Below are 222633 nucleotides of genomic sequence, written 5' to 3' on the forward strand. Positions count from 1 at the left end.
TCTTTACGTACAGAAAGTATAAAAGAGAGGGAAGAGTGGATATCAGACTGCTAGAAACATGCTGGAGAGGAAGTAATAGAGGACAGTTATATGGTGGATGAACTGAATAAGTATTTTACATCAGTCTTCATTGTGGAAGACACTAACAGTATGGTGGAGATTCTAGGTGTCAGTGGTCATGAAATGTGTGAAGTTCTTGGGAAACTGAAAAGTCTGAAGGTACACCTGGTCCAGGTGGTGTACATCCCAACGTTCTGAAAGAGGTTTGCTGAAGAGATTGTGGAGGTATTAGTGATGATCTTTCAAGAATCACTAGATCTGGAAAGGTTTGGAAGACTAGAAAATTGTGGATGTCACTCCAATCTTCAAGAAAGGAGAGAGGCAGCAGGAAGGAAACTATAGTTCAGTTTGTCTGACTTCAGTGGTTGGAAAGATGTTGGAGTCAATTAAAAAGAATGTAGTCTCAGGTTGCTTGGAGGCAGATGATAAAATAAGCTGCAGTCCGCATGGTTTCCTCAAGGGAAAATCTCGCCTGACAAATCTGTTGGAATTCTTTGAAGAAATAACAAGCAGGATAGACAAAGGGAAATTGGTTGATGTTTACTTGGATTTTCAGAAAGCCTTTGACAAAGTGCCATACATGAGCTTAAGAAACTATGAACCCATGATATTACAGGAAAGATTCATGCATGGATAAAGAAGTGGCTGATTGGCAGGAGGCAAAGGATGGGAATAAAGGGAGCCTTTTCTGTTTGGCTACCAGTGACTAGTGGTGTTCCAAAGGGGTCTGTGTTGGGACAATTCACGTTATATGTTAATAATTTGGATGATGGAATTGATGATTTTGTTGCAATATGAATACAGGTGGAAAGGCAAGTAGTTTCAAGGAAGTACAGAGGCTACATAACAACTTAGATAGATTAGGAGAATGGGCAGAGAAATGACAGGTGGAATAGTGTATGGAAGTGAATAGTCAGGAAGTGTATGGCCATGCAGTCTGGTAGAAGAAAAAGGGTTGACTATTTTATAAATGGAGAGAAAGTTCAATAAGCTGAGGTACAAAGGTACTTGGGAATCCTTGTGCAGAATTCCCTAAAGGTTAATGTCCAGGAGAGGAAGGTAAATTAAATATTGGCATTGATTTCAAGAGGACAAGAATGTAAAAGCAAGTATGTACTTTTGAGACTTTATAAACCACTGGTGAGACCTCACTTGGAGTATTGTGAGCAGTTCTGAGCCCCTTATCATAGAAGGGATGTGCTGAAATTGGAGAGCGTTCAAAGGAGATTCATGAAAATGATTCCAGGATTGAATGCCTTGTCATATGAAGAGCATTTGATGGCTCTGGGCCTGTATTCACTAGAATACAGATGAATGAGAGGTGACCTCACTAAAACCTATCGAATGGTGAAAGGTCTTGATAGAGTGGACGTGGAGTGGATGTTTCCTACAGTGGGAGAGTTTAAGACCAGAGGACATGGCCTCAGAATAGAGGGGCATCCTTTTAGAACAGAGATGATGAGGAAATTCTTTAGCCAGAGAGTGGTGAATCTGTGAAATTCTTTGCCACATGTAACTGTGGAGACCAAGACTTTATGTATATTTAAGAAAGAGGTTAATAGATTCTTGATTGGTCCTGGATATAAGACCATAGGACATAGGAGCAGAATTAGGCTATTTGGCTCATAGAGTCTGCTCTGCCATTCAATAATAGTTGATCCTGTTTCCCCCTTCTCAGCCCCACACTCTGGTCTTCTCTATGTAACCTTTGATGCCATGTCCAATCAAGAACCTACCAATCTGTGCCTTCAATACACCCTACGACCTGGCTTTCACAGTTGCCCATGGTAGCAAATTCCACAAATTCACCACCCTACGACTAAAGAAGTATGAAATGCTACAGTAAGTAATGTAGTAGCATTATACAGTAATGCATAACACCAGTTCAAACCACTTAAGTAGAACAAATTGTCATTTGTCACCTTACTTCACAATTCCAACCCCTGTATTCAAGTCATCTTCATGTTCTCACGGTTCTATTCCCCCAATCATATTGCAATCTCACGGTTTTATTCCCACAATCATATTGCAATCTCACGGTTTTATTCCCACAATCATATTGCAATCTCACGGTTGTATTCCCACAATCATATTGCAATCTCACGGTTTTATTCCCACAATCATATTTCAATCTCACGGTTGTATTCCCGTAGTCGTATTGCATTTTCATGGTCCCAATCACAAAAATGAATACTTTACAATACATTGTACCCTCAAATGTCGCAACCCCATTACCTTCGGCCCACAGGCTTTAATAAAATCCCAGCAGATGCCCCATCATATTACAAACTCATCGCAAATCTACTTAGAAGCAAAATGGCGATAGCAGCAGTCTAATGCGCTACAGTAGTCCGTCAACCTGCCGGCGTTCCAGAGGGCCACCAACTCCCTTCCGGTATTTAATTCAGGTCCCCCTTTTCTCTGCAAGCGGATAATCCAAATGCCGACGACTATACTAGCTGCTCGCATTTCTGCTGACAATTCAGTCAGCACGTCCTTCATCAGCTCTTGGCTAATGTCTCCAGTGCAGGCGCCACGGATACCATGCACCTGGGCAAATCTGGCTGTTTCATAGGCAGGGAAGGCTATCATCCAAAACATTTGTCTCTCCGTGATATATCTCTTCCGACGCCGTGCTGGGTGCTTGGCCAGGTCATCGATATGATACTTGCAGCCAGATCAGCCCCAGGTGAGCCAAAGACAAACACTCCCCACCTGGTGGAATTTAGCTGCAATAACGGGTCCCTTCTGGGCAACACACACCCCTGCATGGCATCCTGCCTTCTAGAGAAGGCTTTTTGCCCGAAACGTCGTCAGTTTGTTCATTTCCGTGGATGCTGAGTTTCTCCAACACTTTGAGTGCGTAGCTTTGGATTTCCAGCATCTGCAGAATTTCAAACAAGGGAAAATCTGCAGATGCTGGAAATTTAAGCATCTATGGAAAAGAATATAGACAACATTTCAGGCCGAGATCCTTCATCAGCAGCCCACCCTGTTGAGCTCCTCCAACATTTTGAGTCTATCTGCAGAATTTCTCGCGTTTACTCCCACCTAGTGGACCCTGCAGCAATGACCGATTCCCCAATGGACAACACTCCCACCTGATGGTGTTTCGGCGCAATGACAAATCATGTCATTTGTGATGTCCTGCCCCTGTGGACAACATTCCCTTCTGGTGGTGTCCTGCTGCAATGACAGTGACCTTCCCTCTCAATTTAAGTCAAGTCGTCAAGTCACTTTTATTGTCATTTCGACCGTAACTGTGTGGTGAACTACGTGGCCTGTCTGGACACGCCCCCTGCTGACTGCTCCTGTGGCTCCTCCCACAGGCCCCTGTATAAAGGCGATCTGAGGCCTGATGCTCGGCCTCAGTCTCCAGGACGTAGTATGATGGTCACTCACTTCTGGTTCCTTCTTCCAGTCAATAAAAGCTGATATCTCGCCTTACGTCTCAGAGTGAGTTATTGATGGTGCATCAAACTGCTGGTACAGTATATAGTAAAAATGAGAGAACATTTTTTTGGGACCATGGTGTTACATGACATAATACAAAAACTAGACTGAACTACATAAAAAACAACATAGTAAAAAACTACACTAGACTACAGACCTACCCAGGACTGCATAAAGTGCACAAAACAGTGCAGGCATTACAATAAATAATAAACAAGACAATAGGACTGTAAGGTGTCAGCATATTGCTTTGAACACTTGTTGGGTAGGGAACAACCTACCAGGAGAAACCACTAGTGACAAGTTCTCTGGCACTGAGTCTGGCTCTGTAGCCCAGAAGGAAGGAGGAAGAGAAGAGCAGTAGTGATAGGAGATTCAATAGCAGGGGAACAGGCAGGAGCTGTTGTGGACATGAATGATACTCTCAGATGATGTGTTGTCTCTCAGCTGCCAGGATCAGAGACATCTTAGATCGAGTCCATGCAATCTTCAGGGGAGGATGAACAGCCAGAAGTTGTGGTACATATTGACACAGGGAGGAAAAGAGATGAGATCCTGAAGAGAGAATTAAGGGAGCTTGGTCAGAAGCTGAAATGCAGGACCTCAAGAGTGGTAATCACTGGATTACTGTCTTTTCCACACACCACTGAGGGTAAGAATAGCATGATTTAGTATATGAGTGTGTAGCTGAAGAGTTGGTGTAGGGACCAGGATGTCAGTTATGTAGACCATTGGGATCTCTTCTGGGGAAGCTATGAGCTGTTCAACAGGGATGGGTTACATTTGAACTCAAGAAGTGGTTAAGAAGGCATGTGGTGCATTGACCTTAATCAATCACAGGATTGAGTTTAAGAGCCAAGAGATAATGTTGCAGCTATTTAGGACCCCACTTGGAGTACCGTGCTCAGTTCTGGCCGTTTCACTACAGGAAGGATGTGGAAGCCATAGAAAGGGTGCACAGGAGATTTACAAGGATGTTGCCTGGTGAGCATGCCTTATGAAAACAGGTTGTGTGAATTTGGCCTTTTCTCCTTGGAGCGAAGGAGGATGAGAGGTGACCTGATAGAGGTGTATAAGATGATGACAGGCATAGATCATGTGGATAGTCAGAGGCTTTTTTCCAGAGCTGAAATGGTTGGCACAAGAGGACACAGGTTTAAGGTGCTGGGGAGAAGGTACAGAGGAGATGTCAGTGGTAAGTTTTTTACGCAGAGAGTGGTGAGTGCATGGAATGGGCTGCCGGCAATGATGGTGGAGGTGGGATATGATAGGGTCTTTTAAGAGACTTTTGGATAGGTACATGGAGCTTTAAAAAAATAGAGGGCTATGGGTAAGCCTAGTCATTTCTAAGGTAAGGACGTGTGGACCAAAGGGCCTGTATTGCTCTGTAGGTTTTTTATGTTTCTATGTTTCAATGTAAGAGCAACCAATATCATAGAGTCAGAGAGCACTACAGCAAAGAAACAGGCCATCCATCTAAATCCATTAATCACCATGACCTGCACCTATGTCATAGCCCTCAATACCCCTCCCATCAATATACTTATCCAAACTTCCCTGCAGCAGATAGTGAGGTCAGCTGAGAAGATCATCGGGGTCTCTCTTCCCACCATTACAGACATTTACACGACACACTGCATCCACAAAGCAAACAGTATTATGAAGGACCCCACGCACCCCTCATACAAACTCTTCTCCCTCATGCCATCTGGGAAAAGGCACCAAAGCATTCTCACGACCAGACAACGTAACAGTTTCTTCCCCCAAGCCCTCAGGCTCCTCAATACCCGGAGCCTGGACTGACACCAATTTACTGTCCTCTACTGAGCCTATTGTCTTGTTTATTATTTATTGTAATGCCTGCCCTGTTTTGTGCACTTTATGCGATCCTGGGTAGGTCTGTAGTCTAGTGTAGTTTTTTTTCCTGTGTTGTTTTTACGTAGTTCAGTGTAGTTTTTGTACTGTTTCATGTAGTAGCATGGTCCTGAAAAACGTTGTCTCATTTTTAAAGGCAACATCAGTGAATATGCAGATACTGGAAATAAATAAAAACACAAAATGCTGGCAGAACTCAGCAGGCCAGACAGCAATCCTCCATAACTTCTGCCACCTCCTACGTGATCCCACCGCCAGCCACATCTTCCCCTCCCCCCCACTCTCGGCTTTCTGCAGGGATCCCTCCCTACGCGACTCCCTTGTCCTTTCATTCCCCCCATCCCTCCCCACCGACCTCCCTCCGGGCACTCATACCTGCAAACAGAAGAAGTGCTACACCTGCCCCCACACTTCTTCCCTCACCACTATCCCAGGCCCCAGACAGTCCTTTCAGGTGAGGCACCACTTCACCTGCGAGTTAACTGGGGTGATATACTGTATCCGGTGCTCTCAATGTGGCCATTTATACATTGGGGAGACCTGCCGCCTCCCTGTGGCCACACACTTAAATTCCACAGACCACTCCCACTCCAACATGTCTGTCCATGGCCTCCTCTACTGTCAAGATGAGGCCACACGTGGGTCGATGGAGCAATACCTTATCTCCCGCCTAGGTAGCCTCCTACCTGCCGGCATGAACATCCAACTCACAGACCTCTGTTGATACCCCTGCCCCCCCACCCTTACCCCCATCCCCATCTATTATTTCAGTCTGGTTCTCTTTCTCTCTCTTTTTTCCCCCTTCACTATAATCTCCCCCCAGCCCTACCTTACTTTCTCTTTTATTTCCCATAGTTCTCCACCTTCCCCCAGCCCATTTCCCTTCAGCCTATCACTTCCTAGCTCTCTACTTTATCCCTCCCCCCACTTCTTAACCTGCCCCCCAACCATCCCATGTTACTTCGCTCCTGATGAAGGGTTTTGGCCCGAAACGTTGTCACTACCTCCTTCCATAGATGCTGTCTGGGCTGCTGAGCTCTGCCAGCATTTTGTGTTTTTAGTTGTCTCGTTTTTACTGTGTACTGTACCAACAGTTATGGTCGAAATGACAGTAAAAGGTGACTTGACTTGACTTGACTTAAATGTTGAAATTGAAACCACATCCATAACTTCCACTGAAGCTTATTTTGCACTCATTATCCTTTGAGTGAAGAAGTTCTTCCTCATGTTCCCCTTAAACAATTCACCTTTCACCCTTAACTCAAAACCTCTAACTCTAGTCACATACAACCTCAGTGAAAAAAGGCTTGCTTATGTTTTCGCTATCTATACCCATCATAATTTTGTATAACCATCAAATCTTCCTTCATTCTTCTATGCTCCAGGAATAAAGTCCTAGCCTATTCAACTTTCCCTATAACTTAGATCCTCACATTCTGGAAAATTCCTTGTAAATTTTCTCTGCACTTTTTCAATCTATTGATAATTGTCCTGTAGGAAGGTGACCAGAACTGCACATAATACTCCAAATTAGGCTTTACCAACATCTTATACAACTTCAACAAAACATCCCAACTTCTGTACTCAGTACTTTGATTTATGAATGTCAATATGCCAAAAGCTCTCTTTTTGACCCTATCTGTCAGTAATGCCACTTTCAAAGAATTATGGACCTGCATTTCCAGATCCCTCTGTCTGTCATTCTCCTTGGTACCCTACTAGAGTTATAGAGTCATAGAACACTAGCGCACAGAAGCATGTCCTTTGGCCATCTAGTTGAACTATTAATCTGACAAGTCTCATTGACCAGAGACCCCCATACCTCTACAATCCATGTACCTATCAAAATTTTTCTTAAATTTTGCAATCAACCCATATCCACCACTTCCGCAGGCAACTCATTCCACAGTTTCAGTCTAAGTAAAGAAGATCCCCCTCATGTTCCCATTAAACACTTCACCTTTTACCCTTAACCCATGACATTTATTTCTAGTCTCACCTAACCTCAGTGGAAAAGGCCCGCTTATGTTTTCTCTATCTATACCCATTGTAATTTTGTATACCTCTATCAAATCTACCATAATTCCCCTACACTCTAGGTAATAAAGTCCTAACATACTAAGCCTTTCACTATAACTCAGGTCCTCAAGCTCTGAAAAGATTCTTCAAATTTTTCTTTGCACTCTTCAAATCTTATTGATATCCTGTAGCTAGGTGTCAAGAATGGCACTCAATACACCAAATTACGCAAAACCAATGTCTTATATAACTGCAATATAACATCCATCTCTGTACTCAATATTTTGATTTATGAAGGCCAATGTGCCATAAGCTCTCTTTACGAAGCTCTCTATCTGTGACTCCAGTTTCAAGGAATTAACAATCTAATGTCACAGCTCTCTGTTTTACCACACTCCTCATTGCCCTATGACTCACTGTGTAAGTCCTAGACAGGTTTGTCCTCCCAAACTGCAACACTTCACACTTTACTGCATTAAATTCCATCTGCCTATTTTCAGCCCATTCTTCCAGCTGGTCCTTTTCCTTCTGTAAACTATGACAGCTTTCCTTGCTGTCCACTACACCACCAATCTTGGTGTCTTTGCAGACTTGTTGTGTTAGTAGGTTTGCACGTGATATGAAGATTTGTAGTTTTGTGGATAGTGTAGATGACTAGCAAAGAATAAAATGAGATATAGGTCCATTGCAGAGATGGGTGGAGAAATGACAGATGGAGTTTAACCCAGCCAAATGTGAAGTGTTACACCCTGGTAGATCAAAGGTAAAAGGTGAAACCCTTAACAATGTTGTTGAGGGAACTTGTGGTCCAAGTTCATAGCTTCCTGAAAGTGGCTACATAAGTTGATAGGGTGGTTAAGAAGGCATATGGCAAGCTTGCCTCTATTAGTTGAGGCACTGAGCTCAAAAGTCAGGAAGTTATGTTGCAGCTTTATAAAACTCCAGTTAAGTCGCATCTGAAACATTGCATACAGTTCTGGTTGCCCCATTATGGGAAGGATGTCGAGGCTTTGGAAAGGGTGCAGAAGAAGTTTACCAGGATTTGTCTAGTTAGAGGGCATGTGTATAATGAAAGGCTGGACAAACTTGGGTTACTTTCTCTGGAGTGGCAGAGGCTGAGAGGAGATCTGATAGAGGGTAATAAAATTTTGAGAGACTCTGATACAGTAGATAGACTATATATTTTTCCCAGGGTTGAAATGTCTAATACCAGAGGGCATGCATTTAAGGTGAAAGGGGTTAATTTCCAAGTAGATGTGAAAGGCACGTTTTTTTTTACACAGAGAATGGTGGGTGCCTGGAATACACTGACTGGGGTGTTAGTAGAGGCAGAAACATTAGCAACTTTTAAGAGGCATTTATATTGGGTCATAAATGTAAGAAAAATGGAAGTATGTGGACATTCTGGTATGGAAACAGCAACACCAATGCCCTTGAATGGAAAAGACCAAAAAAAGTAGTGGATATGGCCAACTCCATCTTAGGGAAGCTCTCTCCCCATTGAGAACATCTACACAGAGCACTTTCACAGGAAAGCAACATCTATCATTAGAGAACCCTACCATTCAGGTCATGCTCTCTTTTTGCTGCTGCCATCAGGAAAAAGGCACAAGAGCATCAGGACTCACACCACCAGGTTCGGGAACTGTTACTAACCCACAACCATCAGGCTCTTTAACCAAAGGTGATAATTTCACTCATCTTCACTTGCACCATTACTGTGCAGATCCCACAACCTATGGACTCACTTTCAAGGAATCTACAACTCATTTTCTCTATATTTATTGTTTATTTATTTATTATTATTCTGTATTTTTCTTATTTTGTATTTGTACCGTATGTTGTCTTTTGCACATCAGTTATTGTGCATCCTATTGGAACAGTTTTCCACTGATTCTGCTGTATTTCTAGTATCTACTCTTAATGCCCACAAGAAAATGAATCTCAGGGTTGTATATGATCTCACACACACACACACAATAAATGTACTTTGAACTTTGTGTAAGCTGTAGCCAGAATCAAAATCAGGTTAATAACATTAGCACATGCATTGACATTTGTTAACTTTGCAGCAGCAGTACAATAAAAATATAAAAAACTGAACTGCAGTAAGTACAGGTATATATGTACAGTATATTAAATAGCTAAATTATATAAGTAATGCAAAAACAGAATTTTTTTTAAGTTGTGAGGTAGTTTTCAATGTCCATACAGAAATCAGATGGCAGAGGGGAAGCGTCGTCATCGTCGTGGCTATCCCTCGAGGTTGAGGATGATGGTCTTCATTCTGTTGATCCATTTATGGGCTTTCAAGTGGCTTATGAGTCCAATCTTGGCTTTGAAAGTTCTTCCGCATTCGGTACAGGTAGTTCCAGATGGCAGATCGGGCTTTGGTTGTTGCTGCCTCTCTTTACATTTTCTTCTCTTTTCTTCTAATTCTGCACATCTGTTGGCTTTGAAAGTTGCTGTTCCTTCTCAGATGATGGCTTGCCAGAGTTTCCTGTCCTTGGCATTGGTTTCTCAATTGTTGATGTCGATATTACATTTCTTCATGTTGGTTTTTAAGATGTCTTTGAATCTCTTCTGTTGTCTGCCATTTTTACATTTGCCTTCTTTAAGCTGGGAGTAGAAAATCTGTTTCGGCAGACATTCGTCTTTCATCCAAACAACATGGCTGCTCCATCTTAGTTGGTTCTTGATGACGTAGGCTTCAAAGCTTTGTTGTTTTTGCTTCATTTAGCACGCTGACGTTGGTTCTTCTATCTTCCCAGCTGATAGTTAAGATGTTTTGAAGACAGCGTTGATGGAACTTTTCAAGTGCTTTCAGATGTCGTCGGTATGTTGTCCAGGTTTCTGATGCATACAGGAGTGTTGGGATTACCACTGCTTTGTACACTAACATTTTGGTGTCTGTTCAGATGTCATGATCTTGAAAGACTCTTGTTCGGAGACATCCAAAAGCTGTTCCAGCGCATTTAAGACAACGTTGAATCTCATCATTAAGGTTGACTTTGGAGGAGAGGTGACTTCCAAGGTACGGAAAGTGGTCCACGTTTTCCAGGGTTATTTCGCCAGGTTGAATTGATGGTTCAATCCGATTTGTCTCAGTTGGTGACAGTTGGTAGATGATCTGAGTCTTCTTGGAATTGATGGTAAGTCCAAGTTTCATGTATGCACAGTTGAAGGCAGTCAGAATCTGTTGTAGGTGGTTTTCTGAAAGAGCTGCAACACTGTTGTCATCTGCGTATTGGAACTCGATGAGGGAACTTGTGGATGTCTTGTTTTTGGACTTGAGATGGGCAAGATTGAAAAGTCTGCCATCTGTTCTGTAGACAATTTTGATTCCTGGGGGTAGGTCGTCCTTGATAATGTGGATGATTGTCGCAATGAAGATGGTGAACAAAGTTGGGGCAATCACGCATCCCTGTTTTACTCCTGATCTAACTTGAAAAGGCTCACAGTTACTATTGCTGACTATGACTGTGGCAAGCATGCCATCGTGGAGGAGTCTCAGGATTCGAATGTACTTTTCAGGGCATCCACAGGTAGATTGGACATCCCCTAGGAGTTCCCTTGATACCGAGTCAAAGGCTTTGGTGAGGTCAATGAGTGTCACGACATTTTTCTTGTAGTTGTCGCATTGTGAAGATCATGTTGATTGCTCCACGTGATGGTCTAAAACCAGCTTGTGTCTCCGGAAGGATCTTTTCAGCTAAAGGCTTGAGCTGCTTGTTCATGATGCAGGTGAGGATCTTTCCTGCTGTTGCTAACAGCGAAATTCCATGATAGTTTCCGCATTCGGATCGATCGCCTTTCCTTTTGTAGATGGTAACGATTGTTGAGTCTCTAAAGTCTGCTGGCACATCTTCATTTATCCAGATCTTGATGAGAAGTTGATGCAGTTGATAATGAAGCAGGTTACCTCCAATTTTGTGGACCTCAGCTGGTATTCCATGGAGTCCAGTGGCCTTGTTGTTTTTCAAGGTTTTAACGGCTTCCTTGGCTTCTTCAAGTGTTGGTATTTTGCTTAGGGAGTCATCAACGGGCTGTTTTGGAATGTTGTTAATCACATTCCTGTCAAATGAGACGGCTTGATTTAGAAGATCTTCAAAGTGCTCCCTCCATCTAGAATTGATGTCAACATTGCTCTTCAGGATGGTTGAACCATCTTTGCTTTTGAGAGGGACTTGATGTCATAAGTTGGGTGTTGAATCAGGACCCAGCTGCAGGACACAGACACTGGATTCCCGGAAACAGGACAAGATGGAACCCAAGGACGGGATGGGATGCAGTCTAGGCAGGGGAAGCAGGACCAGGACAAGGGACTGGGAACAAGGAGCCTGGTGTGGACTTCAAGCCCGAGACTGGACAAGGACCCAGAACCTGGGTCTTGCCTCGGGCTCGGACCCCCAAACCCAGACGAGGATGTGACAAGGCTTGGCTAGGGACTTGGGGTCTTGAGGCTAGAGGCTGCAGGCTTAACTCTTGGCTTGGGTCGAGGCTTGAGATTAAAGGCTGCAGGCTTGGAGCTTGGTGAACTCGGAGGCTGGAGCTAGGGGCAGACTAGGAACTGTACATCAACATAGAGCCGGGACTTATCCTTCAACAAGCCAGGACTCATTTTTAACAGGACACTGACATGAAACGGGACAGTACACAGACATAGAGCCGGGACTTATCCACCGACAAGCTGGGACTCATCTATAACTCCACACCAAGGTGGGGCAGGACCATCCATCGGGTAATGGCAGACCTACCCAACGGAGGCAAAGACAAGACAGATTCCCCTTGCAGGGCAACGGCAGAACGGCCTGACTTACCCCACAGAGGTGAGGACAAGACAAGACAGATCCCCCTGCAGGGCAACGGCAGAATGGCCGGACTTACCCCATGGGGGCGAGGACAGGAAGAAACAAACGCCAAGGAATGACAGACAGTTCCACCTCTGCATCGGGGTAGCTCCGAGTAGCCATTACGACTGGCAGCCTTGGCTGGCTACGGAAGCAACCGGATCCCTACCTAGCTCGGAGTGGCTGACGGCCACCCAACTGGCCCAGGTAACAGCTGAATCCATACCGCAATGACCGCTCCGACTACTACCAGCAAGGCTCCCAGAAGCCATGGTTCTCCAACGTGGCCCCAAGGATGGCAAGAGTCCGTTCTAGCCTTCCACCAGCTATCTGTGCCATGAGTATCTTGACAAGATGACCCCCCCCAACCACACTCAATACCAGGGCCACATATTCTCAGTTCCAATATAAACCAAGCGACCGCTGTAAAACCCGGAGTCTGGATTCCGCAGACTTCGGACTGAACCACCACACTTGACCGTGAGTGGATGGGCCAAAAATAGCTTTAGTTGTGTTGAAAAAGCCTTGAGTGTCGTTGGCATCTGCTAGTTGTTGGATTTCCTGAGCTTTCTTCCTCCACCATTGTTTTTTTCAGGTTTCAGGTGCTTTTCTGGACTGCAGCCCTGCATTACTGATAGCGTTTCCTTTTGGTAGCCGATTGTTGGTCATTTTGTAAGGTAATGAAAGCTTTTCTCTTTCCATCGATGAGCTGTTGGAGTAGTTTGTCGTTATCATTGAGTCAATCCTGATGTTTTTTCGTCTTGAACCCAATTGTTTCTTTGCAGGAGGTGATAGCATTCTTCAATTGATTCTAGTGTTCTTCTACAGATGGTGGGATTTGTTGCAGCAGTTGTTCTTGAAGATTTTTTTGGAACTTCTGTACATGGTTGATGTTTTGAAAGATATCAATATTAAATTTCTTAATAGTGTTCTGATTTTGGTGTTTCCTTTTTGGGCCTAATCTTCATTCTCATGGTGGACGAGATGAGTTGATGGTCTGTCCAGCACTCATCGGCACCAGTAACAGCTCTTGTTATCAGTACATCTTGTTAGGTCCCGAGATCGTATGATGATGTAGTCGATGAGGTGCCATTGTTTGGGAGCGTGGATGCTGCCAGGAGACTTTGTGCCTGTCTTTCTGGTGAAATAGGGTGTTTGTAATCACCAGGTTGTGTTCAGCACATTTGGTGAGGAGGAGTGTTCCACTGGCATTGACCTTGCCAACTCCTTCCTTCCTTATTATTCCAGTCCAGAGCGTATGATCTTTCTGGACTCTGGCATTGAAGTCTCCCAAGAAAATGATCTTGTCATTGTTGGGAACAGAGGAAAGGATGTGGTCAAGTTGGGTGTAGAAGTTCATGTTTATTTCATATTCAGCATCCAGGGTTGGAGCATAGGCACTGATGATGGTGGCATGTTGGTTCTTGATAAGCTGGATTTGCAGAGTCATGAGACATTCATTGATTCCCAGTGGTTGCTCTGTCAGCTCCTGAAGTAGGCTGTTTCGGATGGCAAAACCTACTCCGTGGATCCACGGTTGTTCAGGATCAAGTCTTTTCCAGAAAAAGGTGTATTGACCTTGCTCTTCCTTTAGTTGCCCTTCTCCAGCTCTGTGGGTCTCACTCAGAGCTACAATGTCAAAGTTGAATTTTTGGAGTTCCTGGGCAACAAAGACAGTTCTCCTCTCTGATCAGTCTGTGTTTGGGTTATCCGTCAGAGTTCATATATTCCAGGGTCCAAATTTCATAGTTTCACTTCTCGGTGTTTTTCAACCGCATGATGGTGATCTGTCTGGATGTGGCTTTCCAGACAGGATGGAGTGAAGCAGACTATTTTTAGGGCACCTTTTCTAGCCCCTTCCCAGTTCAGGGTGAGCAGAGTGGATCCTAAATAGGGCTGCTCAGACGTGAATACTGCTACCGAACAACTTTCCTGCTTCTGTCCAAAAGCTGAGAGACTGAATCAAGTATTCACCGCTTTCATGCCGGTTCTTGACTAGGAACTTCTGAGCTATCACATTGCCTGCTCCTGTCATCCTCCCCCGATCGCCGAAAGACTTGAAGAAGTGGCCCACAGAGCGAAGACACCTGTGCGTGTATTTGTTTAACGGGTACTTGATGTTGCACTCCAAGAAGCACACGATACTTCACAAATCAACCAACTGATTCCAACGGCATGGAAACCACGACAATTGGAGCTGATGGATTTGTTACAGCCTTCATTCGCCTTCACAGCCGTTGAGTTTGGAGTAAATTCTTCCACCTGGTCCACCATTGAGGTCTTGGTTGGATTGTTTTTTGTCAGGGACCTCACCCTCGACCTTAACACCATGGGTGACCCTACCAGGAGCATAGCTCCAGATGGCATCGCTCTCGGGATCTCAGGACCACACACGCTTCTCCACCGTGACAAGGTGACAATCCATGGAGAAGAGAAGGGAAGCAGCTGTTCCTGACTCACTGGGTGTGTGCCTTCAGGCTTCTGTACCGCCTTCCTAATGGTAACAATGAGAAGAGGGTATGTCCTGGGTGGTAGGCATTTGATTTCATTGGTTTGGCACAATAATGTGGGACAAAGGGCCTGTTCCTGTGCTGTATTGTTCTATGATCATCCGGATCATTGGCTAGATTGATTCTGGAGTATGTTAAAGGGTCGGCAGAACACTTTCAACTGTCTTCTACACCATCCAGGCACCCAAAGAATCTTTTCCAAGTGAAAAAGTGACTCATTTGCAATTCTACCAATCCATGAACTTCATTTGGTATTCACAATGTAGTCTGTCTTGGAGAACAGAAATACTGTATGGTGAACTCTTTGCAGAGTCTGATGGGTGACCCTGTGTTTCTGACAACTTATTTTAATTCTCTTACCTATTGGTTTGTGTCTTATAACGAGCCCCAATATAACACGGAAGAAGAGCATTTCATTTTCCATCTCGAATTTTCTAACTTCTGATTAATCACTTTCTCTGGATATTTGCATAACAGGTTCACTCCCCCTCTTACTGTCCCCACCAATAATCTATCCCGCGAAGTCGGGATACAGATATTTCTGCAGCTCCAGATGAAGCGTTTCGAGCCGAACCGCCGAATGTCCGTCTCCCTCCACAGACACCGCCCCAACCTGATTGTCTGTACCTATCACAATTATTCTGTTAGCCTCGCATCCGTCATCTTTAAAACAATCATTCTGTCCTCACTGGCTGAATGGACGATAGTCCTCTGGAAACACCGAAAGAGAACTACATTCCCCACAATGTAGTGTGTGTGTGTGTTTTGGGGGCGCTACCCCTGCCCCCAAAACACACACACAATAAAACTACAGTTCCCCTAGTGGCTTGGTAGACTACAATTCCCATATTGCTTCGGACTGCACTACATTTCCCAGAATGATTAGGGAGACGGCCTAGGGTGGGTGGCCGAATCCAAGGCCGGGAGTTGGGCAGCGGCCCGACGGGAGACCATGGCGATCAGTGAACTGTCGTCTGGCTCCATTGCCACCAATCTGAGCGTTCCGCTCGGAACTGCCGGTCGTCCGCGCGGCTGCGAGAATGGCGCCCTGATGGGCAACTTCGGCATGTTCATCCAGGGCTTACTCGGTGTAGTGGCCTTCAGCCTCTTGATGTGTGAGTGTGGGGGGAAGAGTGGGAAGAGTATGGTGGAGAGGGATGTACGGGGAGGGGACGGGTGGGTAGAGGAACGGCTGAGAGTAGGCTGTGTGAGGGGTGCCGGGAAGGAAGGGGTGAGGGAAGGGAGGGAGGGGGTGGGCTGATGTGGAGGGAGGGAGGGGTGGGCTGGGTGTGGAGGGAGGGAGGGAGGGATGTAGGCTTGGAGCAGAGGGCCTGTTGATGTGTGAGTAGGGGAAGAGGGGTGGTTGAGGGTTGCCTTCAGCCTGATGCGGAAGGGGTTTATGGGAAAGTTGGGTGGGGGGAATGGAGGGAACCTTTATCCTTATGATGTGTAGGTAGACAAGGGAGATGGCTGGAAAGTTTTGGTAGCTTGTGGAGGAGGATCATCTTTCTCTGTTTTGGAATGGAAAAACTTAAATTGTAGACTAGTATATTTTCAAAATTGGTTGAGTCCTTCATAGGGAGTTTATGGACTACAGGGTGCTAATGATCAGTTGATTGGGTGAGAAGAGTAAAAATGGTGGGAATTTAATCCTGTGGTATGATAAACTTTGGGAGGACTAATCAGGTTGGACATAATGAATGCTGATGAATAGAGGGTCTACTGTGTACAAATATCCCTGGAGATGGCAACACCAGAAGATGTGATAATGAAACTCTATAAATATTGGTTAGACAGTAGCTGGAGAACTGTGTTTGGTTTTAATTTTGTAGGAAAGTTTTGAGAGGGTTCAGAGTACATTCACCAGGATGTTGCCTGAGTGGAATATTTGTTTTTATTATTGTCACGTATACTAGGAGACAGTGACATCCACAAAATGCTGGAGTAACTCAGTAAGTTAGGCAACATCTGTGGAAAAGAATAAAGAATTGACATTTCAGGTCAAGACCCTTCACCAGGATACAGTGAAAAGCTTTTGTTCACATGTGATCTAGACAGATCATTCAATATATAATACATCAGGATTTAAAAAAAAAACCAAGAGAATGCAAAGCATAGTTTTGCAGTTACAGAGAAAGAGCAGTGCGGGTAGTAACATAAAGTGTAATGACATAGAGGTAGATTGGGAGATCAGAAGTTTTAGCGTATGACATATAGAGAGGTAGTTACACCCAAGGTGCAGGACACAGGAAACTGGGTGACAGTCAGGAAGGGGAAAGAGGCTAAGGAGCCAGTGTGGAGTACGCCTGTGGCTTTCCCCTTCAACAACGGTATATCACTTTGGATACTGTTTGGGGAGGATGACCAAACAGGAAAGTCGCAATGGGTGAGTCTTTGGCATTGAGTCTGCCTCTGTTACTTAGAAGGGAAGGGGTGGGGGAGGAGAAGACGCACACTGTGGTGATAGGTGGTTCATTAGTTAGGGGAACGGACAGGAGGTTCTGTGAGCGAGGATGAGAATCCTGGATAGTATGTTGCCTCCCGGCTGCCAGGGTCTGGGATAAGTCCGATCCAGTACTCAGCATTCTTAAATAGGAGGCTGAACAACTAAAATTTGTGGTCCATGTAGGTATCAATGACATGGTTTGGATAAATGATGAGGATCTGCATTGTGAGTTCAGGGAGGTTGCGAGGTTGAAAGGCAGGACCTCCAGAGTTGTGATCTCAGGATTACTACCTTTCCTCATGTTCAATTACATTAAGAGTTTGGGATGCTTAGTATACTTGTGTTAGCTGTAGTTTATATTTGCATATGCTAATTACCAATCATGTAATCTCAATCTCTTTGTACTATTGTTGTTATGTTTATGAATTTGAAAATGAATAAAAAGATTGAAAAAGAAAGTATTACGACCTGTGCCACATGCTAATGAAGCCAGAACTAGGAAAATTATACAGTTTAATATGTGGCTAAGGAGTTGGTGTAGGATGGAGGGCATAAGATTTTTTGATCATTGGACCCTCTTCCAAGGAATTTGGGACTTGTACAGAATAAACGGTATGCACCCGAACTGGACTGGACAAGCGGGAAGGTTTGCTAATGCTGCACACTTGGGTTTCAACTAGAGTTACAGGGTGCTGGGAACCAGAGTGCCAGAACAGTTAGTGGAGAGGTTGTGGAGGTAGATGTTGGTAAGCCCTCGGACAAAGTTAGGAATCAAAAGGTTGAGCACGGGGTGGCTAATGTCCTGAGCTGCATATATTTCAATGCAAGTATCGTAGAGAAGGCAGACAATAGTGCTGCAGATGAGGTAGTTGGTTTGCAAAAAGATGCAGTGTAGTGAGGAGAGATGTTGATGGGGCAAAATTGCAGTCAATGTGATGAGTTACAACGTAAAAGGCAGACAAAATCGAAAGGGTGAATACTGGACTGAAGGTGTTGTATTTGGATGCACGCAGCATATGGAATAAGGTAGGTGAACTTGCTGCACAGCTACAGATTGGCAGATAGGCATTGCTGAATCATGGCCGAAATCGTACCGTTTATAGCTGAAAGCAGGGTAAGTATTTTGCATCAGTATGGTGGAAGTTTCAGGTGTCAGGGGTCAAGAAGTATGTGAAGTTACTATTATTAGCGAGAAGGTTCTTGGGGAAACTGAAAAGTCACCTGGACCAGATGGTGAACAGCCCAGAGCTCTGGAAGATGGCTGAAGAGATTGTGGAGGCATTAGTAATGATCTTTCAAAAATCTAGAATGGTTCTGCAAGAATGGAAAATTGTAAATGTCACTCCACTCTTCAAGAATGGAGAGAGGCAGAGAAAAAGAACCAATAGGCCTGTTAGTCTGACCTCAGTGGCTGGGAAAATGTAGGAGTCAATAGTTAAGAATGTGGTTTTGGGGTCCTTGGAGGCACATAATAAAATAAGTCATAGTCAGCATGGTTTCCTCAAAGGAAAATCTTGCCTGACAAATCTAATGGAATTCTTTGGAAAAAAAATAACAAGCAGGATAGACAAAGGAGAATCGGTTTATGTTGTGTACTTGGGTTTTCAGAAGGCCTTTGATAAGGTGCCACTCATGACACTAATTAACAAACTACAAGCCCATGGTATTACAGGAAAGATTCTAGCATGGAAAAAGCAGTGGTTGATTGGCAGGAGGCAAAGAAAGCCTTTTCTGGTTGGCTGCTGGTGCCTAGTGGTGTTCCATAGGGCCCTGTGTTGGTACCCGATTTTTTTTTACATTAGGGTTAGGGTTAATGACTTGGATGATGGAATTGATGGCTTTGTTGCAAAGTTTGCAGATGATATGAAGATTGATAGAGGGGCTGGTAGTTTTGAGGAAGTAGGCTATAGAAGGGGAGACATTTTAGAGAATGGGCAAAGAAATGGCATAGAATACAGTGTTGGGAAGTGTATGGTCATGCACTTTGTTAGAAGAAATGAATGGGTTACTATTTTCTAAATGGAGAGAAAATACAAAAAAACTGAGATACAAAGGGACTTGGGAGTCTGTGCAGAATTCCTTAAAGGTTAATTTGTAGGTTGAGTCTGTGGTGAGGAAGGCAAATGCAATGTTAGCATTCATTTCAAGAGGGCTAGAACATAAAAGCAAGGATGTAATGTTGAGTTTTTATAAAGCACTGATGAAGCCTCAATTGGAGTATTGTGAGCAGTTTTGGGCCCCTTATCTTAGAAAGGATGTGCTAAAACTGAAGAGGGTTCAAAGGAGGTTCATGAAAATGATTCCAGAATTGAATGGCTTTTCATGTAAAGAGCACTTGATGGCTTGGGCATGTATTCACTGGAATTCAGAAGAATGAGGGGTGACCTCATTGAAACCAATCAAATGGTGAAAGGCATTGATACAGTGGATGTGGAGAGGATGTTTCCAGTGCTGGGAGAGACTAAGACCAGAGCATCCTTTCAGAATGGAGATGAAGAGGAAATTCTTTAGCCAGAGAGTGATGAATCTGAGGAATTCTTTGCCACAAGGAGCTGTGGAGGCCAGGTCTTTGTGTATATTTAAGGCAGAGGTTGATAGATTCTTAATTACTCGGAGCATGAAATGATATGGGGAGAAAGAAGGCAGGAGATTTGGGTGAAGAGGAAAATTGGATCAGTCATGATGAAATGGAGGAGCAGACTCGATGGGCCAAGTGGCCTAATTCTGCTCATATATCTTATGGTCAAGGTATAACAGGTCTGTTCACAGGTCTGATAATGGGATAGAAGCATTTCTTGAAGTACTGTGTTACGCACTGTTAAGTTTCTGTATTTTCCTAATTTGAGTGAGGTTGTGGGAGAAGAGAGATTACTGGGGTAGGAGGGTCTTTGATTGGGTCATAGTCTTACAGCAGAAAAACAGGCATTTTGGCTGACCTTGTCCATGCCAACCATCGTACCCATCTAAGTTAGTCAAATTTGTCCAATTTTGACCATATCTCTCTAAACTTATTCTAAACAACTTATCTGTCCAACAATCTATTAAATGTTGATATTGTACCTGCCTCAACCACTTCCCCGATGGCTCAGAATACTTTATAGAAAAAGCAAAGTAGAAATGTGTGATCTTAGGACTGGTGCATAGGGGTTGGAAACCTAGGGTCCCTAATTGTTCAAATCATTCAAGGTTAACAAAAAGCAGTTTGGTTTATTTTTAGCAATTTGGCAGAGAGATGCACAAAGTAAGGAAAGTTGTTTTAACAAATCAAAGGCAACACATTTCTATTCATTTACAAATACATGGTGGACAAATATCAAATAGTTCAAATAGAGTAGAGAGATCAGGAGTGGCTGCACCAAATTTGAAGAAATGTCTGCAGTTGACTTGAATGTTGAGTTTTGGAGATGGAGTGGCAGGCAGCTGGAGTCATTGAGACTGAAAACTTGCTGGAGAATAAATCAAGAGAGGTGTTGATGTTGATTATACAGATGCGCCAGGCAGGTCAGGAACATTGAGGGGATGGGGAGTGCTGATGTGCGCATGGAACTCTCCAGATTAACTTATCCAAACCCAACTTGTCTATTTGAACGAGTCCCATTTACTCGCATTTCAGTCATAGCCATCTAGACTTTTTCTATCTCTGTACTTACCCAAATGTCTTCTAAATGTCGTTATTGTACCTGCCTTAGTTAGTTTCTCTTACCCACCATCCTCTGCATCAAGAAGCTGCCCCTCAAGGTCTCTCAAATCTTTCACCTCTCACCTTAAACCTGTGCTCTCAAATTATCAGTTCCCCTTCCCTGGGATAAAGGCCGTATGTGCATTCTCTTTATACTCCAAATCATTTTATATAATTTTATAAGATCACCCCCTCAGTCTCCTATCAACCAAGGAATGAAATTGTAGCCTACTCAACCTCTCCTTGTAAATCAGGCCCTTGTAAATCTTCTCTTTGCTCTTTCCATCAGAAAAAGAATGCAGAGAAAGGAGGAGGCAGTGCGTCAGAAATCTTTCAACACCCTCTGTCCTTTTTTTTATATGGGATTGGTCAAAGCTATTGGCACACTGGGTTTCATCAGTTAGGACACTGAGTATGGAAGTTGGGATGCTGTGCTAGAAGGGTGGGTTAGTAAGATTGCTAATGACACAAAAGTTGGTGTTGTGCATGGTCTAGAAGGTTGTCAGAGGTTATGGTGCAACATTGATAGGATGCAGACTGGGCTAAGAAGTGGCAGATAGAGTTCAACCCAGATAAGTGTGAAGTAGTTCATTTTGGTAGGTCAAATTTGAAGACAGAATTTTATATTAATGGTAAGACTCTTGACAGTGTGGAGGGAGGATCAGCAAAATCTTGAGGTCTAGGTCCATGGGACATTCAAAGCTACTACACAGATTGACAGTGTTAAGAAGACGCATGGTGTGTTGGCCTTCAAGAGCTGTGAGGTAATGTTAAAGTTATATAAGACCTTAGTTAGGTCCCACTAGGAGTACTGTGTTCAGTTCTGGTCACTCCATTAGGGGTAAGATGGGGATACTATAGAGAGTGTGCAGAGGAGATTTACAAGGATGTTGCCTGAATTATAAATAAATTAGAAAAATAGAGGGCTATGTGGTAGGGAAATTCTAGGCAGTTTCTAGCGTAGTTTATATGGTCTGCACAACATTGCGCCAAAGGGCCTGTAATGTGCTGTAGATTTCTGTGTTTCAGTTATATAAGACCATAAATCCATTCAGCCCATCGAGTCTGCTCTCACATTTCATCGTGGCTCATTCCAGAACCCATTCAATCCATATACCTCCATCTCACCGTATCCATTGATGCTCCAACCGATCAGGAATCTATCCAGACATTGGTGAGGCTACATTTGGAATATTGCATACAAGTTTGGTCACCCTGCTGTGGGAAAGATGTCATTAAGCTGAAAGTATGCAGTGGAGATTTCTGAGGATGTTGCTCGGACATAAGGAATTTCTTTTTTATTTATTCCTTTATGGGATGAGGGCATCGTCAGCTAAACCAGCATTTATTGCCCATACAACAACACACACAAAATGCTGGTGGAACACAGCAGGCCAGGCAGCATCTATGGGAGAAGCACTGTCGACGTTTCGGGCCGAGACCCTTCGTCAGGCCCGAAACGTCGACAGTGCTTCTCCTATAGATGCTGCCTGGCCTGCTGTGTTCCACCAGCATTTTGTGTGTGTTGTTGTTTGAATTTCCAGCATCTGCAGATTTCCTTGTGTTTGCTATTTATTGCCCATTCCTATTTGCCTGAGAAGATGGTGATGAGCTGCCTCTTGAACCATTACTGTCCTTGACAATGAGGAACTGCGTTACGTTTCAAAGTCAAGATGGTGAGTGATTTGGAGGAGGATTTCTAGGTGGTGGTGTACCGAGGTATCTGCTGCTCTTGTCCTTCTAGATGGTAGTGTTCGTGGGTCTGGAAGGTGCTTCCTTAGGAACTTCAATGTGTTGTTGTAGTGCATCTTGTAGATAGTTCACACTGCTGCAACTGTTTGTCGATGGTGGAGAAATTGATGCTTGTGGAAGGGGTAGCAATCAAGTGGACTGCTTTGTACTAGATGGTGTTCAGCTTCTTGAGTGGTGAGTATTCCATTACACTCCTGACCTGAGCCTTGTAGATAGTGGACAGGCTTTGGGAAGTCAGGAGATGAAGTACACGCCACAGGATTCCTAGCCTTTGACCTGCTCTGGTAGCCACAATGTTTATGGCTAAACCAGTTCAGTTTCTTGTCAATGGTAGCATCCAGGGTGTTGATTGCAGGGCATTTAGTGATGGTGAACCCATTGAATGTCAAGAATGATGGTTAGAGCCTCTGTTGTTGGAGATGGTCATTGCATGGTTCGATTGTTACTTACCACTTGTCAGCCCAAGCCTGGATATTGTCCAGATCCTGCTGCATTGAGTTTTGGAGAGAGGTTGAACAGGTTGGGACTTGAACAAGCTGCCAGAGGAAGTATTTGAGGCAGATACCTTGACATTTAAATGGCATTGAGACTGGTACATGGATAGGAAAGGTTTAGAACAGGGGATCCCAACCTTTTTTATGTCATGGACCCCTCAATTAACTGAGGGGTCTGTGGATCCCACATTTGGAAACCCTGATTTAGAGGGACATGGATGAAACCCGGGGTGCATTCCATCCGGCCCCAGAGACTTGCGTATCATAATGGTTTTGAAAAACTGTAGCACATCCTCTTTCTTAACATTAACATATACAAGCATATCAGCCTATTTTACGCAGGCCTTCATAAACATTAAATCCCCCCCCCCCCCCACTGGTGAATACTGAAGCAACATAATTCATTAAGGGTGGTGACGGAGAGTTGCTCCTCAGATTGGAGGCCTGTGATCAGTGGTGTGTCAGAGGGATTGGTGTTGGCTTCTCTGTCTTTGTCATCAATATTAATGATTTGGATGATAGGTGCTGGGGCATTGGAACCAGTTCTGGGGGAGGTGGGACTGTTATAAACAGGACGGTCTGCACCTGGGCTGGACTGGAACCAATGTCCTAGGGGGAGCGTTTGTTACTTGCTGTTCAAGAGGATTTAAACTAATGTGGCAGGGGGATGGGAACAAGTGCAGAGAGACAGAGGGGTGTAAAATGAGGGTAGAAGCAAAAAGTAGTAAGGTGAAAAGTAAAAGTGGCAGGCAGGCAAATCCAGGGCAAAAAGCAAAAAGGACCACTTTTCAACATAATTGTATAAAGGCTAAGAGTGTTGTAAAAACAAGCCTGAAGGCTTTGTGTGTCAATGCGAGGAGCATTCGTAACAAGGTGGATGAATTGAATGTGCAGATAGTTATTAGTGAATATGATATAGTTGGGATTACAGAGTCATGGCTCCAGGGCGACCAAGGATGGGAGCTCAACATCCAGAGATATTCAGTATTCAGGAGGGATAGACAGGATAGAAAAAGAGGTGGGGTAACATTGCTGTTTAGAGAGGAGATTAATGCAATAGAAAGGAAAGACGTTAGCCTGAAGGATGTGGAATCGATATGGGTAGAGCTGCATAGCACTAAGGGGCAGAAAACGCTGGTGGGAGTTGTGTACAGGCCACCTAACAGTAGTAGTGAGGTTGGGGATGGCATTAAACAGGAAATTAGAAATGCATGCAATAAAGGAACAGTAGTTATAATGGGTGACTTCAATCTACATATAGATTGGGTGAACCAAATTTGTAAGGGTGCTGAGGAAGAGGATTTCTTGGAATGTATACAGGATGGTTTTCTGAACCAACAAGTCGAGGAACCAACTAGAGAGCAGGCCATTCTAGATAGGGTATTGAGCAATGAGGAAGGGTTAGTTAGCAATCTTGTCGTGCGAGGCCCCTTGGGTAAGAGTGACCATAATATGGTGGAATTCTTCATTAAGATGGAGAGTGACATAGTTAATTCCGAAACAAAGGTTCTGAACTGAAAGAAGGGTAACTTTGAAGGTATGAGACGTGAATTAGCTAAGATAGACTGGGAAATGATACTTAAAGGGTTGATGGTGGACATGCAATGGCGAGCATTTAAAGATCACATGGATGGACTACAACAATTGTTCATCCCAGCTTGGCAAAAGAATAAACCAGGAAGGTAGTTGCACCCGTGGCTGACAAGGGAAATTAGGGATAGTATCAAGTCCAAAGAAGAAACATATAAATTAGCAAAAAAAAGCAGCACACCTGAGGACTGGGAGAAATTCAGAGACCAGCAGAGGAGGACAAAGGGCTTAATTAGGAAAGGGAAAAAAGATTATGAGAGAAAGCTGGCAGGGAACATAAAAACTGACTGTAAAAGCTTTTATAGATTGATCGTGAAAAGAAAAAGATTAGTCAAGACAAATGTAGGTCCTTTACAGTCAGAAACAGGTGAATTGATCATAGGGAACAAAGACATGGCAGACCAATTGAATAACTACTTTGGTTCTGTCTTCACTAAGGAGGACATAAATAATCTTCCAGAAATAGTAAGGGACCGAGAGCCTAGTGAGATGGAGGAACTGAGGGAAATACATGTTAGTAGGGAAGCGGTGTTAGGTAAATTGAAGGGATTAAAGGCAGATAAATCCCCAGGGCCAAATGGTCTGCATCCCAGAGTGCTTAAGGAAGTAGCCCAAGAAATAGTGGATGCATTAGTGATAATTTTTCAAAACCCCTTAGATTCTAGATTAGATCCTGAGGATTGGAGGGTGGCTAATGTAAAAAAGGAGGGAGGGAGAAACCAGGGAATTATAGACCGGTTAGTTTGACATCGGTGGTGGGGAAAATGCTAGAGTCGGTTATCAAAGATGTGATAACAGCTCATTTGGAATGAGGTGAAATCATCGGACAAAGTCAGCATGGATTTGTGAAAGGAAAATCATGTCTGGCAAATCTTATAGAATTTTTTGAAGATGTAACTAGTAGAGTGGATGGGGAGAGCCGGTAGATGTGGTATATTTAGATTGTCAAAAGGCTTTTGACAAGGTCCCACACAGGAGGTTAGTGTGCAAACTTAAAGCACACGGTATTGGGGGTATGGTATTGATGTGGATAGAGAATTGGTTGGCAGACAGGAAGGAACGAGTGGGAGTAAACGGGACCTTTTCAGAATGGCAGGCAATGACTAGTGGGGTACCGCAAGGCTCAGTGCTGGGACCCCAGTTGTTTACAATATATATTAATGATTTAGACAAGGGAATTAAATGCAGCATCTCCAAGTTTGCGGATGACATGAAGCTGGGCGGCAGTGTTAGCTGTGAGGAGGATGCTAAGAGGATGCAGGGTGACTTGGATAGGTTAGGTGAGTGGGCAAATTCATGGCAGATGCAATTTAATGTGGATAAATGTAAGGTTATCCACTTTGGTTGCAAGAACAGGAAAACAGATTATTATCTGGGTGATTAGGAAAGGGGGAGATGCAATGAGACCTAGGTGTCATTGTACACCAGTCATTGAAGGTGGGCATGCAGGTACAGCAAGCAGTGAAAAAGGCAAATGGTGTGTTGGCATTCATAGCAAAAGGATTTGAGTACAGGAGCAGGGAGGTTCTACTGCAGTTGTACAAGGCCTTGGTGAGACCGCACCTAGAGTATTGTGTGCAGTTTGGTCCCCTAATCTGAGGAAAGACATTCTTGCCACAGAGGGAGTACAGAGGAGGTTGACCAGATTGATTCCTGGGATGGCAGGACTTTCATATGAAGGAAGACTGGATCGACTAGGCTTATACTCACTGGAATTTAGAAGATTGAGGGGGGATCTTATTGAAACGTATAAAATTCTAAAGGGATTGGACAGGCTAGATGCAGGAAGATTGTTTCCGATGTTGAGGAAGTCCAGAACGAGGGGTCACAGTTTAAGGATAAAGGGGAAGCCTTTTAGGACCAAGATGAGGAAAAACTTCTTCACACAGAGAGTGGTGAATCTGTGGAATTCTCTGCCACAGGGAACAGTTGAGGCCGGTTCATTGGCTATATTTAAGAGGAAGTTAGATATGACCCTTGTGGTTAAAGGGAGAGAAAGCAGGTACAGGGTTCTGAGTTGGATGATCAGCCAAGATCATACTGAATGGTGGTGCAGGCTCGAAGGGCTGAATGGCCTGCTCCTGCACCTATTTTCTGTGTTTCTATGTGTTAAAGTACTTAATAAGTTTGCGGATGACACCAACATTGGTGGTACAGTGACCAGTGAAGAAGGTTATCTACGATTATAACAGGATCTAAGTGAACTGGGCTAAGTAGTAGCAGATTGAATTTAACTTGAACTGTGATGTATTGCGTTTTGGTCGGTTAAACAAGGGCAGGACTTGTATAGTGAATGGCAGAGCCCTGGAGGTCATTACAGAACAGAAAGTTCAGCCGGGACAGGTATATACGTAGAGCAGTTCTCTAAAAATTAGCAACAAGATGGTTAAGAATGTATTTGACATGATTGTCTTCATCAGTCAGGGCATTGAGTGTAGGAGCTGGGACGTTTTGCAACTGGATTTTGTCCCTGTAAGAATAATCTCATGAAGCTAAAGAAAATAGTTCCAAAGCAGTTACTGTGACTAGAGGATTCAGTTCTATTTTTGTAGAAGCATAAGGAAGTTGAGAGGAGAACTTAAATCACTATATAAAATCATAAAGAGTATGGATGAGGTGGGTAGTGAATCTCTTTCTCAGGATTGGAGAGGCTAAGACAAAAAGACATAGATTTAAGGTGCGGGGGTAGGGTAGATTTAAAGGAAATCTGAAGGCAAATTTTCCACACAGACATCATGCCATATAACATAAGAGTAGAGTTAGGCCATTCAGCCCAGTGAATCTGATTCTCCCATTCCATCATGGCTGATTTATTATCCCTCTCAACCTATTCTCCTGTCTTCACCCTGTAACCTTTGACACCTTGATTTATCAAGAACTTATCAACCTCCACTTTAAATATACCCAATGACTTGGCCTTCACAGCCATCTGTGGCAATGAATTTCTCACGTTCACCACCCTCTGGCTGAAGAAATTACTGTTCACCTCAGTTCTAAAGGGCCTTTCTCACTTTATCCTTTAAAATTGTTCTGATTGTTGACTGACTGTAGCCCAACACTTTTCTAGTGACTGATGGCGATTCACCTCTTTCTGATCGCTTTATTATTTCCACTAAATTTCCGTTAAAGTTCAAAGTACGTTTATTATCAAAGTATGTATACTATTTGCAACCAAAAAACCATAAGGTATCGGAGCAGAATTAGGGCTTTTGGCCCATTGAGCCTGCTCTGTTATTTCATCATGGCTGATCCAATTTTCCTCTTATCCCTAATCTCCAGGAGGAAATGGCAGAGGCTTTGAATGACGTTTTTGGGTTGGTCTTCATGGTGGAGGACATGTCTAACATGACAAAGAGAGATGTTATGAATGCAATGGGAGGTGAGGACCTCAATACAATTGAGCTATCACTAAAGTGGTAGTGCTGAACACACCTGTGGGCCTGAAGATAGGTTGGTCACCTGGTCCTGTTGGAGAGCATCCCAGGTTACTGAAAGAAATGGCAGAAATTTTAGCAGAGGCTTTAGTGATAATTTGCCAAAATTCTGTGGACTATGGGCATGTCCCAGTGGATTGGAAGATGGTGAATGTCACAGCACTGTTCAAAAAAAGGATGTAGGCAAAAGGCAGGTAACTATAGGCCAGTTTATTTAACATCTGTAGTTGGGAAAATGCATTAAAGAAGAAATAGCAAGGCATCTTGAAAGAAATGGATCCATCAGGCAGGTACAGCTTGGATTCAAACTGTTTGACAAACTTACTGGAGTTCTTTAAGGATATAATGAGCACAGTGGATAGAGGGGAGTAGATGTAATTTACTTGGATTTCCAGAAGGCATTCAATAAGGTGCCATGTAAAAGACTCATCCATAAGATAAGGAAGTATAGAGTTGAGGTGATGTATTAGCATGGATAGAGGGTTGGTTAACTAATAGAATGCAGAGAGTTCGGATACATGGGTGTTACTCTGGTTGGCATTCAGTGGTGAGTGGTGTGCCAAAGGGGTTGCTGCTGGGCCTGCAACTATTCACAATATACATTAACGATCTGGAAGAGGGGACCGAATGTAGTGTATCTAAGTTTGCTGATGATACTAAATTGAGTGGTACAGCAAATTGTGCAGAAGATATGGAGAGTCTGCAGAGAGACAAAGATAGGTTAAGTGAGTGGGCAAGGGTCTGGCAGATGTAGTACAATGTTGGTAAATGCAGTGTCATCCACTTTGGAAGGAAAAATAGAAGAGCAGATTATTATTTAACTTGTTAAAAAATTGCAGCATGCTGCTGTGCAGAGAAGCTTGGGAGTGCTTGTGCATGAATCACAAAAGGTTGGCTTGTAGGTGCAGCAGGCTATCAAGAAGGCAAATGGAATGTTGGCCTTCATTGCTAGAGGGATGCTGCAACTGTACAAGGTACTGGTGAGGCTGCAGGTGGAGGACTGCATGCAGGTCTGCATTGAATTTGAATTGAATTGACTTTATTTCTTACATCCTTCACACACATGAGTGAAAATCTTTATGTTACATCTCCAACTGAATGTGCAAATTATAGTGATTTGTAATAAAAAGCATGTACAGTAAGATATACAACAGAACAGTCAATATAGCTTAGAAATACAATTATGTCAGCATCAATTAATCAGTTTGATTGCCTGGTGGAGGAAGCTGTCCTGGAGCCTGTCCTGGCTTAAATGCTGTGGTACTGTTTACTAGATGGTAGCAGTTTCCCAGATGGTAGAAGGGTCCCCGATGATCCTTCTGGCCCTTTTTACACACCTGTCACTGCAAATGTCCTGAATACTGGGAATCTCACATCCACAGATGCACTGGGCTGTCCACACCACTTTCTGCAGAGTCATGTAATTAAGGGAGGTATATTTCCCATACCAGGCAGTGATGCAGCCAGTCAGGATGCTCTCAATCATGCCCCTGTAGAAAGTGCTTAGAATTTGGGGACTCATGCCAAACTTCTTCAACCATCTGAAGTGAAAGAGGCACTGTTTTTTTATTTTTTTAAATTCAATTTTCAAGTTGGTTACATAGAATAGAATAGAATAATATCAGCCCTCCCCCCCCCATAACATCCCTATCTAAAAAAAGAGAGGAAAAAAAGAAAGAAAGAAGAAAAAAAAGACTGCCTAGATATTGGAAGATCCCCACATGCTCCATGGAATTCAAAATAACAAAATATATGTATTTGTTTCTTTCCCCAGAGGACCAACATCTTTATCATCGAAGCACCTAGATATTTAATCCAATCTTCTGTAAATAAGGGCGCCAAATACTCAGAAATGTGTCATATTTATTCCTTAAATTATAAGTAATTGTTAAGAGACACTGTTGTGCTTTTTTCACCACACAGCTGGTAGGTCCTTGATGTTGTATATCCCAAGGAGCTTAAAATTGTTCATCCTCTCAACCCCAGATTCATTGATGGCAATGCGGGTGAGCCTATCTCCATGTCCCCTGTAGTCCACAACCAGCTTCTTTATTTTTGTGACATTGAGGGAGAGGTTGTTTATTTGACACCACTGTATCAGGGTGATGACTTCTTCTCTGTAGGCTGCCTCGTTTTTTGAGATTAGGCTAATCAATATAATCTGCAAATTTAATTAGCAGGTTGGAGCTATGGGTGGTGACACAGTCATGGGTGTACAGAGAAAAGGAGGGGACTTAAGACAGCCCTGGTCTCCTTACTAGAGGAAGGATATACAGTACTAGATTTGGAGACAGAGGAGGTTCACCAGGTTAATTCCAGAGATGAGGGGGTTAGACTATGAAGAGAGATTGAGTTGCCTGGGACTGTACCCACTGGAATTCAGAAGATTGAGAGGAGATCTTACAGATACATATAAAACTATGAAAGGGGTAGATAAGATAGAGGCAGGAAAGTTGTTTCCACTGGTAGGTGAGGCTAGAACTAGAGGACATAGCCGTAAGATTTGGGAGAGTAGATTTAGGATGCACATGAGGAAGAACTGCTTTTCCCAGAGAGTGGTGTTCTCTGCATAATGAAGCAGTGGAGACTATCTCAGTAAATGTATTTCAGAATCAGAATCGGGCTTATTATCACCAGTGTGTGACATGATATTTGTTAACTTAGCATCAGCACTTCAATGCAATACATAATATAGAAGGAATAAAAACAAAATAAAAAATCAGTTACTGTGTACGTATATTGAATAGATTAAAACTTGTGCAAAAACCAGAAATACTATATATTTAAAAAACTGAGGTCGTGTCCAATTCCTGAATCACTGAGTGTATCCTACCTGATGGTAGCAGTGAGGAAAGGGCATGCTCTGGGTGCTGGAGGTCCTTAATAATGGATGCTACCTTTCTGAGACATTGCTCCTTGAAGATGTCCTGGGTACTTGTAGGCTAGTATCCAAGATGGAGCTGACTAAATTTACAGCCCTCTGCAGCTTCTTTCGGTCCTGTGCAGTAGCCTCCCACCCCCCACCATCCCCCCATACCAGACGGTGATGCAGCCTGTCAGAATGCTCTCCATGGTATAACTATAGAAGTTTTTGAGTGTATTTGTTGACATACCAAATCTGTTCAAACTCCCAAATGAAGTATAGCTGCTGTCTTGCCTTCTTTATAAGTGCATTGATATGCTGGGTCAGGTTAAGTCCTCAGAGGTCTTGACACCCAGGAACTTGAAACTGCTCACTCTCTCCACTTCTGATCCATGTATGAGGATTGGTATGCGTTCCTTCGTCACACTCTTCTGGAAGTCCACAATCAGCTCTTTCGTCTTAATAAGTGCCAGGTTGTTGCTGCAGCACCACTCCACTGGTTGGTATATCTCACTCCTGTATGCCCTCTCGTCAGCACCTGAGATTCTACCAACAATGGTTGAGTCGTCAGCAAATTTATAGATGGTAATTGGGCTATTCCTAGCCTAACAGTCACGGGTATATAGAAGTCATAAGACCATAGATATAGGAGCAGAAGCAGGTCATTCGCCCTTTGAGTCTCCACCGCCATTCAATCATGGGCTGAATCAATTCTTCCAGTCGTTCCCACTCCCCTGCCTACTTTGATGCCCTGGCTAATCTAGAACCTATCTATTTCTGCCTTAAGCGCACCCAATAGCTTGGCCTCCACTGCCGCTTGTGGCAACAAATTCCACAGATTTACCACCCTCTGACTAAATTAATTTCTCCACATCTCTGTTCTAATTGGACATCCTTCAATCCTGAAGTCATGCCCTCTTGTCCTAGACTCCCATACCATGTGAAATAACTTTGCCATATTGAATCTGTTCAGGGCTTTTAACATTATGAATTTTTCAAAGAAACATAGAAAAACCTGCAGCACAGCACAGACGCTTCAGCCCACAATGCTTTGCTGAACATGTACTTATTTTCAAAATCACCTAGGGCTACCCATAGCCCTCTATTTTTCTCAGCTCCATGTACCTATCCAGGAGTCTCTAAAAAGACTCTGTCTTATCTGCCTCCACCAATATCGCTGGCAGCCCATTCCATGTACTCACCATTCTGTGTGTTTAAAAAAAACACTTATCCCTGACATCTCCTCTGTAGTACTTCCTAGCACCTTAAAACTATGCCCTCTCGTGCTAACTATTTCAGCCCTGGTGGGGGGGAAAGCCTCTGATTATCCACACGATCAATGCCTCTCATTATCTTGTACACCTCTATCAGGTCACCTCTCATCCTCCATTGCTCAAGGAGAAAAGGTCGAGTTCACTCCGCCTGTTCTCATAAGGCATGCTCCCCAATCCAGGCCACATCCTTGTAAATCTCCTCTTCACCCTTTCTATAGTTTCCACATCTTTCCGGTAGTGAGGTGACCAGAACTGAGCACAGTACTTCAAGTGGGGTCTGACCAGGTACCTATATAGCTGTAACATTACCTTTCGACTCTTGAACTCATTCCTATGGTTGATGAAGGCCAATGCACAGTATGCCTTCTTAACCACAGAGTCAACCTGCGTAGCAGCTTTGAGTGTCCTGTGGACTCAGACCAAAAGGTCCCTCTGATCCTGCACATTGCCAAGAGTCTTAACATTAATACTATATTCTGCCATCATATTTGACTTAACAAAATGAACCACCTCACACTTATCTACATTGAACTCCATCAGCCATTTCTCAACTCAGTTTTGCATCCTATCAATGTCCTGCTGTAACCTCTGACAGCCCTCCACACTGTCTATAACACCCTCAACCTTTATGTCATCAGCAAATTTACTAACCCATCCATCCATTTCCTCATCCAAGTTATTTATGAAAATCACAAAGAGTAGGTGTCCCAGAACAGATCTCTGAGACACACCTCCGACCTCCATGCAGAATATGACCCGTCTACAACCTTTGCCTTCTGTGAGCAAGCCAATTCTGTATCCACAAAGCAAGCTATTCTTGGATCCCATGCTTCCTTACTTCCTCAATAAGTCTTGCATGGGGTACCTTATCAAATGCTTTGCTGAAATCCATATACACTACATCTACTGTTCTACCTTCAATGTGTTTAGACATATACTCAGAAAATCCAATCAGGCTCATAAGGCACGTCTTGCCTTTGACAAAGTCATGTTCACTATTCCTAATCATATTATGCCTCTCCAAATCCATCAACTTACCAACCACTGAATTAAGACTCACTGGTCTATAATTTCCTGGGCTATCTCTACTCCCTTTCTTGAATAAGGGAACAACATCCGCAACCCTCCAATCCTCCAGAACCTCTCCCGACCCATTGATGATGCAAAGATCATTGCCAGATGCTCAGCAATATTCTCCCTCACCTCCCACAGTGACCTGAGGTACATCTCATCTAATCCTAGAGATTTATCCAACTTGTTGCTTTCCAAAAGCTTCGGCACATCCTCTTTCTTAATGTCTATATGCTCAAGCTTTTGAATCTGCTGTAAGTCATCCCTACAATCACCAAGATCCTTTTCTGTAGTGAATACTGAAGCAAAGTATTCATTGTGTTTCTGCCATCTCCTGTGGTTCCATACACACTTCTCCACTGTAACACTGGAATGGTCCTATTCTCTCATATTTTATCCTCTTGCTCTTCACATTCTTGTAGAATGCCTTGGGGTTTTCCTTAATCCTGCTTGCTCACTAAGGCCTTCTCATGGCCCCTTCTGGCTCTCCTAATTTCATTCTTAAACTCCTTCCGGCTAGCCTTATAATCTTCTAGATCTCTATCTTTACCTAGTTTTTTGAACCTTTCGTAAGTTTTTCTTGTCTTCTTGACTAGATTTTCAACAGCCTTTGTACACCACGGTTCCTGTACCCTACCATTCTTTCCCTGTTTCATTGGAATGTACCTATGCAGAATGCCACACAAATATCCCCTGAACATTTGCCACATTTCTGTCGTACATTCCCTGGGAACATCTGTTCCCAATTAATGTTTCCAAGTTCCTGCCTGATAGCTTCATATTTCCCCTTACTCCAATTAAGTACTTTCCTAACTTGTCTGTTCTTCTCTCTCCAACGCTATGGTATAGGAGATAGAAATGTGATCACTATATCCAAAATGCTCTGAAATTGAGAGACCTGACACACAGCCAGGTTCATTTCACAATACCAGATCGAGTACAGCCTCTCCTCTTGTAGGCTTATCTACAGATTGTGTCAGGAAACCTTCCTGAACACACTTAACAAACTCCACCCCATCTGAACCGCTTGCTCCAGGGAGGTGCCAATTAATATTTGGGAAATTAAAATCTCCCACCACGACAACCCTGTTATTATTACACCTTTCTAGAATCTCTCTCCTTCTCTGCTCCTGGATGTCCCTGTTACTATTGGGACATATACACTCAGACTCTCAGCAGACAATTCCTCCATGACTTTCTCCTTTTCTACAGCCATGACACTATCTCTGATCAGCATGCCACGCCCCACCTCTTTGGCTTCCCCACCTCCCCCCCCCCCCCCCCCCCCCCCCGTCATTTCTGAAACATCTATGTCTGGCACTCTAAGTGACCATTCCTGCCCCTGAGCCTTCCAAGTCTCTGTAATGGCCACAACTCAAAACTCCCAAGTACTGATCCACGCTCTAAGCTCATCCGCTTTGTTCATAATACTCCTCGCATTAAAATAGACACATTTCAAACCATCGGTCTGAGTGTGTCCCTTCTCTACCACCTGCATATTCTCCCTTTTGCACTGTCTCTAAGCTTTCTATATTTGTGTGCCAACCTCCCTTTCCTCTGTCTCTTCAGTTCGGTTCCCACTCCCCCAGCAGTTCTAGTTTAACTCTCCCCAATAGCCTTAGCAAACCTCCCTGCCAGGATATTGGTCCCCTCAGATTCAAGTGCAACCCTTCCTTTTTGTACAGGTCACGCCTGTCCCAAAAGAGGTCCCAATGATCCAGAAATCTGAATCCCTGCCCCCTGCTCCAATCCCTCAGCCATGTATTTATCCTCCACCTCATTCTATTCCTATACTCACTGTCGAGTGGCACAGGCAGTTTTCCTAAGATTACTACCTTTGAGGTCCTGCTTCTCCACTTACTTTCTAATTCCCTATATTCTGTTTTCAGGGCCTCCTTCCTTTTTCTACCTATGTCATTGTTGCCAATATGTACCACGACCTCTGGCTGTTCACCTTCTCAATTCAGGATATCGTGGACGTGATCAGAAACATACTGGCACCTAGGAGGCAAACTACCATCCTCGTTTCTTTCCTGCATCCACAGAATCATCTGTCTGACCCCTAACTATAGGATCCCCTATTACTGCTGCCTTCTGTCTTTCCCTACCCTTCTGATTCACAGGGCCAGACTCTGCCAGTACTTATTGTTAAGGGGGACAGCCACAGGGGCACTCTCTAGTATCTGGCTCTTGCCCTTCCCTCTCCTGGCTGTTACCCACTTATTTGTCTCCCGAAGCCCTGGTGTGACTACTTACCGATAGCTCCTCCCTATAACCTCCTCACTTTACCTGACCAGATGAAGGTCATCGAGCTGCATCTCCAGTTGCCTAATGTAGTCAATAGACAATATACAGTAGGTGCAGGAGTAGGCCACTCAGCCCTTCTAGCCAGCACCGCCATTCACTGTGATCATGGCTGATCATACACAATCAGTACCCCCTTCCTCCCCTCTCCCCATATCCCTTGACCCCGCTATCTATAACTCTATCTAACTCTCTTGAATGCATGCAGAGACTTGGCCTCCACTGCCTTCTGGGGCAGAGCATTCCACATATCCACCACTCTCTGGGTGGAAAAGTTCTTCTGCGTCTCTGTTCTAAATGGCGTACCCCTTATTCTTAAACTGTGGCCTCTAGTTCTGGACTCACCCATCAGCGGGAACATGCTTCCTGCCTCCAGCGTGTCCAATCCCTTAATAATCTTATATGTTTCAATCAGATCCCCTCTCAGCCTTCTAAATTCCAGTGTATACAAGCCCAGTCGCTCCAATCTTTCAACATATGACAGTCCCGCCATTCCGGGAATTAACCTTGTGAGCCTACGCTGCACTCCCTCAATAGCAAGAATGTCCTTCCTCAAATTTGAAGACCAAAACTGCACACAATACTCCAGGTGGGGTCTCACCAGGGACCTGTACAGCTGCAGAAGGACCTATACTCAATTCCTCTTGTTATAAAAGCCAGCATGCCATTAGCTTTCTTCACTACCTGCTGTACCTGCATGCTTGCTTTCATTGACTGATGTACAAGAACACCTAGATCTCGTTGTACTTCCCCTTTTCCTAACTTGACTCCAGTTAGATAGTAATTTGCCTTCCTGTTCTTGCCACCAAAGTGAATAACCTCACATTTATCCACATTAAACTGCATCTGCCATACATTTGCCCACTCACCCAACCTGTCCAAGTCACCCTGCATTCTCATAACATCCTCCTGACATTTCACACTGCCACCCAGCTTTGTGTCATCGGCAAATTTGCTAATGTTACTTTTAATCCCTTCATCTAAATCATTAATGTATATTGTAAACAGCTGCGGTCCCAGCACCGAACCTTGCGGTACCCCACTGGTAACAGCCTGCCATTCCGAAAGGGACCCGTTAATCGCTACTTTGTTTCCTGTCAGCCAGCCAATTTTCAATCCATGTCGGTACTCTGCCCCCAATACCATGTGCCCTAATTTTGCCCACTAATCTCCTATGTGGGACTTTATCAAAAGCTTTCTGGAAGTCCAGGTACACTACATCCACTGGCTCTCCCTTGTCCATTTTCATAGTTACATCCTCAAAAAACTCCAGAAGATTAGTCAAGCATGATTTTCCCTTCATATATCCATGCTGACTCAGACTGATCCTTCTACTGTTATCCAAATGTGTTGTAATTTCCTCTTTTATGATTGACTCTAGCATCTTTCCCACCACTGACGTCAGGCTAACCGGTCTATAATTCCCTGTTTTCTCTCTCCCTCCTTTCTTGAAAAGTGGGACAACATTAGCCACCTTCCAATCAGCAGGAACTGTTCCGGAATCTATAGAACATTGGAAAATGATTACCAATGTGTCCACGATTTCTAGAGCCACCTCTTTAAGTACCCTGGGATGCAGACCATCAGGTCCCGGGGACTTATCAGCCTTCAGACTCAACAGTCTATCCAACACTGTTTCTTGCCTAATATAAATTTCCTTCAGTTCATCCTTTACCCTAGTTCCTTTGGCCACTATTACATCTGGGAGATTGTTTGTGTCTTCCCTAGTGAAGACAGATCCAAAGTACCTGTTCAACTCATCTGCCATTTCCTTTTTCCCCTTAATAAATTCACCCGTTTCTGTCTTCAAAGGCCCAATTTTGGTCTTAACTATTTTTTTGCTATTCACACACCTAAAGAAGCTTTTACTATCCTCCTTTATATTCTTGGCTAGTTTATCTTCATACCTCATTTTTTCTTGGCGTATTGCCTTTTTTGTTATCTTATGTTGCTCTATTAAAGCTTCCTAGTCCTCCGGTTTCCCACTCATCTTTGCTATGTTATACTTCTCTTTTATTTTTATACTGCCCTTTACTTCCCTCGTCAGCCATGGCCGCCCCTTACTCCCCTTAGGATCTTTCTTCCTCTTTGGAATGAACCGATCCTGCACCTTCTGCATTATTCCCAGAAGTACCTGCCATTTTTGTTCCACTGTCTTTCCTGCTAGGGTATTGTTCCATTGAACTTTGGCCAGCTCCTCCCTCATAGCTCTATAGTTCTCTTTGTTCAACTGTAGTACTGACACATCCGATTTTCCCTTCTTCTCAAATTGTAGGTTAAAATATATCATATTATGGTCACTACCTCCTAATGGTTCCTTTACCTCGAGGTCCCTGATCAAATACGGTTCATTGCACAGCACTAAATCTAGAATTGCCTTTTCCCTGGTAGGCTCCAGTACAAGCTGTTCTAAGAATCCATCTCGGAGGCACTCCACAAACTCCCTTTCTTGGGGTCCAGTACCATTCTGATTCTCCCAGTCTACCTGCATGTTGAAATCCCCCATGACAACTGTATGGGAGTCTTCTGGACTTCCCACATCTGACACCCAGTACAGAACACTGGCTTCACACATATACCTCCTGTTTCTGTTCTTCACAGGTAACCTACCTGGCCTTGACCTGATATTGTCGAAGCCCCATTGAGCCAAAGCCCTCCTACTCTGATTCCTTTTACTCCATCGTCCACTCCTCCGATGCCCACTCTATAAAATTGTTTCCTTTTAACCTCTTCATGGTGGTCTAACTCGCTGACGTCCACACACTTGTGCAGTCGTCCCTGGATACCTCATTTCTATGAGATCACCCCTAATTTTCCTGGACTCTGGGGAATACAGCTCAAGAGCTGTCAGACATTTCTCATACAGTAACTCTTTCATTCCTGGAATCATTCTTGTGAATCTTCTCTGAAGTCTCTCCAATGTCAGTATATCCTTTCTAAAATAAGGAGTACAAAACTGCACATAATACTCCAAATGTGGTCTCATGAGTGCCTTATAGAGCCTCAACATCACATCCTTATATTCTATACCTGTAGAAGTGAATGCCAATATTCCATTCACCTTCTTTACAACCGACTTAACCTGGAGATTAATCTTTAGGGTATCCTGCACAATGACTCCCAAGTCCCTTTGCATCTCTGCATTTTGAATTCTCCCCCCATCTAAATAATAGTCTGCCCCTTCATTTCTTCCACCAAAGTGCATGACCATACACTTTCCAACATTTTATTTCATTTGCCACTTCTTTGCCCATTTCCCTAAACTATCCAAGTATCTGCAGGCTGTTTCCTCAACACTATCTGCTCCTCCATCTATCTTTGTATCATCGACAAATTTAGCCACAAATCCATTAATCCCATAGTCCAAATCATTGACGTACATCGTAAAAAGCTATAGTCCCAACACTGACCCCTGTGGAACTCCACTGGTAACTGGCAGCCAGCCAGTATAGGATCCCTTTATTCCCACTTTCTGTTTTCTGCTGATCAGCCAATGTTCCACCCATGTTAGTAATCCCACGAGTTCTTATCTTGCTAAGCAGCCTCATCCAAGTTATTCACATCTACTGCATCTCTTTTGTCCACCCTGCTTGTAATTTCCTTAAAAAATTGCAGTAGGTTAGTCAGGCAGGAATTTTCTCTCAGGAGGGTGGCCTATCTTATGTGCCTCCAGGTATTCCGTAATCTCATCCCTAACAATCGATTCTAACAACTTCCCAACCTCTCATGTCAGGCTAACAGGACTATAGTTTCCTTTCTGCTGCCTCCCACTCTTCTTAAATAGTGGAGTAACATTTGCAATCTTCCAGTCATCCAGTACAATGCCAGAATCTATTGATTCTTGAAAGATCTTTGTTAATGCCTCCACAGTCTCTACAGCTACTTCCTTCAGAACCTGAGGGTGCATTCCATCAGGTCCAGGAGATTTATCCACCCTCAGACCATTAAGCTTCCAAAGGGAGGGGGGAAGGGTTATATACATTTTTTTTCATACTTCATTTTGTAACTACTTAAAAATGCAATAAAAAAAGTTTTCAAAAAAAAAAGACCATTAAGCTTCCTGAGCACCTTCTCAGTCGTAATTTTCACTGCACTTACTTCAATTCCCTGACACTCTTGAATGTCCAGTATACAGGTGTCTTTCACTGTGAAGACTGATGAAAAATATACATTCAGTTCCTCTGCCATCTCTGCGTCTCTCATTACAATATCTCCAGTGACATTTTCTATTGGTCCTATATCTACCCTCAACTCTCTTTTACCCTTTATGTACTTTGAGAGTAGAGCAGTGGGCTAAGCATACACCCCTGAGGTGTACCAGTGTTGATTGTCAGCGAGGAGGAGATGTTATCACCAATCTGCAGATTGTGGTCTTCTGGTTGGGAAGTTGAGGATCCAATTGCTGAGGGAGGTACAGAGGCCCAGTTTCTGCAACTTCTGAATCAGGATTGTGGGAATGATGGTACTAAATGCTGAGCTATAGTTGATGAACAGCATCTTGACGTAGGTGTTTGGTCTAAAGCTGTGTGAAGAGCCATTGAGATTACATCCGTCATTGACTTATTGTGGCGATAGGCAAACTGCAATGTGTCCAGGTCTAGTCATGACCAATCTCTCAAAATATTTAATCACTGTAGATGTGAGTGCTACCGGTGATGGTCATTAAGGCAGCTCACATTATTCTTCTTGGGCGCTAGTATAATTGTTGTCTTTTTGAAGCAAGTGGGAACTTCTGCCCATATCAGTGAGAGGTTGAAAGTGTCCTTGAGTTCTCCCACCAGTTGGTTGGCACAGTTTTTCAGAACCTTACCAGGTACTCCATCAGGACCTTTCCCTTTGCGCGGGCTCAGTCTCTTTAAAAACAGCCTAACGACGGCCTCTGAGACAGAGAGCACAGAGTCATCAGGTGCAGTAGTTGTATTCTCACTTTCAAAGCGTGCATGGAAGGCATTGAGTTCATCTGGTGGTGAAGCATCGCTGCCATTCATGCTATTGGGTTTTGCTTTGTAGGAAGTAATGTCTTGCAAACCCTGCCAAAGTTGTCATGCAGCCGATGTTGCCTCCTACCTCATTCAAAATTGTCTCTTCACCCATGAAATAGCCCTCCACAAATCATACCTGGTTTTCTGGACCAGGCCTAGCCTTCAGCAGATGAAGTACCTCCTGGTTCATCCACAGATTTTGGTTTGGGAATGTACAGTAAGTCTTTGTAGGCACACACTCATCCACACAGGTCTTAAAGAAGTCAGTAACAACTGCAGCACACTCATCCAGGTTGGAAGATGAATCCCTGAATTCAGTCCAGTCCACCAATTCAGAACAGTCGTAGGCACTTCTGTGCTTCCTTGTCCATACCTTTTTGGTTCTAGTACTGCAGTCTTCAGTCTTTGCCTATACTCAGAGAGTAGAAGTACAGCCAGGTGATCAGACTTCCCGAAGTGAGGGCATGGAATAACTCAGAAGGCATTCTTGATGGTGGTGTAGCAAAAGTCCAGTGTGTTGTTTCCTCTAGTAGTGCAAGTGATCTGTTGATGGTAATTGCTTAGTGATTTTTTTCAGACTGGCCTGATTAAAATCTCCCAAAACAATGGTGAAGGCATTAGGATGTGCTGTTTTGTGCTTGTTGATCCCAATGCTCAGATCATCTAAAGCCTGATTGACATTGGCCTGAGATGGAATGTATTCTGCTACTGCTATTTAAGACAAGGTTGGATAAATTTTTGCATAGTAGGCGAATTGAAGGTTATGGGGAAAAGGCAGGTAGTTGGAGATGAGTCCGTGGTCAGATTGAATGACGGAGAAGGCTTGAAGGACCAGATGGCCTACTGCTGCTTTATCTTATGTTCTTATGTCATTACCCTGGAGGGACCACCATTCCCGGAAATTCCACACTGTACCCTTTTAGACTGTATGCTTCCTCTTGAAGGACAGCTGGGCATGAATGTATTCTCAGAAGACGGGCACGCAGTCTGCCCTGGCAGAGCCCTCGACTGTTGACAATACTCAACTGCAGCCTGACTAGTATCTTATAAAGGTTCAGCATTATTTCCTTGCTTTTATATTCTATTCCCCTTGAAATAAATGTCAACATTGCATTTGCCTTATTTACCACAGACTCAACCTGTAATTTAACCATCTGGGAGTCTTCCATGAGGACTGGTATGTCCCTCTGCTCCTCTGATGTTTGAACCTTCTCCCCATTTAGATACTAGTCTGCACTTGTGGGCATTCACAGTAGAGCAAAGAAATATAATATAATTAATGAAAATATACAATTGAAAAGCATAATGCCATCAACGTTGACATTAATTGTGCCAGTTCTCTTTAGGTCTGTATAGTTCACCTCTGACTACTCTCTCTTAAGCCACAATTATAAAAGTACTATCCATGAAACAGATTTGTGACTATCCCAGAGTAATACTGTTGTTGTTGCTCCAAAATGCAGAGTTTGATTTGACAAAATTTGCTGTATCCAACAATGACAGCCACTGAATGGAAGCTGATATGTATTCCACAGTCTGATGTACCCTTCCCTGCTTTTATCAGATTAAATTTCCAACCAACCAAGCAGAGATAAAGTATCAAACCAGCATCACTTTCTGTCACTACACCAAATTTCTCCACTCACTTAACTGTTTCGTACTGCATAGAAACAACATTTTATAGAACTGGAGCCTGTGTCACAATTAAAGATTAAATTTATTTGTCACATGTACATTGAAATACGCAGTGAGGTGCATTGTTTGTGTTAACAAACTACGGACCAAGAATTGGCTGGGACACCCCGCAAGTGTTGCCATTGTTTCCGTTGCCAATATAGTATGCCCACAAATTACTAACCCTAACCCTAACTCGCAGTGTTTGGAATGTTGGAGGAAACCCATGCAGTTATGGGGGAGCATACAAACTCCCTATATCAACAGGGAGTTGTACCCAGATCAGTGATCACTGGCACAGTGAAGTGATGTTCTGTTATGCTACTGTACTGCCCTCTGCCATCTTTACGTTGCTGCTTGTGAGAAACTGTTGTGAGAACAGGCTGCTGCATTTTCTTTTTGCATTTACTGCAGGAAAGTGCTTCTGTAGGTAAATGAATGTAATATAAATGTAAGAGCTTATGTCTTTTGGACAAGATGTTATGACAGAAGTAATAATATTGCTCAAAGCAAGGGTTGACACAGATTGTGTTAATGACTTTATGAGGAAATTCTGAGGACTACACTCAAATGTGGTGTTTGGAACCAGTTTTCCTTTTGGAATATTTAGAACAATGATAATATGTTGCAGCACATTTTAAGATGTATTTCAGCATCAGACTATGTGTTACCTCTTTTTTATTCACATCATTAATAATTAGAAACATAGATACATAGAAAACCTACAGCACAATACAGGCCCTTTTGCCCATAAAGTTGTGCTGAACATGTCCCTACCTTAGAAATTACTAGGCATACCCATAGCCCTCTATTTTTCTAAGTTCCATGTACCTATCCAAAAGTCTCTTAAAAGACCGTATCGTATCCGCCTCCTCCACCATTGGTGGCAGCCCATTCCACGCACTCACCACTCTCTGAGTAAAAAAACCTACCCCTGACATCTCCTCTGTACCTACTCCCCAGCACCTTAAACCTGTGTCCTCTTGTGGTAACAGTTTCAGCCCTGGGGAAAAAGCCTCTGACTATCCACACAATCAATGCTTCTCATCATCTTATACACCTCTATCAGGTTACCTCTCATCCTTCGTCGCTCCAAGGAGAAAAGGTCGAGTTCACTCAACCTGTTTTCATAAGGCATGCTCCCCAATCCAGGCAACATCCTTGTAAATCTCCTCTGCACCCTTTATATGGCTTCTACATCATTCCTGTAGTGAGGCGACCAGAACTGAGCGCAGTACTCCAAGTGGGGTCTGACCAGGGTCCTATATAGCTGCAACATTATCTCTCAGCTCCTAAATTCAATTCCACTGTTAATGAAGGTAATACACCGTATGCCTTTTTAACCCACAGAGTCAACCTGTGCAGTTGCTTTGAGCGTCCTGTGGACTCAGACCCTAAGATCTCTCTGATCCTCCACGCTGTCAAGAGTCTTACCATAAATACTATATTCTGCCATCATATGTGACCTACCAAAATGAACCACTTCACACTTATCTGGGTTGAACTCCATCTGCCACTTCTCAGCCCAGTTTTGCATCCTATCAATGTCCCACTGTAACCTCTGACAGCCCTCCACACTATCCACAACACCTCCAACCTTAGTGTCAACAGCAAACTTGCTTACCTATCCCTCCACTTCCTCATCTAGGTCATTTGTAAAAATCACGAAGAGTAAGGGTCCCAGAACAGATCCCTGAGGCACTCCACTGGTGATTGACCCCCATGCAGAATATGACCCATCTACAACCACTCTTTGCCTTCTGTGGGTAAGCCAGTTCTGGATCCACAAAGCAATGTTCCCTTGGATCCCATGCCTCCTTACTTTCTCAATAAGCTTGCATGGGTACCTTATCTAAGTTCCAATTTTGAGAATCTGCAATACTGGGTAGCAGTCAATCCATCAGTAATATCTCCGAGGAGGGAATTTTACCTAAAATCTCCATCCTAGATTTAGAAGTGATCCCCACTAGGCAATGAGAAGTGTGAGGGAGGGATGGCACTGAGTACTAAATGTTCCTTTTCTCCATTGTTTATGATCAGTTGATAGTAAGATCTGGGAAGTGATCTCAAGGCTTCACGAGAAGCCCCATGAGATGTCAAGTCAAGTCAAGTCAACTTTTATTGTCATTTCGACCATAACTGCTGGTACAGCGCATAGCAAAAATGAGACAACATTTTTCAGGACCATGGTTTACATGACACAGTACAAAAACTAGACTGAACTACATAATTAAAAAAAAACATAGAGAAAGCTATTCTAGACTACAGACCTACACTGGACTGCATAAAGTGCACAAAAACAGTACCGGAAACACTTCATGATGATGGATGTAAGTGCAACGGGACGGTAGTCATTTTGGCAGGACACTGAAGACTTCTTTGGCACGGGGACGATGGTGGCGGCCTAGAAGCATGTTGGAATGGTGGCGCTGCTCAGGGAGATGTTGAAGGTGTCAGTGAGAACATCTGCTAGCTGGTCTGCACATCCTCCGAGTACTCTACCAGGGATGTTGTCTGGTCCAGCAGCCTTCTGTGGGTTGACCCTGCAGAGGGTTCTTCTCACGTCGGCCACCGAGAGACACAGCACCTGGTCATTCACAGGAAGGGTGGACTTCCTCACCGCCACGTCATTTTCTGCCTCAAACCGGGCGTAGAAGTTATTTAGTGCATTTGGGAGGGAGGCATCACCTGCACAGTCAGGTGATGTTGTCTTGTAATTGGTGATGTCCTGGATGCCCTTCCACATGCGCCGCATGTCACTGCTGTCCTGGAAGTAACTGGATTAGCTGGGCGTGTGCACGCTTTGCCCCTCTGATGGCTCGGGACAGTTTGGCACTTGCTGTTGTTAAAGCTGCCTTGTTGCCTGCTCTGAAGGCGGAGTTGCGGGACCTCAGCAGCGCACACACCTCTGTGGTCATCCATGGCTTCTGGTTGGCACGTATAGTGATGGTCTTGGACAGAGAAACATCATCAATGCACTTGCTGATGTAGCTGGTCACTGATGCTGTGTACTCCTCTAAGTTGGTAGAGTCGTCATCGGTTGCAGCCTCCCTGAACATGTGCCAGTCAGTGTTCTCAAAGCAGTCTTGAAGAGCAGAGATGGCTCCTGCTGGCCAGGTTTTCACCTGCTTCTGAACTGGTCTGGAGTGCCTGACGAGCGGTCTGTATGCTGGGACTAGCATAACAGAGATGAAGTCTGAGTATCAGAGGTGGGGGCAGGGCTCTGCCCGGTACGCGTCGGGAATGTTTATGTAAACCAGGTCCAATGCGTTCTCCCCCCTCGTTGCAAAGTCCACATACTGATGGAATTTGGGGAGCACTGACTTAAGGTTTGTGTGCTTAAAATCACTGGCGACAATAAACAGACCATCAGGATGTGTGTTCTGCAGTTCGCTAATAGCCCCGTACATTTTACAGAGCGCCTCCTTAGCATTAGCGCTGGGGGGGGAATGTAGACACCGAATATAAGGACAGAGGTGAATTCCCGTGGCAAATAAAATGGCCTGCATCGAACTGCCACAAATTCCACTAATGATGAGCAATGTCTGGAAACCAGCACAGAGTTCTTACACCATTCCGTGTCAATATAAACACAGACACCGCCACCGCGGACCTTACCGGAGACAGCTGCATCTCTGTCCGAATGAAATAAAGCTAACCCGTCTAGCTGGATGGCGGCGTCTGAAATCCCATCAGTGAGCCATGTTTCTGTGAAGACAAACACGAAGCAAGTTCTGTACTCCTGCCGAGTATTACATTGGAGTCGGATATAGTCCTTTTTATTGTCCAGGGATCGGACATTGGAGAGCAGAATGGACGGGAGAGCCGGCCGGCTAGGGTTTGCTTTTAGCCTGGCACGGACCCCTGCCCGTTTGCCTCGCTTCTGCTTCCTCGCAATTTTATTTTTAGAGTTATCAAAGAACAAGCACATTCATAGTGCAAACAACCTAGCATTTTTTTTCCACAGCAAACATTTGGCTCCTTTAGTGACTGACAAACCCACAATTGAACCAGAGACTGATCCATGAAATGTCACTGTCAGTCACATGTAACCAACCAAAAACCTAAATGCACATAGAGACCTAAAATGATTAGAACAGAACATATATCTATAAATAAAGACACGAATTCCAGAAAGAGGCTTTTCAACCCATTAAACTGCTGCCAAGCCAATCTATGAGCAATCCAGGTAGAATCATCCTCTGTAGGTTTAGGTTTCAGAATCAGGTTCAATAGCAGTGGCATGCATATGTTATGAAATTTGTTATTTTGTGGCAGCACTACACAATATATAATAAAAACATAATAAATTACAGAAAATATTTGTAAAAAATTAAATTAAAGAAGTAGTGCAAAAATGGAGGGAAAAATATGAGGTCGTGTCCATTGCCTCATCGGCCATTCTGAAATCCAATTCTGGAGGTGAAGAAGCTGTGCTTGAATGTTGAGTGTGTGTCTTCAGGCTCTTGTACCACCTGCTTGATGCCCCCTCAGTGAGAAGAGGGCATATCCTGGGTGATGAAGGTCCTTAATGATGGATGCTACCTTTTTGAGTCATTGCCTTTTCAATATGTCCTGGGTGCTGGAGAAGCCAGCAACTTTTCTGATCCTGTGCTTTGGCTCCTCGATACTAGATGGTGATACATCCAATTAGAATGCTGTCCACATTACTTATGTAGAAATTTGGATATGTCTTTGGTGACATTCAAATTCTTTACAAACTCTTGATGAAATATTTCTGCTGTTGTGCCTTTTATTTTTTTTATTTTGTTGAGATATAGCACGGCGTAGGCCCTTCCAGCTCTTCAAGCTGTGTCGCTCAGCAATCCCCTGATGTAATCCTGGCCTAATCAAAGGACAATTTACAATGACCAATTAACCTACCAACTGATACGTCTTTGGACTGTGGGAGGAAACTCATGCGATCACAGGGAGAACGGACAGGCAGCAGCAGATATTGAACCTGTGTCGCCTGTAGTGTAAAGTACGCTACTGTGCTTTCTTTGTAATTGCATCAATATGTTGGCCTAGAATAGATCTTCAGAGATGTTGACACTCAGGAACATGAATCTGCTCACCATTTACACTTCTGATCTGTTAATGAAGACTGGTGTCTGTTCCTTTGACTTACCCTTTCAGAAGTCCACAATTAATCCTTCAGCCTTAATGATGTTGAGTGCAAGTTTGCTGCTGGACACCACTCAATCTGCTGACTGTCTCACTCCTGTATGTCTCATCATCACCATTAGAAATTCTGCCAACAATAGCTGTGTCATCAGCAAATTTATAGATGGCATTTGAGCTATGCCTAGCCACACAGTTGTAGGTGTAGAGAGAGTAGGGCAGTGAGTGAAGCATGCATCTTTAAGGTGATTGTCATAAAAATGGAGGTGTTACTCCGATCTGAACTGACTGTGATCTTCCAGTAAGGAAGTCAGGATCCATTTGCAGAATGTGATACAAAGGCCCAGGTTTTGGAGCTTGTTGGTTAGTACTTAGGTTATGGTGGTGTTGAATGCTGAACTGTATTCAATAAATAACAGTCTGACATAGATATTGCTGTTCACAAGATCCAAGATTGAGTGGAGAGCCAGTGAAATTGCATCTGCTGTAGACCTATTGTGGCAATAGGCAAATTGCAGTGAGTCAAGGCCCTTGCTTAGGCAGGAGTTTCTTCTGTTTTACCTTGTCCTACTTCAACACACTGTGTAAGGAATACATAGAAACATAGAAAACCTACAGCATAATACAGGCTTTGCCATCAAGGACGTTTACACTACACGCTGCATCCGCAAAGGAAACAGCATTATGAAGGACCCCATGCACCCCTCATACAATCTCTTCTCCCTCCTGCCGTCTGGGAAGAGGCTCTGAAGCATTCGGGCTGTCACAGCCAGACTATGTAACAGTTTCTTCCCCCAAGCTATCAGACTCCTCAATACCCGAAGCCTGGACTGACACCTTGCCCTATTGTCCTGTTTATTATTTATTGTAATGCCTGCACTGTTTTTGTGCACTTTATGTAGTCCTGTGTAGGTCTGTAGTCTAGTGTAGCTTTCTCTTTTTTTTTTACGTAGTTCAGTCTAGTTTTTGTACTGTGTCATGTAACACCATGGTCCTGAAAAACGTTGTCTCATTTTTACTATGTACTGTACCAGCAGTTATGGTCGAAATGACAATAAAAGTGACTACTTGACTTCAGGCTCATCAGCCCACAAAGCTATGCAAAAAGTGTCCTTCCCTTAGAAATTACCTAGGGTTACCCATAGCCCTCTATTTTTCTAAGCTCTATGTACCTATCCAGGAGTCTCTTAAAAGACCCTATAGTATTTGCCTCCACCACTGTTGCCAGCAGCCCATTCCAGACACTCACCACTCTCTGAGTAAAAAAAAACTTAACTCTGACAGCTCCTTTTTTCCTAAATTCATGTTTTTCACTATTCCTCTGTACATGTGATAATCATTATTCTGTGAAACAGAAGAGATAGCATTTCTGCAGTCCTGACTTTTTATTCCACCAGCCAATGCACCCAGTACATAGTTCTTAAACAGCTGAACCATCACATCTTCACTTCCTCAACCTATTATGCTGTACATAGGGAACACTTTGTCCATGACTTCCTGGTTTGCTCATTCTTCCCGACTCAACTCTCCCTTCTTAGGCACTTTCCCTTGAAACAGCAGGAGGTGCAACACTTGTCCCTGCATCTCACCCCACCAAAGATCCTTCCAGTCATCCAAGTGAGGCAGAGAACTCCAACAATCTTGTTTATTTTATTCAGTGCTCCCAATATGGTCTCGAATACATCAGTGAGACCAAGTAGAGACAATGGGACTGTTTTATTCAGTGCTTCCAATGCAATCTCCTCTACGTTAGCGAGACCTAGCGCAGACAATGGGACAGTTTTGCAGAGAACCTGAGCTCCATCCGCTATGGCCATCTAGAGCTTCTGGTGGTCAGCAATTTTCATTTCCTCATTTCCACATCGACTTGTCTGTTCTTGACTTCCTCCACTGCAAGGGTGAGGCTAAACACAAACTAGGGCACTTTGTATTCTGCTTGGGTTCCAATTTCAGTCATGTGCCTCTCTTCTGTCTCTATTCTCTCATGATCTACCTGGGTCTTTGTACACGCACCCTCTCTCCCCACCTCCACTCACTTCATCTACCCATTACCAACACACTAACCCACCCCCCCTTTCCTATCTGCCTTTTACCTCCCTTATTTGCTTCTGGTCCACCTTCCTTTCCTGTTTCCATCAACTGCTCTTTTACTGCCACCTGCCTCCGTTACTAATTCCACCCATTCCTTGTCTACCTGTCTATCACTACTGGATCCACCTATCACTTGCCAGCTCTTGCTCCACCCCTTTTCCTTTTATCTTAAGACTGGCTATCTCTGTTCTATCTTTCAATCTAGATCAGGGGGCCCTATTCTGGGGTTCATGGACCCCTTGGTTAATGGTAGGGATCTGTGGTATAAAAAGGTTGGGAAGCCCTGGTTGAGATGAAGAATCACAACCCAAAAGACTGACTGTCATAAATGTTGCTTGATCTGCTGTTCCCTTTTTTAAAAATTCCACATCTGCCTTGAATTCTTTGTTTTGCATGTACTTTTCAAGACTGATACCGTTTGCCATTCTTTATGACCACCATTTCTTTGATATTGGAGAGATGGAGCTAAATAGAGCTATTAACTTTATTTCTCTTCCCACAGATCTAACGACTTGAGTAATTTGCTATTTTCTGTTTTTATTTTGGATTTCCAGTGTGTGCATCTTCATTTTGTTTTTTTTAATGTGGAATGTCACGCTGCCTGTGGAACCCAAAATGCCAATGCAGCGTCTCAGTCACTGAAACTTCATCTGTCTTTCTGCTGCCTGTCCCTTATCAATTTGCTGTAGTTTTGCAGAATTTGTATGTTTCTGATTAGAATGCCATGTACCTAACTAAAACCCATGTGGATTAAATTGTTGTCTTTGCCCTTATTGAGAATAGCTTCTTAAAATGAACTTGCATTTCTCAAATAGTTTCAAATAATTATAATAAATAGTAATTTATAAACAGTTGAGATTTGTTTTGTAATCCATTGTCTTTCATTGGCAGTGAAACGTTTTCGAGAGCCAAAGTACGAGAGGCGACCGTGGAAGATATGGCAAGTATCAAGTGTTGTAAGGCTGTAAGAGCTATACCCCAGATACTGTGGGTAGCTCAATATTGGCTTGCCAGGGAATGTTATGAATGGGGAATGGCGTTCAATGTTTATTATTGTATATTTCCTTTCACTGGTCAGCTTGCCTAATAGTCATAATACTAAAAGATGCTATCAATCAGCATGTCTTTCCATGCACAAGTAATTGAACACTAAGTTGAAAGAAGAAAACCAAATAGTGCAGAACAATTAAATGCATTTGTGCCAAGGTTGCATATTTCTTTAATGAGTGTGCTAAGTTAGCCTGCTACCACTGCAGTACCTGTATTCAAATTTAATAATTTGTTAAATAATTTAAGTTGCCTTGGTCCTGAGTGCAGGTGAATTTCCAAGGCTGTCAAATGCATTTGCAAATGTTAATTTGAAATGGCACATTTGACAACCAGCAAGCTGGGGAAATGTGGGATAGGATGAATTTGATGGTGTCAGGGCAGTTTTTGTCACTGCAGCCAGCCACATTATCAGGCAGGAGCAGTCCTATTTTCCACACCTTGCTGATGTGCTAGAGCTGGACCCAGTGCAAATGACTGACAATCTTGGGGCAACAAAAAATCTGCTCCAATGTGCCAGCCAATGAGATTGTAAGTTTAAAGAACATGGCTCATATCTAGATTTATTACAATTAGAAATGGTAACTAGGGTTATTTTTTTGCCTTCATCATTCATGAAATCCCATTGCACTCCCACCTCCCTGCTTACTGAACAGGTCACCACCCTATCACACAACCATCCCCATTTCTCTACTAATGCCTACAAGTGAAGTTCATTCTCCCTATTCTGTCATCAGAATATCATGGCTGCCCCATTGTTCACTTGACATTCCAAAGCTATGCTAGTGCCCTCTCTCTCCTACTCAACTCCCCACTGACTCCACTCTTCACAGGTCACTCTTTGTTTCTGTGTATCCTTTGTCGTCTTGCTCATTCCCTGCCTCGTCACAGTGCAGTGGAATCACTCTTAACCCCAGTGATTATCAGAAGCTTCTGTTCAGACTGTATTCAAATTTTCAGATTTTATCAGCTTACGCCATTGTTTTCAACAGCTGTTCGACTCAACTGTCTTTTTTTCTGGATTCCATTCAAAGCATCTCTAATAATTGAACATTACTTTTGCAGGTTTTTGGATACCTCAAAGCAGGCAATTGGCATGCTCTTTATCCACTTTGCCAATGTTTACTTGTCGGACCTGACTGAAGAGGACCCATGTTCACTGTGAGTGTTTCATGTGGTACAACACACACATTCTCAATGTTGCATTTAATTCTCATGTTCCATAATTTTACAAATGTAAAATTAGATAGAGATAGAGATACAGATAGAGATAGTCTGCAGATAGAGACTACTGGGTAATTAGCTTCAAATGTAACATCTAAGAATTTGCTCTTGCAAAACAAGTCCATAATGTTACAGACATTTTTAAGTGACCTTGCAACCAGAGGTTGGGTTCAAAGTTCTGCAGTCTTGCATTTAAACACCTAATGAGAATAGGCCAGTCCCAGAAAATCTACTGTTTCCATTGAAGTCATTGAACAAGGTTGAAGTATTTACTGTGAATCTGAACAGAGGGACCAAGTGAATGTATCATCTGTCTTCCCTTCTGAGATCATAACTATCAAGAATCTAGTCTGTGTTGTCTATGTGGTATCAAGAACATTGGATGCAAAGACTGAGACCTGGTTTTGTAGTGCTGAAACTGACACTTCAGAACCAGTGTAATACTGTCCAAGCTGATATGCAAGTTAGAGGCAGGAGTTGCCCTAATTACATGTGGTTTGGCTTGCTGTTTGGTACTTTCCTCTTCCCATCAACCTACAGTTAACTTTCATTAGAAAAATAACCTGCTGCTGGAGCAGGTCAGGCAGCATCTATGGAGGCCAAGGGACAGTCATTCTGGATTGAGACTTTGTATCAGGACAGATTTCTATTACGGTCTCTTCACCACATTGCTTTATCAATTAACTACCTATTTACAGTATGCCTTAAAATATTCAAAGACTGCTGTTAGCACTGTAACGAACCCCATAACTGGGTCACTTACCAGCAAAGATAGAGACGTCTGTTGAAGTCTGATGATACTATTTTTATCAGTATTTATTAGTAAAAATACACAAAAATAATATCAATGCAAATATACAGATAATATACGTCGTCAATACTAAATCTAAAAGTGCGGGTATAATAGTAATAAGAAATAAGCTCTATCGTTGTCTAGGGGATAATGTATTGTCCGATGGAAATATAAAGTTCACTGCAGTTCTACAAGCTGCCGTCTTTTGGTTTTTGCTGGGTTGCAATTGTTGGAGGGAGAGAGAGAGAGAGAGAGAGAGAGAGAGAGAGAGAAACTTGCCGGCTTTCCTTGATGATTTCGATTCGTCAGGTGTCTCGTTGCCGTGGCCATTCAAGTGTGGCCTCTCCTTTAGCTAAACCGCCCTTCCGTGGTGAGCCCGCCACCCAGGCAAGGGAGGACGCACACGAGCCCCCACCAGCTTTTGCTATAAAACGCTGTCACAGGATTTCTAGCGTTTCTCCTGGTGCGTCTAAAGGGGTTGTTCCCCAGACCCCTCTTTTATCCTTACTCATGGGGTCTCAGATGTCAGTCAGGTTGGGATGATGCAATCCCTCAACCAGACCACTCTGGTTGTCCCCTGAGGGGTTTCAATGAATAGTACAGTACTCAATACACAATTCCATCTCCAAGAAACAATGGCCGTTATCAGTGGTTCCGTTCCGCTGATGTCAGGACACATTCCAAACCTTGTGTATTCTGGATGTGTCTCTCTCATTTCCTGGGTCTCAGACCTGAAATAATAGCGATCTTGCGATTCTCAAAAAGGAGGGGGGGGGGCGACTTTGTACCCTTTGGCCCCTCAGAGTTGCTTCACATTTGTAACAGCACCCTTTGAGGAAGAGACACTGAGGGGGAAAATAGCAGCTTGTCTATCTTAAATCAGTGATATTGGCATTTAAGTTCTTCCCCAAAAGATAACATCTTGTCAAGGCTCCTCAGATGTTACATAACATCAACTCACCTCTCACTGTGCTAAATTCCAGAGGATTTGTGCCTTGCTTGTTCAGCCTATCTTCCTGCCATTACAGACATTTACACCACCCGCTGCACCTGCAAAGCTAACAGCATTGTGAAGGACCCCACACACCCCTCATACAAACTCTTCTCCCTCTTACCATCTGGCAAAAGGTACCGAAGCATTCGGGCTCTCACGACCAGACTGTGCAACAGTTTCTTCGCCCAAGCCATCAGACTCCTCAATACTCCTCTAGACTGACATTTACATCATTTATAATTATATTGAAATTTGTCCTCTATTTTGCCTGTTGTTTTGTTTATTAATTAATTATTGTACTGCCCTGCACTGTTTTGTGCACTTTATGTAGTCATGTGTAGGTCTGTAGTCTAGTGTAGTTTTTGTGTTGTTTTTACATAGTCTAGTGTAGTTTTGTGTAGTTTCATGTAGCACCTTGGTCCAGGAGAAACATTGTTTCATTTTTACTGTGTACTGTACCAGTAGTTTATGGTCGAAATGACAATAAAAAGCGACTTGACTTAACTTGACTATCCTCGAGCTAGTGCAGTGTATAAGTGGTGTAACCTCTCTAACTTTAGTTTCCAATTCCTATTGACAATTGGCCTTTTGTGAATAATGCATTAGTAGTTTTTTGAGTTATAACCAAATCTCTTGGTATTGATGACCTCAGGATAAATTTAGCAATGACACGTAGTGAATTTAGTAAGTTGTGAAAAATTGGGACTCAGGTTCCTACTTATGTTGAGGCCTCCATTGGTCTGGGTTGACCATGGATGTTGTGTCCTATCTGTTTGGATATTCAAGAATGGGTTTGCATATGGAGAGCAAGCTGCTGCCCTTGTAGCAAGCTTCCACATTCCACACATCTGATGAACACAAAGGAATGGCAGAAACCTATACGGTTTGACTCCGGCAACATTGCAGGAGTCAGAGTTTAGCACAGAAACAGGCTGTTCGGCCTATTTAGTCAATACCAAGCCACTTACGCTACCTACTGACATCAAACTGCACTGGGATCATAGCCTCCATACCACTACCATCCGCTTGATATCCAGACAGAATCTATATTACTGATTCAAGGTTTAGACAGAACAAAAGAAGGTAAAACTGCACTGGTTGCAACTCCCATAAAACCAACCCTAATGTATGAAACCATATCAATGTGGATGCTGTAGATCAGAGGTTCTCAACTTTTTTTATGTCAAGGACTTCTACCATTAACTGATGGGTCCATAGACCCCAGGCTGGGAACACCCACTGTAGATGAAGCATCTCAACCCCAGGATGTTGCTGCAGGAGTTCATCAGAGAAGTTTGTTAGGCCAAGCTATTTTCAGTTGCTTGATTAGTGACTTTCCATCATGAGATCAGAAGTAAGTTTGATAGAAGTGATTGCACAATGTTCACATTTTGATATAGGACAGTGACCATCCCAGCAAGGAAAAAAATGTCTATCAATTTTACTCAATGCACTGACATTACTGAGTCCTCCATCATTTACTCAGTTATTGTCCTATGTCCAGAAATTGAACCGGATTGCCACATGCTATGGCTACAAGAGCTTTGAGCCACTCACCAGCTGACTCCCAAAAGAAGGCAGTCTGGGATGGCCATCCAACAACTGAAGTTGCATACACAAGTGCATCCATAAAATTGAATATCCCACACCTGAAAGGACTGTGGGTCTAAATCAGAGGTTCTCAACCATTTTTTTTAATGCCAATTACCCCTACCATTAACTGGGGGTCCGTGGACTCCAGATTGGGAACCCCCTGGTATAAATGCTGGAACTTCTTGAATTATTTTGATCAGTTTTACCAAAACTCCTTTGTCAGAATCTTCAGCATGGTTACAGCAGTTCAAGGAGAAATTTGCCATCACAATCTTCAAGGTGGCTATGGTGAGCAGTAATGCCTACATCGAAGCACACCACGTTGGCCATGGCAGTAATGCCCACATTGAAGCACAACATTGGAGGGGTCTGTTCCTCCCAAGATCTTCACATTGGCTGTGTAAAACACTATTCTGGTATTTTGTTCCAAATTTTTCCCCACCATATCCTGTCTGGTACTTGTATCTCACCACAGCCTCAATTAGTGCATCCATATTCCACTCCCAATGCTTTTAAAGAAGATGTTTTTCTTATGTCACTTTTAACTCCTTCCCCCTTTATTTTATATCTATGACCTTTATTCTTCTATTTTTCAACTTCTCCATCAAAGATAATCATGTACAGTACTGTGCAAAAATTTGAGGCACATACTGTGTGTGTGTGTGTGTGTGTGTGTGTGTGTAGTACTGTATTTGTCAAGGTGGAGTGGAGAACGAGTTTGTAAATATGGTGAGAACAAAGGATGTTGGGAATGGCAAGGGTAGAGCACCACGGGAGGTGTGTGGGACAGGTGGCAGAGAAGAAGAGTTGGGGTAGAAGGTGTGAGTACAGACACACGCGGCGCTGAGACACCGGGCAAGGTCATTTGCTTTCAAACGATAGGTTTATTGATCATTACAGAATGTCTTTCTGTTACTTCCCACTCCCTCACCTCTCTCTTCCCCTTTTCCCAAACATGATTCACCTCTCCCTGCTCCCTTCCCACTCTCCGTACACACTAGAAACCCATATCAGGATCAGGTTTATCATCATTGACATATGTCATTAAATTTCTTTTGTGCAACCGCAGTATAGTGTAATACATAAAATTGCTACAGTATGGTGCAAAAGTCTGAGACACTCCAGCTATACTTTTGCCCTACCTAAGACTTTTGCACAGTACAGTATTCTCAATTAAAAGAAAAGGCACAGCAAGCTATGAAGATAAATTCAGTAAATCTAGTCACTTTCCTGGATCATGGTGTGGGGAAAGGGAATAGACCAGAGGTAGTCAACAGATATATCCCATGAAGAGTTACAATAGACAATAGGTGCAGAAGTAGACCATTTGGCCCTTTGAGCCTGCACTGCCATTTTGAGATCATGGCTGATCATCTACTATCAATACCCGGTTCCTGCCTTGTCCCCATATCCCTTGGTTCCCCTATCCATAAGATACCTATCTTGCTCCTTCTTGAAAGCATCCAGAGAATTGGCCTCCACTGCCTTCCGAGGCAGTGCATTCCACATCCCCACAACTCTCTGGGAGAAGAAGTTTTTCCTTAACTCTGTCCTAGATGACCTACCCCTTTTTCTCAAACCATGCCCTCTGGTACTGGACTCTCCCAGCATCTGGAACATATTTCCTGCCTCTATCTTGTCCAATCCCTTAATAATCTTATATGTTGCAATCAGATCCCCTCTCAATCTCTTTAATTCCAGCATGTACAAGCCCAGTCTCTCTGACCTCTCTGCGTAAGACAGTCCAGACATCCCAGGAATTAACCTTGTGAATCTACGCTGCACTTCCTCTATAGCCAGGATGTCCTTCCTTAACCTTGGAGACCAAAACTGTACACAATCCTCCAGGTGTGGACTCACCAGGGCCCTGTACAAATGCAAGAGGATTTCCTTGCTCTTGTACTCAATTCCCTTTGTAATAAAGGCCAACACTCCATTAGCCTTCTTCACTGCCTGCTGCACTTGCTCATTCACCTTCAGTGACTGATGAACAAGGACTCCTAGATCTCTTTGTATTTCTCCCTTACCTAACTTTACACCATTCGGATAATAATCTGCCTTCCTGTTCTTACTCCCAAAGTGGATAACCTCATACTTATTCACATTAAACGTCATCTGCCAAGTATCTGCCCACTCACCCAGCCTATCCAAGTCACTCTGAATTCTCCTAACATCCTCATCACATGTCACACTGCCACCCAGCTTAGTATCATCAACAAACTTGCTGATGTTATTCTAAATGCCTTCATCTAAATTGTTGACGTAAATCGTAAACAGCTGTGGTCCCAATACCGAGCCCTGTGGCACCCCACTAGTCACCACCTGTCATTCCGAGAAACACCCATTCACCGCTACCCTTTGCTTTCTATCTGCCAACCAGTTTTTTATCCATGTCAATGTCTTCCCCCCCCATTGCCATGAGCTTTGATTTTACCCACCAATCTCCTATGTGGGACCTTATCAAATGCCTTTTGAAAATCGAGGTACACTACATCTACTGGATCTCCCTTGTCTAACTTCCTGGTTACATCCTCGAAAAACTCCAATAGATTAGTCAAGCATGATTTACCCTTGGTAAATCCACACTGGCTCAGCCCAATCCTATCACTGCTATCTAGATATGCCACTATTTCATCTTTAATAATGGACTCTAGCATCTTCCCCACTACTGATTTTAGGCTGACAGGAGGATAGTTCTCTGTTTTCTCCCTCCCTCCTTACTTAAAAAGTGGGATAACATTAGCCATTCTCCAATCCTCAGGAACTGATCCTGAATCTAAGGAACATTGGAAAATGATTACCAATGCATCCGCAATTTCCGGGGCCGCCTCCTTTAGTACCCTAGGATGCAGACCATCTGGACCTGGGGATTTGTCAGCCTTCAGTCCCATCAGTCTACTCATCACCGTTTCCTTCCTAATGTCAATCTGTTTCATTTCCTCTGTTACCCTATGTCCTTGGCCCATCCATACATACATCTGGGAGATTGCTTGTGTCTTCCTTAGTGAGTACTTACTTAAAGTACTTATTAAATTCTTCTGCCATTTCTCTGTTTCCCATAACAATTTCACCCAATTCATTCTTCAAGGGCCCAACATTGTTCTTAACTATCTTCTTTCTCTTCACATACCCAAAAAAGCTTTTGCTATCCTCCTTTATATTCCTGGCTAGCTTGCGTTCGTACCACATTTTTTACTCCCTGTATCGCCTTTTTAGTTAAGTTCTGTTGTTCCTTAAAAATTTCCCAGTCATCTGTCTTACATTATAAAAAATGCTCATGCTGAAATGTATTTACTTTGCAACTAGTAACTCAATTTTCTGTTTACTATCTTTAGGTATCTGATAAATTTCCTTCTGGATGCCACACTTGGTATGCTCCTGATCTATGCTGGAGTGCGAACAGTAGGTGTCCTCGTTGAATGGCAACATTGGGATTCTCTTCGTTTTGGAGAGTATGGTAATAAAGTCAAGCTTTTCTTAGATCTTCCTTCCTGTGTTCAACTTTTTATTGTTGTGACAAACGAGCAGAGCAGAGGGCAATAGATACACAATTAAATCACATGGGTAGTGTGCAAATGCATAGCCAATAAAAAATGAGAATGGTGATTATTGTTAGTTTAATTGCTATACCGTTTTCTGCCAGTAAGTGGGGACAACCCACCACATATTGCGAAAATACGTGACTTTGTTAAAAAAGTACTAATGATTTAAATACAACTTTAGTTAAAGTACAGATGATTAAACTGCAACTTTAGTCTTGCGTTAATTCATCTTATAAAAAGTTTTTTTTGAAAATACTGCCCATTGTTCAGCCATTGTTTGATGCCATTCATTCTTTCAACTGTACCCCTGCCCCCACCCCCAACTTTTATTCTGTATGGGACCCTGGCAGAATCGCATCTGAAAATTCAGAGGTGGAAAAAAATTAAAGTACCTATGTTACAGAGTAGTCAAAATCTACTTCTCAAAAGCATTTATATTTCAAAAGTTACATCACAAGTAAGGGAAACAGGTGAAAATTTAACAAGTTTCAAAATAAAGTCCATAATGTCTAGTAATTATATTCAGCTTGAAATCTTCCACAGTACTTGTGTTAATCTGCAGTCACTTTAAGTTGCTTGCAGTGGCTGGCATGCATCCGCTTACTTTTACCTTCTACCTTGACTGCTGAATTGGTAATTAACAGTACTTGGTAAGGACTTTCCACTGTGCTCCCAGGGGTTCCTTATGCAGTTTTTTGACCACAACCCACTCGCCAGGAATGAAGGTAGATCCTCCTTCCGATGGACCAGTCCAAGCAGCAGAGGCCTGTTGAGAAGCAGGCTGAACAGCTTGTGTTAGTTACACACAATAATCAATTAAATGGCCGGCCATAATATGCTTATCAGCCTCTCTGAGATCGAGAGCTCCTGCTGGTAACACAAGTCCCCATCACCACTTCAAATTTGTTTTCTTGTTTGGGGTAACTCTGATGCTGCATAAAACCAAAGGAGAAGCTGTAGGCCATGGTACACTTTCCTCTTGATACTTATTCAGCCATTTGTTTGATGATGCCATTCATTCTTTCAACTGGTCCTGATGACTCTGGCCAATGAAAAAACCATTCAGTGTTCATCAGCTGATATAGTTCTTAATAAACATTTCCAGTGAAATGTGTTTCTTGGTCAGAGTTGGTGTGGCAAGGCAAACCCCGTCTAGGAATGTAGTCCTTGATTGGAGTTTTGTCTATGTGTGGCAGTAGCTTTTCTTGCTGGAATGGCTTTCACCCATCTTGAAAATTTGTCCACTATTACAAACACATCTGAATATTCTTGGCAATTTGGTAAAGTAATGTAGTCCACTTGTTGATGTAATAATAGCCCAGGTGGGGCAGGAATATTCAGTTGAGGTAGCTTCTCCAGTGATCTGGGTTTCATTTTCTGGCATGTCATACCATTCTGGCATGTTGAGCTTGCATACTGAACTTTGGATTCCACCACATTTTGGAGAATCTGTCAATCATCTGTTGCACTCCAATATATCCTTAGGAGTGTATCTGCTCTTTCAGATAAGGAAGCAGTTCAGCGGGGGTGACCAGCCTCTGACTAGTGACAATTTTCCACACTTCATCGTTGTTTAATAATGCACCATTTCTATTCAGTAACACTTTTCTTCATTTGAGCACTCATCTTGCACTTCTTGAATATCTTTTATATTCCTTTGTGACACAATGTTTAACTTAGTTAACTTGGTTAAACAATGGTTTCAGTTATTGGGTTTTCTTTGATTTTCTTCATTGCTCATTCAAGAATCCACATAGATGTTAGCGGATCTTCTTTCGGCTAATTTACAGTTGAAGCTTTCAGTACTGGTTGTTATGCAGAGGTACCAGAGCCATATTTCCTGAGGCCATCACTTCATTTTCTCTGACAACAGCCCAGATAGCCATTTGAATTTTTTCCTCAATATTTGATAAGTCATCAGTAAACAGAATCAGATAAGGGTTCAACAAAGGCACTTCTTCATAAGACCATAAAATATAGGAGCAGAATTAGGCTATTTGGGCCTTCAAGTCTGCTTCGCCATTCCGTCTATTCCTAGGAGGCTTCGGCTTGAAAAAGGCATTTGCACTGCATAAGTTTTGGTTAAAGTTCCCTTTTTTCCTTTTATGGCACAACTGTAGCTGACAAGTGAAGTCAAAGCTGATGTAAAAACAAAAGAGAGGGCACACAACAAAGCAAAAATTAGCGGGAAGACAGAGAACTGGGAAGCTTTTATAAACCTCCAGAAAACAACTAAAAGAATCATTGGGAGGGAAAAGATGAAATATGAAAGCAAGCTAGCAAACGATATCAAAGTGGACAGTAAAAGCTTTTTCAAGTATGTAAAACAAAAAGAGATAAGAGTGGATAAGGATCGCTAAAAATTGAGGTCGGAGAAATAATAAGGGGGGCCAAGGAGATGGCAGATGAACTAAAAGAATATTTTGTATTAGTCTTCACTGTGGAAGACACTAGCAGTGTGCCAGATGTTGAAGGGTGTGAGGGAAGAGAAGTGAGTCAGTTACTATTACAAGGGAGAAGATGCTGAAAAACCTCATGGTACACAAGTCATCCAGACCAGATGAACTGCACCCTAGGGTTCTGAAAGAGGAAATGTTAGAAATTGTGGAGGCATTAGTAACAATATTTCAAAAATATTTGGACTCTGGCCTGGTGCCAGAGGACTGGAAAATTGCAAATGTTACTCCATTCTTTAAGAAAGGAGGAAGGCAGCAGAAAGAAAATTATAGACCAGTTAGCCTGACCTCAGTGGTTGGGAAGATGTTGGAATAAATTGTTAAGGATGAGGTGATGGACTACTTGGTAACACAGGACCAGATAGGACAAAGTCAGCATGGTTTCCTTAAGGGAAAATCCTGCCTGACAAACCTGTTGGAATTCTTTGAGGAGATTACAAGTAGCATGTATAAAGGGGCTGCAGTGGATGTTATATATTTGGACTTTCATGGGGGCTTTGACAAGGTGCCACACATGAGGCTGCTTACCAAATTAAGAGCATGACATTACAGGAAAGTTACTGGCATAGTTAGAGCATTGACTGATTGCTAGCAGGCAGTGAGTGAAAATAAAAGGATCCATTTCCGGTTGGCTGCCAGTGACTAGTGGTGTTCCGCAGGGGTCAGTGTTGGGACCACTTCTTTTTATGCTATATATCAATGATTTAGATGATGGAATAAATGGCTTTGTTGCCAAGTTTGCAGATGATACGAAGATTGGCAGAGGGGCAGGTAATGTTGAGGAAACAGGCTGCAGAAGGACAGACAGATTAGGAGAATGGGGAAGGGAGTGGAATATTGAATACTATGTTGAAAAATGCATGGTCAGCAGTTTGGTAGTAGGGATAAATGTGCAGGCTATTTTCTAAATGGGGAGAAAATCCAGAATTCTGAGATGCAAATGGACTTAGGAGTCCTTGTGCAGAATACCCTTAAGGTTAACTTTCAGGTAGAGTTGGTGATGAGGAAGGCAAATGCAATGTTAGCATTCTTTTCAAGAGGTCTAGAATTCAAGAGCATGGATGTGACACTGAGACTTTAAAAGGCTCTGGTGAGGCCTCACCTTTAGTATTGTGAACAGTTTTGGGTTCTTCATTTAAGAAAGGATGTGCTGGCATTGGAAAGGGTTCAGAAGAGGTTCACAAGGATGATTTCAAAAATGAAAGGGTTATCATACAAGAAATGTTTGATATCTCTGGGTCTGGAATTTAGAAGGAAGAAGGGGGATCTCATTGAAACCTTTCGGATGTTGAAAGGCCTAGACTGAGTAGCTGTGGAAAGGATGTATCCCATGGTTGGGGAGTCTAGAACAAGTGGGCACAGCCTCAGGATAGATGGGCGTCCATTTAAAACAGATGCAGAGAAATATCTTTAGCCAGAGGGTGGTGAATTTGTGGAATTTATTACCACAGGCAGTTGTGTAGGCCAGGTCATTGGGTATACTTAAGGCAGAGCTTGACAGGTTCTTGATTGGACATGGCGAGAAGTCTGGGGAATGGGGCTGAGGAGGGGAAAAAAGGATCAGCCATGATTGAATGGCAGAGAAGACTCAATGGGCCAAATGGCCTAATTCTGCTCCTGTGTCTTATGGTCTATTCTGAGGCTATGTCCTCTGGTCTTAGACCCTCCCACCACAGGAAACATCCTGTCCATGCCCACTCACCATTTGATAGGTTTCAATGAGGTCACCTCTCATTCTTATGAATTTTAGTGAATACAGGCCCAGAGCCATCAAACGTTCTTCATATGACAAGCCATTCAAACTTGGAATCATTTTTATGAACCTCCTTTGAACTGTCTCCAGTTTTAGCACAAGCTTTCTAAGATGAGGGGCCCAAACCTGTTCACAAGTGAGGCCTCACCAGTGCTTTATAAAGATTCGACTTTATATTCTTGCTTTTATTTTCTAGTCCTCTTGAAATGAAAGCTAACGTTATGTCAGCAAGGCCTTTGACAAAGTTCCACATGGAAGGTTAGTCAGCAAGGCCTTTGACAAAGTTCCACATGGAAGGTTAGTCAGCAAGGCCTTTGACAAAGTTCCACATGGAAGGTTAGTTAAGAAGGTTCAGTCGTTAGGTATTAATGCTGGAGTAATAAAATGGATTCAACAGTGGCTAGATGGGAGATGCCAGAGAGTAGTGGTGGATAATTGTTTATCGGGATGGAGGCTGATGACTAGCGGGGTGCCTCAGGGATCTGTTTTGGGCCTAATGTTGTTTGTAATATACATAAATGATCTGGATGATGGGGTGGTAAATTGGATTAGTAAGTATGCCGATGATACTAAGATAGGAGGTGTTGTGGATAATGAGGTGGGTTTTCAAAGCTTGCAGGGAGATTTATGCCGGTTAGAAGAATGGGCTGAACGTTGGCAGATGGAGCTTAATGCTGAGAAGTGTGGGGTTCTACATTTTGGCAGGAATAATCCAAATAGAACATACAGGGTAAATGGTAGGGCATTGAGGAATGCAGTGGAACAGAGAGATCTAGGAATAACAGTGCATAGTTCCCTGAAGGTGGAGTCTCATGTAGATAGGGTGGTGAAGAAGGCTTTTGGAACACTGTCCTTTATAAGTCAGAGCATTGAGTACAGAAGTTGGGATGTAATGTAAAAATTGTACAAGGCATTGGTAAGGCCAAATTTGGAATATTGTGTACAGTCCTGGTCACCGAATTATAGGAAAGATATCAATAATTTAGAGAGAGTTCAGAGACGATTTACTAGGATGTTACCTGGGTTTCAGCACTTTAAGTTACAGAAAAAGGTTGAACAAGTTAGGTCTCTTTTCATTGGAGCGTAGAAGGTTGAGGGGGGATTTGATCGAGGTATTTAAAATTTTGAGAGGGAAAGATAGAGTTGACGTGAATAGGCTGTTTCCATTGAGAGTAGGGGAGATTCAAACAAGAGGACATGATTTGAGAGTAAGGGGGCAAGAGTTTAAGGGAAACACGAGGGGGTATTTCTTTACTCAGAGAGTGATAGCTGTGTGGAATGAACTTCCTGTAGAAGTAGTAGAGGCCTGGTCAGTTGTGTCATTTAAGGTAAAATTGGATAGGTATATGGACAGGAAAGGAGTGGAGGGTTATGGGCTGAGTGCGGGTAGGTGGGACTAGGTGAGATTAAGAGTTCGGCACGGACTAGGAGGGCCGAGATGGCCTGTTTCCGTGCTGTGAATGTTATATGGTTATATGGTTATTTGTGTTCCTCACCGCAGTCTCATCCCCCACAAATAAATCTTTCGGGAATCCTGCAATGGACTCACAAGTTCGTTTGCACCTCAGATTTTTGAATATTCTTTCCATTTAGAAAACAGTCAACTCTTTCATTTCTTTTACCAAAGTGCATGACCACATACTTCCTGACACTGTATTCCATCTTTCATTCCTTTTCCCATTCTCCTAATGTAGCCTCTCTACATCCTCAAGACTACCTGACCCTCCACCCATCTTCATATCTTCTACAATCTTTGCAACAAAGCCATCAATTCCATCATCCAAATCATTGACATGTAGTGTAAAAAAAATTGGTCCCAACACAGACCATTAGTCTTCAGCAGCCAACCAACAAAGGCTCCATTTATTCTAACCCTTTGCCTCCTGCCAATCAGCCAGTGCTTTATCCATGTTAGAAACTTTCCTGTAATACCATGGGCTCATAACTTGTTAAGCAGTGTTATGTGTGGTATCTTGTCCAAAGGCCTTCTGACAAGGTGCTGCTCAGGACACCAGTCGCACCATGCTCAGCCTTTTTGATTCCTAACTTTATCTGAAGTATTACCAACATCTGCCTCCATGGTCTCACCACTAACTGTTCTGGCACTCTGGTTCCCATCCCCCTGCAACTCTAGTTTAAACCACATCGTGCAGCATTAACAAACCTTCCCATTAGGATATTTGTCTCCCTCCAGTTCAGGTGCAAACTGTACCTTCTGTACAGCTCCACCTTCTCTGGAAGAGAGCCCAATGATCCAAAAATCTATGCCCACCCTCCAAAACCAAGTCCTGAGCCACATATTAAAGTGTATATTCTTCCTAGTTCTAGCCTCAGTAGCCTGTGGCACAGGTAGCAGCCCTGATATCACAATCCTGGAGTTCTTGCTCTTTAACTTAGCACCTAACTCCCTGAACTCCCTATGTAGAACCTTGTCACTTGTCCTACCCATGATTTCTGGCTGTTCACCTTACACTTAAGAATATTGAGGACTCAATCCAAGATATCCCAGACCCTGGCACCTGAGAGACAACTTACCATCTGAGAATCTCATTAGGAGAATATTCATTCCCTTAACGAATCCCCTATCACTACAGCATGCCTCTTCTCCACCCGTCCCCCCCCCCCCCCCCCCCCCCCAAGTCACAGAAGCAGATTCAGTGCCGGAGATCCAACCACAGTGATTTTCCTCTGTTAGGTCATTTCCCCTCCCCGCCCCCCCCCCCCAACAGTATCTAAATTGATATATCTGTTGTTAAGGGGGATCGCCATAGGGATGGATACTCAGCACTGACTCCTTAATCCCTTTCCCCTTCCTGACTGTCACCAGTTTCTTATGTTCTGCACCTCAGGTAGAACTACCTCTCTATATGTCCTATCTATCACCCACTCAGCTTCCCAAATGATCCAGAGTTCATCCAGATCCAGCTCCAACTCCAACTCCTTAATGTGGTTTGCTAGAAGCTACAGCTGAATGGACTTCTCAAAGTAGTAGTTGACAGGGACACTGGAGATCTCCCTATCTTCCCACGTCCCACAAGAGGACCAATTCATTATCCTGCCTGTCATCCCCACTGTTCTAGCTGAGCAGATATAAAGAAGAGAATGTAAAAACGAGCTTTTCTTTCCTTTGCTTTCTCTGACTGAAACTGCTGTTCTCTGAAGCCTCAAAGAGCTAAAGCCTTAAGATCACCAGTCTGACTGTATCCACTCAAATGACAGCCACTGCGACAATGGCCACTGAGCCTGCCTTCCTTTAATTTACTCTTACTAGTCGATCCCAAATGTCGATTGGTCGCTTTTCAAAGATCTTTTACACTGGTGAGACCTGCTATTGCCTTTTATTCTCTGTCAGTTGACCTAATTGAAGTCCCCTCATCTCCAAACTTCCAGTGTTTGGATTGACTGCTGGTCCAAGCTCTGGTGATTTTCATCTTCTTGGCATGTTATTGTTCTTGCACAGTCATGATCAACATAGTCTTCCATGTCCACGGTGCAGCTGGTTTCACTGGACTTGCTCGTTGGGTGATGATATTAGATGCCTCAGCTGAGCAGCTGTTATTTGAAAGGTTCTGTTCATTATGAGTAAAGTGTGCACTTTAAAGAATATTTAAAATCTGATCCAGCACAATGTTAGTAGCAGTCATGACTGCTAGGTAAGTTGCTTGAACCTCTCATAGGCATGAGCCCCCTCTGTTGTAGTTGCACAAACCCAAGATCAAAGTTGCTGGACAGCTGCAGATGATTTCGCTGATTTAACAGCTTTTGCACAATTTTCAGTGATCCCCCGTTTGCCTTGGGAGATTTTCTGTGCTAAATCATTTCCTCTTGTTGCAATTGTACCTTGTCCAAATTTACTTTGTGTCCCTTGGAGGCTAAATTATCGAGCAAATAAATTATACTGCATTAACTTCCAACTAGTAAACTTACTACCTTTAATTGACCAAATTAAGCAACTTGCTACCAGGTGGTCTGCATTATCTTTGTCATTGGTTGGTAGAATTAATGCTATTAAGATGATGGTATTACCCAAATTCTTATATTTATTTCAAGTATTACCAATTTTTATTCCTAAATCTTTTTTTGATATTATTGACTCCAAAATATCTTCTTTTCTGTGGCAGAATAAAAATCCTAGACTAGGCAAAAAATATTTACAGAAGCCTAAGAAGGAGGGCGGTTTGGCTTTGCCAAACTTGAGATTTTACTATTGGGCAGTTAATATACGATATTTAATATTTTGGACACAAGAATCGACTATAGCAGCTTGCCCACAATGGGTAAATTTGGAATGTAAATCTGTACAAGACTTTTCATTGTTTTCAATTTTAGGATTTTCACTTCCTTCTTCTTTATCTAAATTGAATAAGCAAATAACTAATCCTATAGTCAAATATACATTGCGAATTTGGTTTCAATTTTGTAAATTTTTTGGTTTGAATAAGTTCATTTTATCAAGCCCTATAATATCTAACTTTTTTTTCGGCCCTCTTTTATGGATCAAGCTTTTCTTTTATGAAAAACAAAAGGTATAACATGTTTTCGTGATCTGTTTTTGGATGATAGCTTTATGTCCTTTGAACAGTTATCTAATAAATATAATTTACCTAAAACTCATTTTTTTAGATATTTGCAAGTTAGAAATTGTTTGTATAATGAGTTACAGTCTTTTCCGAAACTATGTCCATTGGACATTACAGAAAGAATTTTAGCTCTGAATCCTTGTCAAAAGGGTTTAGTAGCTGTCGTTTATAATATGATCATGAAAATACAGCCAGAAGTATCAGAAAAAATTAAGAAGGAAAGGAAAAAAGAACTTCATTGTCTTATACCCACTGAGCAGTGGGAAAAATTTTTACTATTAGTCAATTCGTCTTCTATTTGTGCTAAACATGCCCTAATACAATTTAAGGTTGTACATAGAGCTCATATGTCTAAGGATAAACTTGCTCGATTTTATTCTTATGTTAATCCAACCTGTGACAGATGTCATTCTGATGTTGCTTCATTGACCCATATGTTTTGGTCTTGCCCTTGTTTGCAAAATTATTGGAAAGATATTTTCAGTATTATTTCAATAGTTCTGAATATCAATTTCTAACCGCATCCTATTACTGCAATTTTCGGTTTACCAATGGTGGATAACAGTCGTTTATCCTCCTCATCTCAACGAATGATTGCATTTGTTACATTAATGGCTAGACTATCTATTTTATTGAATTGGAAAGAAATTAATCCTCCAACTATATTTCAGTGGTTTTCTCAAACTATCTCTTGTTTGAGTTTAGAAAAAACTAGAAGTGTTGTTTTTGATCCTTCAGTTAAATTTGAAGAAACTTGGAGACCATTTATTCAACATTTTCATATGAGTTAAATTGTCTTTTCCTAAACCTCACTTTTATTATCCTTAATTATTTGGATGGAGATTCGGAGTTATTGGCACTACTGTATATATCTGACATTATGCAATGGCCCATGTTGGTTAGTGTTTTTTTTTCTTCTCTTTTTTTGGGGGGGGGTTTATTTCTCTTGTTCATAAATACAATGAGTTGGGAGGTTATATATATTGATTATCATATATTTCAATGTCTGCTTAAACTGTTAACTATGTACTCTCAAACTCTTTGTATTCATGTTTCAATTATGTTTGCTTAAAAATTAATAAAAAGATTTAAAAAGAAAGAAAGTAAACTTACATACAGGTGTCCCCTGCTTTATGAATGTTCACTTTACACCACTTCACTTTTACAAAAGACCTACATTAGTAACCTATTTTCGCATTGCATAGAGGATTTTCACTTCTACGAAAAATTTTCCCATATAAATTAATGGTTCTTCGCTTTACGCTATTTCGGCTTAAGAAATAGGAATGCTCTACCTTTGTAAAGCAGGGTGGGGGGACACACCTGTATTGCTATGAATTCCAGTTGCATTTATTCTGTTGGTTAGCAGGCGTGGACAGTTGGTTCATTGTATTATTGAAACATTGAATTTTTTGAAGAAGTTACGAGGAATGTTGACGAGGGTAAGGCAGTGGATGTAGTCTATATGGACTTCAGCAAAGCCTTTGACAAAGTTCCACATGGAAGGTTAGTTAAGAAGGTTCAGTCGTTAGGTATTATTGCTGGAGTAATGGATTCAACAGTGGCTAGATGGGAGATGCCAGAGAGTAGTGGTGGATAATTGTTTATCGGGATGGAGGCCTGTGACTAGTGGGGTGCCTCAGGGATCTGTTTTGGGCCCAATGTTGTTTGTAATATACATAAATGATCTGGATGATGGGGTGGTAAATTGGATTAGTGAGTATGCCGATGATACTAAGGTAGGAAGTGTTGTGGATAATGAGGTGGGTTTTCAAAGCTTGCAGGGAGATTTATGCCGGTTAGAAGAATGGGCTGAACGTTGGCAGATGGAGCTTAATGCTGAGAAGTGTGAGGTTCTACATTTTGGCAGGAATAATCCAAATAGAACATACAGGGTAAATGGCAGGGCATTGAGGAATGCAGAGGAACAGAGAGATCTAGGAATAACAGTGCATAGTTCCCTGAAGGTGGAGACTCATGTAGATAGGGTGGTGAAGAAGGCTTTTGGAACGCTGGCCTTTATAAATCAAAGCATTGAGTACAGAAGTTGGAATGTAATGTTAAAATTGTACAAGGCATTGGTAAGGCCAAATTTAGAATATTGTGTGCAGTTCTGGTCACTGAATTATAGGAAAGATATCAATAAATTAGAGAGAGTGCAGAGACGATTTACTAGGATGTTACCTGGGTTTCAGCACTTAAGTTACAGAGAAAGGTTGAACAAGTTAGGTCTCTATTCATTGGAGCGTAGAAGGTTGAGGGGGGATTTGATCGAGGTATTTAAAATTTTGAGAGGGATAGATAGAGTTGACGTGAATAGGCTGTTACCATTGAGAGTAGGGGAGATTCAAACGAGAGGACATGATTTGAGAGTTAGGGGGCAGGAGTTTAAGGGAAACACGAGGGGGTATTTCTTTACTCAGAGAGTGATAGCTGTGTGGAATGAGTTTCCTGTAGAAGTAGTAGAGGCCAGTTCAGTTGTGTCATTTAAGGTAAAATTGGATAGGTATATGGACAGGAAAGGAGTGGAGGGTTATGGGCTGAGTGCAGGTAGGTGGGACTAGGTGAGATTAAGAGTTCGGCACGGACTAGGAGGGCCGAGATGTCCTGTTTCCGTGCTGTGATTGTTATATGGTTATATGGTTATTGATCTTATTGGGACTTTGATATCTTGCTCCACTTGTTTGGCAGTTTCCACCAGGTCACTGTAGGAAACAGCAGTTTCTTTACAATTTGCTTTTGTTAGCATTACCATCTTTGCAACATCTGGTTTCAAATCATCAATGAAATTCAAGTTGAGAAAGCATCGATGGATTCTTCCATTTTATCTTCAGTTATTGCTTGAACTCCTGAGTAGCTGATCCAAACTGTTCAATAGCAGTCTTCATATTCAAAAACATCCTCTGATGCCTTTTGTTTTCAGTCAGTTTCTTCCAGTCAGTCTATGTTGGGAATTGTCATTCCAACCATTTCTTAGTTACATCCCAATTCTTTGTTTCTCGTCTCCTAGCCATCCTCAACTTGCTGTGTCAACTGGTTTATTTGCTGAGTTGTTGGCAAGGTAGCTAAAATTTGAACACCATCATATGGATGCAATTTGTATATATTCTTAATTCATTGCAGTTCAGCTGAAGTCTTTATGCCCTCTTTTTTTTTCAGGATGTGGAACTTCCCTGGATCAATTGTCAATTTTTATTCTGGATCTCGCAATTGATGCTAAACCTCCTGCTTTCTTTTGTATTCCATAATCAGTCTTGCGTGTTTTCACTCTCCTAGCTTTTACTGAAGTAATTCTTGCTGTGGCTGCCAGACCAATTGCCTCATTAGAGGGAAATTCAGATGTCAAAAGGCGGGTTGAGAAGGATATTGCTGATAATGCTAAAATTGACCCTGAGATTTTTCAATACTTTAGTAGTAAAAAAAAGTCAAAGAGGTAGTTAAGTATATTAGGGATAATAGTGGGTTGTTAAATTATGCAGAGAAGGATGTAGCAGATACTGTTAACTCAAAATTGTTAAAGTGCTCATTTGCAAAGACGTTAGCAATGTGCCAATATGTGTAGAAAAAAATAAAATGTTTTATGTAACTTAGAGATCTTATTAAGTGAGGTCCTTTTTCAGCTGAAAAGACTGAAAGTTAATATATTTCCAGGTCTAGACAGCATATATCCAAGGAGGTCTGTGATTATATATACAAAACCCTAACATGTATTTTTCAAAAGTCATTGAAGACTGGTGAAATTCCTAAGGACCGGAAATGGGCTGACATTGTCCCGGTATATAAGAAGGGTGACTGTTCTACCCTGGTAACCGTAGACAGTACACTTAGCGTGTATTGCAGGCAAGATAATGGAAACAATACTAAATAATGGGATGGAAAAGCAACATTAATAAATAATGAGATGGATAAGAATAGGCATGTTAGCAGAAAGCCTCCATGGGTTCAGAAAGGGGAAATCATGTTTTACTAATAGGCTGGAGTTCTATGAAGAGGCAACTAAAATTTATGATAACAATAGAGCAGTTGATATCATTTACTTGGACTTTCAGAAGGCTTTTTACAAAGTTGCCGCATGAGAGGTTAGTAATCAAATTACAGGAGGTAGGGATTCAGGGTAAGGTGTGCAAATGGGTGCAGAATTGGCTCAAAAATAGAAAACAATGAGCTAAGGTGAGATGATCATTTTCACACCTAGAGGATGTTAAAAGTGGGATTCCGCAGAGTCCAGTTTTGGCGCCACTGCTGTTTTTAATTTACATTAATGATTTGGATAAGCACATAACAAATAAACTAGTAAAATATGCCAATGACTCAAAATTAGGAGGATTGTCTGATAACATTCAGGCAGCAGAATCAATACAGTTAGATCTAAACAAAACCCAGATGTAGGCAGATAAATGGCAGATGAAATTTAGTGTAAGTAAATGTAAAATATTACATATGGAGAGTAGAAATATTAGATATAAATATACAATGAGGGATCTTGAGCTAGAAAGTGCAATGAAGGAGAAGAATTTGGGTGTCGGTAGACTCATCACTATCAACATCAAGACAATGCGCTCAGTGGAGTTCAAGTTGAGGCATTCTCCATAAGCTGTATAATGCACTTGAGGCTACACCTTGAAAACTGTGTACAGTTTTCATCTCCGTATTATGTGAAATGTGTGAAGGCACTGGAGAGAGTCTGGAGAAGGACGACTAGACTCATTCCGGGTCTGCAGGGTATGATCTATAAAGAAAGATTGAAAGAATTAAATCTTTTTAGACTAAGTAGACGTAGAATAAAAGGGGACATGGTAGAAGTTTTCAAATCATTAAGGGACTGGAGATGTGCTGGTTCGATAGGATACTCCTAACATTGGCGTGATGAGGTTTCAGGGTCCCAGTCCCATTTCAGGGCTGTTGATCATGGAGAGTAGTTGATGGGAACTAAAGGCTCAAACTTTTAGATATAGTTTTCAAGAAACTGAAAATACTCAACAGGTCAGGCAGAACTTGTGGAACAATGTATCAAGGTAAGATTTCAGGTGGGCAAAACTGTATCCGAGCTTAATACTGATTCATTGTTTTCAATTACTAGATCAGATCAGTGGTCTTTACCACATTAGAGATAGGCTGACCACACCATAGAAAATATGTGATTGATCTTGGGATGGTACAGAGGAGATTCACTAGGATGTTGTTTTGGATAGTGTATTTAAATTTTGAGAAGAAATTTTGAACTAAATAAAAGTACAGAAGGGATAAGCAGAGCGGCCATTGCCAGGAGTAGGTCAGTGGCAAGATTTGGAAGTGACAGGCTTTGGCTCAAAAGAGGCATCAGCTCTGTAAGGTGTCTGTTAAGGTTTCCTTTTTGTTTTTTTTTCCTCTCTTACTGTATCATTTAAATGGCTGTGGTGTGTTCTTCATGCTGGATGTTGGAGAACTGGGAGACCCAGAGACTCCTGGGGAACCGCATCTGCGTGGTGCATCCAACCTCAGCTCTATGAAGACCGTATTAAGGTTTTGGAGCAGAAACTGGATGACCTTTGGCTTGTACGGGAGAGTGAGGTGATAATTGATCAGTCACAGGGAAGTAGTCACCTCGAAGTTGCAGGAGGCAAGTAACAGGGTGACTGTCAGGACAAATGGAAATAGGCAGTTAGAGCAGGGTACCTCTGTGGCCATTCCCCTCAAAATCAAGTATACCACTTTGGAGGCAACACGAGTGAATCTGCAGATGCTGGAAATAAATTTCAAAAACACAAAATGCTGGCAGAACTCAGCAGGCCAGACAGCATCTATGGGAGGTAGTGACGATGTTTCGGGCCGAAACCCTTCATCAAGAGTGAAGTAACAAGGGATGGTCGAGGGGGGATAAGAAGTGGGGGGAGGGATGAATTAGAGAGCTAGGAAGTGATAGGCTGGAGGGAAATAGGCTAGGGGAAGGTGGAGAATTATGGGAATTAAAAGAGAAAGAAAGGTAGGGCTGGGGAGAGGTTATAGTGAGGTGGGAAAAAGAGAGAGAAAGAGAACCAGACTAAAATAATAGATAGGGATGGGGGTGGGGGGGGGCAGGGATATCAACGGAGGTCTGTGAGTTAAATGTTCATGCCGGCAGGTAGGAGGCTACCTAGGCGGGAGATAAGGTATTGCTCCATCGACCTGAGTGTGGCCTCATCTTGATGGTAGAGGAGGCCATGGACAGACATGTCGGAGTGGGAGTGGTCTGTGGAATTGAAGTGTGTGGCCACAGGGAGATCCCACCACTGCTAGAGTGCCGGTGTTCGGCGAAACGGTCTCCCAGTCTGCGGCGGGTCTCCCCAATGTATAAGTGGCCACATTGGGAGCACCGGATACAGTATATCACCCCAGTTGACTCGCAGGTGAAGTGGTGCCTCACCTGAAAGGACTGTCTGGGGCCTAGGATGGTGGTGAGGGAAGAAGTGTGGGGAAGAACCTTGTTCAATCCCTTCCCAACTATGTCCGTGATACTTCCCATGCTTTACATCTCTTCAAAGATTTCAAGTTCCCTGGCCCCCACCGCCTTATTTTCACCATGGACATCCGGTCCTTATATACCTCTATCCCCCACCAGGAAGTTCTCCAAGCTCTCCGTTTCTTCCTGGATTCCAGACCCAGCCAGTCACCTTCTACCACCACTCTTCTCCGCCTTGCGGAATTAGTCCTCACCCTTAACAATTTCTCTTTTGGCTCCTCCCACTTCCTCCAAACTAAAGGTGTAGCCATGGGCACCCGCATGGTTCCTAGCTATGCCTGCCTTTTTCTTTCTTTTTTCAATCTTTTTATTATTATTATTAATATTAACAAAATAAAATTGATACATAGATAATGGGATTACAAACATACACATTTCAACTGAACATGAAAGAATACATAAGCAATGGTTACAGTATAAATGAGTATTCCCAAATCATGGACAATACAATTTACAAAGAAACAAGGCAAACCTAAGTATACCATAATATATTTATAAAAAAAACAGAAAAAAGAAAAAGAAAAAAAGAATTATGCAAAAAAACTAATCTAATAAACTAGTAACTAATAAGGAAAAAAACAAAAAAAGAGAAAAAGAAAAAAAAGGGCTGTTTATAATATCTCACAAAAATACAAAATCATCAGTGTCGTCAACTCCGACCCTCTCAACATATATAAAATCGAAACTGGGAAAACAAATAGGCTTGGAACAGGGTCTTATTACATCATATGAAAATATTGAAAAAATGGTCTCCTTATCTTTTCAAATTTAATGGAAGTATCAAATACAACACTTCTAATTTTTTTCTAAATTTAGACATAACATAGTTTGAGAAAAACAATGAAATACGGTAGGAGGATTAATTTCTTTCCAATTCAACAAAAATTCAAATTCTCCAAAATACCTGAAGACACAAAATTTGGAAAAGTAGGAAGTGCAGTATTTAAGAAATTCCTAATCTGTAAATATCTAAAAAAATGAAATCTAGGCAAATTATGTTTATTAGATAATTGTTCAAAATATGTCTGCCTTTTTGTCGGCTATGTGGAGCAATCTATGTTCCAAGCCTACACCGGTATCTGTCCTCCTCTTTTCTTGTGTTATATCGACGACTGCATCAGCGCTGCTTCCTGCACACATGCTGAGCTCATCGACTTCATTAACTTCGCCTCCAACTTTCACCCCGCCCTCAAATTCACCTGGTCTATTTCCTACACCTCCCTCCCCTTTCTAGATCTTTCTGTTTCTATCTCTGGAGACAGCCTATCCACCAACGTCTACTACAAACCTACTAACTCCCACAGCTACCTAGACTATTCCTCCTCCCACCCTGTCTCCTGCAAAAATGCTGTCCCTTTTTCTCAATAACTCTGCTGCATCTGCTCTCAGGATTAGGCCTTTCATTCTAGGACAAAGGAGATGTCTTCATTTTTTAAAGAAAGGGGCTTCCCTTTGTCCACTATCAACTCTGCCCTCCATCACGTCTCCCGTATTTCACGCACCTCTGCCCTCACCCCATCCCCCCGCCAGCCCACCAGGAACAGAGTCCCCCTGGTCCTCACCTATCACCCTACCAGCCTACAAATCCAACGTATAATCCTCCGTAACTTCCGCCACCTCCTACGTGATCCCACCACCAGCCACATCTTCCCCTCCCCCCCACTCTCGGCTTTCTGCAGGGATCGCTCCCTACGCGACTCCCTTGTCCATTCATTCCCCCCCCCATCCCTCCCCCTCGACCTCCCACCAGGCACTCATCCCTGCAAACGGAAGAAGTGCTACACCTGCCCCCACACTTCTTCCCTCACCACCATCCTAGGCCCCAGACCGTCCTTTCAGGTGAGGCACCACTTCACCTGCGAGTCATCTGGGGTGATATACTATATCCGGTGCTCCCGATGTGGCCATTTATACATTGGGGAGACCTGCCACAGACTGGGAGACCATTTCGCCGAACACTGGCGCTCAGTCCTCCAGCAGTGGCGGGATCTCCCTGTGGCCACACACTTCAATTCCACAGACCACTGCCTCTCCGACATGTCTGTCCATGGCCTCCTCTACTGTCAAGATGAGGCCACATGCAGGTTGATGGAGCAATACCTTATCTCCTGCCTAGGTAGCCTCCTACCTGCTGGCATGAACATTCAACTCACAGACCTCAGTTGATACCCCTGCCCCCCCCAACCCCCATCCCTATCTATTATTTTGGTCTGGTTCTCTCTTTTTTCCCACCTCACCATAATCTCCCCCCAGCCCTACCTTTCTTTCTCTTTTATTTCCATTAATTCTCCACCTTCCCCCTAGCCCATTTCCCTCCAGCCTATTACTTCCCAGCTCTCTACTTCATCCCTCCCCGACTTCTTATCCCCCCTCGACCATCCCATGTTACTTCACTCCTGATGAAGGGTTTTGGCCTGAAACGTCGTCACTACCTCCTCCCATAGATGCTGTCTGGCCTGCTGAGTTCTGCCAGCATTTTGTGTTTTTTTATACCACTTTGGATACTTTTGTGGGGGATAATCTTTCGGGTAAATGCCATGGCGACCAGGTTACAGGCACTAAGGATGGGTCTGTGGTGCAGAAGGGAAAGAGAGAGAAGAAGGGAGTGGTAGTGGTAGGGAACTCGATAGTGAGGGGAACAGACAGGAGACTTTGTGGACATGAACAGGATACCCGGATGGTATGTTGCCTCCGAGATGCCAGGGTCAGTGATGTCTTAGATCATGTCCATACATTTTGGAGAGGGAGGCAGAGCAGCCAGATGTCTTGCTACATATTGGTGCCAATGACGTAGGAAGGTAAAACAAAGAGGTGCTGAAAAGAGATTTTAGAGAGCTAGGTAGAAATCTGAGAAGCAGGTAGTAATTTCTGGAGGTAGAGACAGGATGATTTGGCAGATAAATGTGTAGTTGAGAAGCTGGTGCAGGTGGCAGGGTTTCAGGTTCTTGACGGATTGGGATCTCTTCTGGGGGAGGAATGACCTGTTCAAAAGTGACAGGTTGCACCTGAACCTGAGGGGGACCAATGTTCCTGCAGGTTTATTAGAGGTATTGGGAAAGGTTTAATTTGATGAGGAGTGAAGGGGCTCAGGATAGGATGGATGGTAAAAAAAGTAAAGGTAGTGTGCAATCAGACTGTCAGGTAGGCCAGACAGGTGATGGGACTTAGTTGCAGCCAGCAGGTTGAGTATCAAAACATTAGGGATGCAGAACCAGAAAGGATAGCACTCGAGGTGTTGTATCTAAATGTGCATGGTGTAAGAAATAAGGTGGCTGATCTTCTTCCACCATTACAGATTGCCAGGTATAATGTTGTGGCATCACTGAATCGTGGCTGAAGTATGGTTGTAGTTGGAAGCTGAATGTCCAAGGTTACATTTTATATTGGAGGGATAGGAAGGAAGCCAGAGTGGGAGGTGTGAGTCTACTGGTAAAGAATGGCATCAAATCAGTAGAAAGATGTGACATAGGATCAGAAGATGTTGAATCCTTGTGGGTTGAGTTAAGAAAACTGCAAGGGTAAAAGGTTGTTGTTGACAGTTATATACAGGCCTCCTAACTGTGGCTGGGAGGTGGACCACAGATTACAACAGGAAATAGAAAAGGCGAGTCAAAAGGACAATGGTAATCATGGTGATTTTAACATACAGGTTGATTGGGAAAATCCGGTTGGTAATGGATCTCAAGAGAGTGAGTTTGTTGAATGCCTATGAGATAGTATTTTAGAGCAGTTTGTCATAGAGCCTACTAGGGGATCAGCTGTACTGGATTGGGTGTTATGTCAAGAACCAGAGGCAATTAGGGAGCTTAAGGTAAAAGAACCCTTAGGAACCAGTAAGCACAATTCTTTGAGGAAATTGCAAGTAGGATGGATAAAGGGGATGCAGTGGATGTTGTATATTTGGACTTCCAGAAGGCCTATGACAAGGTGCCACACATGAGGCTACTTAGCAAGTTAATAGCCCGTGGTATTACAGGAAAGTTACTAACATGGTTAGAGCATCAGTTGATTCGTAAGAGGCAGCGAGTGGGAATAAAAGGGTCCTTTTCTGGTTTGCTGCTAGTGACTCGTGGTGTTCCACAGGGGTCGGTGTTGGGACCACTTCTTTTTATGCTGAATATAAATGATATAGATGATGGAACACATGGCTTCGTTGCCAAGTTTGCAGATGATACAAAGGCAGGTAGTGTTGAGGAAATAGGTAGGATGCAGTAGGACTTAGACAGATTAGGAGAATGGTCAAGAAAGTGGCAAATGAAATACAGTGTTGGAAAATTCATGGTCACGCACTTTTGTTAGTAGAAATAAATGTGCGAACTATTTTCCAAACAGAGAGAAAATCCAAAAATCTGAGATGCAAAGGGACTTGGGACTCATTGTGCAGAACACCCTCAAGATTAACTTGCAGGTCTAGTCATGGTGAGGAAGGCAAGTGCCATATTAGCATTCATTTCAAGAGGTCTAAAATACAAGAGCAAGGATGTAATGTTGAGGCTTTATAAGGCACTGGTGAGACATGACCTTGAGTATTCTGAACAGTTTTGGGTCCCTCATCTTAGAAAAAAATGTGCTGGCATTGGATAGGGTCCAGAAGCGGTTCACAAGAACGATTCCAGGAATGAAAGGATTATCATACAAGGAATGAGGAATGTTTGATGGCTGTGGGTCTGTATGTGCTGGAATTCAGGATAAAACCATAAGATATAGGAGCAGAAGTAGGCCATTCAGCCCATCAAGTCTGCTCTGCCATTCAGTCATGGGATGATCCAATTCTTCCAGTCATTCTCACACCCCGCCTTCTTCCCATACCCTTTGATGCCCTGGCTAATCAAGAACATCTATCTCTGTCTTAAATACATCCAATGGTGTCCACAGCCTCTTGTGGCAACATATTCCACAGATTTACCACCATCTGACTAAACTAATTTCTCTGTATCTCTGTTCTAAATGAACATCCTTCAATCCTGAAGTCGTGCCTCCTTGTCCTAAACTCCCACACCATGGGAAATGACTTTGCCATATCTAATCTGTTCAGGCTTTTTAACATTCAGAATGGTTCTGAGATCCCCCTCATTCTCCTGAACTTCAGGGAATACCCCCCAAGAGCTGCCAGTCGTTCCTCATATGATAACCCTTCCTGGAATCATTCTTGTGAATCTTCTCTGAACCCTCTCCAATGTCAGTATATCCTTCCTAAAATAAGGAGCCCAAAACTGCACACAGTACTCCGTGTGGTCTCACAAGTGCCTTATAGAGCCTCAACATTACATCCCTGCTCTTACATTCTATATCTCTAGAAATGAATGCCAACATTGCATTCGCCTTCTTGCCACCGACTCAAACTGGAGGTTAACCTTTAGAGTATCCTGCACAAGGACTCCCAAATCCCTTTGCATCTCTGCTCTTTGAATTCTCTCCCTATCTAAATAATAGTCTGTCTGTTTACTTTTTCCACCAAAGTGCATGACCAACACTTTCTCAACATTGCATTTCATTCACCACTTCTTTGCCCTAAACTATCCAAGTCTCTCTGCAGGCTCTCTGTTTCCTCAACACTACCCACTCCTCCACCTATCTTTGTATCATTGGCAAATTTATCCATGCATCCATTAATCTCATAGTCCAAATCATTGACATACATTGTAAAAAGCAGAGGTCCCAGCACCAACGCCTCTGGAACTCCTTTGGTAACCGGCAGCCAGCCAGAATAGGATCCCTTTATTCCCACTCTTATTTTCTGCCGATCAGCCAATGCTCCACCCATGCTAGTAACTCCCCTGTAATTCCGTGGGATCTTATTTGCTAAGCACTTCATGTGCAGCATCTTGTCAAAGGCCTTCTGAAAATCCAAGTACACCACATCTACTGCATCTCCTTTGTCTGCCCTGCTTGTAACTTCCTCAAAAAATTGCAGTCGGTTCATCAGGCAGGATTTTCTTTTCACGAAACAGTGCAGGTTTTGGCCTATCTTGTCATGTGTCTCCAGGTAATCCATATTCTCATCCCTAACAATTTCCCAACCACTGGTTAACTGGTCTATAGTTTCCTCTCGGCTGTCACCCATCCTTCTTAAATAGTGGAGTAATATTTGTAATTTTCCCGTCATCAAGTACAATGCCAGAATCTATCGATTCTTGGAAGATCATTGTTAATGCTTCTTCAATCTCTCCAGCTACTTCCTTCAGAACACAAGGGTGCATTCCATCAGGTCCAGGAGATTTATCCACCCTCAGATCATTAAGCTTCCTGAGCACCTTCTCTGTCATAATTTTCACTGCATATGCTTCACTTCCCTGACACCCTTGAATGTCCGGTGTACTGCAGATGTCTTCCACTGTGAAGACTGATGCAAAATATGCATTCAGTTCCTCTGCCATCTCTGCGTCTCTCATTACAATATCTCCAGTGTCATCTTCTATTGGTCCTATATCTACCCTCGACTCTCTTTTACCCTTTATATACTTTAAAAAGCTTTTAGTATCTTCTTTGATATTAGTAACCAGCTTCCTTTCATAATTCATCTTTTCCTTCTTAATGACCTTCTTAGTTTCCTTCTGCAGGGTTTTAAAAGCATCTTCTCACTAGCTTTGCCTTCCTTGTATTTTGATTTTACTTTGTCTCTGACTTCACTTGTCAGTTACAATAGTGCTCTTCTTCCATTTGAAAATTTCTTCTTATTTGGAATATATCAGCCTTGCATTTCCCTCATTATTCGCAGAAACTCCAGCCATTGCTTCTCTGCTGTCCTTCCTGCTAGTGTCTCTTTCCAGTCAACCTTGGCCAGTTCCAAGGAGCTAGTGCTTTACTCTTTGGAGATAAGGAGGATGAGAGGAGACATGATAGAGGTGTACAAGATATTAAGAGGAATAGACAGAGTGGACAGCCAGTGCCTCTCCCCCAGGTCACCACCGCTCAGTACAAGAGGACATGGCTTTAAGTTAAGGGGAGGAAAGTTCAAAGGGGGATATTAGAGGAAGGTTTTTCACTCAGAGAGTGGTTGGTGCGTGGAATGCACTGCCTGAGTCAGTGGTGGAGGCAGATACCCTAGTGAAATTTAAGGGACTACTAGACAGGTATATGGAGGAATTTAAGGTGGGGGTTATATGGGAGGCAGGGTTTGAAGGTCGACACAACATTGTGGGCCAAAGGGCCTGTAATGTGCTGTACTATTCTATGTATGATCCCCTCTCATACTATTGTAATTTCATTTATTCCACTGAAATACCGACACATTGGAATTTAGTTTCTACTTCTCAAATTTCAAAGTGAGCTTGATCATATTGTGATCACTGTTCCCTAAGGGTTCCTTAACCTTAAGCTCTCTTATCACCACCAGATCATTGCACAACACCCAATCCAGCACAGCCGATCCCCTAGTGGGCCCAATGACAAGCTGTTCTAAAAGGCCATCCCTTAGACATTCCACAAATTCTCTCTCTTGAGGTCCAGTACTGCCCTGGTTTTTCCAATCCACTTTCATGTTAAGATCTCCAACAATTATAATGACGTTGCACTTCTGACACGCCTTTCCTATCTCCAGATGTAATTTGTAATCCACATCCTGGCTGCTGTTTGGAGGCCTGTATACAACTACCATTAGGGTCCTTTTACCATTGCCATTTCTTAACTCAATCCATAGAGACTCTACACCTTCCAATCTAATGTCATCCCTTTCTAATGATTTAATATTATTTCTTATACACGGAGCCACCCCACCCCCTCAGCCTATTAACCTATCTTTCTGATACACTGTATATCCTTGGATGTTCAGCTCCCAATGGCAGCCATCCTTTAGCCAAGTTTCAGAGATGGCCACAACATCATATGTGCCAATCTGTAGGGGAATTTCAAGATCGTCCGTTTTTATTTCTTATGCTGTGTGCATTCAAGTATAACACTTTCAGTCCAGTATTGGTTGCTTTCTGTTTTAACTGCACCACACTTCTATTGCCCTGTAACTCATACCACTGGTTGTGATTATGCCTCATTTCCTGCCTGTCCTTTCTATCATCTCTGTTGCATGCTATCTTTGGTTTATTTCTGATTTCCTCATCCTCAGCCCTATCACTCCGGTTCCCATCCCCCCTGCCAAATTAGCTTAAACCCTCCCTAACAGCTCTATTAAACCTGCCTGCTAGGATATTGGACCCCTTTGGGATCAGATGTAACCCATCTTTTTTATACAGGTCGTACCTCCCCCAGAAGAGTTCCCAATGATCCGAGAATCTGAAGCCCTGTCCCCTATTTCAGTGTCTCAGACACACATTAATATGCCTCATCATGCTATTCTTGCACTCGTTAGCACGTATCACAGGCAGCAATCCTGAGATTACTACCCTGGAGGTCCTGCTTTTCAGCTTCCTACCTAACTCCCTGAATTCTTTCTCCTCCCTTTTTCTACTTATGTCATTCATACCAATGTGTACGAAGACTTCTGGCTGTTCACCCTCTCCCTTCAGAATCCAGACTTTTGATATAGTTGATAAACAACAATGGACCCAGCACTGATCCCTGCGGCACTCCACTAGTCACAGGCAACCAGTCAGAGAGGCAACCCTCTCCTACCACCATCGGGCTTCTCCCACAAAGCCAATGTCTAATCTAATTTATTACTGTCATGGTTCCGGTTGGCTGTTCCCATTTAATGCTTCTTTCTCCCTGATTATGCCCTAATTTCAGTCATTAGATCTCCAATGCTGCTAGTTTACTCAATTACAGTACACCTGGTTTACATCAGAGACTGCGAAATAAATACGATGATGTCATGATCACAGGTTGCCAGTTTGTTGGTCTATTCCCATGTAATACTTCGTTTCTCGACAGCTTAGAACTGTTTGCCCTAAGTTCAGCTCCAGTTTCAAGATATTCCATGAGAACCCCATCTCCATGTCAAGACTCCATACCATAGCTCCATGTCAAGATTCCTCCGGTTTGCTGTTCAACGTTCACGCCTGCACCCGCATCCCCAACTCAATCTCCGTGCCTGTGTCCTGCAGTTGGGTTCTGCTCAGTCGCTCCGTGCAACAGTTACCTCATCATGAATGCCAAACGACTGAACCTTCTTCACCAACCTCCCATGCAGGATCTTATCAAATGCCTTACTAACGTCCATGTAGACTTCTTCTACTGCCTTGCCTTCATCCATTTTCCTGGTAATTTCTTCAAAAAACTATAAAATTGGTTAGACATGACCATCATTCCCACAATCCTGATTGAGTAGTTACAGAACCTGGATCTCTGTACCTCCCTCTGCAATTGGATCCTTGATTTTCTAACCGGAAGACCACAATCGGTGCAGATTGGTAGTAACATCTCCTCCTCGCTGACGATCAACACTAATGCATCTCAGTGTGCTAAGCCCACTGCTCTACTCTCTATATACCCGTGACTATGTGCTGGGCATAGCTCAAGTACCATCTATAAATTTGCTGATGCAACTATTGTTAGCAGAAACTCAGATGGAGACGAGGGCGTGCAGGAGTGAGATATGCCAACTAGTAGAATGCTGCCACAGCAACAACCTTGCCCTCAACGTCAGTAAGATGAAAGCGTTGATTGTGGACTTCAGAAAGGGTAAAATGAAGGAACACATACCAATCCTTATTGAGGGATCAGAAGTGGAGAGAGTGAGCAGTTTCAAGTTCCTGGATGTCAAGGTCTCTGAGGATCTAACCTGGTCCTGACATATCGATGCAGCTACAAGGAAGGCAAGATAGCATCTATTCTTCATTTGGAGTTTGAAGAGAATTGCTATGTCAAGAAAAACACTCAAAAACTTCTATAAATATACCATGGAGAGCATTCAGAGAGGCTGCATCACAGTCTGGTGCTGGAAGGTTACTGCACAGGACTGAAAGAAGCTACAGAGAGTTGTAAATTTAGTCAGCTCCATCTTGGGTATTAGCCTACAAAGTACCCAGGGCAGCTTCAAGGAGCGGTGTCTCAGAAAGGCAATGTCCATTATTAAGAACCCCCAGCACCCAGGGCATGCCCTTTTCTCACTGTTACCATCAGGTAGGAGGTACAGAAGTGTGCAGGCACCCACTCAGCAATTCAGGAACAGCTTCTTCCCCTCTGCCATCTGATTCCTAAATGGACATTGACCCTGTGAACACTACCTCACTTTTTTAATATATGTTATTTCTGGTTTTTGCATGATTTTTAATCTATTCATTATACGTGTACTGCAATTGATGTACTTGTTTATTATTATTTTTTCTTCTATATTATGTATTGCACTGAACTGCTGCTGTTAAGTTAACAAATTTTACGACACATGTCAGTGATAATAAACCTGATTCTGTTTCTGACCTACCACGCATGAAGCCATGCTGACTATCAGTCCATGTCTATCCAAATACTTATATATCCAGTCTCTTAGAATGCCTTCCAATAACTTTTCCACTACTGATGTCAGATTTACTGGCCTTTAATTTCCTGGTTTATGTTACTTTAGAGTCTTTCTTAAACAGCAGAACAACATAGTCTAATCTACTGGTATGTCTCCTGCAATTTCTGCATTTGCCTCTCACAGGTTCCAAGGGAACAACCTGGAGTCATATCCACCCGGATTTGCCTCAGGACAGCAAACCCCTCCTCTTCTGTAATAAGACCATAAGACATAGGAGTAGAATTAGGCCATTCAGCCTGTCAAGTTTGTTGTTTCACTCCATCATGGCTGAACCCAGAATCCACTCAACCCCATACACCTACCTTCTCGCCATATCCTTTGATGCCCATATCCTTTGATTGGTCAAAGGATATATCCTTTGACCAATCAGAAAATGGTCAATTTCCGCCTTAAATATACCCACGGACTTGGCTTCCACTGTGGTCTGTGGCAGAGCATCCCACAAATTTAATACTCTCTGGCTATAAAAAATTCTCCTTACCTCTGTTCTAAAGGGTTGCCCCTCAGTTTTGAGGCTGTGCCCTCTAGTTCTGAAAACCCTCACCACAGGAAACATCATCTCCACATCCACCTTATCTAGTCCTTTCATCATTTGGTAGGTTTCAATGTATTCTTAACCCCCCCCCCCCACCCCCAGCAATTTTCTAAATTCCAGTGAGTACAGGCCCAAAGCTGTCAAGTACTCCTCATATGTTAACTCCTTCATTCCTGGAATCATCCTCATAAACCTTCTCTGGACTCTCTCCAATGACAACACATCCTGTCTGAGATATCGGACCCAAAACTGTTGACAATACTTCAAGTGCAGCCCCTGAGTAGTGACTTATAAAGGCTCAGCATTATCTCCTTGCTTTTATATTCTATTACCCTTGAAATAAATGCCAACATTACATTTGCCTTCTTTACCACAGACTCAACAAGTAACTTAATTTGGGAGTCTTGCATGCACATTCCTAAGTCCCTCTACACCTCTGATGTTTGAACCTTCTCCCCATTTAGATAATAGTCTGCACTATTGTTCTTTTTACCAAAATGCATTGTCATACATTTTCCAATGCTATATTCCATCTACCACCTTTTTGCCCATTCTTCCAACTTGTATAAGTCCTTCTGCAATCGCATTGCTTACTCTGCACAACTTACCCCTCCAGCTATCTTCATATTATCCGCCACTTTGCCACAAAGCCATCATTAATAAGTCACCCAAATCATTAATAAACAGTGTGAAAAGTAGTGGTCCCAACACTGACCCCTGAGGAACACCACTTATCACTGGCAGCCAAGCAGAAAAGGCCCCCTTTATTACCACTAGCTGCTTCCTGCCTGTCAGCCATTCCGCTATCTTTGCCAGTATTTTTCCTGTAAAGCCGTAGAATTTTATCTTGTTAAGCAGCCTCTTGTGGCCCCTTATCAAATGCCTTCTGAAAATCCCAGTAAATGGGATCCACAGCTTCGCCTTTGTCCACCCTGCTTGTTACTTCCTCAAAAAGCTCTAACAGATTTGTCAGGCAAGATTTCCCTTGACAGAAACTGTACTGACTTTAACTTATTTTAACATTAATCTCCAAGTACCTGGAATCCTCAACCTAACAATAGACTCCAACACTTTCCCAACCACTGAGGTTAGGTTAACTGGCCTATAATTTCCTTCCTTTTGCCTTCTTCCCTTCTTAAAGAGTGGAGAGGCATTTGCAATGTTTCAGTTCTCTGGGACCATGCCAGAATCAAGTGATTCTTGTAAGATCATGACCAATACATCCATTATCTCTTCAGTAACCTCTCTCAGGAGTCTGGGATGTAATCCATCTGGCCTGGGTGACTTCTCCAACTTAGCTCCTTTGAGTTTGTTTAGTACCTTTTTTCCTTTAATAGCAATGGCATTTTCTTCGGCAGTTTAACCCCCCCGTTTGCATGACTGTGCAAGCGCGTGTAAGTTGGACTGTGGGGCAGTGGGAGTATTTAAAGAGAACAGTTTGTGGAAGTAGGTCATTTTCTTCGACAGTTTAACGGGGGCACGACTGTGCAAGCGCGTGAGACCGTGAGACAGTGGGAGTATTTAAAGAGAACAGTAGACGGAGCGGGCGACGTTGTAGCAGGTGATGGAGTAGAGGGGGACAGAGTAGGAAGGCTTTCTCTCGAGAGGCTGAGGACGAGCGTCACTCCAAGTGAGGTAAGGCCGGGTAAGTTCCTTTCAAAGGAGAAAGTTTCAAAAGTTGAGGCAAGTATTGGGTAGGTCATGGCAGCTGAGATCAGCCCCATGGTTTGTTCATCCTGCAGCATGTGGGAAATCAGGGATACTTCCAGTGTCCCTGATGACTATGTGTGCAGGAAGTGTGTCCAGCTGCAGCTTCTGGCAGACCGTATTGAGCGTCTGGAGCTGCGATTGGATTCATACTGGAGCATCCGCGATGCTGAGAAAGTCGTGAATAGCACGTTCAGTGAGTTGGCCACACCGCAGGTAAAGGCTACACAGGCAGAAAGGGAAGGGGTGGCCACTAGACAGCGTAGTAGTAGGCAGGTAGTGAAGGTCATCTCCCTCCTAAACAGATATACTGTTTTGGATACTGTTGAGGGAGATGTCTCATTAGGGGAAGGCAGCAGCAGCCAAGTTCATTGCACTGTGGGTGGCTCTGCGGCACAGGAGGGAAGGAAAAGGAGTGGGAGAGCTATAGTGATAGGGGACTCAATTGTAAGGGGAATAGATGAGTGTTTCTGTGGCCACAAATGAGACTGCAGGATGGTATGTTGCCTTCGTGGTGCTAGGGTCAAGGATGTCTCTGAGTGGCTGCAGGACATTCTGGAATAGGAGGGTGAACAGCCAGTGGTCGTGGTGCACATAGGTACCAACGATATAGGTAAAAAACGGTTTGAGGTCCTACAAGGTGAATTTAGGGAGTTAGGAGATAAACTAAAAAGTAGGACCACGAAGGTAATAATCTCTGGATTACTACCAGTGCCACGTGCTAGTCAGAGTAGAAATAGGAGGATATTTCAGATGAATACGTGGCTTGAAAAATGGTGCAAGGGGGAGGGATTCAAATTTCTGGGGCATTGGAACCAGTTCTGGGGGAGGTGAGACCGGTATAAACAGGATGGTCTGCACCTGGGCTGGACTGGAACAATGACCTAAGGGGAGCGTTTGCTACTGCTGTTCAGGAGGACTTAAACTAATGTGGCAGGGGGATGGGAACAAGTGCAGAGAGACAGAGGGGTGTAAAATGAGAGTAGAAGCAAAAAGTAGTAAGGTGAAAAGTAAAAGTGGCAGGCAGGCAAATCCAGGGCAAAAAGCAAAAAGGACCACTTTTCAACATAATTGTATAAAGGCTAAGAGTGTTGTAAAAACAAGCCTGAAGGCTTTGTGTGTCAATGCGAGGAGCATTCGTAACAAGGTGGATGAATTGAATGTGCAGATAGTTATTAGTGAATATGATATAGTTGGGATTACAGAGACATGGCTCCAGGGCGACCAAGGATGGGAGCTCAACATCCAGAGATATTCAGTATTCAGGAGGGATAGACAGGATAGAAAAAGAGGTGGGGTAACATTGCTGTTTAGAGAGGAGATTAATGCAATAGAAAGGAAAGACCTTAGCCTGAAGGATGTGGAATCGATATGGGTAGAGCTGCATAGCACTAAGGGGCAGAAAACGCTGGTGGGAGTTGTGTACAGGCCACCTAACAGTAGTAGTGAGGTTGGGGATGGCATTAAACAGGAAATTAGAAATGCATGCAATAAAGGAACAGTAGTTATAATGGGTGACTTCAATCTACATATAGATTGGGTGAACCAAATTTGTAAGGGTGCTGAGGAAGAGGATTTCTTGGAATGTATACAGGATGGTTTTCTGAACCAACAAGTCGAGGAACCAACTAGAGAGCAGGCCATTCTAGATTGGGTATTGAGCAATGAGGAAGGGTTAGTTAGCAATCTTGTCGTGCGAGGCCCCTTGGGTAAGAGTGACCATAATATGGTGGAATTCTTCATTAAGATGGAGAGTGACATAGTTAATTCCGAAACAAAGGTTCTGAACTGAAAGAAGGGTAACTTTGAAGGTATGAGACGTGAATTAGCTAAGATAGACTGGCAAATGATACTTAAAGGGTTGATGGTGGACATGCAATGGCAAGCATTTAAAGATCACATGGATGGACTACAACAATTGTTCATCCCAGCTTGGCAAAAGAATAAACCAGGGAAGGTAGTGCACCTGTGGCTGACAAAGGAAATTAGGGATAATATCCAAAGAAGAAACATATAAATTAACAAAAAAAAAGTGGCACACCTGAGGACTAGGAGAAATTCAGAGACCAGCAGAGGAGGACAAAGGGCTTAATTAGGAAAGCCTTTTTCAAGATTTTTCATAATCTTTTTTCAAGATTATGAGAGAAAGCTGGCAGGAAACATAAAAACTGACTGTGAAAGCTTTTATAGATTGATTGTGAAAAGAAAAAGATTGGTCAAGACAAATGTAGGTCCTTTACAGTCAGAAACAGGTGAATTGATCATAGGGAACAAAGACATGGCAGACCAATTGAATAACTCCTTTGGTTCTGTCTTCACTAAGGAGGACATAAATAATCTTCTGAAAATAGTAAGGGACTGAGGGTCTAGTGAGATGGAGGAACTGAGGGAAATACATGTTAGTAGGGAAGTGGTGTTAGGTAAATTGAAGGGATTAAATCCCCAGGGCCAGGTGGTCTGCATCCCAGAGTGCTTAAGGAAGTAGCCCAAGAAATAGTGGATGCATTAGTGATAATTTTTCAAAACTCCTTAGATTCTGGATTAGTTCCTGAGGATTGGAGGGTGGCTAATGTAACCCCACTTTTTAAAAAAGGAGGGAGAGAAAAACTGGGGAATTATAGACCGGTTAGTCTGACATCGGTGGTGGGGAAAATGCTAGAGTCGGTTATCAAAGATGAGATAACAGCACATTTGAAAAGAGGTGAAATCATTGGACAAAGCATGGTTTTGTGAAAGGAAAATCATGTCTGATGAATCTTATAGAATTTGAAGATGTAACTAGTAGAGTGGATAGGGGAGAGCCAGTAGATGTGGTATATTTAGATTTTTGAAAGGCTTTTGACAAGGTCCCACACAGGAGATTAGTGTGCAAACTTAAAGCACATGGTATTGGGGGTATGGTATTGATGTGGATAGAGAATTGGTTGGCAGACAGGAAACAAAGAGTGGGAATAAACAGGACCTTTTCAGAATGGCAGGCAGTGACTTGTGGGGTACCACAAGGCTCAGTGCTGGGACCCCAGTTGTTTACAATATATATTAATGATTTAGATGAGGGAATTAAATGCAGCATCTCCAAGTTTGCGGATGACACAAAGCTGGGCGGCGGTGTTAGCTGTGAGGAGGGTGCTAATTGGATGCAGAGTGACTTGGATAGGTTAGGTGAGTGGGCAAATTCATGGCAGATGCAATTTAATGCGGTAAATGTGAGGTTATCCACTTGGGTTGCAAGAACAGGAAAACAGATTATTATCTGAACGGTGGGTGATTAGGAAAAGGGGAGATGCAACGAGACCTGGGTGTCATTGTACACCAGTCATTGAAGGTGGGCATGCAGGTACAGCAAGCAGTGAAAAAGGCAAATGGTGTGTTGGCATTCATAGGAAAAGGATTTGAGTACAGGAGCAGGGAGGTTCTACTGCAGTTGTATAAGGCCTTGGTGAGACCGCACCTGGAGTATTGTGCGCAGTTTTGGTCCCCTAATCTGAGGAAAAACATTCTTGCCATAGAGGGAGTACAAAGAAAGTTCACCAGATTGATTCCTGGGATGGTAGGACTTTCATATGAAGAAAGACTGGATCAACTAGGCTTACACTCACTGGAATTTAGAAGATTGAGGGGGGGATCTTATTGAAACGTATAAAATTCTAAAGGGATTGGACAGGCTAGATGCAGGAAGATTGTTTCCGATGTCGGGGAAGTCCAGAACGAGGGCTCACAGTTTAAGAATAAAGGGGAAGCCTTTTAGGACCGAGATGAGGAAAAACTTCTTCACACAGAGAGTGGTGAATCTGTGGAATTCTCTGCCACAGGAAACAGTTGAGGCTGGTTCATTGGCTATATTTAAGAGGGAGTTAGATATGGCCCTTGTGGCTAAAGGGATCAGGGGATATGGAGAGAAAGCAGGTACAGGGTTCTGAGTTGGATGATTAGCCATGATCATACTGAATGGTGATGCAGGCTCGAAGGGCCGAATGACCTACTCCTGCACCTATTTTCTATGTTTCTATGTTTCCTGCTCCCTGACACTCACAAACCTCTGGCATACTGCTAGTGTCTTCCACGGTGAAGACAGATGTAAAATACCCATTAATTTCATCTGACATATCTTTGTCCCCCTTTACTACCTCATCAGCATCAATTTCCAATGGTCTAACATCAACTGTCACCTCCGTTTTATTCTTTATATAACTGAAAAAAGCTTTGGTATCCTGCTTGATGTTATTGGCTAGTCTGCCCTCATATTTCATCATTTCCCTTCTTATAGTTTCTTTTAGTTGCCTTTATTTTGGAACTTAAAACCTTCCCAATCATCCAACTTCCCACTCACTTTTTTTTTAACTTGTATGCTCTTTCCTTGGCTTCTATGCAGTCCTTAACTTCCTTTGTTAGCCACGGTTGCCTACCCCTACCATTTGAGAACTTCGTCCTCTGAGGGACATATCTATCCTGTGCCTTGTGAACTATTCCCAGAAACCTCAGACATCTCTGCTCAGCCATCATCCCTGCCAGTATCCTCCTCCAATCCACCTGGGTAAGCTCCCCTTTATTCCATGACCCTTTATTCCATTGTGATATTGATACATGTGAATTATGCTTTTCCCTCTCAAATTGCAGTATGAATTTAATCGTATTTGATCACTGCCTCCTAAGGGTTCTTTTACGTAATTTTAATAAAATCTGCATTATTGCACAACACCCAGTGTATAAGATGGTCTTTCCCAAGTAGGCTTAAGCACAAGTTGTTCTAAGTAGCTATCTCATAGCATTCATCAAATTCCCTCTCTTGTGATCTGACACCAACCTGATTTTCCCGATCCCTTGCATATTGAAGTTCCACATTAAATTGTAACATTACCATTACTACCCTTTCCAGCTCCCTTTGCAATCTCGACCCTACATCTTGGCTACTATTTGGAGGCCTATTATATGATCCCCATAATGTTTTTTTTACTTCTGCTGTTTCTTAACTCCACGCACAAAGATTCAACATTTTCTGACCCAATGTCACTCTTTCTAAAGATGTAATTCCATCTCTTACCAACAGAGCCACACCACCACCTGTGCCTTCCTGCCTGTCCTTGTGATACAAAGTATATCCTTTGATGTTAAACTCGCAACTATGGCCTTTCAGCCACAACTCAGTGATGACTACAATGGCATACTGACCAATCTCTAATTGTGCCATGAGTTCATTCACCTTAATCCAAATGCTAAGTGCATTTAAATACAGCACCTTCTGTCGTGCGTTCTTTGCTCTTTTAAACTTTGCCGCTGTGGTATGATTTAACTTTTTTTTTCTTTCTACATTTGTACCCAATCATAATCTGTATATGGGCATTGAAGTTGATCCCGCTTTGCCTCATCTATGTCCATCTTCTGAGTAAATAGAAATGGAAAAAATATTTAAAATCTCACTTTGCACTTTTGGCTCCACACATGGATTACATTCTGATTGTCCAGAGGACCAATTTTGTCCCTTGGAATCCTTTAGCTCTTAACATACCCTTTTTTCTTCTCTGTTTTGTGGCTGTCTGAAAATAGTAAGCATTTCAGGTTGTATACTGCATACATTCTCTGACATTAAGTTGAACCTTTGATTCTCCTTCACTTTGTCTACTGGGACTTCTTTCAGCCCGCCTATCTTCTTTCTTAAATTTTCTGTTGTGTTTTTTATACCTCATAAGCCTATCATTTGTTCCTACCTTCTATGCACTTACTTTTCTTTCTTAACCAGGACCTGAATGTCTTTTGAAAACTAAGGTTCCTGACATTTAATATGTTTACCTTTTATTCTGACAGGCATATACAAGCTTTTGTGCTCCAAAAATTTCACTTCCGAAGGCCACCTTTGGCAGAAAACAGCCTTTCCCAATCCACACTTGTCAGATCATTTCTGATATCATCAAAATTGGCCTTTCTCCAACTTAGAATCTCAACCCACGGGCCAGAACTGTCTTTTTGCATTTTTACTTTGAATCTCATGGCACTAGGTGCAAAGTGTTTCCCTACACTTGTCACCTGCCTTATTTCATTCCCTAACCCCTCATGGTCAATATCATTTTGTTCCCTGAGAGTCCATGTGCCTGTTTTAACACCTCTGCCTGTCCATGGTTCATATCTTCTCCCCTACCCCTCCCCCCCAATTCCCTGCCTGCCCTTATGTCATTTTAACAACCTGTGAAATGTTAGTATCTTATCTGGTGCCATAGAATTCCCGACAGTGCATTCCAGACACTTACCAGTCTTTTTCAAAAAAATCTGCTTTTTAAGTTTCTTTAAACTTTGCCCCTTTCACCTTAAACTATGTATTTGACATTCCCATCCAGAGGAAAATGAACTCTGTCTGATATCTAAGGAGCATAGAAGAATGAGAGGGGACTTGATAGAGGTCTACAAGATTATGAGAGACATAGATAGGGTGGATAGCCAGTACCTGTTTCCCAGGGCACCAATAGCAAACACCAGAGGGCATATGTACAAAGTTAAGGGAGGGAAGTTTAGGGGAGACATCAGGGGTAAGTTTTTTACACAGAGGGTTGTGGGTGCCTGGGATGACTTGTCAGGGATGGTGATGGAGGCTAAAACAGGGGTATTTAAGAGCCTTTTGGACAGGCACATGGATGAAAGAAAAATTGTGGGTTATGATGTAGTGTGAGTTTAGTACTTTTTTTTAAGGAATATATGGGTCGACACAACATCGAGGGCTGTAGGGCCTGTACTGTGCTGTAGTTTTCTAGTGTTCTAGTGAGAAATTTCTTCTCCCCTCACAGGGTAATTATAATCTCAAATGCACCATTTGGGAGGCGTAGGAGGCATGAATATTCAGAACATTTAGGAGGTATCTTGAATTGCAAGGTGAGACCATACTGGTACTGTTAAATCTAAATTGGTTCTTGATCATTCACGTAGACATGATGGGCCAAAGAGCCTGTTTCTTTTCTGCCTGACTGAAAATTAAGCAGTTAGTGAACATTGTTACAAAGAAAGATATAGCAAATAAAACAAAGTTTGTGAGAGTGTAGACCAAGAGAGACTAATGCAAGTGGTTAGCAGGAAGATGACAGATTTGCAAGAATGTTGCCTGGATTTTGGGTCCTGAGTCTGGGCAGGCTTGGACTTTATTCCTTGCAGTGTAGGGGCACTGTGGGGTAACAATACAGAGGTGTGTGAAATAATGAGGGGCATAGATAAGGGAACCACATGCAGTCTTTTCCCGGGGGTGGGAATCAAAACCTAGATGCCAGCTTTAAAGTGCAAGGAGAAAGACTTAAAAGGAACCAGGGAGGTGGCAATTTCACACAAAGGTGATGGACTTCTCAAACAAGATGGCAGAAAAAGTTATTGAGGCATGTACAGTAATATTGGACAGGAGCATGGTTAGGAAAGGTTTAGGGACGTATGGTCCAAACACAGGCAAGTGAAATTATTTAGGATTTTTACTCTAAAATGTTAATTCTTTTTTCCTGTCTGCTGCCTGACCTGCTGAGTTGTCTGTTTTTGACTATTACAGTAGGTGATGTAATGTCCATGGAAGTAGAGGAAAACTGAGTGAATGGTGCAGATCAGAAAGGCTGCTTCTCTTAAACCATTATCTTCAGCTTAGAGTTTTGATGCGTACGTCCCTCTGTTCTCTTATTCCATGTCTAGTGCTGTGCAGTTTAATATTTGCCCTAGAGGTCATGGGTTCAAGGTGGAAGATGAAATGTTAAAGGGGAACTTTTTCAGTCAGGTAGTGGTGAGAGTATGGAACAAGCTGCCATTGCAAATGGTGGATACAGGTTTGATTTGAACACTTAAGACAAGTTTGGATAGATACGTGGATGAAAGAGTATGGAGGACTCTGGAGGGCCATGGTTTGAGTACAGGTCATTGTGGCTAACCAGTTTAAAGTTTGGCATGGATTAGTTGGGCTGAAGGGTCTATTCCTGTTTTATGAGTCTGTATCTCTGTGTCATGACTAACACATGAAAGTATCCATATCTTTTTTAACCAAAGCAATTCACACAAAACGCTGGAAGAACAGCAGGCCAGCATACATCTATGGAAAAGAGTAAACAGTTGATGTTTTTGACTGAGACCCTTCACAAGGGACACTGGGTCTCAGCCCAAAGTGTCGACTGTTAACTCAGTGGATGCTGCCTAGCCTGCTGTTTTCCTCCAGCATTTTGTGTGTGTTTCTTTGGATTGCCAGCATCTACAGATCTCCTGTTTGTGATGTCTTTTTAACTATCTTGTTGACTTGGTGTCATTAAGGAAATGTACTTAAAGATGTCTCTGTTCAACCACAATCACAAAAATACCATCTAACGTATGTCCATAGCTTCCTGCCAGTGAACCAGTTTGGATCCAATTTGCCCTCCAAGAACGGACAGATATTATAGCATGCTGCACTTGGCAATGTGGATTGCAAGAACACTACAGCATACATCAAAGGGTAGCAACAATATTGTGCTGTATTTATGAGTCTTGTGGGGGAAATTTACATCATGCAACAAGTATCTGGAGGAATATGGTCTTTGTTTTAAGCTCTACTGTCTTGTCAATGTGTATAGAAGTGCAGAATTAAAGGGATGTACTGAAAGTCTTCTTGTCACCATATATGGTGATAAATGTCAGTAGTATTCAATCCAGTAGAGAAATTGTTGGAAAATAACTGACTAATGGCGTAGATTGTTTATATTTGACATACATAATAACAAAGTGAACTCAAGCTGTAGACAAACCATACTTTCTGGAATTGAATCTCTGTGTAAATGAGGCATTGGGTCCCTAAGATGTCTCAAAACACTTTGTTCATGATCAGTTTGATATCCTTTTCTATCCATTGCTAAATGTCCATTCTAACAGGGCCATCTTTGAATTTTTGATTACAACAATGTTTCAAAGTGAAAATAGTTGCTGGATGTATTTGGCAGATCTGATTACCCCAGTCCTTGTATTGTAGAGTGTCTGATGACCCCAGTCCTTGTACACCCTATCTTCGTTATCCTCGCTGTCAACGCATAGTATGGAAAATGCATAATGTGAATAATTATTTAAATTGAGAAAATAGGGATGCATTCTGGAGGGCTTTCTAAATATATTTTATCTGTAATTTATTCACATTTTCATACCAATACCACACAAAAGCAGTACCACAAGGCAACATTTGTATTATATTTCATCAATTTAAGGTAATATTCAACATAATAAATCATAGAAAGTTAAAACATTGGAACACATAAGCAGAGTCAACCTATCCTTTACTGCCTTGAAACCAGATGCAGTCTTTTCATCCTTACGCTTCCAAAAAAGCCCAGTCTCGTCTGCATTAAACACCTGATTTGGTGTGATGTCTAACTCAGCTATCATAGCCCGCAACTGCAAAGGGTAGCATTCAGTGGCTTCATGGTCAGCACTAGCTTGCTCACCATGCACAGCTAAGTTGTGAAGCCTGTGACGATTAATAAACTTAGAAAACCATCCCCTACTTGCATTAAAGCTAACAATATCACTTGACATTTCCTCACTAGCCTCTGAACAACGGCGACCATAAATTTCCAAAGCTTTCACACGAAGATGATTGGAACTGAGTGTTTTTTTCTTTGTTTCATGTTCAATGTACAAACTCAACATTTTCTCCATTTTTGTCATAATTGGGTTTTGCACTTTGGTAACAATCTTTGAAGACACCTGTGATGAATCAATCACTGCAGTTTTTATTTTCTCAGCATTCTTCTTTATGTTTCTGATCATGGACTCACCCAGGTCGAAGTAGTGTCCCAGAGCTGTGTTACCTTTACCTGACGCGGCCCCGTTTATAATTTACAACTTTTTTTCAAGTGTTAAAGCAGTTCTCTGCCGCTTGTCTGATGACCCTGGACTTGACATAGGATACTTAGGAGGCATAGTTAAATATTTCAAGCACAAAATCAGTGCATCGTAGGTAATAACAATGAAAGTTTAAGAGCGCAAGATCGTACATCCACACGCTGCCAAAACCAATGCAACACTGGGCAGGAGTGAGACTGTGAGGTGTGTGCACGTGACTTGTATTGGCGGGAAAGTGGTGCTTCTCGTCCCAATAGCCTCGCATAACTGTGAGATTTGGACGCATATAAGGAGAAGTTGGTAGAAATAGGTTCGATGCATAACTGTGAAACCGTATTGTCTGTAGACGCATATAACGAGGATAGGGTGTATTGTAGAGTGTCTGGTGACCCCAGTCCGTGTGTTGTAGGGTGTCTGGTGACCCCAATCCTTGTATTGTACAGAGTCTGATGACCCCAGTCCTTGTAGAGTGCCTTGTCAAAAAAATCATATGATGGTCCTCAAACTTATTGTTGATCAGTGTCAGAGTTAACAACTAAAAGTTCAGAATTAGCACATACAAGAGTATAGCAAATGAATGTTAATATTGACTTTGGATTCCATGTCAACCATAATGTCAGTTGACACTAATCCCATCCGTATCATCACTTGCTCCATATCCCTTGTCATGTGCCTGTCTAAATGACTTCCTACACATCTCCCTCCACCACTTCCCAGGCATTGATCAGTCTCTGTAAATGAACAACTTGCCTTGTACATCTCCTTTAAACTTTGCCCCTCCCACCCTAGACCTTTACTTTTTCATGCTTGTCATTTTCATTCTGGGAAAGGTTCCAACTACCTGATAGCTAAAGAAGAATTTCTTTTCCCTTTGAGTAGGATGGTAAATTAAAGTGACTGATAAATAGAAATTCAGAAGTTTCAAACTGATGGAAAATTTTTACACCGAATCTGATTTTATTATCTTCAATGTAGAGAAGAAAGAACTGAGTAACAAATGATATAATCTAAATAAGAAGAGGAATGAATGAATCACTGCTTTGTCTGAAGGATAGCTTGGGTCATTAGCTGTTGCATGGAAAAGTGCCCAGACGAAGGGTCCTGTTGAGTATTTACAGTATGTTGTGTTTTTAATTCAAATTCCTGCATCTGTAAGTTTTTTTATTTTAATGTCTAGAATCCAAAAGACATTTATTGGTTTCCTTTTTTCCAGGGAGATTAACTAGGACAGAGTAAGAAAAACTTGTTTCTTTTGCTTCATCCGAAACGTCACCTGTACTCTTCTAGATGCTGCCTGTTCTGTTGAGTGCCTCCAGTGCTTTGTGTGTGATGCCTGGATTTCCAGCATCTGCAGATTTCCTTTTGTTTGTGTCTTTTGATTAGAGTTCTGAATTTGGGAATAAAAGAGGAGATTTAGTCTTTTGTTGTTTCCACCTATCACTTCCCTCATTGTGACGTCATTCCCACTCTCCCCCTTCCCATCTGCTTGACAGATCCCTCACCTGAATCCACCTTTCACCTGCTGGCTCTTGCTCCACCCCTTCCTTCAAATGTTTTATACTGAGTCCCCTTTTTCTTTCAGTCTAGATGAAGGGTCTCAACCTAAAACATCCATTTCTCTCTAATTTGCTCAATTCCTCCAGCAAGAGATTGAATCAGCTTGCCAGGACCTTGAATGCACGGGATCCACTGTGAACTGGCTGTTTGGATTCAGAATGAGCTGGTCAATAGAATACAGAGAGGGTATTAGTCAAAGGGACCTATTCTGGCAGGAGGCCTGTGACTAGTGGTGTTTCACAGGGATCCACTGTGACCTGGCTGTGCTCTGTATAAATAGGAGTAAGCATGTGGACGGGCAAGCTATTACGTTTACAGCTGCTACAAAGATTGGTTGTGTTGTACAGAAAATTGCCAAAGGATACAGCAGGTTGTAAACCAGTTGTAGATATTGGTAGAGGAATGTCAAATAGAGTCTAAGCTGGCTAGGTTTGAGGTAAGTATATAGATATAGAAAGACATTATTAATTCCAAAGGAAATTACAGTGTTACAGTAGCATTACAAATGCACAGATGTACAAATATACAAATATTTGAAGAGAAGAAAGTAAGAATAAAGATCAGTTACCTCAAACAGTCTAACAGGAAGGATGTCATCATTTCCCTGGCTATAGGTTGACTCATTATAGAGTCCAATAGCGGAGGGTAAGAATGACCTCATAGCGCTATTGGGAGCAGCGCAGCTGTCTTAGTCTGTTACTAAAAGTGCTCCTTTGTTCAGCCAAGATGACATGCAGAGGGTGAGAAACATTGTCCAGAATTGCTAGAATTTTCTGTAGAATCCTTTGTTCTTCCACAGCCTCCAGTGTGCCCAGTTTAACTCCTCTAGCAGGGCCAGCCTTTCTAATCAGTTAATTGGGCCTGTTGCCATCACCCATGTTGATGACATTGCCCTAGCATACCACTGCATAGAAGATTGTACTGGCAGCAACAGACAGATATAACGTGAAGGAGAGGCCTACATACTCCCAGGGACCTCAGTGCTGCTTATAGCCATGTCTGACACACAGCTCTGAAGTTGCACGAACTGGACTGCCAGTCAGGTGGCCCATTATCCAGAATAGAATGGAATTGCATTGAATGAAGCTATTCCCCCCACCCCCCCAGCAATGACGGCTGTGTGGTATTAAGACCATATGACAAAAGAGGAGAATTAGGCATTTCAGCTCATCAAGTCTGCTCTGCCATTCCATTATGTCTGATCCCAGATCCCACTGAACCCCATAATACACCGTCTTCTTGGCCTACCCTTTGCCCTAACTGATAAGGAAACTATCAACCTTTGCCTTGAATATACACAAGGACTTGGCCACCATTGCATCTGTGGCAAAACATTCCACAGATTTACTACTCTCTGGCTAAAAAGAAAATCCTCCTTACCTCTGTTCTAAAGGGTCACCCCTCAATTTTGAGACTGTGCTTTCTAATTATGAGTACCCCCATCAATGGAAACATCCTCTCCATATCCACCCTATCCTTTCAACATTTGGTAGGTTTTAATGAGATCCCCCTGCATTCTTCTAAGTACCAGTGAGTACAGGCCCAAAGCTGCCAAATGCTTCTGGTATTTTAACCCCTTCATTCCCAGAATCATCCTCATTAACTTCCTCTGGAGTCTCTCCAATGACCACACATCCTTTCTGAGATATGGGGCCCAAAACTGTTGACAATAATCCAAGTGCGGCCTGACTACAATCTTATAAAGGCTCATCTTTATCTCCTTGCATTTATATTCTATTCCCCTTGAAATAAATGCCAACATTGGTTTTGCCTTCTTTACCACAGACTCAACCTGTAAACTTCACCTTCTGGGAGTCTTGCAAGAGGACTCCTAAGTCCCTCTGCACCTGTGATGTTCGAGCCTTTTCCCCATTTAGATAAAGGTCTGCAGTATTGTTCCTTTTACCAAAATGTATTATCATACATTTCCCAACACTGTATTCCATCTGTCACTTTTTTGCCCATTCTTGCAATTTGTCTAAGCCCTGCTGCAATCGTATTGCTTCTGCAGCATTACCTACCTTCCACCTGAATTGGTATCATCTGCAAACTTTGTCACAAAGACATCAATTCCATTATCCAAATCATTGACCAATGTGAAAAGTAGTAGTCACCATATTGACTACTAGTCACTGGCAGCCAACCAGAAAAGGCCCCTTTTATTCCCACTTGCTGCCTTCTGCCTGTCAGCCATTCTGCTATCCATGCCAGTATTTTTCCTGTAACATAGGATTTTGTCTTGTTAAGTAGCCTCATGTGTGGCACCTTATCAAAAGCCTTCTGAAAATCCAATTAAATGACATCCACTGCCTCTTCTTTGTCTACCCTGCTTGTTACTTCCTTGAAGAACTCCAACAGATTTGTCAGGCAAGATTTCCCTTCATAGAAACCATACTGACTTTGACTTATTTCGTCATTAGTCTCCAAGTACCACAAAACCTCATCCTTAATAATAGACTCTAACACTTTCCCAACCACTGAGGTTAGACTAACTAGGCTATAATTTCCATTCTCCCGTCTTAAAGAATGAGGTGACATTTGCAATCTTCCAGTCCCACAATGCCATACAGAACAATCTCTAATTATGCCAGGAGTTCGTCCATCTTATTTCAAATGCTACACACATTTAAATACTGCACTTTCATTCCTGCATTCTTCATCCTTTTGAATTTTGCCTCTCTGGTACAATTTAACTCTTTGCTCTGTTTGCATTGTACCCAATTATTCCTTACATTCATGTTACACTCATCAGTACTTATATAACCATATAACAATTACAGCACGTAAACAGGCCATCTTGGCCCTTCTAGTCTGTGCCAAATGCTTTCTCTCATCTAGTCCTACCTACCTGCACTCAGCCCATAACCCTCCATTCCTTTCCTGTCCATATATCTATGCAATTTTTTTTTTAATGACAAAATCAAACCTCCTCTACCTCTTCTACTGGAAGCTTGTTCCACACAGCTACCATTCTCTGAGTAAAGAACTTTCCCCTTGTGATAACCCTAAACTTTTGACCCTTAACTCTCAACTCATGTCCTCTTGTTTGAATCTCCCCTACTCTCAATGGAAAAAGCCTATCCACGTCAACTTTATCTATCCCCCTCATAATTTTAAATACCTCTTATCAAGTCCCCCCTCAACCTTCTATGCTCCAAAGAATAAAGACCTAACTTGTTCAACCTTTCTCTATAACTTAGGTGCTGAAACCAGGTAACAAAGTACTGATTTCCACGCACAAATCCATGTTGATTTCCTAATCAGACCCTGTCTATCCAGATAATCATATATACCATCTCTAAGAATACTTTCCATTAATTTACCCACCACTGACGTCAAACTTACAGGCCAACAATTGCTAGGTTTACTCTTAGAGCCGTTTTTAAACAATGGAACCACATGGGCAATACGCCAATCCTCCGGAACTATCCCCATTTCTAATGACATTTTTAATATTTCTGTCAGAGCCCTTGCTATTTCTACATTAACTTCCCTCAAGGTCCCAGGGATTATCCTGTCAGGACCTGGAGATTTATCCTCCTTTATATTCTTTAAAAGCATCAGTACTACTACTTCTTTAATCATCATAGTTTCCATAACTACCCTACTTGTTTCTCTTACCTTACACAATTCAATATCCTTCTCCTTAGTGAATACCGAAGAAAAGAAATTGTTCAAAATCTCTCCCATCTCTTTTGGCTCTGCACATTGCTGTCCACTCTGAATCTCTAATGGACCAATTTTATCCCTCAGTATCCTTTTGCTTTTAATATAACTGCAGAAATCCTTTGGATTTATTTTCACCTTACTTGCCAAAACAACCTCATACCTTCTTTTAGCTTTTCTAATTTCTTTCTTAAGATTCTTTTTACATTCTTTATACTCCTCAAGCACCTCATTTACTCCTTGCTGCCTATATTTATTGGAGATCTCTCTCTTTTTCCAAATCAAGTTTCCAATATTCCTTGAAAACCATGGCTCTCTCAAACTTTTAACTTTTCCTTTCAACCTAATAGGAACATAAAGATTCTGTACCCTCAAAATTTCACCTTTAAATGACCTCCATTTCTCTATTACATCCTTTCCATAAAACAAATTGTCCCAATCCACTCCTTCTAAATCCTTTCGCATCTCCTCAAAGTTAGCCTTTCTCCAATCAAAAAATCTTAACCCTGGGTCCAGTCCTATCCTTCTCCATAATTATAAATCTGCTGTGAACCAGTATACTTGTAAACCTGCTGGCTTATCCTCGGCTCTATCATCCTGGTTTCCATCCTCCTACCATATTGGAGGCACTTGAGAAATCAAAGAACATTATCTCACAGGTGATGCACTTTGGGAGATGAAATGGAAAGGGATGATCCTTAAATCTTGAGGTCCAAGTTCATAGCTCCCTCCAAGTGGCTACACAGATTGATAGAGTTATAAAGAAGACATGTAGTATGCTTGCCTTTATCCTGTCACCCATTATGGAAGGATGAGAAGGCTTTGGAGAGGATGCTGAAGAGGTTTAGCAGGTTGCTGCCTGGATTAAAGGGCATGTGTTTGGACAAACTTGTTTGTTTTCTCGGGACAGGCAGAGGATGATGGGAGACCTGATACTAGAAAGCATGTGTGTAAGGATAAGTTCAAAGGAGATGTGTAAGACACATTTTTTTTTTATATACAGAGTGGGATATGCCTGGAATGTGTTGCCAGAGGTGGTAGGGAGGTAAATACAACAGACATATTTCAGAGACTCTCTGAGATTGGTCAGGGTACATGTGGAGAATGGAGGGACATGACGTAGGCAGAGGGATTAGTTTAGTTAGGCATCTCATTACTAGTTTAATTAATTCAATGAAACATCGACGGTCAGGGGGCCTGTTCCTATGCTGTATTGTTTTATGTTCTGTGGTTAAAATAAGCTTAAATAGAAAGGGGAAGAAATTAAAATACTAAAGTCCTTGAAACTGTCCCTTTTCACCTTAACATTATGTCTTCATGCTTTAAGGATCTTTTAAGGGTCTCTTAGATAGGTACATGGAGCTTAGAAAAATAGAGGGCTATGCACTAGGGAAATTCTAGGCAGTTTCTAGAGTAGGTTGCATGGTTGGCACAACATTGTAGGCCAAATGGCCTGTAATGTGCTGTAGATTTCTTTCTACCTCAGGGGAAAATACTCTTATTATCGACCATATCTGTGACTTTTAAAAATTTGTAAACCTTTGTCAAGTCTCCAACTCCCCAGTGAAAACCATCTGTGCCAAATTTCTCTTCCTGGTGTTACGAACCCCATAACTGGGTCACTTACCAGCAAAGATAGAGAGGTCCGTTGAAGTCTGATGGTACTATTTTTAACAGTACTTATTGGTAAAAATACACAAAAATAATATCAATGCAAACATACAGATAATATATGTCGTCAATACTAACTCTAAAAGTGTGGGTATAATAATAATCAATAAGAAATAGCTCTATCGTTGTCTAGGGGAAAATGTATTGTACGATGGAAATATCAAAGTCACTTAGTTCATTCGGGCTGCAGCCTTCGGTTGGACTCAAGAGAGAGAGACTTTTAAAACTTGCCAGCTTTTCCTTTTTATGATGTCGATCCTTCAAGAGTTCCGTATTTGTAGTCGGTCCTTTAGCTAAGCCGTTCTGTGGAAGCCCGCCAATTCCTAGGCAAAGGGAAAGGATGCATGCGAGCCCCACCAGCTGTCGCTAGTAAACGCTGTCACGGGATTTCTAGCGTTTCTCCTGGTGCGCCTGAAGGGGTTGTTCCCCAGACCCTCTTTTATCCTTACTCACGGGGTCTCAGATGTCAATCAGGTTGGGATGATGCAATCCCTCAACCAGCCCACTCTGGTCATTCCCTGAGGGTTTCAATGAATAATACAGTACTCAATGCACAGTTCCGTCTCCAAGAGACAATGGCCGTTATCCGTGGCTTTGTCTTGCTGAGGGGCCAGGACACATTCCAAAAACCTTTAGGATTCTCTCTCATTTCCTGGGTCCCAGACCCGAATTAATAACGATCTTGCGATTCTCACAAAGGAGGGGACCACTTTGTACCCTTCAGTCCCTCAGTGTTGTGGCACATTCGTAACACCCCCCCTTCCTTCAAAGCGTTTTTACCATCAGTGAAAACGAAGTAATACAGAGTCTTACAGGATTTTAGAATCTAACACAATACAAAAGTTTTTTTTTCCACTACAGAGTAATAAAGTTATACATTCAATTCAGCATCTAAACAGTTAACGATTACATTTTCACTTCCTTTAATATCTTAATATCTTGTACCTTAACAAAGTCTTGTAGCATCAGGCTTCAATTTGCTAACCACCTATTTTTATTCCTTTTCTTCAACAAACAAAAACTAAAGAGTTGTGATCTTAGCTTGCATGTATACTACAAAAGTTCATGCAAATACTAATCTTTATGTTACTTTCAGACTTAACAGTCAATTTTCCATGGGGGTTGTATTTATTATTCACATGCTTTGTCGAAATCCCTTAAAACCGGATCCTGCTAGTTAAAATGGCATCCCATCAACCCTCGCCCCTTTTCCAGTTAACTCCCACGTGGTGAGCTTGTGCACCAGTGTGGACTCGGTTTTCGCCTGCTCCTGTCATAGGAGTTATTTTATCAACAATGTGTTCCAGACTTAGACCATTTTCCAAATTTTCACACAATTCTTTAAGTTTAAGCAAGTTGCTCGTTTTCTCTTCAGGACCCTTCATGGTATTAGTTCTCAATTTAAGATCTGAAAGCGATCCCTCTTTGTTCAAACAGTATTTCGAATTCTGCTTTTTCACACCACACTCTTGAATAACAGTAGCGTGTGGGGCACCTTTATATTCCAACTCAACCTGTAATTGATTCGCAGGCACCGCGTTCCCAAGCCATTGTCGCTGTAGCCTGGTGGCTGCTTCTGACATCAATCCAGACTTTAAAATTTCTTTATTCAACTTGGGAAGTACACTTTTCCCTTTTCCTTCAATAATAATATTCACCTCACCACCTTTTAACTCCTCACTAACTTTTAACACACCTTCGAGCACAAACAACTGGGAATTCTCACTTCCCATTATTACCAAGGTTAACCCTTTCTTCACTGAACCAAGTCCATCTGACCCACAAGGACTGCATTCCTTTTCAACTGAATCAAATACCTCAGACTTTTTCTGAGCTCCATTACTAGGTTCAATACCACGTGCATCCACATCTTGGACACACTCAAACGGGACATTTGCCTCTTCCAGGCTTTCAATACCCGTACCCTTTTCAAATTCTAAATTCCCTTGATCCTCCCAACTACTCTCTGGGCAACTCCCTTCCAGAGTAAACTCAACCCCGCGGGCTGAAACAACCTCATCTGCCAACCCAGCAGACTTCTTCAAGGTAATGGCATCCTTTTCATCTAGGACTACCCTCATTTCATTACCGGGAACACCTTTAGAATTTTCAACTTCTTCAAACAGTTCTGCCAAACCAGACAGATCCTCCATGTCCAACCCTGGACCTTTTAACAGCTTTATCTGTTTCTCATCTTTACTTCATGCCTCTATAAATGTTTTCCTCACTAAGGGCAGGTCTACCTCCTCTCCCTTACTCTCTTTCACTTTACTACTCTCCGTTTTATCACCCTTTAAACCCTCATGGTATAGGGTCGGTAAAAACGTCTCGGCCAAATCAATACTGGACGGATTTAAACTGCTCTCGTTTTCAGCTGCCTTTCTCGACATGCTGCGAGTGATCGCGCATGCGGGATAGATCTTGGAATCTAGGGGCGGGACTTCAACACTCACAGGCTGGCTCGTCAGCTTCATTGCTGACCAAACCTTACCACCAACTAAATCGTTACCAAGAAGGACATCCGCGTCAGTTCTCAAGAATTCTGATTGCACCCCTATTTCAACTGGTCCAGATACCAGTTCACAATTTATAATGATCCTATGCAAGGGAACCGTTTCTTTCCCTTTTCCTATTCCTTTCAAAGCTACCATTCCCGTCTTGCGACCAAAATCCAGTACCTTACTGCTAATCAATGACAGTTCAGCTGCTGTGTCTCTCCAGATCCGCACTGGAACTGGTGTGTCTCCCTCTCTCGCAGACACGGTTCCTTTTGACATACATGTCTCAGACCCTTCTCGTACTGTCTACCTGGGGCTCTCTTGTCGATTTTCTGATTACCACAGCACATCCTATAGGGACTGCTGCTTTCCATTTTCCTGTCTCCTTTCTTGGAGCAAGGCACCGAGATGCAATATGTCCCCCTTTTCCACAATTAAAACAGGTCAAGCCAGGAACTCTCCTGCCGTCTTGCCTCTCCTCCTCAATCTTACCACTAGCTCCCGGCGGGATCTCTGCCTCAGCCGGCGGACTTTCCCTACCGTTCCCATGGTCTCTCTGGTAACTTTTATTCGAGGAAAACTTTGTCTTGTGGGTTAGGGCATATTCATCTGCGAACCTAGCAAATTCGGAGATGGACTTATTCGGCTTCTCATTCAAATACATCCGGATATCCTCCGAAACACAACCTTTAAATTCCTCAATCAGAATTAACTCCCTGAGACGCCAAAAATCTTCTTCCACTATTTCTGCTGCACACCAACGATCCAAGAGCACACCCTTCTCATAGGCAAACTCGATATACATCTGATTCCACCCTTTTTTTAAATTTCTGAACTTCTGTCTATACGCTTCAGGTACCAATTTGTATGTCCGAAGAATGGCCTCCTTTACTTTTTCATAATTCTCAGACTTTTCCTCTTCCATGGACAACGCCGCATATGCCCGTTGTGACTTCCCTTTTAACACACTTTGTAATAACGCCACCCACTGCTCTTTGGGTCACTTCTGATTCACTGCCACCTTTTCAAAATGCAAGAAATAACATCCGTTTCCTCGAACGGAGGTACTAACCTCAACTTCTGACTAACATTAAACCGTTCCTCTCGGTCTGACCCTTGAACTCGTCGCTCTTGCCTTAACTTCTCCATATCCAAGTCATGTTGCCTCTGTTTCTCTTTCTCCTCATAATCTCTCTCCTTTTCTTTCTCGGCTGCTTTCAGCTGTTTTAACTGAATTTCATGCTCTCTTTGTTTCTCAGCTCTTGCCTGCTCTTTTTCCTTTTCAGCTGCTTTAGCTGGAGCTCATGCTCCCTCTTCCTCTGTTCCGCGTCCAGCCTCAATTTCTCCAACTCTAACTGAGCAGTCCCACCAGCTGGTACCTTTTCAGGGATATTTTCCAATATCTCAGCTGAAAACACATTCTTCACAATATAATACTGAGTTATGGCCCTCCGCACCTCCCGCTTTTTCATTGACAACCTCACCTCTGCGAGGTTTAGTCCTTTCGCAATATTTATCAATTCCGACTTTGTGGCCGCCTCTAGCGCCTCCAGAGTTGGGTTTTCTCTAAATTCATCCACGTCCATCTTTGCTGGTTTCCCGTCTGGCTACCCGCGCAACCAGATCCAAGTTTGGACTTAAGCCCGATTCACTGGCCCTCCAATTTGGTATCAAATCCCGAGACGAGAACCCCACTTTGTTACGAACCCCTAACTCGGTCACTTACCAGCAAAGATAGAGAGGGCCATTGAAGTCTGATGGTACTATTTTTAACAGTATTTATTGGTAAAATACACAAAAATAATATCAATGCAAACATACAGATAATATAAGTCATCAATACTAACTCTAAAAGTGCAGGTATAATAATAATAAGAAATAGCTCTATTGTTATCTAGGGGATAATGTATTGTCCGATGGAAATATCAAAGTCACTTAGTTCATTCGGGCTGCAGTCTTTGGTTGGACTCAAGAGAGAGAGACTTTTAAAACTTCCCAGCTTTTCCTTTTTATGATGTCGATCCTTCGAGAGTTCTGGTTTTGTAGTTGGTCCTTTAGCTAAGCCGTTCTGTGGAAGCCCACCAATTCCTAGGCAAAGGGAAAGGATGCATGCGAGCCCCACCAGCTGTCGCTAGTAAACGCTGTCACGGGATTTCTAGCGTTTCTCCTGGTGCGCCTGAAGGGGTTGTTCCCCAGACCCTCTTTTATCCTTACTCACGGGGTCTCAGATGTCAATCAGGTTGGGATGATGCAATCCCTCAACCAGCCCACTCTGGTCATTCCCTGAGGGTTTCAATGAATAATACAGTACTCAATACACAATTCCGTCTCCAAGAGACAATGGCCGTTATCCGTGGCTTTGTCTTGCTGAGGGGCCAGGACACATTCCAAAAACCTTTAGGATTCTCTCTCATTTTCTGGGTCCCAGACCCGAATTAATAGCGATCTTGCGATTCTCACAAAGGAGGGGGCTACTTTGTACCCTTCGGCCCCTCAGAGTTGTGGCACATTCGTAACACTGGCAAATATTTAGTCATCCAGGCAGCATCCCCTCCTACCAGATTCCTCCTTCAGCCTTTTTACCTCCTCCACCTATCATCTCCCAGCTTCTTGCTTCACTTCCCCCTCCTCCCAGCCACCCACCTTCCCCCTCACCTGGTCTTGCCCATCATCTGCTACATTGAACTTCTCCCTTCCCCAATTTTCTTATTCTGGCTTCTGTCTACTGAGTTCCTCCAGCATTTTGTGTATGTTGCTTAGCATATTGATAAGCCTTTTCTGCATCCTTTTCAAAGCCTGCACATTTCCCCCTTTGTGATGGGGCAACCAGAATTGTGCACAATATTCCATACGCAGCTTAAACAAGAGAGGCACAGAGACATTCATTCACAGAACAACATGATGATGCTCACAGCTCCTTGGACCCAGGTTTGATCCTGACCTTGGGTGCTATCTATGTTCATGTTCTCCCCATGACAAAGAGATGAATTGGCCACGGTAAATTACCTTCTTATGTAGGCTTTTGGTAAAGTAGTCCATAGGAGAGGTGATGTGTACATGAGCAAGAATCAGTTACAGGTGAACATAGAAATAAGGAGAAAGGGTAAAGAACTCATGGGATTTCTTTGCTGGAGGTTAGCAGGGACTTGAGCTGAATGGCCACCTTGAGCATTGTAGTAAGCAAGATTTTCCAGATGAATGTAATAAAACAATTTGACCTGATGCATATAAGGAGGTACCTGCACAAACTGTATCATCACTGCACATACCTGCAGAATCCTTTGCAATCGTAAGTCTGTAGGTAACAAGGGCATATGATGAACTGATCAGGGAGGTGTGAGAGTTTGTTTGTTGAAGGTAGAAGTTGGCTATCTAAGTAATGGTACCAATCTCAACTGGGTGGCACCATTGCATGCAATCTGTTCCTTTTCAGGCAGTCTTTCTAGGGGATGGAGCCAGAGACTACTAAATTAAGTTTTTTATCTCTACTTTAGTTTTCTCAGTGCTTAATTGAATGTTTTTTTCATCAAAGGCTATTTGAACATGTAATTGAACAGATTGGAATTATCAGTGAGGTGAGATTGAATTCTAGTTCATGTGCCTAGATAAATCCTCACAACTGCTTAGGATATATCACAGGCTGCAGTGGGAATTCAGGGAAGAAATTGCAAGAAATCTGACTGTGGCAGACATGAGTGAGGTACCAGCTGACTGGAGGATGGCAAATCCAGTCCCTCTTGACAAGAAAAAGAGTAGGGAAAACTCTGGCAACTATAGCCCATTGAACCTATCATGAGGGGCAGGGAAGATGCTGGAGAAAATCCTGAGGTGGAGGATTAATGACCACTTTGAAAAATCCTAACCCTAACCCTAATGCAATTTGAATTATTTTTTTGGGGAGGTAACAGTCTATTGATAGATGTCAAAAGTTTGTAATCACAGGAGACTGGTTCAAACCATAGGATCAGAGGAAAATTAGGATGTTCTCACTGACATCTTCAACATCTCCCTGAGCAGCACCACCGTTCCAACGTACTTCTAGGTCGCCACCATCGTTCCCGTGCCGAAGAAGTCTTCAATGTCCTGCCTAAATGACTACCGTCCTGTTGCAGTCACATCCATCATCATGAAGTGCTTCAAGAGGCTCGTCATGAGGCATATCAAGACCCTGCTGCCGCCCTCACTGGATCCCCTGCAGTTTGCATACCGTCCCAACTGCTCAACAAATGACGCCGTTGCCATCACCTTCCATCTGGCCCTAACCCACCTGGAAAAAAAGACACATATGTTTGGGTGCTGTTCATAGACTTCATTTCAGCATTCAACACAATCATCCCTCAGAAACTGTTTGGAAAGCTGAGCCTACTGGGCCTGAACACCTCCCTCTGCAACTGGATCCTAGATTTCCTGACTGGGAGACCTCAGTCAGTCCGGATCGGGAGCAGCATCTCCAACACCATCACACTGAGCACAGGGACCCCCCAGGGCTGTGTGCTCAGTCCACTGCTGTTCACTCTGCTGACCCACGACTGTGCTGCAACACACAGCTCGAACCACATCATCAAGTTCGCCAATGACACCACCGTGGTGGGTCTCATCAGCAAGAACGACGAGTCAGCTTACAGAGAGGAGACGCAGCGGCTAACAGACTGGTGCAGAGCCAACAACCTGTCTCTGAATGTGAACAAAATAAAAGAGATGGTTGTTGACTTCAGGTGGGCACAGAGCAACCACTCCCCACTGAACATTGATGGCTCCTCGGTAGAGATCATTAAGAGCACCAAATGTCTTGGTGTTCACCTGGCAGAAAATCTCACCTGGTCCCTCAACACCAGCTCCACAGCAAAGAAAGCCCAGCAGTGTCTGTACTTTCTGCAAAGGCTGAGGAAAGTCCATGTCCCACCCCCCATCCTCATCACATTCTACAGGGGTTGTACTGAGAGCATCCTGAACAGCTGCATCACTGCCTGGTTCGGAAATTGCACCATCTCGGATCGCAAGACCCTGCAGAGGATAGTCAGGTCAGCTGAGAAGATCATCGGGGTCTCTCTTCCCGCTATCACGGACATTTACACTACACACTGCATCCGCAAAGCAAACAGCATTATGAAGGATCCCATGCACCCCTCATACAATCTTCTCCTTCCTGCCATCTGGGAAAAGGCACCAATGCATTCGGGCTCTCACCACCAGACTATGTAACAGTTTCTTGCCCCAAGCTATCAGACTCCCCAATACCCAGCACCTGGCCTGACACCTTGCCCTATTGTCCTGTTAATTATTTATTGTAATGCCTGCACTGTTTTGTGCACTTTATGCAGTCCTGGGTAGGTCTGTAGTCTATTGTAGTTGTTGTGTGTTATTTTTCTCTGTGTTGTTTCTTTACATAGTTCAGCCTAGTTTTTGTAATGCATCATGTAATACCATGGTCCTGAAAAACATTGTCTCATTTTTACTATGTACTGTACCAGCAGTTATGGTCGAAATGACAATAAAAGTGACTTGACTTGAATTGCCATTTAAAATAGGTTTTGCATTAGATAAGAGGGTGATGGTAGAAGGTTGTTTTTGAAATTGGATGTCTATTTTTGATGTTTGTAATATATGTGAATGAATTGCATATGGAATTGAGAGGCAATATCAGCAAGTTTTGGGATAACTTGAAGGTGGAGTTCTTTATAGTGTGAAAGAGAGTCTTGGTAGAACCAATTGGTAGTATCACTGAAGACATTGGAATTAAAGAGAAGTGGGTGGTGAGCAATTTATTGGGAGAAGGATCAGGACCCTACGAGTAAAATGAGCTTCAAAGGTGTATGGCGGTAGTAGGGGTGACTTGTCAAAAAAAGAATGACATTCTTCTGTAAGTTTAGCAGTAATCTGTTGAAAACATAGAAAAATAACTTTTTTGAGATATTTCCTCTTAATCAATCAAGGAATGAGTCTAAAAACATTGTCTGATTGTAAGCTCTGTAAAAGTTACTCAATCATGTAACAATCCAGTTGTTAAGAAACAGAATATTACAGCACAGTACAGGCATTTGGCCCATGTTGTTGTGCCAACCATTAACCCTCCTGTAGATCAATTTAACCCTTCCCTCCCACCCTTTGCTCTATTTTTCTATCATTCATGTACCTGTCTAAGAGATACATAAATGTCCTAATATATCTGCCTCTACCACCACCCCTGGCAGACACATCCCACGCACCCACCACTCTGTTTAAAATAAAAACCTTATTTCTGATACCTGCCTTGTAATTTCCTCCATTCACCTTAAAATTATGTCAACTCGTATTAGTTTTTTCTGCCCTGGAAAAAAGTCTCTGGCTGCCCATTCAATATATGTCTCTTATTATCATGTACATCTCTGTCCAGTCACCTCTCATCCTCCTTTGCTCCAAAGAGAAAAGCACCAGCTCACTCAGCCCATCCTCATAAGACATGCTTTCTAAACCAGGCAGCATCCTGGTAAATCTCTTCTTCAAGGTTCAGAGGTTAATTTTATTGTCAAAGTATGCATGTGCAACACAGCTCTGATATTTGTTTAGTGCAAGTTTCCATGAAATACAGAAAAACTATGGAAGTTGTTGAAAGAAAAGACATGACCAACACCCCCAACACAAAAAAGAATAAGAAACAAAACTTGTGAACCCCAAAACCCCCCACCCCCTTCCTTGCACAAAGTACTAACAGATTGCCCCCATGGAAAGCTTTAGCTGGAACATCAAAAAACTCCAAACTTCCAACCCCCTCCCTCACAAAAAGGAAAGCAGCCATAACATCATACCATCAAGCCCTGAATCCCCATCATAAAAAAAAGCGATGGTAACCCCAAATCCCCAACCCCCTCCCTCACAAAAAAGAACAGCGGCAATAGCATCAAAATTCCCTCTTTCACACACAAAAACTAACAAATTGCTCACACAGTAAACACCAACAAGAACATCAGACCCCCAAATCCCCAACCCCACCATCTCACAAAGGTAATATATCACCCACCCACCAATCGGCAACAAGAAAGGAAACACTGAAAACTGAAGAAGACCAATATACAGTTCAATAATCAAGTGAATCTCAAAATACCAAAAACATCCTCTCATCAGTATTAAAGGAGAGCAGCCACACGAGCATAATCCTTCCATGAAGAGTGACCGGGAGGTCAGGTCTGAATGTCATTGCCACCGTGGTCTCATTTGAAAGTGATCACTGACCTCCTCTACAAACACCTCGGGGCTTCAGTATTCCTTGGCGCTTCAAAATCAAGTTGTTCATGACCCTGCGACCATCTCTAGTCTTTTCCATGAGAGAGCTCATGTTTTCAGTCCTCTTTGAGACCCCATCTCTAGTCTTCGCCACGAGGCAGCTTGTGTTCTTGTCCCTCTACAGACACAACAGAGTGCTGGATTAATCGATCAAATTTTGAACTGTGCATAACAGACTCCAATAGTTTCCATAACACAATCTCTAATTCACAGATTCCACATCCTTATAAGTAGGGACCAGAACTGAACACAATATTCCAAATGTGGTTTAACCAGGATTTTATAGAGCTACAAAGAAATTCAAAGTAAAGTATATTTGTTATCAAAGTACACATATGTTGCCAATTACTACCCTGAAATTATTTTCTTTCAGGCATTCACAGTAGAACAAAGAAATACATTCAAATAAATTTTTAAAATGCACACAACAAAAAAACAAGCAATGTGCATAAGACAATCTGCAAAGATGAAAAAAAAGTAATATTAATAAGTAAATAAGGTATAAATATCAAGAATATGTTATTAATTACTTAATAGTGACTCCATAGATTTATGGAATCAATTCACTGTTGCGTAGAGTTAGTTATCTCCTCTGGTTCAATAGCTTTATGGTTAAGGGATGAAGGGACATCATCTCTGGGCTCTTGAACTTAATCCCCTGACTAGTGAAGGCCAAAACACTATACACTTTCTTAACAACCCTATCAATGTGCCTGTCAACTTTGAGGGATCTATGGATATGGACCCTGAAATCCCAACAGCACAGAAACAGGCCCAATCAGCCCATCTAGTCCAAACTGAACTTTTAATCTGCGTAGTCCCATCAAGCTGCGCCCAGACCATAGCCCTCCATACCTCAACCATCCATGTACCTAAACAAATTTCTCTTAAATGCTGAAATCTAACCTGCATCAACACTTTTGCTAGCAGGTCATTCCACACTCTCATCACCCTGAGTGGAAAAGGTTCCCCTTATACATTTCACTATTCACTCTTAACCCATGAAGCTTAGTTGTAGTCTCACCTAACAGTGGGAAATCTCAATTCTGAAACTACACAGCCAAGTTTCCCTGGACCCCTTGCCTCCTGACTTTCTGATTGAGCATGCCTTGTCAAACACCTTACTAAAATCCATATGCCATATCCACTGCTCAACCTTCATCAATGTGCTTTGGCACGTACTCTCTAACAATCAACACTGGTGCTTCTCAAGGATGTGTACTTAGCCCATTGCTCAGCTCTCTCTACATCCACGACTGTGTGGCTGGGCACAGCTCAAATGACATATGTTACTATGCTGACAACACAATAATTGTTAGCAGAATTTCTGATGGTGATGAGGAGGTGTACAGGAGTGAGATAGGCCTGCTGGTTGAAGTGTCGTGCCAACAACCTTACACTCAATGTCAGTAAAATGATGGAATTGATTGTGGACTTCAGGAAGGTGAGGTTGAGGGCTCAGAAGTGAAAAGAGTAAGTTGTTTCAAGTTCCTGGGTGTCAACATCTCTGAGGATCTATCCTGAGCCCAATATCAGAATCAGAATCAGGTTTATTATCACCAGCATGTGACATGAAATTTGTTAACTTAGCAGCAGCAGTTTAATGCAATACGTAATATAGAAGATTAAAAATAATAAAAAAATAATAAATAAGTAAATCAATTACAGTATACATATATAGAATAGATTAAAAAATCTTCTTTATACTGTGTATTAAAAAAAAGGTGAGGCAGTGTCCAGGGGTACAATGTCCATTTAGGAACCGGATGGCAGAGGGGAAGAACCTGTTCCTGAATCACTGAGCGTATGCCTTTAGGATTCTGTACCTCCTACCTGATGGTAACAGTGAGAAAAGGGCATGCCCTGGGCGCTGGAAGTCCTTAATAATGAACGCTGCCTTTCTGGGACACTGCTCCTTGAAGAGTCCTAGGTACTTTGTAGGCAAGTACCCAAGATGGAGCCCACTAAATTTACAACCCTCTGCAGCTTCTATTGGTCCTGTGTAGTAGCCCCCCCCCCCCCCACCCCGTTCCAGACAGTGCTGCAGCCTTTCAGAATGCTCTCCACGGTACATCTATAGAAGTTTTTGAGTGTATTTGTTAATGTACCAAATCTGTTTAAACTCCTAATGAAGTATAGCCATTGTCTTGCCTTCTTTATAATTGGGACCAGGTTAGACCCCAAGAGATCTTGACACCCAGGACCTTGAATCTGCTCACTCTCTCCACTTCTGATCCTTCTATGAGGATTGGTATATGTTCCTTTGTCTTACTCTCCTGGAAGTCCACAATCAGCTCTTTTGTCTTACTAATGTTGAGTGCCAGGTTGTTGCTGCGACACCACTCCACTTGTTGGCATATCTCATTTCTGTACACCTTCTCATCACCACCTGAGATTCTGCCAACAATGGTTGTATTGTCAGCAAATTTATAAATGGTATTTGAGCTATACCTAGCCACACAGACGTGGGTATATAGAGAGTAGATCAGTGGGCTAAGCACACACCCCTAAGGTGCACCAGCGTTGATTGTCAATCAGCGAGGAGGAGATGTTATTACCAATCCGCACAGATTGTGGTCTTCCGATTAGGAAGTCGAGGATCCAATTGCAGAGGGAGGTACAGAGGCCCTGATTCTGCAACTTTCAATCAGGACGTAAGAACGTTGGTATTAAATGCTGAGCTGTAATCAACGAATAGCATCCTGATGTTGATGTTTGTGTTGTCCAGGTGGTCTAAAGCCTTGTGAAGAGCCATTGAGCTTGTGTCCACTGTTGACCTATTGTGGAGATAGACAAATTGCAATCGGTCCAGGTTCTTGCTGAGGGAAGAGTTCAGTCTGGTCATGAACAACCTCTCAAAGCATTTCATCATTGTAGACGTTAGTGCAACCAGGCGATAGTCATTAAGGCAGCTCACATTATTCTTCTTAGTACTGGTATAATTGTTGCCTTTTTGAAGCAAGTGGGAACTTCTGCCCATAGTCGTGAGAGGTTGAAAATGTCCTTGAATACCCCCGCCAGTTGGTTGGCATAGGTGTTTGGAGCCTTACCAGGTACTCCATCAGTATATTGATGCCATTACAAAGAAGGCATGACAGCAGCTATGTTTCATTAGGTGTTTGAGGAGAATTGCCAAGGACACTTGTAAATATCTACAAAGGTACTGTGGAGAGCATTCTAACTAGTTGCAAAACCTTCTGTTATGGTGGGATCGCTGCATAGAAGTTGTAAACTCTGCCAGCTCCATCATGGGCACTAGCCTTCCTAGCATCTAGGATGCCTTCAAAAGTCAGCATCAGTCTTTAAGGACCTCCATCACCAGGGACATTGTGACCATTAAAGAGGAGGTACAGGAGCCTGATGACATAACTCAACGTTTCAGAAACAGTGTTTTCCCCTCTGCTGTCAGATTTCTGAATGGACTATGAACCCATGAATACTTCCTTGGTATTTTTCCTCTCTTTTTGCACTATTTATTTAGTTTAATTGTCTTATATATATTGTAAATTTTAGATGTTATGATGTACTGCTGCTACAAAACAATAAATTTCACAACATATGCCAGTGATAAGGAAACCATACTGAATCAGGTTTAAGGGAAAATCTTGCCTGACAAACCTTTTGGAGTTCTTTGAGGAGATTACAAGGAGGATAAATAAAGGGGATGGAATGGATATTGTATTTTTGGACTTTCAGAAAGCCTATGACAAGGTGCCACACATGAGGCTGCTTTAAGAGCCAATGGTATTACAGAAAAGTTACTGGCATAGTTAAAGCATTGGCTGATTGGTAGGAGGCAGCGAGTGGGAATAAAAGGATCCTTTACTGGTTGGCTGCCGGTCACTAGTGGTTTTTCTCAGGGGTCGGTGTTGGGACAGCTTCTTTATCTGCTGTATGTCAATGATTTAGATGATGGAGAGCTAAAGAGGAGCATGTACAAAGGTTGGTGGAGGGGTAGGTAGTGTTGAGGAAACAGGTAGGCTGCAGAAGGACAGACAGATTAGGAGAAATAGCAAGACAGTGGCAAATGAAATACAAAGTGTGTACAATGTTGGAAACTGCATGGTCATGCACTTTAGTAGAAGAAATAAATGTGCAGACTATTTTCCAAATGGGAGAAAATCTTAAAATCTGAGATGCAAGGGGACTTGGAGTCCTTGTGCAGAACACCCTAACTTACAGGTAGAGTCAATGTGAGGAAGGCAAATGCAGTGTTAGCGTTCATTTCAAGAGATCTAGAATACAAGAGTAGGGATGTGATGCTGAGGCCTCACCTTGAGTACTGTGAACAGTTTTGGGCTTCTCATCTAAGAAAAGATGTGCTGGTATTGGAGAGGGTTCAGAAGAGGTTCACAAGGATGATTCCGGGAATGAAAAGCTTATCATACAAGGAACGTTTGATGGCTCTCGGTCTGTAATCGCTGGAATTTAGAAGGATGTTGGGAAGGGGAGGGGGATCTCATTGAAACCCTTCAAGTGTTGAAAGGCCTAGACAAAGTAGATGTGGAAAGGATGTTTCCCATGGTGGGGGAGTCTAGGACAAGAGGACACAGCCTCAGGATAGAGGTGCATCCATTGAAATTAAAGATGTGGTGAAATTTCTTTAGCCAGAGGGTGATGATTTGTGAAATTTGTAACCATAGGTAGCTGTGGAGGCCAGGTCATGGGTGTATTTAAGGTAGAGCTTGATATGTTCTTGATTGGACATGGCATCAAAGGTTACGAGGAGAAGGCCAGGGAGTGGGGCTGAGGATGGGGAGAAAAAGGATCAGTCATGATTCAATGGCAGAGCAGACTCGATGGGCCAAATGGCCTGATTGTACTCCTATGTCATATGGTCATATGATTTTGATGTTGAATTCAAAAGGCTCCTGAGGCATGACCTCCTTTACAAGACCATGCTGACAATCTAGTCTCTAAGAATCCTCACCAATAATTTGACCACTACTGAAATAAGACTCTGCTTTATAATTCCCAAGATTATCCCTGCTCCCTTTCTTGAGCAAAGAAGTAACATTAACCACCCTCCAGTTACCTCTTACCATTCCTATAATATAGATAAAGAGAACCTAATTAAATAAATAACACAAAAACATTATACATGTAATATTGGATCATTTTTCTCAATAAATAAATGAACAAGTATAATGTTTTTTGTGTTATTTATTTAATTGGGTTCTCTTTTGTAGTTTTAGGACTTGTAATCAGATCTGATCACATTTTAGGTCAATTTTATGCGAAGATAGAGAAAATTCTACAGGGTTCACAAACTTTCTAGCACCATTGTATACTGAATCAGTAGACAATCTCTCCACGGTGTCCTCCCTTTGCACAGTTGTGATACTATCCCTGATTAGCAGTACCACTCTTCCACCTCCTTTACCCGCCCATCCCTGTCCTTTGTGAAACATATGAATCCCAGAACATCCAGCAGCCATTTCTACCCTTGTGACAACCAAGTTTCCATAATGTCCCCAACGTTGTAGTTGCACGTACTGATCCATGCTTTAAATTCATCCCTTTGGTCCTGATTCATTAAAATAGACACACTTCAATCCATTCTACTGACTGTAATGTTGCCGTATCAACTGCCTATCCTTAGTTTCTCTACACTCAGCATTTACTTGTAAATCAACTGCCTCATCATTTGACCTACTACTGTGGTTCCCATTCCCTGCTAAACTAGTTTAAAGCCTCTCCTATGTTTGCCTGCAGCAGTAATCCCAAGTACTGAACATGTTTTGCAGGAGATCCACTGGAATGCAGTGCTTGGGTTGGACAGTGTGCACTTTACCTATTGATTATGATGTTGGAGAAGACCGTGGTAATTATTGTGCTGCTTTGGCCTCAGTGGAAGAAGGTTTGTATGCTTTGGCCTCCACTTTGGCTTTGTTCTAATTACATTTGTAAATGTTATACTTTAGTTGTTAAGTTACTGCTGTTGGTTAAACTGAGCAGATCACTAACTGATTTATAGCTGAAAGTTTAAGATACCAAGAATATTAAAATGCCTTTATTGCGAACTACACTATTCCATAGTTAAAACAAAACTGAAATATCTTGTGGCATGTGACAGGGTACATTGTATAATGAACTGAGTCAGAAATGAAAATCCAAATATTGTAAATGCTGGAAATCTGGAAGATAAATAGCAAATTGGGTAGTATCTGTGGAAAGACTCAATGATTCAGTTCTGTGAAATGCTGTACAGACCTGAAACATTGACGGATTCTGAAGTTAGGAAACACTGCGCACACGAGTATAAAAGTTAAGAATTCTTTTCTGCAAATAGCTGTTAAAAGTAATAATTAAATAAATATGATATTGATCACATTTTGATCATAAAATTAGAGATAATTAAGCAAAGTGGTTGCCTGTCTACGGGTATTCAGCAACATCTCCTACTTATTTCCCTAGTGATTCCTCAATGTGATAGCTGACAGTTAAGGAGGAAAATAAAGCATATGAGGTTGCTCTGGCATACAAGCTGAAGGACAATCCCAAGGGCTTTTACAGATATAATAAGAGCAAAAGGATAGCAAGAGACAAAAGATCTGTGCATGGAGATGAAAAAGATGGGGGAGATCTTAAACTGATTTTTTGCATCTGTATTTACTTGGGCAGAGACATAGAGTGTGTAGTAGTGACATACTCCTACTCAGCAAAGCAGTAGTGATGTCATGGACAATGCACAGATTATAGAGGAAGTGTGTGCTGTGCTGAGGCAAATCAGGATGGATAAATCCCCAGGGTCTGCAAGGTGTTCCCTCAGACCCTGTAGGAGGCAAGTGCAGAAACTGCAGGGGCCCTAGCAGAGATATTTAAAATGTGTTCAGCAACAGTTGAGGTTCCAGAGGATTGGAGGGATGGCTAATGTTGTTCTACTGTTTAATAAAGGCTTCAAGAATAAACCATGAAATTAAAGGCTGGTGAGCTTGACACTGAAGGTGTTCTAAGGGACTGGATATATATACAGCATTGTGCAAGTCTTAGGTACACATATATAGCTACGGTACCTAAGACTTTTGCACAATAATATAATAATTTTATGAATTGCACTGTACTGCTGCCACAAAAAAAGCAAATTTCATGACGTATATGAGTGATGATAAATCTGATTCTGATATATGGGTCTCTATTGTGGACTGAGAATGGGAAGGGGGCAGGGAGGGGGAATCATGGTTGGATAAAAGGGGAAGGAAGAGGGGAGGGATCAGGAAGCACCAGAGGCACATTCTGTAATGACCAATTGTTTGGAATCAATTGACCTTGCTTGGTGTCTCGGGGCTGGGTGTGACTGCACCCGCACTGCCCTCTGCCCCTGGCACTTGTCTGCCAGTTGTCCCACACCCCTCCCACGGCCCTCCACCCTTACATTCCCAACATCTTTGCCATGCCAGATTTACAAATTCGCTTTTCACTGCAAATAGACAAACACAGTACTGTGCAAAAGTCTTTACACCCTAGTACTATAATGTATTTGGGTAGATGAAGACTTGATCAAAAGGCTTTATGTGTGGTAGGAAATGTCTAATCAATCTTATAGAGCTTTTGAGGAAGTTGCTAGGAAATTTTGATAAGTTGTTGAAGGCAAGGCAGTGAATGTTGTCTATGTGGATATTAGCAAGGCCTGCATGAGAAGTTGGTCAAGAATCTTCAGTGGCTTGGCATTCAAAATGAGGTAGTAAATTGGTTTAAATATTGGCTTCGTGGAGTTAACTAGATTAGCGATTTTGCAGATGACACCAAGATCGGAGGGTAGTGGACGGCTATTAAAGCTATCAAAGCTTGCAGCAGGATCTAGACCAGTTGGAAAAATGAGCTGAAAAATACAGTTTGAATTTAATGCAATTAAATGTGAGGTTTTGCACTTTGGGAGGACAAACCAAGGTAGGTCTTACACAATGAGTGGAAGGGCACAGAGAAGTGTGGTAGACAGAGAGATCTGGGAATACGCATCCATAATTCTTTGTAAGTGGTGTCACAGGTAGATAGTGTTGTATATAGAGCTTCTGGCACATTGGTCATCATAAATCTAAGTACATGCTGAAATTGTATAAGAAGTTGATGAGGCCTAATTTGGAGTATTGTGTGCAGTTTTGGTTACCTATCTACAGGAAAGATTTAAAGAAGATTTAAAGAGGGCAGAGAAAATTCACAAGAATGTTGCCTGGGCTTGAGGACCTGAGTTATAGGGGGAGGTTGAACAGGTTAAGACTTTATTCCCTAGAGATAAAGAGAATGAGGGAGCATTTGATGGAGGTAGACAAAATTGAGGGGTATAGATAGGATAAATGCAAGTAGGCTTTTTCTACTGAAGTTGGGTACAACTAGGAATACGTGTCATGAGTTAAATGTGAAAGGTGACATGTTTAAGGGAACTTATGGGGGTACGTCTTCACTCAGTGGATAGTGAGAGTGTGCTGCCAGAGCAAATTATACATGCCAGCTGGATTTCAACATTTAAGAGAAATTTGGATAAGTACATGGTTGGGAGGAGTATGGAGGTCTCTGATCTGGGTGCAGGTCGATGGGACAGGGCAGATTAATATTTCGGCACAGATTAGCTGGGCCAAAGGACCTATTTCTGTGCTGTAATGATCTATAACTCTGTAGCACTGATACTTTGAGTTTTAGAGTTGTGCAGCACAGTAACAGGCTCTTCAGCCCATTTCGTTAATGGCAACTGTGAAGTCTCTCTATGCTAATTGCACTTGGCCACATTAGGTCAGTAATCCTCTACTCCTTTTCTAACCAAACACCTTTTAAACATTAAAATTGTATCTGCCTCTTTCACTATCTGACAACTTGATCCATATACCCACCAGGGTTAGGGGTGAAATAAACATACCTCTCAGATATAATTTAATTTCTTCCCCTGTCAGGATAAACTAATGCCTTCTATTTTTAAACTTTCCCCCATCCTTGGAAAGAGACTTATCTACCTGATCTATTCTCCCTATCTATTAGAACGAAATGGGCCAAACATGGGGAAATGGGACTAGATTAGACATACATTGTCAGTATGGACCAGTTAGACCGAAGAACCTATTTCCATGCCTTTTGACTGACTATATAATTCCAACAAGCCTCCACTTCTACCCTCTGATTCCTCCCACCAAGAACGTTTTAATTTAATTGGCTAGCTCACTCTGGAACATGGAGATAGACACCACTATGCCTTGGAGATTTATCCATTTTCATGTGTGCCAATATTTCTCACATTTCCTCCTTCCTAACACAGACATGATCCAGAACATCAGCTTAGCCCTACCTTAACAATTCAGCCTCCACACTTCTCACTGATGAATACCGATGAGGAATATTCTTTCAGAAACTTAATCATATCCTGGCTCCAATATAAACTGGAGGAAGTTTGTGCTGGTGCACAGGGGAATGAAGGAAGTGACAGAGCTGAATTTCATGAAGTCCTCGTATTGAATTTAATAGAGAGGGAGAGGAGGTGTTTGAGATTGTTCATAATGGTGAAGAGAAAAGTGCGTTAGATTTGAGAGCGTAACACACATTCAGTTGTATCTGGACTGTGGAAAGGGTGACTGAGAGTGAATGGTCCATGAAATGACCATGTTCATGCAGGATCTTGACCCAAAAATCAAAAGGTCCTCACCCGCCCTCCCATGGTTTGTTTATTGGTGAATGGAATGATTGTAGATTGAGGAAGTCCAGGTGCTGATCGATGGGACTAAGCAGAATAATGGAATAAGGGCCCGTGCTGTAGTACTTTATGACTATGAGAAATTTTGCTTGTTGAAAAGGTCTCCTATCATATATACACTTTGACTTTGTTTATGATTTGTAGGTGGCTCTACTCAATCCAATTCAGAACCCACAGTTGGAACTGGCAATTGTGATGCTGATCGTCCCTTTTTTTGTCAACGTAAGTAGCCCTTCTGGATATAGCTGTTGTACATGAAGGTTTGTGTAGCTCTGAGTTTTACATCTGTTCTCATATAGAAGATTTGTAAATTTAATCATAAACAATGAGATGCAAAATTAGGAACATCATTTATGCAGTTTGAAAGTTAAACATTAGGTTTTTAGAAATAAAGTATTTAAATCAAATATTTGTGATTGGAAACAAAATATTTCTATTAATTAACTATACTAATAATCTGTAGATGTGATATGAATTGTGTCGCACTTCATCTGTGTGTTCGTCAATAGTACTAAATATTTGCACATGTCTGTGTTTGTGTTCCCCAATACAGTATTCAATCACTGCCATGTTTTTTCCTTCCCATTCCTCATAGGCATTAATGTTTTGGGTGGTGGATAATTTTCTAATGAGGAAAGGGAAAACTAAAGCTAAACTGGAAGGAGAAGGTGGAGAGGACGAATCTCGAAGCAGCAACAAAGTCCGATACAGAAGAGCGGCATCACACGAGGAGTCCGAGTCTGAGGTAAAAGTTGATGCCGAGGTCTGACCATGAATTCTTTATTCTTTCTCATTACTACTTTTATCTCATTGCCATCAGTAAGAACAATTCACAGATGTTTTGAATATTACCATATTCATAAACTGATCAGCCTGTTAGATAAGTTTGCTCCTTTCTCCATAACTCAGAAATTTATTCTTATCAGCTCAGAAGAAATCAGGCTTATTATCATTGTATTATACAAACCCCATTTCCAGAAAAGTTGGGATATTTTCCAAAATGCAATAAAAACAAAAATCTGTGATATGGTAATTCACGTGAACCTTTACTTAACTGACAAAAGTACAAAGGAAAGATTTTCAATAGTTTTACTGACCAACTAAAATTGTATTTTGTAAATATACACAAATTTAGAATTTGATGGCTACAACACACTCAACAAAAGTTGGGACAGAGTTAAAATAAGATTGAAAAGTGCACAGTATATTCACGTAACACCGGTTTGGAAGACTCCACATTAAGCAGGCTAATTGGTAGCAGGTGAGGTATCATGACTGGGTATAAAAGCAGCGTCCATCAGAGGCTCAGTCTTTGCAAGCGAGGATGGGTTGTGGCTCACCCCTTTGTGCCAAAATTCGTGAGATAATTGTTGGTCAGTTCAAAAGGAACATTTCCCAACACAGGTTTGCAGAGAATTTAGGTCTTTCAACATCTACAGTACATAATATTGTGAAAAGATTCCGAGAATTCAGAGACATCTCAGTGTATAAAGGGCAAGTTTGGAAACCACTGTTGAATGCGCGTGATCTTCGAGCCCTCAGGCGGCACTGCCTAAGAAACTGTCATGCTACTGTGACAATTATCGCCACCTGGGCTCGGGAGTACTTCAGAAAACCATTGTCACTTAACAGAGTCTGTTGCTGCATCCGAGCTCATCTCAGATGGACTGAAAGACTGTGGAACCATGTGCTGTGGTCAGATGAGTCCACATTTCAGCTAGTTCTCGGAATCAACGGGCATCGAGTTCTCCGTGCCAAAGATGAAAGCGACCATCCTGATTGTTATCAGCGAAAGGTGCAAAAGCCAGCATCTAAGATGGTGTGGGGGTGCATCAGTGCCAACGGCATGTGTGAGTTGCATGTATGTGAAGGTATCATTGACTCTGAAGCGTATATTAGGATTTTAGAGAGACATATGTTGCCATCAAGGTGACGTCTCTTCCTGGGACGTCCATGCTTATTTCAGCAGAACAATGCCAGACCACGTTCTGCACGATCTACAACAGCGTGGCTTTGTAGACACAGTGCGTGTGCTTGACTGGCCTGCTGCCAGTCCAGATCTATCTCCTATTGAAAATGTATGGCGCATCATGAAGAGGGAATCAGACAATGGAGACCACGGACTGTTGAGCAGCTAAAGTCTTATATCAAGCAAGAATGGACAAAATTTCCAATTGCAAATCTACTACAATTAGTATCCACAGTTCCAAAACAATTAAAAAGTGTTATTAAAAGGAAAGGTGATGTAACACAATGGTAAACATGCCTTTGTCCCAACTTTTGTTGAGTGTATTGCAGCCATCAAATTCTAAGTTTGTGTATATTTACAAAATACAATTAAGTTGGTCAGTAAAACTATTGAAAATCTTTTCTTTGTGCTTTTGTCAGTTAAATAAAGGTTCAAGTGAATTAACGTATCATAGATTTTTGTTTTTATTGCATTTTGGAAAATATCCCAACTTTTCTGGAAATGGGGTTTGTATTTCATGAGGTATTTTGTGACAGCAGTAATTGTCTCAAGGCATTTTGTTCCAACTCTGTCAATGTAATAGTATGGAGTAATAAGACCATGAAATATAGCAGCAGAATTAGGCCATTTGGCCCATCGAGTCTGCTCCACCATTTCATCATGGCTGATCCAAATTTCCTTTAGAGTATATTTCCAAATATACTTTAGGAATTTGAAGAGATTTGGTATGTCAACAAATACACTTAAAAACTTCTATAGATGTACTGTGGAGAACATTCTGACAGGCTGAATCACTGTCTGGTATGGTGGGGGCTACTGCACAGGACCAGAAGAAGCTGCAGAGGGTCATAAATTTAATCAGCTCCATCTTGGGTACTAGTCTACAAAGTACCCAGGACATCTTCAAGGAGCGGTACCTCAGAATGGCAGCATCCATTACTAAGGACCTCCAGCACCCAGGCATCCCCTTTTCTCACTGTTACCATCAGATGGGAGGTACAGAAGCCTGAATGCACACACTCAGCAATTCAGGAACAGCTTCTTCCCCTCTGCCATCCGATTCCTAAATGGACATTGAACCCTTGAACACTACCTCATTTTTTAAATCTATTCAATATACGTATAATATTATCGATCTATTTATTTATTTATTTATTTATTATTTTTTCTTCTATATTATGTATTGCATTGAACTGCTGCTGCTAAGTTAACAAATTTCACATAGAAACATAGAAAACCTACAGCACAATACGGGTCCTTTGGCCCACAAAGTTGTGCCAAACATTTCCCTACCTTAGAAATTACTAGGCGTACCTATAGCCCTCTATTTTACTAAGCTACATTTCCTGCCTTCTCCCATATCACTTCTGACCAATCAAAAATCTATTAACCTCTGCCTTGAATATACATAAAGTAAATATACCCCTCTATCCTGAGGCTGTGTCCTCTGGTCTTAGACTCTCCCACCAAAAGAAACATCTTCTCCACAACCACTCTATCAAGGTCTTTCACCATTCGATCGGTTTCAATTTGGTCACCCCTTATTTTTCTAAATTCCTGTGAATACAGACCCAGAGCCAACAAACACTTTTCATATGACAAGTCATTCAAAACTGGAATCAGTTTTGTGAATCTCCTTTGAACCCTTTGCAGTTTCAGCGCATTCTTTCTAAGGAGCCCAAAACTGCACACAATACTCAAAGTGAGACTTCCCCGGTGCTTTATAAAGTTTCAACATTACATCCATGCTTTTATATTCTAGACCTCTTGAAATGAATGTTAACATCACATCATAGAACTCTACAACACAGGAATAGGCCCTTCTGCCCACCTAATTCAGGCCAAAATGTTTTTCTGCCTGGTTCCATTGATCTGCACTTGGACCAGAACTTTCCGTATCCCTCCCATGGTATAATCATCTTGTGTTAAAATCAGACCTTTAGAATGACAGAATTCTATGAAATTAGTTAATCAAAATACAGCATTTTCCAAGTAAGCCATTGTTTGTAAGATACTGTAGATTGGTGAAACCTTAGTTCGAAAGCCATGTAGCACAGAAGGGCTTATGAAATGTCTCGAACCGAAATGTTGACATTTAATTCCTTTCCATTGATGCCCGACCTGCTGTATTCCTCCAATGTTCTGTCTGTGTGTTACTAACTCTATAGCTTTCTTTCAAAGCTCTGGGATGTAGATTATCAAGTCCTTTGCATTTACCATTATTCAAGCTCACCAACTTTTCGAGTAATATTTTAATTAGTTATTTCCTGCAGTTCTCTTTTTTCCAGCAGATTTAGTAGTCTCTTTTCTCTGAAGAATATTGAAATATGCATTGATTTACCTGCAGGCATTTGTCCTTCCATGTTACAAATTCTCTATTCTCTGTTCTTAAACCACCCATGGTTTTCATCCGTAGTCTTTTTTTTAAATAATGTTTTGGCTAGTTTACTTTCACATTTTACTTTTCTTTATTAATTCCTGGGCATTTCTAAAATGCTAAGATCTTATGGCTAACATGAGGTCACAGTTTTAAGGTGCTTGGAAGTAGGTACAGAGGAGATATCAGGGGTAAACACAAAGTACACTGCAGATGCTGTGGTCAAATCAACATGTACAAACAAGCTGGATGAACTCAGCAGGTCAAGCAGCATCCGTTGAAAGGAGCAGTCAAAGTCTCGGCCCGAAATGTTGACCGCTCTTTTCAACGGATGCCGCCTGACCTGCTGAGTTCATCCAGCTTGTTTGTACGTGTTGAGATATCAGGGGTAAGTTTTTTACATAGAGAGTGGTGAGTGCATGGAATGAGCTGCCAGCACCGATGGGGGAGGTGGATACAAGACTTCTGGATAGGTACATGGAGCTTAGAAAAATAGAGGGCTATGGGTAACTTTAGGTAATTTCTAAAGTAAGTACATGTTCAGCGCAGCATTGTGGGCCAAAGGGCCTGTATTGTGCTGTAGGTTTTCTATGTTTCTATCTTAAGGCCTTAAGATCTAAGTGATAGTCACAGAGAAGTACAGCACAGAAACGGGCCCATCTAATCTGGGATCAGGTAATGGGGAGACAGTTAGAGCAGTGGTGTGCTCCGTATGCAGTATGTGGGAGGTCAGGGTCAACACAGTTGTCCCTGATGACCACACCTGCAATAGGTGCATCCAGCTGCAGCTCCTATCAGACCAAGTTAGGGAATTGGAGCAGGAGCTGGATGAACTACGGATCATTCGGGAGGCAGAGGCAGAGACAGATAAGAGTTATCGGGAGGTAGTCACACTGAAAAGACAGGAGGTAGGCAAATGGGTGACAGTCAAGAGAGGCAGGGGGAGCAGACAGAGAGAGAAGAGCACCCCTGTGGCCATTCCCATCAAAAATAAGTATACCATTTTGGATACTGTTGGTGGGGATGACCTACCAGAAACAAGCTGTAGTGGTCCTGTCTCTGGCACTGAGGTTGGACCCTCGACTAGGAAGGGGAGGAGGGAAGAGAAGAGAGCAGTATTGATAGGGGATTCTATAGTCAGGGGGGTGGATAGGAGATTTTGTGGGGAAGCTCGGGAGTCTCAGATGGTATGTTGCTTCCCTGGTGCCGGGGTCCGAGACATCTCAGATCGGGTGCAGGTTATTCTCGAGAGGGAGGGCAAGAATCCAGATGTTGTGGTCCATGTAGGGACCAATGACATGGGTAGGATGAGTGAGGGGGTCCTGCGTAGGGAGTTCAGGGAGTTAGGTGCGAAGCTGAAGAGCAGGACCTCCAGGGTAACAATCTCAGGATTGCTACCTGTGCCATGTGCGAGTGAGGCAAGGAACAGAAAGATTAAAAAGATTAATACATGGCTGAGAGGATGGTGCAGGAGGGAGGCCTTCAGGTTTGTAGGCTTTGTTCCAGGGAAGGTGGGATCTGTTTCGAAGGGACGGTTTACACCTGAACTGGAGTGGTACTAACATTCTTGCAGGGAAGTTTGCTAGTGCTTCTTGGGGGGGGGTTTAAACTAAATTTGCAGGGGGCGGGGATCCAGAATGTGAGAGGATAGCGAGAGGAAGAATAAAGGACAGGTGGGGACTACACGGTTCCGGAATATTAAGTGTGTAGTAGAGAAAGGTGAGGCGGAACAAGTTATAAGGAGGACACATGTACAGAGGGATGGTCTGACGGAACATGAAGTTAAGTGTGTTGAAAGAATAAGTAAATTTAGGAAAGACAACAAAATTCTAGGGGCGTATAGCCCGAAGGGAGTTCGGGGAGCTGGGTTAAGCACAATAGGCAGTGATTCAAACAGAGAGAGGAGAAATGGGCTAAAAATTCTATATCTGAATGCACGGTGTCAGAAATAAGGCAGATGAGCTTGAAGCTCAGGTGTGAATGGGTAACTATGATGTTGTTGGGATAACGGAGACATGGCTGCAGGGAGATCAGACCTGGGAAATGAATGTACAAGGGTATACGTGCTATCGTAGGGACAGAAATGTGGGCAGAGGGGATGGAGTGGCCCTGTTGGTGAGGAATGAGATTCAGTCCTTTGCAAGGGGGGACATCGGGTCAGGAGAAGTAGAGTCTGTGTGGATAGAACTGAGGAACAGTAAGGGCAGAAGGACCCAAATGGGTGTTGTCTACAGGCCACCAAACAGTAGCATGGATATTGGGTGCAAGTTGAATAGGGAGTTAACATTGGCATGTGGCAAAGGTAATGTCGCAGTAGTTATGGGGGATTTCAACATGCAGGTGAACTGGGAGAACCAGGTTGGTGCTGGACACCAGGATAGAGAGTTTGTAGAGTGCCTACGAGATGCATTCTTGGGACAGCTTGTACGAGAGCTGACCAGGGACAAGACTATTCTGGATTTAGTGTTATGTAATGTACAGGATTTGATAAGCGATCTTGCAGTAAAGGAGCCATTAGGAGGTAGTGATCATAAGATGATAAGTTTTTATCTGCAATTTGAGAAGGATAAGGGCAGCTCGGAGGTGTCAGTGTTGCGTTGAACAGGGGGAACTATGGAGCCATGAGGGAGGAGCTGGCCAAAGTTGACTGGACGGAAAGCCTAGCAGAAAAGACAGTGGAACAGCAATGGCAGGTATTCTTGGGAATAATGCACAAGGTGCAAAATCAGTTCATCCCCCAGAGAAGGAAGGATTCAAAGGGGGGAAAGGGGCCACAGTGGTTGACAAAGGAAGTCAGAGATTGCATAGCATTAAAAAAAAGGAAGTATGACAGAGCTAAGGTGAGTGGAAGGTCTGATGATTAGGAAGTTTTTAAGGAACAACAGAACTTAACTAAACAGGCAATATGGGGAGAAAAAATGAGGTACGAACGCAAGCTAGCCAGGAATATAAAGGAAGATAGCAAAAGCTTTTTTAGGTATGTGAAGAGAAAGAAGATAGTTAAGAACAATGTTGGGCCCTTGAAGAATGAATTGGGTGAAATTGTTATGGGAAACAGAGAAATGGCAGAAGAATTTAATAAGTACTTTAGATCTGTTTTCACTAAGGAAGACACAAGCAATCTCCCAGATGTATGGATGGGCCAAGGACATAGGGTAACAGAGGAAATGAAACAGATTGACATTAGGAAGGAAACGGTGATGAGTAGACTGATGGGACTGAAGGCTGACAAATCCCCAGGTCCAGATGGTCTGCATCCTAGGGTACTAAAGGAGGTGGCCCTGGAAATTGCGGATGCATTGGTAATCATTTTCCAATGTTCCTTAGATTCAGGATCAGTTCCTGAGGATTGGAGAATGGCTAATGTTATCCCACTTTTTAAGAAAAGAGGGAGGGAGAAAACAGAGAACTATTGACCTGTCAGCCTGACATCGGTGGTGGGGAAGATGCTAGAGTCCATTATTAAGGATGAAATAGTGGCATATCTAGATAGCAGTGATAGGATTGGGCCAAGCCAGCATGGATTTACCAAGGGTAAATCATGCTTGACTAATCTGTTGGAGTTTTTCGAGGATATAACCAGGAAGTTAGATGGGGAGATCCAGTGGATGTAGTGTACCTCGATTTTCAGAAGGCATTTAATAAGGTCCCACATAGGAGATTGGTGGGTAAAATCAAAGCTCATGGCAATGGGGGGGAAGACATTGACATGGATAGAAAACTGGTTGGCAGATAGAAAGCAAAGGGTAGCGGTGAATGGGTGTTTCTCGGAATGGCAGGTGGTGACTACTGGGGTGCCACAGGGCTCGGTATTGGGACCACAGCTGTTTCCAATTTACGTCAATGATGTAGATGAAGGCATTGAGAATAACATCAGCAAATTTGCTGATGATACTAAGCTGGGTGGCAGTGTGACATGTGATGAGGATGTTTGGAGAATTCAGGGTGACTTGGATAGGCTGGGTGAGTGGGCAGATACTTGGCAGATGACGTTTAATGTGAATAAGTGTGAGGTTATCCACTTTGGGAGTAAGAACAGGAAGGTAGATTATTATCTGAACGGTGTAGAATTAGGTAAGGGAGAAATACAAAGAGATCTAGGAGTCCTTGTTCATCAGTCACTGAAGGTGAATGAGCAAGTGCAGCAGGCAGTAAAGAAGGCTAATGGAATATTGGCCTTTATTACAAAGGGAATTGAGTACAAGAGCAAGGAAGTCCTCTTGCATTTGTACAGGGCCCTGGTGAGACCACACCTGGAGTATTGTGTACAGTTTTGGTCTCCAGGGTTAAGGAAGGACATCCTGGCTATAGAGGAAGTGCAGTGTAGATTCACGAGGTTAATTCCTGGGATGTCTGGACTGTCTTACGCAGAGAGGCTAGAGAGACTGGGCTTGTACACGCTGGAATTAAGGAGATTGAGAGGGAATCTGATTGAAACATATAAGATTATTAAGGGATTGGACAAGATAGAGGCAGGAAATATGTTCCAGATGCTAGGAGAGTCCAGTACCAGAGGGCATGGTTTGAGAATAAGGGGTAGGTCATTTAGGACAGAGTTAAGGAAAAACTTCTTCTCCCAGAGAATTGTGGGGGTCTGGAATGCACTGCCTCGGAAGGTAGTGGAGGCCAATTCTCTGGATGCTTTCAAGAAGGAGCTAGATAAGTATCTTATGGATAGGGGAATCAAGGGATATGGGAACAAGGCAGGAACCGGGTATTGATAGTAGATGATCAGCCATGATCTCAAAATGGCGGTGCAGGCTACTTCTGCACCTATTGTCTGTTGTCTATTATCTAGTTAATGACAAAAAATTTAAACTGCCTACCCCAATCAACCTGCAGTGGGACAATAGTCGTCTATACCTATACCAACGATGCACCTATCCAAGTTTCTCTTACAAGCTGAAATAGAGCTTGCGTGCACCACTTGTGCTGGAAATTCATTCCACACTCTCACAACCCACTGAGTGAAGAAGCTTCCTTTCATGTTCTCCTTAAACCTTTTACATTTCCTCCTTAACCCATAACCTCTCATTGTAATCCCACCCAACCTTAGTGGGAAAAGAAACCTGGTTGCATTAACCCTATCTTTACCCCTCATAATTTTGTATACCTCTATCAAATCTCTCAGTCTTCTATGTTCTAAAGAATACAGTCCTAACCTACTTAATCTTTCATTATAACTCAGGTCCTCCAGACTCAGCAACATCCTTCTAAATTTTTTTCTGTACTCTTTCAACTTTATTTATATCTTCCCTGTAGGTAGATGACCAAAACTGCACATAATATTCCATGTTAGGCTTTAATAATGCCTTATACAACTTCAACATAACATCCTATCTTCTGTACTCAATACTTTGATTTATGGCCAATGTGCCAAAAGTTTCTTTACAACCCTATCTAACTGTGATGCTACTTTCAACGAATTATGGACCTATATTCCCAGATCCCTTTGTTCTACCACATTACTCACTGCCCTACCTTTCACTGTGCAAAACCTACCTTGGTTCATCCTACTGAAGTGCAAAACCTCAGACTTGTCTGCATTGAATTCCATCTGCCATTTTTAAACCCATTTTTCCAGTTGATGCAAATCCCTCTGCAAGCCATGATAGCCTTCCTCACTGTCCCTACACCTTCAGTGTTGGTGTCATCTTCAAATTTGCTGATCCAGTTAACCACATCTTCAACTAGATATAGATGACAAACAGCAAAGGACCAGGCACTGATCCCTGCACCACACTCCTAGATCCAGGCCTCCAGTCAGAGAGGCAACCCTCTACTACCACTCTCTGGCTTCTCCCACAAAGTCAATGTCTAATCCAATTAACTACCTCATCTCAAATGCTGAGCGGCTGAAGTCAAGTCAAGTCAAGTCACTTTTTATTATCATTTCGAACATAACTGCTGGTACAGTACACAGTAAAAACGAGACAATTTTTTTCAGGACCATGGTGCTACATGAACAATATAAAAACTACACTGAACTACATAAACCAACACAAAAACTATAGTAGACTACAGACATACCCAGGACTGCATAAAATAACACAGAACAGTGTTAATATTAAACAGTTATAAATAATAAACAAGACAGTAGGCACAGCAGAGTTCAGTAGGTTGGTAGTCCGATGGCTTGGGGGAGAATCTGTTACATAAATAATAAGCTGAATGGCGGCGTCTGTTTCTGTACTCTGTACTCCAGCTGAGTATTTTGTTGCCACCTTTTTGACCAGCCTCCCATGTGGGACCTTGTCAAGTGCCTTACAAAAGTCCATGTAGATAACATCCACTGACTTGCCTTCATTCACTTCCCTGGTAACTTTCTTGAAAAACTCTTGATTAGTTAAACATGACCTACCACACACAAAACCATACTGACTATCCTTGCTCAGTCCATGCCTATCCAAGTACTTATATATCCGGTCCCTTAGAATACCTTCCAATAACTTTCCCACAACGGATGTCAGACTCACTGGCTTATAATTTCCTGGTTTATGATTAGAGCCTTTTTTGAACAGCGTAACAACTTTGGCTATGCTCCAATCCTCTAGTACCTTGCTAAGAATGATTTATATCTCTACTAGGACCCTGGCAATTTCTGAACTTGCCTCCCGTAGGGTCCAAGGCCCTGAGTATTTATTTACCCTGATTTCCCTCTGGGTAGCAAACACCTACTTTTCTGTAATCTGTACAGGTTCCATAAAACACTTCTATAGACTCTGTATCCGTTTCCCAAGGAAATACAAGTGTGGAGAATGCATTTAATATATCACCCATCTGTTCTGGCTCCATACATAGATTACCATTCTCATCTTCCAAAGGTCCAATTTTGTCCCTTGCAATCCTTTTGCTCTTAACATTTACGTAAAATCCCTAAGGATTCTCCTTCACCTTGTCTGCTAGAGCAACTTCATGCCTTCTTTTAGCCTCCACTTGCATTTCTTGTACTCCATAAGCACTTCATTTGTTCCTACTTGTCTATACCTGCTATGCACCTTTTTTCTCTAAACCTCTTGAAAATCGTTCCCTGTACTTGTTATCTTTATCTTTTATTCTGACAAGCACATACAAGCTTTCTACTCTCAGAACTTTGTTTTCAAAGGCCTTCCAATTTCCAAGTACACTGTTGACAGAAAACAGCCTGTCCCAATCCACACTGATTTCTGATACCATCAAAACTGGCCTTTTCCAAATTAGACCACACCTATCTTTTTTGCATATTTACTTTGAAACTAATGGCATTGTGTTCATTGGATGCAAAGTTCTGTCACCTGCCCTGTCTTATTCACTAATAGCAGATCCAGTATTGCACATTCTCTCATTGGGACTTCTTTGTACTGATGAAGGAAACTTTCCTGAGTACCTTTGATGAACTCTATCCCATCTAGTCCTTTTACTGTGAGATTCCTAGTCAATATGTATGTGGAAAGTTAAAATCACCTAGTATAACAATTTTATGTTTCGTGCAACATTCTGCAACATCAGGATGCTCTTTATTAACTACAGCTCAGCATCCAGTATCATCATCCCCTCAAAAATAATCAATAAGCGCCAAGATAATTGGCCTCAATACCTCCTTGTGCAATTGGATCCTGGATTTCCTCACTTGCAGACTGCAGTCAGTTTGGATTGGCAATAAAATCTCCTTCACTGTCACTATTACCACAGATGCACCAAAAGGCTGTGTGCTTAGCCCCCCACTTTATTTGCCTTTGACAAAGCCATGCTGACTATTCCTAAAAAGTACTCTGGGTTATATCTCATCCGGTCCCGGTGACTTAACCAACTTGATGCTTTCCAAAAGCTCCAGCACATCCTCTTTCTTAATGCTCAAGCTTTTCAATCCGCTGTAAGTCATCCCTACAATCGCCAAGATCCTTTTCCGTACTGAATACTGAAGCAAAGTATTCATGAAGTACCTCAGCTATCTCCTCCAGTTCCATACACACTTTTCCACTGTCACACTTGATTGTTCCTATTCTCTCACATCTTCTTGGTCTTCACATACTTGTAGAATGCCTTGTGGTTTTCTTTAATCCTTCTCTTGACCCCTTCTGGCTCTCCTAATTTCATTCTTAGACTCCTTCCTGCTAGCCTTATAATCTTCTAGATCTCTATTATTAACGTTTTTCGAACCTTTTGTAAGTTTTTCTTTTTTTCCTTTATACACCACGGTTCCTGAACCCTACCATCCTTTCCCTGTCTCATTGGAAAGTACCTATGCAGAATGCCATTCAAATATCCCCTGAACATTTGCCACAATTCTGCTGTACATTTCCCTGAGAATATCTATTCCCAATTTATGCTTCTAAGTTCAAGCCTGATAGCTTCATATTTCCCCTTACTCCAATTAAATGCTTTCCTAACTTGTCTATTCCTAACCCTCTCCAATGCTATGGGAAAGGAGATAGAATTGTGATCACTGTCTCCAAAATGCTCTCCCACTGAAAGCCCTGACACCTGACCAGGTTAATTTCCCAATACCAGATCAAGTACAGCCTCTCCTCTTGTAGGCTTATCTACATACTGAGTCAGGAAACGTTCCTGAACACACCTAACAAACTCCACCCCATCTAATCCCATTGCTCTAGGGCAGGGGTCAGCAACCTTTACCACTGAAAGAGCCACTTGGACCCGTTTCCCACAGAAAAGAAAACACTGGGAGCCGCAAAACCCGTTTGACATTTAAAATGAAATAACACTGCATACAACTTTTTGTTTTGCCTTTATGCTATGTATAAACAAACTATAATGTGTTGCATTTATGAAATTGATGAACTCCTGCAGGGAAAACGAAATTACATTTCTGCATGCAACAAAAACATTTTGAACTCCGAAAAAAAGACGTTGGGTTGAAGGTTACTTTTAGGTAAAATACTCAACGTCTATTTGAGTCCTTCTTGTATTTATGAAAAACGCCAAACTTAAATTTGCCGCCAGCAGCAAACCAAAAATAACGTCAGCCAGCTGTCAACCTGAAAAATAAAAGGACTATTTCACTGAACAATGAAAACATATGAATATACGTAAAATAATAGGCAATTAAAATATTTATCATACTTGGTCAGGTTGACTCACACCTGACAATGCAGTCGTATTCAGTAGGGATGGATCGATGCTTAGGGGAGTGACCGGGAAGGATGATGTGTTTTTTTCCTCTCTGAACTCACAGAAGCGTTTCCCAAACGATGTTTGCATTGCGATGATTGCAGAATGTAAATACTCCGAATTTATCATGTCGTGACATTGTTTGAACTCTCTCAAATTGGGGAAGTGAGACAATGTGCCTTTCTGTAAATCTCTGGCAAGCAACGTCAACTTGCGCTCGAATGCCAAAACATCCTCCAACATGTGCAGGGCTGTACCCTGTTGAAGAGCTGTGTTCAGCGTGTTCAGGTGCGCTGTCATGTCTACCATGAAGTGTAGCTTTTCCAGCCACTCTGGCTGTTCCAGCTCAGGAAAGTTGAGCCCTTTGCTGCCCAGGAAAGTTTTCACTTCTTCCAGACACGCGACAAAGCGTTTCAGCACCTCCCCTCTGGACAGCCAGCGATAAAAACACGTTGTAGTAGTTGCTACACGCAGTCAGTAAACTGCAATCAAAGATAGCTTTATTCGAACTAAACAGCCTTTTAAGCCTCCCTCAACCCGCCCCCCATGGGCGCGGATGCTGCAAAAGACACGTACTCACAAACCCCCGTAGGCTATCTCCCTTAGCCTGAACGCTGGCTAATTGTGAGCCGGTTCCAATGTGCCAGGAAATGGGTCGCCACAACGTCTTATTTAGATTGTACAAGATCACCATAATCTTCAAATTTAGATTTACATTTCAAAAACTAACAAACTAACATAAAATACATTTTAATTAAATACTGACCATGTAGCGGTGTGCTACACGCAGCGCTAAAATTACGACACGGAGTCGGTAACTGCAGTCGAAGGAAAAAACTTTATTCGAAATCTTCAGCCTCACTTTTAAGCCTCCCTCAACCTGCCCCCCATGGCGCAGAGGCTCCAAAGCTCTGTGCTCGCAAACCCCCGTAGGCTATCTAATTGTGAATCGGTTCGGATGTGCCAGGAAAAGGGTCGCCACAACCAATTATTTCCCAAAGCAACAGGGAGCCGCAGCACAGACGTAAAAGAGCCACATGTGGCTCCGGAGCCGCGGGTTGCCGACCCCCGCTCTAGGGAGATGCCAATCAATATTGGGGAAATTAAAATCTCCCACCACAACAACCCTGTTACTATTACACCTTTCCAGAATTCGTTGCCCTATCTACTCCTCGATGACCCTGTTACAACAAAAAACACCCAGTAGAGTTATTAACCCCTTCCTATATATAACTTCCCATTCCTTATTACTTCTCAGTAGTACAGTCAGTATGTGATGTTGTACATGATGACCATAGTACACAAGTTGAATGTTCCTCTAATTTTCTAATTTATGTGATGTTCCTCTAATTTTCTAATAAAGGAAGACGAGAAAGTAAATATTTGGGATTCTGGAAGTGATTGGATTGCTGACTCTATGTTTTTCTTTTTGCAGATTCTCATTTCAGCCGACGATGAGTTGGATGAATCTGAAGCTGATGAAGACTTTAGGAGACTGACAAACATAAAGCCTATTAAAAAGAAATTACGATTCGGAGGCCTCCCTGTATGACCCAGAATGAGCACAGTGCTTTGTATCTCAGAGTTATGAAGAGAGTCACACTATCATGAGGGATTTTTTCCTGTCATTTACTACACTGTGAAAATGAGCTGCAGATCGTGTGTAGAGCAGCACAGGGATCTGAATGATGACTAGGCTGAGGTCAAGCTGCTTGTGTTTGTGACCTCAGCTCTCCACTTTGCCCTGATTCCAAACATTCGTGATCAAAGTCACACTGAAAATGTACTGGACCATTGGGTGTAGGAGAACAGTTTTCTTTCAGCACATCATACACATCATATTTTAGTTCTTTGTGTTAAGTTATTAAATCTGATGCACAGTTTGTCTGTATCTTTAACATATTGAGCAAGACTCCAAATTTTCATCTCTCAACGACAACAGTAACTGTATATATGGCACAATGTGCTTATGAAATAGAATTTTGTCAAGACAAAAATTTGGCAATTACCAAATCAAAAATGCTGGAACAAATATTTGTAGTAGAAGAGCATGAATATGGTAAATGAATTACACATTCACTGTTGCTGTCTTCTGATCGTCCTGTATTCTCCATCCATTCTCTTGGCACCTCCCCTCCACACTTCTTCATTCCCCTCTGATCATCCACTTTTCCATCCCTCAACTCCGCACCCCAATCACTATTCCCCTTCTATACTAGACCATTTTATTACAGGGTGAGAATTTTTGCTCCATTTATGAAGTGTTTTGTATTTTTGGATGGGTATGAGGCAAGTAATGACATTGGTTTTTGTCAGTTGAATTAAGTGGCATTTTGCAGCAGAATTATCAATGGACTACAAAGATCACCAAAAGCATTAAAGGGCAATTACCCATTAATGTCTGACAGTAGTCAATATTCCGTAAAGGGATATATTTGTAAAGGTATTCCCAGTCTAAACCATGCCAGTTTTGGCAGAACAACTTAACTGATTAGTGACAGTTTATTGAAGCTCCATGTTCAATATCAAGATCTGAAAGTCTAATTCTTATTTTAAAAGAACCTTAACAGAAACATCCCTATCAATATTTTGTGTAAGTAGGCATGGAAGGTACAATCATTGTGGCACTTTTTGAAACAGGGTGTTTTACTATATCTGTCCTGGATGGGTTTTCTGGGCTTGTGTACTGAAGACAATGTTCTGTATCTGATCTGTACTGAGTTAGTATACTGAAGACGGTACTCTGTATCTGATTGGTTCCCTGCCCCACTGACTTTGGAGTTTTTAATGTTGTTGCTGGGCACCTGAGTTGATGTTCCAGTTCTAACAGGGATGTTATGCAATTTAAGGATACTAACTTAATTGTACATATAAATCACAATATAATTTCAAAAGACTGTTAACTCTGTTAAAGAATATTGGGTTTTATGAGTGGTTTAAAAGATTTCTTCATAGTTTATTGAAAACGAGATTCAGTTCCAATGACACACCAGTGGTGTACTTTGTGATTCCTTCACAGTGAATCTATTACCAAGTCATTGTCCTCCACTGAATGATACACCCCCTTCCTCAGCTAACCACCAGGTTACAGCTAACACCCATTGTCTTTTCCTGCAACCAGCCTTGAAATCTTTGGCCTTAATGATCTAGAAGCTGTTTTTTAAATTTAAAATTAACCTTTCACTTGGATTTCAGAAATTGGATGACAATGAATTTAGAGAATGATTTGGCTATTTGAATTGTGGTTAAAACTAAAGCTTGTATCAAAGGCATGGCAATAAGTGCAAGATGGTGGAGAGGGGGATTCTGAGAGTAAAGTGTAAGGGTGGGTAGAGAACCCTGGTACTGCAGTAATAAAGGAAATGCAGGAGAGATGGTCAAGGACAGGGAAGGAGTTGCATTGTTGAAGGGAGAAAGTGGGAACTGAGGAAGGGAGAAAGCTGGATGTGAGAGGAGAGGTGGACAAGGGAGGAGATGCATTGTTGGAGGGAGAAAGTAGGGATCGAGGAAGGGAGAAAACTGGATGTGAGAGGAAGAAAAGACACACTGGTGCTTCTGAACAGGTAAGGAAAAAGTTGAGGGTGTCGGGAGCACTATAGAGTAGTGGTGATTTGGGAGGAGGTCGGCAGTGGCAATGACTAGGGTGACTGACAAGAATTTGATAGGATGCTGACACTTTCTTTGATCCATATCAAGGTGATGCAGCCTATTTAGTCTATGCCAACTTATCAAGACAATCCCATTCCTCCACTAATTTACCCTACAACCTATTCACCTCAATTCACTTCAACTACTGCTCACTATACAAACATGGGGCAATTTGTAATGATCAATCTTAAGCATGTGGAAGTTTACAAGGGTTTCTAGTGGTCATTAGAAGGACATGCAGACCACACTGGAGGTCAGGATTGAACCTCAGTCATTGAAGTGTGAGGCAGCAACTTCACTAACTGCACCATCCTCTACTGCCCTAAACCTTTTCCTTGTGTAATTAATCATGGAGCCTGTCTTCAAGATAATTCACAAATAAAACTATCAGAACATTCTGGCATTGACTATACACTTCTCAAGATAGAAATATATCAGATAAGTAGCAATTTAATCAATTTTTTTGTGGGATTCAATTTTATATGTAGCTAATATTTATCCTGACATTCCATCTAGCCATTGGATAAAAGGATATTTGAAATTATTTTTCATAATTGTTCACTATACATGTAAATTAGTAAAGTGTGTTGCCTTACATTTCTAATAAGATTGAAAACCATAAGATATAGGAGTAGAATTAGGCCATTTGGCCCATCAAGTCTTCTCCACCTTTGATAGTTTCTGATCCCTTTTTTCCTCTCAGCCCCGATCTCCTGCATTCTCCTGGTATCCCTTCACGCCCTGACCAATCAACCTCTGCCTTATACCCAAAGACTTGGCTTCCACAGCTTCCTGTGGCAACAAATTCCATAGATTCACCAGTATCTGGCTAAAGAAATTGATCCTCATCTCTGTTCTGAAAGGACGCCCCTCCATTCTGAGGCTGTGTCCATTAGTCCTAGAGGACACATCCTCTCCACATGAACTCTATCAAGGCCTTTCACCATTCAATAGTTTTCAATTAGGTCACTCCTTATTCTTCTGAACTCTAGTGAATACAATCCCAGACCCATCAAACGCTCTTCATATGACAAACCGTTCAATCCTGGAATCATAGAATCCTGAACACTGTCCTTTAACTGGGTTTTTGGTTTATAGTATAGTTCTTTCGAGGGGCCGAATGGTCTACTTCTGCACCTATTGTCTATTATCTATTATTGTCTATTATAAGTGTCAGAGCTTTGGATAAAGTGCCTCTTATAAACCCAGTCTCATCTGAGAAAGTCATGCTAGAATGAAATGGTGAGTTTGAGATAGAAACATAGAAAACCTACAGCACAATACAGGCCCTTCAGCCCACAAAGCTGAACATGTCCTAACCTTAGAACTACCTAGGCTTACCTATAGCCCTCTATTTTTCTAAGCTCCATGTATCCATCCAGGAGTCTCTTAAAAGACCCTTAGATCCTTAACTTTGAGTGATTATTTGGCTATACTTAAAATATTCTTCACAAATGTGTTCTGATTTTATGAAGTTGTATGAGCTCAAGCTACCAGAATAATGCATTGTGACAGATCATTTCTAAACTGTTCAGTTGCAAGTTGAATGAAATTAAAATTGTCTACTGCTTGAACTGCATGGCGCCTTACTGATGCCCCTTTTGAGCTTTGAATCAAAGTTATTTAGCAGAGTGCTAGTTGACACTCTACAACATCAGTATGGTGACATATTTTCTCTACGAGAGTTGTTAGGAAGATGAATGGTGTGTTGGCCTTCATTAGTTGGGGGATTGAGTAGAAGAGCTGTGGGGTAATGTGGCAGCTCTGTAAAATTCTGGTGAGACCATATTTGGAATATTGCGTTCAGTTCTGGTTGCCTCATTATTATAAGGATGTGGAAGCTTTAGAGAGGATGCAGAGAAAATTTACCAGGATGCAAACTGGATTAGAGAGGTCTCTTATGAGAATAGGTTGACCAAGCTAGGACCAGAGGTATACAAGATTATTAGAAGCATTGATAGATTGGACAGCCAGGGTGGCAATGGCTAATAACAGAGAAAGTCCATTGAATGTGAGTGGAGAAAAGTATAGGGGGGATGTCAGAGGTAGGTTTTATCTGAGTGGTGGTGTGCGGGGAATATGCTGCCAGGGTGGTGCTAGAGGCAGTTGCAGCTGAGACATTACAACAGGTTAATATGAAATTGTGAGTCGAATGACCTGTACTGTGTTCTGTTTTCTTGATCATGGTTGTCGTGCCTCCATTATATTATTTCCATGAACTGGTATTTATGTAAATTAGAAAAGTCTCAAGTAACTTGTTGACGACTGGCTTCATCAGGCAACAAATTTAGCTGACTTGAGATTCTGATGCAACTATTTACCTTAAGAGTCACTGAAGGTAGCGCACAGAATCAGGCCCTTCAGCCCAACTTGTCCATGCTGACCAAGGTGTCCTTCTGAACCAGTCCCACTTGCCTGCATTTGGCCCAAATCAATCTCCACCTTTTCAATCCTTGTATCATCGAAATGTCTTTAAAAAATTAATTGTGTTTGCCTCTACCACTTCCTCTGGTAGCACATTTCACATGATCATCATCCACTGTGTGAAGTTGGCCTTCAGATTCCATTTAAATCTTTCCACTCTTACGTCAAACCAATGCTTTTTGGTTTTATACGCACATATCCTAGGATAAAGTCTCTGACCTTACCTGTGCCCCTCATGATTTTATACATGTCTGTAAGACCACCCCACAGCCTTTACCACTTCAGAGAAAACAGTCCCTCCCTGTCCAATCTCTTCTCCAGTCCTGGCAACATCCTTCTGCCTTCTGAATCTTTTTTGCATACTCCCTCTAACTTAATCACTGACTTTTTACTTGCCTGTCCGTGTTTCTCTCCCAGCACTTTCAAGGAAATATGTACCTTGTGTCTCTCTGCCTCTATAACACTCCCCTGGGCCCTGCCATTCAAGGTGTATGCCCTGCCCTAGATTAACTTCCCAAAGTGTATTACCTTACTCCTGGAGGCGTACAACATGCAAACAAGCTTTTAAGGTTAACGTCTTTAATACCAATAAAGATGTCTTCCTGAACTTGTCTCATCATCTGCATGTGGCCCACATCATCCCAGGCCATTTCTATCCATGTACCCGACCAATTGTCTTCAAAATTGAGATTGTACCCACCACTTACAGCGTTCTCTGGCAGCTTGTTCAATATACTACCCACCCTCTGCATGAAAATGGTTGCCCCTGAAATCTCTATAAAAAATCTTTCCCCTCTGCTTAAATCTATACCCTCTTTGAAAGGTCAGCACAATATCGTGGGCTGAAGGACCTGTACTGTGCTGTAATGATCTGTGGTTTCAGACACTCTATCCTGAAAACAGACCGTGACTATCACTCCTCATTACATAGATCTTTATCAGGTGAACACCCATCTCCTGAATGTTCCCACCTCTTCCTATAACATGAGCCCTCCACTCCCAGTAAATCTCTTTAATCTTTTCTGCAGCTTTTCCAGCCTAATGGTGTCCAGTAGCTGGATGACCAGAGTTAAAATTCCATCAGCTATCTCTTTGCCTGCTTGCCCAGCTGATCTAGCATTGGTCTTCTGTGTTACTAACCTCCCCGTAGCATAGTGAGGTTAGCAGGTAGATGAATATTTTACGTATGTATTTGATGCTAGAGTGTGCCTCAAACTTAAGCTAGCATTTCTGTCATTAAAGTATAGCCTCACCAAAAGATTTAAAAAGAGGTGTAAAAAGCTGTTAGTGTAACTGTTAACTGAAAGGGGACGGCCTGCGTGACTAGGTCTGGATGTTTAACACAGTGTCTTGGTTAGCACTAATGTACTCAAATGGCTCTTCTATCATTCCTTGTAGTGTAGTTGACATCCTGAGATAACTCCTGAATCAATAAAGGACTCTGGAAGAATCAACAAAATGCCATTTTGGCAAGCAGCAACAGTTGATTATGATGCAGTGTCCAGGAGTTGAGTATATTCTCTATATATTTTGTATATTACTTTACATTAAAGTATTGGGAACTTCGGAACTACTTCTCTATGCATGTTTTTTTTAAATAATCTGTTTTATAAAGAGTATTTTACACCATAGGAAGTGAAGATCATATGACAGGGGCAGAATTATGCCATTTAACTCACTGAGTGTGCTCTACCATTTGATCATGGCTGACGTATTTTCCCTCAGTCTCATTCTCCTGCCTTCTTCCTGTAACTTTGGCACCCTGACTAATCAAGAACAAATTTCACGACATATGCCTGTGATATTAAACCTGATTCTGAACCTATAAACATCCACTTTAAATATAGCTGTCTGGCTAAAGAAAATCCTCCTCATTCTTGAAAGGGACATCTATTTTGAGACTGTGCCCTCTGGTCCTAGACTCTCCTGTAGGAAACATCCTCTCCACATCCACTCTATCTAGGCCTTTGAATCTTAAACAGATTTCAATGAGATCCCCCTCATTATTCTGAATTCCAATGAGGACAAGCCCAGAGCCATTGATTTCTCCTCATATGTTAACCTTTTCATTCCCAGATTCATTCTCATGAACCCTCTCCAATGCCAGCACATTCTTTCTCAGATACTGTGTCCAAAACTGCTCACAATACTCCATATGTGGTCTGACCAATGCCTTGTAAAGACTCAGCATTACATCCTCGCTTTTATATTCTAATCCTCAACAAATGAAAGCTATGCATTTGCATTCCTTACCACTGACTCAACCTGCAGTTAACCTTTAAAGAAACCTGCACATGGACTCCCAAGGCCCTTCGCACCTCCGTTTTCTGAATCTGTTTAGAAAATAGTCTACCCTTTTATTCTTTATACCTAAGTGCATGATCATTCACTTCCCTATATACTGTGTTCCATCTGCCACTTATGTGTCCGTTCTTCTAATCTGTCCAAGTCTGTAGACTCCTTGCTTCCTCAACACTTCCTGCCCCTCGATTCTTCGTATCATCCACAAACATGGCCACAAAACCATCAGTTCCATCATTGAGATCATTTACATATACAGTAATGTGAAAAGTAGCAGACCCAATACTGATGCCTGTGAAACATCACTAGTCACCAGCAGCCAACCAGAAAAGGCCCGCTTTATTCCCACTCTTTGCCTTCACCCAGTGAACCAATCTTCTATACATGCTAGTAAGTTTCCTGTAATACCATGGGCTCTTAGCTTTTTTAGTAGATTCATATGCGGCACCTTGTCAAAGGCCTTCTGAAAGTCCAAATATACAACATCCACTGCACCCCTTTATCCATCCTACTTGTAATCTCCTCAAAGAATTCCCAGGTTTGTCAGGCAAGATTTTCCCTTAAACCTGGTTCAGCATAATTTCTTTATCACTGGCATATGTTGTGAAATTTGTTGTTTTGTTATTTCCTTATAGAGTTCCAACAGAATTGTCATTCAAGGTTTATCCTTAAGGAACCGTGCTGAGTTCAGCCTGCTTTATTGTGTGCCTCCAAGTAGCCTGAAACCTCATCCTTAACAGTGTCTGCACTTGTCTGTGTTCTGTGTTTGATGTAGTTAGGAGAGGAGTGAGAAGTTGGGACTGTTTTCTACAAAGAAGGCTGGGGAAATTGACAAGTAAGTACTAGGTCTGGACTAAATGGGTGTGGGAAATTGTTCCCTTTGCTGAAGGTGGCAAGGGCTAGTCACAGATATGAAATAATGGGGAAGGTAAAGAAGGGATGAGGAAAAGTTATTACACAGTGAGTGATTGGAATCTGGAACACATTACTGGTACCCGCAGATGTGAGAGAGGCAGGTCCCATTAGACTTCAATGAAATTGGATAAATATCAGGGCGAGGAAACTTTTGCAAGGCAGGATACAGTAGAAGTGCCTTCACAGACACAGTGCACTGAATGCCCTCCAGTGATCCTTTTCTATTGCTGCTGATAGTTCTCAAGGCTTCATGGGTACTCAGTTTGGTGTGGCCAGATCTGTTGTAACAGACAGACATACTTTATTGATCCCGAGGGAAATTGGGTTTCGTTACAGCCAAACCAACCAAGAATAGTGAAGAAATATAGCAATATAAAACCATAAATAAATAATAATAAGTTAATCGTGCCAAGTGGAAATAAGTCCAGGACCAGCCTATTGGTTCAGGGTGTCTGACACTCCAAGGGAGGAGTTGTAAAGTTTGATGGCTACAGGTAGGAATGACTTCCTATGACGCTCAGTGTTACATCTTGGTGGAATGATTCTCTGGCTGAATGTACTCCTGTGCCTAACCAGTACATTATGGAGTGGATGGGAGTCATTGTCCAAGATGGCAAGCAACTTGGACAGCATCCTCTTTTCAGACACCATTGTCAGAGAGTCCAGTTCCACCCCCACAACATCACTGGCCTTACGAATGAGTTTGTTGATTCTGTTGGTGTCTGCTGCCCCAGCACACAAAAGCAAACATGATAGCTCTGGTCACCACAGTCTCGTAGAACATCCTCAACATCGTCTGGCAGATGTTAACTCCATTACGTTTACTTTGATTGATAGTGTCATGCAACCCAATGGGTATTGTTGGAATTCACAGCGATTACACTGGATGACTTTTACCAATGTTCTTATGGGCATGACATGGAGGAGGTTGAGCATGTTCATTGTGTCAGTTAACTTTCTACCAGACATAACTAATCTGGTAGAGAACACAGTCAACTTAATCAGTGGCAGTTTTAAGCACTGTTTAAAAGTTCCTTTTAAATTTAATCTTTATTTTTTTCTCCAGTCCTGTCAAAGGGTCTTGGCCCAAAACATGGACTGTAATTTTTTCCATAGATACTGCCTGGCCTGCTGAGTTCCTCCAGTACTTTGTGTGTGTTACTCACTGAAGTCCTTAACTTGGTGTTTTTTACAAGTGTCATTCTTGATGAAGCAACAGTGATTTATCAGTTGAGGGAAGACAGCAAATTGTGACTGGGAGGAAGTTTCTTTCTCCTTTTAACATTCTGTCATGAGACTTCATGCATCTGGACTCATGGTATATAATGTCCTTTGGATTATAAATGTTAGACAAATGGAAGATGCGTCAGTTATGAATAAATACTTTGCTTTTCTCTTGGCAAAGGAAAATTGTATAAATATTGACATTAAGTCAAAAAGTACAAAATTCTAAAAATCTCAATGAAAACAAAACGAGCAATAAAGCAGGTGAAAAGGTCCCTGTTTCTTCAAATCTGTAAAATGTGCAAGGATGTGATTGGTAACTGGGAGGCCTTCAAAGGAGAAATTTTGAGAGTGCAGAGTTTGTATGTTCCTGTCAGGATTAAAGGCAAAGTGAATAAGAATAAGGAACCACGAGTGAATCTGCAGATGCTGGAAATAAATAAAAACACAAAATGCTGGCAGAACTCAGCAGGCCAGACAGCATCTGTGGGAAGAGGTAGTGACGATGTTTCGGGCCAAAACCCTTCATCAGGAGTGAAGTAACATGGGATAGTCAAGGAGGGATAAGAAGTGGGGGGAGGGACAAAGTAGAGAGCTAGGAAGTGATAAGTTGGAGGGAAATGGGCTAGAGGGAAGGTGGAGAATTATGGGAAACAAAAGAGAAAGAAAGGTAAGGCTGGGGGGAGATTATAGTGAGGGGGGAGAAAAAAGAGAGAAAGAGAACCAGACTGAAATAATAGATAGGGATGGGGTTAAGGGGGGGGCAGGGGTGTCAGCGGAGGTCTGTGAGTTGGATGTTCATGCCGGCAGGTAGGAGGCTACCCAGGAGGGAGATAAGGTATTGCTCCCCTGCGCTCGGCCTCATCTTGATGGTAGAGGAGGCTATGGACAGACATGTCAGAGTGGGAGTGGTCTGTGGAATTGAAGTGTGTGGCCACAGGGAGATCCCGCCACTGCTGGAGGACTGAGCGCTGGTGTTCGGCGAAATGGTCTCCCAGTCTGTGGCAGGTCTCCCCAATGTATAAATGGCCACATCGGGAACACCGGATACAGTATATCACCCCAGTTGACTCGCAGGTGAAGTGGTGCCTCACCTGAAAGGACTGTCGGGGGCCTGGGATGGTGGTGAGGGAAGAAGTGTGGGGGCAGGTGTAGCAATTCTTCCGTTTGCAGGGATGAGTGCCTGGAGGGAGGTCGGTGGGGAGGGATGGGGGGGATGAATAGACAAGGGTCGCGTAGGGAGCGATCCCTGCGGAAAGCCAAGAGTGGGGGGAGGGGAAGATGTGGCTGGTGGTGGGATCACATAGGAGGTGGCGGAAGTTACGGAGGATTATACGTTGGATCTGTAGGCTGGTAGGGTTAGATGAGGACCAGGGGGACTCTATCCCTGGTGGGCTGGCGGGGGTATGGGGCGAGGGCAGAGGTGCGTGAAATACAGGAGACGCGATGGAGGGCAGAGTTGATAATGGACGAAGGGAAGCCCCTTTCTTTAAAAAAGGAAGACATCTCCTTTGTCCTAGAATGAAAGGCCTCATCCTGAGAGCAGATGCGGCAGAGGCGAAGGAATAGAGTTAAAGGGATAGCATTTTTGCAGGAGACAGGGTGGGAGGAGGAATAGTCTAGGTAGCTGTGGGAGTTAGTAAGTTTGTAGTAGATGTCGGTGGATAGGCTGTCTCCAGAGATAGAAACAGAAGGATCTAGAAACGGGAGGGAGGTGTCAGGTGAATTTGAAGGCGGGGTGAAAGTTGGAGGCGAAGTTATGAAGTCGACAAGCTCAGCATGTGATGGCTGGGTCTGGAATCCAGGAAGAAACGGAGAGCTTGGAGACCTTCCTGGTGGGGGATAGAGGTATATAGGGACTGGACGTCCATGGTGAAAATAAGGCAGTGGGGGCCAGGGAACTTGAAATCTTTGAAGAGATGTAAAGCATGGGAAGTATCACGGACATAGGTGGGAAGGGATTGAACAAGGTTCTTCCCCACACTTCTTCCCTCACCACCATCCTAGACCCCAGACAGTCCTACAAGATTCCAGACCCAGCCAGTCACCTTCTACCACTCTTCTTCACCTCGCGGAATTAGTCCTCACCCTTAACAATTTCTCCTTTGGCTCCTCCCACTTCCTCCAAACTAAAGGTGTAGCCATGTGCACCCGCATGGGTCCTAGCTACGCCTGCCTTTTTGTCGGCTATGTGGAGCAATCTATGTTCCAACCCTACACCGGTATCTGTCCTCCTTTTTTCTTGTGTTATATCGACGACTGCATCGGTGCTGCTTTCTGCACAAAAGTTTTTCCACATTTCTGTTCTAAATGTCCTACCCCTTATTCTTAAACTGTGGCCTCTAGTTCTGGACTCACCCATCAGCGGGAACATGCTTCCTGCCTCCAGCGTGTCCAATCCCTTAATAATCTTATATGTTTCAATCAGATCCCCTCTCATCCTTCTAAATTCCAGTGTATACAAGCCCAGTCGCTCCAATCTTTCAACATAAGACAGTCCCGCCATTCCGGGAATTAACTTTGTGAACCTACGCTGCACTCCCTCAATAGCAAGTATGTCCTTCCTCAAATTTGGAGACCAAAACTGCACACAATACTCCAGGTGGGGTCTCACCAGGGCCCTGTACAGCTGCAGAAGGACCTCTTTACTCCTATACTCAATTCCTCTTGTTATAAAGGCCAGCATGCCTTTACAACGCAGACCTCAGAGACACCAATCAAGTGGAAGAACTAAGGCAGGATACAATCAATGGCCTCAAGCTAATCAACCACACAGCTCTCCCAGGGAGGTTGAAGCTTTGGTGCTTTCACTTTGGACTGCTGCCCCGACTTATGTGGCCAATTACCATCTATGAGGTCACTATGTCTCATGCAAATCAGCTGGAGAGGCTGGTGAACTCACATGTGAGGAAGTGGCTTGGGCTACCAAGATGCCTTAGCAGCATAGGACTTTACGGGAATTTCTGCCAATTTCTAGCCTGGTGGAGGAATACAAATGTGACAAAGCAAGGCTGGAAATGACACTCAAAAAATCTCGGGACCCAATTGTAAGAGGCGTTGCTCCTGCTCTAGCAACTGGGAAGAAATGGACCCCAGCCGCAGCAGTACTGGACACAGGAGCCACCCTCCGACACCGGGACATAGTGGGCTATGTCCAACAAAGCAGAGGAGGCTTCGGCCTTGAAGCAATGAAACCTACCTGGCAAAAGGCTACTACAACTGAACACTGGCACCTGGTGGTGGAGGAGATGCGCCACCAAGAAGAAGCAGCCAGATGTGCCAAAGTAATATCCCAAGCCAAGCTAGGCTGCTGGATGAGGTGGGAGGGTGTTGAGAGGAGGGAAATCACATGGAGTGAGCTGTGGAGCATGGAGTCAAACAGATTGAGCTTTATCATCAGAGCAACATATGATGTCCTGCCCTCTCCTACAAACCTAAACCCTTGGCTGGGAGAGGATCCAGCCTGTCCTCTGTGTCCAGTTCCGGCATCCCTCAAGCACATCTTGGTTAGTTGCAAGACCAGCCTAATACAAGACAGATAAACCTGGCGACACAACCAAGTGCTGAGGTGTCTGGCAGCTGAACTTGAGTGTAAGAGAGTAACCATCAACGTCAGGCCTCTCGATGCCCAGACAACGTTCCCACAACTACCATCCTTCATCCAGGAAGGAGAGAAGCCAGGGGCTAATCCCTTGCCTCATGACTCATGCCTACTGAGTGCAGCCAGGAACTGAGAAATGCATGTCGATTTAGGCCAGAAACTTACCTTCCCATCTGAAATTGCAATGACCAACCTGCAGCCTGACCTGGTCCTTTGGTCCAACTCCTGTCTTTGTCACTGAGCTGCCAGTCTCCTGGGAGGATGCTGTGGATGGGGCTTACAAACAGAAAAGGCTGCGATATGCCAACCTTGCAGATGAAGCAGAGGAGCGAGGCTGGAAAGTAGAACTGTGCCCAGTTGAGGTGGGGTGCAGGGGCTTTGTAGCCAGTTCCACCATAAGGCTGCTGGGGGAAGTAGGAGTCAGAGGGCAGGCCCATAGGAAGGCAATCAAAGCACTTGCTAATGCCGCTGAAATGAGCAGTCACTGGCTGTGGGTGAAAAGAAGGGATGCTGTCTGGGCTGCCAAGTGACCATCTAGAGACTAACCATGTGACACACACGCAGGTCTGATCAGCCTGTGGTGGGCCTGCCTCAGCTGAGGATGTCTTGTGATAAAAAGCCGAAACACCCGGTAATGTCCAGATACACAACTGAAGGTGTGTTGTAATGGTAGAAACAGCATCTAGTGGTCATCTTTAAGAACTACTTCCACTCAAATCAAGTGCAGTGCAGAGAACTTTAGGGATTGTAACATCCAGTCCCATTAATCAAACCCTCTGGCTAAAAAAAATTCCTACTTACCTCTATTCTAAAAGGCCGTTCCTCAATTTTGACGTTGTGTCCTTAATTCTGGATGCCCCACCATAGGAAACATCCTCTCCACATCAACGTTTTCTAGTCCTTTCAACATTTGGTAGGTTTCAATGAGATCCCCAAGCATTCTTCTAAGTGCCAGTGAGTACAGGCCCAAAGCTTCCAACCGCTCTTCAAGTCCCTCTGATGTTTGAACCTTTTCCTCACTTAGATAATAGTCTGCACTTATGTTCCTTTTACCAAAATGCATTATCATACTTTCCTCAACACTGTATTCCATCTGTCACTCTATTGCCCATTCTTCCAATTTGTCTAAGACATGCTGCAATTCCATTGCTTCCTCAGCATTACTGACCCCTCCACCAATCTGTGTATCATCCACAAACTTTGCCACAAAGCCATCAATTCCATTATCTAAATCACTGAAAAACAATGGAAAAGTAGTTGTCCCAATATTGACCCCTGAGAACACCACTAGTCACTTGCAGCCAACCAGAAAAGGCCCCTTTTATTCCCACTCGCTGCCTCCTGCCCATCAGCCATTCTGCTATCCATGCCAGTATCTTTCCTGTAATGCCATAGGATTTTATCTTGTTAAGCAGCCTCATGTGTAACACCTTATCAAATTCCTTCTGAAAATCCAAATAAATGACATCCACTGCCTCTCCTTTGTCCACCCTGCTTGTTACTTCCTCATGGAACTCTAACAGATTTGTCAGGCTTGATTTCCCTTTACAGAAACCATCGTTGTTGATGTCAGGAGGGCACAGAGCGACCACTCCCAACTAAACATCGACGGCTCCTCGGTAGAGATCGTAAAGAGCACCAAATTTCTTGGTGTTCACCTGATGGAGAATCTCACCTGGTCCCTCAACACCAGCTCCATAGCAAAGAAAGCCCAGCAGCGTCTCTACTTCTTGCGAAGGCTGAGGAAAGTCCATCTCCCACCCCCCATCCTCATCACATTCTACAGGGGTTATATTGAGAGCATCCTGAGCAGCTGCGTCACTGCCTGGTTCAGAAATTGCACCATCCTGGATCACAAGACCCTGCAGTGGATAGTGAGGTCAGCTGAGAAGATCATCGGGGTCTCTCTTCCTGTCATCACGGACATTTACACTACATGCTGCATCCGCAAAGGAAACAGCATTATGAAGGACCGCATGCACCCCTCATACAATCTCTTCTCCCTCCTGCTGTCTGGGAAAAGGCTTCGAAGCATTTGGGCTCTCACGACCAGACTATGTAACTGTTTCTTCCCCCAAACTATCGGACTCCTCAATACCCGAAGCCTGGACTGACACCTTGTCCTACTGTCTTGTTCATTATTTATTGTAATGCCTGCTCTCTTTTGTGCACTTTATGCAGTCCAGTGTAGGTCTGTCGTCTAGTGTAGCTTTCTCTGTGTTGTTTTTTTTTATTACGTAGTTCAGTCTAGTTTTTTGTACCGTGTCATGTAACACCATGGTCCCGAAAAATGTTGTCTCATTTTTACTATGTACTGTACCAGCAGTTATGGTCGAAATGACAATAAAAGTTGACTTGACGACTGACTTTGACTTATTTTATCATTAGTCTCCAAGAACCTCAAAACCTCTTCCCTAATATTAGACTCCAACACTTTCCCAACCACTGAGGTTAGGCTAACTGGCCTATAATTTCCTTTCTTTTGCTTTCCTCCCTTCTTAAACAGTGAAGTGACATTTGCAATTTTCCAGTCCTCTGGCACCATGCTAGAATCAAGTGATTTTTGAAAAGCCACAACCAATGCATCCATTATCTCTTCAACAACCTCTTTCAGGACACTGGGATGTAGTCCATGAGGTGCAAGTGACTTATCCACCTGAAGACCTTTGAGCTTGCCTTGCAATTTTTCCTTTGTAATAGTAATGGCACTCACTCCTGCTCCCTGACACTCACAGATCTCTGGCACACTGCTAGTGTCTTCCACAGTGAAGACTGGTGCAAAGTACCAATTAAGTTCATCTGCCATTTCTTTGTCCTCCATTACTATCTCACCAGCATCATTTGCCAATGCTCCAATATCAATTCTCACTTCACTTTTTATATAAATTTTTGGTATCTTGCTTTATATTATTGGCTTGTTTGCCCTCATATTTCACATTTTCCCTTCTTAAAGCTTTTCAAGTTGCCTTTTGTTGGATTTTAAAAGCTTCCCAATCATCCAACTTCTCACTCACTTTTGATACCTTATATGCCCTTTCCTTGGCTTTTATGCAGACCTTAACTTTCTATGACAGCCATGGTTGCCTACCCCTGCCATTTGAGAACTTCCTTTGTGGGATATATCTATCTTGCATCTTATGAAGTATTCCCAGAAACTTAAGTCATAGAAACAAGGAAACATATAAAACCATTAGCAGAATACAGGCCCATTGGGCCACAATGCTATGCCAAACGTGTACTTATTTTAGAAATTTCCTAAGCTTACCCATAGCCCTCTATTTTTCTAAGCTCCAGGCACTTATCCAGGTGCCTCTTAAAAGACCCTATTGTATCTGCCTCCACCACAGTCACTGGCAGTCCATTCCACGCACTCACCACTCTCAGCATAAAAAAAAAATTGCCCCTAACTTCCCCTCTGTACCTACTTCCAAGCACCTTAAAACTGTGCCCTCTCAGGACAGCCAATTCAGCCCTGGGAAAAGGCCTCTGACTATCCGCGTGATCAATGTCTCTTATAATCTTATACACCTCTATCAGTTCACCTCTCATCCTCCATTGCTCCGAGGAGAAAAGGCCAATGGATAGGTTCACTCAACCTATTCTCATAAGGCAAGCTAGGCAAAATCTTTGTAAATCTCCTCTGCACCCTTTCCATAGTTTCCGCATCCTTCCTGTAGTGAGGTGACCAGAACTGAGCACAGTACTCCAAGTGGGGTCTGACCATGGTAGTTATAACATTACCTCTCAGTTCTTGAACTCAATTCCACGATTGTGAAGGTCAATGCACCAAATGTCTTCTTAATCACACAGTCAACCTGCGCAGTAGTTTTGAGTGTCCTATGGACACGGGCTCCAAGATCTCTCTGATCCTCCACACTGCCAAGAGTTTTACCATTAATACGATATTCTGCCATCATATTTGACCTACCAAAATGAACCACTTCACACTTATCTGAGTTGAACTCCATATGCCACTTCTCAGCCCAGTTTTGCATCCTATCAATGCCCCACTGTAACCTCTGACAGCCATCCACACTATCCACAAAACCCCCAACCTTTGTGTCATCAGCAAATTTACTAACCCATCCCTCCACTTCCTCATCCAGGTCATTTATAAATATCACAAAGAGATGAGGTCCCAGAACAGATCCCTGAGGCTCACCACTGTTCACCAACCTCCATGCAGAATATGACCTTTCTACCACCACTCTTTGCCTTCTGTGGGAAGCCAGTTTTGGATCCACAAAGCAAGGTCCCCTTGGATCCCATGCCTCCTTACTTTCTTAATAAGCCTTGCTGAAATCCATATACACTACATCTACTGCTCTACCTTCATCAGTGAGTTTAGTCACATCCTCAAAAATTCAGTCAGACTAGTAAGGCACGACCTACCTTTGACAAAGCCATGCTGACTATTCCTAATCATATTATGCTTCTCCAAATGTTCATAAATCCTGCCTCTCAGGATCTTTTTCCATCAACTTACCAATCACTGAAGTAAGACTCACTGGTCTCCATCAACTTAACTGGTCTGTAATTTCCTGGGCTATCTCTACTCCCTTTCTTGAATAATGGAACAACATCTGCAACCTTCCAGTGCTCCAGAACCTCTCCTGACCCCACTGATGATGGAAAGAAAGATCATTGCCAGAGGCTCAGCAATCTCCTCCTTTGCCTCCAACAGTAGCTTGGGGGTATATCTTGTCCTGGTGACTTATCCAACTTGATACTTTCCAAAAGTTTCAGCATATCCTCTTTCTTAATGTCTATATGCTCAAGCTTTTCAGTCTGCTGTAACGTTATCCCTACAATTGCCAAGATCCTTTTCTGTAGTGAATACTGAAGCAAAGTATTCATTAAGTACCTCCGCTATCTCCTCCAGTTCCATACACACTTTTCCATTGTCACACTTGATTGGTCCTATTCTCTCATATCTTATCCTAATGTTCTTCACATACTTGTAGAATGCCTTGGGGTTCACCGTAATCCTGCTATCTAAGACCTTGTCATGGCTCCCTCTGGCACTCCTAATCTCATTCTTAAACTCCTTCCTGCAAGCCTTATAACCTTCTAGATCTCCATCATTACCTAGTTTTTTGGAACTTCTGTAAGCTTTTCTTTTCTTTTTGACGAGAATTTCAACAGCCTTTGTACACCACGGTTCCTGTATCCTACTATCCTTTCCCTGTCTCATTGGAACATACCTATGCACAACACTATGCAAATATTCCCTGAACATTTGCCACAATTCTGCCGTATATTTCCAAACATCTAGAAACACAGAAAACATACAGCACAATACAGGCCCTTTGGCCCACAATGCTATGCCGGACATGTCCTTACATTAAAACTACCAAGGCTTTACCTATAGCTCTCTATTTTTCCAAGATCCATGTAGCCATCCAGAAGTCCCTTAAAAGACCCTATCGTTAAGGGAACTAGAGCTTTACTCTTTGGAGAGAAGGAGGATGAGAGGAGACATGATAGAGGTGTACAAGATATTAAGAGGAATAGACAGTGGACAGCCAGCGCCTCTTCCCCAGGGCACCACTGCTCAGTACAAGAGGACATGGCTTTAAGGTAAGGGGAGGAAAGTTCAAGGGGGATATTAGAGGAAGGTTTTTCACTCAGAGAGTGGTTGGTGTGTGGAATGCACTGCCTGAGTCAGTGGTGGAGGCAGATACCCTAGTGAAATTTAAGAGACTACTGGACAGGTATATGGAGGAATTTAAGGTGGGGGGTTATATGGGAGCAGGGTTTGAGGGTCGGCACAACATTGTGGGCTAAAGGGCCTGTAATGTGCTGTACTATTCTATGCTCTATGTTCTATGTTCCCCTCTCATGCCATTGTAATTTCCTTTATTCCACTGAAATACCGAGACATTGGAACTTAGTCAACAGATTGTATATATCCCATGACCTTACAATAGACAATAGGCAATAGGTGCAGAAGTAGGCCATTTGGCCCTTCGAGCCTGCACCGCCATTCTGAGATCATGGCTGATCATCTACTATCAATACCCGGTTCCTGTCTTGTCCCCATATCCCTTGATTCCCCTATCCATAAGATACCTATCTAGCTCCTTCTTGAAAGCATCCAGAGAATTGGCCTCCACTGCCTTCCGAGGCAGTGCATTCCACATCCCCACAACTCTCTGGGAGAAGAAGTTTTTCCTTAACTCTGTCCTAGATGACCTACCCCTTTTTCTCAAACCATGCCCTCTGGTACTGGACTCTCCCAGCATCTGGAACATATTTCCTGCCTCTATCTTGTCCAATCCCTTAATAATCTTATAGGTTGCAATCAGATCCCCTCTCAATCTCTTTAATTCCAGCATGTACAAGCCCAGTCTCTCTGACCTCTCTGCGTAAGACAGTCCAGACATCCCAGGAATTAACCTTGTGAATCTATGCTGCACTTCCTCTATAGCCAGGATGTCCTTCCTTAACCTTGGAGACCAAAACTGTACACAATCCTCCAGGTGTGGACTCACCAGGGCCCTGTACAAATGCAAGAGGATTTCCTTGCTCTTGTACTCAATTCCCTTTGTAATAAAGGCCAATATTCCATTAGCCTTCTTTACTGCCTGCTGCACTTGCTCATTCACCTTCAGTGACTGATGAACAAGGACTCCTAGATCTCTTTGTATTTCTCCCTTACCTAACTTTACACCATTCGGATAATAATCTGCCTTCCTGTTCTTACTCCCAAAGTGGATAACCTCACACTTATTCACATTAAACATCATCTGCCAAGTATCTGCCCACTCACCCAGCCTATCCAAGTCACTCTGAATTCTCCTAACATCCTCATCACATGTCACACTTCCCAACCAGCGAGATCAGACTAACAGGCCTATAGTTTCCTTTCTTCTGCCTTTCTCCCTCCTTGAAGGGTGGAGTGACATTTGCAATTTTCCAGTCTTCCAGAACCATTACAGAATTTAGTAATTCTTGAAAGATCATTACTTTCATATTCTACCTTTACCATCTTAATAGACAATAGATAGACAATAAACAATAGGTGCAGAAGTAGACCATTCGGCCCTTTGAGCCTGCACCACCATTTTGAGATCATGGCTGATCAACTACTATCAATACCTGGTTCCTGCCTTGTCCCCATATCCCTTGATTCCCCCATCCATAAGATACCTATCTAGCTCCTTCTTGAAAGCATCCAGAGAATTGGCCTCCGCTACCTTCTGAGGCAGTGCATTCCACACCCCCACAACTCTCTGGGAGAATAAGTTTTTCCTTAACTCTGTCCTAAATGACCTACCCCTTATTCTTAAACCATGCCCTCTGTTACTGGACTCTCCCAGCATCTGGAACATATCTCCTGCCTCTATCTTGTCCAATCCCTTAATAATCTTATATGTTGCAATCAGATCCCCTCTCAATCTCCTTAATTCCAGTGTGTACAAGCCCAGTCTCTCTAACCTCTCTGCGTAAGACAGTCCAGACATCCCAGGAATTAACCTCGTGAATCTATGCTGCACTTCCTCTACAGCCAGGATGTCCTTCCTTAACCCTGGAGACCAAAACTGTACACAATACTCCAAGTGTGGTCTCACCAGGGCCCTGTACAAGTGCAAAAGGATTTCCTTGCTCTTGTACTCAATTCCCTTTGTAATAAAGGCCAATATTCCATTAGCCTTCTTTACTGCCTGCTGCACTTGCTCATTCACCTTCAGTGACTGATGAACAAGGACTCCTAGGTCTCTTTGTATTTCTCCCTTACCTAACCCTACACCATTCAGATAATAATCTGCCTTCCTGTTCTTACTCCCAAAGTGGATAACCTCACACTTATTCACATTAAACGTCATCTGCCAAGTATCTGCCCACTCACTCAGCCTAATTTCCAGAGCCATCTCCTTTAGTACCCTAGGATGCAGACCATCTGGAGCTGGGGATTTGTTAGCCTTCAGTCCCATCAGTCTACTCATCACCGTTTCCTTCCTAATGTCAATCTGTTTCATTTCCTCTGTTACCCTATGTCCTTGGCCCATCCATACATCTGGGAGATTGCTTGTGTCTTCCCTAGGGAAGACAGATCTAAAGTACTCATTAAATTCTTCTGCCACTTCTCTGTTTTCCATAACAATTTCACCCAATTCATTCTTCAAGGGCCCAACATTGTTCTTAACTATCTTCTTTCTCTTCACATACCTAAAAAAGCTTTTGCTATCTTCCTTTATATTCCTGGCTAGCTTGCATTTGTACCTCATTTTTTCTCCCCGTATTGCCTTTTTAGTTAAGTTCTGTTGTTCCTTAAAAATTTCCCAATCATCTGTCTTCCCACTCACCTTAGCTCTGTCATACTTTTTTTTCATGCTATGCAATCTCTGACTTCCTTTGTCAACCACTGTGGCCTCTTTCCCCCCTTTGAATCCTTCCTTCTCTGGGGGATGAACTGATTTTGCACCTTGTGCATTATTCCCAAGAATACCTGCCATTGCTGTTCCACTGTCTTTTCTGCTAGGATATCCGTCCAGTCAACTTTGGCCAGCTCCTCCCTCATGGCTCCATAGTTCCCCTGTTCAACTGCAACACTGACACCTCCTTATCATCCTTAAATTGCAGATAAAAACTTACCATATTATGGTCACTACCTCCTAATGGCTCCTTTACTTCAAGATCGCTTGAAGTACGCCTTCTTAACCACAGATTCAACCCGCGCAAACACAAGGAAATCTGCAGATGCTGGAAATTCAAGTAACACACACAAAATGCTAGTGGAACATAGCAGGCCAGATAGCATCTATAGGGAGAAGCACAGTCGACGTTACGGGCTGAGACCCTTTGTCAGGACTAACTGGGAGAAAAGATAGTAAGAGATTTGAAAGTGGGGGGGGGGGTGTGACATCTGAAATGATAGGAGGTCAGGAGGGGGAGGGGTGAAGCTAAGAGCTGGAAAGGTGATTGGCAAAAGGGACACAGAGCTAGAGAAGGGAAAGGATCATAGGATGGGAGGCCTAGGGAGAAAGAAAGGGGGAGGGGAGCACCAGAGGGAGATGGAGAGCAGGCAAAGAGAGATTATGAGAGGGGCAGAGACAGAAAAAACAGGAGGGGGGGAATAAATAAGTAAATAAGGGATGGGGTAAGAAGAGGAGAAGGGGCATTAACTGAAGTTAGAAAAATCAATGTTTATGCCATCAGTTTGGAGGCTACCCAGACGGAATATAAGGTGTTGTTCCTCCAACCTGAGTGTGGCTTCATCTTGACAGTAGAGGAGGCCATGGATAGACATATCAGAATGGGAATGGGAAGAATTGGAGCATGGGGCAAGGATTCAGATTTCTAGATCATTGGGACCTCTTCTGGAGCAGGTGTGACTTGTACAAAAAGTATGGGTTACACTTGAACCTAAGTGGGGGGGGGGCCAATATCCTGGCAGAGAGGTTTGCTAATGCTTTTGGGGAGGTTTAAGCTAGCTTATTTTGACAGCGACAATACTTCATTGGGAGTTTGAAGAGATTTGGTGTGTCAACAAATATACTCAAAAACTTCTATAGATGTACCATGGAGAGCATTCTGAGAGGCTGCATCACTGTCTCGTTTGGCAGGGCTATTGCACAGGACCAAAAGAAGCTGCAAAGGGTTGTAAGTTTAGTTGGCTCTATCTTGGATACTAGCCTACAAAATACCCCGGACATCTTCAAGGAGCAGTGTCTCAGAAAGGCAGTGTCCATTATTAAGGAAATAGCAGATGAACTTAATGAGTACTTTGCATCAGTCTTCACTGTGGAAGACACTGGCAATATGCCAGAGTTCTGTGAGTGTCAGAGAGCAGGAGTAAGAGACATTGCTATTACAATGGAAAAAGTGTTAGGCAAACTCAAAGTTGTGTAGTCACCTGGACCAGATGGACTACATCCCAGTGTTCTGAGAGAGGTTCCTGAAGAGATAATGATGCATTGGTCATGATCTTTCAAGAAAGTAAAGACCAATTAGTCTGACCTCAGTGGTTGGGAAGATGTTGGAGTCAATTGTTATGGAAAAGGTTATGGAATACTTGGTGACACTGAACAAGATAAGACAAAATCAGCATGTTTTCCTTAAGGGAAAATCTTGCCTGACGAACCTATTGGAATTCTTTGAAGAGATTACAAGTAGGATAGATAAAGAGGATGCAGTGGATGTTGTTTATTCAGACTTACAGAAGGCTTTTGACAAGGTGCCACGCATGAGGCTGCTTACCAACTTAAGAGTCCATGGTATTACAGGAAAGTTACTAACATGGTTGGAGCTTTGGTTGATTGGTAGAATGCAGTGAGTGGGAATAAAAGGATCCTTTTTTGATTGGCTGCCAGTGACTAGTTGTGCTTTCCAGGGGTTGGTATTGGGAACACTTCTTTTATGCGGCACATAAATGATTTAGGTGATGGAATAGATGGCCTTATGCCAAGTTTGCAGATGATACGTAGATTGGTGGAGGGGCAGGTAATATTGAGGAAATAGGTAGATTGCAGAAAGACAGACAGGTTAGGAGAATGGGAAAGAAAATGGCAAATGAACTACAATCTTGGAAAATGTACAGTTATGCACTTTGGTAGTAGAAATTAATATGCAGACTATTTTCTAAAAGGGGAGAAAATCCAAAAATCTGAGATGCAAAGGGACTTGGGACACCTTGAGCAGAACACCCTAAAAGTTAACTGGCAGTTTGAGTTGGTGGTGAGGAAGGCAAATGCAATGTTAGCATTCATTTCAGATGGTCTAGAATACAAGAGCAGGGATGTGATGCTGAGGCTTTATAAGGCACTGGTGAGGCCTCACCTTGAGTATTGTGAACAGTTTTGGGCTCCTCATCTAAGAAAAAATGTACTGGCATTGGAGAAGGTCCAGAGGAGGTTCACAAGGATGGTGGCATCCATTAGTCTCGTGAAACCATGGATCTGCACCTGGAAGGTTTCCAGGGCACAGGCCTGGGCAAGGTTATATGGGAGACCAGCAATTGCCCATGCAGCAAGTTCCCCTCTCCACACCACCGATGTTGTCCAAGGGAAGGGTGAGGGCCAATACAACTTGGCACCGGTGTCGTCGCAGGAGTTGCCAGAACGAGGTTGAAGGCAACGTCTGACTGCCTTAGGGATTCCAGCTCTGGATTTGTCGTCAGGGTTTACTCCAAAGCCTTTCCCATGAGTGGATATGGCCGCAAGGCAGCAGAGGTTTGAAATCAGAGTTTTTCCTCACTTAGATGGACTGCCTTCCCAGGCTGACAAGCTCCATCTTCCCGAAGCACTGGTTTTAAGGCACCAGGACCCACCTTCGCTCCTTCTCCTGTCAGTAGAAACAGTTCCACTCGGCCTAGAGGCTAAGCTAGGTGAGAAGACCAGGAGTTGGACTTGGTTGTCAGAGGCTATTTGAGTCGCATGCCATGAGGAGAACTTCTAGGTAGTGGGAGCTTGTTCCCACTACCACTCCTCGGCTTGACAACCTTAGGAACAAGGATGTTTCCGGGAATTATAGATTTATCATATGAGGATGGTTTGATTACTCTGGGTCTGTACTCACTGTAATTTAGAAGGATGGGGAGGGATGTCATTGAAACCTTCCAAATATTAAAAGGCCCAGACAGAGTAAATGTGGAAAGGATGTTTCCCATAGTGGGGAAGACTAGGACAAAAAGGCACAGCCTCAGGATAGAGGGGCATCTATTTAAAACAGAAGAAGAAGAAGAATAGCCCTTAACTCAGCAGTGGAGTTATAGGGGCACCGTCTTTTGATGGTATTTCTGCAGCAAGCTATTCTTGTTTTTACGAGGCCGAGTTGCTAGCTCGACGCTCAACCCAACTTGGATTCAAACTGGGGAACCTTAGCTCCAGAGTCTGGTGCTGATATTATTGCATCACCAAGCGGGACATTTAAAACAGAGCTGCAGCAAAATTTCTTTAGCCAGAGGATGGTGAATTTGTGGAATTTGTTAGCACAAGCAGTGTGGAGGCCAGGTCTTTGGGTGTATTTAAGGCAGAGATTGATAGGTTCTTGACTAGACATGACATGAAAGGTTATGGGGAGAAGGCCAGGGAATGGGGTTGAGGGGGGAGGGGATAAAGAAGATCAAGCATGATTGAATGGCGGAGCAAACTCGATAGGCTAAATGGCCTAATTCCACTCCTTTGTCTTAAGAATCACTTGATTCTGGCATGGTCCCAGAGGACTGAAAGTTTGCAAATGTCACTTTTTAAGAAGGGAGGAAGGCAAAAAAAAGGGAATTGTGGGCCAGTTCGCCTAACCACAGTGGCTGGTAAAGTGTTGGGGTCTATTTTTAAGGATGAAGTTTCGAGGTACGTGGAGACTAATGATAAAATAAGTCATACTCAGCATGGTCTCTGTAAAGGGGAATCTTGCCTGAGAAATCTGTTGGAGTTCTTTGAGGAAGTAACAAGCAGGGTGTACAAAGGAAAGTAATTTATTTGGACTTTTTGAACGTATTTCATAAGGTGATGCACATGAGGCTACTTAACAAAATAAAATCAAATGGCTTTACAGGAGAGATACTGGAAACTGGCTGATAGGCAGGAGGCAGCGAGTGGGAATAAAAGTGGGAACTAGAATAAATTCTAGTTGGCTGTCAGTAATTGGTGGTGTTCCTCATTGGTCAGTATTGGGACCGCTACTTTTCACGTTGCCAATGATTTGGATAATGAAATCGATAGCTTTGTGGGAAAGTTTGCGGATGATACAAAGATAAGTGGAGGGGTAGGTAGTGCTGAGGAAGCAATGCAATTGCAGTAGGATTTAGACAAATTGGGAGAATGGACAAAAAACGTGGCAGATGAATACAGTGTGGGGAAATGTATGATATTGCATTTTGGTAAAAGGAACAAAAGTGCAGACTATTATCTAAATGGCGAGAAGGTTCAGACATCAGAGGTGCAGAGGGACTTAGGAGTTCTTGTTCAAGACTCCCAAAATGGTAATTTACAGGTTGAATCTATGGTAAAGACAGCAAATGCAATGTTGCCATTTGTTACAAGAGGATTAGAATATAAAAGCAAGGAGATAATGCTGAGCCTTCATAAGACACTAGTCAGGCCAATATTATCAACAGTTTTGGGCCCCATATCTCAGAAAAGATGTGTTGTCATTGGAGAGAGTCCAGAGGAAGTTCATGAGGATTGTTACAAATGTGCCACAACTCTGAGGGGCCGAAGGGTACAAAGTAGCCCCCTCCTTTTTGAGAATCGTAAGATCACTATTAATTCGGGTCTGGGGCCCAGGAAATGAGAGAGAGACACGCAGAATCCACAAGGGTTTGGAATGTGTCCTGGCCCCCAGAAAGGCGGAACCATTGATAACGACTATTGTCTCTTGGAGACAGAATTGTGTATTGAGTACTGTACTATTCACTGAAGCCCTCAGGGGATTGACCAGAGTGGGCTGGTTGAGGGATTGCATCATCCCAACCTGATTGACATCTGAGACCCCGTGAGTAAGGATAAAAGAGGGTCTGGGGAACAACCCCTTCAGACGCACCAGGAGAAACGCTAGAAATCCCGTGACAGCGTTTAATAGCGACAGCCAGTGGGGACTCATGTGTGTGTCCATCTTTGCCCAGGTGACGAGTCTTCCATGGAATGGCTTAGCTAAAGGACCGACTACACAAACGGAACTCTCGAAGGATCGACATCATAAAAAGAAAAAAGCTGGCAAGTTTCTAAAATCTCTCTCTTGACTCCAACCAAACGCTGCAGCCCGAATGAACTAAGTGACTTTGATATTTCCATTGGACAATACATTATCCCCTAGACAACGATAGAGCTTATTTCTTATTGATTATCATTACACCCACACTTTTAGATTCAGTATTGATGACGTGTAGTATCTGTATTTTTGCATTGATATTATTTTTGTGTATTTTTACCAATAAATACTGTTAAAAATAGTACCATCAGACTTCAACGGACCTCTCTATCTTTGCTGGTAAGTAACCCAGTTACGGGGTTCGTAACAGGATGAATCCAGGAATGAAGGGGTTAACATATGAGGAACTTCTGGCAGCTTTGGGCCTGTACTCACTGAATTTAGAAGAATGTGGGGGAGGATCTCATTGAAACCTACCAAATGTCGATGGATGTGGAGAAGCTGTTTTCTATGGTGGGGGTATCCAGAACTAGAGGGCTCAGCCTCAATACTGAGGGGTGACCTTTTAGAACAGAGGTAAGGTGGAATTTTTTCTAGCCAGACAGAAGTGAATCTGTGGAATACTCTGCCACAGATGGTGGTGGAGGCCTATTCCTTGAGTATATTTAAGGCGGAAGTTGATAGTTTCCTGATTGGTCAGGGCATCAAAGGATATGGCGAGAAGGCAGGTGTATGAAGGTGAGTGGGACCCGGGATCAGCTATGATGGAATAGCAGAGCAAACTTGGTGGACTGAGTGGCCTAATTCTGCTCCCTATGTCTTATGGTTTTATGGTCTTACCAGATGGTGATGCGACCAGTTTGAATGCTCTCCATGGTATATTTGTAGAAATTTGTGGGTTTCTTTGGTGACATAGCAATTCTCCTCAAACTCCTGGTGAAATATAGCCGCTGTCATGGCTTCTTTATAATTGCATCAATATGTTGGGTCCAGGATAGATAGTCAGAGATGTTGTCCCCGAGGTACTTGAAACTGCTCACCCTTGCCACTTCTGATCCCTTGATGAGAACTGGTGTGGGTTCCTTCGACTTACTGTTCTTAAGTCAAAGTGCAGTGGACAGGGAAGCTCTACAAAGGCACACTACCAGCACTAGCCCATCTGGCATCAAGGACAGAAGTACAGAAAGATGCCTGAAATGGACCACTAACATCACCAACCACTGAGCATTTTCCAGGCCAAGCCTGGTAAGGGACTCCAAATGAATGGAGTTAGTGCAGAAATGTGACATTGAAGTGAAAGATAGCCAGTGATTTTGTTGACAAGCAGCCAATGATTTGGAATGACTTGGATGAGGAGATGGAAAAGGTTAGTAAGTTTCCAGATGACACAAGGATTGTGATGTTGTGGGTGGCGTAGAAGGTCGTTGTAGGTTACCACGGAATAGAGACAGGGTGCATAGTTGGACAGAGAAGGATTGAATTTAATCCATAAAAGTGTGAAGTGATATCCTTTAGAAGATTGAACTTAAAGATGGAGTAGAATGCTATTCTTAGCAGTGTAGAGGTATAGAAGGATCTTGGCATCCAATTCTATAGATCCCTCAAAGCTGCCGTACAAATTGATAGGGTTAAGAAGATGCATGGTGTGCTAGGCTTCATTAGTTGGGGGATTGAATTTCAAAATTGTGAATAATATATATTAACTCACTATAAACCTTGGCTAAACCTTGGACAGATCCTCAGCAAAAAAGGGAGGTGACAGGGGATTAGAGGACAGCCAATGTTCCTCTGTTGCTTAAGAAAGATTCTAAGAATAAGCTAGGAAATTATAGGCCAATGAGCCTAACATCAGTAGTGAGTATGTTACTACAAGGTATTCTATGGGACTATATATATATGCAATATAATACTGTGCAAAGGTCTTGGGTACATATATATGCCATTAGTTTCAAAGTAAATATGCAAAATGATAGGTCTGGTCCATGGGTTGAGTTTCTAAATTGGAGAAAGGCTGGTTTTGATGGTATCAGGATGTATCTGGTGAGTGTGGATTAGAGCAGGCTGTTTTCTGGCAAAGGTATACTTGGTAAATGGGAGGCCTTCAGAAGTAAAATTTTAAGACTACCAAGTTTCTATCTGCTGTCAGAATAAACGGTAAAGATAACAGGTGTAGGGAACCTTGGTTTTCAAGAGACATTGAGGTCCTGGTTGAGAAAAAAAAGTAAGTGCATAGCAGGTATAGGCAGGGAGGAACAAATGAGGTGCTTATGGAGTATAAGAAATACAAGAAAACACTTAAGAAAGAAATCAGGAGGGCTAAAGGAAGGTACGAGTTTGTCCTAGTAGACAAAGTGAAGGAGAATCCTAAGGGATTCTACAGATATGTAAAGAGCAAAATGATTGCAAGGAACAAAATTGGTCCTCCAGATGATCAGACTGGTAATCCATGTGTGGAGCCAAAAGAGATAGGGAGATCTCAATGAAATTCCTGCATCTGTGTTTTCTTAGGAGATGAACACAGCGTCTAAGGAAGCAAAGCAGAGCGGCATCAAATTCAGGACCCCATACAGATTACATAGGAGAAAGTGTTTGTTGCCCTCGGGTAAATTAGGGTGGATAAATCTCCAGGGCCTGACAAGGTGTTCCCTCAGACTCTGCGGGAGACAAGTGCAGAAATCGTCAGGACCCTAGCAGAAATATTTAAATCATTCTTAGCGACAGGTGAGGTACCGGAGGATTGGAGGGTGGCCAAAGTTGTTCCACTGTTTAAGGAAGGCTCTAAAGATAAAAATAGGCAATGAGTTGACATCAGTAGTGGGGAAGGAAGTTATTGGGAGGTATTCTAAGGGACTGGATATATATGTATTTGGATAGATATGGACTGATTATGGCTTCATGCATAGTGGGTCACATCTAACAGCCAGTGAGTGAGTGGGCCTGTGAAGGAGTGGAGATTTGAGGCTTTGACTCGAGAGATTCTGGCAGTTTTGGCAGTTGGACTGTGCAATCAAGTCAATCAAGATTTGAATAGCTCAGACTCAGCAGAAAGCAGCTGATTGGGCAATCGAGGTCAGGTGACCAAGTAGTTTGAAAAGTTTAAGCAAATAAATAGAGGGTTACTTCAAGCAGAGCGGCCTGTAGAAAGTGGCCAGTGAGTGGGCGGGCCAGTGAAGGAGTGGAGATTTGAGGCTTTGACTCGAGAGGCTTCGGTGAGCTGAGGACAAGCTTCATTCCAAGTGAGGTAAGGCCGGGTAAGTTCCTTTCAAAGGAGAAAGTTTCAAAAGTTGAGGCAAGTATTAGGTAGGTCATGGCAGCTGAGATCGGCCCCATGGTTTGTTCATCCTGCAGCATGTGGGAAATCAGGGATACTTCCAGTGTCCCTGATGACTATGTGTGCAGGATGTGTGTCCAACTGCAGTTTCTGGCAGACCGTATTGAACATCTGGAGCTGCGATTGGATTCATACTGGAGCATCCGTGATGCTGAGAAAGTCGTGAATAGCACGTTCAGTGAGTTGGCCACACCGCAGGTAAAGGCTACACAGGCAGAAAGGGAAGGGGTGGCCACTAGACAGCGTAGCAGTAGGCAAGTAGTGCAGGAGTCCTCTGAGGTCATCTCCCTCCTAAACAGATATACTGTTTTGGATACTGTTGGGGGAGATGTCTCATCAGGGGAAGGCAGCAGCAGCCAAGTTCATTGCATCATGGGTGGGCTCTGCGGCACAGAAGGGAAGGAAAAGGAGTGGGAGAGCTATAGTGATAGGGGATTCGATTGTAGGGGGAATAGATAGGCATTTCTGCGGCCACAAACAAGACTCCAGGATGGTATGTTGCCTTCGTGGTGCAAGGGTCAAGGATGTCTCTGAGCGGCTGCAGGACATTCTGGAATAGGAGGGTGAACAGCCAGTGGTCGTGGTGCACATAGGTACCAACTGTTACGAAATTCCCGTAACTGGATCACTTACCAGCAAAGATAGAGAGGTCCGTTGAAGTCTGATGGTACTATTTTTAAAAGTCTTTATTTATAAAGGGGCACAAAAATAAGATTAATACAGACATTCAGATAATATACGTCGTCAATACTCAATCTAAAAACGCGGGTATAATAATAATCATCGATTAAGCAATAGCTCTATCGTTTGTCTAGGGGATATTGTATTGTCCGATGGAAAGATAAAAGTCACTGTCCTTTCAAGCTGCAGCTCTTTGAGTTTAAGAGATAGACGGTTTGAAACTTGCCCGGGTCTTTTATGAGGCCAATCCGTTGAGTCGGGGGAAGTTGGTTCCCCGTTGTTAGTTCCAAGTCGTTTTCCGTGGTACCAGCCACCAGCCCCCAGGCAAGGGAACCGAACGCACGTGGCTTCCTTCAAATGGCTTCCCGCTATTACGGGATCGCTAGCGTTTCTTCTGGTGCGTCTGAGGGGCTGTCCCTACAGCCCCCCTTTTATCTTAACTCAATCAGTAGATGTCAATCAGGTTGGGATGATGCAATCTCTCTTTCAACCAGCCCACTTTGCCCGAGGGCTTGCATGTAGCATAGTCCCCAATCCACAAACGTGGACTCCAGGAGACAATGGCCAGGTCTCTCTCTCTCATTTCCTGGGTCCTCTGACCCAACCCAATAATGCTCTTGCGATTCTCACAAAGGAGGGGGCTACCCCGCACCCTTAGGACACTCAAAGCTGTGGTACATTCATAACACAACGATATAGGTAAAAAACGGGATGAGGTCCTACAAGGTGAATTTAGGGAGTTAGGAGATAAACTAAAAAGTAGGACCACGAAGGTCTATGGATTACTACCAGTGCCATGCGCTAGTCAGAGTAGAAACAGGAGGATATTTCAGTTGAATATGTGGCTTGAAAAATGGTGCAAGGGGGAGGGATTCAAATTTCTAGGGCATTGGAACCAGTTCTGGGGGAGGTGGGACTGGTATAAACAGGACGGTCTGCACCTGGGCTGGACTGGAACCAATGTCCTAGGGGGAGCATTTGCTACTGCTGTTCAGGAGGATTTAAACTAATGTGGCAGGGGGATGGGAACAAGTGCAGAGAGACAGAGGGGTGTAAAATGAGGGTAGAAGCAAAAAATAGTAAGATGAAAAGTAAAACTGGCAGGCAGGCAAATCCAGGGCAAAAAGCAAAAAGAGCCACTTTTCAACATAATTGTATAAGAGCTAAGAGTGTTGTAAAAACAAGCCTGAAGGCTTTGTGTGTCAATGCGAGGAGCATTCTTAACAAGGTGGATGAATTGAATGTACAGATAGTTACTAATGAATATGATATAGTTGGGATCACAGAGACATGGCTCCAGGGTGACCAAGGATGGGAGCTCAACATCCAGGGATATTCAATATTCAGGAGGGATAGACAGGAAAGAAAAGGAGGTGGGGTGGCATTGCTGGTTAGAGAGGAGATTAACACAATAGAAAGGAAGGACATTAGCCTGGAGGATGTGGAATCCATATGGGTAGAGCTGCATAGCACTAAGGGGCAGAAAACGCTGGTGGGAGTTGTGTACAGGCCACCTAACAGCAGTAGTGAGGTTGAGGATGGCACTAAACAGGAAATTAGAAATGCGTGCAATAAAGGAACAGTAGTTATAATGGGTGACTTCGATCCACATATAGATTGGGTGAACCAAATTGGTAAGGGTGCTGATGAAGAGGATTTCTTGGAATGTATGTGGGATGGTTTTCTGAACCAACATGTTGAGGAACCAACTAGAGCAGGCCATTCTAGATTGGGTATTGAGCAATGAGGAAGGGTTAGTTAGCAATCTTGTCGTGCGAGGCCCCTTGGGTAAGAGTGACCATAATATGGTGGAATTCTTCATTAAGATGGAGAGTGACATAGTTAATTCCGAAACAAAGGTTCTGAACTGAAAGAAGGGTAACTTTGAAGGTATGAGACGTGAATTAGCTAAGATAGACTGGCAAATGATACTTAAAGGGTTGATGGTGGACATGCAATGGCAAGCATTTAAAGATCACATGGATGGACTACAACAATTGTTCATCCCAGCTTGGCAAAAGAATAAACCAGGGAAGGTAGTGCACCTGTGGCTAACAAGGGAAATTAGGGATAGTATCAAGTCCAAAGAAGAAACATATAAATTAGCAAAAAAAAAAGTGGCACATCTGAGGGCTGGGAGAAATTCAGAGACCAGCAGAGGAGGACAAAGGGCTTAATTAGGAATGAGGAAAAAGATTATGAGAGAAAGCTGGCAGGGAACATAAAAACTGATTGTAAAAGCTTTTATAGATACGTGAAAAGAAAAAGATTGGTCAAGACAAATGTAGGTCCTTTACAGTCAGAAACAGGTGAATTGATCATAGGGAACAAAAACATGGCAGACCAATTGAATAACTACTTTGGTTCTGTCTTCACTATGGAGGACATAAATAATCTTCCGGAAATAGTAAGGGACCGAGGGTCTAGTGAGATGGAGGAACTGAGGGAAATACATGTTAGTAGGGAAGTGGTGTTAGGTAAATTGAAGGGATTAAAGGCAGATAAATCCCCAGGGCCAGATGGTCTGCATCCCAGAGTGCTTAAGGAAGTAGCCCAAGAAATAGTGGATGCATTAGTGATAATTTTTCAAAACTCCTTAGATTCTGGATTAGTTCCTGAGGATTGGAGGGTGGCTAATGTAACCCTACTTTTTAAAAAAGGAGGGAGAGGGAAACCTGGGAATTATAGACTGGTTAGTTTGACATCGGTGGTGGGGAAAATGCTAGAGTCGGTTATCAAAGATGTGATAACAACACATTTGGAATGAGGTGAAATCATCGGACAAAGTCAGCATGGATATGTGAAAGGAAAATCATGTCTGACGAATCTTATAGAATTTTTTGAAGATGTAACTAGTAGACTGGATAGGGGAGAGCCAGTGGATGTGGTATATTTAGATTTTCAAAAGGCTTTTGACAAGGTCCCACACAGGAGGTTAGTGTGCAAACTTAAAGCACACGGTATTGGGGGTATGGTATTGATGTGGATAGAGAATTGGTTGGCAGACAGGAAGCAAAGAGTGGGAGTAAACAGGCAGAATGGCAGGCAGTGACTTGTGGGGTACCGCAAGGCTCAGTGCTGGGACCCTAGTTGTTTACAATATATATTAATGATTTAGACGAGGGAATTAAATGCAGCACCTCCAAGTGCTCCAAGAATTAAATGAAGCTGGGCAGCGGTGTTAGCTGTGAGGAGGATGCTAAGAGGATGCAGGGTGACTTGGATAGGTTAGGTGAGTAGGCAAATTCATGGCAGATGCAATTTAATGTGGATAAATGTGAAGTTATCCACTTTGGTTGCAAGAACAGGAAAACAGATTATTATCTGAACGGTGGGCGATTAGGAAAAGGGGAGATGCAACGAGACCTTGGTGTCCTTGTACACCAGTCATTGAAGGTGGGCATGCAGGTACAGCAGGCGGTGAAAAAGGCAAATGGTATGTTGGCATTCATGGCAAAAGGATTTGAGTACAGGAGCGGGGAGGTTCTATTGCAGTTGTGCAAGGCCTTGGTGAGACTGCACCTAGTGTATTATGTGCAGTTTTGGCCCACTAATCTGAGGAAAGACATTCTTGCCATAGAGGGAGTACAAAGGTTGACCAGATTGATTCCTGGGATGGCAGGACTTTCATATGAAGAAAGACTGGATCAACTAGGCTTATACTCACTGGAATTTAGAAGATTGAGGGGGGGGGGGGATCTTATTGAAACGTATAAAATTCTAAAGGGATTGGACAGGCTAGATGCAGGAAGATTGTTTCCAATGTTGGGGAAGTCCAGAACGAGGGGTCACAGTTTAAGGATAAAGGGGAAGCCTTTTAGGACCACGATGAGGAAAAACTTCTTCACACAGAGAGTGGTGAATCTGTGGAATTCTCTGCCACAGGAAACAGTTGAGGCCAGTTCATTGGCTATATTTAAGAGGAAGTTAGATATGGCCCTTGTGGCTAAAGGGATCGGGGGTATGGAGAGAAAGCAGGTATAGGGTTCTGAGTTGGATGATCAGCCATGATCATACTGAATGGTGGTGCAGTCTCAAAGGGCGGAATGGCCTACTCCTGCACCTATTTTCTATGTTTCTATGTTGCCAATTTTATTGAGTTTTCAGAGGTTTTTAGGAAAGTGGATGAAGACAAGGCAGTGGATGTTGTCTACATGGACTTTAGCAAGGCATTTGACAGGGACCTGCATGGGAGGTTGGTCAAGAAGGTTCAGTTGCTCAGCATTCAAGATGAGGTAATAAATTGGATTAGACTTTGGCTTCGTGGGAGAAGCCAGAGAGTGGTAGTAGATGGTTACCTCTTTGACTGGATGCCAGTGACTACTGGAGTGCCACAGGGATCGGTGCTGGGTCTGTTATTGTTTGTCACCTATATGAGTGATCTGGATGATAATGTTAAGTGGATCAGGAAATTTACAGATGATACCAAGATTGGAGATGTAATGGCCACAAAGCCATTAATCCCATCATTCAAATCATTGACATATAACTTAAAAAGAATCTGTCTTGACATCAACTCCTGTGGAACACCACTAGATACTGGCAGCCAACCAAATATGGTTCCCTTTATTCCCACTCTTTGCCTCCTGCCAATCAGTCACTGTTTTATCCCTGCTAGAATTCTTCTTGTAATCCCATGGGCTTGTAGCTTGTCGAGCAGCCTCATATGTTGCACCTTGTCAAAAGTCTTCTGAAGATCCAATTGCACATCAATTCATTCTCCTTTGTCCATCTTGCTTGTTACTTCTTCAAAGAATTACAACAGATTTGTCAGGCAAGATTTTCCCTTGAGGAAACCATGCTGACTATGGCCAGTTTTATCACATGCCTCCAAGTACCTTAAGACTCATCCTTAATAATTGGCTCCAATATCTTCCTAACTGCTGAAGTCAGACTAACTGGCCTATAGTTTCCTTTCTTCTGTCACTCTCCTTTCTTGAAGAGTGGAGTAACATGTGCAATTTCCCAGTCTTCTGGAACCATACCAGAATCTAGTAATTCTTGAAAGATCATTAGTAAGCCTCCACAATCTCTCCAGCCACCTCTTCTAGAACTCTGAGGTGTGCACCATCTGGTCCAGGTGACTTATCTACCTTCAGACATTTCAGTTTCTCAAAAACCTTCTCTCCAGTAATGGTAACTTCACACACATCATGACCCTGACACCTGAAACTTGCACCGTACTGCTAATGTCTTTCACAGTAAAGATTGATGCAAACTACTTATACAATTCGTCCACCATTTCCTTGACCCCCATTACTACCTCTCCAGCATCGTTTTCCAATGGTCCAATATCCACTCTCGTCTCTTTTACATTGTATGTATCTTAAGAAATTTCTGGTATCCTCTTTAATATTATTGGCTAGTTTACTTTCCTATTTCATCTTTACCTTAATAACTTTTTTTTGTAGCTTTCTGCTGGTTTTTATAGCTTCCCAAGCCTCTAACTTTAATTTTTGCTCTATTATATGCCCTCTCTTTGGCTTTTATATTGGCTTTGACTACTCTTGTTAGCCACAGTTGTGTAATCTTCCCTATAGAATACTTCTTCATCTTTGGGATGTATATATCCTGTGCCTACCAAATTACTTCCAACAATTGCAGCCATTGCTGCTCTAATGTTATCCCTGCCAGTGTTCTTTTCCAGTGAATTCTGGCCAACTCCTCTCTCATGGCTCTATAATTCTCTTTGCTCCACTGTAATATTGATATATCTGGCTTTAGCTTCTCCTTCTCAAATTTCAGGGTGAATCCGATCCTACTATGATCACTTTCCCCTTAGGGTTCTTTTATCTTAAGCTCTCTAATCAATTCTGGTTCATTACACAGCACCCAGTCAGAAGAGTAAATTCCCTAGTGGGCTCAACCACGAGCTGCTCTAAAAAGCTATCTTGTAAGCACTCTAGGAACTCCCCCTCGCATTAGGGGGAGCACCACTTGATTTTCCCAAACCTTCTGCATGTTGAAGTCCCCCATGACTTTTGTAACATTGCCCCTTTTGCATGCATTTTGTAATTTGTAAGTCACATCCTTAGTATTATTTGGGAATCTGTGTACAGTCCATCAGGGTCTTTTTACCCTTGCAATTCAAGTCGTCAAGTCAAGTCACTTTTATTGTCATTTCGACCATAACTGCTATGTACAGTGCATAGTAAAAATGAGACGTTTTTCAAGGCCATGGTGTTACATGACACAGTACAAAAACTAGACTGAACTACATAAAAAACAACTACACTAGACTACAGACCTACCCAGGACTGCATAACTTGTCTCTTTACTTAACTTAGTTCCTTAGCTCTAACCACAATGATTCAACACCTTCCAGCCCTATGTCACTGCTTTCTAATGATTTAATTTATTTTTTACCAACAGAGCAACGCTGCCCCTCTGTCTTCCTTCCTATCATTTTGATACAATGTAAATCCTTGGACACTAAGCTCCCAACTATAACCTTTCAGCAATGATTCAGTGATGCAGGTCCATAATTTGTTGAAAGTAGTGTATATGGATTTCAGCAAGGCATTTGACAAGGTACCCTATCCAAGGCTTATTGAGAAAGTAAGGAGGCATGGGATCCAAGGGGACCTTACTTTGTGGATCCAGAATTGGCTTGCCCACAGAAGGCAAAGAGTGGTTGCAGACAGGTTATATTCTGCATGAAGGTCGGTGACCAGTGCCTCAGGAATCTGATCTGGGATCCCTTCTCTTAGTGATTTTTATAAATGACCTGGATGAGGAAGTGGAAGGATGAGTTAGTAAATTTGCTGATGACACAAAGGTTGGAGGTTTTGTGGATGGTGTGGAGGGCTGTCAGAGGTTTCAGCAGGACATCGATAGGATGCAAAACTGGGTGAGAAGTGGCAGATGGAATTCAACCCAGATAATTGTGAGGTGGTTCATTTTGGTAGGTCAAATATGATGGCAGAATATAGTACTAATGGTAAAACTCTTGGCAGTGTGAAGGATCAGAGGGATCTTGGGGTCTGAGTCCATAGGACACTCAAAGCTGCTGCACAAGTAGACTCTGTGGTTAAGAAGGCATATGGTGCATTGGCTGTCATCAACTGTGGGATTGAGTTCAAGAGCCAAGAGGTAATGTTACAGCTGTATAGGACCCTGGTCATACCCCACTTGGAGAACTGTGCTCCGTTCTGGATGTGGAAACTATAAAAAGGGTACAGAAGAGATTTACAAGGATGTTGCCTGGATGGGGGAGGATGCCTTATGAGAATAGTTTGAGTGAACTCGGACTTTTTTCCATAGAGCAACAGAGGATGAGAGGTGACCTGATGGAGGTGTATAAGATGATGAGAGGTATTGATCATGTGGATAGTCAGAGGCTTTTCCCAAGGCTGAAATGGCTAACAGTTCTAAAGTGCTTGGAAGTACGTACAGAGGAGATGTCAGGGGTAAGTTTTTTATGCAGAGAGTGGTGAGTACATGGAATGGGCTGCCGGTAATGGTGGTGGAGATGGATTCTATAAGGTCTTTTAAGAGACTCCCACATTGGTACATGGAGCTTAGAAAAATAGAGGGCTATGTGTAACCTTAGGTAATTTCTAAAGTAAATACTTGTTCGGCACAGCATTGTGGGCCAAAGGGCCTGTATTGTGCTGTGGGTTTTCAATATTTCTATATTTTGGCATATTGCCCATCATAAATCAAAGTATTGAGTACAGGAGATGAGATGTCATGTTAAAGTTGTATAAGATATTGGTGAGGTCTAATTTAGAGTTTTTTGTGCAGTTTTGGTCACCTACCTACAGGAAATATCTAAATAAGGTTGAAAGAGTCCAGAGAAAATTTACAAAGATGCTGTCAGGTTTGGAGGGCCTGAGTTATAAGGAAAGATTGAACAGGTTAGGACTTTACTCCTTGGAACATAAAAGATTGAGAGGAGATTTGATAGAAGTAAACAAAATTATGAGGGGTATAGATAGAGTAAATGCAAACAGGCTTTTTCCACTGAGGTTGGGTGGGACTTCAACCAGAGGTCATGGGTTAAGGGTGAAAGGTGAAAAGTTTAAGGGGAACATGGGAAACTCAGAGGGTTATGAGAATGTGGAATACGATGCCACCACATGCATGATTTCAACGTTTAAGAGAAGTTTGGATAGGTACATGGATGGTAAGGGAATGGAGGGCTATGGTACAGGTGCAGGTCAATGGGAGTAGACAGTTTAAATGGTATGTCATGGCTAGATGGGCCAAAGGGCCCGTTTCTGTGCTCGTCTTCTCTATGGTTCCCTACTGCTAGGGAGCCTAAGAGATTTGCACAGAGCTGTCTTTGTCAACATTTAACAAATTTGTAAATTTGGTTGGTGCAAAGGGTGTTGGGAATGGCGAGGGTGCACTACCACAAAAGGGGTGTGAGACAGGCCAAAGAGAAGGAGTGTCAGCAGCAGAGGGTGGCACAGTTGTAGACACACCCAGTCTTGAGACACCAAGCAATGTCATTTGATTCCAAGCAAATAGTTACATTACAGAATGTTTCTCTGATGCTTTCTGCTACTTTCCCTCTCTATTCCCCTTTACCAACCATGATTCCACTCTCCCTGGCCCCTTCCTACTCTCAGTCCACAATAGAGACCCATATCAGAATCAGTTTTATCATCACTCATATGTCATGAAATTGGTTTACTTTTGCAGCAGCAGTAGAGCGCAATACATAAAATTTTTACAGTATTGTGCAAAAGTCTTAGTCTATAGCTGATTCTTAAAGCCTTTCTTAAACAATGGAACAACATTATCTCTCCTCCAATCCCTGGAATCTCATCAGTTGCTAGGGTCCCTGCAATTTTTGTACTAGCTTCCCACAAGGTCTGAAGGAACACCTTGTCGGGCCCTTGGCATTTATCCACCTTAATTTGTCTAAAGACAGCAGACACCTCCTCCTCCATAATCTGTATACGGTCCATGATATCACTATTGCTTTGCTGCATTTCTATAGATTCTGTGTCAGTCCACAAGCAAATACAGAAGCAAAAAAAAGTTCTCCGTCACTTCTTTCTGCTCCATGTATAGATGACTACTGTGAGCTTTCAAAGGACCAATTTTGTCTCTTGCTATCTTTTTGCTCTTAATATATCAATCTAGTACAATACATAACATTACTACAGTAATGTATGTCCCTAAGACTTTTGCACAGTACTGTAAGTATTTGGATAAATAGGGATTACCAATTAGTCAATGTGGCTTTCTGTGCAGTAGGTCATGTCTAAGTAACCTTATTGTGCTTTTTGAGGAAGTTACCAGGAAAAAGCCTATATCCCTCATAATTTTGTACACCTCTATTAAATCTCCTCTCAAACATTCAAAGGAATAAAGTCCTAACCTATTCAATCTTTCCTTATAACTCAGGTCCTCCAGCCCCAGCAACATCCTTGTAAATTTTTTCTTCACTCTTTCAAGCTTATTTACACCTTTCCTGTAGGTCGGTGACGAAAATGCACACAGTACTCCAAATTCAGCCTCACCAATGTCTTATACCAACAGAAGGCAACTTTAAAAAGACATTTCTCGGAATGGCAGGCGGTGACTAGTGGGGTGCCACAGGCCTCGGTAATGGGACCACAGCTGTTTACAACTTACGTCAATGATGTAGATGAAGGCATTGAGAATAACATCAGCAAATTTGCTGATGATACTAAGCTGGGTGGCAGTGTGACATGTGATGAGGATGTTAGGAGAATTCAGGCTGACTTGGATAGGCTGGGTGAGTGGGCAGATACTTGGCAGATGACGTTTAATGTGAATAAGTGTGAGGTTATCCACTTTGGGGGTAAGAACAGGAAGGCAGATTATTATCTGAACGGTGTAGAGTTAGGTAAGGGAGAAATACAAAGAGATCTAGGAGTCCTTGTTCATCAGTCACTGAAGGTGAATGAGCAAGTGCAGCAGGCAGTGAAGAAGGCTAATGGAACGTTGGCCTTCATTACAAAGGGAATTGAGTACAAGAGCAAGGAAATCCTCTTGCATTTGTACAGAGCCCCGATGAGACCACACCTGGAGTATTGTGTACAATTTTGGTCTCCAGGGTTAAGGAAGGACATCCTGGCTGTAGAGGAAGTGCAGCGTAGATTCATGAGGTTAATTCCTGGGATGTCTGGACTGTCTTACGCAGAGAGGTTAGAGAGACTAGGCTTGTACACGCTGGAATTAAGGAGATTGAGAGGGGATCTGATTGAAACATATAAGATTATTAAGGGATTGGACAAGATAGAGGCAGGAAATATGTTCCAGATGCTGGGAGAATCCAGTACCAGAGGGCATGGTTTAAGAATAAGGGGTAGGTCATTTAGGACAGAGTTAAGGAAAAACTTCTTCACCCAGAGAGTTGTGGGGGTCTGGAATGCACTGCCTCAGAAGGTAGCGGAGGCCAATTCTCTGGATGCTTTCAAGAAGGAGCTAGATAGGTATCTTATGGATGGGGGAATCAAGGGATATGGGGACAAGGCAGGAACCAGGTATTGATAGTAGTTGATCAGCCATGATCTCAAAATGGTGGTGCAGGCTCAAAGGGCCGAATGGTCTACTTCTGCACCTATTGTTTATTGTCTATCTATTGTCTATTAAGATGGTAAAGGTAGAATATGAAAGTAATGATCTTTCAAGAATTACTAAATTCTGTAATGGTTCTGGAAGACTGGAAAATTGCAAATGTCACTCCACCCTTCAAGGAGGGAGAAAGGCAGAAGAAAGGAAACTATAGGCCTGTTAGTCTGATCTCGCTGGTTGGGAAGATGTTGGGAGTCAGTTATTAAGGATGAGGTTTCAGGGTACTTGGAGGCACATAGTAAAATATGTCATAGTCAGCATGGTTTCCTCAAGGGAAGATGTTGCCTGACAAAAATGTTGGAGTTCTTTGAGGCATTAAGAAGCAAGATAGACAAAGGAGAATTGGTTGATGTTATGTACTTGGATTTTCAGAAGGCCTTTGACAAGATGCCACACTTGAGGCTGCTGAACAGACTACAAGCCCAAGGTATAACAGGAAAAATTCTAGCATGGATAAAGCAGTGGCTGATTGGCAGGAGGCAAAGAGTGGGAATAAAGGGAGCCATATCTGGTTGGTTGCCGGTGACTAGTGGTATTCCACAGTAGTCTGTGTTGGGACCGATTCTTTTTACAATATATGTCAATGATTTGGATAATGGAATTGGATGGCTTTTTTTGTAAAGTTTGCAGACGATATGAAGATAGATGGAGTAGCAGCTAGTTTTGAGGAAGTGGAGAGGCTACAGAAGAGCTTGGACAGGTCAGGAGAAAGGTAAAGAAATGGCAAATGGAATATAGTGTTGGAAAGTGCATGGTCAAGCACTTTGGTAGAAGAAATGAAAGGGTTGACTATTTTCTAATGGAGAGAAAATACAAAAACCCGAGGCGCATAAGTTCTTGAGAGTCCATGTACAAGATTCCCTAAAGGTTAATTTTCAGGTTGAGTCTGTAGTGAGGAAGGCAAATGTGATGTTAACGTTCATTCAAGAGGACTAAAATATAAAAGCAAGGATGTAATGTTGTGATTTTATAAAGAATTTGGTGAGGCCTCCCTTGGAGTATTGAGAGAAGTGTTGGGGGCCCTTATCTTAGGAACAATATGATGAAGCTGCAGATTGATTGGTTTGTCATATGAAGAGTGTTTGATGGCTCTGGCCTTGTAATCACTAGAATTTAGAAGCATGAGGGGTGACCTCATTGAAACATGTCGAATAGTGAAAGGCCTTCATAGAGTGGTGGTGGGAGAGTCTAAGACCTGAGGACACAGCCTCAAAATAGAGGGGTGTCCTTTAAGAACGAAGATTAGGAGGAATTTCTTTAGCCTGAGAGTGGTAAATCTGTGTAATTCTTTGCCATAGGCAGCTGTGGAGGCCAAGTCTTCATATATATTTAAGGTAGAGGTTGATAGATTCTTGATTTGTCAGGGCCTGAAGTGATATGAGAGAAGGTAGGAGATTGGGGTTGAGAGGAAAATTGGATCAGCCATGATGAAATGGTGGAGCATACTCGATGGGCCGAATGGCCTAATTCTACTCCTATGTCTTATGGTCTTGTACAATTTCAACGTATGAGCTGAAAAATGGCAGATGGAATTTAATGTGGACAAGTGCGAGGCCTTGCTCTTGGTAGGACGAACTAAGGTAGGTCTTACACAGTAAAAGGTAGGGCATTGAGGAGGGTGGTAGAACAAAGGGATCTGGGAATACGGGTCCATAACGCATTGAAAGTGGCATCACAGGTAGATAGGGTTGTAAAGAAAGCTTTTGACATTGCCATTCCATACAAAAAGTTATGCTGACTATCCTTAATCGGTCCAGGTCTATCCAAATACTTATATATCCAGTCCCTTAGAATATCTTCAAATAACTTTCCCACTACTGATGTCAGACTCACTGGCCTATTGTTTCCTGGTTTATGTTTACAGCCTTTCTTAAAGTTACCTAGTGAAATTGGTGGTTGCAGAGCAGTGCATTTGCAATGGCCACAGGATTGACTTCAACAGCACATGACCACTGTGCCACACCAATGGATTCTGGGATCTCCTGGTGAAGGAAGCCATTGAAATAAAACTAGAGAAAAAGAATTTTAACCAAGGTGAAGGTCTCACTCTAAGTAAGAACTGGAATTCAATTGTAAACAAAGTGGGGCAGCGGAATCCTGATTGAATGAGGACTAATGAATCAGAAGGGACAGACGATGGGGGTATACATACCACCAGACTAGACATGCCCAGGGCCTAGGCATCATCCCTGATGAAAATGTCATTGAAGTGCTGGTTAAAATCAAGACCTGTACCCAGCTGGAAGCCCAAAAAGACATTTTTAACAATGCAACAGGCCGGGCAGCATCTATAGGGAGAATTACTGTCGACGTTTCGGGCTGAGACACTTCGTCAGGACTAACTGAAAGGAAAGATAGTAAGAGATTTGAAAGTGGGGGGGAGGGGAAAATGCGAAACGATAGGAGAAGACCAGAGGGGGTGGGGTGAAGCTGAGAGCCGGAAGGGTGATTGGCAAAAGGGATACAGAGCTGGAGAAGGGAAAGGATCATGGGACAATAGACAAAAGACAATAGGTGCAGAAGTAGACCATTCGGCCCTTTGGGCCTGCACCGCCATTTTGAGACCATGGCTGATCAATTACTATCAATATCCGGTTCCTGCCTTGTCCCCATATCCCTTGATTCCCCTATCCATAAGATACCTATCTAGCTCCTTCTTGAAAGCATCCAGAGAATTGGCCTCCACTACCTTCTGAGGCAGTGCATTCCAGACCCCCACAACTCTCTGGGTGAAGAAGTTTTTCCTTAACTCTGTCCTAAATGACCTACCCCTTATTCTCAAACCATGCCCTCTGGTACTGGACTCTCCCAGCATCTGGAACATATTTCCTGCCTCTATCTTGTCCAATCCTTTAATAATCTTACATGTTGCAATCAGATCCCCTTTCAATCTCCTTAATTCCAGCGAGTACAAGTCCAGTCTCTCTAACCTCTCTGCGTAAGACAGTCTAGACATCCCAGGAATTAACCTCGTGAATCTACGCTGCACTTCCTCTACAGCCAGGATGTCCTTCCTTAACCCTGGAGACCAAAACTGTACACAATACTCCAGGTGTGGTCTCATCAGGGCTCTGTACAAATGCAAGAGGATTTCCTTGCTCTTGTACTCAATTCCCTTTGTAATGAAGGCCAACGTTCCATTAGCCTTCTTCACTGCCTGCTGCACTTGCTCATTCACCTTCAGTGACTGATGAACAAGGACTCCTAGATCTCTTTGTATTTCTCCCTTACCTAACTCTACACCGTTCAGATAATAATCTGCCTTCCTGTTCTTACCCCCAAAGTGGATAACCTCACACTTATTCACATTAAACATCATCTGCCAAGTATCTGCCCACTCACCCAGCCTATCCAAGTCAGCCTGAATTCTCCTAACATCTTCATCACATGTCACACTGCCACCCAGCTTAGTATCATCAGCAAATTTGCTGATGTTATTTTCTATGCCTTCATCCAAATCGTTAACGTAAATTGTAAACAGCTGTGGTCCCAATACCGAGCCCTGTGGCACCCCACTAGTCACAACCTGCCATTCTGAGAAACACCCATACACCGCTACCCTTTGCTTTCTATCTGCCAACCAGTTTTCTATCCATGTCAATGCCTTCCCCGCGATGCCCTGAGCTTTGATTTTACCCACCAATCTTCTATGTGGGACATCAAATGCCTTCTGAAAATCGAGGTACACTACATCCACTGGATCTCCCCATCTAACTTCCTGGTTATATCCTCGAAAAACTCCAACAGATTAGTCAAGCATGATTTACCCTTGGTAAATCCATGCTGGCTAGGCCCAATCCTATCACTGCTATCTAGATATGCCACTATTTCATCCTTAATAATGGACTCTAGCATCTTTCCCACCACTGATGTCAGGCTGACAGGTCGATAGTTCTGTTTTCTCCTTCCCTCCTTTCTTAAAAAGTGGGATAACATTAGCCATTCTCCAATCCTCAGGAACTGATCCTGAATCTAAGGAACATTGGAAAATGATTACCAATGCATCCGCAATTTCCAGGGCCACCTCCTTTAGTACCCTAGGATGCAGACCATCTGGACCTGGGGATTTGTCAGCCTTCAGTCCCATCAGTCTTCTCATCACCATTTCCTTCCTAATGTCAATCCGATTAATTTCCTCTGTTACCCTATGTCCTTGGCCCATCCATACATCTGGGAGATTGCTTGTGTCTTCCTTAGTGAAAACAGATCTAAAGCACTCATTAAATTCTTCTGCCATTTCTCTGTTTCCCATAACAATTTCACCCAATTCATTCTTCAAGGGCCCAACATTGTTCTTAACTATCTTCTTTCTCTTCGCATACCTAAAAAAACTTTTGCTATCTACCTTTATATTCCTGGCTAGCTTGCGTTCGTACCTCATTTTTTCTCCCCGTATTGTCTTTTTAGTTAAATTCTGTTAAAAACTTCCCAATCATCTGTCCTCCCACTCACCTTAGCTCTGTCATATTTCCTTTTTTTTAATGCTATGCAATCTGACTTCCTTTGTCAACCACTGTGGCCCCTTTCCCCCCTTTGAATCCTTCCTTCTCTGGGGGATGAACTGATTTTGCACCTTGTGCATTATTCCCAAGAATACCTGCCATTGCTGTTCCACTGTCTTTTCTGCTAGGCTATCTGTCCAGTCAACTTTGGCCAGCTCCTCCCTCATGGCTCCATAGTTTCCCCTGTTCATCTGCAACACTGACACCTCCGAGCTGCCCTTATCCTTCTCAAATTGCAGATAAAAGCTTATCATATTGTGATCACTACCTCCTAATGGCTCCTTTACTGTGAGATTGCTTATCAAATCCCGTTCATTACATAACACTAAATCCAGAATAGTCTTGTCCCTGGTCGGCTCTCGTACAAGCTGTTCCAAGAATGCATCCCGAAGGCACTCTACAAACTCCCTATGCTGTGGTCCAGCACCAATCTGATTCTCCCAGTTCACCTGCATGTTGAAATCCCCCATAACTACTGCGACATTACCTTTGCCACATGCCAATGTTAACTCCCTATTCAACTTGCACCCAATATCCATGCTACTGTTTGGTGGCCTGTAGACAACACCCATTTGGGTCCTTTTGCCCTTACTGTTCCTCAGTTCTATCCACACAGACTCTACTTCTCCTGACCCGATGTCCCCCCTTGCAAAGGACTGAATCTCATTCCTCACCAACAGGGCCACCCCACCCCCTCTGCCCACATTTCTATCCCTACGATAGCATGTATACCCTTGTACATTCATTTCTCAGGTCTGATCTCCCTGCAGCCATGTCTCCGTTATCCCAACAATATCATAGTTACCCATTCGCACCTGGGCTTCAAGCTCATCTGCCTTATTTCTGACACTTCGCGCATTCAGATATAGAATCGGGAGGCCTAGGGAGAAAGAAAGAGGGAGGGGAGCACCAGAGGGAGATGGAGAACAGGCAGAGTGATGGGCAGAAAGAGAAAAAAAGGGAGGGGGAGATACAACACTAAATAAATCAGGGATGGGGTAAGAAGCGGAGGAGAGGCATTTACAGAAGTTAGAGAAGTCAATATTCATGCCATCAGGTTGGAGGCTACCCAGCTGGTATATAAGGTGTTGTTCTTCCAACCTGAGTGTGGCTTCATCTTGACAGTAGATGAGGCCATGGATAGACATATCAGAATGGGAAAGGGACGTGGAATTAAAACGTGTGGCCACTGGGAGATCCTGTTTTCTCTGGCGGACAGAGCATAGGTGTTAAGTGAAATGGTCTCCCAGTCTGCATCGGGTCTCACTGGTTGATGCACCATCAATGACTCTCTCTGAGACATAAAGGCGAGATATTGGCTTTTATTGACTGGAAGAAGGAACAAGCAGTGGTTGACCACCATACTACATCCTGGAGATAGAGAGGCCAGGCTCAGACCTCAATCGCCTTTATACCGGGGTCTGTGGGAGGAGCCACAGGAGCAGTCAGCAGAGGGCGTGTCCAGACAGGTATATGTAGTTCACCACACTGGTATATAAAAGGCCACACCAGGAGCACCGAAAGCAGTATACCACACCAACCGACTCACAGGTGAAGTGTCGCCTCACCTGGAAGGACTGTCTGGGGCCCTGAATGGTGGTGAGGGAGGAAGCATAAGGGCAGCTGTAGCACTTGTTCTGCTTACAAGGATAAGTGCCAGGAGGGAGATCGGTGAGAAGGGATAGGGGGACGAATGGACAAGGGAGTCACTTCGGGAGCGATTCCTGTGGAAAGCAGAAGGGGGGGGGAGGGAAAGATGGGCTTAGTAGTGGGATCCCGTTGGAGGTGGTGGAAGTTACGGAGAATTATACGTTGGACCCGGAGGCTGGTGTGGTGGGGTGGTCCTCCATCTCCCTCTGGTGCTCCCCTCCCTCTTTCTTTCTCCCCATCCCATGATCCTTTCCCTTCTCCAGCTCTGTATCCCTTTTGCCAATCACCTTTCCGGCTCTCAGCTTCACCCCACCCCTTCCGGTCTTCTCCTATCATTTTGCATTTTCCATTCCCTGCACCCACTTTCAAATCTCTTACTATCTTTCCTTTCAGTTAGTCCAGACGAAGGGTCTTGTCCCGAAACGTCGACAGTGCTTCTCCCTATAGATGCTGCCTGGCCTGCTGCATTCCACCAGCATTTTGTGTGTGTTAATTGAACTTCCAGCATCTGCAGATATCCCCTTGTTTGTTTTTTCACAATGAACATGTTTGTTGATGTTACAAGAATTAGTGGTTTGCCTGATCTTGAAAAGAAAAGCTCTAGGCTACACAAAGATATTAATCAGAATCAGGTTTATTATCAACAGTTAAAGACTAGTTCAACCATTTAGTAAGTCAGTCACAAAATCTAAAATGATCTCTCAGAATGCACAGGATAGAAATATTCCATAATCCTAATGCAGGATTCCTTAAAGGTTAACTTGAAGATTGAGTTGGTGTTGAGGAAGACAAATGCAATGCCAGCATTTGTTTTGGGAGGACTGCAATATATGAGAAAGGGTGCAATGCTGAGGCTTCTTGGGTGTTAGTCAGACTGCATGGAGTATTGTGAGCAGTATTGAGCCCCTTATCTAATAAAAGATGCACTGATATTGGAGAAGAACCAGAGGAGGTTCACAACAGTCATCCTGGGAATAAAAGGGTTAACACATGAGAACAGTTTGATGTCTGCACGCCTGTACTCACTTGAGTTTAGAAGAATGAGAGGGAATCTCACAGAAACCTATCGAATATTGAAAGGCCTAAATAGAGTGGATGTATAGAGAATGTTTCTAATAGTGGGCGAGTCCAGCACCAGAGGGCACAGCCTCAGAATAAAGAATAAATTTCTTTAGCCAGAGAGTATTGAAGATATGGAATTCATTGCCACAGACAGATGCAGATGCCTAGTCAATGGTATTGCTGTGGGATTGGAGCAGGGGGCAGGGATTCAAGTTTCTGGATCATTGGGACCTCTTTTGGGGCAGGTGTGACCTGTACAATAAGGACGAGTTACACTTGAATCCTAGGGGGACCAATATCCTGGCGGGAAGGTTTAATAGAGCTGTTAGAGAGGGTTTAAACTAATTTGGCAGGGGGATGGGAACCGCAATGATGGAGCGGAAGAGAGGGAAAACAGAAATAGACCTAAGATAGTGAGCAGTAAGGATGTCAGGAAGGACAGGCAGGTGATGGAGCAAATTTGCAGCCATTGGGATGATTTGCAGTGCAATCAATGCAAAAAGTACCAAATACTGGACTTAAGGTGTTATACTTAATTGCATGCAGCATAAGGAATAAGGCGGATGATCTTGTTGTACAGTTACAGATTGGCAGGTATGATATTGTGGCTATCATTGAGATGTAGCATGTCTCTGGGAGCTGAACGTCCAAGGCTACACGGTCTATCAGAAGGATAGGCAGGTAGTTAGAGGGGGTGGTGTGGCTTTAATGGTAGGAAATGATATTAAATCACTAGAAAGAGTTGACATAGGATCGGAAGGTACAGAAAGGGTTGAGCTGAGAAATCACAGGGGTAAAAGAACCCTGATGGCAGTTATCTACAGGTCTCCAAACAGCTGCAGTGATGTGGACTACAATTTACAACAGGAAATAGAAAAGGCTTGCCAGAAGGGCAGTGTTATGATAATTGAGGAGGATTTTAACATGCGAGTGGATTGTGAAAATCAGGTCAGCACTGGATCTCGAGAGAATTTGTAGAATGTCTACGAGATGGCTTTTTAGAACAGCTTGTTGTTGAGCCCACTAGGGGATCGGCTGTACTGGATTGGGTATTGTGTAATGAACCAGAGGTGATTAGAGAGATGGAAGTGAAGGAACCCTTAGGAGGCAGTGATCACAACATGATTGAGTTCATTGTGAAATCTGAGAAAGAGAAGCCGAATTCCGATGTGTCAGTATTTCAGTGGAGTAAAGGAAATTACAGTGGCATGTTTAAAAAGGGTTCTAGAAGTAAGCCTAACAATTATAGACCTGTCAGTTTGACATCAGTGGTGGGTAAATTAATGGAAAGTATTCTTAAAGATAGTATTAATAATTATCTGGATAGACAGGATCTGATTAGGAGTAGCCAGCATGGATTTGTGCATGGAAGGTCATGTTTGACAAACCTTATTGAATTTTTTGAAGAAGTTACGAGGAATGTTGATGAGGGTAAGGCAGTGGATGTAGTCTATATGGACTTCAGCAAAGCCATATGGAAGGCATATGGAAGTTCCACATGGAAGGTTAGTTAAGAAGGTTCAGTCGTTAGGTATTAATGCTGGAGTAATAAAATGGATTCAACAGTGGCTAGATGGGAGATGCCAGAGAGTAGTGGTGGATAATTGTTTATCGGGATGGAGGCCGGTGACTAGCGGGGTGCCTCAGGGATCTGTTTTGGGCCCAATGTTGTTTGTAATATACATAAATGATCTGGATGATGGGGTGGTAAATTGGATTAGTAAGTATGCCGATGATACTAAGGTAGGAGGTGTTGTGGATAATGAGGTGGGTTTTCAAAGCTTGCAGGGAGATTTATGATGGTTAGAAGAATGGGCTGAACGTTGGCAGATGGAATTTAATGCTGAGAAGTGTGAGGTTCTACATTTTGGCACGAATAATCCAAATAGAACATACAGGGTAAATGCTAGGGCATTGAGGAATGCAGAGGAACAGAGAGATCTAGGAATAACAGTGCATAGTTCCCTGAAGGTGGAGTCTCATGTAGATAGGGTGGTGAAGAAGGCATTTGGAACGCTGGCCTTTATAAATCAACGCATTGAGTACAGAAGTTGGAATGTAATGTTAAAATTGTACAAGGCATTTGTAAGGCCAAATTTAGAATATTGTGTGCAGTTCTGGTCACCGAATTATAGGAAAGATATCAATAAATTAGAGAGAGTGCAGAGACGATTTACTAGGATGTTACCTGGGTTTCAGCAATTAAGTTACAGAGAAAGGTTGAACAAGTTAGGTCTCTATTCATTTGAGCGTAGAAGGTTGAGGGGGGATTTGATCGAGGTATTTAAAATTTTGAGAGAAATAGATAGAGTTGACATGAATAGGCTGTTTCCATTGAGAGTAGGGGAGATTCAAACGAGAGGACATGAATCGAGAGTTAGGGAGCAGAAGTTTAAGGGAAACATGAGGGGGTATTTCTTTACTCAGAGAGTGATAGCTGTGTGGAATGAGCTTCCTGTAGAAGTAGTAGAGGCCAGTTCAGTTGTGTCACTTAAGGTAAAATTGGATAGGTATATGGACAGGAAAGGAGTGGAGGGTTATGGGCTGAGTGCAGGTAGGTGGGACTAGGTGAGATTAAGAGTTCGGCACGGACTAGGAGGGCCGAGATGGCCTGTTTCCGTGCTGTGATTGTTATCTGGTTATATGGTTACAGTGGCATGAGAGAGGAACTGGCCAAGGTTGACTGGAAAGGGACACTAGCGGGAAGGATGGCAGAGCAGCAGTGGCTGGAGTTTATGTGAGAAGTGAGGAAGGTGCAAGACAGATATATTCCAAAAAAGAAGAAATTTTCGAATGGAAAAAGGATGCAACCGTGGCTGACAAGAGAAGTCAAAGCCAAAGTAAAAGCAAAGTGGAGGTCATACAAGGAAGCAAAAATTATTGTGAAGACAGAGGATTGGGAAGTTTTTAAAAGCTTACAAAAGGCAACTAAGAAGGTCATTAAGAGGGAAAAGATGAACTATGAAAGGAAGCTAGCAAATAATATCAGAGGATACTAAAAGCTTTTTCAAGTATATAAAGAATAAAAGACAGGTGAGAGTAGATATAGGACTGATAGAAAGTGATGCCGGAGAAATTGTAATGGGAGATAAGGAGATGGCAGAGGAACTGAATGAGTATTTTGCATCAGTCTTCACTGAGGAAGACATCAGCAATATACCAGACATTCAAGGGTGTCAGGGAAGAGAAATATGTGCAGTCACAATTACGACAGAGAAAGTACTCAGGAAGCTGAATAGTCTAAGGGTAGATAAATCTCCTGGACCAGATGGAATGCACCCTCGTGTTCTGAAGGAAGTAGCAGTGGAGATTGCGGAGGCATTAGCAATGATCTTTCAAAAGTTGTTAGATTCTGGCCTGGTTCCAGAGGACTGGAAGATTGCAAATGTCACTCCGCTATTTAAGAAGGGGGCAAGGAAGCAAAAAGGAAATTATAGACCTGTTAGCTTGACATCGGTGGTTGGGAAGTTGTTGGAGTCAATTGTCAAGGATGAGGTTACGGAGTACCTGGAGGCATATGACAAGATAGACAGAACTCAGCATGGTTTCCTTAAAGGAAAATCCAGCCTGACAAACCTAGTGCAATTTTTTGAGGAAATTACAAGTAGGCTAGACAAAGGAGATGCAGTGGATGTTGTGTATTTGGATTTTCAGAAGGCCTTTGACAAGGTGCCGCACATGAGGCTGCTAAACAAGATAAGAGCCCATGGAATTACGGGCAAGTTACATATGTGGATAGAGCATTTGTTGATTGGCAGGAAACAGAGAGTCGGAATAAAGGGATCCCATTCTGGTTGGCTGCCGGTTACCAGTGGAGTTCCACAGGGGTCCGTGTTGGGGCCACTTCTTTTTACATTGTACATCAATGATTTGGATTATGGAATAGATGGCTTTGTGGCTAAGTTTGCTGATGATACAAAGATAGGTGGAGGGGCCAGTAGTACTGAGGAAATGGAGTCTGCAGAGAGACTCGGATAGATTGGGGGAATGGGCAAAGAAATGGCAAATGAATTACAATGTCGGAAAATGTACGGTCACGCACTTCGATAGAAGAAATAAACAGGCAGACTAGTATTTAAATGGGGAGAGAATTCAAAGTTCTGAGATGCAATGGGACTTGGGAGTCCTCGTGCAGGATACCCTTAAGGTTAACCTCCAGTTTGAGTCAGTGGTGAAGAAGGCGAATGCAATATTGGCATTCATTTCTAGAGGAATAGAGTATAGGAGCAGGGATGTGATGTTGAGGTTCTATAAGGCATTGGTAAGACCTCACTTGGAATACTGTGTGCAGTTCTGGACTCCTTATTTAAGAAAGGATGTGCTGACATTGGAGAGGGTTCAGAGAAGATTCACTAGAATGATTCTGGGAATGAGAGGGATAACAAATAAGGAACATTTGACCGCTCTTTTACTGTACTCCTTGGAGCTTAGAAGAATGAGCGGGGACCTCATAGAAACATTTTGAATGTTGAAAGGCATGTACAGAGTGGATGTGGCAAAGTTGTTTCCCATGGTGGGGGAGTCTAGTACAAGAGGACATGACTTGAGGATTGCAGGGTGCCTATTCAGAACAGAGATGTGAAAAAATTTTTTAGCCAGAGGGTGGTGAATCTATGGAATTTGTTGCCACAGGTGGCAGCGGAGGCCTAGTCATTGGTGGTATTTAAGGCAGAGATTGATAGGTATCTGAGTAGTCAGGGCATTAAAGGTTATGGTGAGAGGGCGGGGGAATGGGACTAATGGGGAGATTGGATCAGCTCATGATGAAATGGCGGAGCAGACTCGATGGGCGGAATGGCTGACTTCTGCTCCTTTGTCTTATGGTCTTATGGTATATTTAAAGCAGAAGTTGATAGGTTCTTGATTAGTCAGGGCATCATGGTTATTTGGGAGAAGGGAGGAGAATGAGGTTGGGATGGATAATAAATCAGTCATAATGGAATGTTGGAGCAGACTTGAGGTACTGAGTGGCCTAATTCTGCTCCTATGTCTTAAAAAGAAGGACAATTTCCAAGCCTGGGAAATCAACTGCTGAGTAGATGATGAGGAAGGGTTAGGGTTCAGCTTGTTAGGGAAAGTGAAGGAGTGATAGTCAGAAGTTACAGGAAGTTAGTCACTCCAAGGCTACAGGAGACAGAAAAATGGGTGTCTGTCTGAAGAGGGAAGGGAGAACATCAGATAGTACAGAGCACCCCTGTGGCCATCCCCCTCAACAATAAATACTCCATTTTGAGTACTGTAAGGGTGGGGGGGGGGGTTGTGGGTGAAGCAACAGCAGCTGTGCCTCTAGCATTGAATCTGGTCCTGTAGCTCAGATGGATAGGGAGATGGGATGGGTAAGAAGATGGCAGCAATAAAAGGGGACTCTATATTCAGGGGGACAGATAGGTGATTCTGTGGACACAAGAAGGAAACACAGATTGTAGTCTGCCTCCCAGACGCCAGGGTCACAATATTTCTGAATGCCTCCACAATATCGTGTAACAAATTGATACTGGACCACTGGAAAATTATGCTGGTAGTAATGGGGGACAAAGAAATGGCTGATGAACTTAGGTACTTTGTAGCAGTCTTCATTGTGGAATGCACTGCCTGAGTCTGTGGTGGAGGCAGGTACACTAATGAAGTTTAAGAGACTACTAGACAGGTATATGGAGGAATTTAAGGTGGGGGGAGTTATATGGGAGGCAGGATTTAAGGGTTGGCCGAACATTGTGGGCCGAAGGGCCTGTACTGTGCTGTACTATGTTCTATTACCTAGCCAGAAGTCTTTTAAAAGGCCCTATTGTATCCGCCTCCACCACTTTTGCCGGCAGCCCATTCCACACACTCACCACTCTCTGCATAAAAAACTTACCCCTGACATCTCCTCTGTACCTACTTCCAAGCATCTTAAAACTGTACCCTCTCATGTTAGCCATTTCAGCCCTGGGAAAAAGCCTCTGACTATCCACACGATCAATGCCTCTCATCGTTGTATACACCTCTATCAGGTCATCTCTCTTCCTCTGCTGCTCCAAGGAGAAAAGGCCAAGTTCACTCAACCTGTTCTTATAAGGCATGTTCCCCAATCCAGGCAACATCCTTGTAATCTCCTCTGCACCCTTTCTATAGTTTCCACATCCTTCCTGTAATGAGGTGACTGGACCTGAGCACAGTACTCCTAGTGGGGTCTGACTAGGGTCCCATATATCTGTAAATTACCTCTCGGCTCTTAAACTCAATCCCACTGTTGATAAAAGGCAATGCACCGTATGTCTTCTTAACAACAGAATATGATAATGCATTTTATTAAAAGGAACAATAGTGCAGGTTATTATCTAAATGGGGAGAAAATTCAAACATCAGAGGTGCAGAGGGACTTAGGAGTCCTTGTGCAAAGTTCCCAGAAGTTTAATCTACAGGTTGAATCTGTGGTAAAGAAGGTAAATACAATGTTGGCATTTATTTCAAGGGGAATAGAATATAAAAGCAAAGAGATACTGCTGTGCCTTTATAAGACACTTAGAGTACTGTCAACAGTTTTGAGCCCCATATCTCAGAAAGGATGTGTTTTCATTGGAGAGTCTAGAGGAGGTTCAATATCATAATTCCAGGAATGAAGGAATTAACATATGAGGAATGTTTGGCAGCTTTAGGCCTGTACTCACTGGAATTTAGAAGAATGCATTGGAATCTCATTTAAACCTACCGTATTTTGAAAGGACTAGATAGGGTGGATGTGGAGAGTGTGTTTACTACAGAGGGTGTATCCAGAACCAGAGGGCACAGTCTCAAAACCAAGGGGTGACCTTTTAGAGCAGAGGTAAGGAGGAATTTCTTTTAGCCATATCTGTGGAATGCTCTACCATAGGCTGTGGTGGAGGCCAAACCCGTGGGTATATTTAAGGCAGAAGTTGATCGTTTCATGATTGGTCAAGGCATCAAAGGGTATGGTAAGAAGGCAGCTGTATGGGGTTGAGTGGGACCTGGGATCAGCCATGATGGAAATACAGAGCAGACTTGATGGGGTGAATGGCCTAATTCTGTTCCTATGGCTTATGGTCTAAGGCATATGTGATGTTCACATTCATTTGAAGAGAACTAGAATATAAAAGCAACAATTTAATAGTAGGCTTTATAAAGCACTGGTGAAGCCTCATTTGAGTATTGAGAGCACATTAGGGCTTCTTATCTTAGAAAGGATGTGCTTACATTGGAGAAGGTTCAAAGGAAGCTCACAAAAATGATTCCAGAACTGAATGGCTTGTCATATGAAGAGCGTTTGGTGGCTCTGGGCCTGTATTTACTGGAATTCAAAAGAGTGAGGGGTGACCTCATTGAAACCTATCAAATGGTGAAAGCCCTCGAAGCCCCTGATGGAGCGGACATGGAGAGATGTTTCCTGTGCTGGGAGAATCTAAGACTAGGGGACACAGCCTCAGAATAGAGGGGAGTTCTTTTAGAATAGAGATGAGGAATTTTTTTAGCCAGAGAAAGGTAAATGTGTGGAATTTGTTGCCACAGGCAGCTGTGGAGACCAAATCTTTATGTATATTTAGGGCAGAAGTTGATAGATTCTTTTGTTCAGGGCACGAAGGGATTTGGGGAGAAGGTAGAAGATTGGTCTGAGAGGGAAAATGGATCAGTCATGATGAAATGGCTCCTATATCTTTTGACACAACGTTAGGAAGTTGTGTAGAGGGCATAAGTTATGAAGGAGCGGACAAAGATCTGGTAAATAGAAATATGAATCGTCTGCATTGGTAGGAAGAATAAAAGAGAAACTTATCATCTCAGGTGGGTGGGCACCATGGTCAGCATAGACTGGTTGGGCCAAATGGCCAGAGTGCGTGCTTTATTACTCTGACTCTAAATCAGTCGTTTGTCTTCTGACTCAGAGAATCTGATGGTCACGGAACTAAAGAGGAAAGTATGACGATATTTTGAAGGCGGAATATTCTGGATGGGAAATGGGTTGAAACTTATGCTTTGTATAGGGGATTAGTCACGGCTGGAGGGCAACTTGCTCCACGGAAGGCCAATAAATGGGCTCCTTTCCTTACCCACTTTACTCCACAAATGACATTCCTTCCGTAAACTGGATACAACCAAATGTGTTCTACTTCCAGATTCCGGAGTTTAAAGTCTCTGATCCTGATAGACAAACAGAAAAGTCTTGGGCCGAATGGCGTTTTGCGTGCTGTAAACTCTGTTTAATTCGCTCCCCAAGTCTGCAGCTGTCCGTCAATGTCAGACAGGTTCAGTACATTCTACAGAGAATAATCATAGTTAATAATAGCGGGCTAGTGAGGGGCTCTGAGCTCATTCCCAAATTAGAACACTCCCAGAACAAAACTCGCCCGTAATGCTGCTCCGCCTTGGATTCGGAGCGAATTTGCTGAGAAGTATGTCGCAGGTAAGACAGCTACTGCCGCCAGCTTTGTATGGTGTTTCTAAAATACCCCTTGTCAAACTGTTTCTGAAATTGGCCATTTAGGAGCCGCAGATTGTGAAGAAGAAACGGCCGCCAATGAAAGAGGAAGATATCAAAGGAGCTCGGAACAAACTGACCAGCAAACAGGCAGTCAAATCCAAAACCTACCAGGTTATGCGACAATGTGGTAAGTCTTTTAAAACCTTATTTCCCGTTCTTCAATATGTTGCAATCCTCGATATTTTGCCCAATAATTTTCTCTCATCGTTAGCTAACTTTTTGTTCCCCAAGTTATAGTGTAGTTGGTGTGAAAGTCGGCATGGCGGGTTCTGTACAGTAGGACTCGCTGTTTTTTTCTTCTCTCTCTCAACAGACACCTTGTAATTTTTTTTAAATTAAGTAAGTATCGCATCTGGAAATTCTCTAAGAGAGATTCTGCAGATGCTGGAAGTTCTATTATCGTCTGACATCTTGAGAGGTTTCCAAACTTAAGAGAAATGTACCTCCATGTGAGAGAGACGGCGTTCTGTCCGGATTTAACGTCCTACTCTGATTAGTTATTTAATCAACTGTTCCCCACGGTTAACAAAAACCGTTAAATAAACAGGAATGTAGGAATTCAAATAGTGAAGAACAGCTGATGATGTTTTAAGTCAATGATCTTTTACTAGTACTTTGTAAATGAATGCTAATATCCTTACGACCCGGAACACTAATTTAGAAGTAGAACCCCTAACAATAACAGGCCCTTCTGCTCGCCATGTTGTGCCGAACCAATTAAACTATTGATGCCTAATCGCTTATGCCTGCACCGGGTCTCTACATAGTAAGAGCTGGTCCATAACCTTTCTTTCTCTGCAATGTCGGAATCAGGTTTATTGTCACTGACTTTTACAAGTATAATGCAAAGACATAAAATTACTATCAATCACAAAACGAGTAGTGCAAAGAATAACGAAGTAGTATTTGTGGGTTCGTGGACCATTCAAAAATACGACAGCAGAGGTGAAGAAGCTGTTCTTGAATTTTTGAGTGTGGACCTTCAGGCTCTTGTACCTCCATACTGACGGTAAAAATGAGAAACATAGAAAACCTACAGCACAATACAGGCCTTTCAGCCCACAAAGCTGTGCCAAACATGTCCTTACCTTAGAAATTACCTAGGGTTACCCATAGCCCTCTATTTTTCTAAGCTCCATGTACCTATCTAGGAGTCTCTTAAAAGATCCTATCGTATCTGCCTCCACCACCATCACCAGCAGCCCATTCCATGCACTCACCACGCTCTGCGTAAAAAAAACTTACCCCTGACATCTCCTCTGTACCTACTTCCAAGCACCTCAAAACTGTGCCCTCTCATGCTAGCTATTTCAGCACTGGGAAAAAGCCTCTGACTATCCACACAATCAATGCCTCTCATCATCTTGTAAACCTCTATCAGGTCACACCTCATCCTCTGTTGCTCCAAGGAGAAAAGGCCAAGTTTACACAACCTATTCTCATAAGGAATGCTCCCCAATCCAGGCAACATCTTTGTAAATCTCCTCTGCACCCTTTCTATGGTTTCCACATCCTTCCTGTAATGAGGTGACCAGAACTGAGCGCAGTACTCCAAGTAGGGTCTGACCAGGGTCATATATAGCTGCAACATTACCTCTCAGTTCTTAAATTCAATCCCATGATTGATGAAAGCCAATGCACTGTATCCCAACTTAAACACAGAATCAACTTGTGTAGCAGCTTTGAGTGTCCTGTGGACTCGGACCCCAAGATCCCTCTGATCCTCCACACTGCCATGAGTCTTGCCACTAATGCTATATTCTGCCATAATTGACCTACAATCATAGAACACTACAGCACAGAAAACAGGCCATTCAGCCCTTCTAGTCTGTGCCAAAACTTTATTCCGCTAGTCCCATTGATCTGCACCCAGTCCATAATCCTCCAGACCTCTCCCATCCATGTATCTATCCAATTTATTCTTAAAACTTAAGAGTGAGCCCACATTTACCACAACAAATGACAGTTCGTTCCACACTCCCACCACTCTCTGAGTGAAGAAGTTCCCCCTATTGTTTCCCCTAAACCTTTCCACTTTCACCCTAAAGCCATGTCCTCTCGTATTTCTCTCTCCTAATCTAAGTGGAAAGACCCCACTCACATTTACTCTGTCTATACCCCTCATAATTTTGTAAACCTCTATCAAATCCCCTCTCATTCTTTTATGCTCCAAGGAATAAAGTCCTAACCTGTTCAATCTTTCCCTGTAACTCAACTCCTGAAGACCTGGCAACATCCTAGTAAATATTCTCTGCACTCTTTCAATCTTACTGATATCCTTCCTATAGTTCGGTGACTAGAACTGTACACAATACTCCAAATTTGGCCTCACCAATGTCTTATACACCCTCATCATAACATCCCAACTCCTATACTCAATACTTTGATTTATGAATGCCAGGGTGCCAAAAGCCTTCTTTACAACCCTGTCTACCTGTGATGCCACTTTCAGGGAATTATGTATCTGAACTCCCAGGTCCCTTTGTTTCTCTGCACTCCTCAGTGCCCTACCATTTACTGTATATGTCCTACCTTGATTTGTCCTTCCAAAATGCAACATCTCACACTTATCTGCATTAAATTTCATCTGCCATTTTCTGGCCCATTTTTCCAGTTGGTCCAGATTCTTCTGCAAGCTTTGAAAGCCTTCCACATTCTCCACAATGCCTCCAATCATGAGCAAACTTGCTGATCCAATTTACCACATTATCATCTAGATCACTGACATAGACAACAAACAACAATGGTTGCAGCACAGATCTCTGAGGCACACAACTAGTCACAGGCTTCCAGTCTGAAAAGCAATCGTCCACTACCACTCTCTGTCTTCTCCCACACAGCCAATTTCAAATCTAGTTTACAACCTCTCCATAGATATCTGGTGTCTGAAACCTTCTGAACTAACCTCCCATGTGGGACCTTGTCAAATGCCTTACTAAAGTCCATGTATACAACATCCACAGCCTTTCCTTCATCTACTTTCTTGGTTACCTCCTCGAAAAACTCCACAAGATTTGTTAAACATGATCTACCACGCACAAAGCCATGCTGACTATCCTTAATCAGCCCTTGGAGGTCCGAAGACTTGTATATCCGATCTCTTAGAACATTTTTCAATAATTTACCTACTACTGATGTCAGACTCACCGGCCTGTAATTACCTGATTTACTTTTGGAGCCTTTTATCAACAACAGAACAACATGAGCTACCCTCCGATCCTCCAGCACCGCACCCGTGGCTAAGGACATTTAAAATATTTCTGCCAGGGCCCCTGCAATTTCTACACTCGTCTCTCTCAAGGTCCGAGGAAATATCATATCAAGCCTAGGGGATTTATGTACCTTTATTCACTATAAGGCAACAAGCACCTCCTCCCCTTTAATCTCTATATGTTCCATGACACTACTGCTTGTTTCCCATCCTTCCACATACACTATGCCAGTTTCCTGAGTAAATACTGATGCAAAAAACTGCTTAAGGTCTACCCCATCTTGTGAGGCTCCACACATGAACTACCACTCTGATCTTCTAGAGGACCAATTTTGTCCCTTACTGTCCTTTTACTCTTAATATACTTGTAGAAACTGTTCGGGTCTACCTTCACATTATCTGCCAAAGCAACCTCATGTCTTCTTTTTGCCATCCTGATTTCCTCCTTTAGTATTTTCTTACATTTTCTTTACTCTTCAAGTACCTCATTTGTTCCTTGTTGCCTATACCTGCTGTACACCTCTTTCTTTTTCTTAACCAGTTCGCCAATATCCCTTGAAAACCAAGGTTCCCTATGCCTGTTAACTTTGCCTTTAATCCTGCCAGGAATTTGCAAACTTTGCACCCTCAAAATTTTGCCTTTGAAGGCCTTCCACTTACTGAACACATCCTTGCCAGAAAACAACTTATCCCAATCCACTCTTCTAGATCCTTTCTCATTTCCACAAAATTGGCCCTTCTCCAATTTAGAACCTCAACTCGAGGACCAGACCTATCCTTATCCATAATTAACTTGAAACTAATGACATTATTTTCACTGGACCCAAAATGTTTGCCTACGCATACTTCTGTCACCTGACCTGACTGGTTCCCTAATAGGAGATCAAGTATTGCATCCCCTCTCGTAGGTACCTCCATATATTGATTTAGAAAATTTTTCTGAACACATTTGACAAACTCCAAGCCATCTAGCCCTTTCACAGTGTGGGAGACCCAGTCAATATGTGGAAAGTTAAAATCCTCTACTATTACAACTTTCTGTTTCTTACATCGGTCTGCTATCTCTTTACAGATTTGCTACTCCAATTCTCTCTGACTATTGGGCGGTCTATACAACCCTATTAGTGTGGTCACACCATTCCCGTTCCTCAGCTCCACTCATATGGCCTCTGTAGACAAGCCGTCCGGGCTGTGCTGTTTACGCACAGCTGTGATATTATCCCTGACTAATAATGCCACTCCTCCCCCCTTCATCCCTCCCCCTCTATCACGTCTGAAACATTGGAACCCCGGAACATTAAGCTGCCAGCCCTGCTCCTCCTGTAACCAAGTCTCACTAATAGCCATAAATTTGTAATCCCACGTGCCAATCCATGCCCGAAGTTTATCTGCCTTACCTACGATACTCTTTGCATTGAAATAGACGCACATGAGAACATTTCTATCACGTACAAACCTTTGATTTCTGTCTACACATGCAGTCCTCGTGTGATCTTTATTCTCCTCCAACTCACCATCTGCGTTAATGCTCTGGTTCCCCCCGCCCTGCAAATCTGGTTTAAACCCCCAGAGCAGCACAAGCAAATCTACCTGCAAGGATGTTAGTTCCCCTCCAGTTCGGGTGCAAACTGTCCCGTTGAAACAGGTCCCACCTTCCCTGGATCGAAGCCCAATTGTCCAGAAACATGGACAATTCTCTCCTGCACCATCTCCTTAGCCATGTATTTAGCTGCATTATCTTCTTATTTCTAGCCTCACTAGCACATGGCACGGGAGCAATCCTGAGATTGCAACCCTGGAGGTCCTGTCCTTCAACTTTGCACCTAACTCCCTAAACTCTCTTTACAGAATCTCCTCCTTCTTCCTGTCCACATCATTGGTCCCTACATGGAGCATGACATCTGGCTGCTCACCCTCCCTTCTAAGAATACCAAGAACTCAATACGAGATCGCGGACCCTGGCACCAGGGAGGCAACAGACCATCTGGGATTCTCGATCTCTCCCACAGAATCTCTTATCTGTTCCCCTATCACTACTGTTCTCCTCTTTTCCTCCTTCCTTTCTGAGCTGAGGGTCCAGTCTCGGTGCCAGAGACGCGACCACTACAACTTATCCCTGGTAGGTCGTCCCCACCAACAATATCCAAAATGGTTGGTGGGAACAGCCACAGGACTGCTCTGCTCTTTCTGTCTATTCCCCTTTCCTCTCCTGACAGTCACCCAGCTACCTGCCTCCTGACTTTTAGGGGTGACTATCTCCCTGAAACTCCTGTCCATTTCTGCCTCTGCCTCACAAATGATCTGAGGTTCATCCAGCTCCAGTTCCCTAACTCGGTTTGTCAGAAGCTGCAGTTGGATGCACTTTTTACAGGTGTAGTCATCAGGGACAATTGTGCTGTCCCTGACTCCCCACATACAGCATACGGAGCACTCGACTGCCCTAACTGCTGCCTCCATTTACCTACTCCTAAGTTAATTAAATTAATTAAAGGAATTTACCCGGCCTTACCTCACTGGGAGCAAACTCGCCTTCAGCCTTTACTCACCGAAGCCTCTTGAGCGAAAGCCTCAAAACTCCACTCCTACCCTGAGCCACTCACACACAGGCTGCTCCTCTTCAGTTAGCCATTCTTTTGTTTGTCTCTGTCAATTATCTCAAGTACTCTCTCCCTCTAATCAACTAATCAACAGCTTAACCCTTCAGTTGCCCTCCATGCAACTCACACTCACCTCAGCTCCTCAGCTGCTTCCCAGCACTCAGCACTCTCCCAAGCCCCTCGCTCCTCCCACTGCTGTGACAGTCCAGCGATCACACTGTCCCAAGTCCCCACTCCTTTTAAAGCATTCACCTCAGCTCCTCAGCTGCTTCCCAGCACCCAGCGCTCAACCTGTGGACCTGATCTTCGTTTCTGCACATTTACTTAGAAACTAACGGCACTGTGGTCACTGGATGAAATGTTTTCCCCTACACATACATCTGTTACACAACTGCATCATCTTATTCCCCAATAGCAGATCCAGTTTTGCATGCTCTCTCATTAGGACTTCTACATATTGATGAAAGAAATTTCCCTGAACACATTTGACAAACTTTATCCCACCTAGCTATTTTACAGTACAGGAATATCAGTCAATATGTGAAAATTTAACTTCTCCTACTATAACAATCTATGTTTCTTGCAGCAGTCTTCAGACTGTTGGGCAGTCAGTAACATAGACCTATTAATGTGGTCAAACCTTTCCAATTACTCAGTTCCATCCATAACACCTCACTAAATGAGTTTTCCAGTCTGTCCTGATGGAGCACTGCTGTGACATTTTCCGACTAGTAATGCCATCCCCCTTCCTTTAATTCCTCCCACTCAGTCATGTCTAAAACTACAGAACCCCAGAATATTGAACTGTCAGTTTGCCCTTCCTGCAATTACCTCTCACTGAAGGCTACAATTTCATAATTCCACATGTAGATCCATGCCCTGAGCTCATCCACCTTTCTTATATTTCTTGCATTGAAATATATGCAACTCAGGACATTAGTTGCACCATGCTCAACCTTTTGTTTCCTGACTTTGTTGGAGGTCTTAACAACATGTCTCCACGACCTCTCCACTATCTGATCTGGCACTTTGGTTTCCAACTCCCTGCAAATCTAGGATGGAGTGCCTGTCACATGGGCTGCAGTGTCCTGTATGGTGTTAAATGTTTGAAATGTCGAAGCTGTACTCACCCAGGCTAGTGGAGAGTGTTTCATCACACTCCTGACTTGAGCCTCGCATTAGGGGTTTGGGGAGATGGGAGGTGAAATAATCAGCAGAAGATTCCCAGCCTTTGGTCTACTCTTGTAGCCCATGTGTACAGCATATTTTGTAGCTTGTGTTTAACTCCAGTTTGAGTTAAATGTAATTCTTCCCACCTCCACCTCTTTTGACAGCTTGTTCCTTCTGTAAAAAACTTATCCCTCAGGTCCCCTTTAAATTCTTCCCCACTCAGGGAGCAGTTACTCTACTGGGGATATTCTATAGGCCCCCTGGTAGCAGCAGAGATACCAAGGAGCAGATTGAGAGGCATATTTTGGAAAGTTGCAAAAATAGCAGGGTTGTTATCATGGGTGACTTTAACTTCCTTAATATTGATGTGCACTTGATTAGTTCCAAGGGTTTAGACGGGGCAGAGTTTGTTAAGTGTGTCTAGGATGGATTCCTGTCACAGTATGTTGATAGGCCGACTAGGGGGAATGCCATACTAGATCTAGTATTAGGTAATGAACCGGATCAGGTCACAGATCTGTCAGTGGGTGAGCATCTGGGGGACAGTCATCACCACTCCCTGACCTTTAGCATTATCATGGAAAAAAATAGAATCAGAGAGGACAGGAAAATTTTTAATTGGGGAAGGGCAAATTATGAGGCTATAAGGCTAGAACTTGCGGGTGTGAATTGGGTTGATGTTTTATCAGGGAAATGTACTACGGACTTGTGGTTGATGTTTAAGGATCTCTTGCAGGATGTTAGGGATAAATTTGTCCCGGTGAGGAAGATAAAGAATGATAGGGTGAAGGAACCATGGGTGACAAGAGAAGTGGAAAATCTAGTCAGGTGGAAGAAGGCAGCATACATGAGGTTTAGGAAGCAAGGATCAGATGGGTCTATTGAGGAATATAGGGTAGCAAGAAAGAAGCTTAAGAAGGGGCTGAGAAGAGCAAGAAGGGGGCATGAGAAGGCCTTGGCGAATAGGGTAAAGGAAAACCCCAAGGCACAAAAGGATGACAGGAGTGAAGGTAGGACTGATTAAAGATAAAAGTGGGAAGATGTGCCTGGAGGCTGTGGAAGTGAGCAAGGTCCTCAATGAATACTTCTCTTTGGTATTCACCACTGAGAGGGAACTTGATGACGGTGAGGACAATATGAGTGAGGTTGATGTTCTGGAGCATGTTGATATTAAGGAAGAGGAGGTGTTGGAGTTGTTAAAATACATTAGGACGGATAAGTCCCTGGGGCCTGATGGAATATTCCCCAGGCTGCTCCACAAGGAAAGGAAAGAGATTGCTGAACCTCTGGCTAGGATCTTTATGTCCTTGTTGTCCACGGAAATGGTACCGGAGGATTGGAGGGAGGCGAATGTTGTCCCCTTGTTCAAAAAAGGTAGTAGGGATAGTCCAGGTAATTACAGACCAGTGAGCCTTACGTCTGTGGTGGGAAAGCTGTTGGAAAAGATTCTTAGAGATAGGATCTATGGGCATTTAGAGAATCATGGTCTGATCAGGGACAGTCAGCGTGGCTTTGTGAAGGGCAGATCGTGCCTAACAAGCCTGATAGAGTTCTTTGAGGAGGTGACCAGGCATATAGATGAGGGTAGTGCAGAGGATGTGATCTACATGGATTTTAGTAAGGCATTTGACAAGGTTCCACATGGTAGGCTTATTCAGAAAGTCAGAAGGCATGGGATCCAGGGAAGTTTGGCCAGGTGGATTCAGAATTGGTTTGCCTGCAGAAGGCAGAGGGTCGTGGTGGAGGGAGTACATTCAGATTGGAGGGTTGTGACTAGTGGTGTCCCACAAGGATCTGTTCTGGGACCTCTACTTCTTGTGATTTTTATTAATGACCTGGATGTGGGGGTAGAAGGGTGGGTTGGCAAGTTTGCAGACAACACAAAGGTTGGTGGTGTTGTAGATAGTGTAGAGGATTGTCGAAGATTGCAGAGAGACATTGATAGGATGCAGAAGTGGGCTGAGAAGTGGCAGATGGAGTTCAACCCGGAGAAGTGTGAGGTGATACACTTTGGAAGGACAAACTCCAAGGCAGAGTACAAAGTAAATGGCAGGATACTTGGTAGTGTGGGGAGGAGCAGAGAGATCTGGGGGTACATGTCCACAGATCCCTGAAAGTTGCCTCACAGGTAGATAGGGTAGTTAAGAAAGCTTATGGAGTGTTAGCTTTCATAAGTCGAGGGATAGAGTTTAAGAGACGCAATGCAATGATAAAACTCTGGTTTGGCCACACTTGGAGTACTGTGTCCAGTTCTGGTCACCTCACTATAGGAAGGATGTGGAAGCATTGGAAAGAGTACAGAGGAGATTTATCAGGATGCAGCCTGGTTTAGAGAGTATGGATTATGATCAGAGATTAAGGGAGCTAGGGCTTTACTCTTTGGAGAGAAGGAGGATGAGAGGAGACATGATAGAGGTGTAGAAGATATTAAGAGGAATAGACAGAGTGAACAGCCAGCGCCTCTTCCCCAGGGCAACACTGCTCAGTACAAGAGGACATGGCTTTAAGGTAAGGGGAGGGAAGTTCAAGGGGGATATTACAGGAAGCTTTTTCACTCAGAGAGTGGTTGGTGTGTGGAATGCACTGCCTGAGTCAGTGGTGGAGGCAGATACACCAGTGAAAGTTAAGAGGCTACTAGACAGATATATGGAGGAATTTAAGGTGGGGGGTTATATGGGAGGCAGTGTTTGAGGGTCGGCACAACATTATTGGCCGAAGGGCCTGAAATGTGCTGTATTATTCTATGTTCTATGTTTACCTTAGACCTATGCCCTCCAGTTCTTCACGTTCAGGCCCTTTGGCCCATGACATCTCTACCAAATTTTAGACCATCTTGGGACTATTCATTTTATCTATCCCCCTCAGGATTTTATAAATTTCTAAAAAGGTCTCCTTGAGTCTCCTTGGCTACAGGGGAACAGTCCCAGATGTCTAATTTAACCCTATAACTCAAGTCCTCCAGCCACACAACATCCTGCAAATCTTTTCTGCATATCCCATCCTTTCTGTAGTGTAATGACCAGAACTGTACACACTGATACAAGTTCGGCCTAACCAATGATACTTACACCTGTAACGTGATGTTCCAGCTCCTCTACATTTACCACCTTGTTTACCTGCCTTATTGTTTTTAAGGAACTATGTATTTGTACCCCAAGGTCTCACTGTTTCTCAACACTATTCAGGGCTTTGCCATTTATGATACAAGTCTTCACCTGGTTTAACTTCCCAAAATACATGCAATTGTCAGAGTTAAATTCTACTGACCATTCCTTTGTCCATCTGGATCCCATTGTAACTTTAGTCAACTTTTCTCACTATCTATGACACTATCAATTTTGGAGTCATCTGCAGATTTACTAATCGGGCCACCTGCGTTCTCATCTAAATCATATGAATGATAAAGACCAGAGGCCTTTAACCTAATCCCTGCAGCACACCACTGTTCATAGGCCTCCGGTCTGAAAACAGCCCTCCATCACTACCATCTGATTCCTTCCAACAGGCTAACTTTATATTCAGTTAACTATCTCAACCTGGATCCCATGTGATCTAATGCTCTAGACCAGCCTATCATGTGAGACCTTGCTAAAGTCCATGAAGACAATGTTCAATGTCCTGCTTTTATCAATTCTTTTGATCATCTTTTCAAAAAACTCAATCAAGCAGGATTTATGAAATCATTGCCAGGACCTGAGGCTGTGAGTTACAAACTAGCTCTTTATTTCTTGGAGCAGATTAAATTGAGAGTTACCTTACAGAATGGTATAAAACCAAGAGGGGTACAGACCAGGTGAATGTACACAGTCCAATTCCCAGAGAAAGATATACTGACGTTAGAGAGGGTTCAGAGAAGATTCACAAGAATGATTCCAGGAATGAAAGAGATACCGTATGAGGAATGTCTGGCAGTTCTTGGGCTGTATTCCCTGGAGTTCAGGAGAATGAAGGGGGGAATCTCTTAGAAACATTCCGAATGCTAAAAGGCCTGAACAGATTAGATATGGCAAAGTTATTTCCCATGATAGGGGAGTCTAGGACTAGAAGGCACGACTTCAGGATTGAAGGACATCCATTTAGAACAAGATGCGGAGAAATTACTTTAGTCAGAGGGTGGTAAATCTGTGAAGTTTGTTGCCACGAGTGGTTGTGGAGGCCAAGTCATTGGGTGTATTTAAGGCAGAGATAGATGGATTCTTGATTAGCCAGGGCATCAAAGGGTATAGGGTGAAGGCAGGGGAGTGGGGATGACTGGAAGAATTGGATCAGCCCATGATTGAATGGCGGAGCAGACTCGATGGGCTGAATTCCTACTTATAACCATATAACAATCACAGCATGGAACCAGGCCATCTCGGCCCTCCTAGTCCGTGCCGAACTCAGTGCCACCTACCTGCACTCAGCCCATAACCCTCCACTCCTTTCCTGTCCATATACCTATCCAATTTTACCTTAAATGACACAACTGAACTGGCCTCTACTACTTCTACAGGAAGCTCATTCCATACAGCTATCACTCTCTGAGTAAAGAAATATCCCCTCGTGTTTCCCTTAAACTTCTGCCCCCTAACTCTCAAATCATGTCCTCTCGTTTGAATCTCCCCTACTCTCAATGGAAACAGCCTATTCACGTCAACTCTATCTATCCCTCTTAAAATTTTAAATACCTCGATCAAATCCCCCCTCAACCTTCTATACTCCAATGAATAGAGACCTAACTTGTTCAGCCTTTCTCTGTAACTTAAGTGCTGAAACCCAGGTAACATCCTAGTAAATCGTCTCTGCACTCTCTCTAATTTATTGATATCTTTCCTATAATTCGGTGACCAGAACTGTACACAATATTCCAAATTTGGCCTAACCAATGCCTTGTACAATTTTAACATTACATCCCAACTTCTGTACTCAATGCTCTGATTTATAAAGGCCAGCATTCCAAAAGCCTTCTTCACCACCCTATCTACATGAGACTCCTCACCTTCAGGGAACTATGCACTGTTACTCCTAGATCTCTCTGTTCCACTGCATTCCTCAATGCCCTACCATTTACCCTGTATGTTCTATTTGGATTATTCCTGCCAAAATGTAGAACCTCACACTTCTCAGCATTAAACTCCATCTGCCAATGTTCAGCCCATTCTTCTAACCGGCATAAATCTCCCTGCAAGCTTTGAAAACCCACCTTATTATCCACAACACCTCCTACCTTAGTATCATCGGCATACTTACTAATCCAATTTACCACCCCATCATCCAGATCATTTATGTATATTACAAACAACATTGGGCCAAAACAGATCCCTGAGGCACCCCGCTAGTCACTGGCCTCCATCCCGATAAACAATTATCCACCACTACTCTCTGGCATCTCCCATCTAGCCACTGTTGAATCCATTTTATTACTCCAGCATTAATACCTAACGACTGAACCTTCTTAACTAACCTTCCATGTGGAACTTTGTCAAAGGCCTTGCTGAAGTCCATATAGACTACATCCACTGCCTTACCCTCGTCAACATTCCTTGGAACTTCTTCAAAAAATTCAATAAGGTTTGTCAAACATGACCTTCCACGCACAAATCCATGCTGGCTGCTCCTAATCAGATCCTGTCTATCCATATAATTATAAATACTATCTCTAAGAATACTTTCCATTAATTTACCCACCACTGATATCAAACTGACAGGTCTATAATTGCTAGGCTTACTTCTAGAACCCTTTTTAAACAATGGAACCACATGAGCAATACGCCAATCCTATGGCACAATCCCCGTTTCTAATGACATCTGAAAGATCTCCGTCAGAGCTCCTGCTGTCTCTACACAAACTTCCCTCAAGGTCCTGGGGAATATCCTGTCAGGACCTGGAGATTTATCCACTTTTAAATTTCTTAAAAGCGCCAGTACTTCCACCTCTTTAATTGCCATAGGTTCCATAACTTCCTTACTTGTTTTCCACACCTTACACAATTCAATATCCTTCTCCTTAGTGAATACCGAAGAGAAGAAATCGTTCAAAATCTCTCCCATCTTCCTCGGCTCCACACATAGCTGACCACCCTGATTCTCTAAGGGACCAATTTTATCCCTCACTATCCTCTTGCTTTTAATATAACTGTAGAAACCTTTTGGATTTACTTTCACCTTATTTGCCAAACCAATCTCGTATCTTCTTTTAGCTTTTCTAATCTATTTCTTAAGATTCCTTTTACATTCTTTATACTTCTCGAGCAATCCCTTTACTCCATGCTGCCTATATCTATTGTAGACATCCCTCTTTTTCCGAACCAAGTTTCTAATATTCCTTGAAAACCATGGTGCTTTCAAACCTTTAACCTTTCCTTTCAACCTAACAGGAACATAACGATTCTGTACCCTCATAATTTCACCCTTAAATGACTTCCATTTCTCTATTACATCCTTCCCATAAAACAACTTGACCCAATCCACTCTCTCTAAATCCCTTCGCATCTCCTCAAAGTTAGCCTTTCTCCAATCAAAAATCTCAACTCTAGGTCCAGTCCTGTCCTTCTCCATAATTATATTGAAGCTAATGCTATTGTGATCACTGGACCCGAAGTGCTCCCCAACACATACATCTGTCAGCTGACCTATATCTGCTCCTATATCTTGTGGTCTTAAAATTTAGAGGCATAGGTTTAAGGTGTGAGGAACCTGTAGACCAAACGAGCAACTTTTTCACATAGAAGGCAGTGCATATACAGAGAAAGTTGAGACAAGTACAGTAACATAATTTAGAAGATACTTGGATAAGTACATAGTTGGGAATGGTTTGCACGGCTTTCTAACCTGGGGATCATGGACCCCTCAGTTAATGGTAGAGGTCCATGGCAAAACAAATAGGTTGGGAGCCCCTGGTTTAGAGGGATATAGACCAAATGAGACTAGCTCAGGTCACCACTCCAGACACCAGGCACATGTTAGGTCAAAGGTCCGGTTTCCATACTCTATAATTGATTCCATATTCGCAAATTGACATCATGTTGCCCTTCATTACCTGTGCATTATATGCTGTAGGTTTTCTATGTTTTTATTACCACTCCTGGTGAACAACTTAGTCCGAGGAGGAAGACAGTAGAAGGTTCTGGAGATTGCATGCTCAAGGTCAAGCTAACTGGCTCTAAAAACAATCCTTGAATTTCAGAGAGAGACCTTTGGTAATTTCAGAAAAAAATATTATTAAACAGATAAAACACTTTCTGAGTACTGTTTAGGTCGAAGACTGATGATTGCATCTGATTCTGGGTATAATTGAAGAATGACATCAAAGTTTCTTAGAGGGTTCTAAGGAGAGTTACTCAACAGGTAGTAGTGTTGAAGGAATGTAGTGAGCATGGAAGGTTGAGAGGTTAGGAGTTTTCAAAGTCATGGGGAGGTTTGAAAGAATAGGGGGAATTTGTTTTCAGTGGCTGGAAAGTTGAAAGCCAAAGGGCACATTGATGGAGATTGACCAAAGAACCAAAACAACAGATAACAATTTTTTTTAATGCAGCAAGGATAGATTTCCTGAAGAGAAATTTTCAATAGAGGATTAGAAAAACATTTGAAGGTGGAAAATTAATGGAGCAGGACAATTTGGAACCCGTGGCTGAAAAGTCAGTACAACCAAATAAACCATAACCCACAATACTCCCGAAGTAAATCAATAACTTTATTTCTAGTGCCGACCAAGGAATTATTCAGGCAACTGCAAAGCTCAACAAACACAGAGCACCGCACACTGGCCTTAAGACCAGAAAATAAAACACTGGCTCATTTATGTTAGATCAAACTCATGGTCCATGCATTATCACATTTTATCAAACCATGAAAAACTGGGAACAGAATGAAGAATATGGAGATGTAGAGGTACACTGGGACCAGGGATTGACTATGACACCATTGGGTTCATTTTAGGAATGTGATCATTGGGTGTGAGTGGCCATTGGTGTGAATTATTGTGGGGGGGCGGAGAATGGAGGCATTACTGAGTGGAGAATTACTGCTGCCTGGTTAATTTGCTGAGTTTGGTGAGATTTGTTATGTTTGTGCCAACAGAACAGGAAGGTATGGTCGCTCCCTCTGTCTTTAGCGCTGCAAGAACAGGACAAGAGACCGTGTTCACAAAGGGCACTGAGGATCAACCAAAAAGCATTTTCCAGAAATGATGAAAATTCAGCATTACAGCTGGAAGTTCTGGCCGAGTTGTAACAAGCAGCTTCATTTACAGAGGAACTGTTAAATGCCTAGTCCTAAAGTGTTGCTCATTTATGAGGATATGCAATTTATTTTTTATGATTAAAACAAAGCTGCAATAATACTGACCCCACCCAAATATATTCAGTTACAATTCTGGATCAGACTGATGCATTATTACACAATTCATAATTTTGAAATAAATAGCCCTGCGGACTTATGACCTTCTTGCACTTGTAATTTTTCACAGAATGTAGATATGCACTCAGTTTCTGTGTCACTAATGCACACACTCACTTGGATATACACTTATACTCACTGTCTCCCATAAACAGACAAACAACATAACACCAAACAATCAATCATTCACCATAACAAGTAGATGATCAAAGAATTATTTTCCATCCTCTCTGACACAAAATCCCACAAATACGTATAAAATATTGTGTTGAGGTGACGCAGCTCAGCACATTGCAAATATCAGCCTCCCCTCCATAGACTCTGTCTACACACTTCTCACTGCCTCAGTGATGCAGGCAGAATAATCAAAGACCCCATCCACCCTGGACAATGTTGCTATTCCCCTCTCACATCAGGTGGTAGATACAAAAGTCTGAAAGCTGTTATGAGACTTTTGAATGGATTTCCAGTACGATAAGGTGGACTCGGTCTCAACTCTATTATTTCCCTGTGCACTGCACTTTCCCTGATGATTTTACACTTTATTCATGTTGTTACTGTTGTACCATTGTTCGATCTCAATGCAGTGTAATGATTTGGGTTAGGGTTAGCACATCAACCTTCAGCACGTCGAAGAATCATCCACCTCGGACTCCGACCCCAACTTGCACCACGGCCCCCTGTACATGGGCACCAGCCCCCGGTGGACCATGAACTTTCTCTCTCCAGACTCTGACCACAGATTTGACGCCCTGCGGGCTAAAAGCTCCGGAAACCCCAGCTCCGGGTCCGGCTCAGACCAGGATCCTATGGCCGGGACCATTGGTGCTGCCGCAGTGTCCTGCCGCCCGTCCTATTCCCCTGATACCTCCTATACTGGTTGTGGCTCCCAGCCTTCCCTTCATCCCTCATCCCTTCTCCATCCCTCCGATCCCTCATCCTCCCCTCTGCCCGCTCTCCCTGAACATCCGAACAACCCTCCTCCCCACTCCTTACCCTCCCCTTAACCCCAGTCCCAACCCTCCCCTCTGACCTTCCCCTATCTGAGGCAGAACGCTCTGTCCTCAGTAAGGGCCTCACTTTTGTCCCCCTCCGCCCCCATCTCAGTGAGTTCCGTGCCCGCCATGATGCTGAACTCTTCTTCCTACGTCTCCGAGCCTACTACTTCAACAAGGATTTCCCCCCTCCCCCCAGTGATGACACATTCTCCCGTCTTCTACACTCCTCCTCCCCCTGGGCAACCCCATCGGGCCTTCTACCTGCTCTCGACCTTTTCATCTCTGTCGCCGAGACATCAACTGTCTCAACTTCACCACCCCTCTCTCCTATTCTAACCTCACTCCCTCTGAACTCACTGCCCTCCATTCTCTCTGTACCAACCCCAACCTCACCATCAAACTTGCAGACAAAGGTGGTGCCGTAGTAGTCTGGCGGACTCTACCTCACTGAGGCCAAACAGCAGCTCTCCGACACCTCCTCGTACTTACCCCTGCCACAGGACCCCACCTAAAAACATCAATCCACTGTCTCCCGCACCACCTCCACCCTCATCAACTCCAGACACCTTCCTCCCTCAGCAAAAAATCTCATAATTCCCACACCCCGCACAGCTTGTTTTTACCTCCTCCCCAAGATCCACAAGCCTGACTGTCCCAGCAGACCCATAGTTTCAGCCTGCTCCTGCCCCACAGAACTTGTGCCTGCCTACCTGGACTCCATTTTATCCCCCATAGTTCAGTCTCTCCCCACCTACATCCAGGATACATCCCATGCCCTTCACCTCTTCAATAACTTCCAATTCCCCGGCCCTGACCGCTTCATTTTTACCATGGATGTTCAATCCTTATACACCTCCATGCCCCATTGAGAAGGCCTCAAAGCCCTCTGCTACTTTTTGGGTAACAGACCCCACCAGTTCTCCAGCACCACCACACTCCTCCGGCTGGCGGAGCTTGTTCTAACTCCCAATAACTTCTCCTTTGGTTCTTCCCACTTTCTCCAGATCATGGGCATAGCCATGGGCACTCGCATGGGCCCCGGCTATGCCTGCCTCTTTGTGGGTTATGTGGAACAGTCTATGCTCCAAATCTATACTGGCACCATTCCCCAACTTATCCTCCGCTACACTGATGACTACATAGGTGCAGCTTCCTTGCACCCATGCTGAGTTCATCAATTTCATCAACTTTCACCCAGCCCTTAAATTTACTTGGTCCATCTCGGATACTTCTCTCTCCTTTCTTGATCTCTTTGTCTCGATGACAGACTATCCACTGACATCTTCTACAAACCCACTGACTCCCATAACTATCTTGACTATACCTCTTCTCACCTTGCCCAATGTAAAAATGCCATTCCCTATTCCCAGTACCTCCGTCTCCGCCGCATCTGCTCCCAGGATGAGGCTTTCCATTCCAGGACTTCTCAAATGTCCTCTTTCTTTCAGGATCGTGGTTTCCCTTCTGGCGTCATCAAAGATGCCCTCACCCGCATCTCCTCCACTTCAGCCCTTAACCCATCCTCCCGTCACCACAACAGGGACAGGGTTCCCCTTGTCCTCACCTACCACCCCACCAGCCTCCGGATCCAACACATTATCCTCCGCAACTTCTGCCACCTTCAACAGGACCCCACCATCCAGCACATCTTTCCCTCCCTACCCCTCTCAGCTTTTCACAGGGATCGTTCCCTCCGCGACTACCTGGTCCACACGTCCCTCCCCACAGAACTCCCACCTGGCACTTATCCCTGCAAGCGCAAATACTACACCTGTCCTCACCCCCCCCCCCCTTACCACCATTCCGGGCCCCAGACAGTCCTTCCAGGTGAGGCAACACTTCACCTGCGAGTCTGTTGGAGTCGTCTATTGCATCCGGTGCTCCCGGTGTGGCCTCCTCTACATCGGCGAGACCTGACGTAGATTGGGGGACCGCTTCATTGAACACCTACGCTCCGTCTGTCACAATAGACAGGACCTCCCGGTTGCCACTCACTTCAACTCTGCCTCTCATTCCCATCTAGATATGTCCATACATGGCCTCCTCTACTGCCACGATGAGGCCAAACTCAAGATTGGAGGAGCAACACCTCATCTACCGTCTGGGTAGCCTCCAGCCTGGTGGTATGAACATTCAATTCTCCAGTTTCCAGTAATTCCCTCCCCCTTCCCCTATCCCAGGTCCCTCTCTACCATTTCAACTTTCTGCTTCTTTATCTCTACAGTTCTTTCATGCTTATCCCCTCCCCTTCCCCCTTTATCTTTCCTCTGGGTTTTCACCTGGCGCCTCTAGGCCCTACCCCTTCCCCTATCTCTATTACTGGGCTTCAGCTCTCTCTTCCACCCCATTCCTGATGAAGGGTCTCGGCCTGAAACGTTGGCTACTCTTTTCTCATGGATGCGGCCTGACCTGCTGAGTTCTTCCAGCGTTGTGTACGTATTCTTTGATCCACAGCATCTGCAGTTGTATTTTTAGTGTAATGATTTAACCTGCATGAACAGTATGCAGGTACACGTGACAATAATAAACCAATACCAATACCATTCAACCCTTCCAGTCTGCTCTGTCATTTGATCATGGCTGCTTTATTTTCCATCTCAACCTCATTCCCCTGACTTTTCCCCATAACCTTTGACACCCATGAAAAGACACAGGAGGAGAATTAGGGCCATTCAGCCTATTAAGTTTGCTCCACCATTCAATTATGGCTGATTTATTATCCCTCATATTCACCTCCTTCTCCCTTTGATGCCCTTACTGATCAAGACACTATCAGCCTCTGCTTTAAATCTACCCAATGACTTGGACTCTAGAGCCATTGGTGGCAATGAATGCCGTAGATCCACCACCACTGGCTAAAGCAAATCCTCATCTCTGTTCTAAAGTGACTCCCCTCCAATCTGAGGTTGTACCCTCTGATCCTATACTCCCCCACTATACATGAGCCTCCTCTGGACCCATTCCAATGCATTATATCCTATATATCAAAGATATATAATATTTTATATTATAGTCCTCTTGGAATGAATGCTAACATCACATTTGCCCTCCTTACAACCGACTCAACTTGCAAGTTAACCTTTAGGGAATCCTGCACGAGGACTCCCAACTCCCTTTGTACTTCTGAATTTTCTCCTCATTTAGAACATAGTCTATGCCTTTATCGTTCTACTGAAGTACATAACCACACACATCCAGCAAGATGGCAGCACATTCAATCACAGTGGCTTCTACAGGGTCAACCAAAGGTGTATGTCTTTTTAAACATTTTTTCATGATACAAGACCCTGCTGGATATCAAAAATTTAAAGTTCTGAAAGTCTACCCCATCAGAGAGACTGAAACAACTGGACTTGTGCAGATCTTGCTGTTGCTTGCGTCAGAAACGTAAGGCAGTATGCAGTCTAACAGTGAGTGATCATCTTAATTGCTCTGCTTGCAATAACAAGACCTGGTTTGGCATTGTTGATTTACTGATTTATTGGCGGTCAATGGGGGAGATGTGTGGCCTCAAGCCCCAGTATTGCTTGTTTACAGCCACCAAGGAGAGGGGTGTTGGAGTCAGTGGGCTCCAGTGGAGCAGTACGGTACTGCGTCCAAGCTGAAATCAGTGCTGCCTCCCAGTGCCCGCTTGGCAGAAGGCAGGCTGTATTGTGTTCAACTGCAGACTGCTGCAACATCCATGGACTCAAGAGTCTATAATTTTTTTTGCATGTGTCTTTATTTTACTGAAATCTATATGTGCCTTGTGCTGTGTGTGACTGTTGGTACTGTGTTTTGCACCTTGGACCTGGAGTAATGCTGCTTTATTTGGTTTTATTCATGTATAGTTGAATGACAATTAAATTTGAACTTCAGTTTAGAACCATAGAACATTATAGCACAGTAACAGGCCTTTTGGCCCTTCTTGGCTGTGCTGAACCATTTTTCTGCCTAGTCCCACTGACCTGCACCTGGGCCATATCCCTCCAAACCCCTCTCATCCATATACCTGTCCAAGTTTTTCTTAAATGTCAAAAGTGAGCCTGCATTCACCACTTCATCTGGCAGCTCATTCCACACTCCCACCACTCTCTGTGTGAAGAAGCCCCCACAATGTTCCTTTTATACTTTTTCCCTTTCACCCTTAACCCATGACCTCTGGTTTTTTTCTCCCCTGGCCTCAGTTGAAAAAACCTACTTGCATTCACTCTATCTATACTCATCATAATTTTATACACCTCTATCAAAACTCCCCACATTCTCCTACGCTCCAGGGAATTAAGTCCTAACCTATTCAACCTTTCTCTGTAACTCAGTTTCTCAAGTCCCAGTAACATCCTTGTAAACCTTTATTAATATCTTTCCTGTAATTAGGTGACCAAAACTACACACAATATTCTAAATTCGGTCTCACCAATGTCTTACACAACCTCACCATTAAATTCCAACTTTTATACTCAATACTTTGATTTATAAAGGCCAATGTACCAAAAGCTCTCTTTACAACCCTATCTACTTGTGACGCCACTTTTAGAGAACTATGTATCTGTACTCCCAGATCCCTCTGTTCTACTGCACTCCTCAGTGTCCTACCATTTACCTTGTATATTCTACCTAGGTTTGACCTTCTGAAGTGCAATACCTCACACTTGTCCGCATTAAACTCCATCTGCCATTTTTCTGCCCATTCCTCCAACTGGTCCAAATCCCTCTGCAAGCTTTGAAAACCTTCCTCACTGTCCACTATACCTCCAACCTTTGTATCATCAGCAAATTTGCTGATCCAATTTGCCACATTATCATCGAGATCATTGATATAGATGACAAATAACAGTGGACCCAGCACTGGTCCCTGTGGCACACCACTAGTCACAGGCCTCCACTCAGAGTAGCAATCCTCCACTACCACTCTCTGGCTTCTTCCAGTGAGCCAATGTCTAATCCAATTTACTACCTCTCCATGTATACCTAGCGACTGAATCTTTCTAACTAACCTCCCACGTGGGACCTTGTCAAAGGCCTTACTGAAGTCCATGTATACAACATCCACTGCCTTCCCTTCATCCACTTTCCTGGTAACTTCCTCAAAAAACTCTAATAGATTGGTTAATCATGATCTACCATGCACAAATCCATGCTGTTTCTAATAAGTCCCTGTCTATCCAAATACTTGTAGATCCTATCTCTTAGTATTCTTTCCAATAATTTACCTACTACCGATGTCAAACTTACCGGCCTATAATTTCCCGGCTTACTTTTTGAGCCTTTTTTAAACAACGGAACTACATGAGCTATTCTCCAGTCCTCCGGCACCTGACCCGTGGATATCAACATTTTAAATATTTCTGCCAGGGCCCCCGCAATTTCAACACTAGTCTCCCTCAAGGTCTGAGGGAATACCGTCAGGTCCTGGGGATTTATCTACTCTGATTTGCCTCAAGACAGCAAGCACCTCCTCCTCTTTAATCTGTATAAGTTCCATGACCTCCCTACTTGTTTGCCTTGTTTCCATAGACTCCATTCCAGTTTCCTTAGTAAATATAGATGCAAAAATCCCATTTAATATCTCTCCCATTTCTTTTGGTTCCATACATAGCTGACCACTCTGATCTTCAAGAGGATCAATTTTATCCCTTACTATCCTTTGCTTAATATACCTGTAGAAGCTCTTAGGATTATCCTTCACTCTGACTGCCAAAGGAACCTCATGTCTCCTTTTAGCCCTCCTGATTTCTTTAAGTATTTTCTTACTCTTTTTATACTCCTGAAGCATCTTATTTCCTCCTTGTTGCCTATACATGTTATACATCTCTCTCTTCTTCTTTATCAGAGTTCCAATATCCCTCGATAACCAAGGTTCCTAATGCTTTTTCATTTTGCCTTTAACCCTGAGCGGAACATACAAACTCTGCACTCTCAAAATTTCTCCTTTGAAGACCTCCCACTTACCAATCACATTCCTGCCACAGAACAACCTGTCCCAATCTATGCTTTTTTTAGATCCTTTCTCATTTCTTCAAATTTGACCTTTTTCCAGTTCAGAACTTCAACCTGAGGACCAGATTATCTTTATCTAGTTCAGTTTCCCAACACTATATTTCACCTAACACACACAAAATGCTGGTGGAATGCAGCAGGCCAGGCAGCATCTATAGGAAAAAGTACAGTCGACATTTCAGGCTGAGACCATTCATCAGGACTAACTGAAAGAAGAGATAGTAAGAGATTTGAAAGTGGGGGGGAGGGGGACATCTGAAATGACAGAAGACAGGAGGGGGAGGGATGAAGCTAAGAGCTCAAAGTGGATTGGCAAAAGGGATACACTGCTGGAGAAGGGAAAGGATGATGGGACGGGAGGCCTAGGGAGAAAGAAAGGGCGAGGGGAGCATCAGGGGGAGATGGAAAGCAGGCAAGGAGTGACTGTGACAGGGACAGAGAGAGAAAAGAAAAAGAGGAAAAAATAACATAAATAAATGAATAAGGAATGGGGTAAGAAGGGGAGGGGGCATTGGCGGAAGTTAGAGAAGTCAATGTTTATGCCATCAGGTTGGAGGCTACCCAGGCGGAATACAAGGTGTTGTTCCACCAACCTGAGTATCGCCTCATCTTGACAGTAGAGGAGGCCATGGATAGACATATCATAATTTTCTCTGGCGGACAGAGCGTAAGTGTTCAGCGAAATGGTCTTCCAGTCTGCACTGGGTCTCACCAATATATAGAAGTCCAAACCGAGAGCACCGGACGAGTCAGCTGGTGTGATATACTGCGTCCAGTGCTCCCTTCTACATATTGGTAAGACCCGATGCAGACTGGGAGACCTATGCTCTGTCCCAGTGGCCACACATTTTAATTCCACGTCCCATTCCCATTCTGATATGTCTATCCATGGCCTCCTCTACTGTCAAGGTGAAGCCAAACTCAGGTTGCAGGAACAACACCTTGTATTCTGCCTGGGTAGCATCCAACCTGATGGCATGAACATTGATTTCTCTAACTTCCGTTAATGCCCCCGTCCCCTTCTTACCCCATCCCTTATTCATTTATTTATGTTATTTTTTTCTTTTCTCTCTCTGTCCCTCTCACAATCACTCCTTGCCTGCTCTCCATCTTCCTCTGGTGCTCCCCTCCCCCTTTCTTTCTCCCTAGACCTCCAGTCCCATGATCCTTTCCCTTCTCCAGCTGTGTATCCCTTTTGCCAATCAACTTTCGAGCTCTTAGCTTCATCCCTCTCCCTCCTGTCTTCTCCTAGCATTTTGGATCTCCCACACCCCCTCCTACTTCCAAATTTCTTACTATTTCTTCTTTCAGTTAGTCCTGACGAAGGGTCTTGGCCCAAAACGTTGACTGTACTTCTTCCTCTAGATACTGCCTGGTCTGCCACATTCCACCAGCTTTCTGTGTTTGCTGATTGTATTTCCAACATCTGCAGATTTCCTCGTGTTTGTGCACTATATTTCATCTGCCACTTCTTCACCCATTTTCCTAACCTGTCCTTCTGCAGACCCCTGCTTCCTCAACACTATCTCCCCTCCACCGATCTTTGTATTGTCTGCAAACTCAGCCACAAAACCATCAATTCTGTCAACCAAATCATTGACCTATAATGTGTAGAGCACTACTGGTCACCGGCGGCCATCAAGATAAGAACCTTTTATTCCCACTCTTGGCCTCCTGCCAGTCAGCTAATTTTCTATCCATGCTAGTAAGTTTCCTGCAATGCCAAGGGCTCTCATCTTGTTAAGCAGCCTCTCATGCAGTACCTTGTCAAAAGCCTTCTGAAAATCCAAGTAAACATCAACTACTGCCTCTCTTTTGTCTATCCTGCCTGTTATTTCCTCAAAGAATTCCAACATATTAGTCAGACAAGATTTCCCTTTTAGGAAACTAAGTTTACTTCAGCCCATATGCCTTTAAGTAACCTGAAATCTCATCCTTAATAATGGACTCCAACATCTTCCCAATCACTGTCAGGCTAACTCATCTATAATTTTCTTCCTTCTGCCTCCCTCCCTTTTTAAACACTTTTTTCCAAACCTTTGGAACCATCCAGAATCTAGGCATTACTAATGCCTCCACAATTTCTTCAGCCACCTCTGTCAAAATTCTGGGGTATAGTCCATCTGGTCCGGGTGACTTACCTACCTTCAGATCTTTCAGTCTTCTTAGTAATAGCAACTATGCTCACTTCTACCCCTACACTATTGAATTTCTGGCATACTGTTGACACAAAACACTTAATAAGTTTGTCTGCCATTTCTTTGTCCCCCATTATTACCTCTCTAGAGTCATTTTCCAGCAGTCTGTTACCCACACCTCGCCTCCTTTTCACTCTTTATATACTGGGGGGAAAAACCTTTGGTATCCTCTTTTATATTATAAGCTAGCTTAATTTTCATATTTCATCTTTTCTCTCATTGCATTTTTAGTTCCCTTCTGTTGGTTTTCAAGTTTCCCAATCCTCTAACTTCCCACTAACTTTTGCTCTATTATATATTCTCTCTTTTGCTTTGATGCTGGCTTTGACTTACTTTATCAGACACAATTGCCCCATCCTCCCTTTACAATCCTTCTTCATAAGCTGTAGAAGCAGAATTAGGCCATTTGGTCCATCGAGTCTACTCAGCCATTTCATCAAGGCTGATCCAATTATCCCCTCGGCCCCAATCTCCTGCCTTCTTCTTTCATGCCCTAACTATCAAAAATCTATCGACCTCTGTCTTAAGTATACATAAACACAGAAAACCTACAGCACCATACAGGCTCTTCGGCCCACAAAGCTGTACTGAACATGTCCTTACCGTAATTACCTAGGGTTACCCATAGCCCTCTATTTTTCCAATCTCCATGTACCTACCCAGGAGTCTCTTAAAAGACCCTATCACATCCACCTCCACCACTGTTGCCGGCAGCACATTCCATGCACCACTCTCTGTGTAAAAAAACGTACCCCTGACATCTCCTCTGAACCTACTTCCAAGCACCTTAAAACTGTGTCCTCTTGTGCTAGCCATTCCAGCCCTGGAAAAAAGCCTCTATCTACACAATCAATGCCTCTCATAATCTTATACACCTCCATCCTCTGTCGCTCCAAAGAAAAAAGGCAGAGTTCACTCGACCTACTCTCATAAGGCATGCACCCCAATCCAGGCAACATCCTTGTAAATCTCCTCTGCACCCTTTCTGTGGTGAGGCGACCAGAACCGAGCACAGTACTCCACATGGAGTCTGACCAAGGTTCTCTCAGCTCTAAACTCAATCCCATGATTGATGAAGGCCAATGCACTGTATGCTTTCTTAACCACAGTGACAACCTGTGGTTAAGACATGTCCTCCACAGCTGCACGTGGCAACAAATTCCACAGATTCACCATTCTCTACCTGAAGAAATTCCTCCTCGTCTCCATTCTAAAAAGGACGTTCCTCTATTTTAAGACTGTGTCTTTTGGTCATAGATTCTCTCATCACATGCAACATCCTCTCCAAGGCCTTTCCTCATTCAAAAGGTTTCAATGAGGTTACCCCTCATTCTTCGGAATTCCAGCAAATACAGGCCCAGAGCCAACAAACGGTCTTCATATGACAAGCTGTTCAATACTGGAATCACTTTCTTGAACCCCCCTTGAACCCTCAGTTTCAGCACATCCTTTCTAAGAAAAGTGGCCCAAAACTTCACACAATGCTCCAGGTGAGGCCTTCCCAAGCTAACCCTAACCCTAAAGTCTCAACATTACATCCTAGCTTTTATATTCTAGTCTTCTTGAAATGAATGCTAACATCACATCATAGAGCTTTGGCCCATCTAATCCATCCCAAACTGTTAATTCTGCCTAGTTCCATTAACCTGCACCTGGAACATAGCCCTCCATACCCCTCTCCCATGGTATAAGCATCGTGTTAACATCAGTTCTTTAGAATGCAAAATTCTTTGAAATTAGTTAAGCAAAATACAGCATTTTCCAAGTAAGCCAGTGTTTGGAAGGTATTATAGAACATAGAAATTTTCAACACATTACAGGTCCTTTGGCCTAAAATGTTGTGCCGACCATGTAACCTACTCTAGACACTGTACAGAATTTCCCTAGCACATAGCTGTTTACTTTCCTAAGCTCCATGTACCAATCTAAGAGGCTCTTAAAAGACCCCTATTGTATCCGCTTCCACCACCGCTGTTGGCAGTGCATTCCATGCACCCACCACTCTGTGTGAAAAACTTACCCCCAACATCTCCTCTGAACCTACTTCCAAGCACTTTATAATTATGCCCCCTCATGTTAGCCATTTCAGCTCTGGGATAAAGCTTCTGGCTATCCACATGATCAATGCCTCTCATCATCTTATACATCTCTGTCAGGTCACCTCTCCTCCTCTGTCCATCCAAGGAGAAAAGGCCAAGATTGGTGAAATCTTAGTGATAAAGTTTATGGCACAGAAACTGGCTCCACACTGAGAAGACATCCATTTATAATCCTGTTTTATTCTCCTTATTCTAGTCCTCTTGAAACGGATGCTAATGTCACAATTGCCTTCCTCACCACAGACTCAACCTGTAAGTTAAACTTTAAGGAATCCTGCACAAGCACTCAAATCCCTTTGTGTCTTCTTTTTTTTTATTTTCTCGCCATTTATTACCTTCTTAATGACTTCCTTAGTTGCTTTCTGTTGGTTTTTAAAAGCTTCCCAATCCTCTAACTTCCCACTAGTTTTTGCTCTATTATATGCCCTCTCTTTGGCTTTGACTTCTCTTTTGGCCATGGTTGTGTCATCTTGCCTGAAGATAACTTCTTCCTATTTGGGATGTATATATCCTGTGCTTTCCAAATTGCTTCCAGAAATACTAGCCATCGCTGCTCATCCCTGCCAGTGTACTTTTCCAATCTATTCTGGCCAACTCCTCTCTCATGTCTCTGTAATTCCCTTTACTCCACTCTAATACAGAGACATCTGACTTTATCTTCTCTCTTTCAAACTGCTGGGTGAATTCTATCATTTTATGATCACTGTCTCCTAAGGGTTCCTCTACCTTATGCTCTCTAATCAAATCTTGTACATTGCACAACATCCAATCCAGAATTGTCTTCCTCTAAGTGCCTCAATCACAAGCCACTCTAAAAAGCCATTCCATATGCATTCTACAACTTCTCTCTCTTGGTATCCAGATCTGATTTTCCAAATCTACCTTTAAAGAATACTATTGAAGTCCTCCATGACTATACTAACATACTAACATTCCCCTTTTTACATGCCTTTTCTATCTCCTGTTATTATTTGTACCCCACATACTGACTATTGTTCAAAGCCCTGTATATTATTGCTATTAGGGTCTTTTGTTCCCTTGCAGTTTCTTAACTTTACCCACAAAGATTCTGAATCTTCTGCTCCTATCTGCTCTTGGTAAGGATTTAATTTCATTTTTAACCAACAGAACCAGGCCATCCTCTCTGCCTACCTGCCCATCATTTCAAAACATTGTGCATTCTTGGATTTAAGCTCTCAACTATGATCCTCTTTCAGGCAAGACTCAGTGATGCCCACGTCATACCTGCCAATCTCTAACCTTCGTTAATAAAGAACCTATCAACGTTAGCTTTAAATATATCCAGTGACCTAGCATCCACACCCACTTATGACAATGAATTCCACAGATTCATCATCCTTTGGCTAAAGAGATCCCTCATCTCTGTTCTAAAAGGACATCCTTTTAGTCTGACCCTCTGGGCTCAGGTCCTAGGCTCTGTCACTACTGCAAACAACCTTTCCACTTCAACACTCTCCAGGTCTTTCAATATTTAGTGGGTGGTCCTCTCCAAAGTTGGGGAATCAAGAACTAAAGGGCATAGGTTTAAGGTGAGATGGCAGAGACTTAATAGGACCCAAAATGACAACTTTTTAAATACAAAGGGTCATTGTAAACAGAACAAGCTGCCAGAGGAAATGGATGAGGTAGGTACATTAATAATATTTAAAAGACAGTTTAGAGATTCAGAGAAATGTGTGCAAAACAGAGACAAATTGGATTATCTAGATGGCAGACACAAAAGACTGAAGATGTGAAGCTGCAACAACACAAACCTGTCCAAA

General features: G+C 43.0%; 2 protein-coding genes across 3 annotated transcripts; both read left to right on the plus strand.

Moving 5' to 3' along the window:
* The first annotated feature begins 15661 nt into the window (after window positions 1-15661).
* Window positions 15662-143898, plus strand: stimate (STIM activating enhance). Of its 2 annotated transcripts, XM_059943856.1 has the most exons (9): window positions 15745-15882; window positions 28008-28107; window positions 50437-50485; window positions 51658-51753; window positions 58532-58653; window positions 118871-118983; window positions 122944-123021; window positions 123395-123544; window positions 137692-143898. In XM_059943856.1, exons 2-9 carry the CDS (start codon window positions 28014-28016, stop codon window positions 137806-137808), a joined length of 819 nt encoding a protein of 272 aa, XP_059799839.1. In that variant the 5' UTR covers window positions 15745-15882; window positions 28008-28013; the 3' UTR covers window positions 137809-143898. The 2 variants fall into 2 exon arrangements, with proteins under 2 accessions (XP_059799838.1, XP_059799839.1); XM_059943855.1 differs by lacking the exon at window positions 28008-28107 and having other exon boundaries at window positions 15662-15882.
* Window positions 143899-193849: 49951 nt separating this feature from the next.
* LOC132377654 (musculoskeletal embryonic nuclear protein 1-like) lies at window positions 193850-215608 on the plus strand. Its single transcript, XM_059943857.1, has 3 exons — window positions 193850-194143; window positions 194225-194348; window positions 209258-215608. The coding sequence occupies exons 1-3, from the start codon at window positions 194093-194095 to the stop codon at window positions 209365-209367; spliced, it is 285 nt and encodes a 94-aa protein (XP_059799840.1). The 5' UTR covers window positions 193850-194092; the 3' UTR covers window positions 209368-215608.
* Window positions 215609-222633: the final 7025 nt, after the last annotated feature.

Source organism: Hypanus sabinus, chromosome 19, assembly GCF_030144855.1.
Source record: "Hypanus sabinus isolate sHypSab1 chromosome 19, sHypSab1.hap1, whole genome shotgun sequence".
Classification (NCBI taxonomy): domain Eukaryota; kingdom Metazoa; phylum Chordata; class Chondrichthyes; order Myliobatiformes; family Dasyatidae; genus Hypanus; species Hypanus sabinus.

What these genes read in the sequence shown, in the direction of transcription:
- stimate (XM_059943855.1), top strand. Translation starts at nt 15,720, where the DNA reads ATGGCGATCAGTGAACTGTCGTCTGGCTCCATTGCCACCAATCTGAGC. An exon ending in GAAGAGGACCCATGTTCACT is followed by an intron (nt 51,754 to 58,531) that starts GTGAGTGTTTCA and finishes TACTATCTTTAG; the next exon opens with GTATCTGATAAATTTCCTTC. An exon ending in ACGAGGAGTCCGAGTCTGAG is followed by an intron (nt 123,545 to 137,691) that starts GTAAAAGTTGAT and finishes TTCTTTTTGCAG; the next exon opens with ATTCTCATTTCAGCCGACGA.
- LOC132377654 (XM_059943857.1), top strand. Translation starts at nt 194,093, where the DNA reads ATGCTGCTCCGCCTTGGATTCGGAGCGAATTTGCTGAGAAGTATGTCG. An exon ending in TGCTGAGAAGTATGTCGCAG is followed by an intron (nt 194,144 to 194,224) that starts GTAAGACAGCTA and finishes TTGGCCATTTAG; the next exon opens with GAGCCGCAGATTGTGAAGAA. An exon ending in CCAGGTTATGCGACAATGTG is followed by an intron (nt 194,349 to 209,257) that starts GTAAGTCTTTTA and finishes TTGTGCCAACAG; the next exon opens with AACAGGAAGGTATGGTCGCT.